The sequence below is a fragment of the Plecotus auritus genome, assembly GCF_963455305.1.
Source record: "Plecotus auritus genome assembly, chromosome: 6".
NCBI classification, from domain to species: Eukaryota; Metazoa; Chordata; class Mammalia; order Chiroptera; family Vespertilionidae; genus Plecotus; species Plecotus auritus.
The window spans coordinates 39,887,975-40,174,067 of NC_137773.1; the positions used below are offsets into that span (position 1 = coordinate 39,887,975).

Sequence of the window (286,093 nt, forward strand, 5' to 3'; positions counted from 1 at the left end):
ATTGCCACCCAAACCCCATTCTACAGGCAGAGGGGCAGGCACCTCTCTCCTCAGCTTTTGGCCTGGACCCACCACCAGGACAGATGGCCTCCTCTGGGGTGTGCCCACCCCCATCAGTCCCTACAACGGTTTTAGAGCTGGAGTGTACCATCTGCAAGAACACCTGAGGCCACTAGAACAGAGGAGAAAGGCATGGAACAGATTCTCCCTCAGCCCTTAGAAGGAACCAACCCCTGCTGACATCTTGAGTTTGGATTGCTGGCCTCCAGGGCTGTGAGACAATAAATATGTGTTGTTCAAGCCACTCGGTTTGTGTACTTTGCAACTAGGCAGCCCTAGGAAACTGAGACAGCAGGGGGACAACCCCCCCCCCCCCAAATATTAGCGTAGCAGGAGGCAAATGATAACTGGGAGGCAACAGGGTCCTTAAATAGGAAGAAAGGCAGAAGAATCTGAAGCAGAGAGATGGCAATGGGAGGCTGCCTTTGAGGATGGAGGAAGGGGCCACAAGCCGAGGAGTGCAGGCAGCCTCTGGAAGCCGGAAAAAGCAGGAAAAGAGATGCCCCCTGAAAGCTCCCAGAAAGGAATGCAGCCCAGGCAACTCCTGATTTCAGCCAGTGAGACTCATTTGGACTTCTGACGTCCGGAACTGTAAGAGAAGAAATATGTGTGTTCTAAGACACCAAGTTGGTGATAATTTATTACAGCAGCAACCAGAAGCCAGTACAGCAACCTTTCCCACCCCACACCTCTCCACCCCATACCCACTCTCCACTCTGCCCTCCTCTCTCAGCTCTGTGCCTGGGAGGCTGATGCTCATGACCGCACACCCAGGGTGCACCTGTGGGAACACTGGGACCAGAGGTGGGAGCAGCACCAGCTCAATAGGCACCCATCAGATGTGCTCAGGGAGCAAGTAGACGAGGTGCCTGGTGTAGTAAAGTATTGGGGAGCATGGCCCAGAGGAATTTAGAATCAGGGCAAAAAGTTTGGATTGAATTCAATAGGCTGCTGTGAGGGGTTTTGAGCAGAGGAGAGAGCGAGGGGGAGAGAGAGAGAAAGAGAGAGAGAGAGAGAGAGAGAGAGAGAGAGAGAGAGAGAGAGGATTTAGAAGGTTAAGGATTCCTGGCAACTTCCTTTGGAGAATTTTTCAAAGCCATCTGTGTCTTTTTTTTCTTTGTGCAAAAAGGGGAAATAGAGGTAAATAGAACTCCAGAAGCAATTTATTGACAACTTGGGTCCTGAAAGCAATTCTTTTCCTGGATAATGTGTCTTTCAGGTAGACCTCTTTGACAACCTGTTCAGCAGTGGACTGGGAACAGGCAGGGTCACCATGCTGAGTGCTCTGGGGAAGGCACCCCTACCCAATGTGGTCTGCGGATGGCGTTCCCTGCCGTTGTGCAGGGCACAGCTTGTACAGCTGCATTGGGAGAGCCAGAAGGAGGGCATCGGGGGACCTGACTCATGGGGACCTGACTTACAGCGTGAGCTCCCTACTTCTTCCCTCTGGGCATGGAGGTGTGTGGGCAGCCCGCCTTCAGGCTCCTGCTAACTAATGGCGTCTCATCCGTTCCCTTCTGACAGAAAAGGCAGGAAAAACCTGAGCCAGTCAACAAAGCTGCATGAAGCCACCTGGGAAATGAGGTGGCGGAAGCCATGCCATCACTTCAGTCAGAGTGTATGCACATTCTGGTCCCCTGGTGCAGGGTCTGGCTTGCACAGAGGGGCCAGTCTCCTCTCAACCTATTAGTCCTGCTATTTATCTTGTCTGAAATACCAGCATATATATGACTGGCCTCTTGTAAACGGTTGTCATCATTATTTTCTTAAAATTACTTATTTGGGCCGAAACCGGTTTGGCTCAGTGGATAGAGCGTCGGCCTGCGGACTGAAAGGTCCCAGGTTCGATTCCGGTCAAGGGCATGTACCTTGGTTGCAGGCACGTCCCCAGTAGGAGGTGTGCAGGAGGCAGCTGATCGATGTTTCTCTCTCATCGATGTTTCTAGCTCTCTATCCCTCTCCCTTCCTCTCTGTAAAAACAATCAATAAAATATATTTTTAAAAAAAATTACTTATTTGGAATACTTTTCTCTATTAATCAGCACTTTTTTGTTCGTCAGAGTCATTACCTCAACTCAGATAGGCTCAAGAAAACAAGGGAACTGAGAAGTCAAAAGGTATGAGATGCAGCTTCAGGCATGGCTGGATCCAGGTGTAAATCACTTCATCAGGACTCTGCTCCCTTTCCCGACCTAGGGCAGTTTCCTCTGCATTGGCTGTAATCTTTGGCAGCATCTTCCTCCACAGTGGTCCCCAGTACCTCCAGGTTTATATTCTACAGGCCAAGTACACCAGAGGAAAGAGAGGGCTTCATTTCTAATGAATGCGATAAATGTCCCAGAATGAAATTCTTTTGGCTTGTTCAGGGACATGTGTCCCCCTTAACATCATTGTGTCAGGGATCACAGGCTCTGGGTTGGCAAGCCTTGGCCAGGTGCCTGTCCTAGGTGAGAGGGGTGGTTCCAGAGGGAAAGTATTGGGGCACAGAGAATGAGGAGAAGGGGGGGACATAGGCTGGGTGGTAGCGAAGGAGCTGCTATGTTCATTCCTAATTTCCTTTTTCATTTTCAATCGCCCAATGTGCCTGCTAATACAAGAAAGTCTGTACTAACAGATCTCATATACAATGATTCACCAGAGAAAATACCGAACTTCAGGCCCGGCTAAATTGGCTGAATTCTTGCTCACCTTCCTGGCAGCCAGGGTCTGGGAAAAGTCACGATACGGACTTTAAGAAGCAGGTGCAGGAACAGTAGGACTCTTCTGCTCAAGGCAGTTGTGTCCAGAGTGACAGACAGCAGAATCTCTGAAAACACCTAAGAGACCCAGCCTTTCACTTGTAGAGGCTGTAAAATGACAGATCCGAAAGCTCAGGTTCAGGCAGGGTCTAGGCTGCTCCGTGGGAAGGAACTGGGGAGAGACCATTACCCTTTCAGCTGGTTCCCTAAACTGCCATATTATTCAGAATCTTTTGGTTGCCAGTGAGAGAAACTAAATTCAGACTGGCTGAAGCAAAATAATAATAGTGAAACTACTGTTCACAATATGTAAATCATAATCTATAATAATAAAAGGGTAATAAGCTAATTAGACCAGACATCCTTCCTGATGAAGCCGGGGCCGGAGGGAAGCCAGCCCGGGTCCCGGGTGCCTGTGGGCGGGCGGCCGGAGGAGGGAAGCCCGGGTCCAGGGTGCCAGAGGGAAGCCAGTGCCGGCAGCTGGGGAAAGGAAGGCCTACTCTTGAACGAATTTTTGTGCATTGGGCCTCTAGAAATTATATAATAAATAACATAATTATATAGAATATCATTTGTATAATAATATACTACTAATAATAATTATTATAAGCAATGTTATTTCTTGGCTCATATAACTTCAGGCATGGCTGGATCCATGTGCTCAAAAAATCCTCAGGAAGCTGTAAGTCCCACCTGAGGTCACTTTCCTGTGTGTTGGCTTCATTTGCAAGTGCTCTCTCTGCAGCATCAGGCTTGCACCCTCAGCTCAGCAGTCCAAGCAGAAAGAGAGGACCCCTCTCACAATCCCACAAATAGGATTCGGGTTCCCTGTCTATCTCCAAACTATTCTCTGTGATGAGATATGCTGATTGGCCAGGCCTGGGGTATGTGCCACCCCACTCCTCCTTGAGTGACCAGCTTCTTCCAAACCTCGAGAACTGAGCAAGGGGTGGGGTGGTCCCACAGAAGAGGAGTGCTGGCTGCAGAAAAAAACAGCAGCTGTCCCTCACGCTGGGAGGGAGGGGGAGTGTTTGAAGTACAGAAGGCAGCCTGCCAAGCCAGAGAGGAAAGCTGTTTCTGGGAGAGAGTCTGAGTGAGGAATGGGCGGTGAGCGGGTAGAGAGGCTGGGGAGCAGTGTGGGGGCACAGATGGCAGGGGTCCTCCGCAGCAGAGCTGATGGGCAGCCTTGAAGGCAGGACAGAGACCGAAGCTAGAGTCGAAGGCCCAGAGAGCAGTTGGATGCAGCTGAGAGGTTAGAAGCCCTGCCATCTAAGGCTTGCAGTCTGACACCCCACCCTGTTGGCAGGCACGCCCTTGGCTCCCGAGGCTCTCTGCTGCTGGGAAGCTTCTAGTGGGCTACGGGTCCCCCTGGGGTTGCCCCGATGGCCAGGGGTGAGGACAGAACCCCTCTCCGGGGCTCAGAGCTGCTGCTCAGAACAGATGTGGTCCCAGCCCTCAGGAGCTCCCTTTCTAACTGGGGCCAAGGACAGGCCTTGCTCTTTTCACTGGGCTCCGGCACAGGGTCTGGCTTGCAGAGGGGCCTTGGGAAATGTTTGTGGAATTAGGGCAGCAACTCTCACTGCCACGGGAGAGAAGCCGCTTTCAGTCGTCCTAACTATAACTGGCTGGGTGACCTTCACTTGGTCCAAACCCTCTCTGGGCCTCCAGGTTTCTCATCTGTCAAATGAGGGGGTTGGAATAGTCGGTCCCCAAGTCCCTGTCCAGCGCTAACATTCGCTGGCTCTCTGGCCAGCCCCCATGCAGGGGGGACCCTGCTCTGGCCACCACACTTTCTCCATCCCTTCTCCTGAGCCCCCACTCCTGCCCTTCACCACCCTGACAGGGGGAGAGGCATTCAAGGCCCTGTAATTATTGTAAAGAGGAGGGTTTAAATGTTTAGTTTTATGAGGTAGCCGGCCCTCTCTGTCAGCAGAAAGCCACGCGGCTCCCTGGGTGTGAGTTAATTTCCTCCGTGGCTCGTTTCCTCGCCCGCTGTCATTTTTCCTTGGCTGCTTTATGGCTTTCAGGGCCTTTGGAGCAGTGTGTGGTGGCGGTGGCTCTGCGCACTGGAGCCAGAAGCCTCCCGGGTCACCCCCCATCCTGAGCCCATGAGCAACTGGGCCTCACAGTGGACAGTGGGGCCGGTGACCTCTGTGCTGGATGAGACTCGGAGGCAGCAGGCTGGAAGGGAGGGAGGAGAATGAGGCTGGCCAGGCTGGCCCCAACCAGGCCATGGCCCCTGGCACCTCCTTGTCAAGCTCGCAAGGAACAAGTCTAAATTAAATTACAGTCAGGCCAGCCTTGCAGCCATCCCAAGTGCCTCAATTAAACAGCAGAAGACTTTGCCCTCTGGCTCACAGTGAGCAAAGGAGGGGGGAATGCATCAGCTTTGGCCTCAGACAGACCTGGATTCAAATCTTGACTCCACCAATGCTCTGTCACCTGGACCAGGTGACTTCACCCCTGAGCCTCCATTTCCTGGCCTGCAGAATGGGGATGTCCGTGGCACCTTCTGGTGGAGCTAAGGGGATGGAGGACAGTCATATACACAAAGCACCTGACATGTGAGTGGGCTTTCTGAGCCCTGCTGTCACTGGGCATGATGCTCCCGCTCCTCCTCGGGCCCTGCGGAAATCATCCCCGTGCCAGAAAGAAGCCCGATCCTGATGAGCAGCCAGATGACCCCTAAAAGACGCTGTGGGTCCACCAAGCAAGACCAAGAGCAGCCTCTTACTTGCATTGGGCCAGGCCATACACATGGGATTGTCACAACAAGGAGCCATGGAGACCCGCTAAACAGCCTTGCAAAGGAAGGATTGTGGGTTGTTAGTCCCATTTCAGATTGAGGACCGAAGCCCTGGGAGGTGACATCGCGTGCTGACAATCACTGGGCTCATAGGAAGCCAAGCCAGGTGCCTGGCAGTTCCCAGGATTGTGTCCTTCTAAGGCCCAGCAAAAATCGGTTCCCTTTCAGAGGACTTAGACTGGCAGTTTTGTGACCCCATCAGCTGGCTGTAAGGAATGAGGGCGATAAAATAAAGGAAAGTAGCTCCGTGTGCCACAAAGAAGGGCTTGAACCCACTGTGCCACTTTCGACATTGAGCAAATCATGGATTCTCTCATCTGCCAAATGGGGATGGCAGCTACATCCTAGGTACATGGGAGGATGCAATTAAATGCGATGGGGCATGTGGATTGGCTTGCACACAATGAGAACGTGGGTGGTGACACAGAGGGGCAGGGGGGTGGGAGACCAGGTTCTCTTCTTGTTTTTGCTTCCAGCACTTGTTCAACCTCAAGCACATAGCTACTCCTCTCAGTGAACCCTTTAGGCTGCAGACCCCTGTGAGACCTCATTAAGTTGTGGGTCCTTTGCCCAAAAAAGTGCACACACAGGACCCCACGGATTTGACAGATTCCTTAAAGACACCTGAACTATGGTTCCTTCAGTCCTAACCATCTATGTCTTTGAGGGAGGGGGCCTGGATGTGGTCTCATGTGGTTAATCGTGTCCTTTCTGGACCCAGCATCACGTCACTCACAGATTGGCCCCAGCTTATACCAGCACTCGACTGCATCCTGGGGAGGAAAAGAAGCTGTTATAAAAGTCCAATGAGTCTCACAGTGGCCTACTTGCAGGACTTACCTCTCCCATGTTCAGGACATCTGTGGTTTCTCCCAGTATCCTTCCCTTCTTTCTCTTGAACAGTCCTCCCCAGAACTCCTCTTAGAAACACCCTTCATGTCTCAGCCTATGACTGGTGAGCTGATTCCACACCCACCCAGGGGCAAACCCTGATTGGCTGCTCAGCATTTCCTCCACCTGGCTGTGGCTATTGGTTCAGAGACAGTCATGTAACCCAATCAGAGCCAATGAGGCATGACAATATTCCCTTGTTTCTGGGGAAGCAAGGTCTTCTTGTCTTAGGTGGATGTCTGAAAGAGCTCTTCATTGTTCTCTTAAATGATGCAGTATAAGACGGGAAAGTGAGCAGTCGTTTTGCTACGAGGAAGCAATAACCTGGAGATGCTTAAGGTGGGGGTCAGGTAGGCTCTGTGAGGAGCCTGAGGTGAAACTCACAACATGGAAGTCAGACCAGAGAGATGGCGAGAAGCAAGATCTGGTGACATCTTTGGAGCTGCTCACTGGATGCTAACACTACTTGCGGACTAAAACTGTATAGCTCCATAAACTCCCCATGATGTAAACAAGTGGACCTGCATTTCCTGTCACTTGCAACATAAAGCATTCTAACGAAAACTCCCTGCGGGCTGGACCAGGCAGAGAAGAGATCGGGACAGTGAGCTCAGGAGTCAGGAGGACAAAATTCTTCCAAAGGATGTGGGAGATGAGAGTATCTAGCCACCCACCTGGTGCTGGAAAACTTCAGGAAAAGCCCAGGCTGGGGGCAGATGGGTTTTTTGGTATTATTAGTCTGGACAGCAGCAAATGTTGGCTATTTGGAGTTTGATTAATCACCAACTCTATTCAACTCCACAAATGTTTCCTGAAAACCAGTCATATTGGGACACTCTGCTGAATGATGGAAGACACGCGTACAACCGAGGCAGTCCCCACAGCGGGAGCTCCCAGTCAGGTGAGGAAGACCGGCTCAGACAAAAGTCACAGTGATGCAAGCTGAGCATCAATGCTGAGACTGAGATAGGACCCACAGGCCCTGCGAGCCTGGGGGCAGGATGGTGCAGGAAGGCAGGATCCAGGGGACAGGGTGTCACCTCCACCCAGAGAGAGCGCCTTTTCCCAATTCGCACAAAAACACATGGGGGGAGCCGTTTCTCCACACCTACCCATAGCGAGCTCTCCAGATTGGCGTTCCCCAAAGTGTGGGACGAGGACTATGGCGGGGTTGGCTTTTAGGAGCTGAGAAGGGAGCTGAGTCTCGCTCAGATGGTGAGACAGTTACTCCCTATGCAGTTCCCTCTGAAACCTTCCACCAAGGACAGAGTCTCGGTTTGGTGCCGCGAGCTCTGGCTGACCGCTCCTCCCAGCAGAGAGAGAGCAGGCCTCAGCCTTCCATAGGCAAGAGGCTCTGCTCAGATTTCCTCACTGTTTTATTTTTGTGGCATTTATTTTAACAGTTGTCTTCTATTTATGGCAAGTAATACTGGCTTTCCATCTATGACAGTGATAAAACGCTTCCTTTCACATTTCATTTCTTAAGTTTTTAAAAGGTGGTGGTTGAAAGACAAACATTACGTAGGACAAGTGAGACAGAGGTATAACCAGAACTGCGAAGGTGGGATGTGAATGACCCAAGGTCGGGGATACTCATTGCACAAACACTGGTCGCCTGCTGTGTGCAGATGCAGGGAATGCAGCCCAGAACCAGGTAGGCAAAACCCTGCCCTCATGGAGCTTACAGTCTAATGGGGACAAGAAGGGGGCAAGACATTACCAACGGAATAAGATGCACGGTGTGTTCGATGGCGGTCAGTGATCTATATGCATGTGCATCGGGAAAGGGGTGCAAACCCGCTAGGTCAGGCTTCACTAAAACCTGGCAGCGAGGAGGTGAGGCGGCGGCCTCGCAGACGTGCCGAGAAGGTTGGCCGCAGCCGAAGGAACAGAGGAGCCCAGTCGTGCTGCCATGCCTCCTAGCCGAGGCTGGTTTTGGAGACTCCTGCTGACCCTGACGACGCACCGTAGGAAACCCCACATCAGGGCACTGTCCCCTTTTCTTAAGAACGAAGAAGGAAAGCAGGATCTGCAGGGGGGAGAGCTGTAGCTTAGAAGGCAGCCCCAGGGCACAGCAGAGTCACTGTAGCTTTTTCCTGGCCCCACACTGCACAGGAGTGGCCCACGCGTGGGATCAGGACCCAGCATGAAAGGACCCCATGAGGCTCTGAAATCATCGCCTTCTGAGTCATCAAAGTGCCATTGACTTGCGGTCAATAACAGTATGGAGTACTAAGTGCACTTATTATTCCACTTGTTTGAAAATTGGTCATCTGTCTGTGGTCCATCTGCAGCCTGGTGGGCAGAAAATCTGGGAATCTGAACCATGGCTGCCATGCTGACGAGCTGTGTGCCTCTGGGCGGGTCCCTTTATTCATCTGAGCATCCATTTTTTCTCGCATATAAAATAGGGTAACGCATTAAATGAGGTCACTTGTACTGCTCTTGGCACAGGTGGCCAGTCACTAGTTGTCCTGTTCTCCCATATACCTAACTCTGAGTTACCGGGACATCCCAGATCCCTTCCACAAACGGGAGCTGGCAGGAGGAGGAGATGGCAGGAAACCCGTTCATTCATTCAACAAGTATCTATTAGTCCCGCTCACTGGAAGTAAAGCAGCAAAAAGCTAAGATGGATAATTTCCTGCTCCTGTGGGAACATGTCATCAAAGCAACACATGAGATTTTAGCTCATCACAAGGAGCCAAATCAGTTCAGGCATCCCGGAGGGGTTTGCGGATGAGGTGACACTGGGACAAAAAGTGATGACCTTTGTAAGGGTTTGGGGGGAGAGCACTCCAGACAGAGGGCAGGGCAAAATTTTCTGGACTTGTCTTTGAGACAGAAAGAAAGTCTGTTGCTGGAAGAAGTGGGTGCTGGGAGTTTAGTCTGAGAAGAGGGGGTGTCAGCCCCTGTGGGAGAGGCCTGGGGGGTGGCTGTGTGGGCCAGGGTGGTGAGGAATGCAGCAGTTCCCACTGGGTGCCGGAGCCCCTTTGACAGCATCTTTAGAAACCCCCCATTTCAGCTCCCACCTGCCGGGCCGGGTCCTGCCTGCTGCCCCCACTGCCTCTGGGGCCTGTGTCACCTTTGACCAGACCCCCTAGGGCACTGCCTGCTGGCTGAATTTCCCTTCCTGATTTCCAGCTCTCCTGTGGGTTGGAAGGATCTCTGTGGTTTGGATAAAGGGAGGGCTGAGGAGGGGGAGAGAGCAAAGTGTGTCTGCTGGCATCAGAATCGCAGCAGAAGCCAATGCTGGAAACCATCCCAAGTAGTTAGAAATTAAAATAATAAAAGAAAACTGAGCATATGGAGTTCGTAAAGTGCCGTCCATCTTCAAGAAGGGATGTGACTTGCTCAGAACGCACGGGAGAGCTGGGGTCTGGGAGGATGTGTCCATGGGGTGAGGATGGACATTTGCCTCCCAGGTGGGGCATGGGGCAGGGGCACGCATTGCTCTGGGCCATGCAGAGTGTGGGGATCCCCTCTGGCTATACTTTCAGAAAAGAAGAAAGAATGTTCTCTATGTCCCCTTCCTAACCACATGGGAGTCCCCAGTCCTCCCCAGCCCAGAGAGTGTTCCCTCCCCCAGCTCAACTCCAAACTTATTTTCAATTCTTCCTCTTCTGTATCCAACACCAGAGCAGTCCTGTACACTCAACCTCCAAAACACACCCAAACCAGCTGCTTCTCACCTCCCCACCTCCACTCCAGCCCAGCTGCCTCTGCCTCTTCTCCCCACCTGGTCCGGCATGTCCTCCCCACAGCCACCAGATGGACCTCTTTGTAAAAGGTTTTTTATCCCACTTAGGATAAAAGACAGCTCTTCCCCATGGCCTTCAGGTCCTGCAAGATCCAGGCTCTACCGGTTCCCATCGTCACTGCTCTTCCTTCTATTTCTCAAACAGGCCAAGGTCATTCTGCCTCAGGGCCTTTGCACATGCAGTTCCCTATGCTGGGAACACTCTTCTCCCACCCTTTTCATGACCAGGTCCCATTCAGGTTTCATCCCAAATGCCATCTCCTCAGAGAAGCCCTCCTTGGCCACCTCATGTAGAAGGTCACCTCTCCTGCTCCTTTTTCTTTTTTTTTAATCCTCACCTGAGGATATTTTTCCATTGGTTTTTAGAGAGAGTGGGAGAGGGAAAGACAGAGAGAAACACTGATGTGAGAGAACATCGATTGGTTGCCTCCTGCATGTGCCCCGACCAGGGCCCAGGCCGGGGTGAAGCCTGTAATCGAGTTGTGTCCCCTTGACTGGAATTGAACCCAGGACCCTTCGGTCTGCAGGCCGACACTTTATCCACTGAGCCAAACGGGCGAGGCCTCCTGCTCCTTTTGATATCACTCTATTTCTACATCATCATTCACTATCTAAAACTCTCTTGTTTGTTTGACTTGTCCCTCTACCGTGTAAGCACCATGAGCCCTGGACTTTGTCCTCTTTCCTACTGTGTCCTCCACAGGAACCGTGCTTGGCCCAGGGCAGACCCTTTACAGACATCTACCGAATGGGAACTGAGTGAAGCCAGGGCCACCTGGTTTATTTGTCTATCAACTGGGTGTTTGGGTAGCACCATGCACAGCCTTGCAATTGCTGAGTGGCAAGCATCACCTCACTCAGGCAGAACTCATGAGGTTCTGGTGGAGCCCAGGTGGTCGTGAGCCAGGGCATCAGAATCGCAGCAGAAGCCAAAGTGAGTGAGCCTGTTCCCAGCCAAAGCACAGGACACACCGCGTGTGCTGAGTGCTCCCATCCAGACAGAGCAGGAAAACTTGGCCTGCCACTCCGGGAGCTGGGAGCCCACCTGGGAGGCCCAGGTGCCTCCCTTCACCCCAGGTGCTCTGGTGCCCCCTATGCCAGGCAGCCCAGCTGGTGCAAGCCAGCTAGGTGGCTAGAAGATAAGGGCAGCAGGGTGAAAGGGGAAGGCAGGTGTCCTGTGAGCACCTTTGGGGTAGGAGACCTGCCAGCCTGTGGGGCCTGAGGGTCTCTGAAGGCTCTTGAGTGCCTGGTACAGAGGTAGCTGTGAGGACACATGTAGATGCCTGTGGGGAAGAAGCAGAGAAGACCTGTCCTAGGGTTGTCTGGGCCTGGGGATCCAAGTGGAGGGTCCCCTCCCTGAAGCCCCTCCTCTTCTGTCCTTCTCCTTCCTCCCCCTTCGTCTGGCTGCTCTTCTCCCGTTCTGTTGCATGCTGGCCTCCACAGGATGAGTTTTCCTGGCTGTGCCAATCTTGCTGCCACCTGTTCGCTGTGCTGGAGCCAGCAAAGTGGCTCAGCTTCAAACCCAGAGCAGCTGGGAGAGTGAGTGCCAAGCCTCGTCATTTCCCTTGCTCCCCTCCTTTGCTGCAACGCAGCAGCTTCGGCTCCTGTCACCTGCTGTCAGCTGGGCAGCCCCTTTGCTTCCCCCACCATGCCCCGCCAGACTCCTCCAGGCCTCCTCAGGCCTCAGCCTCTCATGGTGAGGCTGCAGAGCCGGGCTCAGGCTGGGCCATTCACTATCGCCCTCACCACCCTGCCTGGCCCCCGACCCCAGCCCAGACTAGCAGTCCCCTTTCCTTCCCCCACTTCCTGTGGGGCCCCTTAACTTCCTGCTCCCAGGAGCCTCCAACTGAAGGACTGAAGCTCGGGTCAAGGTCTGAGAGTGCCAGGAGGTGTCCTGTTTTACCCGCCGAGCCCATGACAGAGCACGTGGCCAGGGACACCTGCAGACAGAGCAAGTTCTAAACCTCCAGGAGAGGGGGGGCTCCAGAAACTTCCTGCAATAGCAATCCAACCCACGCCAGTGGCTGAGTCCCAGCCCGGCCCCTATAGCTCACTCGCTGGCTGCGTGACCTTGGCAAAGCCCCTCTGAACCTCAGTCCTTGGATGCCAATGGGCTAGACCACTGCCTGCCCACCCCAGTGCCACTGCGAAGAACACACAGAGGACTGGTGCCTTGAACTCCTTCGGGAACAAGGTAGGGATATAATTAAACATGCGTGGGACAGAGAAATGCAAACGGAGAGTACTGTGCTGCTGTGGAGCTGATTCTGCTCTTTCTCAGGGTGTGTGGATGGGCTCCCAGAGAGGAAGCAGGCCCTGTGGCCAGAGCGTGTGCATGCCAGCCTCTGGGAGGAAGATGCGGGCTGTATCTATCTTCAGAAATACTAGCTCCAGCTGAGGGGGCATCTGATGGTTGAGAGAAAGACACATCAGAAGATAGAGCAAGACACAGGCAGACAGACAAATAAACACAGATGAAATAGCCGGTGAGGCCGATGGCTCCCCTGATGGGAACAGACAGGCTGTGGCTGCGTTCCCATAGCCTGGGGCCTTTCTCTGCTCCACCAGGGTCCTTCCCTGCCTCCTGCCTTGGGTTAGTAGCTCTCACAGACAAGGACCTGTGGGCACATGGGCACAATGTCCCCACGTCCTGCAGCCATGGAGGACGGGGGTGAGGGGGAGTGAAGGGAGACCTGGATCCTCCAAATCCTGAGATGCTACTGAGAAGGGAAGTAGTCTCTGGCATTTGGGGGGAGAGATCTTCTCTTGGCATGAATGATTTTGGGTCTGAGGAGGTGTGCCTTTGTTGGTGATAGTAACAGGAACGGAAGGCCATTTCCATAGGGCTCGGCGGGGAGTTATCTGGGACTGAGTCATCGAGGAGAATCTGAGGAGGCTGGTGGAGAAACCATAGTGACTGCTCAAGGTTGTCAAAGTTCATCTTTTCCCCGCCCCCCGATGCCCAGAGCTGGGGGCTGCCGCACTCTCCCATTGGTGGGGGTCAGCTAAGCTGGACTGGGGAAGGGGGGGTACCAGTTCCAGCAGGGTGTAGGCAGGGCAGGGACTCAGGCTGGCGACCCTGCTTCCCCTGTGCCCCTGCCCTGCATCCTCCCACAACTGCCAGACTGCTCTTTCAAGAATGGTTATCAGATCTGTCTCTTCCCTGCTTACCTCCCCCCTCCCATGGCTTCCCATTGCACACATAATGAAGCTCAAATTCGACCATGGCTTACAAGGGCCCAGGATCTGCCCTGCCTGCCTCTCCAACCTCATGTCCCAGCTCTTCCTCAATCACTGCCCTCCATCCACGCTGGCCTTATTGTTTCTTCAACCTGGTCCCACCTCAGGGCCTTTGCACTTGCTGTGCTCTCTGACTAGGACACTCAAACCATCAGTTCTTGCCTTAGTTGCCTTCTTCTCTTCATTTTGGTTTCAGCAGAGAGGGCTTTTCACATCCTGATTAGTGTTCCCTCCTTCCTCAAGGCACTATCACATCTCCCTGGGTTTTGCTCATTTGTTTTCTGTGTAGCACATACCCCTGTGCGAAAACATTTCTTTTGCATGTTTTTAGTCTGTTTTTTCCCTCTAAAATGCAAGCTCCTGTCTTCACTGCTCTTTCCCATTGTCCGTGGCAGAGCCTGGAACACACTAGGCATTTAATAAATTCCTCCGTGAATGAGTGGATCACAGAGGAAGAGGCCAAGTGGCCCTGGACAGGGAGCACTTGCCCAAGAAACTGAACAGGACCGAAGGCAATGCCGCTGGAGGAGGGGCCAGGACCAGCCAGACCTCCAGGGGGCTCATGATGCCAAGGCCCATTCTACCACATGCTTCCTTGGTTTACCTCATTTAATGTTCATCACCTGAAGATGGTATATTATTAGCCCCATTTTACAGATGAGGCAGCTGAGGCTACAAGTGTCCAAAGTCACACCGCTTACAAAAAAAAAAAAAAAAAAGAGTGGGGTTGTGACTCCACATCACACACTTTCTCCTCCGTGGCACTTGGCCTCCCATCTGGTTAAGAAAGGTCTTAGGAGCCCCCTCTGACCCCCTGGAGTCACTCACAGTCACTTAAAGGGCTTTGCCTGCTGGAGAGGGCAGCAGAGAGAAGTTGTGGACGGAAGCTAACAAGGACCCCAGGCTGAAGGGGGCAGTGGCCAGGAAAGAGAAGCCAGGAGGGTGGGTCCCATTCCTTGGTGGGCAAAGGAAGGGTGAACGGAGGTCTGGCTTTGACTGGAAAGAAGGCCCTGGAGGAGACCTCCGGGATGGAAATGACCAAAGGCTTGGATCCGAGTCCTAGCCCTGCTTCTGGCAACACATCTCACCTTTGGCTTCACTATCCTCCTTTGTGGAATGGAGATAATATGTCTACCCCCCAGCCCCACCCCCACAGAGTTGCTCTAAGAATGAGCCAAGCCCTACGTATGAGAATGTTTTCATAACCCTTCAAGAGTTGTACAAATGTGAACTGATGAGGACTCATTGGCTTCAAGGGTCAGAAACCCACCTCAATCTGGCTCAAACTCCAAGAGGTATTCATTGGCTTTTACAACTAAAAGTCCTCAAGGCGGGGGAGGTTTGGCTTCAGGCATAGCTGGATCAGGGCGCTCCAACAGAGCAAGTCTCTCTCCTCTGGGGGCTCCCTTCCTAGGCAGGCTTTCACCAATGGGTGGCCATTAGCCACTCCAGGTCCCCACTGACAGCTGACCAATCCCACCTGAAAGGGAGCATCGCCTGCATAAGCCCCAGCATCAGTCCCAAGATCGGTTCTCATCGGTACAAACTGGGGGCCCAACCTGGACCAACACTATGGAGGCTAGGATACTGGGAAACTCTGACTGGCCACCCCTGGAGCTAGGGGTAGAATTGGCTCCATTTGAACCATAAAGACACTGAGTGATGGCGGTGAAAATGGAAAATGGGGTTCTGCTACCAGGAGAGAGGGTCTGGGAGCCCAGCTGGCAAACAACAGACATTCATGACAAGACCGTGGTGGCATCGTCCTCCTTCCAGCTGGCACTGCAGAGCAGCACTCTTTAAGGCCCCAGGTCCCAGGAGGCTCCACTCCACAGCTGCCTGAGGAGGCCACTTCCTTAGGAGAGTATTGACTAGAGCGGCTGTGAGAGTTAAACAGAATTGTTCTGTGAATGTGATTTGTAAACAGTGAAAACACCCTCCAAATGTTAGAGATTGTCCTTAACGTTGTTTAAAATAGGAGCAGGGTGGGAAACCGCAGGATTCTGGAGCTGAAAGGCACTTAGAAAATATTGGCTGTCCCCCCACCCGCCTTTATAGTCATCAGCTCAAGACAGCCAGAGAATGAATTTCAGAAAGAGATCACATCCTGTCACTCCCCTGCCTAAACCCTCCACTGGCTTCCTTTGCTCTTGGAATAGTTGAGATTCCCCTCCCTGTCTCAAGGGCCCTTGCCCACCATTCGGACTCCCGCCCACCTTGTCCCCTCCTGCCATCCCCCTGTTCTCTGCTGCATTGCCTTTCCTTTGGTCACACAAATACACCAAGCTAATTTCTTGGATGCTCTGCACTTGCTCTTCCCTTTGCCCACAGCACTTTTCCCCAAATCTTCCAATAGCTGCTACGTTCTCGTCACTCTTCGTCTCCGCTGAAACATCACCTTCTCAGAGACTCACTCCCCTGGTCACATTTGGATTTGACACCCTCCACACCTTCTCCCTCCACTCTCTCTCACTTTACCCATTTTATAGTCTTCTCCCGCTGGAATTATCTCAATGGTTTCTATGTTGGCTTATTTGCTGTTAGTTCCTATCTTGCCTGTCACCCCCACTGGGACCATCAGGTCCAAGAAAACAGGATCTACACAGAATACAAGGGCCTGGCATATAGTAGAGGATTGAGAAATGCTTGTTGGCCCTGGCTGGGTCTCAGTTGGTTGGAGCAACATCCTGTTCACCAAAAGGTTGCGGGTTCGATTCCCAGTCAGGACACATACCTAGGTTGCAGGTTCAATTCCTGGTCAGGCCCCATACAGGAAGCAATCAATCAATGTTTCTCTCTCATATCAATGTGCTCTCTCTCTCTCTCTCTCTCTCTCTCTCTGTCAATAAACATATATTCAAGTGAGGATAAAAAAAGAGAAGAAATACTTGTTGAATGAATGAGTGTATCGATGGTAGGTAGGTGGATGATTGAGTGGATAGCTGGATGGCTGGGTGGGTGGATGGGTCAGTGGGGAGATAGGTGAGTGAATGAGTGAGTGGATGGGTGGATGGGTAGATGGCGGGTGGATGGGGGCATGGCTGGGTGAATAGATGGGGAGATGGGTGGATAGGTGAGTGGATGAGTAAATAGGTGGATAGATGGCTGGACTGAGTTCATGTCTTATCTAGTTCTGCCCTCACTCTCTAACCTGTTTCTTGCCCTTTAAAAAAGTGTGCCCCGTTACCCCCTTTAGACTAGGAATTTACTTGGAGCTCCGGTAGCTAAAGACCCTCCAGACCCCCACTTCACTCCAGCTCACACACTGCGGCCTTAGTGCCACCTGCTCTAGTCTCTGAATTCAGCTGACTTCAAAGCCCATTAAACCGATCATTAGGAGATTAATAAAACCCCTTCCCTGCATGGGCACACTTCCGCCTTCGCCTGCTGGCCATCAGCTGGGTCTGCTTCACTGTTGCCAGGAGCTGAGACAGAGCTTGTTCCCTCCGCCCCACGCCCCCCACCACCATCCCCCGCCTGGCAGCCATGCAGGTGAGCTTAGTCCTTACAGCAGCCTGCAGGGTGGTGTGTCACTCAGCCCTGTCCCTCCAGGGCTGTTTTGGGAGGTGAGAAGTGGAAGGTGGCCTGTCTCTTTGAGGACTCCACACCTGAGCTGGGGAGACTGCGAGGTTGGCAGGGGGTGGCTGCTGAGGTGGCACTGTGGCAGCCTCACATGCAGACAGCCTTCTGTGAGCTGCCCTGGTGCTGGTGTCTTGGCGACAGAGGCTGGAGGGGGAAGGGGACTGCTGTGACCTTGGCTCACTCTAATCTGAGAACAGGGTCCAGGGGAACATTCAGGCAGGCAGGACTTGGGCGATGACCCTGTTGGGAACAGGATGGACCCACTGGGCTGAGACCATATTCAGAGGATGCCTTGTTCTTAGCATGAGGTCCCGAGGGCAAGGGAGGCTCCTCTCCCTGTATGGAAATTCCACCTCGGTGATGTCTGATTGAAGAAAACACCCACTCCCCACGTCATTGTTTTTGTTTTGTTTTGTTTTGTTTTGTTTTGTTTTGGGGGGAGGGGGGGAAGGGACGGAGCACACTGCATAAAGACACATACAGTAAGAGGCCATGTTGTAAAAAAGTCTAAAACCAAACAAAGCTGTGTCAGTTATATCAGCATATATACCTGTGCACATTCAGAGAAAGGCTCAGAAGGCTACACACCAGACGTTCACCAGTGGTTCCCTCCCTGGAAAAAACTGAGATTTGAAGCCGAGTTATGTGTAGCGCCCTCCCCCCCCCTTTTTTTAACAAAAATAAGGAGTCATGTTTTATACGTAAATTTTAAAATTAATTTTAAAAGATATTCATCAAGGATGTAATTTAGAGTGTGAGGGTCAGACCTAACTCTTGAAAAAAGTGACCTGAAGGGTCATGAGAGGGTCCCCACTGGCATAGCACCCCCTCTCCCCCACCTCGAGTTGGGCCTTACTGCAGACAAACCCTGGAGCTTCCCTGGGGCAGAGCACATCCGGCTGCCTTCCCAGACCTGACCCTCCTTGCAGCTCTCCCCCTCCCACCGCCCCCCAGGTGGCTGATGCAGAGCCAGGAATCAGTTCCAGGACTGAGGAAGCAGGGAGAGTGGGGAGCCAGGCCCGGAGCGTTCTGCGGGAGCGTTCTGCTCCACTGACCCCATCGCGCCAGGGCTGCAGCATCTCTGCTTCCTCTGCCGGCCGAGTGACAGGATCCGCGTGCTCATGGTAGGGGGTTATTTTATTAACCAGATAGATTAAGCATCTCTCCTTCTAATTACCAGTTTAATTAACCTTGGCACACAGTATGTACCAACCCCCAAGGGACTGAGTCAGAATTGCCGCACTGGCTGAGCATCACCCATCTGCTGTTGGCTACCCTCAGCTGGCCCTCAAGGGGCCTGGGCAGTGGGCTCTGAGGACCAGTGGTGGAGCAGAGAGAAATGTGGGTGGGGGTTGTCAGGAACCTCTTAGGAGGGTCTTGCTGTGGGTTCTGGATTCCAACATGGCTGCCTTTTCAGCAACCCTTCTGCAGGTGACCCTGAACAAGGTGGCTACAGAGAATTCAGCCTGGGCCACCCCACTTAGGTCTCCCAAGTTCCTGTTAGGTAGCAATGTGTCCTGGGCAAAGCCTGGAACTGATTAGAAGACTTCATTCAACTATCACTTACTGGACAGTGATGCTGCAGGTGCTGCCTTAAATGCCCCGAGCCTCAGTGTTCTCATCTGTAAAATGGCACGATAATACGGTAATAGGTAGGACACGGGACAATTTATGAGGTTTAATTAGGAGAAAAGAGTTCAAGATGCCTTGTAAATGATACCCACCCATCCACCCAGCACATATTCTCGGAGCGTGCGCGACGTGTTAACAAACGTAAGCGATGATGAACAGGGAGAATTTAGAGACCAAGTGCCTGGCTGAGAACCCAAGAATCGCCCCTATGTGCACGCACGCCAACGAGCACACACACCCCTTCCTGACCAGTCGCCCACCCCCGATTCAGCACACTCTTCACATACTTGCACACCACACACGGAGCACACACATTCTTCTTCACCACCATGAACAGAACACACAGCATCTCAGAAACCGCCCACGTGCACGAAGACGACTGCCTGACTTCTCTGTTCTCGGGAAGTGAGGAGGCCCCGGGAAAGGGTTTTTCTATATTTATTTATTTGAAAGCTTATTAAAATCCCCACCTAGTCTCCTTCCCTAGTGCAGTGTGATTGGAGCCTCCTAGTGTCTGTGTGGGAGGGTGAGGATGGGAGTGTGTATATCTGCATATACGTGAGAGAGAAGCTTTTCCATGCATTTGTATGTAAGGTGCACTGGCCTGTGTGCATCTGTGTGTGCATGTGTGTGTCCGGGTATGGAGTGTGGGGTGTATGTTATGCTCATGCCTCTTAGGACCTTTCTCAACCTATTGTGTTTTCCAACCTCTTTTTCACTATTGCCCCCATCAGGAGCCTAGAAGACATGTTTTTTTCCTAATCGCCCCCTCTCTGAGATTGTAATGGCACAGATACACTGTATATCTGTTTATGCACTGTATATAGATCTGTGCTTTGTATAAAGAAAGTCAAATTTTTTTCACCCACCTCCACCTTCAAAGAACCAATTTCTGTCCCCCTTGGGGGGTAATATGCCCCTTTTGAGAATTCTTGATGTAGAGCAAGAGTGTCTGGTTTCAAGGGCCTGTGATCCTGACATTATATGCCATGATTCCCGGTCTTAGGGGCCCAAGTGAAGCCCCATGAAAATGCAGATTCCTGGGCCCCACGTGGGGATCTCGTAGTAGGCCTGGGAAGGAGTCCAGAAATCTGGGTTTAACAAGCTCCTAGAGGACTCTGATACCCTGGCTGAGGGAGGACTCTGGGGCAGAAGAGAGTTTAGAACAGTCAGGGGCCACCTAGTGCCTGTCTGGAGCCCCTCCCAGTCCCAGAGAACTTGGAATCAACCCACAAAGGCTGTGGCCCTGGCCATCAGAGACTCCCTGTATCAGAACTGCCCCAGGGCTCCCCAGAGGAGATTTGGTGGCTGGACCAGAGCCCATCATGCTGACCAGGACTTAGAAAACACATGATGAAGAGTGTGCCCCCCAGACCAGGACCATGTGGCTTGAGTCTAGAGCACTCACCCTGTGCCTGTACCCCATTTCCCTCTGTTTGATAGAGCCACAGATTCCCCTCTCCACAGACCGGGGCCTCCTTTCCGGAAGCCCCAACCTCCCCCCTTTCCTGGGCATTCAATGTGCCAGGCAGTTTTTCTCGCCCTGCACACCAGACCAGCCCTGGAATTGGAACTGGAGCTCCAAGCTGTCAAGGGTTGGAACCTCATCTGGGAGTTGCCAAGGAACTGGTAACAAATTCAGTTAAAAACGGAGACCTCCTACCTGGCCCTGCCCTTTGTGGGTGCCAAAGAAAGGCTCTGCCTCTTTGGAGGGCTGGACTGGTACCAAGCCCAGCCCTGGGTGTCTCAGTGATCAGGACAGAGGGGACCGATTGACTCACTGTGGGTAGTGGCTCAGTAAGGGGTCACCACGGGGCAGGTGGGAGCCTGGAAGAGGGAGGGAGGGGCCATTGTGGTGGCTGAGGAGTGAGGTGGGCTGGGGGTAGAAGTGAGTCAGGACGTGATGGCAGGAGAGGGGGAAGTGAGATGAGAGTAGATGGGAGATGGAGATGGAGGAACCTGGAGAAAGAGCAGGGAGAGAGGGACACTGCAGTCTGGTGGGGAAGCCAGGAAGGCATTCTTCTCCCTCTCTTAAGCTTTTAAAGGCATCAGAGCATCTTGCTAATTGTTCATCTCCCAGAGACGCTAATGAAATTAACTCTGCAAAATGCTCATCAGGTCATCTGCAGAGGGCACGGTGCCAGATTTCCATTTGGTCCAATCCTGTCCTCCTCCTCCTCAACAACTCCTGCCCCTTCCTGATAATTTCCCGCCCCCTCCTTTTCACAAGGCCCCATCAGCAGGAAACACCTCACCTCCAAACCTGCCTGCAAGTGCCCACTAGAAATGGGGGCTGCGTAGCCAGGGAAACCTGAGTCTGAGATGCCACAGAGCTCATGGAGCTGGAAAGGTTGTCTCTGGGTGTGAGCATTTCTGTGTGTGTGTGTGTGTGTGTGTGATAGCATACATATCATAGGAGCATGCATCTCCAATAAAACCATTTGTTAGATTGAATATTCTTGCAATCACTCTGCAAACATTTCTAGAGCATCATTTAGACTTAAATCCTTGTTCTATCCCTGACCAGCTGAATGGCTTTAGGCAAGTTACACCCCCTCTCTGTGCCCCGGCTTTTGTATCAATACAGTGGGGACAATAATCACATCTACTTCATAAGGGGTTGTGAGAATTGAAAGAGATAAAGGAGCTTAGTCCTGTGCTGGGCACTCGGTGAGGGCTCAAGAAATGCCTTGGTCCTGAAGGCTACAAGCCACGATCTCAGGTGCTGTGCTGAGACAGAGGCCCAGGCATGAATGTGAATAGTCTGTGCCAGAAGGAAGTAGAGATATGTGGAAGTGTTTTTACATGTATGTAAATATATACAGGGAACCTATGCATTTTTAGTGATTGTGTTCAGTTGCAGGTATACACATGTGTGAGTTGGGTGTGGGAAATGCATGTATATTAGGAGTAGAGACTTGGTGTTGGCATGCTGTGTGTGTGAGAGTGTGTGTGTTTGATTCAGGGTATTGGGGTTGGGTGTTGGGGCTCTGTGTACAAAAGGGACTGGTCCAGATGTTTCTGGGGGTACTCTGATAGAGTTTGTTTCTAGTTCTCTTTTCCCTCTCAGTCCCCAAACATTCTTCACTTGCCTGATGACCTGGCAAGTGAAGAATGTGTGGGGATTACAACCTAACTTACAACTGGGAGGATATCTGTGTCCTCTCCCACAGGCTGCAGCTTCCCCTACTGGGTAGCATTGAACCTTGTAAACAGTATGTACTAATAAATGCCTGCCTTAGCCCAGGGAAGGCCCTAGAACAGGCATCTAGAAAGGATAGTTCTGTATCATTCTCTCAAGTGCAAATAAAAGAAACTCAATGGGCTTAAACAATTAAAAAAAGAAATATATTGACCTATGTAACTGCAAAAGCAGGGACATATCTGACAGCTTCAGGAGCAGCTGGATCCTGAATGATAAACCAGGGTTCCAAATCTTCTCTTCTCCTCACATCATGGCAGCTCCAGAGCCTCCTCTTCCCTGCTCCAAGTCCAGCAAGAAAAGAAAAATTCTCTCTCTCCTTAGTTCCAACAAAAGTCCTAGAAATGAGCCTCCGTGGCTTGAGTCATGTGTGCATCCCTGAAAGAATCCCTGTGATTCAGGGATGTAGATGCTGAGTGGCCAGGACTGAAGCATGTGCCATCCTCTGGAACGGGAGTGGGGTAACACCACATGAATCTTGTGCACTGACAGTGGGGAGGAAAGACAGGGAGATGCTGCTTTCAGAAGACAGAAGCTGGATGCTGAGCATTGGGCAGGTTTGAATGCTGGGATCAGGGCAAGGGTCATCAAGAACCAATGTGGGGTTGCCAAAAGCAAGTCCTGCCTGATGAACTAACTTCCTGTTTGGTTGGATTATGGGCTTGGTGGATCAGGGCAATGCTGGAAGTTCCTGGTCTGGGGCTCTGCAGGGCATTTCCATTTATTTTGTGGGTGCAGCAATGAGATGTGAGTTGAACTATGGTTTGGTTAGAGGTTTTCCAAGTGGATGAAAAGAGAAGCTGACTTACTGTCCTGGAGCAATTTACAAGGTAGGCTCTGTCCTTGGTCCTGCCCTCAGCCACCTGTTTAGTAAGGACTTGGTTGCAAGTATGTATGACTCCTAATCTCGTCTGAGGGTGACAGGAAGCTGAAGAAAATAACAAGTACCCTGCCTGACAGCCTCCACATTCTGAAAGCGCTCCATATGGAAAAGAGGAATTAGTCGTAATACAATGGAATAGAAATGTGATGAAATGAAGTCTCTGCATTTAAATTCAGAAAGCCAGCAACTCAATGGTAGACAGGGAGCACCCAGTTGTTGGCAGCACCTATGGCAAAGACCTAGGGCAGTGTGCAGTCTTCAGATCACTGGCACCAGTAGAAATAGCTGAGGGGAGGGGGAGGACTTGGTAAAAGCACAGATGGCTAGATGCCTCCCAGACATAATATTGGGATAGAGCATGGCCTGGAGATTTGCATGGTAACTAGCATCACAGGACCTTCTGGCACATCTCTAAGTCAGTGATGCCTCACCACAGGCTCTGAGGTCCCTCAGTCCAGTGGGCATTAACAGTGCGATGTCATGGCCAACAGCTGACCGGGACACTGCATGTGCATCAGCCATGTGGGCAGGAGATGTGCCAACCGCCCTCAAGAAGTGCCTTCAGAGGAGCAGCCTTGCTATAGAGCACCTCAGTGGGGCCCGGGTGTTTAAGACAAGGCCCCAGAACCCAGCTGCCGTGCCAGTGACAGAAGCAGATCTATTTGGCCCGGAGGAAGAAAATTCATGACAGACCCCAACTTTGTGTTCTGAAGTAAAGGAAGAAAAGGTCTGAAATAACAGAAGCAAAAGAGGTAGCAGACATGCTTGATGGGGTTCCAGAAAGTGAGGGGCAGATTCTTGTTCCCCAGAGAGAAGAAACTCCTGGCCAGCAGAATGGTCAGGTGAAACCTGTGCCCTGTCACTGGGATTTTGCAAGAGGGCTACAGACACTTGTTGGCAGGTACCACCTAGATGGGGTTTGGCCCTTCCCTCTCTTCAAGTCTGGGGCTCAAGGGAAAAGGAGGTTGGAGATGTCAGAAGCCTTCCTTCCATTTGGCCACCTACCCTCAGGTCTGAGACAAGTCCTTGCTGACAGCCCTCCTGATTCTTAAGCAGAATTCCAGTGAAATGTGCATTCCCCCATCTCTGCAAGGACGTCCTGGCCCTTTTCCTGACACTCCCTGAGTACCACTTGGAAGGGGACAGCTGAGCTGAGATCTGCATGACTAAAAGGGACCAGCATGTGACAATCTGGGGACAGAGTGTTCCAGGAAGTAAAGCAAATGGGAGGTACAAAGGTGGAGGTGAGCTTGGTGGCTGGAGAAACACAAGGAAGGCCACAAGGCCAGGACAGAGGTAGGCAGGGCACAGGCCATGCTGGGCTTGAAGACTGTGGTCATCATGAACACCAGTCTCCATGTATTTCAGGTGCTGCCTTCCAGGCACATGGCAGAATTGCACTTTCTGGCCCTTTTGGGGTCAGGCTGGGGGGGCAGTTCTGGCCAATGAATTATGATTGGAAGTGACATGTGTCATTTCTGGGCTGAGCCACTGATTGCTGGTGGGCGTACTTCCAGAGCTCCCGTTTCCTGTCCTTCACTGACCAACCGTGGTCCCGAGTGGCTGCTTTGTCAGCCTGGGTCGGTGAGTGAGGACGATCTGGAGCAGCAGCCCCACGATGGACAAATGAGAAACAAGCCTTCGTTGATTTAAGCCACTGATATTTGAGGACTGTTTGTTACCACAACATAACTGCTACACAGCGAAAGAGAGAGAGAACCAGAGAAGTGAACAGATCAACCAAACTGGACAGAAAAGGAGAACCTTGGCTTTCCTGTACCCAATACCTTACTCCCAAATTTTAATCCCAGAGCAGAAATTGCAGGAGGAAATGTAAGGAGGGTGTACACTGAAATCAAACCACCCAAGGACCAATCTCAGAGAGCCCTGCAGTCATTGAATAAGGTGGGCCTTAGGCATAAGGCACTTTCCTTCCCTCAAGCCCAAGTTACCTCATCTGTATAATGGGAATATAATGTTATTTATCAGGATTTTATGTAAGGAACAAACCAAATTATAAATGTAAGAAAGAACATAGCAGAGTCCAGCACACACCATTATGATATCATCTCATATTCCAGCCCCCAATCTCAGTCCTTCATCGTCACCCACCCCCCACCAGTGCTCAAACCCTAGTTCCTAATCATTTCCCCTCCTAGGAGCCCAAATGCAGGTTCTGCTACCGTTTCACCTCTCCTACCGACCTCTTCCCTGGGAGCATGGTGGGGCCGGGGCAAACACTGCTTCACACACACACACACACACACACACACACACACACACACAAATACCAGTGGGCTAGATCAAGCCCTCCTGACACAGAATACAAACAAGCAACCCCCAAAGCAGAGGACAAAAACCAGAGGCTGGTGCATATTTATGGACATTTTCATCTGGGCTCAGATGAAATTTAAATATTTTTATTTTTCAGTTAAAGGTTTTAGGTCGGAAGATTTCACATGCAATGGCTTCTATTGAAGTCTATGGGGAAATTGGAAGATGTGGCCAGTATTGAGCCATATTCCACACACACACACCCCAAATGGCACCTGGAGCAGAAGAGCTAGCTGTCTCTAAATTTAGATGGGATCCTGTGCCCAGTGTCCAGTGCTGGTGTTCCTCCCTGGCATTGAAGCCTAGCGCCTGCAAATGTGTATCTGGACATTGGCTGGTGATTTTTATGGTAGAGTTAAGAGAAAAGCAAGAACATTTCTCATAACTCTTTTCTATCAATACTGGGAAACAAAAGACAGACCGAGAGAGGGCCTCGTGTTTCAAGAAATATAGTAGACCTCATATCTCTTTGTGGAAGCCAAGACCATTCTTATATCGCCCAGCGTGCAGTACCAATATATATTATCTTCGGCCGCTGTAGGCGTTTTAGTTTGTGACTCTGCCCTCTCTCTTCTCATCCTCCTCCCGACCTAGCATAGGGCCTCTTTTTCTGACCACTCGCCTCGTGCACATGGTGCGCGTTTCTTTTTTCTTTTAAGGCAACCCTCTGTTTATTTTAACCCGAATAGGGAAGGGGGTGGGGAACAGGAGACTCCAGCTGCGGTCATTACTGGAAGGCTTCAGGAGACAACGTGACTTGCCCAAGGTCAAAGAGCTAGAAGGCGGAAGCACCTAAGCCCTACCCCAGGTCTCTCTAGCTCCCAAAGCCCAACTGGTTTCTTTACGCCCACATCTCCAGCGCTGTGCGCGCTCAGGGCGCAAACACCGCGCGCCCAGTTAGATATGCTGCGCCCTGTTGTTGTTTTCCTTAGGCTACCGGCGCCGTGGGTTAGGGAAACCTTGGGTAACGCTGAGGTCCACCAGCCTACGTGCTTGGTACTGCGGGTGGCCCCGACTCTGGCCAGCCAGGACACCTCTGCGGGCTGGCCGGGAATCCGGGCGCTCTCCCGCAGTCCCTATCCAAGCCGTGGGCTGGTGGCATACCGCGGCGCGCTGTCGGCCTCGGAACGCGGCTGGGAGGCGGGAATGGGGTATGATGGAGGAAGAGGACTGCAGTGGAATCTGCCCCGGGCACCCTGCACCGGGCCGCTCTCTGCAGGCTGGGGCTACTTCTTGGTCGCCGCAGTCTTGGGCCCCTCCCGAGCCACCTGTGCGCAGGCTGGCGGGCCCGGGAGAGGCCGGATCCGAGAACCGATCCACTCCGGGTTTCAGACTTCTGTCCTTGTCCCTGGAGATCGCGCGGGGCGGTGGGAGGCCTTCCCGCCCACCACCTCAACCCGTCCCCGGGAGAGCCTAGGGCACCGCCTGGAGGGACCCCCGGAACTGGCGGTGGCCCGCGCGCACAGCGCCAGGCGGCCCGGCCCCTCCTTTCTTCCCCCGCCCCGCCCTGGCACCGCCCGCTCCGTCATTCCATTCCGGGTTTTGAGGCGCGCGCCGGCCCGCTCCCGGGCTGCGGGCTCCGCACGGCGGCTGGCTGGGTGCGCGGCAAGGCTGTCGCTGCGCTCCGCCCTGGCTGCATTGCTGCGCTCTGGGTGCCCAGGGGAGCCACGCGCCGCGTGCGCCCCGTAACCGGCCGCCCGTGGGAGCGCAGTCCGCTGGCATGGGCCCCGAGGGCGCCCCGGGCAGGGGCTCTGGGCTGAGGCGCTGAAAGTCGCCCTCCCGCCCGCGGGGCCCCGCGCCCGGCTTGCCCGCCAGCGGCCATGGCCGTCCGGCCCGGCCTGTGGCCAGCGCTCCTGGGCATAGTCCTCGCCTCCTGGCTCCGCGGTTCCGGTGAGTCACATGCACGCTCGGGGGAGGTTTGCGGGGGACAGTGTGCTCGAACGCTCGCTGCTCTGGAATTGGGGAGGGGGGCTGATCCTGACCCGCATTGCCAGACCCAGTTGGGAGCCCCCCGAGGCCAAACTTTGCGAGGCGGGACGCGGGGGCTGCCTCTTATTGTTGCGCAGCTTCCCCGCGCGCTTCCCCGGAAGCCTGGGTTCTGCCAAGTCCAGGAGCAGCTGTCAGCGCGCGGGGCTGGCGAGTGTAGACGCCCCACGCCTCAGGGCGAGGGAAGTTTGCTGGGTGCTGGACCCAGAGCAGGGTCAGGGGTTTGAATCAACGCCCCGGGGGAGCCTGACTTTGAGGGTCCAGGTTAGAGGGTTTTGACCACCTCCCAGTCCCCAGGAAATCAAGAAGGGCGGTTAAGATACCTCTTCCTGGTAGCATCTGCCTCAAACAGCTACTAACAGTTCCTAGCTTGGGCACCTGGTCTCTGCCCACGTCCAGAACACAGTGTCCTCCTCTGTCCCCGCCACACACGCTCGCACACGTACACACTCAGGCGTGGAGACGCATACACGAGCCCCCAGCCTTTGCAGCCTGCACAGAGCACTGCGGGTGCCCCACTGGGGCTGTGGCTCCTGGGCCCCCTGGTTTGTGGGGGCCACAGTTGTGTATGGTGGGTTCACTGCCGCTTCCCCTTCTCCCGTTTACTACACAGCCCTTCCTCCTCCCTTTATGTCCCATTGGCCACCCTAACCTGCTCGGTAACTCAGCCCTCAACCCACCTCCTTTGGGGGGGCGGGTCCCCTGCATCCTTTGTCTGCTCTCCCTGAGCTTCCATTCAGGCCGAGCTGTTGAGTCCTCCTGATCTCTGCCCCCCACTCATGCACTTAGCAGAGCTGAACTTATTTATGAGTGTAGGGGGAGGGGGTCATATATGTGATCAAGATGCCATGGGGCTTGCCCTAGCAATTCTTGATTCTTGCTTAGCCAAGAACCTGTGAGGTGCCCCCTCTGCTTGGCCAGGCCATTTTTAATCCCAGGGGTGTCAGGAGGGAGTGTTGGGGTTCCTGAGATTCAAAGCCAGACTGATCGAAGATCATCAATGCGTGATTGCTCAGAGACCAGTCAGATGATTGAGGCTGATAGCTGTTTCCTTAAAGGGACTCTGTGTAGCACATCCTGCACTCACCGCTGTCTGACCATCCTCCTATGCTGCCCCTCAGTCCTCCATCTACCACATCCCATCCACTCTATATCCCTTCTCCATCATCCCATCACCCCCCCGCCCCAATCCTCACTTTAACAAACCCTGCTGCCCCATGACCTCCCCTTCTAATCCTGACCTAGCTGGGAGGCTGCACTGCCTCTGGGTGTGTGTTCATACTGCACACATGTGCATGTTAGGAGTATATGTGCCACACTCAACCACTAACCATCATGAGCTGCAAGGGAAGGTGTTGCCAGATAACGAGTAGGTGCCCAGGGGAAGGTTTAAGAGTCAGATGTGCAAGAGGGCTGTGTGGTCATATCTGCATATTGCCCATGTAAGCATGTGTAAGGGCTGTGAGTTGGCATGTGTGTCCTGGTGATGACAGGGCCTGGCAGTGTATGCAACACTGGTATGTGTGTAGCCTGCCTCACATGTGTGATAGTTGTGAGCAGTTGCACAGGTGAGCATATGTAGGTAAGGGGGTGATGGGTGCTGGTGAAACAGAGAACCATAGCCTTGGGGGTGGGAGGTGCCACATGGATTCCTCAGGAGGCTGCAGAATTGGGGGACTGCATCCCTGGCTGGTGGGGCACCTGTTGAGGCCTGGCCCACGGTTGTCCAGGGAGCTGGCTGGTGGGCCCCTGTGCCATAGGACTGCCCTGGAGTAGAGCCTCTGGGCATCGACTCACAGGCCTGTGGGAGGAGCTGCTGAAGGGCACGGAGGGCCCCTCCTTCTTGTCTGGGCCCCTTACTATTGTCCTACTATTGTCCTCCACAGGCTCCAGTCACTTGTACCCAGACAGTCTGGCCCTACAATGACCTCTGCTCCTCCTGCACCACCCAACTCCTCAGCAACATCAGCCAGGGGGGGGAAATGTGCGTGAGTGGCCAGCAGGGGGCGCCAGGGGGCCAGCACAATGGCAGCTTCCTGCTCCCCAGGCTGAGCGTCCACCTTGGGTCACACAAAAGCCTTCCCTTCAGCACACTCACCCAGTAGGCCCTTCTCTGTGCCTTTGAACACAGGGACCCCCATCTGTCTTACAGGGTTTTCCCATTCATATCCAGTCACACAGCTGGCATCTGCTTCCCTGCCCCTGTGGGCCATACACACCTGTAGGCTTCTCTTCACACAGATCTCTGTGGTCCTGGGGAAGGGGCGCCGTGGGGACTTGACCCCAATCATTTTTCCTGGTGGCCTGGCCACAGTGGCTCAGTGGTTGAGCGTTGACCTATGAACCAGGAGGTCACAGTTCAATTCCCAGTCAGGGCACATGCCCGGGTTGCAGGCTCGATCCCCAATTGTGCAGGAGGCAGCTGATAAATGATTCTCTGTTATCATTGATGTTTCTATCTCTCTCTCCCTCTCCCTTCCTCTCTGAAATCAATAAAGATATATATTTTTTTAAATAATTTGTCTTGGTGGCCTCTTCCTCAGGGACCACCCCCATTTTCCGGGCTGGTCCTAGGCTCCTCTGTCCACCTCTCACCCCCCTGACTGGAACAGTTGGTTGGGGGGATGGTGTCTTAATTCTTTAGGGCTAAAAAATACCATGCTCTCACTCACTCTGCCTTGGGGATGGGGTGGGCTAGGCTTTGGGGCCCCCGAGGTATCCCCAGAAGAGTTCTGGTCTTCTGACTCCCTTTGCCTGTGTTGGGAGGGACTTCCCTTAGGAGCCAACCCCCAACCAAGAGGCACTGGCCTGGTTCCTGGGAGCAGCCAACTTTGGCCTCAGGCAGGAGCCAGCCCCTCCCCCAAACTCCTAGGGTCCCCACCGTCTTACATCCCTTCCTCCTGCCTGGTGCTGCTCTGGGCCACAGATCTGCAGACTCAAATCATTCAATCTGTAAGATGGGAGACCCCTTCTCCAGGCGAAGGCCCCAGTGCTGGGCTGGGCTGCGGCCTGGGAACACATGTCCACACACATACAAGCTTGGGCCTGCTCATTCCAGGCCAAACATCTCCTGCTGCCCCTCCCTCCATGGGCCCTGTCCTCCCCCTCTCCCTATTCCCCAAGCCCAGGGCTGAAACCTTAGAGTCTCCCTCAGCTCTCCCTTCTCCTTTACGCTTCATTTCTAATTTGTCACCAAGTCCTCTAGCTCAGTCCTACTTGTGACATTGCTTGTGTCTCTCTCCTCCGTTGTCACTCCTCCCAAGCTCCTTCCTTCCTCATCCTTCTTACCTAGACCAATGCCATAGCCACCCCAACTCATCCCCCTCCTGAGCCTCCTCCAATTAGACTAATGCTCCTGGTGCCCAGGCTGGAACCTGTGCCTCCCCAGTGCCTGCCTCCAGTACCAAGCCAGGAGCCCTTAGGGAAGCTCCAAGTAACCACGCTTCACTGGGCTGATCTATTGGGAGGGAGGTGTCCTCTCTGGCTCTGCTGCTGGTGGGCTCCTCCAGACAAACTCCACCTTCTTCACTGTAGCTCCCTTGCCTTAAAGAACCTTGTACCCCCACCCTGCCAGCCACACCCCTCACCCCCACCCCAACATCCTCAGTACTGTTCTGCTTATCTCAGGCCCCAGCTTTAATCCAGCCCCCTCCAAAAGGCCTCCTCAACTCCTCCCAGGCCCCATGCAGGGGCCAAGGCATGGTGAGGAGCTCTGAGTGGGCTACAGGACAGAGGTACTGGTTCCTCGGCCCTGGAGAAGCACACAGCCTGGGTCAGCTGCCAGAAGCCTCTGGCCTGAGCCACCTTGTTCACTCCAGTGCTTCCCACAAGTATTGCCATCGTCTATGGCACTAGGACCCTGCTCTCAGCCCCCAACATGCTCCCAGTCATGGCTAGTCATGTGCTTCTTTTTTCTCTTTATTTCCTCTACTTGAGTTTGTGTTTTCTGGCTAGGCAGGGAGGGCTGCTGCAGCTGGGGAGGGGGAGAGAAGTTTGCTCTGCCCTCCCTCAGCAGCCCTCCCTATCCCTGTCCCCAAACACAGACAGCCCTGCTCCAGGGTGACTGGAAATGGCACCTGTCCAGGGCAGGGAAGAGCAAGGTGAGACCCCAGCATGGAGTAGCTGTGCTCGGCCCCTCACACTGACGGCAAGCCAGCTCTCATGAGTGACCGTGTTTGTGGGTTCTTCACACAGGTTGTATGTCTGTGTCTGTTGACTGGGAGCCTCCCTGCTCATCCCACCCCTCCCAGGCGCAGGCGTTCCCAGATGGGTGTCTTCTTGTGCGAATTGTGTCATTCTGGGTCCCAGAGCGGACTCAACCCCCTGAAAGGTGGAGCTGAGGGGCACTGAGCAATGGTCTTACTCATCCTGAAGGGACGCTCTGTCCCACCCCCATCCTCAGGGCTGGAGTTGACACCAAGACTTGGGCTGCTCTGTGCAGCACTCACTTGGGGCTCCTGGTTTAGGCTGAGCCCCAGGAGAGCCTGTCCCCTGTCCCCAACCGTGCTTTCCACCCAGATGAGTGCTCAGCTTCCTGTGACCAATTGTACCAGCCCACTCCTTTGTTCTTCTTGTCTGCTCCCATGGGAGTGGCATTGGAGGATCCTCCTGCCTTTTGGGGAGCCCCAGCCCCCTCTTTGTATCAGGTGGAGTAGGGAGGGCAGGGGTTTTGGAGGCAGATGGGCCCAGGTTTCAGTCTAAGCCACCTGACAAATAACTTCTACTCCCCAGCCTGTTTCAGATCTCTTGAATGGGGTCACATCAGCTTCCTGGGGTTAAAGTAATAAGCTGATGGGCAACATACAGAGAGCACCCCAGGGTGGGTCCTGACTTGGAGCAAGCACCTGTGGCTTATTGTCTCCTTCCTCCATTTTCCTGGCATTTGAAGGGGCACAATTTAAGACTGGTGGGGTCTGAAACTGTGTCGGGGCCCAAGCTCAGAGATAGTAGAGAAAATCCCTCTGTGAGCTGCTTCACTTCTTACTGCTCCAGCCCCAGGGAGGAGCCCTAGGCTGGAGTCATTGCCTCCACCCCCCATCTGCACACTCACCATCCCCTGCAGGGACTCAGGCCTGATTCAGACACAAAACCCTCCAATGTGTACAGAGCTTTGTTAGGGGGTTCTGTGAAGATGATGATTTGGGCTCAGCTTGTCCTGGAACTGTGTGCTGGTGATCATCTTTGACACACAGAACGTAGCAGCAAAGGGAGGGTGGGAGCCCTGGATTAAACTCAATTCTAGTCTTGGCTCTGCCATTTTATTGCTTTGTGATTTTGGACAAATCACTTGACCTCTCTGGGTTGTTTTTGTATACTAAAGGATTGGACTTGATGACTCTATTGGGGCAGAGGCTGGTGCCCAGGGAGGTTGCCTTGAGAGTCTGGGGTAGGGTGGACTGTGCACTCAACAGCAGGTTCCCCCAGGAACTGCTCACACCTGTCCAGCACCTGCTAAAGCCACCAACCACCTTGGCAGCAGCTGCCTGCATTGCCTTGGAGCCAGGTGTCTGCTACCATGAGACCGAAGATGGCTGTGAGGTAGAAGTAGGAATTTTGAGTCCCTGCATCCAAGCCAGGAAGCAGGGTCCTGCTTTAGCTGATGAACACCTCCAGTGGCAAAAACAGCCCTTCTTAGGGCCCCCAGTGCCTGAGGCCCACCCCCTTCCAACGCACTAATGTCAGATGTAGCAAGCACCCTTTGGCCTCTGGAGCCAGAACCCCAGGCATGTGGAGGAGGTGGTGAGCTGAGTTGGCAGGCTCTAAGGTCTTAATCTGGACCAAGGCTGGGACCAGGGTGAGGCAAGCGAGGTGCCTCGGGTGCAAACTTTAAGTCGTGCAAGTGCAGGGTCAGCGCCTGAGAGTAAGTGCCCTTGGCACCCGCTATGCCTCACCCTAGTCCTGGCTATGGATCCACGCCTCCTTATACTTCTTCAGTTTCCCTGCCACTCAAATGGAGTCATTAAAAGGTAGTTGTGCAGATTAGACAGCCTGATGCATGTCAATCCTAGCATACAGTAGGAACTCAATAAATGTTTGCAATTGATGGTGATGGATACGGCAGAGGGCACTGTCTGTCCCTTCCTTGGAGGAGTGGGATAGTCCTTGGGGTCCTCTTTGTGAGAGAGGGTGCAGCTAGGGGTTCAGGAGGGAGAACAGAGGCCTGAGGGAAGGCCTCCATTTTGGGATGAGGACAGGCCTGGTGTCTTTTCTCTGCCCCTTGACTTCCAGGGGTGGGGCATGTAGAAGCCCTAGGTGTGCCCCCAAGTGTGGTTGTTGGCTGGCCCATCCCTACCCTGTTTGAAATGGGGAAAGGGGGAGACTGTAGAGATCAGGAAAGGCCTAAGTGGCAGCTGCTCATCCCTAGAGTAGGTCACAAAGGAGCAAGTTTTAGGTCCCATTCAGATGGGGGATTGGGCCCTGAAATCCCTGCCTAGGAGTGGTGCCATGGTGAGATCGTGGGGTGCCAGCATCCTGATGGGTGAGTCCCCTAGACCAGCCCCTCCCCAGGCCTGGATGTCAGAGCTGTGTCTGTCTGGAAGGCTCAGGGTCACCTTGAGCTCCAGGCATATATGTGGCTGGGATTTGGGGAGGGCAAGTCAGTCTAGATGGACTGAGCCTGAAGGACAGCTACAGGGTTCTTGGGGAGGGCTCTGGATGCTGTGTCCCAACAGTGCCCTACACCTCTCCAGCCAGGGTGGCAGGTGAGATTCCTGGCTTCCCACCCCAGCATGTCCAGCTGGCAGCCTGCAGGAAGGTACATCCCGAATTAGACCCTACCCCTCCTCACTGAGGCAGAGACCAAATAGAATTGAGGGGCTGCTCGTTTTTCCCCATGTCTGCATCTTTCCAACACCCCCCCCCCCGCTCCGCCTCCCCCCGCCCCGTCCAAAAAAAAAGGGTGGTGCCTTTTTTTTGGAGTGCTAACTTAGCGCCCGTGCTTGCCCAGAGTCAACCCCCTCCCTAAAACAACCTCACCCCGCTGTCCTTGTACTTGGCGGGCGGGGTCTAGAGGGAGGCCTCCGGCCAGGTGGATTGCGGGACACGGGAGCCGCGGTGGGGCGTCCGCGCCTGAGCCAATGGGAGCCGGAGTCGGGGTGGGGACCTGCGCGTCCTGCCCCGCAGCCCCCGCCTTGGGAAAGCGCGGTGAATTCGGCAGCGGTGCGGAGAAGGGGCGGGGTCCCTCCGCCAGCCAGCCCGCCCGGGGCCGCCCGCCGGATTAGCGGCTCTTTGTTCGGGGCCTGTTAACAAGTTCCTGGCTGAGCGCTCGGCTGCTACCCGGGAGGCCGGCGTCCAGCCTCCAGGCAGACGGCTGTCGACCTCTGCCGTTCCCGGTTCCCGCGCCAGCTGCAGCCCCCGCCCTCGCCCCCGCCCCCGCCCCCGCCGCCTTCCTGGGCCCCGGCGACGTGGCTGGGCAGTGGGCCCCCCTGGCAGCCTGGGGCGTGTAGGACTTGCAGAACCCCGACTGACCTCGCCACGTAAGGAAAGAGAACGCCCCATCCTCTGAGCACCTCCTATATGTCGGGGGCTTCTAGTGCACCGAAATGAGGGAGAGCAGGCGTCCCAAACTCCTGGCCATCCTGGGGTTCCAACCCAGGTCTTTGACACCCAAACGCATTCTCCTGCTAAGAGGAGAGAAGCCTGGGGCAGGAAGAGCAGGAGCCTTCCATGGCTGTCACCTTTTTTTAATTTTTCTTAATTATCTTGGTGGTAACTTTGGCATGCTAGGTGAGGTTAGTCCCATTTATTAGATGAAGCTCAGAGTGGCAGGGCTTGTTACTGCTTGGCCTGACCCCTCCCCCAGGCTGACCCCTCCCCCGTGGCCATTTACTGTCAGGGCCTTGTATGGTGCCCGACCGACTTGGAAGACCTTGATTCTGGGGCTAATCCCCTCACCTCCAGAGCCTATTTCCCCCTCTACATCCTGCCTTCTGAACCCCCACCCCCTCATTTCCTAAACCCGGGCAGGATTGTTGTCCAGATCACAGGAGTTTTTATTACAAAACCCCTGGGGGTTATCTTTCTGACTTGCTTAAGGCCACAGGTCATGTTCAAAGCCACTTTCTTATAATGAGGAGAAATCCTTCCCCATAAGCTCTCCCAAATGGCTCTTGGCTCTTTCTTCAGGGGCCATCCAGGATGGCTTCCCCCTTTTTATTTGTTTAAGGCAGAGCTCCTGCCTGGCACTCCAGTCTCTCAGCTGTTCTGGTGTAGAATGGTTCTGAGGCCCCCCCCCCCCCATTTATACCCCCCCCCCCACCACATCCTTGTTACCTGCCTCTGGATGTCAATCCTAGGTGCTCATCCCACTGTGACACAATGGTCCAACATGGACTACTAGACTAGTATAGGATATTAAGTGTGTCTGTTGCAAGTATTGGAAATCCCAGCTCAAATTAGCTTAAGGCAAAAAGAAGACAGAGAGAGATTTATGAGTGCATGTAACTGAAAGCCATGGGTAGCAACTGTGACTTCAGGCTGGTGCCATTCTCCAGCAGCCTCTCTCCTCAGAGTCCCAAGGGGACTGCCAGGAGTTACCAGAGCTCCATCCTTGCAGGCCCAACCTGGGGGGCGTGGGGAGTGAGGAGACGAGAGCATCGTTTCCCTCAGCCATCCAACAGATGTCCAGGTCTTTCCTCATTGGTCCAGCTCAAGTGCTGTGCCATGTATGAGTCAGTCCGCACAGCCAGGGGTTTTGGTTATGTAGTTGAGCCTGGGCCCAAGCCACCACTGCCACTGCCGTTACTCAGGCTGTGTGCCACCACTCACAGCTTCCTGTCCACTGAATGGGAATCGGCACATTGTCCTCAGATTTAACCAGTATGTCATCAATACATTTTGGCCAAGTATTTAATAGAAATGTTAAATGGCACCCGGGACACAGCCTGAGGTTCAACAATAAAGACCCGAGTCTGGATCCACACATGGGCTATGCTAGAAAACAATGCTGGGCACTCAACAGGTTTTGCATTCCCCTAAACGTGCTGTCATCTGGTTCATGTATCTCCATTTGCTGATCCTGAGATATGTTATCAGGTGCCTGGCTGAAGTCCAAACACACTGTTTCCAATCTGGCCATGATCTGCCAGAACAGTAACCTGTAAGAAGGGAAGCTGGTCTGGTGTGCTGGGTCCGTGGAGGCCCCAGCGTGACTTCCAGTGTCCCTGCTTCCCTTGTCATCTGCCGCTGACGAAGAAGCCCTACCAGAATCGTGCCTGAGGTTTGTATCAGGTTCACCAGGCTCTGGCTATTCCAGTTGTTGGGTTTTATATCTATTCAGCATTCAGTCCCAGTCCCGCCAGAATGCAGCTTAGTGGGTATTTGGGGGCCCCTTCATCTCAGCCGCAGGCACCATTCAAGACAAGTAAGTCATTTCCCCTGTCCTAGCTTCTTTTCTGCTTCAGAGCCCCCTTTTAAGCCTCTTTTTCCTTCTCTTAACAACCCAATTTCTCGCCAGTACTTTCCCCTTTTTGCTTAAATTTATGAGAATTGGTTTGTGTTGCTTGCACTCAATGAATCTAAATGATGCCTTCACCAAATCCAACTCCTTTTTGAAAACTAGACCGCAGCTCCCGCATCTCCTTGCTCCATGAACGCTCCCACCCCCTTTCTCAGGGGTCAGCAGTGGGTTCTACAGGCTCCCTGCCAGGACCTGGTGATGGACCAGGACCAAGAGGCCTGACCTCATTCAGGACAACCACTCGCCCGTGCTGACCTCACCTTCTGGTCTTGTGTGCTTTCTTACTAGAGTTTGTCCTCACTCTCCACTTCAGTGTCCTCGGGTGCAAATGGTGGAGTGGTGAGGCCAGCTTCCCAGTGCCCCCCACCCCGCCCCAGTCCGCAGGCCCACCCTTTCCTGGTCCCCTCCCTCCAAGCCCCCTCCGTTCCCACGTAGCTTTTGTATTTCCCACAAGCCTCAACCTTCCTTGTTCAGTTCTCTAGCCCCTGCCTCTCACTGGTGATTTTGTGCTTTGTTTCGGACCATCTATCTATGTTGAGCGTGCCTGGCCGGACTCTGAGCCTACCTAGAAGTCTTGTAGCTGCCCTGACACTTTTCTAGACTCCTTCTTCCTCCAGATCATTTTGGGATCACACAGCCAGAGGTTCAGCTTTGAGACCTGCCGGTCCTCTCAAGTCCCTTTCATAACCTCTGGCTCCACTGGGGGCTTGTCTTTGGTGTGAGTTGCCTGAAGCCCACCTCCCATCGGTCAGAACACCCTTCTGAGGGTGATCAGCATTTCTTCCCAGCCAAGACATGCTAGTGAATTTAACAGTGGCTCTCTGGGAGGGCTGGGGACTAATTTTCATGGTGTAAATTCTGCCGCCATGGCCTATTTCAAGTTACCAACGTAATGTCGACCTCTTGCCAAGTTCCAGAAATTTTAATGATGTGCTCTCCTGCCAGGCTGTGCTGTTCTCTGGTCATAGGAAGAGTGATACAGGCTCCTTAAACTTCTACCTACATGACCCATCGACCTCCTAGGCTTGGAGGGGATGCTCCCCAGGCACCAGGCCTTTTGCTGGGCTGAGGTGTGGGGAGTCAGTTAGGGAACAAAGATTTGTGGTTGAGAGGCAGAGCTCTAAAGCTGATGGTATAGGTTAGAATCCTAAAGTGGGAGACCTCAGGCAGGTGATTTCTGCTCTCGGTGCCTCTGTTTCCTCATCCAGAAAACATGGGAAAAGAAAGTCTTCTGCTTCGGAGGGTCTCAAGGATGAAATGGGTTATTCCATGCCAGGCCCATATGACTGCTCCATAAATAAGAGTGGTCTCCATGCTGTGTGGATAGCAGCAGCTATGCTCACTTCTGTCCTCCCTCTGTGGCACACCCCGGGAGGGAGGGAGGGAGGGAGGAAGGGAGGGAGGGAAGGAGGGAAGGAAGGAGGGAGGGAGGGAGGGAGGGAGGGAGGGAGGGAGAGACTGTGTGGGTGTGTCCGTGTGGGTGTTGGAGGGGTGTGTGTTGGAGGCGTGCAAGGTCCTTGGTTGACAGCATGGGCAGAGAGCATCAAGGGTCTGGAATCTTGGGAAGATTCTGCCTGAAGGTCTGGAATCTTGGGAAGTGCTCATTTTGGGGTGATGAGCTTTCATGAGAGGGCTTGAGAAGGAAGGCTGACTTAGTAAAGGATGACTCACCCAGAGTGACTTGTTCAGGTATGACTCCTAGAGCCAGGTGAGTCCCTAGGACTTGCAGGGGCTACAGTGCCATTGAAGAGCCCAGACAGGCCGGGCAAGGACAGCCTACGTGCTGGCCTGCAGGGTGGCCTGTGGCTTCGGGACTGGTCCCTGGCCAGCCTCCCTGTCCTCTAATCCCAGGTCGTGGGGACTCAAGGCCAGAGGAGGATAAGGACTCTGCCTGGGACCTTGGCATGTGGTGGGATTGGGCCAGAAATTGAAGGGAGGGGGAAGAGCACACAGGCATTCCCTAGACAGTGTGTGTACAGGGAGCTGGGAGGCACAGCCCAGTCGGGGCAGATAGTGCCTGTGGGGGACCAGCAAGCGACAGGGCTGGCTAAGTCGCTGAGCCTAGGGGGTGACAGGCAGTGAGCAGTGTTTAAGGAAGATTTATCTGGCAGCGCATGGAGGATAGATGGGAGCAGGGAGAGGCTGGAGGCAAGGAGACCAGCCAGGAGGCTGCAGCAGTCATCCAGGCAAGAAATGATGAGGGCTCCCTTTCCAGCAAGCGGGCAGCAGGGATGGGCTAGGAGAGATGGATGTGGGAGACTCTGGAAAGGAGGAGCCTCTGGATGTTGCATGTGGGGGACGAGGGTCGGGGGACGGGGGAGAAACAAACATGATTCAGAGATTTTTAGCCTTGGGAAGTGATGTCAGAAACAGAACATGATCAGGGAGCCTCGAGGGAAAAGCTGAAAGAGCAAGAGGGCTCTACAGGGGGGTGGGGGGCTCCAGCGGGAACTCCCCCTGCCAGGCCTTACCAGAGCATGTCCATCAGGCAGGGCACTTTGGCCATAAGCAGCAGAAACTGGTTCTGGCCAGGTTAAGACGAGGGAATGTAATGGTGGTGAGAGCTTGCAGATGCAACGGGTAATGGAGGGACAAATGTAAAGTCATGTCCTAGGAGAGAGGTCCTCAAAGGTCAGAGTGGCAGTGGGCTGTCACCTGCCTTCAGGGCACCGAAAGCAGGAGGGACATGGATTTGCTTTGTTCTGTGTAGCCCTAGAGGGCAGGGTCAGGGCCAGCAGATAAGACAGGAGGCTAAGGAAGACCTTCCTACAAGCAGAGAGCAGTGGGAGGGACAGTGGGAGTCGGGGAGGAGGGGGAGGCAGCTGTGAGGAAGGCTGTGGGGAAAGGCCACACAGCTGAGGCCTAGAGGATACCTGGGCCCATCAGGAGGCAGGAGGAGCCGCTTGAGAGTCTATGCTCAGAAGCATAAAGCCAGCGTTAGAGAACTGGGGAAGAGGTGGGTGGGCCGGATGTAAAGGCCACTTGGAATTTGTAGAGCTGGGATGGAAGGCTCTCAGAGCCAGAAGAGGCTGGGTCCCTGAAGGCTTCAGAGGAGGAGAAGCAGGAGAAGTGTGAGTGCTTAGCGTGTGCAAAGCACTTACACATAAGCTCCCTGTAGGTAGGCCTGGAGGGGGAGTGACTTTCTCACATCACAAGGCAGCAGCCACCTTAGAGCCTGGTCCCAGCCCCAACCCCTCTGGGCATCCATCTGTGTAAGGGGCTGGGGTGGAAGGCCCTGGGCCCCATGAGCTTTTGAGGGAAATGGAGAGGATGGGCTGGGGCAGGGGTGGGCAAACTTTTTGACTCGAGGGCCACAATGGGTTCTTAAACTGGACCGGAGGGCCAAAACAAAAGCATGGATGGAGTGTTTGTGTGAACTAATATAAATTCAAAGTAAAGGAGCGGAGGGGAGAGCAAGAGAACCCTCCGCTCTTTCGGCTCCGCGGGCCGGATAGAACAGACGAACGGGCCGGATCCGGCCCGCGGGCCGTAGTTTGCCCACGGCTGGGCTGGGGGATAGGGCTGGGTGAGATGGGGCACCTCAGTCAGTAAGTAAGCACTGATGGAACCCCTGTTGTGTGCCGGGCCTGTGTTAGGCACTGCGGATACGCAACAAGGCGGGCACCTTCCCCACCCTCAAGGAACTCATTCTACTGGGCGGAGATGACCATAAACAATTGTCAGAGTCAGAGATTGAGGACTGCTCTTCAGGAGTTGGAAGGCAAGCAGAGAGGGCCACGTGACCATGTGGTCACACGTGACTAGATGTAGGCATGGTGGGTGGCAAGTTAGGCAAGATAGACTGGATGGTCAGGCCTCTCAGAGGAGGTGGCATGTGAGTTGAGACCCAAGTGACTGGAAGGAGCCACTGTGGGTACAGCTGCCTGGTTACTGGAGGGTCCATGTGGTCTGGGCACAGGGAGGTGTGGAGATGGGTGAAGGGAAAGTATAACGACTTATCGCTGTGCTCATTTATACTAATGCCCCCTCAGCTTCCAGAGAGGCACAAAGTTGCTGAGGCAGGTCTGGTAAGGCCCGTGGGTGTGAGGAAGACGACTCAGAGGCGGGGGTGCTGGGTGAGAGAGCCCAGGTCTGGGATGGCAGGACACAGCCCTGGACGGGGGGTCAGGAGGCCTGGTCCCAGATCTGCTCTGTGTTCAGAGTATAAGCAAGCCCCAGACCAGACACACTCTCTGACTCATTTGTGAAATGGGGAGAATGATCTAGAATGACTGAGTCCAGGCTATCATGGAGCAGATCCTGAGGCAGGGCAGGGGTGAGGCGGGGACGGGGGAGGGTGTGGGGAGAAGGCAGGACGGGCCATTTCTGCGCCATCCTGCAGTCTCAGTGCCTCTGTCCCCACCACCTTCCAGTATCAACGACTGGCCTGTAAAATGAGCTGATGTGCAATGGCGTCCCACCCTCCTCTCAAGCACTTGATGCATTAAGTTAGATTTATATAACATAAAATTAACCATCTTAAAGCCTGCAATTTAGTAGCACTTAGTACATTCACAATGTTGTGCAACCATCACTTCTATCTAGTTCCAAAACATTTTCATCAACCCCAAAGCAATCACTCCCCATTCTCCCCTCTCCCCAGCCCCTGGCAAACACCAACCTGCTTTCTGTTGCTATAGATTTACCTCTTCTGGGTATTTCATATAAATGGAATCAAACAATGTGTGGCCTTTTGTGACTGTCTTCTTTCACTTAGCGTGATGTTCACACATAATGTTGCCCCACAGGGTGGCATGGGTCAGTACTGCATTCCTTTTCTTGGCTGAGTAATATTCTGTTGTGTAGGGAGTCCACATCTGGTTTATCCATCATCATCCACTGGGTTGTTTCCATTTTTTTGGGTTATCGTGAATAATGCTGCTTTGAACATACGCGTGCAAGTATTTGTTTAAACACCTATTTTCAGTTCTCTTGGGCACATAAAGTGGAATTGCTGGGTCATGTGGTAATTCTAGGTTTAATTTTTTGAGGAACCGCCGAACTGTTTTTCTCAGGAACTGCACCCTTTTATGTTTCCATCAGCAAAGCACAAGGTTCCCATTTCTCCACATGCTTATTTCTGATATTAAATTCTTGTGAAAATTATTTTTATCCTCTCTTGGTGCTCATGCTTTATAAGTGCTTGGGTCTGGGGGGAACCTGCCAACAGGCCATCCAGCCCCGCCTGGTATGGATCTCATTGTCCAGGATTGGCATCAAAGGGCAGGTTGGGGGACCGGGGCACCTGGGGGCATGAGAGCCTACTAACTCTCCCTGGCCCTCTAACCTCACGCAGTGGGTCAGGCTAGCTGTCAGGGGAGAGCTGGGCCTCTCCTCTCCTCTGGGACCCTTGCTCCCTTCCCCCTTTCCTCTTCCTTCTAACGCTCCCAGCCTGGAACTGCCCTCACTGCCCCCCTGCTCCGTCTTGTGTGTGTGTCTCTCGTCACCAGGATAAATGTAGCTACAAACAATGCGGCGGGCTGGGTGCTAATTTGTCAGACGCAGTGCACGGCTGTGATTCCGAATACATTAACATTTTCACATGAAATCATTTCAATTTTTTAGTGATTAAGAAGTATTTGTCTTGAAGCATCAGGGTGATTTACTGCAGGCCTGGGGGGCAGTGGGGGCAGGGAAGCCCCAAGTGTGATGTCATTCATGGGCACCAACGCAGCAGAGCTGACGCCAGTCACTCCCCTGTGCCCACTGTGGGTTTCCTGGGTATGGGGCTGGAGGTGGCAAGTCACAAGACCTGGGGGGGGTGGGGGGTATGGTCCCAGATGCCTCAGCCCCCGCCCCCATCTTCTTCCCTCTTCTCCACATCACTCAAGCCTCACTCAGAGACGCTCCCCCTGGCCCTCTAATCTCAAGTAGCAGCCTGACACTGTTTTAGCTTCTTCATGGTACTTACCAACATTAGGAATGATCTTTATTGACTTATTTACATCTTTATTTTCTACACATCCCACCCCCCCCACCCCCGCATTAGAACATAAGCTTCTTGAGGGACTGTGCCTGCTCACTGTTGTATCCCCGTGACTGGAACAATGCCTGGCACTAGAAGCTCAGTCTTTGTTGGCTGAACAGACAGACAGATGGATGGGTGGGTGGGTGGGTGGAGGGATGGGTAGGTAAGTGGACAGATGATGCGGAGGGAGGGAGGGCAGATGATTGTTCAGGAGACACAGAAGAACCTCACCATACCATGTGTCCTATCATCTTTGAATCAAGCGCCCTCTGGGACTTGATGAACCCCAACCCTACCCAGGCAAGCGACCTCTGGTATACCAGGCTTCCAGGCACCTGGGAAGTACAAGTTCATTCGCAGCAGGGCTGGTACTCACAAGCTTCCACCCCCTCACTCTTCCTCATCACCCCCACTCTTTAGAGCCTGTCTGTGCCTCCCTCTCTGGGCGGATGGGAGTTACCGAGGGGTTCCCTAGGACTTTGGACAAACCAACTCCTCCAGGTCCCAACTGCTGCCAGGCTTCTTGGCCAGGAACCCCGTCCTCCTCTCCTGGGAGCTCCCAAGCAGGGTGGCCCTCTCCAGAGCAGCTCACAGGACAGCTAAGGTCTGGGCATAAAGGACATGCCTGCAGGGGGCACATGTGTGGTGTGTACCTGCCTGTGTACTGGTGAGACAGGATGTGCTCAGAGCTTTGCCGCATGACAGGCTCCTGCAGGCCTCTCTCTGTCATGGCCACACAGGAGGCCCTTCTTCACCCTTGGGGCCTCCCCAACTTCTGTGGCCCCGCACCCCACCCACAGATCAGACCCCTCCTGCCACCTACCCCAGTGAAAGGAAAATAACTGGAAGCTTTAATCGTTCAGCAGAAGCAACATCAGAAAACAATTATTGTTTTAATTACCTGCTGTCACATACAAGACAGCAAGGCTGTAAAGTACGATAAAACCTTTCACGTTAATGGACTGCCAGCCTGGCCCAGGGTGTGCTTTACGGGACTGCAGCTGGCAACTTCAGTCAGCTGGTGTGGAGCCCCGGGGCCCCTTTTCCCTGTTTCAGGGGCCAGGTCTCCAATGCCAGGAGCAGGGCACCCTTTTGGTCCACACTTCTACCGACACAGGGACACTTGCCTTCGCGGCTCAGAAGTGCTCAAGACGGCTTATACACAGGAGTGTCCTGGAGGCTCCATCCGCTGCAGGTGAACTTGGATCGGCCCCTCTTTCTGCTTTTTGGAAGACATGCCAGTGTTGGGGTTGGGGCTAGCACATTGGGCCTGTCTTCCTAATTAGGCCCTCTCTCCACAACTCTGCTCTGCTGTGCCCACCCCTAATCCTCCAGCCACTCAGGGCCAAGACCCTGGCACCATCCTGGACTCCTGGTCCTCCCCATAAACCTGGTAACCTTGAACCTGTCTCCTCCTCCCTTTTCCCCCTTTACCTCTTGCAGGGGTCCTCAAACTACGGCCCGCGGGCCATACGCGGCCCACCGAGGACATTTATCCAGCCCGCCGGGTGCCACTGCCTGTCCTGCTTAGCAGCCGACTCGTCCCGGGCCCGCAGTGCGCATAGGAATTTGTTCATAGTTTTTTTTTTTAAACTATAGTCCGTCCCTCCAACGGTCTGAGGGACAGTGAACTGGCCCCCTGTTTAAAAAGTTTGAGGACCCCTGTTAGAGCCTAACCCCTGGCCACAACCTTCTGGTGGAGTTCCTCATCTGTCATCCTGTCCCCAAGCAACCTGGCCCCACTGCTGTGTCTGCATCTTTCTAAAGCCCACTGTGGACACGCTTGCTCAGGAACCAGCCCTGTTTTGTCCTAAGCACTTTCACATGCAGTCTCATTGAGGCCTTACAACAGAGCTTTGAGGAGTGTTGTCATCATGCTCCCATTTTACAGATGTGGAAACTGAGGTGTGGAAAAGGCAAATGTTTGGCTGGTAGTCTGACTTCAGAGGGCTGGTCTGAAGACTAAATGAGATAACAGTTGTGAAACGCTTGGAACAGTGCCAGAACTAGAGTTCATGCCCAGTGCATTTCAGCTCTAATAATAATTCTCATGGTTGTTATTGTGTTGTGCCTGAGCAAATCATTTAATTTCTCTACTTACCTCACTTTACATATCTGTAAAATGGGACAGTGCTTGCCTGTACCATGGGATGAGAGGATCAAATTAGCCAGTGTCAGTGTGTGTGGCTGAGGCCAGGGCGTGTGGTAGGAATTCTAGACATGTTAGCTGCTGTCCTTGCTGTTGTTGCCATGGTAATGGTGGCCTGAAGTTAATGCTGTGAAGATAAGTTGAGTCCACATTATGCAATGCTCTTAATGCCACACCGAAGAGTTTTGTGCCATTCCAGAGATGGTGGGAAGCTGCTGCCGATTTAAAATCAGGAAAGCCATGTGATCAGATCTAGGTTTTAGAAGGATCTCGGTGGCAGATCAATGAGTGAGAGAGAAAGCTCAATCCTAGAATGATCCAGATGAGGGATGGCATGGCAGGGACTGTACCAGCCAGAGTGAAGGTGGACTTGGTCACCCCTCAGGCAGAAAAGGAGCAAGAGGACAGTTTGTGGTTTGCAAGGGGATGGCCTCTGCCTGGACTCATACCTTTTTATATCCTCTCTTCCCTATCCAGTGCCACGCATGGGATGGGCACGCATGGTGGCCACTCTTGTCTCCAGGACATGGGTAATTGGCTAAGGCCTGGGGCCCAGCAGGGACATCTGGAGCTGAGGCCAAGTCGGAATAGGGAGGAACTCAACTAAAGAGAATCATTGCCTGGGATTGAGGTGTGGCTTCTCTGAGCAACCACAGGAGCCTGGCTTTGTCTCCTGGACCAGCTTGGGTGCAGCAGGCTATATAGTTTAGGTCTGCCAGGATGGCTTCACTCATTAATTCATTCATCACCCACCCATTTGTTTATTCCTCAACTCATGTCTTCAACAAATATGTGTTGAGCACCATCTCTGAGCCAGACCTGGAGAGGCAGGGGAGAATGGGGGAACTGCACGCATGCCCTCTCACAGCTGATGTTCTGCTGGAGGAGATGGGCAACGAGCCAGAGAACAAATGAAGAAATGAAATCATTGCAGGCTGTCGGGAGTGCAGAAGAGAACACAGAAGGGGCTGAGACGGGTTGCCCCTCCTCTCAGTCGCTGTCCTGTCTGCCTGTGAGAAGTGGCTCATGCTCCCCAGCCCCACCGAGATGCATGGTTGGCACCAGCGACCCAGCCTGCCCCATATGTCTCCCTGTCTTCCCTGGATCCCTCCCCCATTCTGGCCATCACTTCAGAGCTCTAATATATTCCCCGGGGCCCAGGAGGGACCATTCATTTGAAGATCTTTCTGTGGAGCCTTTTCCTCTGAGGACCCTGAGAGGAAGAAAAATGCCAGGAGAGGACGAAAAAGAGTGAAAAGGGTCTGATTTCAGAACTCCCAGGGAGCAGGACAGATGCAGAAGGGAGCAGGGCCCTGCTTGCTCAGAGGCGGATCTATCTAGAGGTGTAAGTGCCTCCCACCTCCATCTCGCCCTCTGCCTGTCCCTGCAGGAGTGTGAGCCCCCCCATCCTGCCTCCCAGGGAGAAGCTCTCCCCAGGTGCTGGGAGATGGTGTCCCTGATTAGAGTTCAGTTTGCCAGTGTCCCTCCCTCATCCCTCCCAGCTCTCTGAGGAACCACATGTGTGCTGTGAGGGTTCCTGCGGGGACCAGCCTCAGTGTGCTTCATCCTCTGTAGCTGGGCAAAGTGGCTGGCAGGCTAGGCCCACCCTGTGCCAAGTGGCTAGGCAAGACATGTGCCAATATGCCTGCCCTGGAGCAGAAAGGAGTGTGAGAGGTTGACAGGGATGCTCTGGACACTGCTTGCTGTTATCGTGACTCTCTAGGCTGGGAGTCATCACCCCTTTGGGATTTCTGGAGGCAGCTGCTTCTCATGGAAGCATTTGGAAATTCTTGGCCCCTGCCTCACTCCATGAGCAACCCCTGTACTCTGCAGGCAGTGTGAACAGGGAGAGAGGTGGTCTCAGGGTGGCCTGGTGGAATGACAAGTGTTCTCACGCACTACATGAGCCGCTGGCCTGGGCCCGGCTTATAAACCTGGAGGGGGACATTGGCATTGTTGTGACTGAGGAAGTGTGTACCCATGGGTGACTTCACTGCGGGCTTGAAAAGCAGGAATGCCTGCTCCTGGCCCCTGGGAGCTCAGGACCCCCTGCCAGGCCTGTCTCTCTTCTAAGAATGAGCAGAGGCTGCCCTCCTGGTCTGATGTGTGCTCCTAGTGTGAGTTTCACATAAATGTTCCAGGTGGGGGCAGTTGGGCAACTAACTGGGCGCCCTGCCCATGGCTGAGAAAGGTCTTCATCCAGAATTTTCTAACCGCCCAGTCCAAATTTCAGGGAGTTCCCTGATCCTCTCCTAATAGTTCCAGATGCTCCAGAGCCTCTGATCCATTTCTCCCATGTGCTGGCATTTCCCTGCCTGGCTTCATCCCTTTCCCTCCTGTCAAACATATGACACTGGGTTCATCAAAGGGCAGCATGAGTCCCCCCTCAACGTGCAGGTGTGTGAGTGAGGGGGGAGTGGGTGTGGGGTGAACAGTGTGTGCCTGAGTGTGGGTGTCAAGGCACCAGCATCAGTATCAGTGGATGATTTGATAAAGGGTGTGTATATGTGTGTCTGTCCTCCGACTGTGTTTATCTAAAGTGTTCTGGGGTGTGGGTTCCATGTGTAAGTGTGTCTTAAAAATGGATTCTCTGGAATTCAAAGCAACTGTTTCATCATTGATAAGGAGCTGACAAAGAAAGGAAACAAAAGGTCTGAATGAATAAACAGTCTTCAGGATAGAAAAGTGTAAGATGTGAGCTCAGCCAAGAATTGGAGCTCATCTTTTTTTTAACATTTAAATAAAAGATCTGGAAAAGGCTGTGTACAGTGAAATCACCAAGTTTGCAGTGAAATCTAAACTCTCCTGGGTGGTAGTAAAATGCCAAGCTGATGAGGAATAAGCTTTAGGAAAATCTTATCTTGAGAGGCAGTAGACTGGGCAAAGAATGGCCGATGAGTTTTAGTTTGGGGAAAATTATGTGGATGGTGACCGGAGGATGGTATTTGGAGCTTCTTTCCTAAAGAGGGACCCAGATGGGCAATAGAAGGTTGCACATGGCTGGGGAGGGAGTTTGGAACAAACCATAAATGTTCCATTCTCCCAACACATGAGTGAGGGCTACCTGCATTCAACAATCAGGTGTGCCTGTGGTTATGCCTTTTTAAGGGAGCACCAGCCAGAGATCAGGGGGGACTAGGGTCTTAATACAGACTTACATGATCTAAGTAATTCCCTTCCTTGACCCTCACTTCATGTATCTGTGAAATGGAGGTAAAGATCCCCAAGGGCCTGCTTCACAGGGTGGGAGGGAGACTGAAATCTCACACAGATGACAGTGTGTAGGTAACTATAAAGTTCAGTACAACTGTGAGTGGTTATCAAGAGAGTTGTGATGAGAAGGGAACTGTCATATAAAATCACTAGCCCATCTGGGACAACTTCAGTGTATAGAGAGAGGATAAGAAGGAATCCGGTAGAAGTCTATAAAATCAGAAAGGGCACAGAGAAGGAAATATGGGCTCCTTCACTAAATCCCAGCCTAGCAGAATGAATGCCTCCCCATTCCTGCCCCCCCCATCCAAAGCTCAGGAGAGGTAAGTGTTTTAAAACCTGTAACATGAAATTTCCTACAGCACTCAGCAGGGAATCAACTTTAAAAATCATTTCCCTGGAGGTGATACAGGTTGGAAATATAAATTGCTTCAGAAAGGCTTAGATAAGTTCATGGATAGGAGAGTCAGAATAGTTCTTGGCCAGAATTAGAATATTTGGAGGCCTCTGCCCTGTGAGGATGATGTCATGGAGAAAGTCCCTAGCAGAGCCAAATGCCCAGGCCAGACCTAGCAACCTGTTACCTTATCATCTGTATGTATCGTGTGAGAGAGTCTGTATTTAGGACCAGCTTGTCCTTACCTGATGAGGATGGCTTCCTTCCTTCTCACTACTCCCTTTACCTCCTCCCCAGTCCCTCACTCCTTTTTCACTCCCACACCCCTGTTAACTCCATTCTACAGAGTTCCCTAGCCCCACTCCCAGGTTCCCACTCTCACAGTGCTGACCTGTACTCCAGCTCACCTATCATCACAGAGCGGCCAGCCCTTCCCTCTGTGCACTGTCTTCTAGGGCAGGCACCTTGCCTGGTGGTGCCTGTAGGCCAGTGAGGACTAGAAGCTCCTGCTAGGTCCTACAGTTAATGCTATTGGCATGCAGCCTCTCTCTCCGGCTGCCTGCCTCGAGCTTGTCTCTGACTAACTGCCTCTCGCAGGGACCCCAACAGAGGCTAGCTGAATGGAGACTGACATTCAAGCCCCTCAGAGACCTACAATCCTGGAGAGCTTGGGCACCTGAGCATGGACTTGTATTCACACTGGAGACAGAGTCACCACCAGGTAACAGGCCTGCTTGGGTCTGTGCCAGGTTATCTGTCTCGTGCAGAGGGTCTTGGGGGACTGGTATTAGCAGGTGAAGCAAACTTATGAAGTCTGCTTCCCCACCGTAGTTCCTAAGATGCTTTGAGCTCTTTCCAAGTTGCCACGGATGGGCTGTGTAGCTTGCTGTGAGCTCTGTTTTAGCACCACGGATAGCGGTCTTGGACACAGCGCACGCTGTCAGCACCATGGACAGCTCCGCTCAGCACCGCTGCCAGTTCTTGGGGCTGCTCCTCTCCAGGATTCACTACTTACCTCTGCCAGCTCCCCTGGGGAGATACCCACCACCACCCCCCGCAGAATTCATTTATCCATTTACCAAGATTTACTGAGCACCTGCCTACTATGTGCCAGTCACTGTTGTAGATGCTGGGAGCACCTTAGTGAATGAAACTCAAACTTGCCCTGTGAAGACTCCATTCTCCAGGATGTGGACTCCAATCCCACAGGCTTCCACTGCCGTCCCTGGGGCTTGTTCCAGGCAAGGTGGCCCAGAAGGCCCATGGAGGGTGAACAGATTGTGCTTCTTTGTAAACCTGCTTCTGCTGCTCAACTCGTGTGAGGGAGCTGGAGAAGTAGGGAGTGGGGATGGGGAGGCCCAATTCAGATGGTATTTTAGGATTCTAGGATTCTAGTGTGTTCCAGTCATGCCCCTGATGAAAAGCCTTCCATGGTTCCCAAGTGCCTGTGGAAATAAAGAGCAATGCCCGTCACTCAAGCCATTTGATGAAATGTTCCTGTTCCATCTTGCCTGTTGTAGTTTCTTACCTCTCTTCTCAGTTTCTTACACTCCAGCCAAACTGGATTCTCAGTTAAGAATATTTTGGTTGCAATATGACAGAAAACTCAACTCAAACAGACTTAAATAGTAAGTGGATGTTATTGACTCTTGTAACTGGAAAGCCCAAAGGTATGGCTGACTTCGGGCGAGGCTTGATCCACCAGTTCCAATATTGCTCTGGAACTGCTCTCTCTGTGTCTCTGCTCTACCTTCCCTGGTATTGGCCACATCCGTGGCCTCCTCATGGCAGCCCCTGGCAACTCCATGCCCTCCCTGCCTTGGAAATGAAATGGCTAAAGCAGCCAAGCCCCTACACCCTCACCCCTCCCCATCATTTAGGGGAGCAAATGTCCTCATTGACTGATTCCCATGTCTCTCCCAAATCAATCACCACAGTCAGGACAGGAAATACAATTGCTTTAAGCCAATCAGGGCCCACTCTTGGCACTAGTCAGGGCATCATTTCCATCCAACCATGCAACTAAATACGGAACAATAGGGGGTCCCTAAAGAAATGGGGCTGCTGTTTGGGGGGATGGGAGGGATGGAAGCTGGAGAGAAGTCCACAGGTGTCCAATCATTGAGTGTGCTGTTTCATTTTATGCTTCTGAGAATTTGCACCTGCTGGTCCCCTGCCATCCCACCTACTGATAACCCTGTGCCACCTTCAAAGACCTTCTCAAATGCTACTGACTTTCCAGCACCACTCCTGCCACTCTCTTCATGTCTGTTGCTCTGTTCCCTGCCTCACTTCTCCCTCCTATCTTCTCACCATTCCCTGATCACAGGCAGTGAGAGGAGTGGACATGCGTCCCAGGGCACATGTGCGGGAGCTGGGTGATGGATGGATGCTGTCACGTTAACTCAGTGGTGCGGGATAACCGCATCGCTGAGCTGCAGACAGGCCAGGAGGGCCGGCTGTCTGGGCGCAGACTCAGGGCTGTCCCTGATGCTCAGGTCCACACAGCCTTGGCTGTCCCCGCCATCCCCCCAGGAAAGTTCACACCTGCCCAGTCTGTGGGCAGGGCCAGTCTAAATGTGACAGGAAGACAGAGGATGTGCATGGGAGAGGTGGCCTAACCTGAGAGGGGGGACACTTGGGGGAGCACTTGAGGATCCTAGAACAGACACTATGATGCAGGCAGTACCCTGGGTTCCCCTTCCTGTCTCCTTCTCAACATGTTAACCTTCTCCAGGCCTCTCTGGGATTGGCCAGGGTGCGGGAGTTGGTGAGAGAGGAAGGACTTGTAAGGAACCTGCTGAGTACTAGAAGAAGGAGGGAAGCAACTCAGAGGCGCTGGGACTGGCAGATGTGAGAGGGTGCAGTGACGGGCTGGGCTGTGAGTCGGGAGAGGGCCAGAACCATTACTCATTCCTACCACCAAGCCTTGCAGCTTCCCTCAGTAGGTAACACTCACAGCAGCACTTCCCCTGCCATGCTTTTGTTTTAACAATGAGTGAGGCTCTGCGAGGGGGTGACCACATCTCCTGATCTCTCTCTGTTTGAACAGGGACCCTCACCCAGTCCACCAGCCGCTGGTCTGGAGCAGAGTTCATGGTGGCCAAGGGCTCATGTGAGGGGCAAGTGCAGGTTCTCTGTCCCTAGTGAGCCCTTTGAGCACTTCCTGAAGGGAGCTAGTGGGCAAGACAAGAGGGAGGCTTCTCCCCACCCTGGCCCCAAGCCTCCCTGATGACCATCTTCTAAATCATTAACCAAGAGGCTTTAGTATGTCCAGACCAACTTCAGGGAAATCTCATCCTGCAGTGGGACAAGTGGGACCAGATGACAGGTGACCCCACATTAATGGTCTTGCAAAGATGGGGGTGGAGCTAGGGAGGACGTCCTGCTTCCCCCATTCATGCCCTCCTCATGTATGCGCCAACTGTCCTTGAGCAGCCATGGTAGGGAGGGCTGTGCCCTCTAATCCTCTCACTCTTAGTGTCTGGGCAGGTTTCCTCACTGGAAAATTTCTTCCTCCAGACAGGGGTGTCTCAGTCCATTTGGACTTCTATAACAAAAATGCCACAGATCTGGAGGCTTATAAACAGAAACTTATTTCTCACAGTTCTGTAGGCTGGAAAGCCAAGGCACCTGCAGATTGGGTGTCTGACGAGAGCTAGCTTCCTGGTTCATAGATGGCAGTCTTTCCCCTCTGTACTCAATGGTGAGAGGGGCGAGGGAGCTCTCTGGGACCTCATTATAAGGGCACTAATCCCATTCATGAGGGCTTCACCCTCATGTCCTAATCACCTCCCAAAGGCCCCACCTCCTAAGACCATCATCTTGGGGGTTAGGATTTCAATATAGGAATTGGGAGGAGACACAAACATTCAGCCTGTAGCAGAGGGGGGTGAATGGCTATGCATTGAATGGATGCAGTGTGGCTTGGTCATGCATTGAAAGCCATAGCAGGCATGGGAATATCAGGAACCATTCTTGTCTCTTTTACTAAACTTAGAAGCCCTTGGAGTCAGGACAGCATGGTAATGACCTCAAAGCTAAAGCTGCAGGGAGCACCAAATGTCTGCTCTAATTTATTTCCTTTGAGCCACAGAGCTGCTCAGTGATGCAGGCAATTGTGGGTGCTGCTTGCGGACAAGGATGCACCAGAGTCTGAGGCACTTGTGTGGGCACACTGCTTGCCAGAGATGGAGCTGGAACTCAGACTCAGGTCTTCAGCGCCCAGGTCAGAGCTCTGCCCACAACCCCGAGCCTCATCCAGGGCTGAGTGGCAGCATAGCTGGACCCTTAGAACACAGACCCAGGAGCCAGGCTGCTGGCTCTGCCAGGTCTAGTAATGTGACCTTGGGCAAGTTACTTCCCCTCTCTGAGACTCAGTTTGTCACCTGTAAAATGGGAATAATGAGAGTAGCTAACCCAAGAAGTTGAGAGAATTAAGTGAGATGTTATATACAAATATATGTAGTGTATGAAACAAAGACAGAATATCTAATCAAACTAAACACATGCTTACCTTATGCCCTCGAAATCCCCCTCTTAAGAGAAACGAAGACATGTCCACCCAAGGCTTGTATGTGAAAGTTACGGCACCTTTGTAATTACTAAAATCCACAAAAGCATCGGTGATTGGATAAACGAGCTGCGGCACACGCCTACAGTGGAATACTGTTCAGCACTAAAAAGGGCCCAACTCCCAACTCAAGCAGCCACTTCGTTGACCCTCAGAGCATGGTGCTAAGAGAAAGAAGCCGGGCACAAGACTGCCTACTGTACAATTTCATTCCTGTGACATTCTGGAAAAGGCAAAACTACAGCCACAGGAAGCAGATTAGTGGTTGTTGGGGTTGGGAGAAGGGGTTGATGGCAAAGGGGCTCAGGGGAATGTTTTTGGGGAGACAGAACTTCTCTATCTTGATTGTAGTCGTGGATATATTTGACAAAACTCATCAAACTATAGATTTAAAGGGAGTGAGTTTTATTTAATTTGTCAAAAAAAAAAAGACAATCCTGATTTTGAAAGGGCAGAGCTGGACACGGCAGGCACTGTGTGCTAGCTGTTGTGGTTGTTACTGTTAGGATTATGATCACCCACAGCAGAGTCTCTGGGTTGGTCATTCGCTCCCTGGCCCTGCCCTGGCACCCACCTCCCCCCAGTTTGCCAGAGGGGAACATGAAGGGTCTTCTTGGCCCACACAGCTCCCGTGGGTGCGAACAGGAGCACTCAGGGAGGGCGCTCAGCTGTTTCCTGAGTCTGGTTTCCCTCCTGCTGATCCTGTGAGGCGCTCAGCAACACGTTATCAAGAAAGATGCCACGAGAAATAAAGTTTGTTATGAATTATACTACTTAGGGCTAATTATAGGCACAGAGGACAGGATTATTTACAAGCAGGAGGCAGCAGGGAGGCAGAGGGGCCCAGAGGCATGGAAACTAGGTGGAAAGCTGGAGAGAGTTAAGCAAATGAGGCTGTTTGGAGGAGGAAAGCGCTTTTAAAATAAAAGCTGTCACTGAACTCAGATCCAAGCTAATGGAAGCATCTCAGCAGAGAGATCAGAGGCCAGGCCTTGTCATGTCCTCGAGACGGACTTGGACCCCATGGACACCAGGGGGCACCCTGTGGGGCACATATGGGATCCCCCCTCCCCTGGAATCCCAGGGATGCAGGCGCATGTCTGCACCGAGACCTAGCTTCTCTGTCTCCTTGGGTTTTCCTTGTTCCTGTCCAGGGACGTTTATTTCCACCCACGGAGGTGGGAGTAGAGGCCAGCCTGAGCCCAACGTGGGTGGCTACTGGTTCTAGCAGGCTGGTGAGGGAAGAGCCAGAGGAAACTTGGGTGAACTCTGCCACACGTAAAGAGTGTAGCCAGGGTGTGAGGGCAATCTGGCTACCATATCTGTCACCCCATTGATCGCCAGGGTTGATTCAGCTGATCTGACTGGCTAGGCAGGCATCCCCCTCCTCCCTCACCGATCTGTATGCTTCCCTCCCAAAGCTGTGGTCCAAGGGTTGAAGAGGACGACCTTCCCCCCAGAGAAGAGGACTGGTCTTCAGTCGAGGGTATATAAGTAGCTGTGCTCCCCTGCTAGAACCTCCAAACAAGCTCTCAAGAGTGTATCCAGCTGTGGCTCAGGGATCCTGGGCCTGGTGTGGCCCCATCCTCCATTTCTTCAACAGGAGGTGGAAACCACTGTTTGTGTAAACCTCCTAGTCTTTAAATGTTGGTTTAAACCTGTGGACCAGCCATTTGCAGCCTCTGAAAGCCAGCCTGGTCTCCTGTTGTCCCAGCTGGAAGACGGAGGCCCAAGTGACTTGCCCAAGACTTGCCCTGTGCACCGTGAGGCGCAGTGGTCAGAGCTGTGGACTCCCGGCCCAGTGCTCTCTACACACAGCGGTCATTACAAACTTGGGCTTTATGGCAGGCTGAGTTGATGGCTTTCTCAGGTTGCCAGAGAGCACCGGTCTGGCCTCCCCTGAGCGCCAGCAGTGGGCCAAAGCTTTTCCAGTTATTTACCTGGCTACAGCACCATCTACCCACTCAACCGGCAGGAAACGAAAGAGTCATCTTCTGCTGCCCCCTGCCTGCCTCCCAGCCAGGATGGTCACTCTCCTCACCGGCCCCCAGATGCTTTTCACATCTGCTCCTCTTCTCCAACCATCCGCTCAGGTCAGGCAGCCCCTGTGTGCCTTCACTCTCCTCTCTACAGCTCTCTGACTCCTGCTCCAGAAACTTTTCTGCTTTCCATGCTCAGTGTCCTGGCACAGATTCAAACTCTTTCTAACCCAGCCCATGCTGCCACCAGCTATGTCCTGCTTCTCCTATTCCCCCAGCTGAGAATGCCCCTTTGGGACCCCTGCCTTTTCCCAAGGCAGCCGCATCTCCTCCCTGCCCTGCTGTCCTCATGGCTGGGCATATTTACTGCATACAAACATGCTGATTTCTCTGGGACAGTGAGTATCCCCTAAGCCCACAGGACTCAGGCCCTGGCACAGAGCAGATCCTCCAGAAACATCCTCATTCCTTCACTCAGAAATATGTAGTGAGGGCCTCTGGTGTGCAACGCCCTGTTCCAGGTAAATGAGACAGGTAGGCCATCCACTCCTGGAGCTTCCCGTCCTATTCCAGGCAGATGGACAACAAAGAAACAAGCCGGACAGGGAACCTTGCAGAGGTGGCAGGCACTAGAGAGGGACTGTTTTAGATGGGGCGCTCCGGGAAAGCCTTTCTGAGGAGGTGCGGTGAGCGGAGATCTGAACCATGAGGAGTGAGCTATAGCATCAGTGGGAACAGCATCCTGGGCCGAGGGAACAGCAGGTACAGTGGCTCCAAGGCAGGACTGAACTTAGAGTGCTAGGAGAACAGATGAGAGGCTAGTGAGTTGAAAAAACAGTGGCCTGTGACACCTGAAGGGAGAGGAGAAAATGGGACTGAAGGGGCAGATCCAGTAGGTTTCCAGCTGGGGCAGTTATGGTGCTGTTTACACAGGGAGCTGACCATTGGGGGTGACCACAGGGCAGAGCTGAGAGGAAACGTCCTGTAAGGATAGGCCCCAAAGTCCTGCAATGGGGATTTTGGAACCTTCTGCCTTGAGGTTCTTGGGGCAGAAGCCTGCCATTCTCCAGGAGCCAGGAAAAAGCAAACCAGATGGACCGTGGGCAGGGAGAAGCTCAGCAGAGTCCTGAAGGCAAGGGATCTTGAATCATATGGACGTGTCCTTGGCAAATGGGAGAAAGGGTTTCATTGAAGAGGTGGAGGTGAAAGCCAGGCTGTAAGGGTGAAGGAGTCACAGAGTTAAACAAGTGTTTTCTGATCCTTGGTGGAGGAGAGTTGGGCATCCTTGGAGACCCTTGGACCATCAAGGCATTTTATACAGCTTGGTAACTCCACCTCCTGTATGCCTCGGGTCAGGCCCTAGCTATGTGTTCTCATTGCCACCAGTGTTTCTCTGACAGAACTGCCTGAGTTGTAACCTTGAACTTACTGCTCTGACACCTAGCCTATGGCTGTCTCCTATCAGTGGGTGAGCTCCTGAGAGAGGGGCCTGGGTTTGCCCTCCTTGACAAATCCAGGCCGCAGCCCAGGGCCTGTCAGGAGAGGCTGAGGACACCAGGTTGAAGGGGCACAGTCCTGGTGACAGACCCCAGAGGGAGCCGAGGCTGCTGGGGGGTGACTGTGCTGACCTTGAAGTGAGCTGGCTTGTGGGCTGAGTGTGCATCTCAGCAGGGGGTGGATGTGGCCCGCTACACAAATGTCCTGCCCACCCCACAGGGGCACCTGACTCCCACTCCCATCCCACCCAGCTACGCACCCCTCTCAACCTCCCACTCCATTTGTGCTGCTCTAATGACAGCGTCCATGTTCTGGCTTAAGGGCAATGAAGGTCTGCCTTGTCCATGTCTATCTAGAGTCAGGCTCCAGCTGATTCTCCACACAGCGGCCGCGATGCCCATCCCCGCCCAGTGCCCCTCTCTGCAGTGGAGGTTCAGAAGAGGGTCAGGGCTGGCCTCAGGGGCTGACCATTGTCCCACTGGACCAAGCAGGACAGCTGGTGTGTGTGGCCCCACACTGACCTGTGAGCCCTCCTCCAGGGCCTCCCTTCGGGGGTGGGGGCTCAGCAGCCTTAGCTTCCCTCCGTTCATTAAGACCTGTAAACTTCTCATTAATATACTTAAAGTTCGTTTTAAAACACAGAGATAATTGATAATAAACCCCCAGTTAATGCCCTTGGTTTACTGTATATAATTTATATCCACTGATAGCATCTCTCACTCCCAATTACCCATTTAGCTGTGGTGATAGCAGCAGTTCAATCAGACCGATACCAACTTTTATGCATTCCAGCCCAATAGCAATAAATACCCACACAGAGACTCGCGGGGCCCTTTTTTATTAAGATTTAAATATTCATGCAATATTAGTGATTTATTAAGAGCTAATGACACCTTCAAGCGGCTCTAAATCTTCACCCAAAGAGACCCTGGCCCTTCCCTCTCCCTTTGCCCCCATCTCTCCTTATTGTCCTCCTGCATATCAGAGAAATGAGCTGCTCTTCCACAGCCCGGATGACATCACAGCATCACCCACGTTTCCATGGCGATGGCAGGCAGGTGAGGCAGAGGCCAAGGATGAAGGTCATGCCCAGGGAGGGGCTGGGCTTTATGAGGGTGGAGGCTCCTGCTTCCTCCCCATCAGACCTGGGGGACATGGGACAAAGAGGCCTCCCCCAAGCTCCAGCCAAGCAGCGGCCTCCACACTGCAGCCTTTCCCGAGCTGGTCTCCCTGAGCATCCCTCCCTTCCTCATGCTGGCATTAGTGTTGCCCCAGCGCCCACCCCTCCCCATATCCCTTCTACCCTCAGGCTTGTCTTCGTCTGCCCATCCCTATAGGGGCCCTTGGGAGGGGTACATCAGTTTCTCTCTCCTCTGCTGCCCTTTTCCTCTTTGTTTTCATTTTAAAACGTCCCACCCATTGCATCAAGAACAAGAGGGTATACAGGGATCAGGGGTTCTGGGATTCAAGAAACAGGGAGGGCAGTGGCATGCCTCAGGCTGCACAGCAAGGTCAAGGCCACCTCTCTTCTCTCTTTGCTCCGTGTGTTCCCTCTCATCCCTCCTGCCTCCCCCTCCCCGGCCCCCACTTCCTCCAGCCCCCTCTCATCCACTGCAAGACCTCAGAGCCCATTAGGGCAGGAAAGATAATGAACAAACCAGGAAAACATGAAATCAATATCAGGAGAAAAAATATGGCTGCCATTAAGTGAAATAAACAAGCTGGTAATTATTTGGACAGCAGGTAATTAAAATGGGGTGAGGGCTCATTACTGTCTTGTCCCAGGTATGATGGGCGTGGCCTAACACCCTCTTCCCAACTAGAAGGCCACAGCCAGGCCTGGGCTCCTGCCCACCCACATTTGTGGGGGTCATTGCAGGGGGTCTCCCCTGTGGAGTGCCTTCCTCCCGCCCCCCCCCCCCCCACACACACACACACACACCTACCTACCTACCTGTGTCTCTGTCTCCAGCAGCCTTCTCCTGGGTCAGGATCTGAGGCCCACCCAAAGGCAGGCAAGGCAGGACAGCCCACAGCCTGTCCCCTTCTCCTGACCCCACCACTTTCTCAAGCAGGGAACAGCTCTTTCTAAGACCCTCAGGTCTCAGCCCAGGGTGTAGCTTGTGCTGACGATTAAATTCCAACCACCTGGGGTGATGGACAGATGGCCCCTCCAGCCTCTGCCCAGATGCCAGGGGACTTCCTTCTGAAGGCTGTGATGAAGAGGGGTCCTGGGGAGGAGAAAGGGTGATGGGATGCTGGCAAGGATGGCGAGAGTAGGGGAGGAGGAGGAGACCAGAGTCGTGTTGGAGGGGGACTCCCCGCTTCACCCTGCTGTGTATGACCCTGATCCTTAGATTTGTAGTCAGAGGAGACCTTGGACATTGTCCAGTCTGACTTTGGCTTGCCAACTTGTTTGGCCCACACAGTGTTTAAATGTTTAAATTAGTTGACATCATTTTAAACAGGAAATTTCACATGAAAATGGATTTCCAGCTTCTCCTGAAAGAGAAGTATCTGGCACCTCTTGGATGGCCTGCCTCTGGCAGCAGCTGCTGGCTGGGCTGAGCTGACCCTTCGGACAGGCACTTTACTCTCCACTGTTCCAGCCCCACCCCGCCCCTAAGGCAGCTGAGTTTGCCACCCTGACTTTTCTGAGGCCCAGAGAGGACTATGTCTTGCCCAAGGCCACACATCCAGGTAGAGACAGAGTGGGTAAGGACTGGAGACCCAGTCTCCTGATGCCCAACTGGGGTCTCTGCCCCCTTCCCTCAGGGAGTATGTGCCGTGGGCCAGTTGCTGACGGGGCAGAAAGGACACAATGCCCACTCCAGGGCTTGCAAAGACTCGGGGGAGCACTTCAACTCACCCATAGTCACTGACCCCCAACTTACCATCCCTGAGTTGGACACTGCTGAGAAGAGGTGGCTGGAGCCTGCTGCATGCCCTTGAGGGTGCACAGTCTGATGGAGGAGGCAGCCCCCCCACCAACCAGCCTACATCTGTCAGATAATGGTCTCTCAGCCGCAGAGCCAGAGGAGCATGTGCAGAGGAACCAGGGAGGGCATCTGGAGGAGGTGACACCTTGAATTATGAATTAACAGGACTGGGTGCCATTGGGAGTGGGCAGGGTAAAGTTAGGGTGAGGGGCCCACTGTGCAGGAAGAGGGGATTAGTGGATGCACCGAGCTGGCTGCAAGCTGTGGGTAGGTGCCCGGGGATGAGGCTGCTGAGTGGAGTTTGGGGGTGTGGGGTGTGGGGAGCTGAACTTTACCCTGCAGTCATTGGAAACTCTTGCAGGGGTTTGAAGTGTGGGATCAGATTTTCTTTCTAGAAATAGCGCTGTGGTGGCATAGTTGACAATGGCACTGAAGCCAGCAGGTGGTCACAGGAAGGCACGTTGGGGGTCGGGGAGAGGGTTCAGTGAGTGGGGGGCTGAGTGACGTGGGTAGCCATGGAATGAGAGAGGAGGGAGTGGGGGCACTGGGCTGCAGTAGTGGGTGGCTGGGGAGCCAGGAGGCTGTGAGACTCCCCTTGAGGCTCCTTGGGGGCATGGCCCTGCTGACAGAGCAAACTGAGGTTTGGAGGAGCTGCTGAGCCCAAACTGGGATGGCAGTTGTGAGGTTCTAGGGAAAGTCCAGAGACAGGGAACGTGTCAGGATGGAGCTCAGCAGAGAGGAGAGCTGAGGCCCTGGTTGGGGAGCCATGGGAGGACGCTGGCATGGGGGAGGGGCAGGGGGCAAGGAAGCAAGGTTCCCCAGGAGAGGGAAGCGCACAGCCAGGTGGCTGCCTGGATGAGGAGCAGAGGAGGAGCTGCTGCCTGTGGGTGCTGGATCTGCGCCTGGGTTTCCTGTGGCTCCTGTAAGAGAAGGGGTCCAGGAGGGGCCAGCTGCTGAGAATCGGGTCACAGGATGACTGGTGACCAGGAGCTGCTGGGTCACCATCCTGGTAAGGGCATCAGCTGTCCCAGCCAAATTTAGCCTGGAGGACAGTGGGCAGTGGTGGCATGCCAGTGTGTGTGTAAGGGGCTTGATGTGTGTGCCCAGAAATGGTGAGTGTGATTCTGGGATGCTGTGTGCCCAGGGCTTGCCAGGTGGGGCTGTGGGCACTGGACACTCCATGGGGCGGAGACTGGAGTCCATCTCGGGCACAGGTGTGTGGCCTGTGGCTCACACAGCACCTGGCTCGTTGTGTCCATCACATATTGGCTGACCGCCTGTGCCCTGGTTAGGAGCCTGGGGGTCCTGGAGCCAGCCTGCCTGGGTAGGAACCCAGCCCGCACTGCTGACTCCACCTCTCCATGCCTCCGTTTCATTTTCCAGAAGTTGGAAATTTAAAATAGTTCTTTGGCTCCTAGAATTGTCGTGAGAGTTAAGTAAGACAATGCATGTAACGTTAGATGGTGGTGAGTGCTATAGGAAAACGTACTGTGTGCGTGCTTGTGTGAGCATGTGCACACGAGCACGTGTGTGAGAACCCCTGTGGGTGTGCATGTGTGGGCAGTGTCTCCCAATGGCAGGTCACGGTGTGGCCTCCCTCTTGTCTCTGGCTTCGTCCCAGGGCCACAACTGCCCTGCTTCGTGCCCGCCAGGCTGAGCCAGGTTGGGGACCAGTGCAGCCGCTCCTGGACCACACCCGGCTCTGGCTCTGGCCAGGCTCCCATTAAACCAGTGAGATATGAAATGCCTCCATATCTGGGACAGGGTCTTTAATTAAATTAATTGCCAGCAACATTGTAAAAATGCTGATGGGTCATAAACGGCAAGTTGGCAATGCCATTCATCATCCCTGAGGACTTGCTGGGGGCTGGGGTGGGGGAGGGCAGGCTGCCCTGAGGCCACCAGGAGCTCTGCAGCCCCCAGGGCCTCGGGTGGGTGGGCCAGCCTTGGGAGAGGGGGATGGAGATGGGGCTGGAGCACTTGGTCTTAAGGGTGCATGTGTGGAACAGTCATGCTGTCCTTATTTGGCTCATATGTTTACCTGGTGAAGGACATGAATGGAAATGGGGGGAGGTGCCTGGGGACCTGGCAGGGTGGGGGCGAGGTTCCAGCTTGCTGGCCAGTCTGAGTTGCCTTTGCTCCGTGGGCAAGCTGAGCGATCTGGCCCAGCCTGGCCACTGATTGCTGTGTGCCCTGGAGCAAGTCCTTCCCCTCTCTGAGCCCAGTTTTCTCATTAGAAAGACAGGAGGTCCACCCTCCTGCAGGGAACTGTGCCAGGAGTCCTTCTATGTCTCTTTCAGCTGGGGCTGCCACAGACTCAGAGCCTAGTGGTGATGAATGAGCTGGGCCTGGCCCACCTGGCTACCTCTGCCAGGTGAAAGGTGGAAGAGACCTATCGTTTTCTCTCTCTCTCTCTCTCTCTCTCTCTCTCTCTCTCTCTCTCTCTCTCTCTCTCACACACACACACACACACACACACACACACACACACACACACACACACCAGAAACACCACAGCAGCATACACTGCACCAGCAGAATAGCCCAAAGCAGGAGAAAGTTCCTTCCCCAGTTCTCTGTGGGCTGTGCGACCACATAATTACCTTGGATTCCATTCTATTTAATTGCAGCTTATTAAATTCTAACCAGCCAATTATCAGCCACAATTATAGCTTAATTCGGGGACACAATAGCTATTTTATCGTTTGTTAATCAAATGCTTATTTAGGCCTCAGCTTTATTAACTATTTCTCTGGCCTGAAGTAAGGCCCTGGGGCAGGAAGGGGCCCTGGGAGGGCGTTCCTGTCCCCATCACAGCACTCACCACCAGGCATCCCAGTAATTTTGAAGTCTCTGGTGGGCTTGGGGGCTCTGAGTGATGGCAAAGGTGCGACACCTGACGTGGGCTCTGGGCACAGAGCGGGAAGACCCATATTGGTTCATTCATGCTTTCGGTGCATGTTTATCAAACACCTGCTCTGTGCCAGCCTCTGTGCCAGGTTCTGGACTACAACAATGAAGACAAGTGTGGTCCCCATTGCTGTGACCCATTTCAGGGGAAGGGGAGACAGACAGTAACAAGATGACTTCAGATGGTGGTGAGTGCTATGAGGAAAACAGACGGGAAAGGGGTGGGGGCACGGCAGTCAGGGGGAGCCTCCACCAGGAGGCAGCGTTGGAGTGGAGCCGAGAGCTGAGGGATTAGAAGGGATTAGCATCCCTGAAGAGCAGGGGGCAGTGGGAAGCAAGTGCAAAGGCCCAGGACTGGGATCAGCGGGAGGGTCTGAGAAACAGGGTCAGGGAGTAAATGGAGTGAGCAGAGGGCGGTGGGGTGGGCAGGCCAGACACTGATCTAGGAGACACCCAGACCCCTGCCCACCCTGTGCCCACTCTGCCCTCTGTGACTGTGTGACCTTAGGCAAGTCCTGAGCTTCACGGTCCTCATCTGCAAACTGAGGGCTGGCCAAAGGTTCCTGAGTGCAGTGCCGGTCTGTGCACTGGTGGCAGGCAGAGGTGCCCAGCCATACACCCCGCTCAGTGTGACTGTCTTCTGAGCTGGTGAGGTGGCACCTTCTCCACACACCCCCCCCGCCCGCTTTGTCCTTTGCAGTTTAGCCTGTATGCATGTCTTCCTCGTGGTGCCTGTGTCTGTCCTTGTGACAGGGTGGACCGCTGGAGCCCGCCTGGGAAGAGGGTGACTTAGGGAGGTGGCTGCTGCTTCTGACACTTTCACACACACATTACCATGGAAACCAGAGGGCTATACACGCATGTGTGTGAGAACAGGTCAGGAGAGCAGTCCTCCTTTCATAGGGACACCATGAGGGGCTGTCACCACCACCCCGTCACCTTCACCTCCTGCACACCCCTGGGCCGGAGAGACTGCAGGCATCCTCTCCCTTGTGCACTGAACACCCTCTGGGGCAGAAGAGCCTGGACCCAGACCTGCCCCTGCCCTCCAGGAAGCACTTGCTGTTGGGAGCAACAGGCAGGGCGACAGATGACTAGGGTTAGACCAAAGGGAAGAAGAAAGGGGGTAGGACGGGCGGGCACCTGGAGACCCTGGGCAGGGAGCAGTCCTGACCCACCTGGTCCTGGTGCAGGGTGCGCCAAACATGAGGAAACTGAGGCTTGAGAAGCAGGGTCCTGCATGGAGCAACTGGCAAGCAGGGCACAGGGTTTTGTGTTGGATTTGGAAGAATTCTGGGACGCACACCCAAGCTTGCTCTGGCCCATGGCATCCTGCTGTCACCTCCAGGCAGGTCCATGAGTTGCCTCCTGGAACCTCAGGGTTCTTTGTGTGGCCCCCAAATCTGTCATCTCGGGGCCTCCCACCCTACCGTTCCTTCACTCCTCAGACCCCCACAGCTGTCTATCTGTCTGACAGCAAGCAGGGATTCCGTCTCTGCTCCTCAGAGCCCCTGAGTGACGCTCCCTCATTATAGACTGTCCTGAGTTTAAAAAATAACCCATGAAGCCATCTCAGACCATCAGTGCAGGAGAACGAGAATCCCCACTCCCCCACCTGTCTGATCCCTGCAGCCCCCACAGGGTGGGGCCAGGAGCCCCACCGGCTCCTGCACAACAGCCTCTGCTTCCCCTGAGTCCAGCACTGGTTTCTGAAATTAACTGGTTGACTGGTTGGTTGATTGATTGATTGATTGATTGATTGATTGGAAGATGAGCAGAGCTAGCTGCCAGCCAGATCTGAATGTGTGTCCTCCACTTCCGTCCTCCCTTCTGGGCTTTGGTCTTAGAGGAGGTAATGCTGTTCAACACTCATTCAACAAACATTTGCTGGGCACTCACTGTGTCAGACCCTGGCCAGTCTACAGGGATGCGTGAAGGGTGGGAGAAGTCACTATTCAGTCCCTGCCCTCAAGGTGCTGACAGATGCAGCAACGGTGACAATATGATGTGTGAGGTGCTGAGGCAGGTTCAATCAGGGCTTGTGAGAGCTCAGGGGAGGTGTGGCTGGCTCTGTCTGGGGGTCAGGAAGGCTTCCTGGGGAAGGGGTGTTTGAACAGGACTTGAAGGGCGAGTAGAAGTCGCCCAGGCAGATATGGCCCGAATGGGGTGGGAGTGGGCATTTTCTGCAGAAAAGCCAGTGCTGTTAGCTGAAGGGGGAGGGGTCAGAGCTGGGAACAGAATGTCCACAAGCCCTTGAGGAATTGCAAACAGTCAAGAGGCCTCCCCACAGGGCGCACGTGGAGGGGGTCCTAGAGGCAAGGCCAGTGGCAGCTCGGGCCCAGGCCAACAGGGCCTCCAATACCAGGTGAAGGGCACAGGGCGCTGGCCTCTGGCATTCTGCTCTCCCTGCCTGGGCCTAGGAGCGCAACACCCAGCACACCTGCCATGGCCGGCTGGAAACAGGCACCCGGATGAGGGGGTTCCATGCTGCACGAGCAGCCAGAAAGGGTCAGGCTGTTCTGGTCAGGAAGACGGAGGCTGCTGGGCCTCCAGCTCCCTCCCCCACCGCATTTCAAATCCAGAACATTCTCTGGGAAGTAGAATAAGTAGGGGCTTGCCGCCCCACCGCCTTGCTGTGTCCCTCAACATGGGCTGTTAGGAGGATGGAAGGAGCAGGTGGCGGGCAGGAGCTGGGCTAGGCTGCTCCGAGAAGCAGTGGTGTGACACCCTGCCCCCAGCCTGCCTACTCTGCTCCCAGGGACTGAGTCCTCACTCAGTAAATACAAGTTCATTAATAGCTTGATTAATCGCACCTCATATTTTCATGGTGCCTTTAAAAATAAAACATTCGAAAGCACTTTCACACCCACCCGGGGCCTCAGAGTTACACAGGGAGCTCTTATCATCCCAGACTGCAGGTGAGAAAGGGGGCTCAACCTCAGAGCAGTGGTGTGTTGGGTGTGGCAGGGCAGCCTCGAGTGACTCTGCCTGTGGGCAGCTCTGCACCCCCTCGGGGTCTCCCTACAGAACAAGAGTGAGAGGGCCACTCGTAGGCAGATCTTCTGAAGTTCAAGGGAGAAGAAGAGGTGGTCATTCAGTCACTCAGCAAATACTCCATCAGTATCCAGGCCAGACCTGGGTTCCCACTCTGTGCGGAGGCAATGTGCAAATAAATCCACCCTAGTCCTGAACGGGGTGTGTACCCTGGAGGGAGGTTTAGGGGACAGGGCGGGCACTTGGGCAGGTAACAAAGAGTGTAGGTCCAGGAAAGCCTCCTGGAGGAGGTGACACATTTGCCGAAACTTGAAGGCAAGTGGAAGTTCCCAGATGAATCACGTGAGGCAGGCCCACATGGTCCACTCCACTGGTCTCTTATCCTCTCTTGGCCCCAGCCTCCCTACATACATGGACACACATACACACACACACACACACACACACACACACACACACACACACACGTGGTCTTCCCTGGGCCAGCAACGGATCCTAGGATCCTGGCTAGGATCGTTGCTCCCACCCTGAATAGAGCAGCCAGAGCAGGGGTGCCAGTGCCCTCCTGAGACAGGTGGGGGCCAGAAGACTAGCCCTGGGGCTCACTAGAAGTGGGGTTCCCCCTTCAGGACCTGAGCCATCCTCACAGCCCCGTCTGCAATTCCTGGTGACCAAGAGCCCATCAGGACCCCTAGTGAGTGAAGGAGATCTTTCATCTGAAATCCGGGGGCCACTGGGCCACGTCCGTGAGGGCAGGAAAGCCTTGCCCGGGTGTGGTGCCCGGAGCCTCTGGAGAGCTGGGGTGGGAAGCGGCAGGGCCTGAAGAGCCAGCGGGCCCTGCACCTGCCCTCCTGCAGCCCTGGTGCATCTGCCCTGGCAGAGCATTTCTTCCACGTTTGTCACCCCAGCAGCCCCAAAAGGAGCGGCGACAGGTACCCCACTCCAAGTCTCCAGTCACTAACGTGGGCCCAGGCAGCCTTGAATTGGGTGGCAAGGACCAGGGTTGGACAGTGTGGTGGTGGGGATGGAGGCCTCAGCCACTCACTTGCTTCTCCCGTGGTGGGAGCTACTGGGCCAGTGAGGACAGGCCCAGGGCAGAGAGGGCTAAGCAGTATGTGTGGTTTCCTGGGAGAGTGAGGTGGGGGACCCCTCTCTCCAGAGTAGTGACTATGGAGTTGGGCCCTGAGGAGAAGGGAGGAAGGTGCTGGCAGAGGAGGAAGGAAGGGCGTTGCAGACAGAAGACCATGGGCAGAGACCTGGAGGAGGAGGCAGTGCCTAGGAGGGATCAGTGGTGCTCCTGCACAGGAGATTTGACTGAGCCAGGACAGAAGGCTCAGAGATACCAGCCAAAGGCCCTGGCACCATTCTGAAATGCCCATGGAAGCCAAGCAGATGGCATACATAGAAGCAAGGCCAGGGTGGGACAACAGAGAGCGGCGGGGACTGAGGTGAACTGGAGCGTTTGCCCTGCTGAAAGGATCACAGGTCACTTAGCAGTGAGCATGCGCTGCTTGTGTAGTCTCTGATAGACAAACACAGGATTCCTGTCAAAGAGATATACTCACCCTGGTGGCCTGCAATGTGGAGGGGAGAGACCTCAGGTTCACACTGGGCCTTCGTTCAGACAAGAGGCCTAACCGGACAGGGAGGCGTCAGGCAGGTTGCAGGTGCTGACCACAAGGGTGAAGGTCACATAGGGGGCTCAGGGGCCAGAGGGGAAGGCAGTTCTGCCACCCAGGCAGCTTCTGTAGCCCCTAGAGGACACCCAGTGGGGCCTGAATTCACCCCCACCCATGGCGGTGGAGTGTCCTTGCTGGAGGGCATAGCTGTAACCTAGAAGGTGCCCCTTGGGTTCTACCCAATAAAAGTCCCCCCACCGGGGTGGGGAGGGGCGGTCACACCAGTGTGGCATGACGGAGGCCCTGGAGAAGTGAGCTATGTCCCTTATTGGTCACAGTACATTTATTTTTCATTAGCAGTTAAATGTAGACATGAGGGATTGTGCTGGGTTCAGCAGGCGGCTGACGTGAGCAGTGCTTGGCGCCGTGATCGATAGGGAGGCCGGAGGACCACGCACCCACTCCCCGCCCACACCCCCAGCCAGGACCCCTGCCCGCCCACCCCTAGCCAGTGGACAGGCACAGGCCATCACGTTGAGTCTCTGCAAGGTGAGGTCCCAGGCAGGCCCTGCCACTGGGGGCTCCCACCCGTTCAAGAGCCTGTGACCCCTGTCCCTGAGCCCCCTGCAGTCCCTGCTTGGGAGTGGGCTGAGATCCTGTGGCTTCCCCAATAAATGTCCAGATAGGCCCCACTCCTAATCCATATCAGAAGCTCACCATCCAGTTCATTCTCTCGACCTTGCAGCCAGAGCCCGATGCAGCCCCACCCTGGCTGAGCCCGCTGCCTGGGTCAGGGACTTGCAAGTGGCTGCTGAGTGACAGTGAAAAGCAAATGTAATAACTAATAAATAACTAATAAATAAAAGGGGCACGAGGCTGCTCCAAGACATTTTTTGAGTCCAGGGCCGGAGCTGGGGTGTCTGGGAACTCCCCTCGGGCCTCAGAGTCCCCATTTGTAAGATATCTAAATGACTTCTCTCTGCCTGCATCTCCACTGCCCCCATTTGAGGGCAAGGCACCTGCCAGCTCTTGCCTCAGTTTCCTCATCAGCCTGCACCCCTGAAGAGCTTGCTGTGAGGGTTCCTGAGCTGAGGGAGATGAACTTGGCCATCATCCGTGCAAAACCCCTGGGAATTGGCAGTAGCCAACATTTACTGAGCACGCGCTGAGTGCTTTTTTTTTTTTTTCCATTTCATTCTCAGAACCTAAGAATTGGGTACTATCTCCCTGTCCTTCAGGTGATGAAAGAGGCTAGAGGGTTGGGGGCTTTCCTGAAGTCACACCAGGTTTCTCAGCCTCTCGGCAGGCATTCCCAGCTCACCTGCCTGGCCCAGGACGCCTATAGGACCAAGCGCAGATCCCCTCCCCCAAATCACTCTTGGAGGGAGCGGGCCAACTCCCACCTTAGAAAGAGAGGGTCCCTGTGCAGGCAGGAGAGAAGGGCCACAAGGATGCTCCCTGGAGGGTGGGCCCAAGCACCAGGCGACAGGCCTCCCTGGTAGAAGATCTGTGAGTTTTGGGCTGCCTGTGGGAGGGTAGTGGAGCCAGGAGGCTGACCTGGTGAGGCTCCAGGCTCCACCACGGGCAGACTGGCCTCCATCGCACAGATGGCAAAATGGCAACTCGCCCAAGGTCACCACAGCAGGGAGCAGAATCAGTAGAGGCCCATGTGGACTGTGAGTGTGTGCTGGTGGGGACATCACTTCAGCCCTGAGGGGGCCAGCCAGCAGGGGTCTGTGGTGGGCAGCTGTGTGTGGAGGCTGAGGGTGTCCTCACTCCCTCCTCCCACTCCCCCTAACCCCCACCCTCTCAGGGGTCCTGCTGGTTTAGCAGCCTGTCACACTGCTGTGGGGTTTACCTCTGCCAAAGCCTCAGAGCCAATTACCTGTGTAATTAGCAACAAATGACTTGTGGGATGGTTGTGGTTTTCAGTTAAAATTAGAAGGAAACCCATATTCAGGTCTCCTTGAAGGATGGGACGTGGCCCAGGCCCCTCCGGCTCCCAGACACGCTCTCCTGGCTCCCATCCTGTCCCCGGCCACCTGCAGCCCAGGCCACCGCACCTGCCCTCCCCGGGCCTCTCCTGTAAGCTGTGCCACCTCCCCTCCTTCATTCACTTGGTATGTTCTGAGCACCTACTGTGTGAGGGGCCAGGAATGGGGATCAACCCTGAAGCAACCCGGAGGCAGCCAGGGCAGCAGAGGAGGGGACTCCTACCCTGCTGGGGTCCCCTCCCTCCCTCCCTCCAGCTCTCCCCTGGGCCCCACCCCCACACCAGGGTAGTGGGTTGCCTTGCCAGATCCCAGAACTCCTATCAGCGTGGAAACAAGCCTGACTACTGTCACCCTTGTCTCATTCATTTTCTCCACCATTTTCAGCTGGGGTGGGTGGCTGCTCTTCCCCCAGGTTACAGAGGGGACACTGAGGCGGGCAGGGGGACATTTAGCATCTGGGCTGGTAGTGGCAACCTGCCTTCCTCCTCCCTCAGCCCCAGCAGCCGGCTTCCCATGGCCTGGCCCTGCCCCTGAATGGGCAGGGAACCCCCAGAGGACCCCAAAAGCCCAGCAGAGGCCTGGTTCACCTTCCGCCTTTGCCCTGCTGCAGGTGCCCAGCAGAATGCCACGGTGGCCAACCCGGTGCCCGGCGCCAACCCAGACCTGCTCCCCAACTTCCTGGTGGAGCCTGAGGACGTGTACATCGTCAAGAACAAGCCAGTGCTGCTGGTGTGCAAGGCCGTGCCCGCCACGCAGATCTTCTTCAAGTGCAACGGGGAGTGGGTGCGCCAGGTGGACCACGTGATTGAGCGCAGCACGGATGGGAGCAGCGGTGAGGCGGGATGGGCGGCGGGCGGACCGCGGGAAGGGGCGGCCCCGCTGCAGCCTGCGAGCAGGAGGCCAGGATGTAAACGGGACTCCACTCCGAGGGCTTCTGCACGTACACCAGTGCCCGTCCTGGGCGTTCACCACCAGACCTCACAGCTTGCTGGGGGAGTAATAGGGAAGACCCTGAAAATGCCCTGGGAGCCCTGGAGGAGTGGGTCCCCACTGCTGTGGCAGCCCAGGCACTGCCTGGGTAGCTGTGCCAGCAAAGAAAGGGGGTTTGGAGGGGGTGGATCCCCAAATTATTGAAGAACTCGGGGACCTAACACTCTGATTATTTAATGTTCGCCTTCGTTCGTTTACTCATCCATTTACACATTCTCTGAGCACTCTCTCTGTGCTGCGGACACGGCCCCGCAGGGAGGTGGGCAGCATGGTGACCTCGCAGCGAGGCCCGGGGGCTGTGGCAGCCAGAGGGGAGCAGGACTGAGGCCGCCTGGGGCGGTGACATGGAAAAGGAGGGGATAGAACTGGTCAGGGAGAGAAAAGGGAAGGGTGTCCCAGGCAGGGGACACAGCACAACAAAGGCTTGGAGGCAGATGGGCAGTGTGCAAGTCGGGGGTCAGCAGGAAGAGTGTGGGGTGCGCACAGGGGGCAGCAGTGTCATCCAGTAGCCTCACCCAGAAGTCACAGTCCCATGGGATTTCCAGCTGCCATTAACATGGACAGAGCTATGGGTGACACTTGGGGACCAGTGCCGGGGTCGGGGCGGGGGGGCGCGAGGGGCAGATCCAGAGATGCTGAGAAGAGAGAACCAGTGGACTTGTCTGAGCCGTGGAGAGAGGGGTTCCAGGGCCGGAAGCAGACCGGAGAAGTGCCCCTCTGTAGGAGACCTCACGCCCTGCCTCCAGCCTGGCCTTAGGTTGCCAGTGGGCAATGAGCAGGCCAGCGGAGCTGACCACAGCCTCTCCTCCTCACTCACTTACCCAGTGAAGCTCCTCTCCCTTCCCTTTGCCGTGGTGCTTTGTGGAGCATTGGGGCTGAGTCCTGAGCCCCTTCCCCCAGGGGCCTCAGCCAACCCCAGATAGCACACATTCCCTGTGGGGTATGGCCACCAGTGTGAGGTCAGAGTGGCAGTGCAGCCGGGGACAGGAGGCTGTGCCCAGGATAATTCACGCTGATGCCCAGGCAGGCAGGGGACCGCGGGCCCGTAGAGGTGACCCCTGCTCCAGGCAGGAGCCGCTGGGTGACCCAGGAAGGATCCCAGAAGAGAGTACCATCCAAGCTTCATCTTAGGACCAACCTGGAGCCAGCATTTCCCAGGCCAAGGACCAGAAATGCTGGTGTGAGAATGGCAGGCTGGCGGTGGGGCCAGATTGGGGTGGGAGAAGTGGGCTGTGGCTAGACTGGCACTGTGGGAAGTTGGTGCCGGGCCGAGGCAGGCTGGAGGAGGGTAATTCCTGCCCAGAGGACAGGAAGCTCTTACAATGCTCTGCCCGGGTTTAGGCTGAGTGTGATCCAGTCCTCAGAACCAGCCTGTCGGATAGAGATGGGATGGAGGCCTTGGCTCTAACTCCTACAGGCCCCAAAAGGGCTCTAACCAGGCATCTGGCCCACAGAACTCACACCCCATTCTCCCAGGGTCAGCAAGGGCTGGCCTTCTTCCCTGCAAGTATCGGCACCCCCACCCCCAGCAATTCCTGCCCAGGCCTTTGAGCCCAGCAGTGCCCCGGCCTAAGGGCGCCTGCTGCTGGCAGCTTTCTTCCTTCAGTCCTCGGGTGTTAACTGAGCACCTGCTCTGTGCCGGGCCTGGATTGGGGGCTAGGAAGTCGGCCTCCATGGGAGGGGATGGAGAAGGTCAGTGATCTCTGTGGCCCAAGAGAGTCCCTGGCGCCATCAGCACCTCCCAGAGCCAGAGCCTCTGCTCACATTACCTGGCAGCGGTGCCAGAACCCTCCTGCCCACGTGGCAGCTTTAGGGCTCACATTGTCCCCGTGGGAGAGCCTGCCTTCCCTAGGGCAAGTCCCCTCCCGCCCTGAGCCTCAGTTTCCTCATCTGTAAATGGGGACGAGGAGGGCCCCTGCACGCTGGAGAGGGAAGCCATGAGATCTCATACACCCAGTCAGAGCCCAGCTTCAGGCCTTTCCTCCCCACCCCATGCCCAGGGCCTGTGCAGCTTTTTTTTTTTTTTTTTTTTTTTTTTTTAATATATTTTATTGATATTTCACAGAGAGGAAGGGAGAGGGATAGAGAGCCAGAAACATCGATGAGAGAGAAACATCGATCAGCTGCCTCCTGCACACCCCCCACTGGGGATGTGCCCGCAACCAAGGTACATGCCCTTGACCGGAATCGAACCTGGGACCTTTCAGTCCTCAGGCCGACGCTCTATCCACTGAGCCAAACCGGTTTCGGCCTGTGCAGCTTTTTGTGTGAGTCCTCCCACTGCTGTGGCAGGTCCCCCAGGGAAAGGACAGGTGAGGAGGAGGAAGCCACCGCCAGAGACCTGCCTTTCCTCGGCCTTGAGGGTCTGTCCTAGAACCCCTGGAAGGCCCCAGGCCAGCCCCTGCTGCTCCCAGCCTCCCCCTCTTTGTCTCCTGCTATCACGAGGTCTGGAATCCATGGCTTAGCTGAGACCCAGGCCCAGCACACATGCTGAGGGCCCCCAGCCCACAGCCCCCAACAGACTCTGCTGGCCTTGCCCCTTCCAGCCAGCCAGAGCAGCAGAGCTCATGGGGACAGGTCCCACCCCTAACCCCCAGGACCCTCACCTGCCCTGACCATCTGACCTCAGGTCTTCCATGGCCAGCACATCTGAATTTTCATTGATCTTGTTGATTTCTCAACGTAGAGCCATTGAGTGCTTTGAAGCTCATGGATAGGCTTCCCTTACTTGCCCACAAACACATGCCGTGGCACCATGCAGGCCACAAAGCAAACCCTGACCAGGACATTCTGTGCTCAGGCAGGTAGGGCAGTGATCAGAGGTCAGCCCAGATCTGCAGCCACATCCATGCCTGTGTGGGACTGAGGTGGCTGGGCAGACACCCCAGGAGAGAGCACCCTGTTCCCCCCTCACTTGCCCCCATTCCCAATTCAGGAGACCAGGGTTAGGGACCAAAGCCGGAAAACCCTCAACCCAACCCTGCTGATGCTGGAAAAGCCTGAAATGTTTGAAGCCAAGCGTTGAAGTCCAGTCTGGGGGTGTAATTTATTGTTACATAAACTGATTGGTTATTAGACACAGATTGGTGAGAACCTGAGCCCAAACTTGGCCTCAGAGTCCCCACCCCCACCCTGCCAGTCCTCTATTTCCCATAAATACTCAGCCCACACTCCCCCAGGTCTCCCCACATGCCCCCTGCTTGCACCCCACACACTCCTGGGCCCCGTTCCTCCCCAAGGCTGGCATCTGCTCACAGTTACCAGGCAGGAGCAGACAGCCGTGCTCAGAAACTGCTCCCAGGATCCAGGCTGCTCCGTGACTTGCAGGGAAAGGGGCACAGCCCCTCACCTCATGGACTGGTCAGGGCAGAGTCTGGTCTCCCCTTGGGCCCAGCGCCCTCCTGGAGCTTGTGGGGTTCCAGGGCGCTGCCTGGAAGTGGGACATGGAGGACAAACTTGGCCCTCGTTTACGGCAGCAGGAAGGAGCCGAGGAGGTGGCAGGACAGGAGTGGGAGGAGGCAGGGAGAAAGAAATAGGCACGCTTAAATTTAGTGCTGTTCTCCCAGGCTCACTTGCGGGTGGTGCGTGAGCTCCCCCACCCCATACGGGCTGGAGTGTCCCACCCCTAGATCTGTCTGCCCAGAGAGAAAAACTCCCCAGTTCAGAAGTTCTGGAGGTCTGCGCTCCTGAGTGTGTGCATGGCTTCTACTGAGATGCTTCAAGACTCGGTGTGCTTGACAGGTGGCTGGTGCCCAGGGCCCCCCTGTGAGAGCCCCTCTGTTCTCAGCCCTCACTACACACTCCCCCCCCAGAGAACCCCAGAGAATGATCTCAGGCAGAGGTGACACTGTCCCCCAATCTCCTGTGAGAACTAGCCAGAGGCAGGGCGAGTGATAGGGACCGAGGTGGGAGCTGCGGGGGGCTCGTGAGGAGGGTGTGGGCAGGGAGACGCGGTTAGAGAAATTAAGAGAGAAAACAGCCTCCCTGCTCAGCTGGATGGCTGCTCCTCCTGCAATGCGGCCCTAATTGAATTTCTCTGTTAACAATGGAAACACATTGCTGCCCGGCCTCTCTCCCTCTTTCTGATAAGCCGCTGACCCGAGGGAAATTGGGGTCAGAAGGAGGAGAAATTGGAAACTAACGGTCTTTTCTCACTCCTGGGACATTGGTTTTGGCCCAGCGCCAGGAGGCTGAGGAGGGCTGCCGTCCCCTCTTCTGCGTCCTCAGAAGGTCTGGGCCCTCCTCGTACCCCCACTCCCCGGGTCCCAGTGTGGCCGAGGACAGGGGCCTGCGTCCATTCTTGAGAGAGGTCCTCTAGCTCAGCTGGTGCAGAGCAGGTCCCGACACCCATCCCAGGCAGCCTCCCCCTGTGGGCCACCCCCTCACCCTTGCGGACACTTCTCCCTATGGCCTGGGTCCTCCCAGCCCACCAGGGTGACTACAGGACACCCTCAACATGCTTTGGATTCAGATAGCCATGAGCCTGTTTCGTCGCCCAGAGTGGGAGCAGTGCGGTCCAGGCTCGGATGGGATGGATGGGATGTGCAGAAGATAACAGCCAGCATGTGGGAATTGCTTGCTAAGCCCAGGGGTCTATTATCATACTAGGCAATGGGTGCAATTATACTGTTAATAGCTGCTATTATGTTATCACATGTCAGGATCCACCTGCTAACCCCCAGGGAGCTGAGCCAGATCCTTCCTCACCCTTTTACCCGCAAAGCCCTTGGGCTGGCCAGTCTGCCACACCCCTTCTTCCTGGGGTCCAGGGAGGCCAGCCCCTGCTGCCAGAAGCCCTGTTAGGGGCATTTCTGTAAGTGACTCCGGGAGACAGGCCCCTGGGTAATGGAGTACAAAGAATGGAAATGCTAAGAACCTACTCCTAGCTTTCAGGGCATACACGCTGAGCTCCCATGGGTGCCCAGAGTTCCCTCCAGGGCGAGAGTTGCCCCGCTGTCGGCTCTGGCCTGGAACAGGGAGGCTCAGTGTGGCCCTGGGCCCTAGCTACTCACACCTCCCGTCCCCAGGCCTGCCTGCCATGGAGGTCCGCATCAATGTCTCGAGGCAGCAGGTGGAGAAGGTGTTTGGGCTGGAGGAGTACTGGTGCCAGTGCGTGGCCTGGAGCTCCTCAGGCACCACCAAGAGCCAGAAGGCCTACATCCGAATAGCTTGTGAGTCCAGGGTCCTGCCCTCAGGTGGGGGTGGTCCAAGGGTGTCACTGGGCAGGGGGTCCTGTCAGAAAGCCTCAGGTCCGGCCTTGATGGGAGGAAGAGCCACCCCATAACCACTGGGCACTTGGCGCCTCCTTCTGCCATGTGTCATGGCTCCTGTGGGACCGGGGACAGCGGGCCAGGCTGACGGGCACGAGGCACCCAGGCTGGAGGACACTCTTGTTCTTCCAGATTTGCGCAAGAACTTCGAGCAGGAGCCGCTGGCCAAGGAGGTGTCCCTGGAGCAGGGTATCGTGTTGCCCTGCCGCCCGCCGGAGGGCATCCCCCCGGCAGAGGTGAGGGGACTCCCAAGCTCAGGTCCTGCCTGCCCAGCCCCCAGGCTGACCCCCAGGGACTGCTCTCACTCGGGGCTGTGCAGTGGTGTGGCTCCCTTCCCAGGTGGAGTGGCTCCGGAATGAGGACCTGGTGGACCCATCCCTGGACCCCAACGTGTACATCACCCGGGAGCACAGCCTGGTGGTGCGACAGGCACGCCTGGCCGACACGGCCAACTACACCTGCGTGGCCAAGAACATCGTCGCTCGACGCCGCAGCGCCTCCGCTGCTGTCATCGTCTATGGTGGGCCCCAGCACTGGCGGGGGGAGGGAGAGGCTCAGAAGGTGTCCTCGGGGTGGCACTGTGACTGGCTCCCCAGGGAGGCAGGGCCAGGCAGGCCAGGTTGTGGGCTGACTGGGAAGGGCAGGGGCCTTACTGTGCCTATCGGGGAGCCAAAGGGTGTATCTGGGCAAAGGTGCGGGGTGGGCTGGTCATCTGTAGTCACTGATGGGCAGGGAGCTGACTTGTGGGCAGGGAGCACTGTGCAGGAGATGAGGGTTCAGAGGGAGACTAGGAAGGTGACCTTGGGTGGGAAGTAGTGTTCTGGGCACCCCCAGGAGCAGGCAGAGGGAGGGGATGCAGGAGTTGCTCCTCTGAAGGCTGGGGTCTGAGCTGGAGGGGCCTGGGAGCTACAAGTTAGTGTCCACAGCACCTGCTGTGGAAGGAAGGGGCAGTTGGCACAGCGTGGCCTCCCCTCCAGGGCTTCCCCTCCAGCCCCCTGCCTTGGTCCCTGGGCCAGCATGTCTGAGGAAGCCCCCGCTCCCTGACCCCAGTCCTTCTCTGTCCGGCCAGTGAACGGTGGGTGGTCGACGTGGACCGAGTGGTCCGTCTGCAGCGCCAGCTGTGGGCGCGGCTGGCAGAAACGGAGCCGGAGCTGCACCAACCCGGCGCCTCTCAACGGGGGCGCCTTCTGTGAGGGGCAGAATGTCCAGAAAACAGCCTGCGCCACCCTGTGCCCAGGTACCAGCAGCTGCCGCCTCCTGCATCGCTCCTCACCTCGCCATCTCCGTGCCCTGGCTCCATCACACCCACCAGCCTGCCCCCCATGGCTCCATCCCACCCGCCCGCACGCAGGGCCAGGCTCAGTCCAAGGCCAGGATGGGGTTCAGTGTGATGGAGGCAAGGTTCGGTCCATGTCCGGCTCAGTCTCGGCAGAGGGTCTGAGCCCCAGAGTCTCAGGTACAGTCAGGACAGGTGCAGTCAGTGGGGCAAGGGCAGGGCTTAGCCTGGGGCGCCCACACGGCCCCAGGGCCACAACGGCCCCCTGGTGTGGGTAGAGCCAAACAGGCAGGTGTCATTGCGCCTCCCATCATTAGCATGTGTCATCCAGGCCAGCTGGACAGCAGAGGGTGTGCAGGGTGGGCCTCCCTGGCCCTGGCCTTGCACCCAGAGCCTGAGCTGGCTCCCCAGGCTGACAGCGTCATCTCCTCTCTCTGTGTGTCTGTCTCCCCTAGTGGACGGCAGCTGGAGCCCGTGGAGCAAGTGGTCGGCCTGTGGGCTTGACTGCACCCACTGGCGGAGCCGCGAGTGCTCTGACCCAGCACCCCGCAACGGAGGCGAGGAGTGCCAGGGTGCTGACCTGGACACCCGAAACTGCACCAGCGACCTCTGCGTGCACAGTGAGTCCTCTGCCCTGGAAGTCCTCTTGAGTTTGCCAGGACTGGCCCTGCCCAGCTCCAGGGAGGTGGTGGCTCAGAGATTTAGTCCCCTACCACAGGCTGCACCCCCTCTCCGAAGCTCAGGACCCTCGGGGACTCCCCTCATAAACAGCCACACATGTGCCCCTGCACACCCCAATACATCCCTCGTCTCTCCCAAAACATGCATACTTTTGAGCTTTTACTGTGCACATGCCCCGCTCCCCCTCTCCTGAAGCTTCACCTCCTCCCTGTCCCCCAAGTGCACAGGCAAGTCCATTGGGGACACCAGGCCTGTGAGGCCTGTTAATTACAAGGCCATAACTAACAATTAAATATCTCTGTTGGATTTTTTCTCTAGAACACACCCTCCCCCATTCTTTCAATTAAAAACCTAATTATCTGTGTCAATTCCTTTCTGATGGACATTTCTTCCATTATGCAAAGCCCTTCTAAAATCAATACGGCTTCCTCTGGTCAGTCAATCACCCTCTCCAGCCGCGCCCCAGGCCTGGAGAGGCAGGCGAGGAGAAGAGCCCTGGCAGGGACCAGATGGGCAGAACCCCCAGGAAGCAGATCCCATGCTCTGGGGGTCCCAGGAGCTCCCCATGGCTTCAGCTGCCCTAGGCTCCAGAAGAGGGGGTTCAGTCTAGCAGCCCCATCCAAGGCCATCTGGGGATCAGCAGCGTCTGCCTGAATCGAGCCTATGAGGAATGTGATATGCTCCGTGACACACGAGGTGGTGGCAGATGCAGGGCGGGGATGCGTGCATGCTGACTCCCTGCTTCCGCGCCAGCGTCCGCTGCCCAATAGTGCTGATGCCCAAGGAGTGGGAACCGCTGACCTCTCCCTCCCCACCTCCTGCAGCTGCTTCTGGGCCAGAGGACGTGGCCCTCTACGTGGGCCTCGTCGCCGTGGCCGTGTGTCTCCTCCTGCTGCTGCTCGTCCTCATCCTCGTTTATTGCCGTAAGAAGGAGGGGCTGGACTCAGATGTGGCCGACTCCTCCATCCTCACCTCCGGCTTCCAGCCCGTCAGCATCAAGCCCAGCAAAGCAGGTGTGGTGTCTCTGCCCCCAGCTCCCGCCCTGGCCCCCATGCCAGGGGCCACCAGGCCGGGCCACCCTCGGTGCCACTCCCTGAGTCTGCCTTTATCCTACAGACAATCCCCATCTGCTCACCATCCAGCCAGACCTCAGCACCACCACCACCACCTACCAGGGCAGCCTCTGTCCCCGGCAGGATGGGCCCAGCCCCAAGTTCCAGCTAACCAATGGGCACCTGCTCAGCCCGCTGAGTGGTGGCCGCCACACGCTGCACCACAGCTCGCCCACCTCGGAGGCCGAGGACTTTGTCTCCCGCCTGTCCACCCAGAACTACTTCCGCTCCCTGCCGCGAGGCATCAGCAACATGGCCTATGGGACTTTCAACTTCCTCGGGGGCCGGCTGATGATCCCTCATACAGGTGGGAAGGGCCCCAAAGTGCTCGGGGAGCTCTGAGAGGCAAGACTAGCATCCATGTCCCTCCTATACCACTCAGCCTCACCCCAAATGCGGAGCTAGGCCAACAGGGAAAGGAGATTGAATCTAGGAGACAACCCAGTTGTGGCTGACAGTGGGGCTGGCACTGAGGCCGTGGCCAGAGCTGTCTCCCTTCTGTGGCCTGGGGCCCAGGACTTCTGTCCATTCGTGTACTCTGCCAGTCGACATGTGCTGGCTCCAGGAGGGCCCTGGGCTCCGAGGTGGGACAGGTGAAGAAATAGCAGAAGACAAGCGCCTAGACAGGGGGCTCCCTCCACCCACCACCTCACAGAACCCTTCTGCCAGGGTCTCTAAGACACCTCGATAAAAAATCCACAGACCTTCTCCATGGGCATCTTTCAAAGAAGCTTCGTACCTCTGGTGTGGTTGGGCACTCCCACCCTGAAATTCTCTCTTCCCTTAGCTTAGATGACCTCACATAGCCCTGGGTTTCTGGTCCCTTTTCAGCTGCTCCGGGTGCCTGTTCCCAAATGTAGGTGTTCTTCAGAGCTCCCTCCTGGCACCCTCTCCCACTCCATGGCTCTAATCGCCATGTCTGTGCAAGATCACTCCCACTCCTAATTCCCAGCCACAGTTCTCCTGGGCGACAGAATCCTACACCCAGCTGCCTGCTGGGCAGCTCCATCTGGAAGTCTCACATTTCTTGTGGCCAAAACAGCACCGTCTCCCACCCTCCCCCACAACCTCCTGCTTCCCGGCTTTCCCCACCTCAGGGACAGCACAGTCGAGTCAGAAACTGGAGGTCACTTTGACCTCCTGCTCTTCTTCACTTTCACCCTCATCTCTACACCAGCTTCAGTCACACACCCATCTCATCATTCTTCCTCCTCAAATGTTCCTGCACCCCACTGCTCCTCGTCTTCCCGCTGCCTCTCCTGGCCCTGACCACCATGCCTACCTGTCATCGGGTCACCGCTCCAGGCATTCGCCCAGTGCAGCCACACTTCGTCCTGTCCCCCTCCTTCCCAGGGCTTCCCAATGCCCCCTGCAAGCCCATGTGACAAGGCCACAGTGGCCCCTGCCCTGCTGGCCAACTGTGGTGGCCTCTTTCCTCCTGAGGAAGCTTCTGCACATGGCGGCCATGGTGTGCTCCCAGCACCCCATGCACACACGATCCTTCTCCCCTCCCACCAGGTCTTGGCCTGGCAGCTCTCCCTCTCTGTGCTTCATGTCTCTGCCATAGGGATGAGGTGAGATGGTCCGTGCCAAGCTCTTAGGAAGGGGCAGGCACACATGGGTGTTCAGTGACCATTGTGGGATGTCTGCCCCCGCGCCCAGGACTCTACTGCCATCCATCTTGTTCACCCCCACTGGGCTGGGTGCTTCTTGAGAACAGGGCCCGTGGTTTTGCCTCACCTTCCTGAGTACCTTTCCTGAGAATGCAGGTGTGTTCACACTCAGCCTCTGGGACTGTCACCAACCCTGGGAGCCGGTCCCAGGAGGCAGCGCAGGTCGGTGAAGGGAGCAGTAGCTGAAAGCACTCCATCACTGGCTCCCCTCTGCTGGGCTTCGGTCCCTGGGAAATGGTGACAGTCCAGCCGGCACAGCCAGTCGCCCACTCTGGAGAGCAAGCCTGTGTCTTCAGATTTGGTGGGACAGAGTCATAGAATTGTTCTCCCTCTTCTAATATAGAGGCTCCCTGTCCTAAAAGGGCAGGAAGGTGGGGCACAATTACCCCTCACCATCCCCAGAGCAACTTCCCAGCCCCTACTGCCTCCCCTGGAACCACCCCTCCCGCAGCAGGCGCTTTCTGATGCTGCCCCTGCGAGACACTGGGGCAGGGGTGACTCAGCCAGACAGCAGGACACATGTGCATTGGCTCCCAGACCCAGGAGGGCTATCAAAGCGGGCAAGGTTGTTCAAGGCCCCGGCCCCACCTGTGGTGGGCCATTGTCCAAGTCATGCATGGTGGCAGAGAGCTGCCATCTTCAGAGGCGGCCAGGGCCCGTGGAGGTCAGGGGGTCGTGAGCAGGGGAGGAGGGCGGGGCACCCAGACAGAGGCAGCTCTGGGCAGTGGTTCCAGAACAGCGAGTAGGCAGCTCAGGCTGGGCTGGAGATGCTGCTGGGAAGGCAGTTGGGGCCAGAGGTGAAAGACCTTAAATACCAGGCCAGGGAGCTAGACTTCATCTAGTAGGAGTAAAGGGAAGCCTTTAAGCAGGGCAAGGGGAGGTGGGTACCGCATACCTGGCACCTTTTGTCTCAGTGTTTTCTGTGCCCATGCTTTGCCACCCAAGTGCCTTTGAGCTCTCTTGGGGTCGCTGTGATTCCGCTTCGTGCTGTGTGGATAGTTGAGCAGTCCCTGTGGCACCTCTGTCCCCAGGCCAGGCTAGCACCGATCAGTCCTCAAAGGGAGATTCATAGAGGGGCTGGCAGTGTTTGGTGTCTTTGCAGCCTGGTAAGCCCGGCCTTCCTCCCGCTCTATCACAGGGATCAGCCTCCTCATCCCCCCAGATGCCATACCCCGCGGGAAGATCTATGAGATCTACCTCACACTGCACAAGCCGGAGGATGTGAGGTGTGGGCGTGGGCCCTGCATCTGAGGCTGGGTGGGTCCCCCTGCCTGCAGTCACCAGGAAGCCACCTGCCCAACCACTGCTGGGCCTTGTCTGGTCTGGCCTGAGGGGGATCCGGGGAAGAGCTGCCCCTAAGCTCAAACCAGCTCTGCTCCTGACCCCGGGGGCCACTGCCCTGCCCCGTCCTACCCAGTCCAAGGTGGTCCATTGATGCCTTTCCCTCCCCACCTGTTTTTCCCCACTTGAGGTTGCCCCTAGCCGGCTGTCAGACCCTGCTGAGTCCCATCGTTAGCTGCGGGCCCCCCGGAGTCCTGCTCACCCGGCCTGTCATCCTTGCTATGGACCATTGCGGGGAGCCTAGCCCTGAGAGCTGGAGCCTGCGCCTCAAGAAGCAGTCCTGCGAGGGCAGCTGGGAGGTGAGCCCCACTGCCCACCCAAGGGAGCCAACACAGGCCTCCGAGTGGAGCCCGGCTTCCCACCTGGCCCTTGAGCCAGGTCCCTGTCCCCAGTCCTGGCCACCCCTCAGAGCTGCATTTGGCATGAGTTGACCCATCGGGCCCTACCCGCAGGACGTGTTGCACCTGGGTGAGGAGGCGCCCTCCCACCTCTACTACTGCCAGCTGGAGGCCGGCACCTGCTACATCTTCACCGAGCAGCTGGGCCGCTTTGCCCTCGTGGGAGAGGCCCTCAGTGTGGCCGCTGCCAAGCGTCTCAAGCTGCTTCTGTTTGCCCCCGTGGCCTGCACCTCCCTGGAGTACAACATCCGAGTGTACTGCCTACAGGACACCCGAGATGCACTCAAGGTACTGCCCAGCCCCACCCTGTGCACCTGGCCCTGAGGGCTGAGGTTCAGGGGGCTCTCCCAGCCCCCAGGCTCAGCTGACCACCTGTGGCACTGCAGGAGGTGGTGCAGCTGGAGAAGCAGCTGGGTGGGCAGCTGATCCAGGAACCTCGTGTCCTGCACTTGAAGGACAGTTACCACAACCTGCGCCTGTCTATCCACGACGTGCCCAGCTCCCTGTGGAAGAGCAAGCTCCTCGTCAGCTACCAGGTGAGGGTGCTCAAGGTGCCTGGAGCCGGTCCCACCAGCCACAGGCACCCCTGACACTGCCCCTCTACTTCCCCCCTCAGGAGATCCCCTTTTATCACATCTGGAATGGCACACAGCAGTACCTGCACTGCACCTTCACCTTGGAGCGGGTCAGCCCCAGCACCAGTGACCTGGCCTGCAAGGTGTGGGTGTGGCAGGTGGAGGGTGATGGGCAGAGCTTCAACATCAACTTCAACATCACCAAGGTGGGCAGGAAGGGTATCAGCACTGCCATAATGTGCGCCACACCCCCAGGCCCGCCCTGACACCTCCTCCTAGAAACCAGAATCCGCTTGGCCTCTTCCTCCAAGTCTCCAGGGAGAGGTGCAGGTGCAAGTAGACAGATGCAGACAGATGCAGTGGGACTGACTTGGGAAGGGACTGAAGAGGATGTGGGAACAGCAGGAAGGAGAGGTGGAGCAGCCTGGGCTTCCCTGAGGAGGGGACTCTGTCCTGGGCCTCAAAGGATCAGTAAGAGTTAGACAGGCAGCAGCGAGGGAAGGGCAGCATTTCTGGCAGTGAGCACTGAGTTCAAGGACACAGGTGGTGAGAGGAACACAGTGAATCCAGAGTGTTCAGCAGAGGCTGAGCGGGGGTAGGGGGTGGGGGAGGGGGGTAAGGTCAGGGCTGGTGGGGAGGAGGAGGGGAAGGAGGCCAGATAGCTCCGGTGCTCACTGGCTGTGTGACTTTGGCAGGTCATTACACCTGAGCCCCAGTGGGGGTGCCCAGGAAGCATCGATATCATGTGGTGCTATGCTCTAAGGTGGTTTGGGCGCTCCCCCAGGAGGTTGCAGTGGGCTTGGACCAGGGAAAGTTCTAACAGTCATCTTCACCCCTTTGCCACCCCCCAGGACACAAGATTCATGGAGCTGCTGGCTCTGGAGAGTGAAGGGGGGGTCCCAGCCCTAGTGGGCCCCAGTGCCTTCAAGATCCCCTTCCTCATTCGGCAGAAGATCATTACCAGCCTGGACCCACCCTGTAGCCGAGGTGCCGACTGGCGGACTCTGGCCCAGAAACTCCACCTGGACAGGTGCATGGGAGATGGGCGGAGGGGAGGGGTGCAAAGGCCACTTGCAGTCCAGCCTGGCAGAGTAGGGTGGATGGCGTGGACAGGACACTCAGTGGGGCCTGTGGCCCATCCGCCAGCAGCCAGGGCATCCAGTATGGTTGACAGAGGGGTGGGCTGGGGGGCAGAAGGCAGTAGCCTGGGGTGAGTGAGGCCAGGCCACTAATAGGCTCCCTTCCTCCCCTTCTCTCCACAGCCATCTCAGCTTCTTTGCCTCCAAGCCCAGCCCCACAGCCATGATCCTCAACCTGTGGGAGGCAAGGCACTTCCCCAATGGCAACCTCAGCCAGCTGGCTGCAGCAGTGGCCGGACTGGGCCAGCCAGACGGCGGCCTCTTCACAGTGTCGGAGGCTGAATGCTGAGGCCAGCCAGGCCCCCAACACCTACACTCTCACCAGCTTTGGGACCTACCAGGGACAGGCAGAAGCCGGACAGGGTCCTCCCCCACACCAGGGAGCTGTGTGGACAGGCCCCTCCTGGTGAACGCTGTCTCTTCACACTGGCCCTTCAGACCCTGCCCACGCTCCCGCCCCTCCAGGGCCTGCCAGGCCAGGCTGGCACTGCCACCTGCCCCCAGGGCCCAGGCTGGACAGTGCCAAAAGCCAGCCCAGGCCCAGCCCCTGTGTGTGTGTGTGTATGTGTGTGGTGCTACCTCTCCCCCCGCCCCTGGCCGGGGACCGCACACGCACAGCATGTGTGCACACACCAGGCTCGGGAAGCACCCTGGAGCTCCTGCCTGAGCTGGACCTTATGCAAACATTTCTGTGCCTGCTGGGTAGGGGCACGTCTGAGGGGCCCGGCTCCAAGCCTGTGGGACTGAGGGCCACGGCCGGATGGGGGTTGGCCCCTGGATTCAGGCACACGACCCCCACACAGGCATGTGCCCACGCATGTCTCGTGTGTCATATCACCGGCTTCCCCCTCCCCTGCACACATGTCATGCTGTACACCTGGAGGCCACTCACATCTCTCACGCCCAGTATCAGTCCACATCTGCCTCTCACATGCTGCCCTTCTCCCACCCACCCAGGGACACCCAAGGCTCCTCCCTGATCCTCCCCCTCTCCCACCAAGAGGAGCCCTGCCCGACGGGGCGTGTGAATATGCAACGGGAGTCCTGGGCTGGACAATGGCGAGTGTGCGTGCCGTGGCGTGCCCGCTCCTGGGGCCTGTCGTGTGAAGCTCGTGCCCTGACTCTGTCTTAAGTGCATTCATGCACTTACACTTGGCCTTATGTACACAGCCTTGCCCGGCCGCCGGGGCGCGTAGGGATTTTAGCGGACGTGAATGTAAATAAATTATATATATATTGCTAACCCAAGTGCTGCTTCTCTTGGGGAAGCCAGAACTTGAGGCCAGTGGCCACAGAGGGGTCACACATGGGCTGTTGTGGGAGTCCTGGTTGGCTGAGCCTGCCTGGGGGACAGGTGGGCCCCAGCCCTGGTCCAGCACAGCTGGTTCCGGGAGATTTCTTCAGACATGGGCCTGCTTGGCCAGGCGACAGGCAACAGCAGTGACCAGGGCTGCACCTTTGCCCGACCCATCCTCTGACTGCAGGAAGGTGACTGCACAGCAAGGGGCCAGCTCCTGCACAGTGGCCGCCACCAGGCGAGAGAAGCTGTGAGAGGAGGGACTGAGGTGAACCCAGGCCAGCCAGGCCCTACCCAGGCATGTCTCCCACCCAGCCTGGCATCCAGACTCACTGGGGGTGCAGTTTGTAGAGGGTCCCATCCACTCCCACGGATACAGTCAGCTCTTCCAGGCCCCGGTTCTCACGGATCTTCTCCACCACAGCAGCCACACCTGCCCCACAGAGCTGGGCTGCCCGCTGGGACACGGCCTGGCACACCTCCAGGACCATCAGGGCATCATCCGAGGTTAGGGGAAGCCCCAGATCCTCAAGGATGGCTCGGACCTGCCTCAGGGCCAGGCTGTCACTGGGGACAGGAAGGAATAGAACACAAAGAGGTAGGGTCTGGCATTAGCTCCCCTCTCTTGTGGCCTCTATCCTCCTGGGTGGAACTCCCTCTAACCAGCATTCCACTCAAAGTGAACGGAAAGACCCCTTTGGGAGGTGGGAGGCGGTAATGCATTGCTCAGCACCTTTCAATCTCAGACAGAAACTTGGTCTTGAAAATGTCCCTGGTCTGAAGGCTCTGGGTCTGCTGACCCCGGAAGAGAACCCCAAGGCTGGTCAAATGCAAGAGGATGTGGCGGACGATCTCCCCCAGGTACATGCCACTGATCATCTTCTCAAACCTGCATGAAAGTGTGTGTGCCCACAGGGTAGGAGACCCCATCAACTACCATCACCAATGGAAGCCACCATCAGCCACCCCTGCCCGGCCCAGCCCACACCTTTGTTTGCCAGGGTTGATGGATGCCTGGTCCACACTTGCATCGAAGCAGGTGCTGAGCGTGTCCTGAGAGCCATCGTCCCCAAAGGCGCCCCACTCCATGTTGATGCACATGTGGCCTAGGTCCCCAGCCACTCCTGCCACGTTCCGGAGCTCCTCCATGTAGCAGGCATTGGTGCCAGTTCCTGCAGGAAGGCCAGGCGGAGTAGGAGCCATTTACTAAATCAGACAGGACCCCCTCTGAGCCCTTCCTGCACTGAGACAGCAAAATGTGGGCTCATATTTTACATCTCCATCTCCCCACACTCATGCCCTCGGTCCTCGTCTTCCTTCCTTCCCGACATTCTTCCGCAGCTCCTGCCAGCACCAAGCCCTCTGGGCCTCCACTGCTTCCCCTACCAGTTCACCATTGGTGCATCTCCCATGCTACCCCAGGGTACTCCTAGAAATGACACCAGCCATGCCATTCCCCTGGGAGATGTGTGACAGCCCCCCACTGTCTGCAGGTGAGACGCCTAAGCTTCCTGAACTGGTCTTCAAGTCTTTAGTCAAACTAGCAGGTGCTGGGCCAAGAGCTGAGGATGGAGACAGGAATCAAACCAGAGGAGCCCCACGGTGGCCAGAGGCAGGGCAATGAGCAGACAACTCGGACACTGCCCGTATGTGCCTAATGAAGGTGCAAAGAAGAGCATCCTGGGAGTTCCGATGAATCATCCTGCCTAGAGGGTCAGAAAAACTACAGAGAGGAAGTAAGTTGGGGTTTGGCCTTGAAGCCAAGAAGCACAGAAAGGAACGGCATTCCAGGCAGAGGGCAAAGACATCCCTTTTCTATCCCCAACACCTGGTCAGCTCTAGGCAGGTGGATTCCTTGCGGCCCCCATTTGACTTCATCCAGTGGTTTATTCCCATGGCAATTTGAGCACACCCCTCCGAGCGCCTGCCCATGCCAGGCTCTATGTTCAAGAAGCTCCCAGTCCCACGGGTGGCTATCACCCACCTCGTGCTCTAAGAGACTGATGCCTGAGGACCCGTGGGAGCCCTCCTTCCCTGCCCAGCCAGATCCCTTCTTTCAAGGCTTTCTTTGCAAGTCCCATTCATTGTGGGACCCCTTCCTTTCTGACCTCAGCCTGTCGCCCTGGCACAGAAAGTCAGGTTCAGCTCTCTCTGACTGCCACGTGCTATTCTGGGCTCAAGCCCTGCTAAATGGTCAGTTCTGAAAAGGCAGGTGCTTTCCCCTTTTATGTGTCTTCCTGTCCCTTCACCCATCCCTCAGCTGGCCACAGGATAGGTGCTTAATAAAGACTTAGAATCTTGGGTGACCTGAAGAATGACCTCATAGCTCATTCTCTGTCAAGCCCTGGCACCCACCCAGCTCCAAGCACCGAGTGTACCATGAATTAGCATCAGGCAGTAGGGGCACAAAAGAGCAGGGCCCTCCTCACCAACAATAAGGCCGACCTCACAATGGGGGTCCTCATAGCCACAGGACATCATGGTTCCCACTGTGTCATTGACAATGGCAACGACATTCAGCTCCATTGCCTGCAAAACAAAAGATTATGCTAGTTGCTGGGCAACATAGTCGTCACGGCAACTAGTGCTGGACCCAGAGGTCTCTACTTCAGAGGGTCCCCCTCTTAGGAAGCAAGAGACCCTTTGCTCCCCTCAAGGCCTGCCACAGTCCCAAAGCACCCCTGGAGGCAGACTCCCTACCTGTCTGCGCTCAAGGGCTTCCCGCAGCAGACACACGACATCTTGGCCCTCACAGTCTGATGCATTGAAACCCTTTGTCCAGTTCAGGAGGATGCCCTGGGGTGGGACCAAGGCAGGGGACCCCTTGGAATCTCACTTGGCCTCCCCAAAGCCTGGATCTCCTCCAGCATACCATGTTCCCCCTCTGTAAGCAGCATCCCAGGCCCACTCTGCCCATACAAGTGGAGGTCCTTGCCCTCTGCCCCCTGCCAAGTCCTCAGAAGCCTTCCAGTATGAAGAAACCTATTAACGTTCAACCTACGTTAGTACCAGAATGCTCAGATGGTCTCAGGGTTCGGCCATTTTAAGATGGTTGCCCATTTTAAAATGGCCCTTTGTGATCGGATGAAGCTTGTCAAATGAGTGCTGTGTGTGAGAAAGGGAAGGACAGGGAAGGCTCAGCAGGTCCACATGGCAGCAGATTCTGCTCTTCTGAAAAGTCCTAGCCAGGGTCACTTGAGAGAAGGAATTCTTGGAGCTGGGACAGAGCCGTGTCATTGGGAGATTCACACGTGTGTTCCAGATATGAGTGAAGGACGAATAGAAAAGCCAGAACCCAGACATGTGGGCAGGATGGAAGGGGACAAGACACTAAGCCTTTACTGTGAGAAATTGGCCTTAAATTGTGAACTTAGTGACGGGGACTTGGCTGTGCTTTTCTTGGTGTGCTTCTCTGAAGGGGGAGGGCAGGAGAAAATGACTGCTCTGCCCACGGAGAAGCGTGGAGAGCAGGTCTGCAAATCTTTAGGTCAGGAGATTAGAAATACTAACCAACTTTCCCCCCAGTAATATTGTCTTATCACTTTCCCTATGTGACCACATCTAGGGTGTTCTGTGCTCATTGTCCCAAAACCAGAAACCAGAAAGAGTGAATGAGAGGGAGGCCATTTTGGGGGAGACCAGATCATGAGAATTAGCAAAGCTTACCTGCTCCCAGACAAGACAGAGAACCCCTGGCCTGGGAAAGGGCGGAGTGGGGGGGCAGGCAGAGCCAGGTTTCGGATGGCCTCCTGAGAGAGGTGCTCTGTGCCCTCCACACTGGGCCCACGCTTGGGCGGGAGGGAAGGAGACACAGGATTTGGGTGGTCTGAGAGGAGGCCTCTGCCCTCCTTCCCCAGGGAGGTGTGAGGACCCAAGAGAGGTAGTAGTAGCCCCCTACTACTTCCCAGTGGGGGCCTGGGTGTCTCCCCAAGAGTTTCCCTTTTGTGTCTGCACATTCATTACAGTGAAGGACAATCGCTGTGCAGCCAAGAGGGACCCCTAGGGGAAGAGGGTCTCCAAATTGATCAACATTAAGTTTTCACCCCTCCAAAGATTGTGGGTTCAACACAGAAATTTAGTTCAGTGATAGAAGATCAATAGGATCATGTTTCTTGCACGCCTGTTTTTGCATCTTGAGTCCCACCTGCTTCTCACACTTTACAAGAAATAATCAAAAGGCTCCAGCTGCTCAGCCTGGAGCGAGAGCCCAGCTGAGAGATGTAGTGGCCATGCGGGTAGGGGAAGGCAGAGTACAGAGGCACACATCTGGGAAGTCAGGGCTGGAGCAGAGGGCGACAGCCACACAAGGGCTGGTTGGAGCCGAGGAGGCAGAGCTGCTCAGAGACGCAGGTAGGGCAGGACACAGTGGGCACCTTCAGGGACAGTGTACCCCTCATCATAGCAATTTTTCGCACAAGTTGGGATGTTGAGGCGGGGGACTCCTGAAAACCTGGACTAGAGGTCCAGGAGGAGCTTTGCATGACAGGCCTCAGTGTGTGCACGAAAAGTCTGGCGTTCTTGTTGAAGGGTGCGCGGAGGTGTGTACTGAGAGCCTGCTGCTCTGCCACCCCAGTTAGGCACCCACCCCAGCCAGGCACTGAGAGGGATGCTGGCAAGGCCAGGAAGGGGAGAGAGGGCAAAGGACCGGTGTGAGCACAGCCCCTTCGAGCGCCTGGAGCCAACGCTGCTCCCTGCAGGCCCTGGGCCAGACACCAGTGTGTGGTCAGCCCAGATCTGGGCCTGTACTACTCCCAAGTGCCCACACCTACCCCTGGCTCCACTCTCCTGCTTATTGGCAGCCCCCAGGGATACCCATGTCCATTTCCATCCCAGGCCTCTTCGTGACCCTGGATTCCAGGCCACTTTACCACTTCCCCCCCATTTGGGCACACTACATTAGGGAAACTGAGGCCGAGTGGAGGCTTAGCCCAGTGGTGCCTCTGTCTGCCCCTCCCCCCAGTCCTCTCCCCAGCCTCCTGCGATGCCATGAAGGGCATCTGGGTGGGGAGCCCGGGGAATGTCTTCCCCCAGCCCTCCCTCCCTCACCTGGTCCAGGCCAAGCTGCCTGCACGGGAAGGAGAAGGTGAAACCCAGGGGGAGGCTCTGCCCGCTCAGGCCCTGCTTCTGCTGGAAGTCCAGGATGCAGTCCACGATGTGGTCAAAGAGCTGAGGGGCAGTGCAAGTCAGCATCGCGGAGAGGGGCACCTGGCCCTTTCCTGTCCCTGCTTCAGCCCCAGGCTGTGAGTACCTGCTGCCCAGAGCCCTGAGCCACACACTCTGGGATGGAATAGACTTGGTTGGTGATCTGCACGCCTCCTGTGGCTACATGTACCAGTAGGACTCGGAAGTTGGTGCCTCCAAGGTCCAGCGCCAGGAAGTCCCCCCGCTCTGTGGGACAGAGACCCTCAGCACCAGGACAGAGTGGGTGGCTTCACCCAGCACACACTGACCCCCAGGAGCCCATGTCCCAGTCACACACTCAGGCCAGGTCCTCACCGCTGCCATCAGGAGTGGCCCGGACGTAAGTGGGCAGCATTCGGAGGGAGGAGGCCTCCCCTTGGAGCCCTTTGACCATGGCCTCCCGCATCTGTGCCTGCACCACTGCCAGCTGCTCGCAGTTCAGCCGGAACGGTGCCAGGGTCTCCTCCAATAGGCGCCGGTGGGCAGCCAGGCGGGCAGCCACCGCAGTCACCATTGCCACACCCCGGCCGCCCCCGTCCACAGAAGGGATAAAGGAGACATCACATTCAGGGGCCAGGAGCTTCACCGTCTCCTGCAGGACACTGAGGAACCTGCACAAACACATGCGAGGCCCACCCTGGCAGAGGCACCACTGGGCTGAGCCTCCACTGAAGCCTGGACCCCATCATTTCAAATCAGTTCAATTCTAAATTTATCTGTGCACCAACTCCATGCCCAGTGCCCCCAGGGACCTTCCCCCGCCCCTTGCACACCCAAGGAGAAACATCTTTTCTCTCCTCTGACCTCTTTTGGCCCCCAGCGGCCATCTGGCCTCACTCTGCTGGCGCCATTCCTACCCCTGCCCTGCAGCCATGGTACCAGAGTGCCCTTGGGTGCTTGTCACACACACACACACACACACACACACACACACATGTTCCTGCTACCTGTTCACACAGGGTCTGTGTTTTCCGAATACCTGGGGTGGTGCTCAAACACTCGGCCTCCAGTGGCCACAGCGATCTGAAGCATCTGCTGCTCCCGGCTGTGCTGGAGGCGGGTGAGGACGGCAGCCAGGGCAGCGGCGCAGAGCTGGGCGGCTCGCGTGCACACAGCTGCGCACACATGCTGCACCAGCTCGGCATCTGCGGCCCCTGGGTTCAGGCCCAAGTCCCGCAGGATATCGTGCACACGGGCTGTCCCAGCCGAGGCACTGGAGGGACAGGGTGCTACTTTGAGGGTCAAATATCCCAGATGCTTCCTGTCCCTCTTCTCCCAAAGCCCCATGGCTACCTGGGGGGCAGAGCATCCTCCCTCTCCCAAGCAGAGAAGCCCATTGTCTACTCCCACTGGCTTCCCACACTCACTCCTCCATCTCGGCCACGTGCTCCAGGAGGATGCCCCCTCGGCTCAGCAGGGCACGGGAGGTGCAGCCACCAAAGAGGATTCTGTGCTGGGCCAGGTGAGCCAGGACTTGCCGCACCAGCTCACCCAGGTACAGGCCGCCAATCATCTTCTCAAACCTGCTGGCCGGAAGGGTGGCTGGAAGAGGCTTTCCTAAGCCTCAGCCCACATGAGCCCACCTGTGAGAGCCCTCAAGGAGGCATCATTTTCTTTAGGGTCTCCAGACTGGAGGTTCCAGAAGCAAATGGCTTCCCAGGCGACAGGTGGGTGTTTACCCAGACCCCACTGCCCCCTCCAGTTTGGGTTAGGGTTAGGGGGCTTCTGGAGGGTGGCAGGACCCAAAAGGGAGGGTGGGACACTTTACTCAACTACCCCCAATCTCCAAAATCCTGTCAGGGCTAGCCAGAGTCAGGAATAAGGGAGGGCCAAGGTGTGAGAACTCTTGAGTTCTAGAACCTAGAGCCGTTCCTTCTATGAGCTTGGCCAGGGCCCCTGAGGGGGCAGCCTAGAGCTCCTGGGAGGGAGAGGCTGGCCCTCAGGGCTGGTGCACAGGGACAGTGGAGGGGATGGGGAGCAGAACAGAGAAGAGCCTAGAATAGAAAGTCAGGCCACCTCTGGGCACCGGGATTCAGGGACTCCTGGTCCAGGATGCGGTCGAATGTGGTCAGCACTGACCCAAGGGCCCCATCATCGCCAAAGGAGCCCCACTCGATGCTGACGCAGACACGGCCGCGGTCCTCATCCAGCACCGCCACATGCCGTGCCTCCTCCATGTAACATGCGTTGGTGCCAGTGTCTGGCAGAGACGACGTCATCAGGGCCTGCCCACCAGGCAACTGTGCCCCCCACCCACTGCCACAAATGGCCCATGGCTCACCTACAACAAGCCCGACCTCACATGGCGCAGTCCCCAGTTTGCAGCCCATCATGGTGCCCACCGTGTCGTTCACCACAGCAACCACATCAATGCTACAGGCCTAGACAGTGGGAGGTAAGAGCAGGGGAACCTAGGGGTTGGGCAGGGCTGGGGCCCTGTCTATGATGGAGACTCCCAGAGTCCATGGAACATGTGTCCACATGCCCCACACATCTGTATCACAGACACTCTAATCCCTCCATCCACAGAGGAAGGTTTCCCCCCACCCATGCTCCTGTGACTCCTTCACCCCCAACTCAGGCCCTGGTGGTCTCAGTGGCTCCCAACCTTAGCCATCCTCTCCAGGACACCAGTGCCACCCACAGAACCAGGACCGGGTCAAGGGTAAGCCAGCGTACACCTTGAAGATTACATGGAGGCCCCTTGCTGGCTCACCCTCATCCTGGCCTGGCTCCCCAAGCCCTTTCCTTCCAGCCCTGACTTCCAGCCATGCACACAGGATGGCGACCATTAGTTCAGACTGGCCTCCTCAAGCAACAAGACTTTAGCGTATGCCCTTCTCTGAAACTACTTCGTCCCCACCCCCAGCTTATGCACCTGGCAGACTCCTCCTCCAAGTCCTTATCAAGGCACAATGGGCCCTCCCCAGTGCTCCCAGGGCCATTGGAAGCCCCCTCAACAGGGACAGTCTTTTAGTGAATGCTTTCCCCACCAGACCGAGAGGTCCTTGAGGACAGGGTCAAGCCTTTTCATCTTTGTTTCCCCCATGGCCCTAAGCATTGGTTTGACCTTTCTTGACCTCAATCTCTTTACCTAGAAAATGGGAGTGGTAGCAGCATTTACCCCAAGGTTAAACTGGATAAAGGATATAAGCAGGAAAGAAAAGCAGGCCCTCCCAGAAGCACAGGGCAGGCCACATGGTTGTCCCATGGCCCCTGCCCCCACTCACCCCCTGCCTCTCAATGGCATCTCGAAGCAACTGGACCACATCCTGGCCTTCCACACCACTGCACCTAAAACCTTTGGTCCAGGAAATGAGGGTACTCTGGGGGCAGAAAAGTGGGATCACTCCAACAGCCTTCCCGGGGCTGCAGCCCCTCCCCCACCATCCCCATGCCCACTCCACCTCACCTTGTCCAGGCCCGTCTGGTGACAAGGGAAGGAGAAGTTGAACCCAAGCTTCAGGCCCTGGCTGCCCACAGGGTATGCATCCAGGAATTCAGACAGGCAGCGAGCAGCAAAGTCAAAGAGCTGGGGGACACAGGAGGGGCTCAGCTCTGCCCAGCGGAGCCCCAGCCACCGTGTGGTCCCACAGCCTGGCCAGGGACCCCTCACCTGCTGACCAGGACCCAGCATCACTTCTTGAGGGATCAAAAATTCCCGGCTCCGGGGCTCAATCCAGTGCCCCTCAGTGCCTGTCAGGGTCACCCACAGAATACGCAGTGAAGCCCCCGTGGCTCCCAGCTCCAGCACCACGAAGTCTCCTTGCTCTGAGGACAAGCAGTCACAGAGAGGCAAGCAGCTGTTGATACCAAGCTCTCTGCCTCCCAGAAACATTCCCAAGGCCTGCAGAGTCTTGTCAAGGGAACTTAGAGATGGGAACCTTAGAGATAGGGACAAAGATAAGAAATTACCCCCTCCCCAGATGACAGCCCTCTCCCCAGGCCTGGCCACCTGTCTTAGTCTATGTCACCCACCAGTGCCATGTGGGGTGGACCCCACATATGTGGGCAGCATACGGACAGCTGGGGCCGGGCTGGCCTGGCCCGTCAGTGCCTGCTCCATGGAGCGCAGGAGGCTCGCTTGGATCTGCCGCAACTGTGTGGTCGTCACCTTGAACTGGTTCAGGCATTCCTGCACCTGGAGGAAAACAGGCTGACAACTGGGCAGGAGCCCCGTTGGCCTAGCCAAGTACTCCAATCCCAACCAGGACAAGCCAGCCCTGTCCTGCTCATACCTCCTCTCACTGTCCCGACCAGCCCCTTCCTCAGCTTCCTCAGGGCTGGCCTGAGCCCTTTCTGAGCCTGGTCTCCCAGCACCACCCAGCTCCACACCTCATCTCTTCCCACACTCTGGCTCTCTGGCCGCTTAGGGCCTGCACCCAGCTCCAATACCCTCAGAAGGCTCCTTTCTGGAGGAAAGACCCACCCACTTCCTCCTGCTCCTCCATTCCCTCATGGCTCCTCAGATCACTATACTCCTGGCTCCTTCTATTTCATTGAATTCAGGGTTTGACAAGGCCTTTCTCCTGTCACACCAGGACTGATTTGCTCTGGGTTCCCAGTACCCAGAGCCAAGCTGCTCAGTGAGTTGTCACTGAAGGAGCAAGTGAATGAACACATGTGTGAACAAACCTCAAGTTCAGGTGCTTCCCTCTCCAGATCCACTTGATTCTGGAGCCTGAGCAAGCCAGGCCCTCACTTTTTTTTTTTTTTTTAACACACCACCAATATTTATTGTTCCACTCTTTCCAATAGACCAGTGTTGACACTGGGAGGGACTGGGCCTCCATAAAGAGAGATCTGCCTGGGGGCCCAGTGTGTCCACCCAGGTGTGTCCTGAGGTTTGGTGGTGGCCCTAGGACCCAAGTCCTCCCCCAGAGTTCCCCCATCCCAGAATCCTTGTGGGCCTGAGACTGTGTCACACCTGGGAATGCTCCCTGGGTGGAGCAGGACATAGGGAGAGAGGTCACATGATGCCTCAAAACCTGCCACGCCAAACATCAGCATGAGACAGGAGGGAAACTGAGGTAAGAGGGTAGAATCAGGAAAACATGGCAGGGAGTCTGAAGGTGAAGTGCTGAGGAGAGAGTCTGGAGGCTATCCTGCAGAGGACAGCCCTCCCCTCCCTTGCCATCCCTCCCACAGGCATCGGGGGAGGCCCATCCACACACCCAGCGCTATTCCCAGCACCAAGTGCTGCTCCACCAGCTGAGGCCTGCCCTGTGCAGCTCAGGCTGCAGTGCAGGGACAGAAAATAAGCAAGTAAGCAGATAAGATTGTCTGGTAGTAATGGCAGCTTAAAAAAAAAAAAAAAAAAGGCAGGAATAGAAGTCGAGAGTGAGCGGGGAGGTAGAGAGAGATATTTTTGGACATTGGTCAGGAAAGGTCTTCCTGTGGAGGTGACCTAAATGAAGGGAGGGAATGAGCCATTTGAAAATCTGGGGAAAGTGCCCTAGCCAGTTTTGCTTAGTGGATAGAGTGTCGGCCTGTGGACTAAAGGGTCCCGAGTTTGATTCCAGTCAAGGGAACATGCCGGGGTTGATCCCCAGTAGGGGGCGTGCAGGAGGCAGCCAATCAATGATTTTCAATGGTGCTTCTGTCTCCCCCTCCCCCTTCCTTCCTCTCTGAAATCAATAAAAATATATTTTTAAAAAGAAAAAAAATCTGTGTAAAGAGCATAAAGGGATTTTCTTCAGTGCAAGGGGATGAATTTGGGGGAAGACTGGACCAGGAATAGATTAGCATGAAGGGAGGGGCGAGGAAAGCAGAGGACAGGACACTGAGTTCTTCTCTACCAGAAGCCCCTGTGGGGAGCTTAGAAAGCACCCTGCTGCCTCCCCTCTATATGGAAACCTCCTCTGGGCAACCTCCTGAGCCATCCTTCAACGAGGCCCAGCAGCCTTCCTGGGTTCATTGGAGAGCCCCAGCTCCTGACTCCATTCTCCCGGGCTTAGCCTTTTCCAGTACCCCACCCCTGGTTGCACGGGAATTCCGTTCCTGCAACCTGCTGCCCCAAGCTGGACATGTATTTGTAAAGAACCACTGGGGCATCTGGATAAGGAGGCTGGGGAGACTGGGAAGAGAAGCTGCCCAATGAGAAAGATGGGATGTCTCTCTCCCACCCCTGCTTTAGGAAGAGATGGGAAACAGAAGGCTAAGTCACAAATGACCCTAACAGGAGTGCCAGGAGTTCAGTCCGTGTTTACCGTACAGCAGATGCTTACAGCAGCCATGATGCTCAGAGGGGTTATTCCCAGTACAAATGAGAACACTGGGACTCAGACAGGGACAGTGATCTGCCTAAGCCAGGCAGCTATTAAGGCACAGGGTGGGATTTGAACCCGGATCTGTCAGACTACAGAGATGTTTCTACATAAATGTGAAAGCTTTATAAAAACTAGCAATTTCTGAAAAGACCCCAAAGCTGATGAAGGCTGCAGCGAGGAAACCCTATAGGACCTGGCATGAGATAACTTACATCTGAGTGTTGCCCTGCCACTTCCTGGATGTGTGGCCCTGGGCAAGTCAAACTTCCCTCTGAGATAACAAGTCACCTCTTATGCAAAACCCAACGAATAATAATATTCAGAAGGTCCCAAGCCCCCAGTGCCAGGGCCATGCTTTACTCACAGCTGTATCTCAGAGCCGAATGGTGGCTGGTTCAAGGTTGGTGGCACTCAGGAAGGATTTGCTGATTGAGTGGTTGTGGGGGCATAAGAATTAAAGGGGCCGGAACCGGTTTGGCTCAGTGGATAGAGCGTCGGCCTGCGGACTGAAGGGTCCCGGGTTCGATTCTGGTCAAGGGCATGTACCTTGGTTGCGGGCACATCCCCAGTGGGGGGTGTGCAGGAGGCAGCTGATCGATGTATCTCTCTCATCGATGTTTCTAGCTATCTATCCTCTCCCTTTCCTCTCTGTAAAAAATCAATAAAATATATTTAAAAAAAAAAAAAGAATTAAAGGGGATCATGCCCATGAAAGTGTAAAATACTGTTCATGGTGAGGGTTGTGTTTTTATTGCTTAATGTTAACAGCAGAATGATGGAGTTGATGCCTTAGGCCAGCCTTGGGCAAACTACGGCCCGCGGGCCGGATCCGGCTGTTCTAGCCGGTTCTCTTGCTCTCCCCTCCGCTCCTTTACTTTGAATTTATATTAGTTCACACAAACACTCCATCCATGCTTTTGTTCCGGCCCTCCGGTCCAGTTTAAGAACCCATTGTGGCCCTCGAGTCAAAAAGTTTGCCCACCCCTGCCTTAGGCAGATGGATGTTTTTTCTTCCTTTTCCTCCCGGAACCAGTGGAAGGTGCAAGAGGAGTGACAAGAAGATGGCAGAAGCCACAAGAAAAACAGGACTTCCCTGGCCGACTCTGGTGGGTGCATAGCAGCCAGGAGAAGCTACTGGGTCGTCCCCCTCCATCTCTCCTGAGAAGACTAGGGAGAGACCTCAGCCAGGAGAGTGAGAAGCAAAGCCTTAGAAAGAGGCTGATCCAATATGGCTTCAAAGCTTGCATGTCGGTCAGTCTGGACTCATTGCCTCACCTCTCTAAGTGGTTTCCTTCTCCATCCAGCAGGAGGTAAAATAGCACCCCCTTTTTCTGTGAGGACTGAGATGGGGTAGAACAGTGGCTGGCCTATAGGACATGCTCATTGGAACGTGGGTTTCATTTCCTCAGAGCATGAGGTACAACCACCTGGAGAGCCTGATTTATTGCCCCTCTGGTGACAACAAGAGACCTGGGAGGAGGGGTGGGGAAGGGACACTGAGAAGGGGCTGCGCTCTGACCACGCATCGGAAGGGGGCTGAGGGGGAGCCTGTGGTGCTGAGGTGGGGCCAAGGCCATGGGGAACATGGCATCCCTGTGAAGTCTCCCAAAGCCTAATGTAATGTCTTTAAACTGCAGGTGTGTGCAACGAAGTCAGCAGGGCAGATGTAGGACCAACACGGGAGCAAGGGCATAAAGTGAGTGGGAGATGGTGGCGGGCCAGGCATTGTTCACTCCTATGGCCCATGGTGGGTGGTGGTGGAGCACAGAGGAAATGTTTACAGCAGGGTCTGGGGCAGAGATTGGATGAGGGTGAAGTGGGAGAATGAAATGCTGTGAGGGGTGATGCCCCCACAGTTTGGGCAACAAACCAAGTCCAGCAGATGTGAGGACAAGCTGGAAAACTAAAGAAGCTGCAGGGAACAGTTGAAGAACCCTCTCTCGGACGCCTCTATCCTTCATTATGTCCTGTAACTCACTTAACCCTCCAGGGGATGGGAGGACGCAATTTTCTTTTCTTCCATTTTACTGATGAGGAAACAGAGACTAAGGGATATGAAATGACTTACACAAGTGTTTCTGGCTCAAGGATGTGGTATGCAAGGGCTTTAAATCTTGGTCAAGAGGACAAAAGAGAGACTCACTTCTGAGCTAATTGGAAGCATGTAGAGTGAGCTGCACTGTAACCTCAGCTCTGTGTGCCTGACTGCATGGCATGGAGGAGAGGGAGAGCTGCAGGAGTGACTAGAGAAGTGGGGGAAGGAAGGTCCTTAAGAACACAGCTTTCTAGACTATATCAGCCCATTTGGGGCAGAGGAGGTGCCTGTGTGGCAATGTGGCCAAAGCAATATATTTGGGGCTGAAACATTTCAGCCCAGCTCAGACTCCTGTCATGCCTTACCAGTGGTCGGCAAACTCATTAGTTAACAGAGCGGCAAACCGCAGCTCGCGAGCCACATGTGGCTCAAGAGTCGCAGTTTGCCGACTACTGCCTTAGCTGAAGGCACACCACTTCTCTGAGACTCCTCTTCCTGAGCTGTAAAGTGAGGAGCTAGTCCCTGCATTGCAGTTGTGTGGAGCATCGTAGGAGACACTGACCGGATCAGATATGAAAGGCTCTGAAAACTGGAAGGTGCTGCAAAGGTGTGATCACATGGCCCCACATCATCTTTAGCCAATCCTGCTCTTGGCAGCCCTCAGTGAGCACAGGACAGAAACCCAGTGCTGAACTTACCAGCTTAGAGCTGTCCGGGGAGCAGGGCAAGCCCTCCTGGGGGCAACAGGGGGCTCCTTCCTCTTGCCACAGCCCTACAGGCCCAATGGAGTCCATGTGGTTCCACAATGGGGGGTGGCCACCTATGGGAGGAAAGAGGCAGCCTGGGTGAACCACTTACTCTACAGGCCCTAGGAGGCTGTGACTCAGACCCTTAAATTCCTTCCTTCTGAAGGGGACAGGAAGGAAGCTATGGGCAGAGCTCAGAACCTCTGACCATCAAAGATCCTTTAGTAGTTAACCAGAAGGTTGTCAGTTTCCAGAAGCATGTGTCGTAAGAGAGTACCAGGAAGGCTAGTTTCTATTCCTAATGCCTTTCATTCATTCTGTTATTCATTCACATTTACCAGTTCCTGATGCCTACTCCGCTGGATGCTGGGGTATAGACGAAGCCAACCAGGGCCCCACCTTCAGGGACCTCACAGCCCTACAGCAATCCCAGCAGGGTTGACATAGGCATCAATCGATATGGACAAGCTGCTGTGCTTAGGAGTTCAGGAATGTGCTAGAGCTTTTGGAAGAAAGGGTGTGATGTGTTGGAGCAACAGCAGGCTGGACCACAGATGTCTCTATGCCAAGCTGAGGTGCATAGATTCCTTCCTGAAGATAGATGGAGAAGAAGTGAGGGGTGGATCTGTGCTTCAGTAAGGGCTCCTACTCGTGGCACAAACTTTGGGCAAGTAATTTATGGTACCTATACAAGGTTGGTGAGAATTACATGGAATAACACCTGGAAAAATGTTTTGGAATATTTAATTTAAACCTCAGCTCCTGGGTGGGTTTGGGGAGGGGCAAGGGAGGTAATGAGAGCAAAAGAACCTTGCTCAGTGTCTTCAGATTTATTTAGCTGAATTTGCATGGAAACTCTATGAACCTCAATTTCCTCTTCTAGGACAGGAAAAAAATTCAGTTCTTATGAGTAATGAAGGAATTAATGATTCTGAAAGTCCTTTGCATACTCTAAAGGACTGTTGGAATGTCAGGTGTGCTCACTCAAGCTAGAGGTTGCACTGATGTTCCAGGAGGTTCCTGAGGGAGCCTTCAGAGATCCAGGTGCCCTTCAGGGGAGAAGGAAATGAGAAATGCAATGGAGGGTCCAACAAATCACTCCACCTCTCCTCCTGGAAAGGCAACTTCAGGAAAGACACTTTCCACCCCTGCTACCCCTCCCACCTTCTACTCCCATCACTCCCTGTGGTCACCTATAATCTGACTGCCCAACCCCAGCCTTTGGCTGAGTCCCCACTAGTACTGCCCTCTCTCAGGCATGCAAAGCCATGAGCATTCTCTTCACTACAAAATCCTCTTGTCCCTTGGCTTCAACAACCGGTTTCTCCTGGGCCTCCTTCCTAAATCTCCCATCTTCATTAATTCCTTCTCTCCTCTCCCCTTAAACAATGGGGCTCCCAGATTTCTGATAGCCCTCCTTTCCAATCTCCCTCTTTATCTCTCTCACTCATCCCCAAGAATTGATTGAAACTTCTGTGTGAGGGATCCTAAATATCCCTGTCCTGAGCCAAATCCCGAATTCTAATGATCTATTAGACATCATGATCCGAACTTGGAGAGGCTCCTCACACTCAACAGTCAAAGCCACATTCATTTTCTCCTTCACTTTTGCCCATGATTCTTCTCCTATGCTCCACCTTCTCCTACTCTAATCTGTCCACCACCCCCTGCCCCGCCACCAACAACTGTGCTAAAATAGATTTTATCATGTCATTCCCCAGATCTATCCCCCTAAGAAAGGAACTGTCACATTCTGATGGCTCCCACTGCAGAAAAAAAGAAGTCTAAAACTCTACTGTGGCATTCCAGCTCTTCACCCTGTCCTCCAACCAAGCTTCCTCTCACTGCTGCCCTTCATATGCTATACACTGATACAAGCTTCATCCTGTCTCTTGATGTCTAGCCTTTGTTCCGTGTTCCCTGAGCCTGGAACCACCGTGTCTGGTTCATCTCTGCATCTTCAACGCCCAACAGAGGGTTCAGCATAGGTAGGTGCTAAACAGCTTTGTGAATTTGGGGGTGGGCAGGTAGTCTTATTCAGAGAATCAAGAAATCCATTTCTAACAAATATTCCCAGAGTCATATAATCCTACACTCAGTTTCTAAGTCTGTCAAATGGGAATGTTAGTTCCACATACATTATAGGTCAGTTTCAAAGATAAAATGGGGTAACTGAGGCAATTACCTTTGGAAAGGGCCAAGGGCTACACACAGTGGTGACCTTTCACTCTCCTTTCAAGGCCCGGCTGACTCAGGCATTCATTCATTCACTCTTATTCATTCCCTCTTCTATTTCACATTTGTTCAGCACTTCTCCATGCCAGGGATTGTGAACCTTCCCCAAAGAAACCCCAGCATTTACCCTCTCAGTAAGTATACCCATGTCTGTCTCTTCCAGCTGAGAGTCTTTGTGGAGAGGGACATGTCTCCCATATCACTAGATCCCCAGCCCCCAGCCCAGGTCACACACATTTAAAGAACAGTGGGGCTCTTCGCTTCCCTCAGCTGAGCCAGCTACATGGAATGAGCCTTCTTTTAGAAACACATACCACAGATGTTTGCTGGGGAGGGAGCCACGACTGGGGACCAAAGGCTTAGTCTTTCCAGCCTTTACTCCTCCAGTATGGGCCAAGCAGCAGAGATAAGGGTGAGGGTTAGGGCTGAGGCAGGTAGGAACTAAACAGAGGAGGAAGCTCTTACCTGGGGAAAACAGCAGTTGGTCAGTCTCCTCAGGCCTGGGCGCTTTTCCCTCAATATGAGGCATCCCACGGACCTGGTTTGCACCCAAAGTGAAACTGACAAGTGAGCTGAGTAATAATGTCCCCAAGCCCCACCCTTTTATTAGACAACAGCTAAGTCACTTCCTTTTGAGTCTGCCCTAAGAGGAGCCGAGGGTAGGCAAGGCCATGGTGCAAACTTAAGCAAGATGACCACAGGAAATTGGAGCCGTGAAATGGATCAAGGGCCCAAGGACATGCTCTCTGCAAGGTTGGGAGTTCTGTCCATTTTACAAAAACTCGGACTCTGAGCTTTGTGGTGGTGGCTTACCCCTGGAAAGAAAATGGAGCCTAGACTGGAAAATATGCAATCCAATGGACAATTTGGCAAAATGTGGAAATACTAGTGAGTGAGAGGTCATGTGAGCACAGAAGAAAAAGAGACTTGCCTTGGAGTGGGCAGGGCAAGAGGAAGCTGAGCCTTGAAGGAATGGTCGTATTCTGGCAGAGGTGGTCCTTGAAAAAGAGAGGAGCATGTACAACATGATGGAGCATCAGACACCTTCATGGAATGGAGTACAGCTCCAAGGTTCTGAAGAGGATGCATGGAGATGGGGCTGCATGGTGGGAGCGGTGGGAGCTAGACTGGAATCTAGCAGTTAGTCTATAGGCTAAGGGGGGACAGTAGGTTCATAACATAGGTCTTCTCTACTGAAAGGGGAGGGGAGTCTCAGGTTGTAGCCAAGCTATTGGCCACCAAGTTGGTTTTCCCCTGTACTAGCCATATATATATATATATATATATATATATATATATATATATATACACACACACATACACACACACACACACACATATATATATATGTATATATATATGTATATATATATATACATATATATACATATATATATATATATATATATATATATATTGATTTCAGAGAGGAAGGGAGAGATAGAAACATCAATGATGACAATCATTGATCGGCTGCCTCCAGCAAGCCACACACTGGGGATCAAGCCCGCAACATAGGCCTGTGCCCTGACTGGGAATCAAACTCTGACCTCCTGGTTCATAGGTTGACGCTCAACCACTGAGCCATGCTGGCCGGGCTGAACTAGTCTTCTTGAATGCACAAAACCTTGAGGCATCACTGTGCTCACTGCTATGGTATGAAATTTGTGTTCCTCCAAAAATTCATGTTGAAAACCTAATGCCCAAGGTGATGGTATTAGGTGGGGCCTTTGGAAAATGATTAGGTCATGAGGATGGAGCCCTCATGAATGGAATTAGTTTCCTCATAAGAGAGGCTCCAGAAGATCCCTCACTCCTTCTGCCATGTGGAGGACACCAGAAATCTGCAACCAGAAGAGGGCCCTCACCCCGACCACACTGGCTCCCTGATCTCGGTCTTCAAGGCTCCAGAATTGTAATAAACTTCTATTGTTTATAAGCTACCCAGTCTGTGGCATTTTGTTCTAGCAGCCCAAATGAACTAAGATACCTACCATGGTAGGAAACAACATACTGCACCAATTTTCATTTCAGGGAAACTGGTGAGCAGATACTTTAAAGCTTTAGGTTACCTCATCAGCAATAACCCTACCATTATCCACAGATAGTACATGACCTCCTCCAGGATGATGAAGACCCAGGACAGTAGCTCTTGTATCTGTTTGGGCATTGACTGGGCCTGGAAACACCCAGCATCAACCCTGCTGCACAGTTCTCTGGGTACCAATAATGCATATAGGCCCTGAAGGGCAGGGAGCTCGAGATGGGAGTGGACAGAACAGTCACCCATTACATAGTGTCCTGCCTAGCCTGGATTTCCAGTCTCTCTCAGCTTTGTTCAGTTGGGAGATGAGAATATGGAACTGAACGTGAAAGGCCCAGCTGTGATTCATGCTGGCAGCCAGTCTGCAGTCTCCTGAGCCAGAGTGCCAGGGTGCCTCGTCTGCTTCTGGAAATGTGTGTCCATTCCCCAGGAGCAGAGATCCCAGAACCCTAGGCTGAGTGTCAGGGCCTTTGGAGGGAGGAGGCAACCTGGACTTGAGGTCTGTGAACAGCTGATAGTCCTTGCTGTAGCCTAGGCACAGTAGTGGCCAGCAATTCTCAGACACCAGATGGCCTCTGACCAACAAGCGGAAGGACATATCCTGATTAATTTCTCCACAGGATTTGCCTTAGTTTGGGTTCCCCAGAATTAGATAAAATTTGAGCTACCCAGAAGGAACTGAGAAATGGGGAGAGGAGGTCAACAGGAGGAAAGGTGGGGCACAGCTAGAGTTCTGCTGGGCTAGGAGCCAGACCCTCCCTGCTCTGAGCTGCTCCCAGGCTTGCTTCTCACAGCAGACAGTGTCTTCGCAACAAGGCAAACAGGCCCTCCATAAGCTCCCCACAGTTCCCTCCATGCCCTTTCACTAGGCTATGCCTTGCAGTTCTCTTATACCCATCAAGCTGCTTTACTGTTAGGTCTTTGTTCATGCTGATCTGTCTAGAATGACTCCCTCTTTGCCCTTTCCATCCTTTCCACCTTTAAATTACACTTCAGTCATCATCAAGGCTTGAGGAACCTTCCTGGGTAATTCCTCCCGGCCCTAACCCCAGCTGGGTGTGGCCTATGGGTACCATAGTGTCAAGTATTTTCTCCCATCTTTGCATTGGTAACTGTGGGCTCCAAGCACATGCTTCTTACTCATCTTTAGAGCTCCAGAGCTCACTTCTAGGCCTGACAAGGAATAGGGTGTTAATTTTTGTTAAATTGAAGAGCCCTCCCACAACCTCAATAGTCCAGGGCTTTTGAAACTGAGAGGAAATCAGTAACTTCTTCCTGCCTTCCTAGTGCATATGGCTTCAGCCTTTCCACTGGGTTTACAAATGCCTCCATCTTCCCACTGATACTTCTATCCACTTAGTGCTACCCACCTTCCCTTCACCCTGCTAAGTCAATTTAGAGCCAAGACTGCCCTCACAGGTGAGAAAGAGCCCATCCAAACCTGAAATCTCCACTGAGATTTTGTTACTTAAGGGAGAGGTGGGAGGTAGTATAGTGAAGTACAGAGCATGAGCTCTGCTGTCAGGCAGACCTGAGTTCAAATACCATTCCATTTACCAGCTGTAGGACCTTAGCTTCTTCACTTCTCTCAGCCTCAGTTTGTCCATGTGTAAAACATGGAGACTAATTTCCCCATAGGATTTGCCTTAGTTTGGGTTCCCCAGAATTAGATCAAATTTGAGTGTAAATAGTTTAATTGGAAAGCGATCCAGGCCAGGGCTGGGATTAGAATGATTCATGTGGGGTGTCCTGCTACAAAATGTAAAAAGGCCCTCCAAGTTCACGGACGTGTCAACCCCACCCTTATATGAACCCAAGAGTGAGTACCCCTCACCCTGGTCCCAGCCCTGATCCAGTAAGCACTGGCAGGGGAGTGAGCAGTGAGGTAGGAAGGGAAGGAAGCCAATGACAGTATGTAATCAAGTTGCTGCTGGGAGCTAAGCCCTATAGAACTGTTTAGAATGAACCCAACTGAGAGGCGAGGAAGCTGTGGTATTTATCCTCCAACTTCCATCTTTCACTGGCAGAGGGCTGCTTCAGGGCCCTAATTACTTGTCACAACTTCAATAGTCCAGGTCTTCTGAAACTGAGAGGAAATCGGAGCCTGTGCCACACAAGCCTAGAGAAGTGCTATGGCAGTCACAGGGCAGTCACAGGTTCCTGCAATAGGACCATGCGGGGTATGTACAAGAATGCTGAGTACCCAGGAGAAACGGGCAAGGCACTGCTTCTGCTAGAGGGCTATTGGAAGGGTGAAAGGAAAGAATCATAATGCCTAACACAGAGACGTCCCCTTTTCTTTCCCAGGTTATGGCAACCGCTTGTGAAGTTCACGGAGCTTCCTAAATCTCCATGAGTCCACAACACTGGCAGAACAGGGGCTTCCCTCTTGGAAGAAGCAAAAAGCCCACCAGGATCCCTAGGAGAGTTCTAATTGCCCAGAGTTCAAGGGTGCTATGGAAGGCTGGCGGTTGATGGAGCTAAGGTGGAGGGCTTGTTCCTCTAAGAACCGTTTCTTCCTGCATCTGCACCCCACCTCTCTCTCTGGCTTTTCCACCTCTCACTGTAACACTACTTATGACATACAAAACTAGCACCTTGTTTAATAGCAACTACTGTCACTTCCTCACCATCCTCTATGTGATTGATACTATGCCTTTATACACATTATCTTAACTCTGAGAACCCTGTAAGATTTTTTCCCCCATTTTATGGACAAGGAAACTAGATCTCAAAGAGGTTAACTTTTATCAAAAGCAGGGGTTCAGACTCAGGCTGATGTGATACTCTCCAATGACTATCTCTTCACTGTCTCAATAATGCCCTCCCACAGGACTATGGGAGTAATAAGACAAATAAGCAGCCTGTACCAAAAAGAGTGGGGGGAGGGGTGAGACACTGGCAAGTTGGCTGTTTCCCCTTGACTCCCTATTATTCCACACCCTCCTCCAATAATTTGCCACTGACCCAGGTTCTAGTAGATTGCTCAATTTTAAGCTAAATAATTCACTTTGTAGAATCAGCCTTTCTCTTTTCTTATCTTTAGGCAAGAAATAACATACTATCCCCTATTTATAGAACTCTACCTCCAATAAATTGCTATTTAATGAGAAGACTAGTGAGAGTTAAGCTAATGGGACATAATTGATAAACTAATTTTCATTAGAAGGCAAACAGGAAAATAATCAATACTAGAATCAAAATATGACATTTTCTTTAGGAGTGAAGAGGAGGGGCACTGTAGTGTCATTGCCATGGACAAAAAGTGGCTTTATTTGTTCTCAGCCTTTGTTTCCTCATCTGAAATTTGGGAAGGATAATACTACCTCACAGGATTGCTGTGAGGATTAAATGAAGGCACATACATTGCCTGAACCATAGTAGTTGTCAAAAAATAACTGCTATTAGCAGATGAGTGGATTAAAAAACTGTGGTACATTTACACAATGGAATACTACGCTGCGCTAAAAAAAAGAAGGAATTCCTACCATTTGCAACAACATGGATGGAACTGGAGACCATTATGCTAAGTGAAATAAGCCAGTCAGAGAAAGATAAGTATCACATGATCTCACTCATTTGTGGAATATAATGAACAATATAAACTGATGAACAAAAACAGTTCCAGAGACAAAGAAACATCGATCAGACCGTCAAACCTCAAAAGGTAGGGGAGGGAAGGGGTAAAGGGGAGAGATCAACCAAAGGATTTGTATGCATGCATATGGGCCTAACCAATGGACACAGACAACAGGGAGGTGAGGGCATGAGTGGGGGGCATGGGAGGTAATGGAGGAATAAGGACACATATGTAACACCTTAATCAATAAAGAAATTAAAAGAAAAATAAAATAACTGCTATTATGTGATGTTGGCCTCAATATCAGGGCACCAAGACATGGAAGGAATAGACAGTGAACCTACCATCCTGCCTTCTAACAGAGATCTTGAGTGCAAGGCACCCAGACAGGAAACAGTGCCTTCCTAAAGGCCTGTGCTGTGCCTTCCATCCTAGCTCTCTCTCAACTCCCCAGCCTAACACACACCTCATTTTCATCCTAATAAAGAGGAAATACGCTAATTGACCATCATGCCCTCACAAAGATGGCAGTGCCCACAGCCAATAAGGAATATGCTAATTGACTGCCATGCCCTCAAAGATGGCAGTACCCACAACCACAAGATGTCGGCGCCCAGTCCCCTCAGCCCCGCTGGGGCACCTGCCTCTGGAGCCCCCAGTCCCCTCAGCCCCCCAGCTACCCAGGGCTGGCCTGAGGCGCAGGCAAGCCTTGGATGTCAGCTGCCCAGCTGCCCAGGGCAGGCCTGAGGCACAGGCAAGCCTCAGATGGCGACTGCCCAGCTGCCCAGGGCCACCTGAGGCTCAGGTAACCAGGTCCGGCCGAGGCTTGCACGGCCAGCAGTGGTGGCAGCAGCAGAGGTGTGATGGGGGTGTCGCCTTCCCCTGATCGCCGGGTTGCCTCCCACCCCTGAGGGCTCCCAGACTGTGAGAGGGGGCAGGCCGGGCAGAGGGACGCCCCCCTCCAGTGTATGAATTTTCATGCACCAGGCCTCTAGTTTTAAATAAAGGAAAAGGTAACTTTGGACTTGATAAATCAGAAGTTAGGAAAGTCTGACTGTGTTCCTGTTCATCCTGTCCCAGGATCCTTTCCTGTTCAGTAACCATCTCCCACAGTCTTTCATTACATCTTCAAGTCTGTTTGGGCCAAAGCTAGCTTTTCTAACGTCTTCCTCAGGTAGTTGCTTCTGCCATCCAACACACTCCACAACTGCCTATGCACTGAGAACAGACCACATCTCTGTTCTGCTCTGAAAGCTCCTGGGCAATGTGACTGAGAATGTGTACTTTCTACTAATGTACTTAAAACAGAACCTAGTTCCTGTTACTGCTATGACCTCTGACAGCAAGAGAACCAATCGTGGTTTTAACAAATGAATATGCCTGGCATCCCCACTGGTTAATCTACAAAGGAAAATAATAGCATAGGAAGTAACTAAAAACAGAGTGTTCACTTACAAATTCCTGAGAAGAATGGCAGGACAGATCCCTCAAAGGTCCTATGCTCTGGCTGGGAATTCTTTTTTTTTTTTTTTTTTATTCTCACCCAGGGATATGTTTAGAGAGAGGAAGGGAGAGAGAGAGAAACATCAATGTGACAGAGAAACATCAATCGGTTGCCTAACCATCCATGCCCCCAACTGGGGATCGAACTTGCAACCTAGTATGTGTCCTGACTGGGAATCAAATCTGCAACCTTTTGGTGTACAGGGTGACGCTCCAACCAACTGAGCCACCCAGCCAGGGCTGGCTGAGAATTCTTAACTGGGTGAGGCAATGAGATGAAGTAACAGGTCATTGAATAATAGGGAGAAATAAATAAGGAGTAGGATTCAATGAACTGGCACCTTGCAGAATGTCAGAAAAGGTCAAGGGGCCCAGCCAGTGTGGCTCAGTGGTTGAGCATTGACCTATGAACCAGGATGTCACAGTTCGATCCCTGGTCAGGGCACATGCCTGGGTTTTGGGCTTTGTTCCCAATGGGGAGCAAGCAGGAGGCAGCTGATCAATGATTCTCTCTCATCACTGTTTTCTCCCTCTCTCTCCCTTCTTCTCTGAAATCAATAAAAATAGATTAAAAAGAAAAGGTCAAGGGAATAACCACACAGTGTTCTGGAACCGTGCATTACACATTCAGTGAATATCAGGTAGTATATCAAAGACTAGTAAAAACTTTCATTCAGAAACATGTAATTTATGAGTCTGAGAACTAGCCCCACAATTAAAATATCCGTACCCAAAACCTTATAACACAGAGGGGGGAAAAGAAGATCTCCATCTCATTGAAATAAGATTTCATACAAACATATATAAATATATTTAAATTTTCTTTTAACTATAAGTGAATTCAAACAGACTGTTATAAAACCAAATACTATACACAATTGTCTGTATAGATCATAGAAAACACAAAAATCAGAATACTGAGTGGGTGCTGGTGGTGGAAAATGCCGGTCAAAACTTGCTCAATAATAAACTGGGAGCCACTAAAGCTTAATGACCATGGTCCATCCTTATTGCTAATGGTTTTGTCAACCTTCGGACCCTAGAAATTCAGGATTTTCTCCTCCTTCCTCTGCCTGCTTTGGACCGTGTCCGGCTACCTGGCCGGACAGTAAACTGCTTTTTAAAGTCCACTAAGCAATCTGTGGCTTCTGAAATGGAAACAAAAGACTTGATGGGAGACTCATTTAAGTCCAGATGTGCAAGGGAACTCTGCATCTCTCTGCTGCAGCCTGCCTCTTCCATTCCTGGTGAGGGTACCCTAGAGAGAAAGGAAAAATTTTAGAATTCAATATTCACCTACTAATAAGCACTAAGCATGCACCATGCATTGTAGCAGGGGTTTTTACATATATTATTCATTCACATAATCTTTGTAATCATCCAACCAAATAAGTAATATCATTCCCCTTTTACAGATGAGGACATTGGGTAAATCATATACCTTAAAGCCACACAGTTATACAGTAAGAGGATGAGGATTCAGATTCAAATTCCCAAGCTGCTTGAAATTCCAGTCAGAAGAGCAGGGTTGGGTGGGGATAGAGAGGTAGAGAGGAGTAAGAAATAGCTTTTGCTGTTTGTTTTAACACCGTAAGTGAACTGAGCTACTATTCCATTCTTAGCTAAGATATAGGGGGTCACAGAGGCAGAGAGAGAGAGATCCACAGTTATTTCTACCTTCTACATTTTGACTATCATACTATTCACAGAACCCAGGACTAGGCCTCTACTTCTCTAGAACTGCTGACAGCCACACTTCAATGCACACCCCAATTCACCTGAAGGCCACTGTTTCTGAAAACTTGGTCTTTATCTCTGCATCTGTGATAGGAGAGAAAAAGTAATAATGTTGTTAGTAGTGTTGTAGTCATAGCACTTCTCATTGATCATGTGCTTCTTGTATTCTGGGCACTGCTTTTCATCAGGCTTATCCACGTGGCTGCAGACTAATCTCCAATCCCCAGACGGATGGAATGTGAGCATTTAGGATCCAACACTCAGCTGCAGAAGTATGGAGGTGAACACTTTTAAATAAACAACCTCTGAATAAATCTACTTCAAATCTGGACTTGAGGAACAAGGAGTTGCCAAGGGAAATCTGCCATCTGCAGAGAATCACAACCTGCTGATCTGGAGACAGCAGGACATGGAACTCAGAGAGGCTGCCTTTTTAGTCATCAGAAAGCCTTAAGCAAAAGTTCCTCTTCCATCTGCATCTGGTGAATTTTAACAACAGCAACTAATAACAACCACAGTAATGGTAGCAGCTAACGTTTATCCAGGGCCTACTTGTGCCAGGGAATATGTTTGGAGTTTTACTAGATATAATCCTTACAATCTGTGAAGTTGGTATTATTAATTCTATGCAACGCTTGTAACCAATCTACTCTGATCCCTAAATACTAGGCACCAAGAGACAGAATTACTTCCTACAATCCCTCAGGAGCATAGGTTGGAACACTAAGCTAAAGGTAACATATGAATGAATTATATAACATTAGAAGGAGGCAGTAACATCGGTATGTCTGATTTCCCATGCCTGTCCCTTTAACAGGAGTGGGGAACATCTGGCCTATCGGTCATATCATTTGGTCTGGCTCTGCCAAGGCAACCACAGGCAGGACTTGAAATTCAATAAATCTAGGCACTTTTTTTCATAGTAATATAATTTTTAAGTTGATAATTTTGTATGGCCTGTGAATGATGTTGTAAATAGCCAAATGGTCCTTGGCAGAAAGAAGGTTCCCCACCTCTGCTTTAGAAGGTATTTGGGGCTTGTGTCATTGCCCTGTCATCTGGAAATGTTTTTTCCCAGTTCAACAGGCAGTCCTGGAAGTTTAGGCTTCATAAAACATGAAATGGAATGCATGATGAATAAGACAGGCTATCTCCCCATCTTTCTTAGGGAGATATGACCTAGACCGAGTCCCAAAGGCTTGCTACTTAGGTGAAATGTGTACCCACACAACTCTTAACAAATAGGGAGTTGGCAGTGGTTCTTTTCACTTGAAGGCCTTGGCCAAAAGCCCAGAAAACTGGTCCTGGGTTCCTCACCTGCAGTCTTGTGCTCAGACTGTTCCAAGAGACTGAGGAGTCGGCCTTCACTGTGGCCTTTTTCCTGTGGCAGAGATAAATAGATGAAAGGGAAGGGTTACCTCACAGCAGAGAATCTAAAATACAACTTCCTTAGCCCAGATCACACCTGTCTCCTAAGGAAAGAGGTGTGGAGGCGCACCTCTAAGAAAGTCTTTTGCTTTCTAATAAATGAGGGTACACAAGTTAAAAAGCAAACCATGATGAAGAGAATACATCTTTATGCCAATATTATCTTAGAACGAATTCGAGCGAAGGCAAATTATTCCACCAAGATCATATTAAACACAAGTAGCCTTTGACCTACGATACATTTTGAGAGATTTAAAATAGAAAGTGACAATTTTGAGGTAAATTCTAGGGGCAGTGATAAGAAGAATAAATTGGCTCTATAGTATAAGCACATACCTATAAAACCCAACTCCAAATCACCACCACAAACCACCCCATTCATACAGGGGTTGCTTTCTTCTGTCATGACAGATAATGGCTTCTTCATCTTAGCATACAGTGATTGCTATGTAAGCCTATAATACGGAGCTGCTGTTTTATCTTTCTCTCTAAGCCAAGACTTGCTCTTCCTAATCTCTAATCACAAAGCCCAGAAAGCACATCCATCTTCCCAGCAACCAGAGGCCAGAGCCACAGCTTCCTAAGGCCAGGCACAAAAAGCGTTCAAGAGAGCTGATCGCACATATTGGCAGTGGGGGTATGATTGTATAACCTTTCTGGAAAGCAATTTGACATATGTTTCACGAGATTTTTAAATGTTTATATCCATTGCTCTGAGAATTCCACTTTAGGAAATCTATTTTAAGAAAATAACCAGTGGTACAAAGACTGATTAATGTTTTAAACACAGTCTTATAATACAGAAGAAATGGAAAGAATCTGAATGTTCAATAACGAAAATGATTACTAGTGACTGTGTGATACAAACATTAAGAGTAATTTTTAAAAACAGTTTAAAAATAAACCAAGAAAGGTGTTTATGCTACAATGTTAAGTGTACACACACACATATACAGTATGGAGCCAACTACATTAAAAATACATAGAAAAAAATACTGGAAGAAATTATAGTTAATAATGTCCCCTGATTCCTCATACTTTTTCATTTATCTTAATTTTTTTGATTATAGTTTACATTCAGTATCTTCATACTTAAAAAAAACTACTTCCCGTATTTCCTACAATGAACACATATTATTTTTAATTAAAAGAAAAAAACATTTTTAAAAGTACAAATCTTGTTTCAAGATAAACAGAAGAAAAGAAGGGAGAAAAGAGAGGAGAAAAAACCCAGAACAGAACTGTGGAAGGTTAGGTAGCCTTTCCTGTTAAAACACTCCACATACCTTTGGGTTCTTCAGCCACTGCCACTGCTTCCCCTCCTCAGCTGAGTATACTCTCCCACTCTCTGCAGGCCCATCGCCCTGGTCATCCCTTGCAAGCTGGAGACAGGACTCTACATGACATTGGTACTCTTTGAATGGGACCAGGGATTTACATAGATAACACTTCTCATTCCTAGCCAATCAGAAGAAAGAGAGAAAAAGCAGTTTTAAGGTTTGCTTTTGCCACTGGGCTCCTGGATATGTCTCAAATCATGTTTTTATGTCTCAAAGTTATTCTGTGGAGGAGACATGTCAACCAATGCAGAGTTGCTCAGCAGGGCCGCCAATAAAACTAACCCAATGACAATCAAAAGGACTGAGTGATTAGTGGTTTTCCCTGGCTGTTTCTCTGTACCCTGCTGTTGCAGCCGTGGGATGGTAATAAAATCAGCACTTCTAACTATCTCAAACAATGTTGATTGCTCTTCAGACATAAAATAATCTGTCAAACTCTTCTGAAATTAAGCGTAATTGTTTTTTCAAAGGGAAGTTAAAATTTAGACAGAAAAGGGAGCACCAAGAGCATTAAACCAAGATGTCAATTTTACCAGGGTAGATGAAATTGTCTGATTAGTAAATCAAGTCTGTCCATATGCTGACTTCCTTAATTCTACAACCTGCAACATCAACTAGGAAGTTACCAAAACCTTGTGGTTCTGCCAAAGGCTTCTGCATGATTTCATACACATAGTTATTTTTTATCATTTTGTAACAGTTGAGTTTGTGGAAAGAGATGAAATTGTAAGGATAACTGGACATTGGTGAAAATGGAATAATTTAGAACAAAGGAAGAAAATGAACAATTATTAAGTATTTAATAATGGTTGAAGGTGCTTTAAACACAATTTCTCAATTAATCTCCAGCCCTACTAAGAAGGTACTTTTCTCCCCCAAAGTCCATTAGCTAATAATTGTCAGAAGCCAGGTCTGGCTGACTCAAGATCATCTCAGTTTTAAGAAGCTAAAGAAAACTTTTCAAAGTTTGCTATTTTAGACTTCTCTTTCTGGCAGTTACAACTCAATTACTACAGCAAGGGAAATTTGGATTGGCTCTAAGGAAGAATTTCTCTAGAGGTTTTTAAAATAGAAGAAATAAGTCTCAAGTATTTAATCATCTTGGAGAATGCAAGTAAAACTCTTCCTTATGAGAAAAGTAGACCAGTGAACCCTGCACAGCTTATCAGTTAATGCAAAAAGCATTTATTAATCTCCTGCTATGTGAAAGATGGCATCACTGAGGAAGGAGCATGTCCAAGTAGGCTTTGTCAGTTCTGCCCTCATGATCTCAACCAGTTACTTACAATTTCTCTTTAGTTTCTTTATTAAAAGAAAAAAGGATAACTGCCGTAAAAGCTACTGTAAGAGTTATATAGTAAATAAAGCACCTAGCACAATGACTAGTACACAGTATTAGGCACTCAACAAATAGGTTTTATTGTTGTTGCTGTCTCATACAAATTTTATTTGATGCTGAAGAATAGAGTATGAATGAAGGCAAGTATCTGCCTTCATATAACTAACAACCTGGCCAAGGAAACAGAAATGTCAAAAATGAACAAAACAAAATTACTGCAATACACTGTGATGAACACAGTCCTAGAAGAATGTCCACATGACAGTGATTCCAAAAGGAGCAAGGGATCAACTCTGCTCAACTGGATTAGGGAAGGAAACTCTAAAATGTAGGGTCTAAATCTGTGTTTCTAAGGTAAACGTTTCTGCCTAATGACTAACTGCCCTAATGTACTATTGGTAATATTTTTACTATTGGAAGAAAGCACTCAAACCCAACCCCTTAAAATGTGCTTTCTTGTCAAACTGCAACCCACAACCCAAGGAAGTCTTCTATATTGCCCAACCTTTTGCAACTCAACTTCTGTTATCATTATATCACAAAATAGCTCACTGCTTCCCCAAAACACCAAGATGCAAATTCAAAGAAAAACATTTTAATTTTAAAATTAGTTTAATGCAGCCAAAACGGTGGGGCTAACTGTACATAATAAATGATTACACAGACACATACACATTTTGTTATAAAGAATAAAGTTTATTTTGGCAGATAATGTTAAAATTAAAGTTGCAGACATGAGTAACATAACTCAACATCCTCAATTTGGTATGTGTGACACATTTTCTTGCTTTCTTGTATTCTACTAAATCACCATACCTAAACCGTTTTATAAAACTAACATTGAAATTTAGCTTTACTATTTTCACTTATGCTGATTCTAAAGTTAAGAGCAAAGTGGAAGTGGAGTGGGTAGCAGAATTTTTTAGGGTAATAAAAAGGGATATACAGAGGCCACATACATTGACATAAAATGGGAATAATAAATTCAGTCATCCAAGCAATGAAGTGATTGGCAGGCCAAAGAAACCCAGGGTAAGAGAAAAATTGGTCTTTTTATTTGATCCAAGCAACGGTATATTAAACAAGAGCTCCCTAAACACAGCATACATACTTACTTCTCAATGTCTAGGGAAGTCTGGGCCACTATTCCACTGTCCCTCTTGCTCTGGGCTTCTATTTGTCTCCAAGTCAACACTTTCAACAAAAAATGAAGAAAAACTATCAGTTAGCAGTAGACTCTGAATATAAAAGACAAAATGTATAGCAAGATTTAAAATCCTACTCCACTGGGAGACGTGCACTGTCTGAGAAACTTCTGACTTTCTAGTACAGAGAATAAGACCTGTAACATATGTACTGAAACTGCCAGCTACAAGATATGTCCGTATTTGCTAATGAGATCTATTTATCACTTATTTGCCATGATACCTAAAAACCTAGTCCACACCAAGACAGGTTTTTGTGTACTACCCCAACCTGCAGTATCTGAGGGAGAGATTTATATCTTTCCAACCAAAATTCTCACTGACTTAAATTGAACTTAAGGCAATTAAGGTCCATCCCCTACCCTCCGCAATCATCCTATCTAATAAAAGAGCAATATGCAAATTAACCATCACTCCGCTACACCCACAAGCCACACTCACCAGCCAATCAGGAGCGAGTATGCAAATTAACCCAACCAAGATGGCTGCAGCCACGGAGCAAGCAGGAGGCTTGGCTCCGCTCAAGGCTACAAAGTTTCAATTATAGAAGATAAATAAATCCCAGATACCAGGACCTCCATTTGGGTCGCCGGGGGGCGTGGCTGGCCTGCAAACCACCACAGGCCCCTCGCCCAGGCCGCCCCACGCCCCAAGGGAACTCCCACCCTGATCCGGGACACCCTTCAGGGCAAACCAGCTGGCCCCCACCCATGCACCAGGCCTCTATCCTCCTATCTAATAAAATAGTAATATGCAAATTGACCATCACTCCAACACACAAGATGGCTACCCCCATGTGGTCAAAGATGGCTGCCCTCAAGTGGACACAAGATGGGCGCCACAAGATGGCCAGCAGGGGAGGGCAGTTGGGAGGGACCAGGCCTGCAAGGGAGGGCAGTTGGGGGCAATCAAGCCTGCAGGGAGGGCAGTTAGGGGTGACCAGGCCAGCAGAGGAAGAAAGTTGGGGGCGACTGGGCCTGCAGGGAAGGGCAGTTGGCGGGGACCCAGGCCTGCAGGGGAGAGCAGTTGGGGGGGACCAGGCCTGCAAGGGAGGGCAGTTAGGCGTGACCAGGCGTGCAGAGGAGGGCAGTTAGGGGTGCCCAGGCCTGCAGGGGAGGACAGTTAGGGGCAAACAGGCTGGCAGGGGAGCAGTTAGGCATCAATCAGGCTGGCAGGGGAGTGGTTAGGGGGTGATCAGGCTGGCAGGCAGAAGTGGTTAGGGGCAATCAGGAAGGCAGGCAGGCGAGCAGTTGGGAGCCAGCAGTCCTGGACTGTGAGGTAGGATCGGGCCTAAACGGGCAGTGGGACATCCCTCGAGGGGTCCCAGATTGGAGAGGGTGCAGGCTGGGCTGAGGGACACACACCCCTGTGCACGAATTTCGTGTACCGGGCCTCTAGTCTTCAAATAATATGTTATCAAGACAAATCTCCTAACTCTATACTTGGATAACTATGCTGTTGTGTATTTCCCCGCCCCCCTGCTTAAACACAGAACTTTATATTTGTCTCTGCTCTTTTTTTTTTGGTAATAATTTACTGATTTTTAGAGAAAGAGGAAAGGAGAGAGAGAGAGAAATAGAAATATCGAAAATGTGAGAGTATGCTAGTAACATTTATGGGCTGTCTCCTGAATGCCCCCTACCTGGCATGTGCCCTTGACTAGGAATTGAACCGGCAACCTTCTGGTACATGGGACAATGCCTGACCAACTGAGCCACACAAGCCAGGAATGTCCCTATTCTTTTCAGGTGAACACTGCAGTCTGTCAAGTTCATCTGCAATATTGATTCTGTCATCTAATGTTATTAGCTCTCTTTTCCAGTTTTGTGTCATCTGCATATATGACAAGCATCTTCATACATATTTACAAAGAATCTTCAATATGTGAGTAATTTGGGGAGATATAGGAAATTATGAGGTGGGGTTCTTGTCCTAAGGAGCTTACAATGTATTAAGGGAGACAACATATACACTCAACTAGCTATAACACCAATTGTAAAGAGACATGCATAATAAAACAAGATGATACACACAAGTAACTATTAATAGTGTTTGTCTCTGGGGAGGATGACAGCGACACTTGAGGACTGCATTAGGAAGATGGTATGTTTTTCACCATATACTTTCTGTACTGTTGAATTAAGAATTAAAAGGGAGAAAAAGAGAGCAGAGTACAAAGAAAGTAGGTAATCTATTTCTAAGGTTCCTTCCAACCCAGAGATTTTATAAGTAAAAATAAAGTACTGCAGGAGAAAAATATCCTGGACATAGTTGTATAGCCTTCAAATCCTCCTACTACTCTATCAGCCAGCCCACATTTCTCCATCTTATGTACAAGGGCTTCATGAGAGATTTTATCAAGGGCACTGCTAAAATCAATTCTTAAAAGGTTGGCATCTCACAGATTACAAAAACTTTTAAGGGTTGTTTTTTCTCTCTCTCTTTCCATTTGTTCCCCCATCTTGACTACCCAGTATTTTTTCCAAAAGAAATACTTGGAAACCACTCCACAGACAGGGCTGGAAAAAAACTGCTTCTAGCACTTTATATATAACACTATTGCACTTAGCACATTTCTGTTGTTATTTGTTTGTATATCAGTCTCCTTTCTACATCATACAACTTTCTGAATTTAGAGATTCTGAGTTTTGTTTTGATCTCTTCAGCATCCTCAGCAAAATCTAGCACATATTAGACACTAATAAATATTTGCCAATTAAATCATAGCAATAGATTCAAGGGGAAAAAAAGAGCTCTTGTTTTATGAGGACCTGCTCTGTACCAGAGACTTTATAAACATAATCTCAATCCTTAGAACAAAATCCTACAAGGCATATGTCATTATCTGTATTTTATAGATGATGAAATGTTAAATAACTGATCAAGATCACAAAGCCAAAACAACAACAACAACAAACCCCAATACAAGTCTGACGTAAAAGAAGCATATGTTCTTCTATAAGAGCAGGCTGCCTCTCCTGGAAAATAAAAGGGTAAAGGATGGGAAGAGAAAAAGTGATAAGTAGTAAGTGAGTAGGCAGGTGGAAAAGAATCTGAGGGGAGAGAGTTGGCAGATTGCTGGGAACCACATGCTAATTCTATTATTTAATGTTAGAATCAGGACGGACCGGACTGGGCCCTGCAGCTAAGTTTTCCCTACAAAGGAACAGAAAAGTATAAGTTGCTCTACAAGGAGCTTCCAACTCCAGTTTATGAGGGTTGGGACAGTCATTTCAGCTAGTAGCAGGCAGAGAATTCAGTATGAAACTGAAATCCAAAACCCTTGCTGCTGGTGACAACAGCCAAAGATTTCAAAAGGGAACAATGGAGTCTGAGAACAACCACCAGGAAAACAACCACCAGGCAAGGTAAGCAAAATGGAGGAGAGGAAGGATATCACTAAGACATGAGAGATGAAAACACCCTAAGGAGCTGCCCTTGGGACTTGCCTTGGCACGGCTAAGACAAAAGGAAGCAGCAATGCCTGGTGGAATAAAGTACACTAACTTTAGAGTTGGACAAAATGGTGTCCAAATTGGGACTCTACTAGCTAATCATCATAGGCAAATAACCTGAGTATTAGTTTGACTTATCTACAAAATGAGATGATACAGCATCTACCCTCATGAGTTTTGGTAAGAATCACATCAGGTAATCCAAATAAGCTGTAAGAGTTTCCAGCCCACAGAAAGCACTCATCAAACATAAGTTGTTAATTGTAATTATCATTATTATTCCTCCAGACTTACTTTTTAGCCTTAGCCAAAGATTTAAGCCCATCCTTAGGATAAGCACTTATCAGCCTGTCTAAAATTTGGGTTAGGTCTTAGTTTTAAGTGGTTCCCATACTGATTTGTACAAACAGAATGAAGAGCAAATAACCAAAGAATTATAGAACAATTATCAATACTATGTAAATATCAGCACATTTGTTTCCAAAAATCCAAAGACAGGCAATCACAAATAAAACATATGGCCTAGAACTATAACAGTGAAACAAATGGCTCCTTGAGGAGTAGAAATTATATATACAAAGAAGAGAGATTTGTCATTCTCAATTTATCTCCCTCAACCTCAAAACCACCTCAGCAGAAAATAGCAGGAGGCCATAGACTTGTGTATGTTCCTATTAAAAGTGCCCCTCCCCCAGCCAGGCACTTCCTCAGTGGGCTGTAAGAGGAAGAAGGAAAGGCACACTTCACCTGCATGCTGCCTGCCTCAATGCTGCTGACCTCCCCTTAAGAAACTAGCCTAATAGCAATGTGGCTATTTAAATTTAAATCTTAATTAGAATCCTATCTAATAAAAGAGAAACATGCAAATTGACCGTACCTCCGCTACGCCCACAAGCCACGCCCATCAGCCAATCAGGAGTGAGTATGCAAATTAACTCAACCAAGATGTCGGTTAATTTGCATATCCAGGTGCAGAGCGAAGACTGAAGATAGCGTAGAAGGAAGCCAAGCGCTGCAGAAGGGAGCAAAGCTGCAGAGAAGCAAGCAAGTGGGGCGGTGGAGAAGGGAGGGAAGCAGGCGGGGAGGTGGAGAAGGGAGGGAAGCAGACTGCCGCAGGAAGCCCTATTGCAGGAATCTTCCTGCAACGGGCCTCTAGTCTATAATAATAAAAGCATAATATGCTAATTAGACCAGACAGCTGAATGACCTTCTGGATGTCCTTCCGGATGAAGCCGCAGCAGCAGGGCTGAAGCAGAGGGTGAGGCAGAGGTGGTTAGGAGCGATCAGGCAGGCAAGCAGTTAGGGCTATCAGGCAGGCAGGCAGAGTGGTTAGGGGCGATCAGGCAGGCAGGCGAATGGTTAGGGGCGATCAGGCGGTAGGCGAGTGGTTAGGGGCAATCCAGCAGGCAGGCAGAGGGGTTAGGGGCAATCAGGTAGGTAGGCAGGCACGCAAGCGGTTAGGAGCCAGCGGTCCCGGATTGCGAGAGGGATGTCCGAGGGGTCCCAGATTGTGAGAGGGTGCAGGCCAGGCTGAGGGGCCCCCTCTCCCCCTCCCCCCCCACGCATGAATTTCGTGTACTGGGCCTCTAGTTAAATATAATTTAAAATTTAGCTCAGTTCCATGAGCCACATTTCACGTGTCATTACAGACAGTTCTATTCGCTAGCACTGCTCCTTTAAGAGATAACCAGGATAATACATGCCTTAAGTTTGTTTACCTTGACACCACAAGAAATCCAAGCCTCCCTGGCATCTCTTATCCCCACGTAACTCTAATCTGTCATCTGGGAGGACTTTTCTAATCTGACCCAATCATCCACTTCTACTCTCAAAATGACTCTGCCTTCTGGAATTCCTGTCAGTGATCAACAACCCCCACTTCCACCCCCCTGATGACATTCTCAACCTCCTCTGAGCACTCTCTTCATCTTCTTGCTCTCACTGAAAGATGGCTGTCCTCTGATGATACTTCTTTGCCTTGTACCTTCTCAAATACTGGCTTGTTTCTTCTTCCTTACACCACAGTACTACTGACCTGGAGTTGGGGTAGATATCCTCTTCCTCCTCGTTGCTTCCAGCTTACTGGAAAAACCTAGTTTGAAGCACAAATCAGGTGTTACCCGTGCTACCCAACCCTGAAGTAGTCACTGCCTGTTCTCCTGGTCACCTGCCCTCTACCAGCCACCCACATTTCCCGACCATTCACTGAAAATTTTAATATATCACTGTCTTTCTCTTCACCACTCCTGCCATCATTCTTGGTGATTTCAATATCTATATACTGTATTACACTGAAGCATATCAAGTTGTAGATTTTATAGGTTTCAACCTAAGGTATGATGCATCAAATGCTCTTGCCTCTCAGTTCCTTGATAACCATCCCAGCCTTTCTCAAGGGGGGTTCTGAGAGAGAAGTAAGCCTAATGCCCTGAGGCATACATTGTATGTGATGAGTTAATCTTTGTCCGCTGCATTTAGAATGGTTGGTACCAGTTTTGTACCATCCTTGAGAGAAGTAGGATAACAATCTGTTCATTGTCTATGTTTCGTGATTCCAATGAGAAACCCTGGTTGAGCCTGTTAATAATAATAGTGCCCCTTGCAAGCTCTCAATTTCAGATGTCCCATTTTCTGATCACCACCACTGATCTTTTCTAACTGACTCCCTCTAAATACCCTAACTCCAATAATTTCTCAGCCTCTCTAGGATATCTAATTCCAAACTATCACTTTTTTCAGTGTTCTTTACCCTCTTATGTTCTCAATTTCCTTCTTTCCTAAGTTAGATCTCACGGTTATCTAATCATTCCCTTGAGTATTCCCTCAACTTATTTCTAATTTCTTTTGTACTCCCTGGCAAAACCCAATTTTGGTTAAGTCCAGCACTCCACCTATTATTTGTTCCTACCTAAGCAGCACAACAATGCCAACTGGGCTCACATTATATTTAAGTCCACAAACCTCAAGAGGCCCCTCAAGTACTGCCTACCAATCTTACTATGTTCCATAGTCAGTATATTCTTGTACTCTCCCAGAGTCTATTTCACATCTTTTCCACTATCCTCATACCTCCAATACCCATCCTGACTCTGCTGTCATCATTCATTTTTGTTTCAATATAAAACTTTATTGAGCTATAATTCACATATATTCAATAGTTTTGAGTACATCCACAGAGTTGTACAACCATCACCACATCAATTTTAGAACATTTTGTTAACTGAAAAAGAAATCTGTTCTTATTAATATTCATACTCAATTTTCCCCCAAACTCTCAGCTCTAGGCAATCACTAATCTGTGGAGTGCCTATTCTGGCCATATCCTATAAATGGAATCATACAATATATGGGCTTTTGCAACTGGCTTCCTTCATTTCACATATGTTTTCATGTTATAGCATGTGTCAGTACTTCATTATGTTTTTCTCCACTGTGGTTGCATCATGTCACATTGCCACCAACAATATACTGGGGTTCCAATTTCTCCACAGTTTTACCAACATTTGTTATTTTCAGGTTTGTTAAGAGCCATCCTACTGAGTATAAGGTGTTATTTCACTGTGTTTTTTAACTTTTAATTCCTTAATGACTAATGTTGTTGATCATCTTTTCACGTGTATATCTTCTTTGAAAAAAATATATTCAACTCCTTTGGTCTAATTGGTTGTTGTTTTTTTATATTTTCTCAGTCCATGAGGTATTGAATAATTTAGAGGTCTTAGAAAAACAGTTCCTACTAGTTTTTGTGTATATCTAGTTCCTACTAGTACTTGTGTATAAAATATATAGCTCAATCTTTTTCTTTAACAGCTGGAATTTTTACTTAAGCAATATGACAATATATATCAAGAATTTTAAAATAACTCATATCTTCTGACCCATTAATTATACTTTGGGAATCTACTCTGAGGAATCATGTGAATTTAGATGAGATTGCAAAACAAAGATATTTTAACAAAGCATTATTTATAACAATAAAAAATTTAAATGACCTAATGTTCAAATACAGGATAAAATACTATGCAGGAATTCAAAATAAAGACTGAAAGGAGGATAGGAAGATGGCTGCCAACGGGAAGGCAGGCTGCAAGATAGTGTGTGAGTGAGAGAACGAAAGGAGAGTGTGTGGACATAGGGGAGTGTCTATTTGTGAGTGAGGGACAGCTATATTCCAAGGGACTATTGGGGACTGCCAGACCAGGCTCCCCTGACCGGGCAGCCTCCACTGCTGCTGAAATCTCTCCCGGAGCAACCGGCTCTGCCACAGACACCACGCCATCTTGAAGTGGAGAGTGACTGTGATCGGAAGCCTAGCCTTACCTTCAAGCAGGGAAGAATCGGATACCACCAGGGACCCTACAACCACTACACCCAGAGATCAGCAGTGAACCCACAAACACCCCGTCTCAAACAGCGCGAATACACGGACTCGGACGAGCTCTGCACCTTCTCACGGAAAGGTCAGATTTCGACCAGAGAAAGGTGAGGTCTGCGATCCAGGATGAAGGGAGAAAGGCACACAGTGGGATTTAGAGGTTCAGAGGAAGTCTGCGCCCCAGAAAAACCGCTGCCGCGGACATTGGGGCCAGCGTAGTCTGTGAATGTGGAAGGGGGTCCACAGGGCTGCTGGTAGAAAAGAACTCTAGAAATCAACCCATAGCTGGGCTGGGCACAAAAAGGCAGACTGAAGCTTTACCAGTAAACCAGCTGCACTGTGCCAGGGGAAAAAGACGTGCACAGAGACATGAGCAGAGTCGCACAGTGCCGGAGCAAAAGTCACGAGTTCGTGCACTTACTCTGGCTCTTTTTTTTTTTTCTCTTTAAATCCTTGCTTTTGATTACTAAGCCCAGTACACAGGATCACCCAATTAAAAACCCTCTCAGAGACTGCAGGGGAAAGTTGTTTTTGTGGAACCTGGGGATCAGAGCGGGGAGAAATGATCAGAAAACCAGCTCTGGGGCAGTCCATACCCCCAAACCAGTATTAAGTGCGGCAGGGGAAACAAAATCTAAATACTAGGTAGAGAGGACTTATAGCACCGGATGTCAATACAGAAACACTGCCACCCAGGGGTTGAATCACAAATTGACTCTTGTGTAAATACAACCACAGGTAGGCTGAGTAACAAAGAAATACTGCCTGGTTGAAAATAAGATTGTGGCGTACGACACAGAGGAGCTGTGGAACGCAGGGAACTTCAATACTGTCCTGACTACCTGACAGGAAACAGGCGTGCCAAACAGAACAGTAGAGGAAGTGAATGACCTTCACTACTGCACATTTTTATTTTTTACTTAAGAAACTAAATTGTTTTTCTCACTTGATTTTACCCTTTTAATTATTATATTTTTATTTTTAATCAGTATTATTACTACTACTATTTTACCTTTTTTTAAAGTTTCATTTTATTTTCTCTTTATTTTATTTTGGGATTAGTGTTCTACATTCTATTTTCATTTTTCCTTTAGCATCATTTCACTCTATCTCAACTTTACCTTTATGCCAACACTCTCTTCCTCACTTTTCCCCTTTTATTGTCCTGTTTCTCTTACCCTATTCCTGCTTTAGATTTTCCCTATTCCTTCTTTTTACCCCATTAAAAATTCATCCTACTTATATATCTAATTTCCAATCCCCTGCTCCAAGTCCATACACACTTTTCTCTTCTCTTCCTTCACTATCCAAATTTTTTTCTCTTCCCTTTTTTTTGTTTTTTTGTTGTTTTTATTTGTTTTATTTTGTTTTCCCTTCTTTCTCTCTGTCCTATTGCTGTTGTTAGTTTGATTGTTCATTAGATTGGTTTGTTTGTTTGTTTGTTTGTTTGTGTGATTGTTTCTCTCTTTTTGTTTTTTGCTTCCGATTTCCCTCTTCTTGCTTGTTATTTTAGTTGTTGTTTGTAGTTTGCATTCATATCTGGGTGTTACTTGTTTGCATTTGTTTTGGATTAGTTGTTGTTCTATTGAAGTTTTCTCCCCATACAAATAGTGTTTTCCCCCTTCTTTTTTATTCTCTCTTACTTTTTCCCTTTCTTAATATCATTGTTGAACTTTTTTTTTATCCCCAAATCCTCTTTTTCTTAAATAAATCTTTATTGCACAGATTACAATTGTTCCTCTTTTGTCCCCCCATAGCTCCCCTCCACCCGGTTCCCACCCCACCCTCTGCCCTTACCTCCCCCACACTGTCCTCATCCATAGGTGTACGATTTCTGTCCAGTCTCTTCCCGCACCCCCGACACCCCTTTCCCTCCGAGAATTGTCAGTCCACTCCCTTTCTATGCCCCTGATTCTATTATATTCACCAGTTTATTCTGTTCATCAGATTTTTTATTCACTTGATTTTTAGATTCACTTGTTGATAGACATGTATTTGTTGTTCATAATTTTTATCTTTACCTTTTTCTTCTTCTTCCTCTTTTTAAAAAATACCTTTCAGCATTTCATGTAATACTGGTTTGGTGGTGGTGAACTCCATTAGCTTTTTCTTATCTGTAAAGCTCTTTATCTAACCTTCAATTCTGAATGACAGCTTTGCTGGGTAGAGCAATCTTGGCTGTAGGTTGTTGCTATTCATCACTTTGAATATTTCTTGCCACTCCCACCTGGCCTGCATAGTTTCTGTTGAGAAATCAGCTGACAAGCGTATGGGTGCTCCCTTGTAGGTAGGTAACTGTTTTTCTCTTGCTGCTAATATTCTCTCTTTGTCTTTTGCTCTTGGCATTTTAATTATGATGTGACTTGGTGTGGTCCTCTTTGGATTCCTCTTGTTTGGGGTTCTGTGCACTTCCTGGACTTGTAAGTCTATTTCTTTCACCAGGTGGGGGAAGTTTTCGGTCATTATTTCTTCAAATAGGTTTTCAGTATCTTGCTCTCTCTCTTCTTCTGGCACCCCAATAATTCAGATGTTGGTACACTTGAAGTTGTTCCAGAGGCTCCTTACACTATCTTCAACTTTTTGGATTCTTTTTTCTTTTCCGGCTGAGTGTTTTTTGCTTCTTTGTATTTCAACTCTTTGACTTGATTCTTGCGGTCCTCTAGTCTGCTGTTAGGTCTCTGTATAATATTTTTTATTTCAGTCAGTGTATGTTTAATTTCTAGTTGGTCCTTTTTCATATCCTCCAGGGTCTTGCTAAATTTATCGGCCTTTTCTAGGAAATTCTTGGAAAACCTTATAACCGTGGTTTTGAACTCTATATCCAGTCGTTTGCTTTCCTCCATTTCTTTAATTTGTGATCTGTTTGTCTCCACATTTTCGCTGCTTCCCTGAGTTGGTAGAGTAGCTTTGTGTGCTAGTTGTCCTATATGGCCCAGTGGATCAGCCTCCCCCAGTTACCTGAGGTGGACACTTTTGGTGCACCCCTTTGTGGACTGTGTGCACAGCCTTGTTGTAGTTAAGTCTTGATTGTTGTTGGTATCACTGGGAGGAATTGACCTCCAGGCCAATTGGCTGTGAGGATCAGCTGTGTCTATGCTGGGAGAACTTCTGTGCTGGAGACACCCTTATGAGATAAGACTTACAAAATTGCAAAAGCCTCTGTGCTCAGCTTGGAGAAGGCGGAGTCTCAGGGTGGAGCAGACAGCCTTGGCTTCCCGTCAGCCCGGCCCTATGAGGCCCCTGGGTCTCAGTGTCCCTCGGTAATCGCTGCAAGCACCTCTGAGAGAAAGCTGCCCTTGAGTTTCACCCACTGCCAGACAGTCCAGTTTCTCCCCGAATAAGTCGGGGTTTCCAGAAACTCGCCCGGAACTGGAGTTCAGCGCAGTCAGGAACTTCCGTCTGCCTCCCGCTTTAGAAAGCCAGCCGTGCACTCAGCCGCCCATGCACTCAGCAGTCAGTCCTCCCTGCGCATGCATACCTCCAGACCTCTGCCTTCTGCAGCTCCCCTGAGTCTCAGTGTGCTTTCTCTTTTCCTGACAGTCCAGATTCCCCCCAAATGAGTCTGGGTTCCCATAGTCTCGCCCGGGACTGGAGTTCAGTGCAGTCGGGAGCTTCCATCTCCCTCCTGCTTGAGAAAGCCAGCCACGCACTACGGCGCCCGTGCACTCAGCTGCCCATCTTCTCCGCGCGCATGCGTCTCCATACCTCAGCCTTTTGCAGTTCCTCTGAGTCTCAATGTGCTTTCCTCTTTCCTTCTAGTTGTAGAATTTCCACTCAGCCAGCTTTCCTGTGGTTCTGGATGGTGTCCGTTTTGTCTTTTAGTTGTAGTTTTGATATTGTTGTGCGAGGCAGCAGTTTAGGTGTTTACCTATGCCGCCATCTTGGTTTCTCCTTATTTCTTTTTTTCCCAAATCCTCTTTTGGGTTATTAGTATCGTGAATACATTTGTGTTCAGTGCCTTGTGCGTTGAACCTTGTTATGTTGCATTTTGTGCCTTTAAGTCAAGGCAGGAGAGAGAGAGAGCTACATAACCAGACACCCGGAGAGAAGAGATCATGGGGAGACAAAGAAACAGCCTGCAGATGAAAGAAAAGAAGGCATCACCAGAAAAGGAAGTAAACAAAATGGAGGCAAGCAATATGTCAGAGAAAAAATTCAGAGAAATCGTCATAAGGTCACTGAAAAGGTTGAAAGACAAACTCAACAATATGTGTAAGAACCAAGAAGAAATGAAAAATGACATCACTGCAATAAAGAACTCAATAGAAAGCATCAACAGTAGACTAGAAAAAGCAGAGGACCGCATCAGTGAGCTAGCTAGAAGACAAGGTAGGAAAAAATACCCAAACTGAGCAACATCAAGAACAAAAAGCTTAAAAAACAAGAGAGCCTAAGGGAACTTTGGGATAACATGAAACAAAATAACATCCGCAGAATAGGGGTGCCAGAAGGAGAGGAAACTGAGCAAGGAATAGAAAATCTGTTTGAAGAAATAATGACAGAAAACTTCCCTGATATAGGGAAGAAAAAACTCACACAAATCCAAGAAGCTCACAGAGTCCCAAACAAAATGAACCCCAAAAGACCGATGCCAAGGCACATTATAATTAAATTGGCAAACACCAACGACACAGTAAGAATCTTAAAAGCGGCCAGAGAGAGACAGAAAGTTACCTACAAAGGATCCCCCATCAGACTAGCAACTGATTTCTCAACAGAAAGACATCAGGCCAGAAGGGAATGGAATGAAATATACAAAGTCATGCAAAGGAAGGGTCTGAATCCAAGAATATTGTACCCAGCAAGGCTATCAATCAAAATTGAGGGTGAAATCAGGAGCTTCACAGACAAAAGAGGACTAAGGGAGTTTATCACCACCAAACCAGCAATGCAAGAAATGCTAAAAGGTCTGCTGTAAAAAGAAGAAATAGGAAGCGAAGAAGGAACACAGGCATTAAAAAAAAAAAAATGGCATCAAACAAAAGTACCTATCAATAATAACTTTAAATGTAAATGGATTAAATGCCCCAATCAAAAGACATAGGGTAGCTGAGTGGATAAGAAAACATGACCCATATATCTGCTGTCTACAGGAAACCCACCTCAGAAAAAAGTACTCACACAGACTGATGGTGAAAGGATGGAAAAAGGTATTTCAGGCAAATAGAAATGAAAAAAAAGGCTGGGGTAGCAAAACTTATATCTGACAAATTAGATCTCAAAGTGAAGGACAGAACAAGAGATAAGGAAGGTCACTTTATAATACTAAAGGGAGCAATCCAACAAGAAGATATAACTCTGGTAAACATATACGCACCCAATACAGGAGCACCCAAATACATTAAAAAAAACCTCTGGAGGATATCAAGGGAGATATTAACAGCAATACAGTCATAGTAGGGGACTTTAATACCCCACCAACACCACTGGACAAATCCTCTAAACAAAAAATCAGCAAAGAAATATCAATCCTAAATGACACACTAGATCAGATGGAATTGACATCTTCAGAACATTTCATCCCAAAGCCACAGAATATACATTCTTCTCAAGTGCACAGGGGTCATTTTCAAAGATAGACCACATATTGGGACACAGGCAAAGTCTCTTCAAATTCAAGAAGATAGAAATCATATCAAGCAATTTATCTGATCACAATGGCATAAAACTAGAAATCAACTACAATAAAAACAATTTTAAAAACAAACAAACACCTGGAGGCTAAATAGCATGTTATTTAACAATGACTGGGTTACCAAAGAGATCAAAGAAGAAATAAAAAGCATCATGGCAACAAACGACAATGAAAACAACAATCCAAAATCTATGGGACACAGTGAAAGCAGCCTTGAGAGGGAAGTTCATAGCTCTACAGGCCTACCTCAAAAAAACAAGAAACAATGGTAATAAATTACCTAACCCTACAACTCAAAGAGTTAGAAAGAGAGTAACAAGAAAAGGCCAGCGCAAGCAGAAAGAAGGAAATAAAGATTAGAGCGGAGATAAACTACATAGAGACCAAAAAAAAAAAAAAAACAATACAACCGATCAACAAAACCAAGAGCTGGTTCTTTGAAAGGATAAACAAGATTGATGAACCTCTAGCCAGGCTCACCAAGAAGCAAAGAGAGAGGACCCAAAGAAACAAAATCAGAAATGAAAGAGGTGAAGTAACAACCGATCCCACAGAAATACAAACGATTATGAAAAAATACTATGAACAACTCTATTCCAACAAAATGGACAACCTAGATGAAATGGACATATTCTTAGAAAAATACAAGCTCCCAAAACTCAACCAAGAAGAATCAAAAAAACCTGAATAGGCCGATAACTACCAAAGAAATTGAAAACAGCAATAAAAAATCTTCCAGCAAACAAAAGCCTTGGTCCGAATGGCTTTACAGGGGAGTTCTACCAAGCATTCAAAAAACTAAAACCTATCCTCCTCAGACTATTCCAAAAAATTCAAGAGGAAGGCACAATTCCAAGCTCCTTCTATGAAGCCAGCATTACCCTAATCCCAAAACCAGATAGACACCACAAAAAAAGAGAACTACAGGCCAATATCCTTGATGAATATAGATGCTAAAATCCTCAACAAAATTCTAGCAAATCGGATTCAGCAATACATTAGAAAGATCATACACCATGACCAAGTGGGATTTATTCCAGGGATGCAAGGATGGTACAATATCTGCAAATCAATAAATGTGATACATCACATAAACAGAGAGACAAAAATCACAAAATCATATCAATTAATGCAGAAAAAGCATGACAAAATCCAACACCCTTTCTTGATAAAAACTCTCAGCAAAGTGGGAATAGAGATCATACCTCAACATAATAAAAGCCCTATATGACAAACCTACAGCCAACATCATACTCAATGGGCAAAAACTAAATTCATTTCCCCTAAGAACAGGAACAAGACAGGGATGCCCACTCTCACCACTCCTGTTCGACATAGTACTGGAAGTATTAGCCATAGCGATCAGACAAGAAGAAGAAATAAAAGACATCCATATTGGAAAAGAAAAAGTAAAGCTGTCCTTATTCACAGATGACATGATACTATACACAGAAAACCCCAAAGACTTCATCAAAAAACTACTAGACCTAATAAATGAATTTGGCAATGTGGCAGGATACAAAATTAACACCCAGAAATCTACGGCCTTTTTATACAACAATATGAACACACAGAAAGATAAATGAAAAAAACAATCCCATTTACCATTGCACCAAAAAAATTAAGATACCTAGGAATAAACTTAACTACGCACGTAAAAGACCTATACTCGAAAAACTACAGGACATTGAAAAAAGAGATAGAGGAAGACATAAACAAATGGAAGGACATACCATGTTCATGGATTGGCAGAAGCAACATCATTGAAATGTCCATACTACCTAAAGCAATCTATATATTCAATGCAATACCTGTTAAAATACCAATGGCATATTTCAAAGATCTAGAACAAACTCTACAAAAATTCATCTGGAATAAAGAAAAAAAGACCCCGAATAGCCACAGCTATCCTGAGAAAGAAGAACAAAGTTGGAGGGATTACAATACCAGAAATCAAGCTATATTACCAAGCCACGATTCTCAAAACTGCCTGGTACTGGCACAAGAACAGACATATAGACCAGTGGTTCTCAACCTTCCTAATGCTGTGACCCTTTAATATAGTTCCTCATGTTGTGGTGACCCCAACCATAAAATTATTTTCATTGCTACTTCATAACTGTAATTTTGCTACTCTTATGAATCGTAACGTAAATATCTGTGTTTTCCGATGGTCTTAGGCGACCCCTGTGAAAGGGTCGTTCGACCCCCAAAGGGGTCGCGACCCACAGGTTGAGAACCACTGATATAAACCAATGTATCAGAATAGAGAACCCAGAAATTGACCCAAGCCATTATACTCAATTAATATTTGACAAAGGAGGCAAGAGCATACTATGGAGTCAAAACAGTCTCTTTAATAAATGGTGCTGGGAAATTTGGTCAGATACATGCAAAAAAAATGAAATTAGGTAACCAACTTACACCATACACAAAAACAAACTCAAAATGGCTAAAGGACTTGAATGTAAGATGGAAAACCATAAAAATCCTACAAAACTCCATAGGCAGCAAAATTGCAGACATATGTCATAGCAATATCTTTACAGACACAGATCCTATGGCATGAGAGACTAAGGAGAAAATAAACAAATGGGACTATATCAAAATAAAAGAAACCATCAACAAAACAACAAGAAAGCCCACAGCATGGGAGAACATATCTGCCAATGTTATCTCCGATAAGGGTTTAATCTCCAACATTTACAGGGAACTCATATAACTTAACAAAAGGAAGATAAACAATCCAATCAAAAAATGGGCAAAGGATCTAAATAGACACTTTTCAAAAGAGGACATTCAGAAAGCCAAGAGACATATGAAAACATGCTCAAAGTCACTAATCATCTGAGAGATGCAAATCAAAACAACAGTGAGATACCACCTCACACCTATCAGAATGGCTATCATTAACAAATCAACTAACGACAAGTGCTGGAGGGGATTCAGAGAAAAAGGAACCCTCCTTCACTGTTGGTGGGAATGCAGACTAGTGCAGCCATTATGGAAAACAGTATGGCGTTTCCTCAAAAATTAAAAAATGGAAATGCCATTTGACCCAGTAATACCACTTCTAGGAATATATCCCAAGAAAACAGAAACACCAATCAGAAAGGATATATGCACTCCTTATGTTCATAGCAGCACAATTTACAATAGCTAAGATTTGGAAACAGCCTAAATGCCCATCAGCAGATGAGTGGATTAGAAAACTATGGTACATCTACACAATGGAATACTACGCTGCTACAAAAAAGAAGGAATTCTTACCATTTGCAGCCGCCTGGATAGAACTGGAGAGCGTTATGCTAAGTGAAATAAGCCAGTCAGTGAAAGAAAAATACCACAAGATCTCACTCATTTGTGGATGATAAAGAACATTATAACCTGATGAACAAAAGGATAGATACAGAGGCAGAGAAGCATCGAACAGACTGTCAAATTACAGCGGGAAGGCTGGGGGGGGGGGCAGTGATGGTAAGAGATCAACCTAAGGACTTGTATGCATGCATATAAGCATAACCAATGGATGCAAGACACTGGGGGTGGGGGGCGGTGATGGCATGTGCCGGGGGGTAGAGGAGGCCAGGGGAAGGTCAATGGGGGGGGGGGGGGAAAGGAGACATATGTACTACTATTTGTAATACTTTAAACAAAAAAAAAGATTGAAAGGAAATATACTAAAATATCAACTAACTCAGTGGGTGGGAAGGAGGGGTGTTGGGTGATTATTTGGGATGATTATTTTTCTATGTTGCCAATTTTTTTCAGTGAGCATATTCATTTAAAAATTTGTTTAAATATTGACACCTCAATATTTAAAAAACAAGTCTAGGCAAGGATCAACAGTGACCTTTATCAAGGTTCCTATGAAAGTGAAATGAATGACAATGGAACATAATACAAATATGTGAGCTTTTTAAAATGTTTTATAATATGTACAAAAGAATATATATGCAAACCAATCATCCAACTTAAGAACTAGACATTACCAAAACCAATTAGCTGTGTGCCTCTTCCTGATTCCATCCTTTATCGCCACACAAGCAGCCTTTATTCTCAAAACCGTTATTACTTTGTTCTTATACCACAGTCTTACCATAAATTCTTAAAACAATATATTGACTATCATATTGGATTTAGTATTCTCAAACTTTTTTTAATCTGAACTTTCATGGATGACTCTTTGGAGCATAAGCTTTTGAGTTAAAGCTGACTGTATATACCAGCTCTAGCTGCTTTCTAAGTACTGTATGTGATCTTGAGAAATTATTTTCCTGTCAAGCCTCAGTTTCCTCTTTCATAAAAGTGGAATAATATCTGCTTCAAAAGGTTGTTCTAAGAATTAAAACAGAATATACAAAAAGCATAGTTCCCAGTATATCACAGGTGCTCATAAATGGTAGCTATTGTTGGTTACAATTAGGTATGATTTATAAAGATTTTGCAAATTAAATCCTTTTGCTTAATGGAAAAATAACATCTTGCTATTAAGAGTTTCCTCTATATTGGGCCTTAGAAAACTCCTCATTAGCAAGTCAGTCTATGAATGGTCAATCTCCACAGCCACCACAGAAGTAATTCCAATAGTTTGTTTGATCCTTTGACTTTGCACATATGCTTTTACAGAGGTGACTTATATCACATTAACTCAGTTTACTAGGAAATAGTCTGAATCCATCAAACTGTTTCTTCCACGTAATTGAAAAGCTGACAAGGTCAAGTCTGATGAGATTAAGATTCCATGTTTGCATTCAGGGGTGAAGGATTCTAGTATACTGACTTCCTAAAACTGACTGAGGCTTCTATGGTGTCCTCAAACTTTGCCCTGACTATGTATATCCCCATCTCCACATATGGAAAGGCAGATAGAACATAATAATGAAGAACGCTAGCTCTGGAGTCAGGGAGACCTGGGCGCGGGCCCCAGCTCTGCTGCTTATTAACTGACTAGAGGCCTGGTGCATGAAATTTGTGCACGGGGGTGTGTGTCCCTCAGCCCAGCCTGCACCCTCTCTAATCTGGGACCCCTCAAGGGATGTCCGACTGCCCGTTTAGGCCCGATCCTGGACAGGCAGTCGGACACCCCTCTCACAATCCAGGACTGCTAGCTCCCAACTGCTTGCCTGCTTGCCTTCCTGATTGCCCCTAACTGCTTCTGCCTGCCAGCCTGATCACCCCCTAACCACTCCCCTGCCAGCCTGATTGATGCCTAACTGCCCTCCCCTGCAGGCCTGGTCTCCCCTAACTGCCCTCCCCTGAAGACCTGGTCACGCCTAACTGCCCTCCCCTGCAGGCCTGGTCCCTCCCAACTGCTCTCCCCTGCAGGACTGGGTCCCTGCCAACTGCCCTTCCCTGCAGCCCGGTCACCTCCAACTTCCCTCCTCTGCAGGCCTGGTCACCGGCCTGGTCACCCCTAACTGCCCTCCCCTGCAGGCTTGATTGCCCCCAACTGCCCTCCCTTGCAGGCCTGGTCCCTCTAACTGCCCTCCCCTGCTGACCTGATCACCCACAACTGCCCTCCCTTGCAGAAGTGGTCCCTCCCAACTGTCCTCCCCTGCTGGCCATCTTGTCGTGGCCATCTTGTGTCCACATGGGGGAAGCCATCTTTGACCACATGGGGGCAGCCATCTTTGACCACATGGGGGCAGCCATCTTGTGTGTTGGAGTGATGGTCAATCTGCATATTACTCTTTTATTAGATAGGATAGAGGCTGGTGCACGGGTGGGGGCCAGCTGGTTTGCCCTGAAGGGTGTCCCGGATCAGGGTGGGGGTTCCCTTGGGGCGTGAAAGGGCCTGTGGTGGTTTGCAGGCCAGCCATGCCCCCCGGCGACCCAAATGGAGGTCCTGGTATCTGGGATTTATTTATCTTCTATAATTGAAACTTTGTAGCCTTGAGCGGAGCCAAGCCTCCTGCTTGCTCCTTGGCCACAGCCATTTTTGTTGGGATTTATTTATCTTCTGTAATTGAAATTTTTTTAAAAATATATTTTGATATTTTATCAGAGAGGAAGGGAGAGGGATAGAGAGCTAGAAACATCGATGAGAGAGAAACATCGATCAGCTGCCTCCTGCACACCTCCCACTGGGGATGTGCCCTCAACCAAGGTACATGCCCTTGACCGGAACCGAACCCGGGACCCTTCAGTCCGCAGGCTGACGCTCTATCCACTGAGCCAAACCGGCCTCGGCTGTAATTGAAATTTTGTAGCAGAGGCCAAGGCAGGCCAGGGCTGCAGGAGCTTGGCTTCCTCCATCGCCGGGGGCAACTCAAGCCTCCTGCTCTCTCCAGCTCCATGGTTGCCGCCATTTTTGTTAGGATTTATTTATCTTCTATAATTGAAACTTTGTAGCCTTGACTGTAGGCCTGGGCCAGCCAGGGCAGCAGGGAAGCTTGGCTTCCTCCATTGCCAGGGAAACCCAAGCCTCCTGCTTGCTGCAACTCCGTGGCTGCAGCCATCTTGGTTGGGTTAATTTTCATACTCGCTCCTGATTGGCTGGTGGACGTGGCTTGTGGGTGTGGTGGAGGTACGGTCAATTTGCATATTATTCTTTTATTAGATAGGATGCTAGACAAGTACTGAACTTCTCTGATACCAGTTTCCTCACAGATAAGTTGGAGATAAACACCCTGTAAGGTAATTATAGTCCTGATGAGTTCTAAAGGAGATGACTTATCTAATATTAATTCCTTGAATTCTCTTTCTTAACATGCTCTAAATCAGCAATTTTCAACCCTTTTCATCTCATGGCACTCCTAAACTAATTATTAGAATTCTGCAGCACGCCAAAAATATATTTTTTGTTGATCTGACAAAAAAATAGGTATAATTTTTATTCATTCACACATGACGGCTATTGTTGTGTTGGCTGTTGTCATTTTTTATTTGACAATCTAAAAGAAAAGAGGTCAGTGCCCCTAACTAAATAGTCAGGTATTGATGTTTTTAAAATTCTTGCAGCACACCACTTGAAAATTGTTCTAGGTGCCTAAATTAAAAAGTATGACTAGATCATAAAGTAAGAGAACTTCTTTAAAGTGGTTTTTAGCTGTTAATATTCCTTTAACACATAATGCTTTGGGTATTAACTCAGGTGTTAATAAGAGCTATTTTATTTTTCAAGGAAAGAATACGCACACCTCACAGAAAAAAAATTGCTAAAAGAAATCCTGGGGCCTGGCTCTTCAGCAGCAAAGCACAGTGAATAGAAGTAAGCAAAGAGCCTAACCGGCTTGGCTCAGTGGATAGAGCGTCAGCCTGCGGACTGAAGGGTCCCAGGTTGAATTCCGGTCAAGGGCATGTACCTTGGTTGCGGGCACATCCCTAGTAGGGGGTGTGCAGGAGGCAGCTGATCGATATTTCTAACTCTCTATCCCTCTCCCTTCCTCTCTGTAAAAAATCAATAAAATACATATTTTTTTAAAAAGTAGTAGTAAGCCGAAACCGGTTTGGCTCAGTGGATAGAGCGTTAGCCTGCAGACTGATAGGTCCCAGGTTCGATTCCGGTCAAGGGCACGTACCTTGGTTGCGGGCACATCCCCAGTAGGAGGTGTGCAGGAGGCAGCTGATCGATGTTTCTCTCTCATCGATGTTTCTAACTCTCTATCCCTCTCCCTTCCTCTCTGTAAAATATCAATAAAATATATTTAAAAAAAAAAAAGTAGTAGTAAGCAAAGACAGTCAATATTGAGAGAACAAGATGGGAACAGCAAAGACACTGAGGACTCAAAAAGACACAGATTACATTCAGACTGCCATTTCACATACCACATCATACAGCAACTTTACTGATGCACCATAGTGGAGCCACTTATGAGGAAATGTTCCACAGAGAGGTTGAAGAAAAGTTGTCAAAAGACAACTAAGACAACCCCTATATCAGGCCACCACTTCCTACCTCTTAGCTTCCTCCTTCCATCATCAATGGCAATGAATTCTTTACCCTTTCTCCTTGCTGCCCACTCCCCTTCTTAATTCTGGATGAATTCTAATACTCTTTTTCTCGTATCAGTGCCACTTCTATTCACACCGATTAGATCTTTCTGCAGGATCAGCACCACTTCTGCTTCAAGAAATAAAAGCTTTGACAGCATTCACACAAGAAGGGGGTTGCTGCCCCAGCTGCATAAATCTGGAAACTTGGTAAAAATTGATGGGTGGGTGGGAAAATTTTGGAAAGCACTTTCAAAGCAAAAGGCAGATCCGAACCAAGATGGCGGCATAGGTAAACACCTAAACTGCTGCCTCGCACAACAATTTCAAAACTACAACTAAAAGACAAAATGTCTATCACCCAGAACCATGGGAAAGCTGGCTGAGTGGAAGCTCTACAACTAGAAGAAAAGAGAAAAGAGCACTGAGACCTGCACAAGCGCTGGAAAGCTGAGGAACAGAGGCGCACGAATCGGGCTGGCGGCAGGCGACTGGGTGCGCTGCTTTTTTAAACCTGAAGGGAGACAAGCTCCCGATTACTCTGAACTCCAATCTCTGGGGAGACGCTGGGGACCCAAACTCCTACAGGGAGAAGCTGGACTGTCTGCCATCGGGTCAGAAAGTGAGGGTGGCTTTCTTGCAGATGTGCACGCAGGAATCATTGTTTACTGCACTGGGGCGCAGGACGCGGGGACTTGGAAACGCAGAGACGCAGAGACGGCTGACTGGCAGTCATCGCTGTTTGCCACGCCCTAGCCTAGTGATTCCGAGACCCCGCCTCGCACAATCTACAAACCCACCCAAGCTCCATGCAGCGCCTTTTGCATATAAATGGTCTGCCCTATTGCAGCTTAACCTAACAAACTGCAGCTCTGGTCAGACAGCTCCAAAACCTCCAAACCCAAGCAAAGAGGAGAAAACTGTAGTTCTCGCTGTAGCTCCTGCTGGGTGGCCTCAGGCAGTAGCTGACCTGCACCCCATTGGAGATCCAGAAGCTAGTGTATCTAGTGGTCAGTGTGAGACGACACCAGATTTCAACTACTCACATCCATAAGTGACACATTCAAGAGGCAGATTCAGTGAGCACCAAAGCCCCACTGAAGCAAGTCCTGCCCCATAAGCGTGTCTCCAGCACAGCAGTTCTTCCATTATAGACACAGCAGGTCCTCACAGCCAATTGGCCTGGAGGTCAATTCCTCCCAGTGCACCAACAGCAATCAAGGTTTAACTACACCAAGACTTTGCACTCAGCCCACAAAGGGGTGCACCAAGAGTGTCCACCTCAGGTGATAGGCTGAACCACTGGTGACCTACCACAAGAAACCAGTCCATCAACACAGGGAAGCAGCAAAATGCGGAGACAAAAAAACATGTCACGAATGAAAGAAATGGAGGAAAGCAAACTACTGGACATAGAGTTCAAAACCACATATATAAGGTTACTCAAGAATCTTATAAAAACCACCGAGAAACTTGATGAGACCTCCAAGGAGCTTAGTGAGACCTTTAAAGATCTTAATGAGAATGCCAAAAAAATGGAAAAGGACCAGTCAGAAATTAAGCACATACTGTCTGAAATAAAGAATATACAGAAATTCGGAGAAACCAAGATGGCGGCATAGGTAAACACCTAAACTGCTGCCTCGCACAACAATTTCAAAACTACAACTAAAAGACAGAACGGACACCATCCAGAACCACAGGAAAGCTGGCTGAGTGAAAATTCTACAACTAGAAGGAAAGAGAAAAGCTCACAGAGAATTGGAGGTACGGCAAAGGGTCTTTGTGCGCGCAGAGAGGAAGGGCGGCTGAGAGCCTGGCTGACTTTCTCTGGCGGAAGGGGGAAGGAAGCCCCCGACCGCACTGAACCCCAGTTCTGACTGCACTGAACCCCAGTTCCAGGCGAGCCCCTGGGACCCACGCTCTCACGGGGGGAATCTGGACTCTCGGGCGGAGACTCAGGAGCCAGGGAAGGCAGAGGTCTGAAGGTGCGCGCGTGCCAGTGTGCACAAAGGCTGCGGAGGTTGCCACAGGCTTTCCCTAGTGGAAGGGAGTCAGAGGCTCCTGACTGCACTGAGCCCCAGTTCTGACTGCACTGAACCCCAGTTCCAGGCGAGCCCCTGGGGACCCATGCTCTTGTGGGGGGAATCTGGACTCTCGGGCAGAGACTCGGGAGCCAAGGAAGGCAGAGGTCTGAAGGCGCGCACATGCGCGCAAGGGCAAGGCTGACGGGAAGCCAAGACTGTCTGCTCCACCCTGAGACTCCACCCCATCCAAGCTGAGCAAAGAGGCTATTGCAATTTGGCAAGTCTAATCCTATAAGGCTGTCTCCAGCACCGAACTTCTCCCAGCATAGACACAGCTGATCCTTACAGCCAACTGGCCTGGAGGTCAATTCCTCCCAGTGATACCAACAACAATCAAGACTTAATTACAACAAGGCTGTACACACAGTTCACAAAGGGGTGCACCAAGAGTGTCCACCTCAGGTTAACTGGGGAGGCCGACCCACTGGGCCATATAGGAAACCTAGCACACAAATCTACCCTACCAACTCAGGGAAGCAATGAAAATGGGGCGTCAAAGAAACAGATCACAAATGAAAGAAATGGAGGAAAACAAACGACTGGATATAGAATTCAAAACCACGGTTAGCCGAAACCGGTTTGGCTCAGTGGATAGAGCGTCAGCCTGCGGACTGAAAGGTCCCAGGTTCGATTCCGGTCAAGGGCACGTACCTTGGTTGCGGGCACATCCCCAGTGGGAGGTGTGCAGGAGGCATCTGATCAATGTTTCTCTCTCATCGATGTTTCTAACTCTCTATCCCTCTCCCCTCCTCTCTGTAAAAAATCAATAAAATATATTTAAAAAAAACCACGGTTATAAGGCTTTTCAAGAATATCCTAGAAAAGGCCGATAAATATAACGAGACCCTCGAAGATATGAAAAAGGACCAACTAGAAATTAAACATACACTGACTGAAATAAAAAACATTATACAGAGACCCAACAACAGACTAGAGGAACACAAGAATCAAGTCAAAGAATTGAAATACAAAGAAGCAAAAAACACCCAACCAGAAAAACAAAAAGGAAAAAGAATTCAAAAATAAAAGATAGTGTTAGGAGCCTCTGGCACAACTTTAAGCGTACCAACATCCGAATTATTGGGGTGCCAGAAGAAGAGAGAGAGCAAAATATTGAAAACCTATTAGAAGAAATAATGACAGAAAACTTTCCCTACCTGGTGAAAGAAATAGACTTACAAGTCCAGGAAGCGCACAGAACCCCAAACAAGAGGAATCCAAAGAGGACCACACCAAGACACATCATAATTAAAATGCCAAGGGCAAAAGACAAAGAGAGAATCTTGAAAGCAGGAAGAGAAAAACGGTTAGTTACTTACAAGGGAGTACCCATATGACTGTCAGCTGATTTCTCAACAGAGACTATGCAGGCCAGAAAGAAGTGGCAAGAAATATTCAAAGTGATGAACAGCAAGAACCTACAACCAAGATTACTCTACCCAACAAAGCTGTCATTCAGAATTGAAGGTCAGATAAAGAGCTTCACAGACAAGAAAAAGCTAAAGGAGTTCATCACCACCAAACCAGTATTATATGAAATGCTGAAGGGTATTCTTTAAGAAGAGGAAGAAGAAAAAGGTAAAGATAAAAATTATGAACAACAAAATGACAACAAATACATGTCTATCAACAAGTGAATCTAAAAATCAAGTGAATAAAAAATCTGATGAACAGTATGGATTGATGAATATAATAGAATCAGGAACATAGAAAGGGAGTAGACTGACAATTCTCTGAAGGGTGCAGGAAGAGATTGTACAAAAATCTTACACCTATGGATGAAGACAGTGGCGGGGGATAAGGGCATGGGGTGGGGTGGGGAATCAGGTGGAGGGGAGCTATGGGGGAAAAAAAAGAGGAACACCTGTAATAATCTGAACAATAAAGATTTATTGAAAAAAAAAAAAAGCAAAAGGCAATTGCCTTATAAAGAACTCATATAAACTGATAATAAAAATACTAAGAAACCGCCCTAGCTGGTTTGGCTCAGTGGACAGAGCATCGGCCTGCGGATTGAAGGGTCCCAGGTTCGATTCCGGTCAGGGGCACATGCCCGGTTGCAGGCTCGATCCCTAGTAGGGGGCATGCAGGAGGCAGCCGATCAATGATTATCTCTCATCACTGATGTTTCTATCTCTCTCCCCCTTTCCCTTCCTATCTGAAATCAATAAAAATATATTTTTTTGCCCTAACCGGTTTGGCTCAATGGATAGAGCGTCGGCCTGCGGACTCAAGGGTCCCAGGTTCAATTCCGGTCAAGGGCATGTACCTTGCTTGCGGGCACATACCCAGCAGGGAGCGTGCAGGAGGCAGCTGATCGATGTTTCTCTCTCATCGATGTTTCTAACTCTCTATCCCTCTCCCTTCCTCTCTGTAAAAACTCAATAAAATATATTTTTAAAAATAAAAATAATTTTTAATAAATAAATTAAAAATACTAAGAAACCAAGTTCAGAGAACACTAAGAGGATTTCAACTTTACTACTAATCAAAGAAATATAAAGTATAATGAAATTTCATCAATTATGAGAAATATGCTAAGCTTTTAAAAAAAATAATATTTCTCAGTATTTGGAATGGTATGATGAGAGGTACACTCATTTGCTACTAGTGAGAATTTAAATGAGTATAACCTTCCAATAAAAACTTTATACATATAATCCAGATATTCCACTTTTAGTAAGCCCGTTTAAAGAAATAACTCTTATCAGAAATTCAGACAATTTATACATTTCAAGGCTCATTGCTATTGTAGATCCAAAATTTTAATAGAAAAAACGATGTAAAAATCCATGCTTAATATTAGGGAACACTGAAGTAAGAATCTGTTCTTTTTCTTACCACACCCCTGTGAATCAGAAGTGATCCCTTCCTCCTCTGTGAGTGATTCGGGCCTCTATTTTAGCATTCAACTGATTTTTATCATACTTAGTTGTGCCCAAGTCTGTTTGCCTCACTGAATTGTGAACTCCCTGAATACAAATTTGAGGTCCCATCCAGCTTTATACCATATCACTAATCACCTCTCAAGCACCCCCTTCCCCCCAGTACTAATAGCAAGACACAAACATTTTTGTTAAGTTGAATCACTATACAAAGAAAATTAATCAATGGCTTCAGAGATAGTATAATTTTATACACATAAAGACATCTGGCCCTAAAAGGTTGCTTAGTGGTTAGAGCGTAGGACTGCTGACCGAAGGGTCTGAGGTTTGATTTTCGGTCAAGTCCTCATATCTGGGTTGTAGGTCCGCCCCCACACCACCACCACCACCACCGTGCCCCCCCACAGCCCACAACCTTCCACTACCTCTAAAAAAAACAAAACAAAACAAAACAAAACAAAAAATAACAACTCAACTTCAGGCAGCAACCCCAGGTCACATCCCTGATTCTAAAAGGCTCCAGCCTAGCAATTGCTCAATAAAGCTGTGTATAGAAACATTTTTTTAAAAAGACAAGGCAAACACAATATTTATAACTGACCTAATTTTACCACAATTTGGAATAAACGCAATTCCAACAGATTATAGGAATGAGGATTACAGAAAAAAGAAAAAGCCTATCTGTTGAATAGACAAGTGAAGTCAAAAGATGGAGAGACATCAGCTCTGCCTGAAGCTTATACCAGACTTCTCAATTATTACGCAAACTTTCTCTTTTTTGCTTAAGGTTACTTAATTATATTTCCAACATTTGCATCTGAAAGAGTCCTACATACTACAGTGGGGTAAGCATACAAAGTTATTTTACAGTTAAAAAAAACTTGGCCCCATATTAACTCATAAAACTCAAGTTACTGGTACATTTGTTGTTCTCCAACTGCCTATTATTGTTTCATACTGCCCACACTACAACCACATTAAATTGCTTGCTTTTTCCTGTACACCCTTCACATTCTTCTATTTATGTGATTTTTGTCCACTGTTCTTTTACATTAATGCCCTTCCCTCTTAATCTCTAATCACATTTCCTCTGAAACAGCAAGGATTTTATCTGTATGTCCCTTAGTAGATTTGACCTTGTATTACAGTTATTCATGTGCATATCTTATCTACTCAACTGCACTGTATTTGGACTTGTGTATCTCCCACAGGTCAGTCTGTCTCCCAAATCCTTGTTATTTCTATTAAACCTATGCTATTTCCCAAAAGCACTGAGTAAACACCTCTTTAGTTAGGTATCAATAGCAATATATTTAATCTAATTGTCCTGGGTACCACAAAAGCCACATTAATATAAGTGAGAGGACTGAATGGGGTACAAATTACATTCAGGTAGGCAAATACAGGTATATATTAAAGAAAAAAATCAATTTTGTCCAATTAAAGAAATGATTTTTGCTGAGTCACCCAAGTCAAGCCTATTTTAGGCCTGAGTCCTTTTGTTAGCTCCACCCAACCACTTACACACCATTATTTTCCTGGGAGATATCCATGAAAATATAATCACTCCTGGCAGTATGTATCCTGACTCTAAGCCACACCCCTGTGAATTAGCCCCGAGGTGTACACAGTTAATGCCTTCAGCTTCCCTAACTCTCCAATGATCTATTTCTCACTAGCTTATTCTTACCACTTTGACAATCAGATTGCTTTTCCCTGCCTTTCATCTTTCCCTTAACTCTATCTGGCTGACATCTTAACACAGACCTCACCGAGACTACACAGGCAAAAATAATATTCAATAATAACAGCAGCTATCATTTATTGAATACCTATTACAAGCTAGACACAGTGCTAGGTACTTTATAAAGTGTCTCTGATTCTCATGACAATCCTAATGATGTCAGACTAATTTTACAAGCGAGGCACCTGATCCCCAAAGAGGTAAGGCAATTTCTCAAATATTACCCAGATGACAAGTATTACAGCTCCACCTAGTTCCACAGCCCATGTTTCTCTCACTCTATCATACTGCCAAAAATAAAACAGTGGCTGTTCTCCCAGCTTCCACCCTTGTCCCCAATCCCAACAATCTATTCCACAGCAGCCTGAGTGATTCTTTGCTCAAATATTAATTCATTATTTGCTCAAATCCTTCCAATGATTCCTTCTTTGCTCAGAGTAGAAAATGAAGTCCTTACTATGGCCTAAGAGCCCTGTTCACTTGTCTCCTCCCCAATTACCTAGCTGGTCATTGTTTATCTCTCCTTTAGTTATTCCACTACAGCCACACTGGCTTCTTTGTCATTCCTCATACATACCAAGCCTGCTCACACCTTAGGGTCTTTGCACTTACTATTCCATCTGCTTGTAACACCTTCTCCTCTCCACCTCGAAATCCTCTTAGCTTATTCCCTCACTTCTTTACTCTTGCTCAAATGTAACCACTTATTTTTTTATTATTAATCGAATTTATTGGGATGACATTGGTTAACAAAACCATATAGGTTTCAAGTGTACAATTCAATAAAACATCATCTACACACTGCATCATGCACCCACCACCCCAAGCAAAGTCTCTCTCGATCCCCATTTTCCCCCTTTTGCCAACCTCGACCTAGCCCCCCACCCCTTTCCCTCTGACTATCACCACATTGATGTTTGGGTCTATATGTTATGTATTTATGTTTTTTGGCTAATTCCTTTACCTTCTTTCATTGCCCCCAACCCCTTCTCCTCTGACACCTGTCAGTCTATTCCATGTATCCATGCCTCTGTTTCTATTTGTTCATCATTTGTTTTGTTCATTAGATTCCACATATAAGTGAGATCATATGGTATTTGTTTTTCTCTGACTTATTTCACTTAGCAAAATAATCTCTAGATCCATCATGCTATCCCAAAAGGTATGATGTCCTTCTTTTTTACAACTGCATAGTATTCCATTGTGTAAATGTACCACAGCTTTTTTTTAATCCGCTCATCTATTGATCTTGTCTATCCTTCCTATCTAATAAAAGAGTAATATGCAAATTAACCATCACTCCGCTACACTCACAAGGCACGCCCACAAGCCAATCAGGAGTGGATATGCAAATAAACCCAACCAAGATGGCTACGGCCACAGAGAGCAGGAGGGAGGCTTGGGTTTCCCCGGCAATGGAGGAAGCCAAGCTTTCCGACTGCCCTTGCCAGCCTAGGCCTCCACTCAAGGCTACAAAGTTTAAATGATAGAAGATACATAAATCAAAAAAAAAACAGCTGCCGCCATGGAGCAAGCAGAAGGCTTGGCTCTGCTCCAGGCTACAAAGTTTCAATTGTAGAAGATAAATAAACCCCAGAGACCAGGGCCTCTGCTTGGGTTGCCAGGGGGCGTGGCCGGCCTGCAAACCACCACAGGCCCCTCGCCCAGGCTGCCTCACGCCCCAAGGGAACCCCACCCTGATCCGGGACACCCTTCAGGGCAAACCAGCTGGCCCCACCCATGCACCAGGCCTCTATCCTATCTAATAAAAGAGTAATATGCAGATTGACCATCACTCCAACACACAAGATGGCTGCCCCCATGTGGTCAAAGATAGCTGCCCGTGTGTGGACACAAGATGGCCACCACAAGATGGCCAGCAAGGGAGGGCAGTTAGGAGGGACCAGGCCTGCAAGGGAGGGCAGTTGTGGGCGATCAGGCCAGCAGGAGAGGGCAGTTGGGAGGGACCAGGCCTGCAAGGGAGGGCAGCTGGGGGCAATCAAGCCTGCAGGGGAGAGCAGTTAGGGGTGACCAAGCCAGCAGAGGAGGGAAGTTGGGGGTGGCCAGGCCTGCAGGGAAAGGCAGTTGGGAGGGACCCAGGCCTGCAGGGGAGGGCAGTTAGGGGTGACCAGGCCTGCAGGGGAGGGCAGTTAGGGGCAAACAGGCTGGCAGGGGAGTGGTTAGGGGGTGATCAGGCTGGCCGGCAGAAGTGGTTAGGGGCAATCAGGAAGGCAGGCAGGCGAGCAGTTGGGAGCCAGCAGTCCTGGATTGTGATAGGTATGTCCCTTGAGGGGTCCCAGATTGGAGAGGGTGCAGGCTGGGCTGAGGGACAACCCCCCCCTTGCACGAATTTCGTGCACCGGGCCTCTAGTTATAAATAATACTGCAATGAACACAGGGGTACATATATTCTTTCAAATTAGTATTTTGGGATTCTTAGGATACATCCCAGAAGTGTGACTGCTAGGTCAAAGGCACTTCCATTTTTAATTTTTTTAGGAAACTCCATATTATTTTCCACAGTGGCTACACCAGTCTGCATTCTCACCAACAGTAAACAAGGGTTCCATTTTTTCCACATCCTTGCCAGCACTTGTTATTTGTTGATTTGTTGATAATAGCCATTCTGGCAGATGTGAGGTGATATCTCACTATGGTTTTAATTTGCATCTCTCTCATGATTAGTGACTTTAAACTTTTTTTCATATGTCTACTGGCCATCTTTATGTCCTCTTTGCAGAAGTGTCTTTTCAAGTTTAAATTGCTACCTCCTATCTACCCCTCCTTTCTCTGCTTTCTTTTTTCCTCCAAAATACTTATCATCACTTGACATATTGTTTATTGTCAGTATCCCACTACTAGAATATAAGCCCTTTGAGAACAGGGACTCTGTACATTCTGTTTACTGTATCTGTTATACAGTAGATTGAATAAATGAAGAGCCTTAGTCTTCCTAGGTGTTTAAATAAAAAAACAGCAGGATACAAAATCAACACCCAAAAGTCAATGTGTGTTTTTTTATATAACAATAATGAATTCTCAGAAAGAGAAACAATAAACAATCCCATTTACCACTGCAACAAAAACATTAAGATACTTAGGAATAAACTTAACAAAGGAGGCAAAAGACCCATTCTCAGAAAACTATAGGACGTTGAAAAAAGAGATAGAAGAAGATATAAACAAGTGGAAGAATATACCGTGTTCATGGATTGGTAGAATCAACATCATTAAATGTCCATACTACCCAAGGCAATCTATAGATTCAATGCAATCCCTATTAAAATACCAATAGCATACTTCACAGAGACAGAACAAACAACCCAAAAATTTATACGGAATCAAAAAATTCCCCAAATAGCTGCAGCAATCTTAAGAAAAACAAAGTTGGAGGAATCACAATACCAGATTTCAAGTTATACTATAAAGCCACCGTAATCAACACAACCTGGTACTGGCACAAGAATAGGCATATAAACCAATGGAACAGAACAGAGACCCCAGAAATCAACCCAAGGCATTACACTCAATTAATATTTGACAAAGAAGGCAATAGTGTACAATGGAGTCAAGACAGTCTCTTCAATAAATAGTGTTGGGAAAACTGGATAGGTACATGCAAAAAAATGAAACTAGACCACTAACTTACACTGTACACAAGAATAAACTCAAAATGGATAAAAGAATTAAATGTAAGTTGTAAAACCATAAAAATCCTAGAAGAAGCCATAGGCAGCAAAACCTCACACATCTCTTGTAGCATTATGTTTACGGATACATCTCCTAGGGCAAAGGACACTAAGGAGAAAATAAACAAATGGGACTACATCAAAATAAAAAGCTTCTGCACAGCAAAAGAAACAATCAACAAAATGAAAAGGAAGCCGACTGTATGGGAGAACATATTTGGCAATGATACATCTGATAAAGGGTTAATATCCAAAATATATAAGGAACTCATACAACTTAAAAGGAAGGCAAACAATCCAATTAAAAAATGGGCAAAGGACCTAAATAGACACTTCTCCAAAGAGGACATAGAGATGACCAGGAGACATATGGAAAAATGCTCAAAGTCACTGATCATCAGAGAAATGCAAATTAAAACAACAATAAGGTATCACCTCATACCTGTCAGAATGGCTACCATCAATAAATCAACAAATGACAAGTGCTGGCGAGGATGTGAGAAAAAAAGGAACCCTAGTACATTGCTGGTGGGAATGCAGGCTGGTGTAACCATTATGGAAAACAATATGGAATTTCCTCAAAAAATTAAATATGGAACTGCCATTTGACCCAGCGATCCCACTTCTAGGAATATCCTAAGAATCCTAAAACACCAATCAGAAAGAATGTATGTACCCCTATCTTCATAGCAGCACAATTTACAATAGCTAAGATCTGGAAACAGCCTAAGTGCCCAACAGCAAATGAGTGTATTAAAAAGCTGTGGTACATTTATATCATGGAATATTATGCAGCGGTAAAAAAGAAGAATCTCTTACCCTTTGAGACAGCATTAAGGGACCTAGAGAATATCACGCTAAGTGAAATAAGTTAGTCAGAAAAAGATAAATATCACATGATCTCACTCACATGTGGAATCTAAGTAACAAAATAAACTGATGAACAGAGTGGAACCAGACACATGGAAGCATAGAACAAAGTGTAGAATCTCGGAGGGAAAGCGGGGGAGGGTGAGTGGGTGGGAGGTAATCAATGAAAGACCTTGTATGCATGTATGCATAACCCATAGACACAGACAATAGGGTGCTGAAGACCTGGGGTGGAGGACAGGGGCAGGCTGCAGGGGGTCAATGGGGGGGTAGGGGGGGCATATGTAATACTTTCAACAATAAAGATTTATTTAAAAATAAAATAAAATGATCTCAGAGACGTTTTCCAGAAAGCAAAGGGAAGCTAAACTGCCTTTGTCCTAGTCTAGATTAATTTAGCAAATCCTCTCCCCTCAAACAGTGCCTTTAAAGATTGCTCTAATTTTTCCATAGTTGTGAATAGATAGTAATGCCACTGAGCAATGAGTGAGCAGCTGAGCCAATGTAACCAGTGTAGTACATATTATAAAAACATAAAACTTACAGCAAAGTTAATCAGACACATATTTAATGATATGCATAATTGTTATTGTGCTGCACAGTAACTAGGCATAAATGGTAGACACTTCATGTAAATGACTCTAATTACTTTTTTTTTTTTTTTTTAACACAGGCAAACCAAGCATGTCTAGGATCAGATTCAGAGGAAAACAGGAAGGAGGGTAAAGCTGGATATTTAACTCTGGGAGGTCTCTCTCTTATTCCATACCCTTAGGCACTAGGCTACTGGTCTCCCAACCTGGGTCATGTATCTTTGAGAGTAACTTTTTTCCACTCCATATTAAGAGAAGCTTCCTTTAACCAAAGGTAAAAAAAAAAAAAATTAGGCTGAGGGCTTGGCCTCTGTCTTCAGATATAAAGCTGAGTGGAACCAGAACAATCACTACTTCTGGCAAGGATGACAGGGGCAGTCAAGCTGGTAGAGAAACCAAATACACAGCAAACTTACTGAGGACCTACGCCAGGCAAACTAGTAGGTACTTTGCATAATTCCTCCAACTTCCCCACCCTACCTACAGCCCCAAATTCTGTTCCCAGGAAAGCAGAGAATGGGATAGTTCTAGTGAGGACTCCCTCCTCCAAATTCTCTCAAAAGGCCTAAAAATGTCACCAGAGAGGGTAATTTAGGTTATTAGCAAGCTAACACCACTAGGAAGATTAGGAGGAAGCTGTTGTTTAATGCTGTTTCTTTTGCTTCCTATCTTATCTAACCCACAAGAAGATATATGGCCCCCTTTCTTATGGGTTTATCCAAACCTATCCAGCCTTTACAGCCCAGGCTAAGCCTAGCTTCTCAAACTCATTTATTTCTGGACCTCAATACTGAGTAGGTTGTTGACACAGACAATACCGATTGGGTAAGCATGTTTGGTGAGATACACAAGACAGTATCTTCTTTCTCTGGTCACCAAATGCCTAGCCCCGGAATTCTTTCAGCCATTGGAACTCTCTGCTAAAAATCACACTAAAGAGCTATGTCAAATTAAACTGCATCTAGAATCCTAGGCCTTCAATGCTCTTCTATTAAAAGATGTTGATGACCAGATTTAGGTCTTCATCTTTCATTGTATTTAAGACTACAATGCTATTCATAAAGAACCTTAAAAATTATGACAAAATATTTGACCTAGTAATTCACTATTGTGAGTAGTAACAGCACCTGAAAGTTCTTAAGTACTTACTGTATGCTAGGCACTGTGCTAGGCATTTTCCTTAAAATATCTCACAAAAAAACAAATAAGATCATTACTACTATTACTTGACAGATGAAAAAGGAAAACTTGGAAACTAGCACAGGGTCACATACTCTAGTGACAGAGGTGGGACTCAACCTCAGATGGATTGAACTCCAGAGCCCACCTTTTTTACTACCACCCAAACTAGAAATATATCCTGGGAAAATGACCCCAAAATATAGCAACGACTTTAAGCACAGGAGGCTCAGTGCCATGTACATGGCAACTTGAAGCATTCTAAACACACTTAAGTAAATGGAGGCAATTTGGATGACAAAATATTACATAGGCATTAAAATATTTTTACACCTAACTTTTAGTGACTCATGAAGGAAATGTTATGCTATAAATAGAAAAAGCAAAATACAAAACTTTACATTAATCAGATCTCAACTATATAAAAATTGTCTGCACAAGAAAAGACCTAAATTTACTGTTAAATTTAAAAAGACAAAAAAAAAAAAGACAAGGTGCAGAATAATATAGGACCTTGGCCAGTGTGGTTCAGTGCATACAGCATCAGCCCCTGCACTGAAGGTCATGGGTTTGTCGGTCATGGGCACATAACTGGGTTGCAGGGCATATGCAGGAGGCAACCAATCAATGTGTCTCTCTCACATTGATGTTTCTCTCTCACCAGCCCCCCACCCCCGCCCCACCTCTTTCCCTCCCTTCCACTCTCTAAAAATCAATGGAAAAAATATCCTCGGGTAAGAATTAACACACAAAAAAAAGGTAACCAATAGCTTCGGGGGGATACAGCAGAGACATGTAGCACATGAATAGAAATTAGAAATATTTTTCAGCTGCTGTCTTAGGTAGAGTTTCCTTACACACACACACACTTATTTTGAATTGAAAATGGGCAACTCTAGATCTTAGTTCCTCAAGTTCCATAGGAGTCTCAATATTTAAATATATAAGTTGAAATGCAAAATCCATGGCATCGCACTGAATTTTGGCCTACTATGGCAAAGAACAAGTTGAAACATTAAAAAGATACAAGATTTTCCCCTTCCCCTTCTCCTCAGGTATGTGCCACAAAATAACATACCTGCCAAAATAATAAAGAACATGAAAAGCACTAAAAATTAATTAGATAGAAATCAAAACAAAAAACAACTGTAACTTTGAAGAATTGTCTCTTTTTTATGCACTGTATTGTATAGAATTACAAAACCATCACACAGACAGGTAAGTCCTTACCTGTATCTTGCCCCACCAGCCCATTGCAGTACATGGCATGTCGCTCAATCTTTGTGGGTGGGAAGCCTTGGTCACATAATGGGCAGGATACCTTGGTACTGGATGAGAAAGTAGAAGGTATTTCCTTCTCGGCATCTTCCCTGTTACCAACCTAAAGAATATGACAAGCAGCAATTGTAACAGCTTTACTTTATAAAATAATTTTTCCCCAAAGAACTGCAAGAAACTCCATCCATACTTCATTTACTTTCAGAGACAATACCAATTAGTTTGCAAATTCAAGACTGAGGATTGAGAGATAACATAGTCAATAGTTATTCAGTGCCTGCTCCCTATGTGCCAAGTACTCTGCATGTAATATTCATTTAATCCTCATAGTAATCTAACAAAGGTATTAACATATCCTTTTTACACGAGGTAAGCATTATCCAAAATAGTAAAGCAAATTGCCCAAAGTTACGGAACAAGTAAGTAGCAGAGCTAAAGTTCAAACCAAGGACTATTTGGCTCCAAAAACTGAGGGCATTCCTCTCTATCATGCTGCAAGGCACTGTTCTCCTTGGGTCAGTATATTGTGTATGCAGTGTTTCAATAGTCTGTATACCAGCAGCACTTTAAAGACACTTTCAATCTCACAAAAGAACTGTGATATTTTACATGAGACATATATAAGGAGTTAGGAAACAAAAGAGCTCTAAGCAAAAGAAGCACAATTAAAATTTAAGAACCTATGTCTCAGCTTAAACCAGTAAGACATACCACCTCTTGTATTTTATGACTTTGGATTGAAAGAAATACAACTAAGACCCAAATATTTAAGAAAGCCAAAGAAAAGTCATTAATACATTGCTGCTAAAGTATTTTTTATTGATTTCATAGAGGAAGGGAGAGAGAAAGATAGAAACATCAATGATGAGAGAGAATCATCAATAGGCTTCCTCTTGCACGCTCCCTACTGGGGATCGAGTCTGCAACCGGGCATGTGCCCTGACCAAGAATCAACCTGTTTTATGGGTCAACACTCAACCACTGAGCCACACCAGTCAGGCCTGCTGAAGCCATTCTTATATCTTACCTCTCTTATTCCTCTCCTTGTGCTATAGTCATCATTTTTTCAATAGTTGCCAGTGTCTCTCAGAGGCAGTTTTATTTTACCTTACAGATCAGAACTGAGAACTCTGCAGTGATTAATTCAACAGTATGCATTAAGCACTGCAGTACTACTGCCTAACACTTGCTTCAAAGGACAGCATGTCCTGTCCAATCAATGTGAAACTATCCTGCATAGCCACTGCTTCCGTTTAAAAGCAAGGAGCACCTGGGCTGTCATTATGCCTTACTACAGGGAAAAAATAAACCATCTTCTAGTACAAGAACAAAACAGGACCAAAACTGCAATGGGTAGATAATTTGAGCTCTGAAACAACTGGGTTTTGGGGTAAGGAGGTTGTCTCTAAGTTTAGGCCATCCCTGAAATCTACTGCGGTGAATGTGATCCATGAGAGAGGGAAACAGGTCACCTAAATACCAAATCAAACAGTTTCTACAATTGCCAAAATATGTTGTTTCAACACATGTGTTTTATACTTAAAAAGACATATTCTGAAAGGGAAAAAAAAGGAAAATATGAGAAAGGAACTAACAATGGTTGAGTTCCTATACTATGCCAGGTTTGACCAAACATTTTCCATATCCATCCCTCATAACAACCCAACTGATAAAGGTGTCTCTAGCTCCAGTATTACAGAAGAGGAAATTGAGGCTTAGAAAGACAAAGTAATCTACTGATCACAAAGTTACTAAGTAGGCAATCTAGACTCAAACCCGGGCATGTATGATATCAAACATTCAGTATTTCCATTCTACCATGGTGTGGCAAAAGCAAAAGTCACCCCCTTCCACTTTGTTTCTGAAAGCTGACTCTGCCAGGTACTGGCAGACTATATGATTCTGTTATTCTCCTATAGGAGGTAGGTCTAAAAGTTGTAGGTGTTATTTATTCCAAGCTTAGTCACTGAGCTTCTTATAAATACAGGTTCTTCTGTTCATAAATTTTACAATGAAAAGTCATCTTGTACATGCAAAGCCATTTGAGCAGAGGGGAAAAAATCAAAGATACCCGATAATTTGCAAGTAGTCTTGAGTTGTTGAAAGTTAGTGTCACCTGCGCAGTTACTTGGCCTTCTAAAGTTCACCAAGCACAGAAATATTATATGACATGTCACAGTGTTCACACCCAGTACTATCCTCCTTTGTATTCATCACCAGCTCTATAAAATGTAGATAATGTACCTTCAACTCTTAATATATTCAAGAGGGAGTAGACTATTACTGTCTTATTGTGAAGACAAGACCACTTCCAATCACACTCATAGGCAACCTAGAAGGTTTCTGAACATTTTTATATTAAAATAAGATTTTTCTATCACAATTAAAATGGTCTATTTATATATTAACTATGGGGGGATGAGTGGGGAGTGATAAACTGGGGAACTTATATTTATATATGGACACAGACAATAGAATGATGAAGGTCTGGGAGGGGTGGGTGTGAAGTGGAGGGGGTCATTGGGAAGAAAAAAAAACCCACAAGGGATATCTGTAATACTTTCAACAATAAAGAAAAGAAATTGAAAAAATGTAACTATCCTATCTAATAAAGAGGGGATATGCTAATTAACCATCACTCCATCACAAAGATGGCTGCACCCACAGCTGAGGCCAAGTTCCCATAAGGAGCCTTAACAAGCAATCAGCAGGGACCTGAGGCTACGCCCTCTCCACCCAACCTCCCCCACCCCCGTGGGGCTTGACAGGGGACCTCAGGCTGTGTCCCTCACCCAGCAGGACTTGACAGGGGATCTCAGAATGTGCCCCCTACCGGGCAGGGCTCAACAGGGGACCTCAAGGTGCACTTCCCATCCTGGTGCTGGGCTAGAGGACCTCAGGCTGCTCCCCTCACCCCAGCGCCAGGCTGGGGGACCTCAGGCCGTGACCCCCACTTGGTGGGGCTTGACAGGGAACTTCAGGCCACGCCCCCCACCCAGCAGGGTTTGACAGGGGACCTCAAGGTGTGCTTCCCGTCCTGGTGCTGGGCTAGGGGACTTCAGGCTGCTCCCCCCACCTTAGCACCAGACCGGGGGACCTCAGACCGCACCCCCCGCCTGGCAGGGCTTGACAGGGGACCTCAGGCCACGCCTCCTGCCTTGGCACCAGCCTGGGGGACCTCAGGCCACGCCCCCCACCCGGCAGGGCTTGACAGGGACCTCAGGCTGCTCCCCCAGCCCCAGCGCCAGGCCGGGGGACCTCAGACTGCACCCCCTTCCCGGCAGGGCTTGACAGGGGACCTCAGGCCATGCCTCCCGCCTTGGCACCAGGCTGGGGGACCTCAGGCCATGCCCCCTGCCCGGCGGGGTTTGATGGGGGACCTCTAAGTGTGCTTCCCATCCTGGTGCTGGGCTAGGGGACCTCAGGCTGCTCCCCCCACCCCAGCGCCAGCCCAGGGGACCTCAGGCCGCGCCCCCCCACCAGGAGGGGCTTGACAGGGGGCTTCAGGCCACACCCCCGCCCCAGCACCGGGCCAGGGGACCTGAGGCTGCGCCCTTCTGCCTGGTGGGGCTTGACAGGGGACCTCAGGCCGTGCTCCCCACCCAGCGGGGCTTGACGGGGGACCTCAAGGTGCACCCCCAGTGCTGGGTCAGGGGAACTCAGGCTGGACCCCCACCCAGTGGGGCTTGATGGGGGACCTGAGGCTGCACCCCCTGCTGGTGGGGCTTGACAGGGGACCTAAGGCTGTGTCCCCCTCCCGGTGCCAGGCCGGGGGACCTGAGGCTGCGCCCCCCCGGCCTGGCCGGGCTTGACAGGGGATCTCAGGCCATGTCCCACACCTGGCGAGGCTTGACGGGAGACCTCAAGGCACACCCTCTGCCCTGGTCTGGGCTGGGGGACCTCAGGCCATGCCCCCCGTCCTGGTGCCGGGCCAGGGGACCTGAGGCTATGTCCCCTGCCTGGCGGGGCTTGATAAGGGTGGGACTGGCTGGGTCTAGATCTAGCCCAATGCAGGGGGGTGGGGGGGAGGCGGGGCGGTCAGGTCTGGATCTCACGCAATTTTGAGGCGCATGTGGGTGGGCAGGGACTTGACTCTGGGTCCCGTGGTGTGACCCAGACTCTGATAGGAGGAAGGTTTTCATATACATTTTACTAATTTTCTTTCATCTCTGACACTTCTATTGTAGAGATAGGGCAAATAGCAATATTAAATTATTTCCTCTAATTAATCCCCTTTTGATGTGCACAAATTTCGTGCACCGGGCCACTAGTGAAATATAAAAATGAAAACTATAATGGAGGAACCTCAAGCCAAAAAACGAAAACAAAACAACAAAAAAAACAAGCAAAGAAACTTTTATCAGGACTATGCCATCAGGGATTAAGTCTCTGCAGAAATGCTTCCATTTCTTTTACTACTGTAAAATACTATACAGCCATTTCTCAAAAGAGGCAGCTGGATACCAAATCTTGATCTCTTACCTTTTAGCCTCAAAAGAAACTTCACTTCAAGAAATGAACTGCCCAACTGATGTGGTTTAGTGTCGACCTATGAACCAGAAGATCATGGTTTGATTTCTGGTCAGGGCATATGCCCAGGATGTGGGCTCGATCCCCAGAAGGGGGCATGCAGGAGGCAGAGGACTACCAACAAAAAGAAAACACTGAGAAAAATTAGTAAGAATATTCACCTCCTTATCTGACATTATTGTTACTTCATCCCGGGTCTCTCTGCTACCTGGAGAGACTTCTCTTTCAAGGTCAAAAGTTTCAGAGGAACTTAGCTGTGTCTCTGTAATTGAAAAAAATATAAATCTCATTAATTTTCATTTTGTATTTTCAGTTAAAAAAAACAAACATCTATTTTCCCTAAAGAGTATGATAAAACTGAGGTGGTTTATCATACAATTTGTTTTGATTCTTCGTAAAGCTTTACTGAGGTATAATATACATACAATAGAATTCAGCAATTTTCTGTACAGTCAATATAAGTGGCTAATTCAGGAGAGGATGTGTCCATTAAAGCTGAAATTCCGTTATATAATAAAGTAGGTTTTCTGAAAGCACGTTAAAAAAATTGACAAATTAGTTTACCTGTTTATATTTATGTAGACATGTTTGTGTAATTAAAATTAAGTATGCATAAAAAATTTAATTTCATTGAAAAGTTTTCTGTATGTATTACTGTAATTTTATATTTATACTGAATAGGTATAGTAAATGTGTGCATTCACCAGTCACCATGAGTAAACAAATGCACACGACTGGGGCATGGCTTAGCATACATTAAAACTGCTGCAGAAAGTCACGCCATTCAACAACAGAACCAATTACCACGAGCAATGTTGTGTGATCACATGCTAATCATTCACCAAACTTTGTTTACAATTGGTGACTCTTGGATTTAAATATAAAAACTATAGTTGTAAATATGTAATATTGAACTATGTCAGTGAGAAGTTACTAGAGTTTTTTCCAACATATGGCCTATTCACTACAATTTGTTAAAAATAAAAATGAATTAACAACAACAAAAAACAACCTGTTAATTTAATTATAAGCAAATCTTGGTTAAAAGCATTTTAAAATTAAAAGGGTGTTAATTTTCACATATGACATATGGACCAGAAATTTTGTCCATTAAATCTGAAGTCTGTTAAATCAAGCTCCAAAATTGGTTTACTGTATATAATTTGATGAGTTTTGACAAATATATACAATTTATACATATACCAGTTATACCATGTAATTACCACCACAATCAAGAGATATAAAACCTGCCCTGGCCCGGCCAGCATGGCCCAATGGTTGAGCGTTGACCTGTGAACCAGGAGGTCATGGTTCGATTCCCAGTCAGGACACATGCCAGGGTTGCGGGCTCAATCCCCAGTGTGCGGCGTGCGGGAGGCAACCAATCAATGATTCTCATAATTGATGTTTCTGTCCCGGTCTCCCTCTCCCTCTTCCTCTGAAATCAATAAAAATGTATTTTTAAATAAATAAATAAAATTAAAACCTGCCCTGGATCATTTGCTCAGTGGTTAGAGTGTCAGTCCAAGTACTGAAGGGTCTCAGGTTCGATTCCTGGTCAGTGTATGTACCTCGATTGCAGGTTTGATCCCTGGCCCTCATTTGGGAGACAACCAATCAAAGTGTATCTCTTACATCCATGTTTCTCTCTCTCTCTCTCCCCCTCCACTATCTCTAAGAAAATAAATGGAAAAAATATCCTTGGGTGAGGATTAAAATATATATTAAAAAATCTTTCTAACATCCCCCAAAGTTCTCCCTTTCTAGCACCCAAAAGTGTACCCCTTTATACTCAATCCACTCCTACTTGGCTCCTTGCAATGACCAGTCTATTTTGTGTCGCTATAGTTTTGCTTCTTCTAGAATGGTATACGGTGTGTTGTCTTTGTGTCTGACCTCTTTTATTTAGTATGGTATTCCACTGTATGGATAGTTCAGTTTGTTTATCCATTCATCAATTAATCCACTTGTCTTCTTTCCAGCATAGTTGTGCTTTTAAAATATATTTGACAGAAAACAAAAACCTGCCAATGTAAGTTCTGAAGTAAACAGAATGATTAGAGATGACAAAAATTAGGGAGCAGAAATAGAAAATACATTCTCAAGAAAGATATGCCTTTTTTAATTTTTTCTTTATTTTTTCAATTTCAATTGACATACAATATGTTTCAGATGTACCCCCAGTGATTAGACATTAAAAAACTTTAAGTGATCATCCAGAAAAATCTCATGCCCACCTAACACCATACATAGTTAATAGAATATTATTTACTAGGTGTACCGGTTAAAAATGTGGATTTTTTTTCAATAGATGGAGTTACACATATGTTGATATGTATGCGATTTGATATGTATACTATTTTGTTGTATTGACAACAAGCTTCAAAACTTCGTATGTCAAATTTTCTGAAGGTGTTAGAATAATAGATACTTTTACGCTTAAAAATGTCAAATTTTGTGCCAAAAAAAGAGCATTTGCGCGAAGTTTTAATTCATTACTTTATTTTGAAGAAAAGTGCTGCTGAATACTTTGGGAAGCTTATGGTGAACAAGCTCCATCTCAAGATACTTGTGAACGCTGGTTTAAACACTTTAAAAGTGATGATTTCGAGGTGAAAGACAAAGAACATCCAGGTCGACCAAAAAAGTTTGAAGACCAACAATTACAAGCATTATTGGATGAGGATGCGTGTCAAACTGAAAAACAACTTGCAGAAAGATTAAACGTTGCTCAGCAAATAATTTTCAATCGTTTACAAGCAATGGGAAAGATTTTAAAGGAAAATGGCTGCCACATCAACTGAACAAAAGACAAATGGAAAACCGAAGAGTCATCAGTAAAATGTTGCTTCAACGGCACAAAAGAAAGTCTTTTTTGCATCGAATTGTGACTGGCGATGAAACGTGGATTTATTTTGAGAATCCCACACGCACAAAATCATGGGTTGATCCAGGTCAACCACAACATCGACTGCAAGGCCAAATCGCTTCAGAAAGAAGACAATGCTCTGCGTTTGGTGGGATCAAGAAGGTGTGGTATATTATGAACTTCTAAAACCAGGTAAAACCATGAATACTAATCGCTACCGACAACAAATAATCAATTGGAACCACGCTTTGATCGTAAAACCACCAGAATGGGCCAGAAGACACGGCAAAGTAATTTTGCTTCATGATAACGCACCATCACACACTTCAAAACCAGTTAAAGACACATTAAAAGATCTTGCCTGGGAAGTATTAACCCACCCGCCGTATTCACCAGACCTTGCTCCTTCAGATTAGCACTTGTTCCTATCAATGGCACACGCACTTTCTGAACAGCACTTCAAAACGTACAAAGTAGTGGAAAATTGGGTCTCTGAATGGTGTGCCTCAAAACAAGAGAAGTTCTATTGGGACAGTATCCACAAATTACCTGAAAGATGGGAGAAATGTGTAGCTAGCGATCGACATTACTTTGAATAAAGCACTTTTGATGTTTCCCTTGAAATTATCGTGTTTTCTTTGATTACGAAATCCGCATTAACCGGTACACCTAATTCTATATTCCCTATTTTGTACTTTACAGTACATGCCCATGACTACACTATAACTACCGATTTGTACTTCTAAATCCTTTCACCTTTTTCACCCATCCCCACAGCCCCTCTTCCATCTGGCACCATCAAAATGTTCTCTGTATCTATGAGTCTGTTTCTGTTCTTCCTGTTCATTTATTTTGTCTATTAGATTCAATTGTTGATAGACATGTATTCATTGCCATTTTATTGTTCATATTTTTTACCTTTTTTTCTTCTTCTTCTTAAAGAAGACTCTTTAACATTTCATGTAATACTGGTTTGGTGGTGATGAAATCCTTTAGCTTTTCCTTGTCTGAGAAGCTCTTTATCTGACCTTCAATTCTAAATGATAGCTTTGCTGGGTAGAGTAATCTTGGTTGTAGGTCCATGCTATTCCTCACTTTGAGTATTTCTTGCCACTCCCTTCTGGCTTGCAGTTTCTGTTGAGAAATCAACTGATAGTCATATGGGCACTCCCTTGTAGATAACTCCTTTTCTCTTTCTGCTTTTAAGGTTGTCTTTAACCTTTGGCATTTTAATTAGGATGTGTCTTGATGTGCGCCTCTTTGGGTGCATCTTGTTTGGACCACTCTGTGCTTCCTGGACTTGTATGTCTATTTCTTTCACCAGGTAAGAGAAGTTTTCTGTCATTTTTTTCAAATAGGTTTTCAATTTCTTGCTCCCTCTCTTCTTCCGGCACCCCCATGATGCAAATGTTGGTAAGCTTGAAATGTTCCCAGAGGTTCCTTACACTATCTTCATATTTTTGGATCCTTTTTTCTTTTTGCTCTTCTGGTTGGGTGTTTTTTGCTTCCTTATATTCCAAATTCTTTATTTTATTCTTCACTTCATCTACTCTATTGTTGATCCCCTGTAAATTATTATTTCAGTCAGTCTATGCTTAATTTCTTTTAATCTTTATTATTGAAATTATTACATAGGTCTTCCTTTTCTCCCCCATTAACCTCTTCCAGCCCACTCCCAACCTCCCCCAGCCCCCCCACTCCCTTACCACTCCATTGTCTGTGTCCACAGGGTTATGCATATATGCATGCAAGTTCATTGGTTGATCTCTTCCCACCCACTCTCCCCTGACTTCCCTCTGAGGTTCAACAGTCTGTTCATGCTTCTATGTCTCTGGGTCTATTTATCATCATCAGTTTATTTGGTTCATTAGATTCCACATATGAGTGAGATCATGTGATACTTATCTTTCTCTGACTGGCTTATTTCGCTCAGCATAATACTCTCCAGATCCATCCATGCTGTTATAAATGGTAAGAGTTCTTTCTCTTTTACTGCCGTGTAGTATTCCATTGTGTAAATGTACCATAGTTTTTTTATGCACTCATCTGCTGATGGGCACTTAGGCTGTTTCCAAGTCTTAGCTATTATAAATTGTGCTGCTATGAACATAGGGGTACATATATTCTTTCTGAGTGTTTCAGGTTTCTTAGGTATATTCTTAGAAGTAGGATGACTGGGTCAAATGGGAGTTCCACTTTTAATTTCTTGAGGAAACTCCATACTATGTATGCTTAATTTCTAACTCGTGTTTTTTTATGTTATTGATGTTCTCACTAAGTTCCGTGAAGTTCCCACTAAGTTCGTTGAGCATCCTTATAAGCATTGTTTTGAACTCTGTATCTGGTAGTTTTCTTGCTTCCATTTCATTTAAGGTCTTTTTCTGGAGATTTCTCCTGTTCTTTCTTTAGAGACAGGTTTGTCTCTGCATATTGGCTGCTTCCCTATATTTGTTTCTATGTATTCAGTAGATGTTACATCTCCCAGACTGGTAGAATGGCCTTGTGTAGTAGGTGTCCTGTAGGGCCCAATGGCTCAGCATTCCCAATCACTTGAGCTGGGCACTCCAGGTGCACCCCTGTGTGAACTGTGTGCACTGTCCTATTGTAGTTTAGCCTTAATTTATGTTGGCGTCACTGGGTGGGATTGACCCCCAGGCCAATCAGTTGAGAGGCTCAGCTGAAACTACAACAGAATAACTACTGTACAGGAGCCGACCCTATGGAGCAAGACTAGCTTCAGTGGGGCTTTGGTGCTCACTGAGTACGCCCCTTGAGTGTATCACTCATGGTGGTAGGGTTGTAATCCAGCATGGTTGAAGCTAACCACCAGGTTTACTGGCTCTATGGCCTCTCAGGAGGTGCAAAGTCAGCCACTGCCTGTGCCCTGCCCAGGGCTCCCCAGCATGAGCTACAAAACAATCTGCAGATGGCTGCTACTTGTGTTGGGCTTGGAGGTGCCCAAGAAGCCAAGCTATAAACCAAAGGGGGGCTGCTGCTAATACTGGGCCTGGGGCCACTTATTGAGAGGTACAGGGCACACTGAGACCAGCTGCTGCTTGAGAGATTTTAGGAAAGTCCGAAGCATGAGACAAGAGAGGCCAGTTGTATAGAAAAGCCACTGGAAATGGCTTGGATGAGCCTGCAAGTAGGGAGGGGTGGGGGTCTCAGGAAATCACCAGGGCAGGGTGAAAAGTGTGAGCCAGTTTGATAAGAGATTCAGATATGGTGCCTGCCTAAAGGCTCTGTGGCAGGGAATACTAAGCAAAGGAAGACTGGCCTCTGCCAGCACTTGTGTCTGGGAAAAAGTTGCCCCTCCAGCTCTCGCCCTGATTCCAGACAAGTTGGTTCCTCCCTAAATGTCCCAGGTTCCTTTCAAGCTGCAGCCCCAGTGCTGGAGCTCAGAGGGTGTGAGTCTGAGTAAGTCCATGGGCAGGCCCTTTAAGAGGAACTGCCTGGGTCTCCTGCAGCCTCCGTGTCACTCAGCCACAATCCCTGCTGGTTTCTACAACCAGAAGTTATGGGGACTTCTCTTCCCAGCACTGGAATCCTGGACTGCGGGACCTGAGGTGGGGCTGGGAAACCTCCACAGCCAAGATATCCCTCCTGATTTTAAACTGCCACATGTGGGTGTGGGACCAGCCAGTTCCTTGACTGGCCCTCTGTCTCTGTCCCTCCTACCAGTATCCATGGCTTCTTAATTCCCTAGTTGTAGGGACTTTCGCTCAGCTAGATTTCACATGGTTCTGAATGATGGCTGCTCTGTATTTTTGTTGTAATTCTGATGTGGTTGTGGGAAATGGTGAGTACCACATTTACCTACGCCATCATCTTGACTGGAACACTCACATATGCCTTTCTTTAATATATTCTTTAAACAACATCTATTCATTCACACTAATTCAACAAATATTTTTTCAACAATAAGTTCCAGGCACTATATAGGCTACTCGAAATGTGGAAATAAAAGATGAGGTCCGCCGAAACCGGTTTGGCTCAGTGGATAGAGCGTCGGCCTGCGGACTGGAGGGTCCCAGGTTCGATTCCGGTCAAGGGCATGTACCTTGGTTGCGGGCACATCCCCAGTGGGAGGTGTGCAGGAGGCAGCTGATCGATGTTTCTCTCTCATCGATGTTTCTAGCTCTCTATCCCTCTCCCTTCCTCTCTCTGTAAAATATCAATGAAATATATTAAAAAAAAAAAAAAAAAAGATGAGGTCCCTCATAGTGTCATAATTTAAAAGTCAGCATACTACATAGCTCATGGGCCAAATCCAGCCAGGTACCTGGTTTTGTTAATAAATATTTATTTCAACATAGCCATTCTCATTCTTTTTTGTATTGTCTATAGTTGCTTTTGTGCTAAAATGACAGAGGTGAGTAGTTTCAACAGAAACTGCATGGCCCACAAAGCCTAAATATTTACTATCTAGTCTTTTATAGAAAAAGTTTGCCAACCTCTGGTATAGACCCCTTTCTCTTAATATAACAAAAGAAAAGTAAATTTCAAAGAAGAACAATAAATCTGGAAAAGAAATTGATCTCAGAACACAAATCCAATAAGTTCTCTATTATGTACACTGTACACACTGTACATCTAACTGATATTTCTGTGCTTCTCAAATACAATGAATGGCCAATATTGGGCAAATAAAGTACCTGAAAGATACTGAGGCATTTTCTCAAACATCAAATAAGGATTAAGTACATTTCTAGTGTTAAATATATTTTAATAAATTATAATTTTTTAAAATTGAACACACACACAATTTTACCATCTTGTTAGAAAAAAAGATTACAGTATATAAACTTAAAATTTTTTGTCATGTTTCCCTGAGAGATATTACCAAAAGAGACATTCAGTCTATCAGAAAAGAATAACTGCTTATTGCTTGCACTACAGTAACAATAAAATGTCTTTACCTAAGCTTTCTGTAAATGGCTGAAATGTTCAACTGTAAAGACAACGTAAGAGGTCATTAGCTTTAGAAATAAACAATGCTAGTGTCATGCACATTGTGGACATAAAGCTATAAATTTGCTTCTTCAACAAAGTAACTCTAAAAGGATGTCATAATTTTTAATATCAAAACTAATAGAAATTTATAAAATGAAATAGATAAGATGGATTACTATATCCAAACTGTGTTTCACTCATTTAGAACAAAGTTTTCAGACAATTTAAATGCACAAATTTTAAATTATATATTTAGAATTGTGTGTGTGTGTGTTCAGAGACTCAGGAGTCCAGTTCCATGAAGAAGGAGTTAATACTTTCTTAGCAAAAGGAACAGGTTATGAAAACCTTTTGTGATCTACTTTAGAAGTGGTTGTGTCAGCAAAAAGCTTTAATTAGCAGACTAGTGATAACAGTCATGATTTAAAAGTTATCTAACCTCAGTCATAAAGGGCTTGCTTTTTCCTCTCTTATTAACTAGGGCTTTCAAGATTATTGTATTAGGCCCTGGCTGGTTCAGCTCAGTGGTTGGGCATCGACCCATAAACCAGAAAATCAGGGTTTGATTCCAGGTCAAGGCACATGCCTGAATTGCAGGCTCAATCCCCAGTAGGGGGTGTGCAGGAGGCAGCTGATTGATGATTCTCTCCCATCACTGATGTTTCTCTCTCTCCCTCTCACGTCCTCTCTCAGAAATGAAAAAACAAACAAACATGTTTTTTAAAAAAAGATTATTGTATTTGTAGGTTCCTCCTTCAAGATCCCAGGGTGGCATCGTATGCCATCATCCTAAACAGACAGTCTGACTCTGAGCAGAATGGCATAAGTTAGAAGTCCCAGACAGAGAAGGGGATAAAGCTTTCTTTTCACAAAGATAGCACAGCATTTCTAAGTGCTCTTGCCAAAACTGGAGCACTTGATAGTAGAGTTTCTTACTAGGTAGTAATCAAACAAATTAAGAAACCACTTTCAATAAAAAACCAACATAGAGCCCAGCCAGTGTTGCTAGTTGGTTAGTGTTGCCCCATGCACCGGGAAGTCCCCTATTCAATTCCTGGTCAGGGCACATGCCTGGGTTACAGGCTCAATCCCACTAGGGGCATGCAGGAAGCAGTCAATTAATGTTTCTCTCTATCGATGTTTCTCCCTCTCCCTTCCTCTCTCTAAAATCAATAAAAAATATATATTTTAAAAACCTAACATAGTTAAACTTTAAAATAAGAAGCCCTGACCGGTTTGGCTCAGTGAATAGAGCGTCGGCCTGCAGACTGAAAGGTCCCAGGTTTGATTCCAGTCAAAGGCATTCACCTTGGTTGCGGGCACAGTAGGGGGTGTGCAGGAGGCAGTTGATCGATGTTTCTCTCTCATCAGTGTTTCTAACTCTCTGTCCCTCTCCCTTCCTCTCTGTGAAAAAAATCAATAAAATATAAATAAATAAATAAATAAATAAATAAATAAATAAATAAATAAATAAAATAAATAAGTAAAGAAAGTCCCTAATGATATGCTGCCAAATGTTTAAAAATATTTACTTAACAGTTTTCTTATTTTTATTTCTTTCAAGTTTTTCCCCACAAAAACTCAAACTTAGTTTATATTAGCTTTTCTGACCCTGATAGGTTAAATAAGACCTAGGAGAAAACCAGGTATGATTTATGATAATATTTGTATAATACTTGCTGCTCAAAAGTTTAAACATTAATAGGAAGTAACTCAATCTCACAGGAATAAGGTTACTGATAAAAATAATGGCCCCACATTTAAGAAAAGCCAAAAATAATAATAATAATACAAGCTAAAACGAATTGCTTAGAAAATAGTGGTTCATATCACAAAATAATTCTTCACAGTACATACTGTTCAACCCAAGAGTTCTCTTAGACCATAGGTACCTTAGTTCATCTAAAATTATTTATATATCAAAATCTATGCTGTGCACTTTTTAATGAACAGCTCTTGTATCTAAAGCAAGGTACACATGTCTTTTCATCTCTACAATTAACAAAACCAAAGTACAGAACTTAACCAGGTTTAAGTGTCTTGTCTGAGATTAAAATATAAGTCAGTGACAGAACTATGCACGAAAATTCAATTTCTTGATTCCCTATGCAATAATATCCTGTGAGTGGCAATGTAAAACTAACTAGTAAAACCCTCTGAGAAAAATCTGCTCAATGACAGGTAGATTTAAGGACAGCCCAACTTTGAGAATCCATAAACCAAAACATAAAGTCCTCTAGGCTCTGAATGTACAATTAAGTGCTATTCCTGATGCTTTGCTGCCATCTCTGATGAGGCTAGTCAACAAACAAGACAAACAAGCCATGTTAATTTCAAAACTCAAATATCTTTGGGAAAAGGTTGAGAATCAGAGCCAATGTCCATGAGAAAAAACAGTATGTATATGTGTGTGTGGTAATACACACATACATCAATCACACATAAACCTCCTGGGAGTGGGATGGAAAAGTCAGACAAATTAATAGGCACAAAGATAGCTAGGGATCAGAAAGTCAGTAAAATCACAGTGGATGCTTACCAGGACACACAGTGATTTCCTCTGCAGAACTCTCTGGCATAAGGACTAAGCTTCTCTTACTGGTCAAAGCAGCAATGCTGAAAAAGAACCAAACCCCAAGTGAATTCCCAATAAAATAAATCAGAATACAGCACCTAAAGCAATGGTGAGTCATTCACAAAGCCACCAGTAATCTGATACCTGCTGTCCAATACCAAAAAAGCACAACAGGGAAGCAAGGAATCAGTAGTGAAAACTCCAGGCCAGAAATAGGGGAAACAAACATGCTTACAACTTTGGTTCCAGTGAAATCTCTAAATGAAAAGAACACCCTTTTGGAGCCTTCACAAAGAAAGGTTGAAGGGTAAGGACTATCTATGAAGATCACAGAAGACAAAAACTCCATTCCAATAAAAGGATGTCAAAGGTGTTTCAGAGTCTCCATCTCAGCCTTCTGAAGGCTAGAGATTTGTAAGCTCTTAAGAGAAAATAGGAAGATTCTCCTGACAACACACTTGCAGTTAATTTTCGACTCTATCTCAAGATGTGGCTTTATAGGCAACAAAAATAAGATACAATTCCAAACTGCAATAGAAGTTGAAAATCTCTTCTGAGAAAAACATAATTATAAATGGCTCCCCTCATCTGACCTTCTGGTTCCCCTGCCTGTTCATGGAGTGCAATCTCTTCCTGACACAGAACACATGGCTAAGAGATCTGAGCTAGCCCCCTCATGCTCCATAGAGCTTTACGATTAGTTTGATCAAGTATACAAGAGGACACAAATCCTCACATCAACCACAGAGAAGAGAAAATAACCACCACTGATTTGTGATAAATAACTAAACCTTGATAGAAAACCACAAGTGATTTCTTTCTCTAAATAAAACATTTCATACCATTTGTTATAAACCCAAACCAGATACAGTTTACTCTGCATGTAACATTAGGACTCTATTCAAAGGGTCCATCACAAAACAATTTGCTGACATTTATAAAATGGACTAATCAATTTAAAGTCAAACCACATTGCCTGCAGTTCCAACTCTCTCCTGGTGACAAAGCGTATAATCATTTATTAAAACCTACATCTGCTCTGCACAAGGCTCACTACAACAAAACAGAGAGGCCTGTAGGAAGCAGAACTCCAGTTAAAACCACTTCCAAAACTGTTTTAGCAGGAGAATCAAACCAAAGCCATATTCTCCAGCTCAAGAAGAAATACCTAGTACATACTATTAAGCAAAAACCTAAGAACACCAACTAAATTACAGCAAATGGCAACTGGGCCTCAACTTCCACATAGGAGATGGAGTAATCCCCAAAGGTCAACAACCAGATAAAGGGAAAAGTAATTGGAAGCCTGATGCAGTTTATAACCAATCCATTACTGTATATTAAAGTGAGAAGACCTAAGACAGTAACCCTATCAATCAACCAGTAAGAATAATTAAGGAGGTAATACAAATATTACCATTTAAGGGAAAGATGAGATATAATCAATGAAAAGTGGCATAGGCAGTGGTTCTCAACCTTTCTAATGCTGCGACCCTTTAATACAGTTCCTCATGTTGTGGTGACCCCCAACCATAAAATTATTTTCGTTGCTTCTTCATAACTGTAATTTTGCTACTGTTAAGAATCATAATAAGGCGACCCTGCTAGCGGTTCTCAACCTGTGGGTCACAGGTTGTGACCCACAGGTTGAGAACCGCTGCTTAGAGCCTAAGACCATCGGAAAACACAGATATTTACATTACAATTCTTAACAGTAGGTTGAGAACCACTGGGTTAGAGAGTGAGAGAGAGACAGTTTTCTGTGGCCTGAATAATATGAAGGCTTCAAAAAGGAGATAAGTTGTAAGAGTAAACTTAAAAGATGTATACGGCCCAGTCGGTGTGGCTCAGTGGTTGAGGGTCGACTTTTGAACCAGGAGGTCACGGTTCGATTCCTGATCAGGGCACATGCCTGGGTTGCGGGCTTGATCCGCAGGAGGGGGCATGCAGGAGGCAGCCGATCAATGATTCTCTCTCATCATTGACATTTCTCTCTCTCCCTCTCCCTTCCTCTCTGAAATCAATTAAAAAAATACTTTTTAAAAAGATGTATATGGTTTAGATATGCAGATAAAGTAAACATACTAGTAAGCAGAGGAAACAAAGGGGAAAGGAAAACTAGAAGGAACGTAAAGAAATCAGTTTAGAGCCTTCACATTGGCTTAGGAAGTTATCGTAGCTAGTTAAGAGAGTAGCAGGATGTAACCATTTTTCAGAAACAGTGTAAATGGGATTTGTACTACATAGCTGGATTGGACAAGAAAACCAACAACAAAAAATCCCTAAGATTTCTTCAACCAAATATTCTAAGCTTCTATGAGATACATATAGGTGACAATGATTTCTCCTAGTCTATGCTTATAAAAGAGCTAAAAGATCCCTGGCAAGCTGTCCCCCAAGTCTTATTCATGTGGTTCAGCTCTCTTATTCTGGCATCAACAGAGGAGAATTCAGACCCATAACATATAATCTTACCTTTGTGAGGCAGGGTCAGAGTTTCCTTCTTCAGAAGTTTCCTCAGCAAATAGACCTTGGGAAGACTGCAAAGAAATACATAACATCCTAAATATACAGGCACAGATGAACTAGTTTCTCTTCCTATAAAAAAAAAACAAAAAACACCTCATTGTTCAACATTATCACTCAGCAGTTAACAATAGCTTATTACATTGTCAGTAAGTTTCAGTCAAAAGAACATATATTGTGCCCTAACCAGTTTGGCTCAGTGGATAGAGCGTCGGCCTGGGGACTCAAGGGTCCCAGGTTCGATTCTGATCAAGGGCATGTACCACGGTTGTGGGCACATACCCAGTAGGGAGTGTGCAAGAGGCAGCTGACTGATGTTTCTCTCTCATCAATGTTTCTAACTCTCTATCCCTCTCCCTTCCTCTCTGTAAAAAATCAATAAAATAAATTAAAAAACAAACAAACATATATTGTGGAGACAAAAGACTGAGATTTAAATTATGGGTGAATCACCTGTTAACTCTGTAATCTTGAGTAAGTCGCATCTGACTTTGTTTCTTCATCATATATATATATATATATATATATATATATATATATATACTAGTGTCCCAGTGCACTGATTCATGCACATTGAAAGGAAATTAATTAGAAGAAATATTTTAATATTGCTGTTTGCCCTTTCTCTATAATAGAAGAGTCAACCAAATTCACAATCGACAATGACAGATTGAAACACACACGTGAGATAGGTGCCAGCAAGAGCTTTATAGGTACCATGCATGCGCGAATCAACTTAGCCTTTTATATATATAGAATAAACTTGCTTAATTAGACCTGCTTTCTGATTTAGCTAAACTTTTTCCAGCCCAGTGAAGCACCCCAACTTCTCTTTCAAGTAATTGTCAGCAACACAGCAGTAAATATCAACACAAAGCAGATTATTATTGTAGATTATGCAGAGAGAACAAAGGGTAAAATATTTAACTGTAGCAGCGTTTGACTATATTCTGCACAGTGAGAAAAGCTGAAGTCATTTTCAAGTTCCACCATTTCTTACTCTTTTCAGTTGGGTCAAGTTTCTAAACTTTCTAAATCTCCGTTTTCTGGCTAATAAAAAGAAAATAGGATTCTACCAAGTCTCCTACCTACTCCAGGACTTCTGTGAGGATCAAATGAGAAGTGGCACGGGAAAATGCTTCACAAACATTTGGTTAAAGTGTAAAATGTTTCCACCTGGCTATAAAGCAAGTTGTGTTCCTGGGCTGAAGAAACTCCAGGGATGCTAGTCGCTAGGAAGAGGAAGCCAGGCGTTGCTACGTGACATCATTACCCAGAGCCCACAGCCACCATTTCTGGGCTGGGCTGGGCTGTGGACCCCATTTTGCACCATGGGGTCTGGGCAGCATCAGCTGCGATTTGGTGGGGTGTCACTCTGGGGTGGTGGGGGGCCTGTGTCCCACTTGGGGGAAGCCCAGTGTTGGTTTGTCGGCACCAGGTCTGCGGTGCCGTTTCTTTTTAAATGGCCAGTGCGCATCATGGCAGCTCCTGCATTGAGCATCTGCCCCCTGGTGGTCAGTGCACGTCATAGCTACTGGTCAGATGGTCGGAGGGACACTTAGCCTTTTATATTTTTTTTTAACAGATTTCAGAGAGGAAGGGAGAAGAGGTAGAAACATCAATGATGAGAGAATTATTGATCAGCTGCCTCCTGCATGCCCCCTTCTGTGAACCAAGCCCGCAACTGGGGCATGTAACCTGACTGGGAATCGAATCAAACCATGACCTCCTGGTTCATAGGTTGATGCTCAATCACTGAGCAACACCGGCCTGGCTGTTTCCTCATCTTAAAATGAGTATTAACAATTGCCCAGTCCTAGCTGGTTTGGCTCAATGGACAGAGCACTGGCCTGTGGACTGAAGGGTCCCAGCTTGATTCCGGACAAGGGCACATGCCTAAGTTGAGGACTTGATCCCCAGTAGGGAGCATGCAGGAGGCAGCCGATCAATGATTCTCTCTCATCATTGATGTTTCTATCTGTCTTTCCCTATCCCTTCCTCTCTGAAATCAATAACAATATATTTAAAAAACAACAACTGCCTCACAGAGTGCTATGAGAATTAAACAAGATATGTGATGCACTTTGTAAATACAAGACATAAATATTAATGATGAGTCAAATTATGATTTCAGTAAAGCAGTTATAAAGCTTTTGTTGTGGGAGGAGGAGATATAGAGAAAAGTCCAGTTTTCAGTGGAAATACTGAGTTGGGAAAAACACTGCAATCCATGAAAGACGTCTCTCTGGGCACAACAGACTTATAACATAGAATATTCCAAAAGGAAGGTTATAAATATTCCTTTTACTAGAAATCTGCCACTATGGTTTTGGTATCTGGCTACAGGGATATCTTTTAAGAAATATAACAGCCTGAAAAAAAGAATCCTGAAGGAGAAACCAAGATGGCGGCATAGGTAAGCACCTAAACTGCTGCCTCGCACAACAATTTCAAAACTACAACTAAAAGACAGAACGGACACCATCCAGAACCACAGGAAAGCTGGCTGAGTGAAAATTCTACAACTAGAAGGAAAGAGAAAAGCTCACAGAGAATTGGAGGTACGGCAAAGGGTCTTTGTGCGCGCAGAGAGGAAGGGCGGCTGAGAGCCTGGCTGACTTTCTCTGGCGGAAGGGGGAAGGAAGCCCCCGACTGCACTGAACCCCAGTTCCGGGCGAACCCCTGGGGACCCAGGCTCTTGTGGGGGGAGTCTGGACTCTCGGGCGGAGACTCGGGAGCTGGGGAAGGCAGAAGTCTGAAGGCGCGCGCGTGCCAGTGCGCACAAAGGCTGCGGAGGTTGCCACAGGCTTTCCCTGGAAGGGAAAAGTGGAAGGGAGTCAGGGGCTCCTGACTGCACTGAGCCCCAGTTCTGACTGCACTGGACCCCAGTTCCAGGCGAGCCCCTGGGGACCCACGCTCTTGTGGGGGGAGTCTGAACTCTCGGGCGAAGACTTGGGAGCCGGGGAAGGCAGAGGTCTGAAGGCGCGCACATGCGCGCAAGGGCAAGGCTGAGGGGAAGCCAAGACTAAGACTCCACCCCATCCAAGCTGAGCACAGAGGCTATTGCAATTTGGCAAGTCTAATCCTATAAGGCTGTCTCCAGCACCGAACTTCTCCCAGCATAGACACAGCTGATCCTTACAGCCAACTGGCCTGGAGGTCAATTCTTCCCAGTGATACCAACAACAATCAAGACTTAATTACAACAAGGCTGTACACACAGTCCACAAAGGGGCACACCAAGAGTGTCCACCTCAGGTTAACTGGGGAGGCAGACCCACTGGGCCATATTGGAAACCTAGCACACAAATCTACCTTACCAACTCAGGGAAGCAGTGAAAATGCGGCGTCAAAGAATCAGATCACAAACGAAAGAAATGGAGGAAAACAACTGACTGGATATAGAATTCAAAACCACGGTTATAAGGCTTTTCAAGAATATCCTAGAAAAGGCCGATAAATATAACGAGACCCTTGAAGATATGAAAAAGGACCAACTAGAAATTAAACATACACTGACTGAAATAAAAAACATTATACAGAGACCCAAAAACAGACTAGAGGAACACAAAAATCAAGTCAAAGAATTGAAATACAAAGAAGCAAAAAACACTCAACCAAAAAAGCAAAAAGCAAAAAAAAAAATCCAAAAAGTTGAAGATAGTGTAAGAAGACTCTGGGACAACTTCAAGCGTACCAACATCAGAATTATGGGGGTGCCAGAAGAAGAGAGAGAGCAAGATACTGAAAACCTATTTGAAGAAATAATGACAGAAAACTTCCCCCACCTGGTGAAAGAAATAGACTTACAAGTCCAGGAAGCGCACAGAACCCCAAACAAAAGGAATCCAAAGAGGACCACACCAAGACACATCATAATTAAAATGCCAAGAGCAAAAGACAAAGAGAGAATATTAAAAGCAGCAATAGAAAAACAGTTAGTTACCTACAAGGGAGCACCCATACGACTGTCAGCTGATTTCTCAACAGAAACTATGCAGGCCAGACGGAAGTGGCAAGAAATTTTCAATGTGATGAATAGCAAGAACCTACAACCAAGATTACTCTACCCAGCAAAGCTATCATTCAGAATTGAAGGGCAGATAAAGAGCTTCACAGATAAGAAAAAGCTTAAGGAGTTCATCACCACCAAACCAGTATTATATGAAATGCTGAAAGGTATTCTTAAAGAAGAGGAAGAAGAAAAAAGTAAAGAGAAAAATTATGAACAAATACATATCTATCAACAAGTAAACCTAAAAATCAAGTGAATTAAAAACCTGAGGAACAGAATAATCTGGTGAATATAATAGAATCAGGGGCATAGAAAGGGAGTGGACTGATAATTCTCAGGGGGAAAGAGGTATGGGGGGTTCATGAAGAGACTGGACAAAAATCATACACCTATGGATGAGGACAGTGCGGGGGAGGTAAGGGCAGAAGGTGGGGTGGGAACTGGGTGGAGGGGAGCTATGGGGGGAAAAAGGAGAAACAATTGTAATAATCTGAATAAAGATTTATTAAAAAAAAAAAAAAGAAAGACATATAACAGCCTTAGCCAATTTGGCTCAGTGGATAGAGCGTTGGCCTGTGGACTAAAGGGTCCTGGGTTCAATTCCAGTCAAGGGCATGTACTTTGGTTGCAGGCTCATCTCCGGCTCAGGCCCTGGTCGGCGCTCGTGTGGGAGGCAACCAATCGATGTGTTTCTCTCACAACAATGTTTCTCTGTCCCTTTCTCTTCACTCTCTCTAAAAATTAATGGAAAAATATCCTTGGATAAGGATTAATAAATAAATTAAAATAAAAGATCTATTTTTTAAATGAAATATAACAGATAGGGACTGGATAAGAAAAAACTATTTTCTTTGATTAATGGTAGTTGTTGCAAATGTCTACTCATTAAATATAGGTGTACAGAAGAGCACAGAAAAAGCAACTATTGCTAACTTAGGTGGGCTTCTGAGGAAGTGTCCCTAACTGTAAGGCTTCTTCCAATAGATGTAAAACTATTGGCTAAAGTTTAGAGGGTCTCCTAGAGGGTATAAATAACCTAAACAAGTTAACCATCTCTTTACTACTCAGGAAAATGATGAAATATACTAAAAAACAGGAATCCCTTCAGTCAAAGGGAAGATAAAGCTGTGATCAGAAATGTAGCCATTATGAAAAATAAATGTTGAACAAAGGTGTAAGAAGTACTAAAATACAACAGCAATAAATATGTCACCTATTTGTTTGAGTTCGGTAGAGAAAAACCAGTTTCATTCCTGAAATCTCAAAAAAGGTAAATACTGCCCCAGCCGATTTGGCTCAGTGGATAGAGCGTTGGCTTGTAGACCTAAGGGTCCCAGGTTCAATTCCCGTCAAGGGCACATGCCCGGTCAAGGGCACATGCCTGGGTTGTGGGCTTGATCCTCAGTAGGGGATGTGCAAAAGGCAACCAATCAATGGTTTCTCTCATCATTGATGTTTCTCTCTCTCTCTCTTTCTCCCTTCCTCTCTGAAAGCAATTTTAAAAAATGCTTTTTTTAAAGGTAAATACTGACACCTAGTGTCCATTTAATAGAATTTTACCTTCTTAGAATGATTTGTTGACTAAGCCTTGGGCTTCAGAAGCAATCAAAGCACTAAGAAGTTATAAGATACCTCCACTTCTGCCTTAGGCTAAAAGCATCTCTACCTTTCCCAGAGTAAGTTTTTTTAAAAATATATTATGCACCTATTTATGCCAGGCCTATGATAATCACTTACATGCATTATCTCCTTTAGTCCTAACAAGAAACTTTTGAGGAAATAATTAGATTATTTTAGAAATGAGGGAAATGCAACTTTGACAGGTTAAATAATTTGCCCAAAATCACAGACTTGGTCAAAAACGGAACTTGGACCTGTCTAACTCCAAAATCCATGCTCTAACCAGTACTATTATATTGTTTACTCAAATGATCTTCTTCCCAATCATTTCAACATATCCCAAGAATGTCTTCATTTCAATAAATCATTTTTAATTTCTAAACTTCTACCTCAATAGCAGTAATTTGAAGACAGGGGTAAAGTGAGGCTCTTCCAGAATATGAAAACACCACAGTAAAACAAGCAAACAAAATGCAATTAAAACACCCAAATTTAATCAAGGTGGGCAGGGAAGCATGATAGCAATATAACTTTAACTAAGGAAACTGTGGCCTAATCAAGACATAGCTCTCTGCCTGAAGAAATACATTAATGGGAAAAGGACAGTTTACCAAAAAAATCTAAAAAATAAAAATTCAAAGATCCAGATTCAAGCAGTGCCATCAACACCATGGCCTGAGAAATGAAAGTGAATGGACATATCATCTGGTCACCATAGAAATATCCTCTTTTGTCAGGCACTGGTAGTATATGAAGTCTTTCCATAGATTAGTTGAATCATCTCTTAAAATTTCCATTTTCTGATTACTATTTCAGCTTTCCATATACCTCATCCTAGAAGGAGATACAGTAGATGATGGACCTGAGTATTCCAGTCACTAAAAATGTCTCTCTTCCATAATAAATTAACAAACTGTCATTTGGTGCTCATGTCAGCTAGAAGTTTGGTTAGTCAAGTCAGTTCTCATACCCATATACAATGTGATCATTTCTGGAAAACAAATTCCAGTATCTGAACTGAAAAAATTAAAGATCAGACATTGAAAAATAGTGATCACATTAATATACTACCCTCTACTTCCCTGCTGAACGGTCATCAAGATAATCACTCCATCTTCATTAACAATTTCCCTATTATCTTAGTGATGCCAGAAACCAGTTAACATCTGATTTTAAAGCTTTTATAGCCTTCATATAGAGTAAGCAATCTGCCTCAGGGTGAATGTTTTTCTGAATCCCTATTTCTGAGACTATTTTGCTATCTCTATCAACCAAGTAGTCTCAAATGTGGGCAACTCCAGCAAAACCAAAATCAATAGAAAATATTTAACAAAAATATAAATTCTTTCTACCCACAGTTCCTAAAAGCCAAAGACGAATACAAGAGGTGAAATTATTTAACACTTTCGTTATCTGCCTATATAATTAGTAATTTTATTGCTGTTTATTTTTTAAAGATACTATTCTATGTTGGCAAGGCTGCAGTGAAGTAGGTATTCTGATACACAGCTGGAAGGAAGGAGTATAAATTTGAGCAGGCTTTCTGAAAAGCAATCTGGCAACAAATAGCAAACCTTTATGTTCATAACTTTTTAATCCAACATTTTTCTGGTTCCCTATCCCTAAGGACACTAATTTTAAATAAAGAAAATTTTTATTTAGAAAGATGTTTATCACAATCAAAATATCCAGCAATAGAAAAATAGTTTAAAAATTCATAAGCCAGAATGTTAATCATTAAAAATGAAATCTATAATTTTAACGTAAGAAAATGTTTACATGTTAACTTTAAAATACAAAAATATTATCTTAACCATACAAAAACAGGTACAGAAAAAAAGAAGGAATACATCACTAGATGGTAGGATTGTGAAGGCTTTCAACCTTATTCTAAAAATTTTTGAACATTTTTCAATAGTTCTAAGTGATCTCTAAAATTAATGTTAATGGCTGCACTAGATACTCTCTCTAGATTGTCTGCCTGGTCTCTTTTCACTGAAGACTGCCTCTCACCCCAACCACTGCATTATAGCATCATAGCCATTTGTACAATGTGACACATACCCACTTCAGGCCACAGCCAACAGTTCTGGTGAGAGCTATTAACATCAAATGGGCCTTAAGTTCCTTTCCTAGAAATTTGAAATTGAACTGGGAGAAAGTAAATCTCCTGTAATCTGTATTTAAGTTTGAGAGCTGTGTAGGATCAGTATTTTCCACCTACCATGTGAAAGACAGAAGCAAAGGAAGACAGTCTGCGGGGGAGGGGGAGGAATGAAGTAGATACAATATAGCATTGAGATACAGAAAAATTACAGATGATTTTCTAGACTCAGTATCTTCTCCAGGCTTGGTTACCATCCTGTTTTAAAATTTATGAGGCACCATGTTTCCTCATGATAAAGTCTTCTTTTTAATTAAGATAGCTTGATTTTATTTGTTATAATCAAATAGTACCAATTAATAATATTTCTAGTATTTTGTGGCCTGTTCATGAAGTAAAAGAACTTCAATCTATTAAGGCTAGCCACTGAAGTCTGACCACATCCATGCTATTCCAAAGACACTGTTTCAAACCTCAGAACTTGACAAATCTATGCTCTAGAGCTCTGGCCCCTAAAATCTTTCAAGCTAACAACTTGAGTTATAATAAATCATTGCAGAGTTAGTTTATTCTTTTAAGGGGAAGCATCTCTACATTGCAAAAAACTAGGAAACAAAACATGTTATAAACATAACCTTTCATTTGAAAAAGATTCAAATCACTAGAAGTACTGTTAGGAAAAATGCTTTCTCTTCACATACAGCAATTTTTCCATAATGTGGATGAAGAGAATGCTAGGCAAGAATGATTCCCAGAAGGTACTCTCAGTGAATGACCTCTAGTCCCTTAGAGAGAACTACCATTTACCAAATGTCCTAAGCATTATACTAGGTACTTTACACAATTCACTTTAATCATTAAACTACTGACTTGCTACTCCCATGTTACAGATGTAAAAAAACAGATTCAGAGGGTTAAATGGTTTGCTCAAAGGTACACAGTTACTAAAACAAAAAAGTCAAAATTCAAACTTCAAATCCATACTCTGTGCACTATGCTATGAAATTTCTCATAGCTACCATTTCTAGAACCCTTATCATAAGAGACAGAATAAATAGGGTAACAGCAAAACAAAACTAAAAACAGAAATAGCAACAAGAACAGTATAGTCATAAAACAGAATACTCTTTCTATTTATAGTGAATAAAGAGTTTAAAATCATATAACTGCTTTTATAATATTCAGAGAACAAAACTGAATATAAGCTTTCATATATAATACAATCTAGGTATGTCAGAAAAAGACTAAAAAGGCAACCTAAATGTCCCCAAACAAGGGACTGTTTTCAGTAAATTATAAAAAATTACCACAAGCAAACTTGGAAATAGACCATTATGGGAAGGGGGGGGGGAATAAACTGGAAAATTACATGTACTTCCTATCACCCTAATACATAAAGAATGCCTACAAACCACTAAGAAAAAGATGGTCAAAAAGAAAAATGCCTGTAAGATCTAAACACAGAAAAGGAAATACAAATGAGTCTCAACTACACACATAGTAAGAAAAATGAAAATTACAACTGCATTGAGATAATATTTTTCATCTCTCAGATTAACAAAGATCAAGAGGTCCAGATAATATTGTATTGGTATGGGTATGGGGAAGTTTGTACTCATACACTGCAGTGAGTGTAAATTTATACAACCCCTATCAATAAGCAATTTGACAATAGCTAACGAAACTGTAAATGCATATATATATTTTGACCCACCAATTATATCTACAACAAATTATTGTACAAATATCTCCCATGTGAATGAAACATCTTCTGTGCAACAGTAATAACTGCAGTAGTAGTAAAATATTGTTAACAACCTAAACGTCCACCAAAAGAAGCACTGGATAAAATAAAACTCACCCACACATGGTGTATTACACATCCAAAAAAGAGAGAAACTCTTCTATGTACTGTTATGGAATGATCTCATAGAGATATTAAATGAAAAAAGCACGGTGCATAATAATGTGTAGAGTATACCATGATCTGGGTAAAGGAAGTTGCTTATACTAGCACTACATAAAATCTCTTCAAAGGACACACTAGAGAACTAGTCATAAAGGTTGACTCCAGGGAGGAAACTGGTTGGCTGGAATAGGGACAGAAGACAGATAGTTTATTTATATCTTTTTAAATTTTGAGCCATGTGAACACTGTTACCATTCAAAAACTAAACTTTTTAAAAATAATGTAAAATTTAAAACACAAAAAATAAATTATGGTACATTCATATTATAAAATGTTTTTCAGTACAGTTAATAAATAAAAGATCTAAGACAAACTATTAAGTGGGGAAAAGGAACAAAGCTTATACAGAAGAGTTTCCATTTTGTTGAAAAAGTAAACAGAAAAAATATTTTTATATGCACAGAAATAATGATTGCTTCTCTAGGTGCTGGGGTTATGGATAACTTTTTCTTCTTTACACTCTTTTGTCCTTTCCTAATTTCCTATAATGGGCATGTGTTTCATTAAAAATAAAGGGGGGGGGAGAAAAAATAAAGGGGGAAAAACACAAAAAGCATAGCTAAAATCTTTAATCTGTGAATAAATGATCCTTAATCACAGTATCACTGACCCTTACCTGACCATGACTGGTTGTTGATTCTTCCTTCAACAAAAGTTTCTCTTTCAAGCTTTTAATTGGACTTTCTTGGAAATCCTTGGTTTCTGAGTGCCAGACAGATGCCCTAGACTCTTGCCTCTCCTCCTCTTTGTCTTCATCTGCCATATCTTCTGAGATGCCTTCATTTTTTTCACTAGCCTGATTTCCTTGGCCACATTCATTCTGGATCAGAGAAGGAGGTCTAGGTAACACTGGTTCCCCAAATCCTTTTTTTTTAAAGAGCTGCCTCTGAGCCATTTTCAGGCTCTTTTGATAAACCTCCAACTGGCAGAGAATGACCTTGGTATATTGGTTAGGGTCTATTCCAGCTGGGCAAAATGGAATACCCCAGAAGTAGTGCACAGTGCCCCCACTGTTCTGGATACCTTTGGCATCTGCTGAGGCAGGCAGAAAGTGCCTAGATGTGTCCCCCCTACCCTGGGCAGCTTCGTGAAAATCACATCCTCTCCCAGTACTTTCCTGTGGCTTCCCACACTGTGTGTGCTCAGCCAAGTGGCCAGTGCATCTGTCAAAACATTTAACGTTCTCATTCTCAACCACTGGCTGGCTTGACTGGTCCCAGCTTCCTGAGCTGCCAGAGACCGGCTCCTCTTCAGTGTTTTCAGTGTGGTCCCAAGGCTCCTCTCTTTTCTCAGCCTCGTTTCCCTGACTGATATGTGAGCCTTTAAACAGTGATGGAGGTACCAGCTGCCATATGCCTGTAGGTATTTGAGAAAAAGTAGGGCTAAGGACAAACTGTTTTTAATTAAAAGGGCTTGGTAAGTTCTCACTTACCAAGAACTACATAATGTGGGTAAAAAAGGCTCTTCTTTGGGTTTAACCAACCGTTGGCTTTTCCTTGGGTTTAACCAACTGTTGGCTTTTCCTTGGAGATAAAAGTATGCTGGATATTAGTGAGATCTCAACTACTTTCTGATTTAACCTCTTTAATACCACCAAAGAAATTTAGGGAATTTCTGTATATCTACTCTCAGTATGAGATCCCTGTGATATGGTTATATTTGATGAGTGCAAGGAGTCAGAACAGGGAGACATGCCTTCAGTGGTCCCAGAGTCTGTCGTTTTCTCTTGGTGGGATTGTGAAGATGGGCCAACGGCCAGAGCTCGAGATCTGGTAGCAGAAGCATCAGAAGGCCGGCAACTCTGAAACAAGTAATCCCAAACCAGACCAGGTTTATTATTAAAATAGCTCCACATGAAGAGTCACAGGAACGACAAAAAGGGGAGGCCACTGTCCCTCATTCTCCTCTTTAAAATGTAGATGCACAATTCAAATGAATTCCACAATGAATACTGAATGCTTACTATGTGCAAAGTACTATCCTAGGTCCTATACTATAAACCCTTTTCTAATATAGAGAAGTAGATGGCATAAATGGCTCAGGACCTGTCACTGGCAAATATCCAATTTCAATTACACTTATTCAAATCACAATTTAACATTATTTGAAACATTTTAAAACTACCCATTCTTTCTCTCTGTAACCCACCTCTAGCTCTCATTCTCTTTGTTCTCTCTACAAAACAGGGGAGGTAAGTACTTTATCTTGCCCCTTTGGTTTCTTGTTAATAGGTAATTCTTTTCAGGAGCTGCCAACTACTTTGGTTCTCTTAAGTCATGGACTGAAAATCTGTGAGATGGAAGAAAACTCTTTCGTATAGAATTAGCAAAACACTTCAAATTAGGTTTATCAACAATTCAACATGGGCTTTAAAAATTGTGGGAATATTTATTAGTTGAAAATCCTATGCACTACTACAGCTAGTTTCTAATGCAACCATAACACTGTAGAAGAAAAAGAATATTGCTTATCAATCCTCACAAACTTTTTCAGCATAGCATGCTTACATTTAGGCTTTCTGCAATGGCTTTCCTCAAGAGCTCCTCTTCTTCCTCCTCCTGGCTGTTCACTTCCCTAGCTTCCTGCTCACTCATTTTGAGAGCTAGAGCAAACTGTTCTTCTTCTGTCATTTCTATAGAAGGGCAGGGAAAGTGAGGGGAGGGATACCACAAACAATGAATAAGCATGGAGGCAAGGAATAGAATTATTAAACTTTTCAAGTGAAGCCACTACAGACCATGTAATACAATTTTATAATCTTATAAATGAGGAAAGTCCCCAAAAGTAAGGTATTGGCCAAGATCAGTAGCAGAAGTTACAAGAATCCTGGATTAACTAGACTGTGAACTCCTATGAAGACAGTTTTTGCCTATTTTGTTCACTGTTGTATCTCCAGCATACAGGGGTAGGCAAAAGTAGGTTTATAATTGTGAGTACATGAAACAGTTTATTCTTGTATTATTACTTATTTATTAATTATTGTATTACTTATTATTATTAATCTACTTTTGTCCACCTCTGTATAAAAAAGAATACCTAGCAACTGGTAGATACTCAAATATTTGGTGAATGAATAAACAGAGGAACAGGCTTTCAGGGCTTTTTGCTACGTACCAATCACACTGCTTTATGCTCGACATTTAACCAGAATAATTTACTCAATTAGAATCCTCTTGATGGGACCGTTTACCCAGTAGAAAAGACCTTCCCTAGTGACCAGAATGTGATCTCCAAACATTATTTCCTATTAAAAGCAACTGGGGTACCTAGGAGAAATGGCTGATTCAAAGTCTATAGCTAGAAATGTAGAAGATGAGCTAGAGTATCTGTCATATCTGTGAGCAAGGAAGCTATAAGACACTACCAGGGTCATATCAAAAAACTTTAAGAGCCGCCAAAACCGGTTTGGCTCGGTGGATAGAGCGTCAGCCTGCGGACTGAAGGGTCCCAGGTTCGATTCCGGTCAAGGGCATGTAACTTGGTTGCGGGCACATCCCCAGTAGGAGGTGTGCAGGAGGCAGCTGATCTATGTTTCTCTCTCATCGATGTTTCTGGCTATCTATCCCTCTTCCTTCCTCTCTGTAAGAAATCAATAAAATATATTTAAAAAAAAAAAAAAAAAAACTTTAAGAGCCAAAGTAAAAAGGTTCTCCCTGGCCAAAACTAGAACAACCAAAATATTGATAAAAATAGTGAATTAAAACACATTAAATATGTTTGAATCCCAGAGTTCATAATGATACTTTAAAAAAAACACAGCCAACTGGTCATTGTTAAAGAATGTTAGGGATTCAATTATTTTTGCAATTGGTAAAGGATAAATAACGTCACTGTCGGGCTCGTACAGTGGTGTTATGGTTTGCTATTAAAGTTCAGAAGAGCCCATCGGCATGGCTCAGTGGTTGAGCATCAACCTATGAACCAGGAGGTCAAGGTTCAATTCCCAGTCAGGGCACATGACCGAGGTGCGGGCTTGGTCCCCAGTTGGGGGACATGCAGGAGGAAGCCAATCAATGATTCTCTCTCATCATTGATATTTCTATCTTTCTCTCCCTTTCTCTCTGAAATCAATAAAAATATATTTAAAATAATAATCATAGTTAAATTATGTGTTATTATATATTATTTAAAGAAACCCAAAACTTCAATTTCAATTATCGAACTCAATCATTTGATGTATATTTTACTGACAACACAGAGCCACATAACTTGACAAAGCCACCATTAAAAATTTACTTTAACCACTCAGAATTAAATCAGAATTAAAAGGACACTCTCATTCACTAGTTACTATCTCTTATTTTCACATATCAACATGTTCTAAGACTAAAGTTCAATAAACACTGCTGTTTACTAAAACATTTTACCTTACCTCTCTACTAGATAAAAACTCAACCAGAAACAGAAAAAGAAAAATAATTTGAATCATACCTGGGAGCATGCTCCCTTAAGGAAAATGTCAGCAAGTTTCAACCTTATCAGCATTAAATATTACCTTATCAAATGATTCTGCTAAGCTAAACAAGAGAAGTACAAAATTTGTGTGAAGCTGATTATGCTGGTTATAATTTACAATAATTAACATCTCCCAACATTCAGGTTAACCTCCCCCTGAGACATGCAAACAGACTGTTAATAATCCAGAACACAAAACTAGATAGTATATACCAAGAAAACTTGTATAATTTGTGAGTACTTAAAATGGCTAAAAGAGAACATTTCATATAACAATGGAAAAATAAAGACTTTCTCCTTTTTTTGGTACAACACTATGACTTATAATTTCTAATCAATTCTTAACACAAAAACAAAAACATACGTGCAATTTTTCTTTTAGCCAAACACTTTGCTCTATTCAACTGTTTTGTCTTCATTTTCTGCAATCCATTTTCCTCATGTGGTTCCTGTTTCAAATCAAAGAAATATGATCAGGATGGCTACCATAAAAAGTAGTACTCTTTCCATCTCCTCTACAGCTAGGAGGCTGCTGAGGTTCTGAAGAATCAGCGGTTGTAAACATTCACAGAAAACATCAGTAAAAGATCCTTTACAGTACTGCCCTGGCCGAGTGGCTCAGTTAGTTAGAGCGTTGTCTCACACACAAAAAGTTTTCAAGTTTGACTCCTGGTCAGGACACATACCTAGGTTTCGGGTTCAATCCCTGGGTGGGGTGCATTCAGGAGGCAACCAATCAAAGTTTCTCTTTCATATCAATGTTTTTTCTCTCCCTTCCTCTCTCTCTAAAATCAATTTTTTTTAAAAAAAAGATCCTTTACAGTACCAAAAAAATGTAGATCTGGAACCAATAAATATCACAAAAATAAAAAATATTTAACATACTGACATGATCTGTCATACACATGCTCATGTAAAAAGTGGACTATCCGCAAAATAGTAGTAAGCATGCACCCAAGTTCAGAAAAGGCTTGAAAGTTTTAAAATCACCCTGGCTAGTATTGCTCAATGGCTAGAGTGTCAGCCCACACACCAAAGGGTTGCGGGTTCAATTCCCAAACAAGGGCACATAGCTGGGTTGCAGGTTCAATTCCCAATTATGCCTATGCAAGAGACAACCAATCCATATGTTTCTCTCACATCAATGTTTCTCTCTCTCTCTCCCCCTCCCTCCCTCTCTAAAAATCAATAGAAAGAATATCCCTGGATGAGGATTAACAAAACAAAACAAAAAAAGTTTAAAAAATAATGTTTTAACTCAGTGCAAATTTTTTTAATTAGTACTTCAAAAAGCAAGAGAACAACTTGGTGAAAGTAAGCAACATATTTGTCAGACAAAGGGCTAATTTTCCTTTTATAGTCATACATTGCATAAAGACATTTAACTCAACAACATACTCCATATATTACAGTGGTCTCATAAGATTATAATGAAGCTGAAAAATTCCTATCACTGAGTGACATCATAGCCAATGCAACATCATACACAACATATTACATGTTTTGATGATGCTGGTGTAAACAAGTCTACACTGCTGCCAGTCATAAAAGCATAGTATATACTATCTATGTATATAAAAAGCTAAGTGACCAACCGTACATCCATCTGACCGGTACATATGATGCGCACTGGCAATTTAAAAATAAACATGACTCATGCATGCACAATACATATAAAGCTCTCGCTGATGCATGTAAAAGGCTACGTGACCAACCTGACACTTCTATTATAGAGAAAGGGTGAATAGCGATATTAAAATATTTCTTCTAATTAATTTCCTTTCAATATGCACAAATCCGTGCACTGGGCCACTAGTTGTATATAGTACATAATACTTGATAATGGTAATAAATGACTATGTTACTGGTTTATGTATTTACTATAATTTTTGTTATTTTATATTCCTTCTACTTACCAAAAAAGTTTGCTGTAAAACAGTATGCCATGTTACACCAGCAGTAACCTCATACATCTTGTGCTTACCATATATCTTGATTGCATCATTTTCTCTTATTCTTGATTAGTCTTGTGCTGTTTTATATAGTAACATGCTGTACAAGTTTGTAGCCTAGGAGCAATAGGCTATACCAGTGGTCGGCAAACCACAGCTCGCGAGCCACGGTTTGCCGCTCTGTTGACTGAGTTTGCCAACCACTGGGCTATACCATATAGCCTAAGGTGTATAAGACTAGGTTTGTGTAAGTACACTCTATGATATTCACACAACAATGAGATCTCCTAACAATGCATTTCTCAGAATGTGATGTTAAGTGGTGCATGACTATATATAAAGACCTCTTACAAATCAATTAACAAAACAATATTTAGCCTCTTCCCATAGGAAAAGACACGTTAAGACATTTCCTAGAAAACCATACACAAGGGGCTCATAAGTATATGAAAAGATGCTCAATTTCACTTTGGAAATGCAAATCAAAACAATTTTATAGATACTATATTTTTTTACCTATACTAGGTAAAAATTAAAATGTTTTATAAAACACTGTGGGGAAACAGGTACTCTCATACCACTGATAAGATATAATGGAGCCGAAACCAGTTTGGCTCAGTGGATAGAGCATCGGCCTGCGGACTGAAAGGTCCCGGGTTCGATTCCGGTCAAGGGCATGTACCTTGGTTGCGGGCACATCCCCAGTGTGGGGTGTGCAGGAGGCAGCTGATCGATGTTTCTCTCTCATCAATGTTTCTAGCTCTCTATCCCTCTCCCTTCCTCTCTGTGAAATATCAATAAAATATATTTAAAAAAAAAAAAGATATAATGGATGCAATATTCTAGTTTAGAGAACAAATTCGAAATAACCTCTAAAATCATAAATATACAACACACTCTTTGTCCATCAATATACTTCTAGGAATTTATTCTACAGATATTTAGCCTCTTTGTGAATAATTATGTTCAGAGTAGAATGTTTTGTCATTGTAAAAGACTAAACAACCTCAATCAATGCTACTCAAAGTATGATCTATAGGTGAAAATCAGCACACTGATTGTTTCTAGTCTGCAACAAAATAAGCACAGAAATTGAGAATAAGCATTTAGAAACTTTTACAGCAATCTGACATTGCTACAACATCCATGCAGGATAAGAGGATTTACAAGGTGAAAGCTGCAGACCAGTCATTTACAAAAACACCAAATTATAATAATATGTGCTGTTTTAAAGTCATTTATTAAAATCCAAAGTATATAAATATCTGAGAAAATATAGACATTTATCTTATATTAACTATATTTTTAATCAAGCCCATTTTTAAAGTTATACTTCAATATTATTAGCTAAACAAGAAAAGTATACTTTATATTATTTATTTTTAATCCTAATTTATAGATTTCAAACAAGCTTCACTGGACTTTTGTCATCAAGAAAAAACAAATCTTTCTGAAATAGCAGTAGCAGTAAAAAAAATAATGATCCAAGTAATTGTGATGAAGGGCAAAAGTTTAATTCTGGTTTTACTCAGAAATATGATCCTTCACATATTGAGTTCAGTTTTAAACCCACAACTGATGGTGTAGTATAACAATCAGAGTGTCTTATTTCTAAATATATACTAACTAAAAAACTATGAAAACTTGAACATTTATATAGAAAATAAAGTTCAAAATAAATTTAAAAATCTGAGTATTAAATTAATAAGCTCACACAGATGCTTAATACTTCATATATAAAAGTACTTTATAGATTTCTTATAAATACTATATTTACTAAGACAAAAAAAACTATATAGAAAGAAATTAGTTAAAGACAGCAAAGTTGTTTACTTGGATATAATGTGTGAATCTGAGGCAAAGAAGGTAGCTCAAGTACCATATTCCAATGGTAACATAGCTTAATATATTCAGAAAGCAGATCATGATATGGAAGATCAATTAATAAAACAAATAAAGCTAGCAACATATTTTCATTGCAACCTCATGAGTGGACAGATATCGGCAACACAGCAATACTTTTAGGAAATGTGTGATGAGCCTGATGGTAGAAAAATTCTTTCAGCTTTATTTTTGACAAACATTATAAGTTCTGAACTGTTTAAAACCATAAAGGGTTAAACTTTTACATTTTTATGTAGCTAGGAGTAACAACAGGAAAATTTCCTAGATTAAGGAACTTGTGCCAAAATGTTCCTGAATGACTATACCATTTACTCATTACATTCTAAGACAAAACAAAACAAAAAAGTCTTTAAAAAATGCACAAAAATACCAAGACATGAAAAGAACATGAAGTGTATATTAAAAATTAGTTGGTAGGATAGTTTTATGAGCAAGTGCTAGTAAACCTTAAAGAACAGATCACTCCTTTATTATCTAAACTGTGGTAGGACATGAAAAAAAATAAGAAGCGTCCTTCTATATTATAGCATAAATCTGAAACTAAAATCTGATATAATTAAAAAAAAAGACAATTATATAAAAATCAATGCCACTAGGAATACAAATGCAAAACTCATAAATGATATGAAAAAGTAAATTCTATATTATGTTAATGTAATACTAAGTAAAATTTTCTCCAGAAATGCAAAAATGTTCCAACATTGGACAATGTATTAATGAACTATATATTAATTGATTAAAGGAGAAAAACTATGCCATCATCTTGCTAAATAATGAAAAGGCATTTGATTAAACATCCATTCCTGAAAATACTAATAGAAAATAAGCAATTAAAGGATATTTCTATAATAAATATAATGTAGAAATAAGAAACCAATAACAAAACATCAGAATACTTCCACAATTCAAAATCAAAACAAAGATGTACTCTATCACTGACAACAATTAACATTATTCTGGAGGCTATAGTCAATGCAATGAAACAAAAAAATTAGCTATAAGTACTAGAAAGGAAGAGAGAAAATGATCATTTTTAGCAGATACAAGTGCCTACACCTATAACCCAAGATAATAACTGAATAATTATTCCAAAAATATGTGACAGATCAATGGAACAAAATTTTAAAATCTAAAACAAAACAAAAAAAACATTTATAGACAAGATTTTAATTTATAATAAAGATAAAATTTCAAATCTTTGGGAAAAGGTAGATTATAGAAAAACATTGGTAGAACTGCCTAACCACTAAGACTCAGTTTTGCAACATATATATGTATACTGTTTAGACATAAATATAAATATGATAGAATCATAAGGGAAAGAATGGAAAGATAAAACAAACACAGTGGAGTAGTTACCTTTACATGGGTGAAAAGGGATGCAATTGGGGAGGGTCACACTAAATCAAGAGGGCTTCTAAGGTGGTGAATACAGATGCTCAGATTATTTTTTTAACTATGCATTTACATTTTATGCACTCTCCTACATGTGTGACATATTTGACAATTTTTTAAAATTTTAATGAGATAGAGCTATATGTGCTGTTACAGAAAGATATCCAAGAAATATTAAGTGGAAAAAGCAAAACAGTATGTATAGCATGATTTCTATTCTATAAAAGTTTTTATTGATGGTATAAGCATAAAGTTTTTTTTTCTGGAAGAATACAAGAAACATACACTGACTAAGGTATACATCTTCATTTCATACCTTTCTATACTGTTTTGTTTTCAGTTTTTATTCTGTTTTGATTTAGCATTACATAACTTTTTAGAAATGTTATATCTGTGTGTGGTAGAATTGATGGGTTGCTTTGTTTTCTTCTTTATACTTTTACACCTTTACAAAACACTATTTGAGCCCTAACCAGTTTGGCTCAGTGGATAGAGCATCAGCCTGCGGACTGAAAGGACCCAGGTTCGATTCCAGTCAAGGGCATGTACCTTGGTTGCGGGCACATCCCCAGTAGGGGATGTGCAGGAGACAGCTGATTGATGTTTCTCGCTCATCAATGTTTCTAACTCTCTATCCTTCTTCCTTCCCCTCTGTAAAAAATCAATAAAATATATATTTTTTTAAAAAGAAGACACATTTCGCCCTAACCGGTTTGGCTCAGTGGATAGAGCGTCAGCCTGCGGACTCAAGGGTCCCAGGTTCGATTCCGGTCAAGGGCATGTACCTTGGTTGCGGGCACATCCCCAGTAGGAGGTGTGCAGGAGGCAGCTGATCTATGTTTCTCTCTCATCGATGTTTCTAACTCTCTATCCCTCTCCCTTCCCCTCTGTAAAAAAATCAATAAAATATATATTTTTTTTTAAAAAAAGAAGACATATTTCTATTTATAAAAAAAAAAAAACTATTTGACAAAACACTAATTAAAAAATGTACTATGAGGAAATTTTTAAAATATACTAGAGGCCCGGTGTACGAAATTTGTGCACGGGGCAGGGGGGAGGGGGAAGTCCCCTCAGCCCAGCCTGCACCCTCTCCAATCCGGGACCCCTTGGGGGATATCCAACTGCCGGTTTAGGCCCAATCCCGGGGACCGGACCTAAACCGGCAGTGGGACATCCCTCTCACAATCCTGGACCACTAGCTCCTAATCGCTCACCTGCCTGCCTGCCTGGTCACCCCTAACTACCCCCTCCCTGCCGGCCTGGTCGCCCCCAACTGCCTCATTCTGCCGGCCTGGTCGCCCCTAACTGCCCCCCCACTGGCCTGGTCACCCCTCACTGCCCCCCCTGCCAAACTAATTGCCCCAAACTGCCCTCCCCGCCAGCCTGGTTGCCCCTAATTGCCCCCCCTGCCAGCCTGGTAACCCCCAACTGCCCCCCCGCCGCCAGCCTGGTCACCCCCAACTGTCCCCACTGCTGGCCTGGTTGCTCCCAACTGGCCCCCTCCCCCGTCGGCCTGGTCGCCCCATGCAGCCTGCTGTTCAGTCATTTGGTCATCCCTCACTAAACCCCCTGCCAGCCTGGTCATAGGTAGCCATCTTGTGAGGGCATGACAGTCAATTTGCATATTACCTCTTTATTATATAGGAGGATATCCAGTAGAGTTATGAAAAAATTCTCAATCTTTCTGATTATTAAAAATATACAACTTTTTGATCATCAAATGGGAAAAACTTTAATAGTTGTAATAGTCTTGGCAAGGGGACAAGAAATGAACTGCTGATAAGAATATAAGTAAGGCCCTAACTGGTTTGGCTCAGTGGATAGAGTGTCGGCCTGCGGACTCAAGGGTCCCAGGTTTGATTCCGGCCAAGGGCATGTACCTTGGTTGCAGGCACCTACCCAGTAGGGAGTGTGCAGGAGGCAGCTGATCGATGTTTCTCTCTCATCGATGTTTCTAACTCTCTATTCTTCTCCCTTCCTCTCTGTTAAAAATCAATAAAATATGTTTAAAAAAAAAAAAAGAATATAAGTAAGATTAGACTGTGAAGGTTCTGACAGAGTAAACCATATTAAAGTTCTAAACTGATCTTGTAGGTATTACAGTCACAAATTTTTAAGCAATCAAGTACAAAGATATAAAATCTGAAATCTTAAAAGAAAGTTGGAGTAAACTAAGTGAAATGTAGAGAGAAAAAGCTGAAGGCACAGAAGCAAGTTCAGAGTCTATAGCAAGAACTCAAATAACAAATGATCAAAATGAAACTGAGTAAAAATTGCAAGGTCTGGCAAGCTGGCATTAAGGTTTAGTCACAACACAAACCAGTCTTGGGTAACAAGGCCTAGTTTGAGACCTAGAGCTCCACTCTTCAAAATACTGACCTCTCCATCACTATCAGATATCACAATGAGTGCATCCTCCAGTTTACGCTTCCTCCTCACATTGACAGGACTAGAAGCTTCCGCATCTTTCTTCTCCAAGTTCTGAGCTTCAGGGGCTTCTTTAACTTTTTTCTTTCTTCGTGGCATCCTTCTGTCTGAAATACATGGACAAATAATTCATTCAAAGTATAAGTTTACTAACCCTAGCCAGATTGGCTCAGTGGATAGAGAGTTGGCCTGTGGACTGAAGGGTCCCAGGTTCAATTCCAGTCAAGGGTACATGCCTGGGTTGCGGGCTCGATCCCCAGTAGGGGGTGTACGGAAGGCAGCTGATCAATGATTCTCTGTCATCATTGATGTTTCTATCTCTCTATCCCTCTCCCTTCCTCTCTGAAATCAATAAAAATATATTTTTTAAAAAGCTTAAGTTTTCTAGATGCTATTTGTAATTTAATCATATAAAAGAAAAAGATACTCATCTAATAAAAGTAAAACTGGATGTCTGAACTTTACTACTCTTTAATGAAATTTTAATAGGAATAATACGACAAATTATCCTAGTTCCTTAAACACTGACTTAGATCATTGGTTTTCTTGACTGCGTATTATAATTTATCTAAAAAGATTTTTTAATACCAATGCCTTAACCTGATAAAAATATATCTCCAAAAAACCAACAGTAATATCATACTTAAAGATAAAAGACTGAATGCTTTCTCCTTAAGATAGGAATAAGACAAGAATGTCTGCTTTTATCCTTTCTATTGAACTTTATACTGGAAATTCTAGGCAGATCAATTATTCAAGAAGAAATAAAAGACACCAAAGCTGAAAAGGAAGAAGTAAAACTATCGTCATTTGCTGATAACATAACCTTATAATTTTTTAAAAATACTATAATGAATGAGTTCAGCAAGATTACACAATATAAGGTCAATATACAAAAAAACTAGCAATGAACAATCCAAAAATGAAATTTGAAAAATTCTAACAGCTTAGAAATAAATTTAATGAAGGAAGTAGAAGATCTGCAAATGGAAACTTTAAAATCCCTGTTGGCTTTTTTGGGGAAATAGACAGCTGATCCTAAAATTCACATGGAAACAGAGGGTCCCAGAACAGGCAAACCAATCTTGAAAAAAGTGAAATAATTTTAAGGAACCACATATCTCAGTTTCAAAATTTACCACAGCCCTAGCTGGTTTGGCTCAGTGGATAGAGTGTCAGCCTGTAGACTGAAGGGTCCCGGGTTCGATTCCAGTCAAGGGCACATGCCGGGTTGTGGGCTTAATCCCCAGCAGGGAGCGTGCAGGAAGCAACCGACCAATGACTCTCTCTCATCATTAATGTTTCTCTCTCTCCCTCTCCCTCTCCCTTTCTAAAATCAGTTTTTAAAAATGTTTTTCAAAAAAAATCTTACCACAAAGCTAGTGAACAAGACACTGTGGCACACTGGCACAAGGATAGACAAAAATAGACGGTACAGAACTGAGAATCCAGAAAACACCCACACATTGTCAATTTTCAACAAGGATGACAAAATACTTGGAGAAAGTATAGTCTTTTCAACAAATGTAGATATCCACATACAAAAGAATGAAATAGGACCTCTACCTATCATATACAAAAAGTTGCAAGAAATGGAATTAGATTCTTAAGAGAAACATAGGCATAAATTTTTGGGATCTTGAATAGGAAATGGTTTGTTAAATATGACATCAAAAGCATAAGCAACAACAACAAAAATAAAGAAACTGGGCTTTGTTTAAATCAAAAACTTTGCCCAGCCAATGTGGTTCAGTAGTTGAGCGTCGACCTATGAACCAGGAGGTCACAGTTCGATTCCCGGTCAGGACACGTGTGCCTGGGTTGTGGGATCAATCCCCAGTATGGAGCGTTCAGGAGGCAGCCAATCAATGATTCTCTCTCATCATTGATGTTTCTATCTCTCTCCCTTCCTTTCTGAAATTAATTTTAAAAATATATTTTTTAAAAAAAACCTTTGTGCTTCAAACTATAATATTAAGAAATTGAGCCCTGACCAAGTGGTGCAGTAGGTTGGAGCATCATCCTGTACACCAAAAAGTTGCTAGGTTGATTTCATGTCAGGGCACATACCTAGGTCACAGTTCAATCCCCCGTTGGGGCCCATTCGGGATCAGTGTTTCTCTCTCATATCGACGTTTTTCTCTCTCTCTCCACCTTCCTCTCTCTAAAATCAATAAAAGGATCCTTGAGTAAGGATTTTTAATTTTTATTGTTGAGAGTATTACAAATGTCCATCTTTCTCCCTCTATTGCCCCCCTCCACCTGTTTCCCACCCTGCCCCCAGGTCTTCACCACCCGTGTCCATAGGTAAGATCTTTGGTTGATCTCTCCCACCCCCTCCTTTTCCTCTGAGATTCATGTCTGTTCCATGTTTCCATGCCTGATTCTATTTTATTCACCAGTTTATTTTGTTCATTAGATTTCTTGTTCGTTTATTTTGATTTTAGATTCAATTGTTGATAAATATGTATTTATTGCCATTTTATTGTTCATATATTTTATCTTTTTTCTCTTCTTCCTCTTTTTGAAGAACTAGAGGCCCAGTGCATGAAAATTCATGCACTGGAGGGGGAGGTCCCTCAGCTCGGCCTGCCCCCTCTCAGAGTCCGGGAGCCCTCAGGGGCAAGAGGCAACCCAGCAATCAGGGGAAGGCGATGCCCCCATCACACCTCTGCTGCTGCCACTACCAGCAGCGCAAGCCTTGGCTGGCCCTGGTTACCTGAGCCTCAGGCCAGCCCTAGGCAGCTGGGCAGCCGGGCAGCCGCCATCCGAAGCTTGCCTGTGCCTTGGCCGGCCCTGCTTGCCTGAGCCTCAGTCAGTGGGGAGGGTGCAGGAGGACCCAAGGCCCCCGGCGGGGCTGAGGGGACTCCGGCAGCAGGAGCGTGGAGTGGCCGGCCCCAGCTGAGGAAGGGAGGATACTTCCAATGACATGAGTTATAACTTCCAATTTGTTGGACACCACAGTCAGGCTTCAGCTTCAGGGGAGGGAAAAAGAAAGGAATGGGCAGCTCGTTGGAGGAGCCTGGGCCAGCTGTCAGTCAGTGGGGTGGGCCGGCCCCACCCCTGCTGTGGGCACTGCCATCGTGTGATGGTGTGATGGTCAATTTGCATATTACCTCTTTATAATATAAGATACCCTTCAATCGTTCATGTAATACTGGTTTGGTGATGATGAACTCCTTTAGCTTATTCTTGTCTGGGAAGGTCTTTATCTGAGCCCCAATTAGTGACCCCCAATAAATGATAGCTTTGCTGGGTAATCTTGGTTGTAGGTCCTTGCTATTCATCACTTTGAATCTTTTTTTGCCACGCCCTTCTGGCCTGCAAAGTGTCTGTTGAGAAATCAGCTGACAGTAGTAGTAGCTAATTAACTGCTTTTAAGAATCTCTTGTCTTTAACCTTTTGCATTTTTATTATGGTGTCTTGGTATGGGCCTCTTTGGTTTCATCTTGTTTGGGACTCTGTGCTTTCTGAACTTTTATGTCTACTTCCTTCACCAGGTAGAGGAAGTTTTCTGTCATTATTATTATTATTAAACATGTTTTTATTGATTTTTATAAGCTGTTTTTATCACTATTTACACGTTAGGAAATTATTCAAAATCAAACAGTTGTTAACTTGGTAATTGACTATGTTGAGAATTGAAGCCCCATGTGTCTGATTCCAAAAAGACATTCTTTGATTGAATTACACAGCAATGCCTCCTCCCTGACAGGAAAAAAATAAAGACAGAAGCATAGTACTTCCACTTTTCCTGGGTGTTACTTATATCTCAGTAAGACATAGTGGCTATACAGGAACACTGGAGTCAAGCTGCCTGGACTCAAAGCCAGCTCTACCTTCGAGCTGTGTCATTGATCATCTGTAAATTGAAGGTCCCGCGCCTGTTAATGAAGATTAAATAAACACGTTTGTGGATAAGGATTGAAGCATGGTCTGTAGTCGTACAGAGGAGAGGCAACAGTTACGCTGGAGGGGGCAGTGGTAAATGATGATAAGGATTTCCAAAGGAAATCTGGCAAAATAGTGAATGCAAGGATCGCTCCCGACAAAGCGGTAGCCCGACAAGGGAGCGGCCGTTACCCTGCCTCCTCCCGGCTTCCGCTGGAGGAAGACGCCTCCGAGAGGCTGGCGGGCGGGGAGCGAGAAATGCGAAGGGGACGCCTTGGAGGAAGAAGGCCGCACCCCCAGGGTGAGGGGGCGGGCCCGGCACGTGGAGGGGGGGCGGAAGCCCACAGGCGACCGAAAGGCCCACCCCGGCGTTGGGAGGCGCCTACCCGGCGTCCCAAATGGCCATCTCGGGTGTCCCGAGAGGCTCGACTGAGCGTCGAGAGGGCCCTACCCGTTTGTCAGAGGCGCCCCTGCGAGTGAGGAGCGGGACGCGGACCCGGTGAGGGAGAGGCGGCGGGAAGAGGGCGGACTGGATAGTGTGGAGGCGGCAGGTACTCACCGACCGGCCCTCGCGGTTGGGCCGAGCCCCTCCTCCCGGTGCGGGGGTCACGAGCGTCTGCACAACGTCAGGAGCTGGGGGCGGGCGAGCGGAGGTGCGCGCGAAGTTGGGCACTGCCCGGAGGAGACGCGGGCGTCCGGTGACGAAACCAACGAGCACCGCGCGGGGGAAGCCACCGCCAGGACGTACCAACTGCTGGGGGGGGGGGGGCGCCACCACCCGGGTGCATCCAGCAGTCGGGCCCCTGCCTGTGCTCTCGCGGTGTGCTGGTTCGATGTGTCATCCCTAGCACTTTGAAGGAAACCAGAGCAGCACAGAGCCCGCAAAACACTCTAGTTAACCCTTCCAAGTTTTCTCTGGCACATCAAACCTCTTCTGGCCCTTTTGCATGTATCTAGTTATACTGAAATTATCTGTTCACGTGACCGCTTGAAAACTCTCCGGGTAGAGGTTACAGTCTGATCATTTCAGGGGAGGGGGAAATCTGGGAAACACTTAGGGATGTCAGGTGAAGTGTAACATCAGAACAGCCACTTCGGTGAAAAATTTTTTTATGATAATCTTTAAATAGGTTTACTTTTTTGGAGGTGAAATTTAAAATGGGCATGACCCAGCAATTTCATGTCTAAAAAAATAGAGAAACTGCTACAGGTGTACACAAAAAGACATGTTTATATTCAAGCCTGCTCCCTTCCAAAAAAAATAGAAATAACAGAAATGTCCAATACGACATGGATGATGTGATATGTTCCCAAGATAAAATAGTACAGTAAAACTAATAAGTAGCAACATTTGATAGCTCATAGCATGAGTTACTGAAATGGTGGCATGCCAACAAATTACATACACTGTAAAATGATATACGTACACTTAAAAGTACATAGAATAACAGTATATCCTGATTATGGAAAACGTGTATATAGAAAATGAACTACACGGATAGATGAACACATAATGTGATCATGTTATGAGGGCAGGAGACAGGAGGGGTGGAAGCCAGGATGGATGGGGAGAGGGGATAAACAGGACCTCAGATCTGTCATGATGTTACCGGAAAGGGGACCTGGCCCTAGTGGTTCTGCCTCAGGCTGGCCCATAATGTGTGGGTCCTTGACTTCGTGCAAAAAAAAAAAAAAAAAAAAAAAAAAAAAAAATCACATTAATTCAGATGATTTTGAGAGTATTTTTATTAAAACTGAGGACAGTGAAACAAGGGCTTATGACAGAAAAAGCAACAGGAGAGCATAGGTGGGCTGCTTTGGCTCTCTGGGAAGTCAGAGAAGAGGGGCCTTGGAGACAGGTTCAGGGGTTTAGCCTGGGACAAGCTGCTGCTGCCCGTTGCTCCCCTGGTTGCAAGTCTCACGGGATCCCTGGAGTTTAGGAGATGCATGCTTGTGGGGGAAGAAGAAGGGGGAGGGAAAGACAGGGGCATGTTCGGGGCGGGGAAACTCATTCATTTTGGGACCTTCGTTTTGAGGTTTTATTAAAGGCTGGGAGTTTAGGAGCAGTCTTAAGGAAGGATCTCAACAGAATATTCATCAGCTTTTCCAGGTATACCCTTTCAGGCTAATGGTCTCCACTGACTGGTTGGCACAAGGGCAGGGGGTCATTAGTCACTGCAGCTGATCCTGGCGATGCCCACCTGGTTTCGCTGCTTTTCTGGGCCTGGTGCTGAAATACAGCTTAGTCCTAGATGTTATCTCTAGGGAGGTAACCTGTAGCTGGGGGTAAATTGCTCAGCCAGTTTGTTCAGCTGTCTCAGTTTCCCCATTCCACTTGCCAAGGAATTTTCCTAGGTTCTTACTATCTTGCCTCAATGATTTCTTTTTTAAAAAAGAAGAAATCTGCCCTAACTGGTTTGGCTCAGCGTCGGCCTGCGGACTCAAGGGTCCCAGGTTCGATTCCAGTTAAGGGAATGTACCTTGGTTGCGGGCACATACCCAGTGGAGAGTGTGCAGGAGACAGCTGATTGATGTTTCTCTCTCATCAATGTTTCTAACTCTCTATTTCTTCCTCTCTGTAAAAAATCAATAAAGTATATATTAAAAAAAGGAAGAAACCTAAAAATAAACATAGCAAAATGTTAACACTTGGGTAGTGGAACTATACATTAGTCACAGTACTTTTTTGTAACATTTAATCAGGTCACCTACCTCCAAATGATCCTCCCAAATCCAGCTAAACCACTTTTTCATCTGCCTCTTGTAACTCCAGTTCATTTCTCCTGCTTGGTTCCTCAGCTTCTGGGACTTTCAATCACACATTATACAGTGCAATTATCTGTTGTATATATCTATCTTTTCTACAAGACTTGTTAGCTTTCTGAAGACATGATCCATGACATGGATTCCATGTAACCCTAGCAAGTAGCAAAGAGCCTGGCCAAAAGCAAACACTCAATACATGCTAATTGAACTGAAGTGTGAAGAAGGGAAATAAGAAAAGTTGTCAATGCAGGGCCAGAAAGGTCCTTTTGGGGCATCCTATCTCAAAGAAGATTGGTGATGCAGTTGTTAGCAGCCATCTTGCAACCCTAAAGAGAGCCAGCCAATGGTAGGCAGCCTCTGAGACAGCCTTGGGCAAACTACGGCCCGCGGGCCGGATCCGGCTGTTCTATCCGGTTCTCTTGCTCTCCCCTTCGCTCCTTTACTTTGAATTTATATTAGTTCACACAAACACTCCATCCATGCTTTTGTTCCGGCCCTCCGGTCCAGTTTAAGAACCCATTGTGGCCCTCGAGTCAAAAAGTTTGCCCACCCCTGCTAAGATGACCTCCAATTGTAATGGAGTGAAATGCTCAGTCTCTGACTCTATCTTAATTCTAGCTTGCATTTTTCCCATGGCCTTCAGGCAGATAGCTCCTGCCATAGATATGCTAACCATTACAGGAATTCTGCTGGAGGCTTGAGTTTTTGGAATAACAGGAGTGCACGTCCAATTCCCAGTCAGGGAAACATGCCCAGGCTGCGGCTTGATCTCCAATGTGGGGCATGCGGGAGGCAGCCAATCAATGATTCTCTCTCATCATTGATGTTTTTATCTCTCCCTCTCCCTTCCTCTCTGAAATCAATAAAAATCCTATATAATAAAAGCCTAATATGCTAAGTGTTCAGTCATCCGGTTGTCCATTCAACCAATCAAAGTGTAATATGCTAATGATATGCTAAAGCCACTCAATCGCTCGCTATAATGTGCACTGACCACCAGGGGGCAGACGCTCTGACCAGTAGGTTAGCTTGCTGCTGGGATCTGGCCAATTGGGACTGAGTGAGACGGGCCAGACACGCCCTGGAGCCCTCCCACAGTCCCTCCCCGGCTAGCCAACCTCTTGCATCACTCCCTGGCCGCAATCATGCACCAGTGGGGTCCCTCGGCCTGGCCTGCACCCTCTCGCAATCTGGGACCCCTTGGGGGATGTCGGAGAGCCGGTTTTGGCCCAATCGCGCAGGCATAAAAGGCTAATATGCAAGTCGACCGAACAGTGGAACAACCGGTCGCTATGACACACACTGACCACCAGGGGGAAGACGCTCAACACAGGAGCTGCCCCCTAGTGACCAGTGTGCTCCCACAGGGTGAGCACCGCTCAGCCAGAAGCCAGGCGCAGCGGGGGTGGCAGGAGCCTCTCCCACCTCTGCAGCAGCGCTAAGGCCAGGGAGTGGGCCTAAGCCAGTGGTCGGCAAACCGCGGCTCATGAGCCGCGGTTTGCCGACCACTGGCCTAAGCCATCAGTTGGACATCCCCCAAGGGCTCCCAGACTGAAAGAGAGTGCAGACTGGGGAGGGAGATCCCCCGCCCCTGAGTGCATGAATTTCGTGCACCGGGCCTCTAGTAAAAAATAAAAGACCTAGAAACTGAAACTTACTGAGAGGCTTCCTGGAAGTGAGCCACCAAGGCCAGCTGGGTGATTTTAGCTTTTTGAAGAGATAAAAAGGTGTTGGAGAGCCCTAGACGGTTTGACTCAGTGGATAGAGCATTAGCCTTCGGACCAAAGGGTCCCAGGTTCCATTCCAGTCAAGGGCAAGTACCTTGGTTGCAGGCTCCTTCCCGGCCCAGGCCCTGGTTGGGGCTCATGCAGGAAGCAACCAATTGCTGTGTTTCTCTCACATCAATATTTCTGTCTTTCCCTCTCTCTCTCTCACTCTCCCTAAAAATCAATGGAAAAATATGCTTGGGTGAGGATTTAAAAAAAAAAAAAAAGTGTTGGAGAATTGGAGCACCTGGGTGTCATATAGGGCTTGTTTCAAGAGGATCACTGGGGCTGCTGTGCTTAGAATACCTGAAGAGCAAAGGAAGGGACCAGAGCACTCCACAGCAATAACCTTGGCAAGAGATTGTGGCTCCAACAGAATTACGAGTTTGACAGGAAAGGAGTTTAAGGAGAGGTCTTGGCTGGGGGTTAACAGTTGGAACTCAAAAGGTATTTAATCGCAGAGATGTAGTTTCTTCTATCACTAACTTACTAGTAGTGAACTCAAGTAAACCACTTCTAGGTTCTGAGCCTCAGTTTCCCTACCAGCGAAATGGGGAAAATATTCCCACATAACAGGGCCTTCATGAGAACGAAATGATAAGTGTCAAAGGCTGACCGTGTGCAAAGTGAGACCCCTGAGCCAAGGACTGCACGAGCTGTCCAGAAAGGAGGGAGCCGCTGCAGAATTGTCGACCGACTCCCGAATCAGTAGCAGAGGATCCGAGATCCCAAGCAATTACCAGGCAAAAGAACCGCCAGGGCGGGAACCGCAACGCGGTTGGCGGCTCCCAACCTCGCGAGATTTGTTAGCCGGGCAAAGTCACCCGTCCAGCCACATCTCGCGAGGCCAAGGTTCTATCGGCGGATCTGGGTTTACAGGGAAGATGGAGTATCCCGCGTTCGGTACGGTGCAGGCCACGGACAGCGGAGGGGTCCAGCCATACAACAGCTCGGAGGGGCCGGAGGGTCGGGAACCGGACGGGCTGCGCTTCGACCGCGAGAGGGCGTGCCGCCTGTGGGAAGCAGTGTCCGGGGCCCAGCCAGTGGGGAGGGAGGAAGGTGAGTGAAAGAGAGAGGGTGGGGGGGTCTCAGAAGAAGGAATCCCCTTGCTCGTCTGCCCATTTCGCGAGAGTGGCAGAAGCGCGAGGCTGGAATGTGGACCAGCCCCCGAATCTATGGTCCCACCCTCTGACTCCCGGCCCGCCCCCTTGCGTGACGCAGCCCGGGACTCCCGAACTCAAGCAAACCATCGGCCCAGGCACCGGGCATCGTAGGCCAGCTCCTGAAAATCAAGGCTCCTGCGTGCATATGGTCAAGGGCCTTCTCACGCTCAGGCCGCGGGTGTTTCTGCCCCGCCTTCCTCACCCCCCAGAGCGCAGCTCTTCCCTGGCTCGTGTACTGTAGTCCCTATCCACACCTGTGAGACCTACAGAACAACCCGCCAGACTTTGAGCTAACTCACCATTTCTCCCTGATTCTCCATCGTCCCAGTCTCCAGGCTCCCCCACCCGTAATGTCTCTAGCCTCCTTTCTCTCATGCCCCAATTTCCAAGGGCTCTAGAAGGCCTTCATACCCCCATGTTACTGCTGGCCTTGGTGATGGAGCCCTGGCTTACCCCCGTTTGTAGTTGTCTGGTCTCTACCCTTTTCTGAGATGGGGGCCAGAAATCTGAGAAAGAAGCTTTCCAGCTTGCTCTGCATTTTACTTAGCAGTGGGTAAGATGGACATAGAGGAGATGGAAAAAGCTGGCCTGACCTGGTTGTGTGACCCTCTTAACAGTCCTTAGAAAAGCTAGCTGCTTAACTACCCAAAAGAACACCAGCTATCAGGGCTTCTGTGCTAATCCTGGCAAGTAATCTGCAGGGCAATCAGATTGCTCTAAAGGTTTTTGCTTGCTGAATAGACAAATCTTGAAAAGTTCAATATGTTTACCTGTGAACTGATGCCCCCTGGAATAAAATGGAATTTTTAAAAATATATTTTTATTGATTTCAGAGAGGAAGGGAGAGGGAGAGAGAGATGGAAACATCAATGATGAGAGAATCGTTCATTGGCTGCCTCCCGCACGCCCCCTACTGGGGATGGAACCTGCAACCCTGGCATGTGCCCTTGACCGGAATCGAACTCAGGACCTTTCAGTCCGCAGGCCGACGCTCTATCCACTGAGCAAAGCCAGCTAGGGCTAAAATGGAATTTTTACCACAGCCAAGAACTGTATGTTTCAGTTTGGGGTGGTACACAGACCTATACCCTCGTGTATATATATACTTCTCCAGTTTAAAAACTAGTCTAGCCTGATTCCTAAATTATTATGTACAAATTTGTGCCCTTCCTCCCCCACCCCCAACCCCACAATTTTTCCCTCATTAATTTCACAAATGCCTGCTCTATTCACTGATGCCTGCTCTATTTCAAGCTTGTTTGGGTGTCAGAGGTGAGGAAAAAATTGTTCTTGCCCTGAAGGGGCTTGTAGTCTGGTCCAGGAAGCAGACACCACAGCAGTTTTATTAATGTAGTGGGTATAGTGAAGAGGAATGCCTAAGAGTTGGGTGCACACAAGAAGAGGAAGTGACCTTTGTCCTTAGAGGACATAGGACACAGCGACTGTGCGTTGAAAAGTGAACTGTCTCTGTGTGTGTATTAATGTACAGTGTCACACCAGTTCATTTCCCTAGTCTCCACACCGCTACAATATTTATATGAGATCTAGGTAGATAGCTACAACACCAGTTTCTACTTACATTATTGTTTTTTTCTCTTTGCACTTTCATTGAGTTATAATTTATATATCATAAAATTCATCCATTGTAATTGTACCGGGAATTGGACTGTGACCACCTGGTTTGTAGGTTGACGCTCAACCACAGAGCCACGCCAGCCAGGCCATGTTTAATTTTTTGAGGACCCTCCATATTGTTTTCCATGGTGGTGGCACCAATCTGCATTCCTACCAACAGTACACGAGGGTTCCCTTTTCTCTACATTTTCACCAACACTTGTTTGTTGATTTATTTTTTTTTAATCTGAACAATAAAGATTTATTTACAAAAAAAAGATTGTTGTGACATATTTGCAACTTTTCTGTAAGTTTGAATTTGATTCAAATTTTTAAAAATTCTTTTGAAATACTTTAAAAATACTTTACATAATGACCACATTCATCTTGTTTGTAGACTTATTAATGATAGCCATTCTGACAAGTGTGAGGGGATATTTCAAAAAGAATGTTCTAGCCTGGCCGGTGTGGGTCAGTGGTTGAGCATCGACCTATGGACCAGGAGGTCACAGTTCGATTCCAGTTAAGGCACATGACTGGGTTGCAGGCTCAATCCCCAGTGTGGGGCATGCAGGAGGCAACCAAACTGATTCTCTCTCATCATTGATGTTTCTATCTCTACCTCTCCCTCTCTAAAATCAATACAAATATTTAAAAAAAAAAAAAGAAGAATGTTCTAGCCCTGGCTGGTGTGGCTCAGTCAGTTAAACATCCTCCCGTGCACCAAAAGGTCACCTGTTCAATTCCTGGTTGGGGTGTTTACGGGAAGCAACCGATCCATGTTTCTCACATTTGTGTTTCTTTCTCTCTTTTTCCCTCTCTCTTCCTCTCTGAAATCAATAAAAAGATACATATTTTTTAAAAGAATGTTCTAGTCTTTTAATAATTAAGCCCCAATACAGTTTTCTACCCAATTTTGTGTGTATCGTTATACCAATGTAAATATAAATAATTAGAAAATGCAGCTGGCTGGTATGGATCAGTTGAGCATCTACAAATGAACCAGGAGGTTCAATTCCTGGTCTGGATACATGCCCGGTAGGGGGCATGCAAGAGGCAGTCGATCAATGATTCTCATCATTGATGTTTCTATCTCTCCCGCTCCCTTCCTCTCTGAAATCAATCAATAAATAAAAAGAAAATGCTATTGATCTTTTAGTGGAGCAAATTTGAAGGTTGCTTTATTTTTTTCTAATCTTTATTGTTAAAAGTATTACACAGGTCCTCCTTTTTCCCCATTAATCTCTTTCAGCCCAATCCTGTCCCTCCTGCCCCCCAGGAAGGTTACTTCATTCTTAACTCCACAGAAAATGTTTCACAAATAATAAAAAGATAGAAAAATGTATGATTATAATAAATTTTTTAAAAGAACAGTGAGAAAATTATTTCCTTTTCAAGTCTTTCAATCCTTCCAGTTCTTTCAGGAAAGAAGTCTCAGTTGAGTACTACCCTGTCTTAACACCTCTCTTCCCAGTTGCTGCTCTCTTATTGTTCTTTTTAGGGAGAGCTCCAAGCCACTGTGCCAGTATCTGGCTAAAATTGTTTCATTTTTATTGCTACCTATTAAGTTTGTGGTCTAAAGATTTCTTTTTAAAAGAATTTACTTGTACAGCATGGTGAATGTAGTTAATAACTGTATTGTATATTTGAAAGTTGCTAAGAGAGTGGATCTGAAAAGTTTTCATAAAAAGAAAACAAATTGTAACTGAGTGGTGATGGATGTTAACTAGGCTACACCTGAAAATAATATAATGTTATATGTCAATTATATCTCAGCTTAAAATTTTTATTTTTTTATTTTTTTTTTTTGTATTTATTTTATTTTTTTTTTTTTACATTTTTTTAATTGTTTGAAGTATTAAAAATAGTAGTACATATGTCTCTTTTTTTTCCCCATTGACCTCCCCCCACCCTCCCCTTCCCCCCAGTACATGCCTTTACCTGCCCCCCCCCCAGTGTCTTTTATCCATTGGTTATGCTTATATGCATGCGTACAAGTCCTTCGGTTGATCTCTTACAGCCCCCCTCCCCCCCAAAACCTCCTCTGCCTTCCCACTGTAGTTTGACAGTCTGTTCAATGCTTCTTTGCTTCTGTATCTATTTTTCCCCCTTTTCTTTCCTTTAAAAAATCTTGCCTCTGCAGACTAGAAATAGACATATAATAACAAAAAATGTTTGAGTCCCAATTTCAATGTCCAACAGTTCTGATTCCCCGTTTCAATGTCAAACAGTTCCTTATGTGTACATGTCAGCAATGATATCTGGATGGTGGGCACATGGTGGCAATGCAGGTCCAACCCTCTCTGGTTTGGTCCTAGGCAAGTGCTGCGTCGCACAGCTTCTGACTGCTAGCGTGGCAAGGCGTCGTCAGCGTCTCCCATCTCTGGACTGTTTCTCCTCTTGTCTTCATGGTTGGAGCAGACCTGTCAATTCCTCTCTGTTGCAGGAATCCACATGGTCTTGGAGTTGTTTTCTGAAAATATACAAACATATTCTCGACCAAAAGTTAATAAAGGAATCTTTTCTATATAATTGATTTGGGATCCTTTTTATTTTTGCCCAAACGATTTTCCTTTGTCTTTATCGGGGAATCTCTGCCCTTCCCAGCTGCAAACTGTCTCACCAGCTGCGCCTCCTTCGCCAATTCAGGCTGGATTCCACTCGTTTCAGCTGCTCCCTCTATCTGCTCCGGGACAAGGCTCAGGACACGTCCGTCTATTCTGCCGCCATTTTCCACTCCTCTCAGCTTAAAATTTTTAAACAATTTATTTAGAAAATGAAGTTGGCTTACATAAAATTATAAAGTAAGTAATAGTATACATGGTGCGAGAACATAGCATAAGTTATGAAAGTAGTAGGGAAAGAGTGACTGAAGTTTGTCAAGATGTAATAGTATGGCATTCCATTACTCAGTGCCTGCATTTGAGGCAGGGTTCAAAGACAATGCTGTTGAAGCAGATTTTTAACTCACAGATTTTATTTTCCTCTCTATAGTCGAGCATATGATCCAGAAGAACCAGTGTCTCTTCACCAACACCCAGTGTAAGGTTTGCTGCGCCTTGCTCATTTCAGAATCTCAGAAGCTGGCACACTACCAGGTATGCCATAGTACCTTTAAAACTGCTCTACTTTCCAGACCTAGTTCCAAGCCCCCACTTCTCCCGACTTGCACTGTGAAGTGTAATTCCTTTTTAGCCACCCAGATGTTGCCTCCATGCATGTTGACTGTAACTTGAAGACTGACTTAATTTTCCCAAGTCCCATTTCTCTCATCTAAATCAGAATCATTGTACAGTAGGTCCTCAGGTTACGTTGGAGATCTGTTCCTACGGCACGACATAATGCGATTTTAGTGGGAACCCACCTACATAAGCACCTACGTCACTCACATGGAGCACATACACAGCAGTAATGAAGTGAAACATAAAAAAAAAAATTTAAAAGAACAGTAATTCCTGACCTTTACTTGTGGTAAATAAATAATAAAAAACATAAAGCACATATGTACATACATCGAAATGACAGAACTTTTTTTTTATATAAATAAATGGGAGATGGCGACGTAACCACAAAACGACGTACGTTGAATCCGACGTAACCCGAGGGCTGCCTGTACTTATATCTTCCCTTGTAGCTTGTACAGTAGAAAGTATGAGCTTTGGCTTTAAATAGACCAGAGTTTGAATCACAGCTCTGCTAGTCATCTTGGGCAAGAATCCTCAGTATCTTCAGCCTGTTTCCTCATCTATAAGATAGAGATGATGTCCTAGCTGGTTTGGCTCAGTGGATAGAGCGTCGGCCCACAGACCAAAGGGTCCCAGGTTCGAGTCCAGTCAAGGGCATGTACCTCGGTTGCAGGCTTCATCCCCGTGGGGAAGGCAACCAATCATGTGTCACTCTCACATCCATGTTTCTGTCTCTTTGTCTCTCCCCCTTCCCTTCCACTCTGTCTGAAAATCAGTGGACAAAATATCCTCAGGTGAGGGTTAAACAAAACAAAAACAAGATAGAGATGATGATAATTTTCTCATAGGTTGTTGTGAAGATTAGATTTGACAGCATGTAAAGTGCCTTGAGCAGAGTGGGAACTCAAAAGACTAGGTTTCTTCCCACACCCTCTCCTGCTTAAAAGTTTTATGAGGATGAATCAGGTGAAAATCTAGTAAGTGTTTTTGAGTTCCTTAGATATGAATTGGCATTTGGCTATCTTTGATCTTTTTCCTGGGTTCTTACAGAGCAAAAAACATGCCAACAAAGTGAAGAGATACCTAGCAATCCATGGAATGGAGACATTAAAGGGGGAAATGAAGAAGCTAGACTCAGATCAGGTAATCCAGCTGCCATGTTGATACTGCTTGCTTCCTGATGAAGCCAGCAGACAGGTTGGTGTGGTAAAAAGAGCATGGGCTTTGAGTCTGACTTGGCTTCAAATTTCCACCCTGTCGTGTGACTTGGGCAAATCTTATTACTTCTCTGAGCCTTGATTTCTTCCTTTATCAAAAAGAGAATGCTGCTAAAACCGGTTTGGCTCAGTGGATAGAGCGTCAGCCTGCGGACTGAAAGGTCCCAGGTTCGATTCCGGTCAAGGGCACGTAACTTGGTTGCGGCACATCCCCAGTAGGAGGTGTGCAGGAGGCAGCTGATCGATGTTTCTCTCTCATCGATGTTTCTAACTCTCTATCCCTCTTCCTTCCTCTCTGTAAAAAATCAATAAAATATATTAAAAAAAAAAAAAAGAGAGAATGCTAATATCAACTATGTTTTAAGATTTTCCAAACTAAAATGAGGGAAAGAAAAAGACCCCACACAGAGCCTGGCACATAGCAGGAGCTTAGTAAATGGAGCCATTGCTATGTATTACCACCCAGTGGTTTGATGGAGTAGAACAAGAAGCTGCCCATTCACTACTTAAGGAAACAAAGTGGAAGGAGGCCAGGCTGCTTTCTTGAGATCAGGGAAAAGAGCTGAGCTCAGCACTTGAATGTTTTGAGTCAATAAGTGGTAGGAACACCTTATCAGATGCCTGCTCTGATAGAGATGTAAACACATTTGCTTTTTGGCTTAGAAATAATGTGGGAATTATGCTGAAGCAACCCAAAATCCTCAGGGATACTATAATTTTTGTTCCATAGGAGGCTGTGCAAACATCATGGGATAAGAAACTAGAACTAGCTCTACAACTTATTGGTTAGATGACTTTAGGTAAATCACTTAACTTCTGTGTACTTTATCCATAATGGAGATAGTAATTTCTATCTCTTAAGGGTATCATAAGGTAAAATTTCAATTCCTAGTGTATACCCAGTGAATATAAAAACTATGCCTCCTATTACAGATTTGGAAGCGCCATACTCATCCCTTCTCCAATTCACTAGACCAGTGGTCAGCAAACTGCGGCTCGCGAGCCGCAGTTTGCCGCTCTGTTGACTAATGAGTTTGCCAACCACTGCACTAGACTGATCCCCTACTTGCCCTTCTTATAATTTAGAATTCCGAAAGTCAGGATCTAACCAATGCTACCCCAATAAGTTCAATAAAAATTAAAAGTAGCTCAGCCGGCATGGCTCAGTGGTTGCACATCAACCTATGAACCAGGAGGTCAACGTTCGATTCTTGGTCAGGGCATATGCCTGGGTTGCAGGCTGGAACTCCAGTGTGGGACATGCAGGAGGCAGCCGATCAATGATCCTCTCTCATCATTGATGTTTCTATCTCTCCTTCTCCCTCTCTAAAATCAATAAAAATAATACTTTTAAAAATAATAATAATAAATAGCCCTGGCCGATGTGGCTTGGTTGGGTGTCATCTCATGCCCTGAAGGGTTTCTGGTTCAATTCTCAGTCAGAGCACATGCCCGAGTTGCAGGCTCCATTCCCAGTAAGGAGCATATAGGAGATACCCGAAAGATGTTCCCTCTCACATTGATATTTCTCTCTTCCTCTCCCTTCTTCTCTCTCTTAAAAATCAATACACATTTTTTTCTTTTAAAAAAAGGAGCCCGCTCAGTGTGTACCCATGAACCTGTAGGTTATGGTTCGATTCCTGGTCAGGGGACAAGCCTGGATTGCAGGTTCGATCCCCAGTAGGGTGCATGTAGGAAGCAGCTGATCAGTGGTTCTCTCTCATCATATCTCTCTCTCTCTCCCTCTTACTTCTTCTCTCTGAAATCAATAAGAACTTTTTTTAAAAAAGAAAAAGAAAATCAAGATCAACTCTGTGACCCTGAGCAAGTCACTTCACCTCTTTGTATTTCAGTTCCTTCAACTAGGGGTGGTCCAGTAGTTTCAAACAAGGTCACAGGCTCCTACCCCTCCCCCAATTAAAGAGTTATTAAGCCCAAAATATTGATAGTGCCAAGGTTTAAAATGTTGTCTTGCCCTAGCCAGTTTTGCTCAGTGGATAGAGTGTCAGCTGGCGGACCGAAGGGTCCCAGGTTCAGTTCTGGTCAAGGATACGTACCTTGGTTGCAGGCTCTTCCCCAGCCCAGCCCTAGTTGGGCTCATGCAGGAGGCAAACATTCTATGTGTTTCTCTCACATCAATGTTTCTCTGTGTCTTTCCCTTTCTCTCTCACTCTCCCTAAAAAGTAATGGAAAAATATCCTTGGATAAGGATTAAACAAATAATAATAATCCTATGTAATAAAAGGCTAATATGCAAATTGACCCAATGGCAGAATGACGGGTCGCTATGATGCACACTGACCACCAGGGGGCAGACGCTCAATGCAGGAACTGCCCCCTAGTGGTCAGTGCGCTCCCACAAGGGGAGCACTGCTCAGCCAGAAGCCCTGAGCCAGGGTCAAGACTGGCGAGCACAGCGGTGGTGGCGGGAGCCTCTCCTGCCTCTGCAGCAGCGCTAAAGATGTCTGACTGCTGGCTTAGGGGAGCAGGCCTAAGCCGGCAGTTGGACATCTCCTGAGGGCTCCCTGAATGTAAGAGGGTGCAGGCTGGGCTGGGCTGAGGGACCCCTCCCCTCGAGTGCACAAATTCTTTGCACCAGGCCTCTAGTAATAAAAATAAAATATCGTCTTGCCCTGACCAGTGTGGCTTGGTGGTTAGAGCATCAACCCAAGCACCAAAGGGTCACAGGTTTGATTCCCAGTCAAGGGCAGGTACCTGGGTTGCAGGTTGAGTCCCTGGCCCCAACATTTGAGAGGAACCAATTAATATGTCTCTTTCACAACGCTGTTTCTCCTCTCTCCCCCCTCCTCCCTTCCACTCTCTCTAAAAAGCAATGGAAAAATATCCTCAGGTGAGGATTAACAAAAATAAATAAATAAATAAATAAAATGCTGTATTGCCTGGTAGTTCAGTTGGTTAGAGTGTACTCCCAATACACCAAGGTTGCGGGTTTGATCTCCAGTCAAGGCGCATACAAGAATCAACCAATGAATGCATAAATAGGTGGAATAGCAAATTGATTCTCTCTCTCTCTCTCTCCCCCTCTCTCTCCCCCTTTCTCCCTCCCTCTCCCTTTCTCTCTCTAAAATCAATAAGTAAAAATTTTAAAAAATGCAATGATCTACTAGTACTTGTTCAATAAACCCTGAGCCTCTGCTGTGTGCCAGACTCCAACAGATTGCTAAGGATAGGAAACAAAGTCAAACAGTCTATGCCGTCCATGTTGAAGTTAGTTCACAGAAAAGTCTCCAAGCTATTACGCTGTCAGCTTAGGGTTACAAGTGGAATGCTAAAGAGGTCTGTTTCATGCACTCTGGGAGTATGGAGGAGGAACAAAATTAATTTTTCCTGGAATAGTCACACAAAGTGCCTTGATAATTGTTTATTGAATAATTTTCTTGAGTAAAAGTCTCCCGGAAGATGTGATATTTAATCTGGGCCTTGAAGGCTAAGCGGACATATGCCAGGCAGAAAAGAAGGAAAGATCATTTTAGGTAACAAGAATGGCCCACACAAAAAGTAAGAAAGTAATAGAGCATAAAGTGAGAAATGGTGAGTAGAGCCTGGCATGAGTTAGCTGGAGAAGAATCCAGAAAGGTAGGTTGGGGTAGTGTGCGAATGGGGCCTTGAATACCCATTCTCCTGTGGGCAATGGGGAACCATTTTAGATATTCTGGCCGGGCAGTGACATGTTCAGACCTGTGTTCTTTCTCCCAACCAGAAGAGCAGCAGAAGCAAAGACAAGAACCAGTGCTGCCCCATCTGTAACATGACCTTTTCCTCCCCTGTCGTGGCCCAGTCGCACTACCTGGGGAAGACCCACGCAAAGAACTTAAAGCTGAAGCAGCAATCCACTAAGGTGGAAGGTACTGGTTTTCCTGAGTAGTGCTATATCGGGATCCCCCTACCCCCATCCTTAGGGCACTAATGCCAGGTGCCCCCAGAAAACTCTCACTGGGGCCACAGACTTGAAGAGGTTGAACTGCTTTTGGGAGCCCTTAAAAATATTAAAGTAGACTCAGCTTCATTGAAATGCAGCCTCAGAGTTGTACTCACCTAACCTCTGTTTGGTTACATCAGTTTTTCTCTGTAGAAGTGTCTTAGCCCTGAGCTTTTGTTCTGACTAATAATTCAAGAGTGTCAAAGTCCTTCAGGCCATGCACACCATGACAGCATTCTACTTCCTACCTCTCCCACTTAGATTTTTTTCCTCCCAGCATCCATCTGCCCTTACTATCATATGTTCCAAGTTGAAAGCTAAAACCTAGTCTTTCTTGTGTGCTCAGGTTATGCCCTGCTCACTTTAATCTTCAAAGGTGCCTCTTCTCAAGACAGGGACTTGCCTTTCAAAGCTGAATACTTCAGTACTGTCACTATTGCCCCATAAGCTGTGTTTGCAACTGCTATGAATTCATTCCCAGTATAGTGACTTCTAAAGTAACCCCCTTTATCTTGTCACCACTGGGACCCATGATTTCATCTCATTAACTCCTGACTTTCTGGGATTTTTTAACCTCTGTTAACTGCAGTTAGTCAAGAATGAAAATTCTTTGATCTTTATTTTTTCTTGGTAAATTTTGCTTCTCCATTTTGGATCAAGAAGTAGATTATACTATCTATAATACTTACTATCCTTTTTTATATTATTGTATTATGAAAACAAGAAAGGCTTTGAAGATAGAGTAAAAAAAATTAACTTATAATTACACCTTCTTATCACACCCAAATCTAGTTATTCGTGCTATAAACCTGAATAACTTTGAACTCACAGATGCCCAGGTTTAAATCCTAGTGCTGTTATTTACCATCTATATGACTTGACTTCTTCATGCCTGAGTTTCCTCACCTTCATAGGTTGTGAGGATGAAATAATATATATGGAACCTAGGACATAACAGATGCCCAGTAAATGACAGCTGCTATTTTTACTAGTAGCACCATCATTAAGATAGCCAGTGAGTGGCATTCCCCACAACAAATGCAGTAGTTGGGCAGGCATCTACCACCTGGAGCCCATTACTAATAATAATTGCTTTCGTTAAAGTCAGTGCTTGTACCATTCATGGCAGCAAAAAAATACTAAACATTAGGCCAAGAGAAACCAGCTTAGGAACAGAACTTTATAAGATCACTCATTTATCTTTATATGGACTTATCTCCCATAAATAGGAAAATTCCCTGGAATATGCCTAGTCCCAAGGATTCCATATTCTGGAAGTTAGTTTCCATAACCACTTTTGGCCTTTGCCACATGCATATATGTTTTTTTATATAGTTGTAATTGTCATACATGTATCCTGCTTTTACTTTTAGTTTAAGCACATTTTCCTGTTATCACATGAGTTTATTAGTATATTTCTGAATTTAAACATTTTTAATGTAAAAGTGATATAAGCACGTTGTAAAAAATATGGAAAATATAGATAAGTGGAAAGAAAAAGTACCCATAATTTTACCATTCAAAGGTAATCATTGTTAACATTTTATAGTACTGTTTCTCCTGTTATCTTTTGCTGTGTGTGTGTGTGTGTGTGTATCTGTTTTATGTGTATCTAGATTGAATCCATGTATATGAACACATAAACATACAATACTTTAAATAATCTTGTTTTTATAAAAATGATGTATACTCATTATGAATAATTCTAGTTCAAACAATGCAAAAGGTTCAAAGAAAAAAGTAAACTTTCACCCGAATTCTACCACCAAGAGAAAAACACTGTTAATATGTTGGTGATTTTCAAAATACCAGAACACACATATAAACTGTGTATGTGTCTTTTCACAATAATATAATTATATTGTGCATGCAGTTTTCTTTTATACTCTTTTCATTTTAATTTAACATTTGTACTTCCTCATGTTATTAAAAACTTTTTTATAAACATTTTTAATGACTAGAAGTCATCTCATCATATCACATTCAACCATTCCTCTAAATGTTTTTCCTTCTCCCCTTCTTGGTATTTATAAATAACTCTATAGCAAACATCCATATAGAATACTCTTTCTATATTTCAAGCTGTTTCTTGAGGGAAGACTCCCAGAGGTCTCATTTTTATTGGATGCCCATTAAGTAGTTTCTTTAACTTTACTTAAGCATTTGCCTCTGATGCTTCTCTTCAATATCTTTTTAAAAATGACCTTTATATCAACCATTATCTCTTTTCTGATGTCAAAAATCTACATTCATTGTAGAAAAGTTGGAAAATACTGAAAAGCCCTTTTACTTTATGCTTTTGGTCTTTTTCCATACATCACCAATATGTTTTGTTGCTTTACAGAATTGAGGACATAAGAAACAGATTTCTGTATAACCTTTTCTTTTTAACTCAGTACCACATGCTGAATATTTTCTCATATTATTAAATATTCTGCAACACATATATTACTTTTCAAGTGACTTGCTGAAACAATGACCAGGAAAAATCAATGGCCAGAGAAATTGAGATTCCCTATCCTGGAAAATCACTGTGGGAAAAGCCAGCAAGTTTCTTCTGGCTTGCTAAAAATCCTTAAAACTTCCCGCATTGAAGTGGTACCAAGATGAAAGAGCCCCTCAGACATCTGTGAGTGCTGCTGAGCCCCACCCCTCCTCCACCATTGGTGGAGGTTCTAGACCACATTTGTAAAGCAGTGGTTACTAGATCCACACCATTCCAGCCACTTGGCCTCATTAGTGAGTTATGGCATCCACTTTATAAGGCAGCAGCACGGCCTGCAGTCAGCATTCGGGCATCTCTTGATCCACAGGAGGCTTACACATATGTTCATACCAGGCTCTGATTAACAGAATTCACTAACCAATGCCAGGGATTTTTTCTGAACGTGAAAGCATGAACTGTAGCCTTCAGGTCCCCTTGCCACACTCTGGCAGCCTGGCAGAGCAAAGAGGGCATGGTGTCTAAGATCACACAGACCTTGGTTCCACTCACTAGCTGGGTGGTCTTGGACAAGTCATTTGCCCTGTGAGCTCTGATTTTTCTCTGTAGTGCAGCAAAATGATATATACCTCATGGAGCAGTTCTGAGGACCAAGGGAGAAAATACATGTATAAAGCACATAATGACTAGTAAATGTCAATGTCATCCTCTTCTCTACCCACCTTACCCCAGAAAGAAGTGTTGTGCAAAAAGCTTCCCAGTATAGTTGCCTTTTGTAAATGACCCTGCAAGCCCTTACCCTCAGTTTCTACATTTGCACGTTGCCTCCCAGCTCTGTAACTGGGGTACTATGAGGATGGGAATAAAACACCCACTTACTGTGAAGTTCTGGGGATTTCTGAAGGATAAAAAGACTGTAAGCATGTACATCTCTAGTCTGTTGTCATTTACAACTTGATAGTAGAAGTGCAGAACCTCAGAATGTGAGAAAATCAGGGTTCATGTGCCTAAAGTAGTTAAAACTATTGAACAGAGGAGCTCCCCCAAATCTTTGCAGTTTTCTTAATCAGAGAAGGCTTTCACTGTATGATTCACCCTGGCAGGCCCCCTGTGCAAGTGTGATTAACTAGTTACCAGCCTTCATTTGCATTCAGTATACTCAAAAGCCTGGCACCTTCTGGGTTTTTTCATTGTTTCTGTTTGAACTCTCTCACTGCAGCTCTGTCGAAACGCCTTACAAACCCTTTCCTTGTGGCCTCCACCTTAGCCTTACACCAGAATAGAGAGATGATAGACCCAGACAAGTTCTGCAGCCTCTGCCACGCAACTTTCAACGACCCTGCCATGGCTCAACAACATTATGTGGGCAAGAAACACAGGAAACAGGAGACCAAGCTCAAACTCATGGCACACTATGGGCGGCTGGCAGACCCTGCTGTCACCGACTCAGGTAAGGGAGCCCAGCTCACACCCGTAGTTGAATCAGAGCTGGACCACCAAGGCTATGCTTTTCCTCCTTAGGTCTCTTAGGGCAGACATGGCAAAATGAAATGCCTGCAGAAGCCAGATAGGAAATTTAAATAAGGGAAAGAGCCTGGAGATGATAGGTCAGCTAAAAAGGGCATGCCTGACTGAGCCAGCTCTAGCCAATTATTACCAGTTTTTCACAAGAATCTAGAAGCCAGATTTGAATAAGAATTCTTATTTTTAAATGTGCAACTAAATTTTTAAAATGTTAAGTCCTGTGAGATTTGGGCCAGGGTCCACCAGTTTGCAACCTCTGATTTAAACTCCCTGTCATCCACATTTTTTGTGTGAAGGCCTCAGCTGCTTCTGCCAGATTTTAGAGTGTCCTCAGGGCCCCTCCTTTCCCAGCAGTTGAGGCCTGTCTGTATTCCTAGGATAACATGGTGAAGATCATTCTGACTGAGGATATTAGCTGCTCTCCTGACCTCCAGGTGCTCACTCATCAGCATCACAGGAGTGAGCATTCACAAAAAGTTAGAAGCCCTTCCCATCACAGTAACTACTCACTGCCTATAGTAAGGGAGGGGAAGAGAAGAGAGATTAAATTTTCATTCAGCCAGTCATTATTTATTGAGCACCCACTGTGTTTCTTCATTGAGGTACAGTAGTGACCAACACTGGCACAATTCCTGTCTCATGGAGCCGATGTGAACTTTTGTGTTAGTCCTCAGGGTTTCCTCCCTAGGCCATGGAGATCCAGCACCAGATAGTCAATAGTTGAGGCCCCATGGCATCCAGCTACCAATTGGCCTCAGGGAAACTGATTCTCAGAGCCATCATGTTCTTCCCACAGTGCTGAAGAGGTGAACATATAGTTGTCTTAGATGTTCCAGACCACATATAGGCAAGGGGAGGGATCATGGCTCTCTAACAACCCTCCAAACCCGAAAGCACCATGCAGCACAGGCTGTCCTTGGGCAATACTGACACAAATGAGAAGGGTGCAAAGCAGTGGCTATGAAGCAAAGTGGGCAGCTCTTGAGCGGGGTGCCAAGGATTGCTCCACCAATGCCATTGAAGGACCCTGCTTTATAAACCTGTTCAAAATTAGAGCCCTGGCCCATGTGGGTCAATTGGTTGGGCATTGTGCCCATGCACCAAAAGGTTGCTGGTTTGATTCCCCAATAAGGTTCATGCCTGGGTTGTGGGCTCGATCCCCAGTAGTGGGTGTATAGGAGGCAGCCAATCAATGTTCCACCCTCACATTAATGTTTCTCTTTCTCCTCCCTTCCTTTCTCACTAAAAATAAATTTAAAAAAAATTTAAGACTTAATTTGAAAGGGATCGCTGGTATCTACATAACATTCCCACATACAGGCAGTGCCTTCCCCTTTAATAGGATCAGTATCATGCTGAGGAATCTGAAAACCTCAGATCCAAGTTCCTTAGAACCCCACTTCATGACATACCAGACCTGATTTGAATATTTTGGCCTATAACTGATAGGAACATAGCATCCAGCTAGCATGACCCAGGGGTCTCTTGCAGCTGACCCTTTTTTGCTCCAGCTTCTGCTTCTCCTTTACTCGGCCCTGCCTTCCTCATTATCTCTTCTCTACAGGCAAGACACAGGCACTGCAATGTTTTGGGCTGCTTATCTTAACTTGTAGCCATTCTGATCTTTTACCTCAAGCCAAAGCCTCCCTTCTATATTCATACTCCTCCATTTGTCTAAATTACATATGTAATCCTAGAACTATAGCCTTGATCTTTTTTTCTTGCTTAAGGCATTTGCTTTAAAGGTCAGCCAAAGTCTTTCATGAAAACCTGGACAGAGGAGTAGGGGCATCATGTGCCCCTTTATTTAATACAAGAGGCCCGGTGCATGGATTCATGCTCCAGTGGGGTCTCTTGGCCTGGCCTGTGGGAATCGAGCCAAAACCGGCTCTTTGACTTCGACCAAGGGGTCCCAGATTGCGAGAGGGCAGTTCTCGGGTGACACAACCCAGAATTAAGCTCCCTTCTCTCTGGTTCTGGGTGCATCATCCAAGAACCACAACTGCCAAGTGACTGAAGCTTGGCAGCTCATGCGTTGAGCGTCTGCCCCCTGGTGGTCAATGCACATCATAGCTACTGGCTGGTTGGCCAGTTGCTTAGGCTTTTATATGTATATATAAATATACATTATAATTTAATCCCATGGCATTCCTATAAATAGGCATGCTTTTCCTACTTCACAAATAAAAGATGAGACTCAGAGTGATTTACTCAAGGACATATAGCTGATATGACCTGATGTTAATCAGACAACATCAGTATAGGTCTGTAGCTCTGTCTGGCATCAAACCTTCTTCCTTCTGCCTCCAGCTCTGAATGTACTTAGCGGAAAGCTTTTTGGGTACAGGTTACCTGCAGAAGTACTGAGCCCACCCTGACCCTTCTTACTTTTAGTGTTGAACTAAGGTATGCAGGCAGTGACTTCAACTTTCTGCCTTAGCAAAGGATTGTTGATTTCTTTTTCCTGCTGGCTTCAATTCATTCGAAGCTTGTTCATGCATTCCTTCCTTCATTCAGTCAGACATCCTATATTTACCGATGGCTGTGGTCATCCAGGCCTTAGGCTCTATCAGGGGTGTGACTCGAGGGCCACAATGAATTCTTAAACTGGACTGGAGGGCCGGAACAAAAGCATGGATGGAGTGTTTGTGTGAACTAATATAAATTCAAAGTAAAGGAGCGGAGGGGAGAGCAAGAAAACCGGATAGAACAGCCAGATCCGGCCCGCGGGCCATAGTTTGCCCACGGCTGCGATTCTCTCACATGTAATTACCTGATTTAATCCTCACAACAGCTTCATTGTGCAGATTTTATTATCCCCATTTTACAAATGAAGACATTAGGATCAGAAAGATGAAGTGATTTGTCCTAGGCCCTACACTAGGCAATAGCAGAGCCAGCACTGAATCAGGTTAAGTTCTGAGTTAGGTCCAGAGAATAGTTTCCATGGGGCTCCTGGCAAGTGTCTCATGACAATTTGGGTCAAATGTGAGATGTTCAGGGGTAGATGCGCATCTACCAAGCAAATCAAACAAGGCTTGGTTTGCTTTATACTCCAGGCTCACATTTCTTTCATTTACCCAAGAACTAAAACCTGCATATCATTCAGGCAGCCAAATCCTTCCAGCCTCCAGAGCACTCAGCATCTCCTCCAGGTTACTGCAATCCTCTGCTTCACCTCATCACTTTCTTTCCCTACTTCTGACCTTGTCTCCTACACAAAACAGGTCTGCTTTCTCTGCCTCATGCTGAACCCTCCGTTTCTTCGACCCCTATACATAGGACAGTTTTCAGGTCTTATAAAATTCATATGTAGTCAAGAAATATTTCTTGATCTCTTTCTTAATACACGCCAGGCATTGTATATATGGTAGTAAATAAAAGGTATTGTCCAAGTTCTTATGGAACTTGGAGACTACAGAGAAGATAGGCATTGAGCAAATAACAGGTGTGATAAGCTTTACAACAGGAAATAAATGGGATACTATGGAGTTAACCTAATATGAGGGAGCAGGGATCAAGGAAGGCTTTCCAGGAGGTAAGGGGGATACATGGAGCAAAATGATGCTGGGGAGGTGAGCAAGTGTCCATTCATGGCATTGTGTGTTATATTAAGGATTTGGGTTTTTATCCTAAGAGCACTGAGAAAACATTGACATTGACGTATTTAATCATTGTTACAAAGTGGAGAATGGTTTAGAATAGGGGGGAAGAGTAGTGGGGAAAGAACAGCCTTGAGGCAATTGTAGTAATTCATAGAGGAGAAGACAGGAATTTGGACTAAGATAGCAGTGGGGGAGGTAGAAATAAATGGATTTGAGATGTATTTATGAAGTAGAATTGTCAGACTTGGCCGTTGAATGTGAGAGATGAAAGAAAAGGAACGGTCAAGGGTGGTGCCCAGATTTATTCTTAAGCATTTTGGTGGATAACCAGGTTTTGTCAGCTTGAGTTTAAGCTATCCATGAGAAGATGTCGACAAGGCAGTTAGATATATAGGTCGAGACCTCAAACAAAGAAGTCTGAGAGATATTGTCATTTTAGTAGGTCAGAAACTTAAATATTGGTAGTTCCATATATTTTAACCTAGTAAGTGGCAATTGAAGTCTGGGGAATGAATGTGATTCCTTAAAGACTTTAGAGAGAGCCCTAGCCAGTTTGGCTCAGTGGGCCCGAGGACTTGAAGGGTCCCCGGTTTGATTCCGGTCAAGGGTATGTATTTCAGTTGCAGGCTCAATCCCAGGCTCTGGATGGGGCAGTGTGCTGGAGGCAGCCAATCAATGTTTCTTTTTGTCTCTCCCCATCCCTTCCACTCTCTCTAAAAATCAATGGAAAAAGACCTTCGGGTGAGGATTAACAAAAAATAAATAAAATACTTTTTTTTAAAAAAAAGAGTGTAGAGAGAGAAGAGCTAAGGATCTGAGATTGAGCCCTCTGGATATTCTGTCACATGCTACAACATGGATGAGCCTTAAGGACATTATACGAAGAAATAAGCACAAACAACAAATCTTGTATGATTTTACTTGTATGAGATATCTAGAGTAATCAAACTCATTGAAACAAAAAGTAGAATGGCGGTTGGTTGCCATGTGTAGGGGGTTGGGGAGTTGTTTAATGAATGTGACTTTTCAGCTTTGCAAGATGAATAAGTTCTGGAAATAGGTTGCACAGCAATGTGAATATACTTAAACACAATGAAAACACAGATTTCTCTAACCAGACCTATCTTTTGATATTACTGAATTGTGCACTTAAAATTTTCTATTGTATTTTACCACAATTAAAAATAAAATAATAGCCCTAGCTGGTTTGGCTCAGTGGATAGAGCGTCGGCCTGTGGACTAAAGGGTCCCAAGTTCGATTCCGGTCAAGGGCACATGCCGGGTTGTGGGTTCAATCCCCAGTAGGGGCATGCAAGAGGCAGCCAATCAGTGATTCTCTCTCATCACTGTTTCTATCTCTCTCTCCCTCTCCCTTCCTCTCTGAAATCAATAAAAAATATACTTTTTAAAAAATAAAATAATAAGGAAATAAAAAGAAAGAAAAAGTTGCACCCTCTGGAATGCCACTATTAATGGTGGAAGTCAAACAGGAGTCAGCAAGAGAAGGAGCCACCAGAGGACAGAAAACAAGAGTGCGCATGCTGAAAGCCATGGGCGGGAGATGTTGAAGAAGGGAGGAGTCACCAGTTCTCTCAGGAGCTGTTGAAAGCTCAAATACGATGAGGCCTCATACGCATCCATGTTGTCTATTAAATTTAGGTATAAGGAAGCCACCATTGGCCTTGGAAAGGGTGTGCACATGCACATATAGCAGTAAAAAGGAGATATAGGTGCTTTTCCAAATAAGTCAGATGTTCAAAAACCAGCTCTCGTGACTTGTACTTTATGAAATTACATGGGTAAACCAAAATATCAAACATGTAAAATGAAAAGCAGATGATAATTACTGGACAAATATTGTTTTTTTAGAGCATCGATGAATTCTGCAATTCCCCAAATGACAATTTTAACTCTTATTTATTTTTTTAATCCTCACCTGAGGACATGCTTGCCTATTTATTTATTTATTTATTAGAGAGAGGGGAATGGGGAAGGGTGAGAAAGAGGGAGAGAAACATCGATGTGAGAAAGAAACATTGATCACTTGCCTTCCTTACACACCCTGACTGGGGACTGAACCCAAAATCTAGGCACGTATTCTGACCTTGAATTGAACCCACAATCTTTTGGTGTACACTTCAACGAAACGAGTCACACAGACAGGGCTCAAATGACAATTTTGAATCTAGCTTACAGATTAGTGGATAGTGGGTCAAATGACCATTTTGAATCTAGTTTACGGATGAGTAGATAGTGTGTTGAGATCTTATACCTCAAAAGGGAGATAGAGGAGTTTAGAGACATATGAAGAATGGGGCTTCATGACCAGAGGGAAAATCCCAGCTCTGACCCCAGGTCAACCACTTAATCTTCCTGGGCCTGATTCCTAATTTGAAAAATGGAGATAACCACCTATCTTGCACGATTGTTGTAAGAATCTAAGGACATATATATCCAAAATTCTGGTGTGGTGCCTAGTGCTTAATAGATAATAAGAGTAGGCTATTGTAATCTGTGTATCAGTGACTCTTAGCCACATCAACCCCAGGTCCCATTCTTGGCCTTGGGGGCAGGGTAGTTCTACTAGTCCATTATGCATCTTTTCCATGTTAGTGTTGAACCATGAATTCTGGCCTTAAATGTCTAAAAAGGACCTGAATTCTGATTGCAGGAAGTTTCTCCTTAAGTGAAGAAACAAGGGAAACAAACAGAGTTGGGACATTGGCTAGCTTATTTGAGTAGAGGAGATTGTTGGTATTCTCAGAAGCTGCAGTTGCCATGAAGGCTGCTTAAAAGATATTCGCCACCTCTTTGCCAGCATGATTCATGGAACCCATAAGAGTGAATCTATATATATAAAAGGCTAATATGCTAAGTGTCCCTCCTACCATCTGACCAGTCACTATGACATGCACTGACCACCAGGGGGAAGACGCTCAATGCAGGAGCCGCTGAGCTGCAGTGACTTGGCAGCAGCAGTTCTTGGGTGATGCACCCCAGAACCAGAGAGGAGGGAGCCTGATTCCTTGCGGGGCCGCGCGATTCCACCTTCGGCCATGGGTTATGTTGCTGCTGGGGTACTGTCGGCCCCAAATCTGGTTTACTGCACACTTGTGTTTGTGTTCCACACCCTGTACGACAGCAACTTTGCAGAGTGCCCTCTCGCACTCTGGGACCCCTTGGGGGATGTTGGAGAGCCGGTTTCGGCCTGATCCCCCGCAGGCCAGGCCGAGGTACCCCACCTACTAGAGGGACCCCACTCTGCAGATGCCTTTCAAACCACGGTGCCACCTCAGGTGCAGCCGGCCGGGGAGGGACCATGGAAGGTTAGCTCCAGAGGATGTCCGGTTTGTCTTACCCAGTCCCACCCCGCCAGCCACCTTCTAATTAATTTCCTTTCAATGTGCACAAATCCGTGCACCAGGTCACTAGTAATAGTGATAAAAGCGTCCATTTGTTGAACACTTACTATGTGCCAAATGCTTTTATTTGAGTAATTACAATAACCTGATGAGGTTGATACCAATATTGACCTCATTTTATAGATAAGGAACCTGTTGCAGAGAAGCCTCACTTTTGCAAATGAGAAAACCAAACCTCAGAGAGATTAAGTAACTGGCTATGGTCCTATAGGTAAGAAATGATAGAGACTTTTTATTATAAGTATTATGGTTATGAATTGTAATATAATTGGTTTATAATTGAGAAAAGCTGAGGATTAGAAAGGGGAAGGCAGTCAGCCAAGGTCATATGAAGACAGAGCCAGGAGTCCAGTCCATATTTTGGCTCCTGACCATTTTTCTCTATTAGACAACGTGGAGAAAGACCACTTCATCATCAGAGCAGCCCTGGTAGTGAGACAAGGAGTCTGAGAGCCCGAAGGTAGAAAAACAGATTGATTTTCATAACAGGCATTTTCATTAATTACTGTTATTGCAAGCCCAAGGAGAGTTCCCAGAGACCTCTGAGCAAAGGGCATTCTTTTTTTTTTTAAGGACATCAAAGTTTAATACCTGCAATATGCTAAGTGTTGCATGGGGAATTCACGTAGGCATGAAAACTCCTCCCACACAGGCACCATTCGTTGTGTATGTCGGACATTTAGACAAAGAAGAATGGGGTCTTAGATTTCAGAAGTGAGGATGGGGGTTTTCACGAGTTGAGGAAGAGCTGCACATATGTGGCAGGAAAATTCCCATTAGGCAACTCGGAAACAGTGGGACCTGGGGTATCTGGCTAACAGGCACCCGCCTGAAGCCCTGTTCTACTTCCACACTTAATTCAGATAAGGCGAAGGCGACATCCTCAGGTCTCCCTGAAGCAGGTCTTTCTGAATCTCTTGGGCAGAAAAGGGGGAAGAGTCAAAAGTTCTGTGTCTTTTGTTTCTTAATAAGCAGCTTAAAATCAATATCCCAAAAGCAGCTTCACAGTGGCAAAAAATTTGGTTCCCTTCAGTTGTGTTCCAGTGTTAGAACTTACCACGTGAGAATGAAACAGTCCCAATTCTTGCTTCATCAGGGTCCTCCAATGGCAATTTAATAAATCCATGTAGGGAGCCCAAACCGCCGCAAAGGGCATTCTTAATGAGGCCACTTAGCGCAGTCAAGGTGGAAAAGACAGTTATACCAAATGTCACCTCTTTGTTCTGTCAATCTTTTATTTACTCAATAGACACCTACTCTGGACCAGGTGAAACACTGGGACTGGGTGGCCCAAAGGGAAAGAAGAGATTTCCATCTTCAGGGAGCACTTAGGCACATAGCATATGCCTCCTGAGCATTGAGGCCTTTGGGATTCTCATCATGGCCTATCACCTGACCTCATCCCACCCCTCTGTCCTCAGAAGTACTAGTACATTTGCATGCACTGTCAAAAGCAGCAGTCCGCAGGTCCCTTCTTACTGGATAACTAAGCATCTTGGCTTTTGTGTGTGTTTCAGCCGGGAAGGGCTACCCATGCAAGACATGTAAGATAGTGCTGAACTCCATAGAACAGTACCAAGCTCATGTCAGCGGCTTCAAACACAAGAACCAGTGAGTAATCATTCTTTGAAGTTCAAGGTCTGCAGCAGGAGCTCTGGGCTGCTAAATCAGAACAAAGCCAGGTACTCCTTGGCTAAAAGGGAATCCTGACATCTTTTTCTCAGTCATTAGATCAGTTAACAGAAAGAAATATCTCCTCTGTAAGTTTTTCTCCCATCAGCTTCACCCTAGTTTTCTCCCCTCCTGGGCTAAAGTTTTGGTAAAGAAGCATAGACAGTTTCCTTGGTGGTCTCCTAAGAGTACTTGAGGGGGAAATGAGTACTTGGATTTCCTGGCCTGTAGCAGTCTGACTAGAGAAGTCTTTTTTCACTGTCTGAAGACCCTGGTCTTCACTACCATCAATTCTATGGCAAGAGCTCCCTCTACAGGTCATTACAAAGTATTACCAGGTTCTTTCATTCATTAATCAAAGATTTATTGAACACCCTGGGTGGTAGCCCCAACAGATCCAACCCTGCTCTCAAGACCTTACATTCTAATAGGAGACAAAACATAAGTAAATAACCAATAATTATAAATTGTTATAAGTTCGTTTTAAAATATATATGTATTTTATTGTTGATAGTATTACAGATATCTCCCATTTCCCCCCACCCTCCTCCCAGCCCCTACCTGGCCTCCCAGGTCTTCACTACCCTATTACCATTATCCATGAGCTATGCATATAAGTATATAAGTTCTTTGGTTTATCTCTTCTCATCCTGTGATAAGTTCTTTGAGGGAAGAGAAGAACAGAGAGTTGGCTGTTCATGGTAATCTTGAAAATGACTAACATTCTTTGAGCACCTGTTCTGTTAGAGGCCATATGCCAAGCAGTTTCTCTCTCAGGTAATTCTTAAGCAACTCTTGGAGGAAGGGATTATTATTCTGATTTTACAGAGATAGGCAACCACCATTAAAAGTGAACCTTTTCCTTGCCGGCATGGCTCAGTGGTTGAGCGTTGACCTATGAACCAGGAGGTCACAGTTCGATTCCTGGTCAGGGCACATGCCCGGATTGTGGGCTCAATACCCAGCATGGGGTGTGCAAGAGGCAACCAATCAGTGATTCTCTCTAATCGTTGATACTTCTATCTCTCCCTCTCCCTTCCTCTCTAAAATCAACAAAAATAGGTATTTTTTTAAAAAAGTGAACCTATGAGGCAGAGCCATAATTCAAACTGAGGCTTATCTGGCTTACAGTATGCTCCTTCAGGACATGATGCTGACAGGGAGGTTATAGCACCACGTGAGATGAAGAGGCTAGGGTTTGGCCAGGGAGGGCCCTCATAGTTATGTCCCGCCTCTCAGAAAGGAACTGTGTAGTATGGACAGTGTGCCACAACATAACCTTCTGAGGTAGAAATTATCCCCATTTTACAGATGAGGAAACTGAGTTTCAGGCAGGCAAGTCTGCAGAAATGATAACTTTGACTTCGGTATTTGGTTCTGCATTATTCACAGAGCCAAATGAATTAAAGGTGGTAGAAACAGAATGTTGGAGTCAAAAATGTTCTTGGTCCTCTCTACTCTGCCTTAAGTCTCCTCTCCCACACTGCAGGAGGTCTTTCTCTTTATTTATAGATATGTCTTTAACTGGGAGGACTCTTGAGATTTCTCTTAGATATGGACTTGAAATAAGCTCCAGCAACCCAGCTTCAGGCTCTTTCCTGTTTCAGCATGTCTGCAGTTTGTGACACCTTGACTGGTGGCAATTTCACAGACATTCTGGAGCCAGCCAGAGCCCTGTCCTGAGGCTACCCATACTTGAAAATGCTAGTGTTGTTTACTATTTTATTCCTATACTTTCCAGCTGTGTCACCTTGGGCAAGTCAGTAAACCACTCTGAGCCTCCAGTTCCTCTTCTGTAAGAGTGTAGCTACAATCTCATCTAATTCAAAACAGTAGCTCTGAATTAGGAGCACCCTTTTACAACCCAAGGAAACCTAATGTCAGGTAGGTGCGGTGACTTGCCTAGGATACTTGGAGTTAAACCCAGGTTTCAAACCTCTTTGATTCCAAAGCCCATTCATTTTGCTCTGCCACTTCCAAATGGAGCTCATTATCCCCACCTTCTGGGACAGTGGTCGGCAAACTGCGGCTCGCGAGCCACAGTTTGCCGCTCTGTTGACTAATGAGTTTGCCGACCACTGACCTAGACTCTCGATTCCAATAATTACAGGCTGTTGTTGTTCCTTGTGATTACGTCCCTATCCCAGTGGTCGGCAAACTCATTAGTCAACAGAGCGGCAAACCGCAGCTCACGAGCCACAGTTTGCCAACTACTGTTCTGGGATGATGTGAGGGTTAGAGATAATGTAGTTCAAGTGCCAATAAGGGGAGCTATTACAGATGAGCTTTTATCCACTCAACAAATATTTATTGACACCTATTATGTGCCAGGCCTTTTGATTTGGACACTGGGGCTACTGTAGGAATCAAGACCAATGCTGTTCCCTGATCCTTTGGATTCCCCTCTGGTGGTAGAAGCAAATTCATAAATAAATAAGACATCAGGTGATACTAGGTGACCAGAGAGGGGTATGGAGAGTGACAGGAGAGCCACTGTAGATTCTGCGTGAGAAGGAGAATGGTCATTCTGTACCATTCAGGTCCTGTGGGCCCTTTAGGCAGAATAAATGGTGTGCTATAGTGGGAAGGCATGGACTGGGCTGCAATCCTGAATCTACACACTTAAAAGCTTACTGTGGGCAGGTCACTTATACTTTCTGAACTTTAGTTTTCTCATATGTAAAATGGAGGTGCTATTCCCCACCCCTCCTTGCAAAATTGCCATGAGGATGAAATAGGATGCTCTAAGCAAAGCATCCATTATTGTGCGTAATATGTGTGGCCCTACGTAAAAGAGAGCTGTCCTGTTTGTCACTCCAAGGCCCTAGAAGAGCTGTCTACCATTAGAATAAGTAACTGGGGCACCATTACAACCACCAGAAACTGACCCTGTGCCTTTGTTCCTTCTCATATTACAGGTCACCAAAAACAATGGTATCATCTCTGGGCCAGATTCCAATGTAAAGACAAACCATTCAGAAAGACTCAACTACTTTGGAAGACTAGAGGTGTTTCTGTCCAGCACCCCAGGTTGAACCAGCCATGAGCCAGCCTCCTCCTGACCATGACCATGGTCAGCCCTTGGCTCCCTCTTCCTCTTTTCTTACATAGGCCTGAGGAATAGGCCACAGGCAGCCTCTGATTGGTCCAGGCAAATTCACCCATGTTCCTCCCCTTTGGAATGGACCCTGAAAGTCAGGACAAAGAGGGATTTTTAGAGGACTTGGGTTCTCACAGGGTAGTAGTTTAGAGGATGGCCTTTCCCCTTCCCTGGCCCTTCTAGGCCATATGTCATGAGGCTCCAGTCCTGTATTTCCTCTGCAAGTCAGTTTTGGACCACTCCTTGCAGCTAAACAACTGAGCTCTCCTGGGCTCTAGGCATCTCCAGTGAAATATGGCACTTTCATGCCAGAGCTTGGCCTATGCGGGAAAGGGCAGATGAAAAAAGCTGCCACATGGAAGCTTAGAGATAATGTGACACTCACCCTCCCCCAAAAATGTGCAGACTTTCCTAAGCCTGGGACCAGATGCTGGCCAGTTGTACAGGTTTCTGCCCACTGTGAAGTCTCCTCCTGGAGCAATGCCTCAGTCCTGGCAGAGTGTTGCTGTCCCTCCTGCCCCTTCTCCACAGTTCCTGAATGGTGCTAAGGACCTGCAGCAGCTGGAGACAAGCTAGAGCTGGAGAAGGCCTCAGTACCTAGTGGGATCATGGAAAGGCTCCAGTTGGTCCTTTCCTCTGTGTCAGAGGTGCTCTGACCCAGTTCATATGGGAAAGTCCCCATATGCAAGTTTTCTTGATGTTTCTCGAGCCAGCCAGCTCAGAGATTCATTGCTGCTCATCGGCCTCCACTAGCCCTTTCCTTCCCCATGTGCAGCAGACCACCTGCCCAGGTTGCTGTGGTGCTATCCTACCCCCATCACCCACCAGGAGATTCCTGCATACCAGGTAAAGAAAGGAGGGCTGGTACAAGTTTCCACAGTGAGGAATCAGATGTTCCCCAGGCCCCAAACCCAGATTTCTCCAGCTCTGCCATGTTTTATGGCCTAGGACTTCACTGGAAGTATATTTTTCCTTATATCTTTCAAGCAGGAATTCTAGGGAGTGGTACCATCAGAGGCCCTCCTTCATTGGGCCAAAGAAGCCCCTATTCTGCTCTCAACGCTTCTTCCTCCCACTCCCTATCCCTTGCCTGTGAAATGCCTTTAGTGTTGTGTGTGGGTATGTGCTTATGCTCTGTCTCTTGGTTACTGAAGCATCTAAATAAAGAATTTATCCCATGAGCCAGACTGCAACTTAACAGAACTAGGACTTGGGGCCATATTGCCATTGGGTCTAATATGTGTATCTTGATCCCTCACCCTTATCCCATTCATACTCCCACGGTCCTAAATACTGATCTTAGGAGTTAGGACAGAGAGAGGCATCCAAATTGTTTGGCAGCCCTGAGGAAGTCTTCACCCGTGCCCTAAATTCAATATAACCTCATCTACTCATTCATCTTCCCCTGTAATGGAGAGTCTCATGGAGGTCTTGAGAAAGTTTAAACTAGTAACCTGCTTTGCTTGAGAGAATTATTTTAGCTGCTATGTACAGAAGGAATGTAGGAGAGCAGGAAGGGACACAGAGGTCAAATGGAGCTTGTGTCCAATATAGCTCTTTCCAGGCTAACCCCTTCAGGGCAGAGACCTAGCCTTATTCATCCCCACTTCCCTAATATACAGAGTCGTGTGTCATGAAGTGTTTCTTGGATGGATGGATGGATGGATGGATGGATGGATGGATGGATGAATGAATATGCATAAGGAGAAATGGCCCTGGTAATTCTTGGAAGAACCTTTTCCATGACCCAGAAATGAGCTGAGAAAGGAGTATGATGGCTTCAGGAGTCCTTTGTCCAACCTTTGTTTCCGACGGTCAGATCTGAGGAAGGTGCTCACACAGCTTTAGCTTCCATTCTTCACTCAGCAAACTGTTCTTGAGCACCTGCTCTAGGCCAGTTGGAAAAGACCCTACACAGCCCCAAGTGTGGATTCTCAGCTCTCAGCTTCCAAAACCCAGACTGCCTCAGCATTTTCCCCAGAATCCATCTCCCCAACCCAAGATGTCAGAATTGGGCCCATCTACCAAGCAAGGAAGTGAAGGGCAGAGGAATGGTGGGCTGCCACACCATGCCATACTCTTGGCCTGCAGGACCACTTTGGATTCAGGAGTCCCTGCCAGCTGTGTGCCCAGCCCCGTTGGCATGGGGATACAGAAATGAACACTTTTTTTTGGAAGTGGAAGTCACCAATGTTAAAGACCATTATGGCAATGGTCAGAGGGTCATACAGGGTGCCGTGGGAATGCCCAGGATGCAGGCACTAACTCAGCCAAGGGTATGAAAAGCTGGAGAAGTTGGGAAACTAGCATTTGATCTGCATAACAACCTTTTGAACTAGATGATGATATTCCATTTTCTAGAAAAGGAATAAGGCTTAGAGAGGTGTGGTGATTTGCCCAAGGCCTTGCCACTAAAACGGAAAAATGGGGAGTGGAATCCAGTTGTCCAGATTCCTATTCCAGAACCCTTTCAAACAAGGACCAGAGTCCTTCCCACATGATCCCTTGGCCTGCCTCACCCGTCTGGCTGGGTCATAGTCTCAGAGCGAGCAGCCACAAAACAGGTCACACAATGTTCATTGGTTATTTTATATTCCAAGCCCACTCATACTTCTCATAATTTTAAGCAAGATTCTCAGTGTATTAGGCTCTAATTAACTGTGAGAAACTTGAAATGTCTAGCTAAAAGAAAATTTACTGATTCACTTAACGAAAAAACTTGGTACAGAGATGGCTAGACCCAGGTTCTGACAGTGTCATTAGTAAGAATTCAATCTCACCATGCTTTCCTCTGTGTGGCCTCTCTTGGGCAGACTCTGCAGAAGGTGGAAAGATGGCCACTGGCAGCTCTAAGCTTATATCCTGATAGATTAGCAACTGAAGTGGGAAGAACATCTTTTTCTATTAGTTCCAAAAGAAATTCTGGGACTGACTCATTAGCCAGCTTGGTCCTGTTCCCATCCCTAACCATTCACTGTAGGTAGGGGAAATGGTGCTTTGATTTGGGGCCTGCAAAGAAATGAACTCCACCTAAAACAGATTGACTAAAAGGGAGAGATGTGTCCCTAAGAGAAGAAAGTGTAGGGCTCCCTCCAGACTAAGGGAGAAGATAGGGTGCAGATGGGCAAAAATAACTTGTCAGCCATACCCAAGTAGTGTCTTTATTTAACCATTTCTTTTTTATTTTTATCCTGACTTTTTGAGATACAGGATACATTAAGTAGTAATGTGTGCCAATTTTTAGAGTACAGTTTGCTGAGTCCTCCTCACATATGTGTATTCATCTGGGCAGTCACCCTCGGAATCAAAATACAGAATATTGCCAGCTCCCCAGAAGGTTCCCTTGTTTCTCTTTCTACATAGTCAGTATCCCCCAGAGGTAAACACTAGTTTGACCTCTATCACCATACCTTAGCTCTGCTTGCTCTTGAATTTTATAAAAATGGAGTCCTACATCCATTTTTGCTCAATATTATGTCTGTTATTTCATCCATGTTATTGTGTATATCAGAAGTTCATTTTTTTCATGCTGTGTGGTAACTTGTTATATGAATACACCACAATTTATCCATTCTACTGTTGATGGACAATTGGATTGTTCCTAGTTTTAAACTATTATAAATAAAGCTGTTGTGAATCATTTTGTCTGTGTTGTTTGGTGTACATGTGCACGAATATCCCCAGGAATGGAATTGTTACATCATAGGTAGGTGCATTTTAGCCTGTCTAAATACTGCCAAATGGTTTTCCAGAGTGGTTCTACCAACCGACATACCCACCTGCATTATGGGAGAGTTCCACTTATTCCATATCCTTGTCAGTACTTGCTAGTTTTGGTCTCTAATTTTGGCCAGTCTAGTGATACCTAGGAATTTGAACCCAAGAATCCTGACTTTATATCAGGGCCACTCTTACTCTGTTCACCCCCAAGATCAGGTTTGAATTTCTCTAGCCTAGAATGATTTCTGATGTCATTGCCCAGAACCCACAATACAATCCAGCAGGTAAACATCAGAGAGAACTGTCCATGGCTCTGATGGCCAAGAAAGGTCTCACAGAGGGGGAGGAATCAGCCATGGAGAGGCAGTCTAGTGTAATAGCAAAGAACTCAGGCTCTGGAATCCGGCAGCCAGGGTTCAGATCCCAGCTCTGCCACTGTGGGGCTATGTGATCTTGGTTAGTTTACCTATACCTCAGGGTGAAACAGTACCTACCTTATAGGGTCATTGTAGGAATAAAAAGAAAATTTATATATGAAACAATTACACAAATAGGTGCTGTGTAAGCCGACTGCCCTTGTTTCTATTATTGGCTTACAGTAAACTCTGGGCCTCCCTGGGAAGGAAGGTGAGTCCACAGGTAGATTGCATTTGGCACAGTCCTGTGTTAAGACTTAATGATTGTGAAGGGATTAACCAAAAATAGAAAACCTTGTAGGCAGACAACAGTATGGTGATTACCAGAGGAAAAGGGGGTGGGAGGAAGATGGAGAGTCTAAAGGGGAGAATAAATGATGATGGAAGGAGACTTGACTTGGAGTGGTGAGCACAATACAATATGCAGATGATATATTATAGAATTGTACCCTGAAACAACTTTATTAACCAATGTCACCCCAATAAATTCAATTTTTAAAAAATAATTTATGAAATGCCAGAAACTTAATTCAACCTGAGGGGATGGAGGATGTGGGGAAGGCAACATGTGGGTGGCTGTTCCCTAGGCTCCCTCAAGAAGCCTCTTTCTGAAAAAAAAAAAAAAAAAAAGAAAAAGAAAAGAAAAAAGCTACCTTTCGACCCTGGCCAGGTGGTTCAGTTGGTCGGAGCATCCTACCATACACCAAAAGGTTGTTTGTTCTACCCCCTGTCAGGGCATACACCCAGTTGGGGCACATAAGTAGGCAACCATTTGATGTTTCTCACCTTGGTGTTTCTCTCTCTCCCTTCCTCTCTTTCTAAATATCAACAAAAGCAGCCCTAACCGGTTTGGCTCAGTGGATAGAGCGTCAGCCTGCAGACTCAAGGGTCCCCGGTTCGATTCTGGTCAAGGGCATGTACCTTGGTTGCGGGCACATCCCCAGTGGGGGCTGTGCAGGAGGCAGCTGATTGATGTTTCTCTCTCATCAATGTTTCTAACTCTCTATCCCTCTCCCTTCCTCTCTGTAAAAAATCAATAAGATAGCCAAAACTGGTTTGGCTCAGTGGATAGAGCGTCAGCCTGCGGACTGAAAGGTCCCAGGTTCGATTCCGGTCAAGGGCACATAACTTGGTTGCGGGCACATCCCCAGTAGGAGGTGTGCAAGAGGCAGCTAATCGATGATTCTAACTCTCTATCCCTCTTCCTTCTTCTCTAAAAAATCAATAAAATATATATTTTTTTAAAAATCAATAAAATATATATTAAAAAACAAACAAACAAAAGCATCCTCGAGCCCAGCTGGTGTGGCCCAGTGGTTGAGCCTTGACTCATGAACCAAGAGATCACCAGTTCAATTTCTGGTCAGGGCATATGCCCAGGTTGCCGGCTCAATCCCCAGTAGGGGCATGCAGAGGCAACAGATCGATGTGTCTCTCTCTGTCTCTCCCCCTCCCTTCCACTGTCTCTCATAAGCAAAGGAAAAATATCTTTGGGTGAGGATTAACAACCAAAAAAATTGTTAAAATATATCCTCGGGAAGGATTAAAAAATAATTAAAAGCCCTGGTCAGTGTTCTCAGTGGTTAGAGTGTTGGCCCCTGCACCAAAGAGTTGGAGGTTCAATCCTTGGTCCGGGCACATGTGGAAGGCAGCCAATTGATGTGTGTCTCCCTCATGGATGTTTCTTTCTCTCTGCCCCTCCCTCCTTTCCACTCTCTCTAAAAATCAATGGAAAAAATATTCTCGGGTGAGGATTAACAAACAAAAAAAAAAGAAGCTTTCCAGCCCTACTGGTGTGGATCAGTGGTTGAGCATCGACCTATGGACCAGGAGGTCACGGTTTGATTCCCGATCAGTGCACATTCCTAGTAGAGGTGTGTAGGAGGCAGCCGATCAATGATTCTCTCTCATCATTGATGTTTCTATCTCTCTCTCCCTCTCCCTTCCTCTCTGAAATCAATAAAAAATATATATATTTTAAAAGCCACCATCTTTTCTCTCTCTCAAACACCCACTCCTTTCCTCCCCCTCTCTTCCCTCAAAGCATGTACCTTTGCTTTCTCCTAAGCTCCAAGGGTTTGTAAGTTGTTTCCTGAGTCAACACAACCCCCCTAGCTCACTTTTTCCACTGCTCATTTCTTCTACCTCTGTGACTTTTTAAATAAACTTTTGCTTGTTTAAAAAAAAAAAAAAAAAGCCTCCTTCTACTGCTGGGGCATCTCAGCTTTTCCCAGGCACCCCAGCCTCTGCAGCCAATGACACCTGAGGAGAAGACTGATGAAACCGTGCACGTAAAGCTCTTAGTCCAGAGCTGGATGCAAAGCAAGTGTTGGGATGGAATAACCCCTCAGTGCAGACACAGAGCTGGCCCATACAGCAGCCATGGAGTGTGTACAGGACACTGGTCTGGGATTTGGGATCCCTGGGCATTGGTCTGAGCCCTGCCACCAGCTTTGTGTGACCTGAAGCCTTGATATTTGCTATGAAGTAGAAGTTGGAAGAAATCACAGTTCCCAGCTGGAGTCCTGAAGAGGTAGTGATGATGGGCAGTTGGGGTGCTTCCCAGAGCAGGTAAAGAAGGCCTTTCCTTCCTCACAGCGCCCCTACGAGGCAAGCTGCTCTCACTCCTAACCAGACTTTCCGGTGGGCAGTCACTAGCATCAAATACAACTTCTCCCGCACTAGCTGGTTTGGCTCAGTGGATAGAGCGTCAGCCTGCAGACTGAAGGGTCCCAGGTGTGATTCCGGTCAAGGGCACATGCCTGGGTTGCGGGCTCGATCCCTGGTAGGGGGCATGCAAGGAGGCAGCCCATCAATGATTCTCTCTCATCATTAATGTTTCTATCTCCCTCCCTCTCCCATCCTCTCTGAAATCAATAAAAATATATATTTTTAAAAAATACAACTTCTCCCTCTGACCATCTGTCCACATAACCTCACTTCCACTGCCCTGTGCCAAGGCCACATTATAGAGAGCACATGTCCCTGTTCTGACACTCACAGGTTCCATGTCCACAAATGCTGATTCATCTGTCCAGGAACTTCACACTAACAAAGCAACTTCCAATCCTGTAAATGCACCTGTGCTACAGCGCAATGACCCCGATGGCCACTAGATGGAAAATGCTCCTTTTTTATTTATTTTATTTTATTTTATTTTATTTTATTTTATTTTATTTTATTTTATTTGCTGGGCAAAGACCAACCCCAGGACCTTACTGTTTGGTTTAATGCAGAAGAGACTAGGATGACTTTTCCTGAGCCCCTAGGGCCACCTGGCCCTTCCCTCAGGACATTTCCCTCCAGAGGACACCTCTCTTTGAGAGCTCTAATTTAGTCACCTACCTGGGAGCACACCTGATGCCTGGCCTACTCATCAGCCTTTACTTAACTCTTCCTTTGGGTAACATATTTGCTCCATTCTTAGACCCTGTGGTTTTGAGAGATTGATCTCACTCCCTGGTTCATAGGTTGATGCTCAGCCACTGAGTCATGCCTGCTAGGAGCATCTACATTTTTTTAAATCTTTATTGTTGAAAGTATTATAGATGTCCCCTTCTTTCCCCCATTGACTCTTTCTAGCCCGCACCTGTCCCCCACCCCAGGCCTTCACCACACTATTGTCCATTGATTTTTTTTTTTTTAGGCTTTTAAAATAACATTTATTTATTTTTTTTTAAATATATTTTATTGATTTTTTACAGAGAGTAAGGGAGAGGAATAGAGAGTTAGAAACATTGATCAGCTGCCTCCTGCACACTCCCTACTGGGTATGTGCCCGCAACCAAGGTACATGCCCTTGACCAGAATCGAAGCTGGGACCCTTGAGTCCACAGGCCGACGCTCTATCCACTGAGAAAACTGGTCAGGGCTAACATTTTTTTTTTTTTTTTAAGGTTAACATGTGCATATATAGGAAACTGAATATTGACCATTTATTTTTAGAGAGTAGAAGGGAGGGAGGAAGGGGAGAATGAGAGAAACATTGATGTGAAATAGATATATCGATTGGTTGCCTCCTGCACACACAACCAACGGATATGCCCTTGATGGGAATCAAACCTATGACACTTTGGTCCGTGGGCCAACGCTCTAACTACTGAGCAACCGGCCAGGGTGCTACTGATAGTTTTGTGAACTTCACCTAGTTGGAGTGTGTTTCTGTTGTTCACTGCTGAAAATCTTAATATGTCCTGAGGGACCTGGTTCCTGCCCGCCCAGTCCTTCTCCTTACCTAGTGACACATCTCCCTCCTTCAAGGTGAGGAGCATCTTCTTGCCTCGGGGCCCTGGAACCCTGAAACATACTGTTCTCTCTTCCTGGAACATCTCCCCCCGCAACCCCCCACCCCACCCCCAGCCTTCCTATTTAGTCTTCAAGTCTCAGTTTGCTTGTGGCTTCCTCAGGGAGACCCTCCCTGCCCTACCCCCACCTAGGCTCAGTCCTACTATATGCTCTGGTTGCAGTGGCATTTTCCTTTGCAGCACTTTATTACAATTTATTACATTGCAATGACTCATTTGTACCCATGAGGTCCTCTAGGACAGAGATTTTGTCTCATTCCATGGCCCTGCCATAGAATAGGGGCTGAGGAAAAATAAATTCCCTTTTCCATACTCTCTAGAGACCTCTGTGTTACCCTAATCACCCTGTGCTGAGAACTTGCTCAGACCCCGTTAAACTTCTGACCTTCAAGGAGCATTTTCATTCAGTTGCAAGTAACAGATATCCCAACTCACATAGGTATAAGCAAATTAGTGAATTTACTGGCTTACGCAATTTTAAAGTCCAGGGATGAGTTTGGCTTCAGAAACAGCTGGATCAAGACTCAGTCTCTTGCTCCTGAAATCAGCGCCATCTTCTTTAGAAACCTCCATACCACGAAAGCCAAATGGAGGAAGAATCAAATGTGCAGGCTGAAGTGCAAAAGAAGATGAGGCAGAGAGGTCACTGGCGGGGAAAGGGGACATCTGCAATACTTTCAGCAATCAAGAGAAATTAAAAAAGAAAGATGAGGCAGAGGTCCAAGGAGATTGCTAGTTTGTGCACCCATCGAAGCCACAGGAGCAGAAACAGGAAAGCCCGAGGCCAGGGCTGCTACTACAAGTTGTTGGACTGCATGCCTGTCTGGAACTTCTTAATGGACTCAGAATAGCCATCGCCGTCTTATCACCAAGACCCCCTTTTGAAAGACCCACCTTGCTTGTACAAAAACAGTCCTTTTTGGCCCTTTGTGTTGGACCTGAGATAGTCTGGACTCGTTCTGTTCTCAGTTGTGGCTGAATGTAAGGTGTACAGTAAATCCTCTCTTCCGCTGTCTTAGCTGAAGAGAAAAAAGACTCATTCTCTTTTCTGCTTTCTTTCCTCTGACTCTATTCTCTAGCAGATGCTCCCTTATAGGTGACAAAGAAGGCTACCCAACAGCTCTGGGTTCCAGACCTTCCTGTTTAGCAATTCCTTCCCAATCATTCCAGCAGTAACTAGGAGGGCAGAGGTCATTCATATCCAGACCATAGGAGCTGAGGGTGGGGCTCCTCAAGGAAAATCCCATTATAGGAAGAAAGGTATGATTACTTGGTTATTCTGAGAAACTTTATTACATAATAAACCACCCCCAAACATAGTGATGTAAAACATGTGGCCTGGCTGGTGTGGCTCAGTGATTGAGCATCGACCTATGAACCAGGAGGTCACAGTTTGATTCCTGGTCAGGGCAGCCAATCAATGATTCTCTCTCATCATTGATGTTTCCATCTCTCTCTCTCTCTCTCCTCCCTTCCTATCTGAAATCAACAAAAGAATATATTTTTAAAATGTAGGTGCTAGCATAAAACATGATGAATATTCTGTATTATATAATAAAATCTAATAGAACCAAAATTTTTTAAATCAATGGGAAAGAATATCCTTGGGTGAGGATTAAAAATACTACCAAGAGCACTAAAGAACTGGGCTTGGGCTACATAACCAGCATCACAGAACAGGTACACAGGGGACATCATTGTCACCACCGACACTAGGCACTGCTGCCTGTGCCATAGCCCAGCTAGCCTGCACGCTGGGCGAGATCTCACTGCCCTGTGCCCAGGAGCTCTGTCTTGTTACCATGGCCCCCACCAGGCAACATTCCTCCTGGGGCTCCTAATCCCCACTCCTGGCATCACTGGTTCTCTGGGTGATGCCGTGAATTAGCAGAACTTAAACCTCAGCTAGAAGAGAAACTGGGGGAGTAGCTAGCGTTTTGAGCTTCTATCATGAGAGTGAACTGTGCCACATAAAATGAAGGTATTTCTCAAACCTAGCAAACAGTTCAGATGACAAACACCAGAATAAGATCTGATCTTGTGGTGGTTCTAAAATATAACCACAGCCCTAACCGGTTTGGCTCAGTGAATAGAGTATCAGCCTGTGTACTGAAGGGCTGCGGGTTGGATTCCAGTCAAGGGCACATACCTTTGTTGCAGGTTCCCCAGCCCGAGTCGGGGTGTGTGCAGGAGGCAACCAATTGATGTGTCTCTCTCACATTGCTGTTTCTCTCTGTCTCTCCCTCTCCCTTCCACTCTCTCTAAAAAAATAAAAATCAGTGGAAAATCCTCAGGTAAGAATTAACAAAAAAATAAAATAAAATATATCCACAAATTTCTTTATATTGTTCTCTTCAAGAGGTCAAATTTAATCTCCTCCTTCTACCCCACTCCCCACCCCCATGTGGGCTGTACTTAATGTGGATAAAAAAGGGATTCTACAGAAAGTAACTTCACAGGGTGATCTGATCATAAATTCCTAACTGGGCAGAACATGCTGGGTAGTCATGCCCCAGGCATGTAATTTATTTGGTAAAAGGTTTACCTTTGCCTTAAACCAGCCCTATGCATCTAAGTTAACACACCCTTGAAATGCCCCCTTTCAGACTCCTCCTTCTGAACCATGACCATCCTCAAGAGAGCACATAGTCTTTTTTTTTTTTTTAAATATAGATTATGCTATATATTTCTTTTTTTAAGTTGATTTTTTAGAGAGAGAGGAAGGGAGAGGGAGAGGGAGAGAAACATCAATGGGCTGCCTCCTGCACGCCCCAACCCCCAGCCAGGGATCGAGCCCACAACCCAAGCATGTTCCCAAACCAACAACCTCTCTCTCTTTTCTTTCTTTTTTTTTGGAGGCACCGCTAGGATTCGAACCTACCAACAACCTCTTGGTGCATGGGACAATGCCCAAGCAAATGAGCCACACCAACCAGGGCTTTTTTCTTTTCTTTTTTTTTTTCTAATATGTTTTTATTGATTTTAGAGGGAGAGGGAGAGAAAAATCAATGTACAAGAGAAACATCCATCAGTTGCCTCCTGTACGCACCCCAGCCAGGGATTGAACTCGCAACCTGGGTATGTGCCCTGACCAGGGATCGAACCAGCAACCTTTCAGTGCGCAGGACAATGAATGCTCAACCAACTGAGCCACATGGGCTAGGGCCGAGACCACATAGTCTCTATTTTTTTTTCATTGGTTTGAGAGAGAGAAACTTATTTATGCATTCATTGGTTGATTCTTGTATGTGCCCTGACCCTGGATCAAACCCACAACCTTGGCATATCGGGACGACACTCTAACCAACTTAGCACCCTGCCAGGGCTGAGACCATGTAGTCTTAACTACCCTGTAATTGGGTCCCCACCTTGCTTTTTCCCACTTCTGTGTAATCTTCATTAAGTTCCCTCCTTAATTGCAAATGCATAAATAACACTGCAAACTATTATTCTCCACTGCATTGATCTCAGTCTGTTGAGATCTTACTTCCAGGGGTATTTTCTATTTGGCTTAAATAAATTTTGGTAAAAATTTTATACAGGTTTGGATGTTCTTACTTCGATATTAGTGATTCACTCTGACAATTAGAGTAAGGTAGAAGTGTTGAAGTGTGACTTTTGAGAGTAAGTCATAAAAGGGCAGTGTCAGTCTCTCCTGGGTCATCAGCTCAGAGGGAAACCAGCTGACAGGTTATGAGGTCACTCAAGCAGTCCGTGGAGAGGCTCACATAGAAAGAAATGGAGGTCTTCCGCCAGCAGCTAGCCAAATATTTATTTTAAGTTTTGGGGTAATTTTTATGCAGTAATAGATATCTAATACAGGTCTTTATCCTAAAAGCAATGGGAAGCCATGAAAGGTTTGAAACAAATAGGAGCAAAAACAAGATGAATTTGCTGACTTATAAACAGTGAGTACCACGGCCTAGGAGCCAAAAGAGGATAGTGGAGACACAACGGAGAAAGGAGTTTCTACCCAGAGGTCATTTATTAGGAGTCTTTTATTTATGAGTAAAATAAGAAGTCAAATTAACTTAAGAAAAAACTTATTTGGCTCACATAAATGAAATGTTCAAAGCGGTAATTTTGGCTTCAGGCATGGCTCCATCCAGGCACTGCTCCATCTCTTGGCCCTCCTATTTCCTGTGTTGGCTTCATTCACAGGCAGGCTCTCTTAAGCAGCTCTGGGCTTACGTCTTCATATCTCAGTAACCTCTGAGAGTTAGTTTCCTATTAGTTCCAATGAACAACTCAAATTGGCCCTCATTGGCCCTGCTTCAGTCACGTGCTCATCCTTGACCCAATCACAATAGCCTGAGGGGGGCTGGCGGTGAAATAGTCACATTAGCCAAGGTTCAGGGCATATACCCACCAGGAGAGGAAAGGAGAAGTGTTGGTTCCATCCAAACCCCTGGGGACAAAAAAGGGTGCTGCAATAAATCATAAATTCCTAAATGGGCAGATCACACCCCAGGCCTATAACTTTTTTTTTTAAATAAATCTTTATTGTTCAGATTATTACAGGTGTTCCTCTTTTTTTCCCCCTAGCTCCCCTCCACCTGATTCCCCACCCCACCCCATGCCCTTACCCCCCGCCACTGTCTTCATCCATAGGTGTAAGCTTTTTGTCCAGTCTCTTCCCGCACCCCTCACACCCCCTCCCCTCTGAGAATTATCAGTCCACTCCCTTTCTATGTCCCTGATTCTATTATATTCACCAGTCCATTCTGTTCTTCAGATTTTTTATTCACTTGATTTTTAGATTCACTTGTTGGTAGGTATGTATTTGATGTCATTTTGTTGTTCATAATTTTTATCTTTACCTTTTTCTTCTTCTTCCTCTTCTTAAAGAACACCCTTCAGCATTTCATGTAATCCTGGTTTGGTGGTGATGAACTCCTTTAGCTTTTTCTTGTCTGTGAAGCTCTTTATCTGACCTTCAACTCTGAATGATAGCTTTGCTGGGTAGAGTAATCTTGGTTGTAGGTTCTTGCTGTTCATCACTTCGAATATTTCTTGCCACTCCCTTCTGGCCTGCATAGTTTCTGCCGAGAAATCAGCTGACAGTCGTATGGGTGCTCCCTTGTAGGTAACTAACCGTTTTTCTCTTGCTGCTTTCAAGATTCTCTCTTTGTCTTTTGCCCTTGGCATTTTAATTATGATGTGTCTTGGTGTGGTCCTCTTTGGATTCCTCTTGTATGGGGTTCTGTGTGCTTCCTGAACTTGTAAGTCAATTTCTTTCACTAGGTAGGGAATGTTTTCTGTCATTATTTCTTCTAATAGGTTTTCAATATTTTGCTCTTTCTCTTCTTCTGGCACCCCAAAAATTCGGATGTTGGTACACTTAAAGTTGTCCCAGAGGCTCCTTACACTATCTTCACATTTTTGGATTTTTTCTTTTTGTTTTTCTGGTTGGGTGTTTTTTGTTTCCTCATATTTCAGATCTTTGGTTTGATTCTTGGGGTCCTTTGATCTACAGTTGAATTTCTATATATTCTTTATTTCAGACAGTGTATGCTTAATTTCTGACTGGTCCTTTTCCATTTTTTTGGCATTCTCATTAAGGTCCTTGAAGGTCTCACTAAGCTCCTCGGAGGTCTCATCAAGTTTCTCGGCGGTTTTTAGAAGATTCTTGAGTAACCTTATAAATGTGGTTCTGAACTCTATGTCTTCCATTAGTTTGCTTTCCTCCATTTCTCTCATTCGTGACATGTTTCTTTGTCTCCGCATTTTGCTGCTTCCTTGTGTTGATGGAGTGGCTTTGTGTGGTAGGTGACCTATAGCTCAGCCTCCCCAATCACCTGAGGTGGACGCCTTTGGTGCACCCCTTTGTGGGCTGAGTGCAAAGTCTTGGTGTAGTTAAGCCTTGATTGCTGTTGGTACACTGGGAGGAATTGACCTCCAGGCCAATTGGCTGTGAGGACCCGCTGTGTCTATAATGGAAGAACTGCTGCGCTGGAGACACGCTTATGGTGCAGGACTTGTTTCAGTGGGGCTTTGGTGCTCACTGAGTCTGCCTCTTGAATGTATCACTTATGGATGTGAGGAATTGAAATCTGGTGTCTCACACTGACCACTAGGTACACTGGCTTCTGGATCTCCAATGGGGTGCAGGTCAGCTACTGTCTGAGGCCACCCAGCAGGAGCTACAGCAAGAACTACAGTTTTCTCCTCTTTGCTTGGGGTTTGGAGATTTTGGAGCTGTCTGACCCGGGCTGCAAGTTTGCTAGGTTAAGCTGCGATAGGGCAGGCCATTCATATGCTAAAGCTGCTGTTTGGAGCTTGGGTGGGTTCGTAGATTGTGCAGGGCGGGGTCTCAGGGCGTGACTAGGCTAGGGCGTGGCAAACAGCGATGGCTGCCAGTAAGCTGGCTTTGCCTCTCCGACCGTGTCCCACGTCCTGCGCCCCAGCACAATAAACAATTGTTCCTGCGCGCAGCCCTGCAAGCAAGCCTCCCTCACTTTCCGACCCCACGGCAGACAGTCCAGCTTCTCCCCGTAGGAGTTTGGGTCCCCTGCTTCTCCCCAGAAACGAGTTCGGAGTAATCAGGAGCTTATCTCCCTTCGGGTTGAAAACAGCAGCGCTCCCAGATGCCCATTGCCAGCCCGATTCGCACGTCTCCCGTACCTCAGCTTTTCAGTGCTTGTGCACCCCTCAATGCTGTTTGCTCTTTCCTTCCAGTTGTAGAACTTTCACTCAGCCAGCTTTCCCGTGGTTCTGGGTGATAGACATTCTGTCTTTTAGTTGTAGTTTTGAAATTGTTGTGCGAGGCAGCAGTTTAGGTGTTTACCTATGCCGCCATCTTGGATCTCTCTCTATAACTTCTTTAGTGAAAGGTTTTTAAGCCAGTCTTGTCTATTGTCCTTGTGCATCTAGATTAATACACCTTTGAAATGCCAGAAGTAATATCTCTAGAAGGCATAACCACCCTTAAGAGAGCACATAATCTTGTAATCCAATCCTCACTTTGCTTTCTCCTACCCTAATGGATCCTTCCTTACTTCCCTCCTTAATTTCAAATGCATAAAAGAAACTGCAAAACTGTCTTTCTTTGGAGCATTTGAGATCATACTCCCCTGTATGTTGTCAGTTTGGCTCAAACAAACTCATAAATATTCTCTACAGGTTTGGACTAGAAATAGGAGAGGGCCAGGACCTCAAAGAAAAATGAGGAGCTGGAGGGAGAGAGAGAGGGAGAGAGAGAGAGAGAGAGAGAGAGAGAGAGAGAGAGAGAGAGAGAGAGAGAGGAAGGGTTTAGGGGTTTAGATGTCCAGTTTGGGGTGGTCAGGGAGGGTCTCTGAGAACAAGGAATACCTGAAAGCTGAATGGCAGGCATCTGGTGGGATGGCTGGAGGGAGGAGGGGATGGGCAGGCAGAAACAAGGAAGGACCCTCTCAGCAACAGGGCAGCAAGTGCAAAGGCACCAAGGTGAGAACAATCAGACACATTCAGGAGGGCCTGCCTGGGGCTCAGTGCAGCGGGACCACAGAGCAGGTGTCTCTGAAGAGATAGGAGAAGGGACAGTAGAGAGCAGCAGAGGCCAGTCTTGAAGAGTCCTGAGTGCCAGGCTAAGTTGCTGGAGATGCCAGAGGGTAGTGAGAAGAAAGTAGTTAAAGTTGAGGAATTGTTAATGGTGGGGAGAGGTCCTCATCCCCACCTGGTGCCCATGGGAGTGGAATTCTTATGATATCCTGAGAAAAATAATTTTCTGAGACTCACACAAAAGAATGAGTGATTTTTATTTGTGTGGAATTAAATCCCTGAGTGTCCAAGGTCCCATTTCCCCTTGTCCCACCAAGGAAGAAGCATAACTTCAGCTTCAGAAGAGCTAAAATCAGAGTCAATGTCCAAAGTTTCTGTTCCATGTCTGCACAGTCCAATATAGCATCAGGCTAGCTTAATTTGTGTATCCACACTGCAGTCTATCAGTCCATTGCATGTGGGATCTGCATGGCCATGGGCCATACAGGCGAATACAAGAGAGCCAAAAGCAACAAGAGCCAAGACCAACAAAAGAGAGAACTCATGTTTAAAGGATTCTGTATTCCCAAATTTTCTCAGGTTTATAGTGGGCACACCCATTCTACCCAATGATATGTGTTCCCAGGTGTGACTGACAACACCTTCCTTAGTCACCCCAACTTCACTCACATGCATCTGTCTCCCCTTTTTTTGGATCCCTTCCCCCAGTAATGTGCAGGGGATGGGCTGGTGGTTCCCTGGGGAGAGTGAAATTGCATCTTCCTGGTGAAGCTGCCCAAATGACATGCCTATAATGCCTGGCTTCCCCCTTTGTTCCTTTCTTCTTATTATTTTTTAAATACATATATATATATTTTTTAAATATATTTTATTGATTTTTTACAGAGAGGAAGGAAGAGGGATAGAGAGTTAGAAACATCGATGAGAGAGAAACATCGATCAGCTGCCTCTTGCACACCTCCTACTGGGGATGTGCCCGCAACCAAGTTACGTGCCCTTGACCGGAATCGAACCTGGGACCTTTCAGTCCGCAGGCTGACGCTCTATCCACTGAGCCAAACCGGTTTTGGCTAAATACATATATTTTTATTGATTTCAGAGAGGAAGGGAGAGGGAGAGAGAGAGAAACATCAATGATGAGAAAGAATCATTGATTGGCTGCCTCCTGCATGCACTCGGACATGTGCCCTTGACTGGAATTGAACCTGGGACCCTTCAGTCCGCAGGCAGATGCTCTATCAACTGAGCAGCCAAACCAGCTAGGGTCTCCTTTCTTATTATTAACTAGAAGCCCTCGGTCTGGCCTGTGCCCTCTCACAATCCGTGACCCCTTGGGGGATGTTAGACTACTGGTTTCGGCTTTGTCCCCGCAGGCCAGGCCAAAGGACCCCACCGGTGCCCTCCCCCCCCCCCCCCCCCCCGCCTCCTTCCCTCTGAGACTCATCAGTCTGCAGTCTGTTCTATGTTTTCATGCCTGTGCTTTGAGCATCTGCCCCCTGGTGGTCAGTGCACGCCATAGTCACCAGTCGACTGGTTGCATATATATATATATATATATATATATGCAACCAGTAATTATATATATAATTACAATGGTTTCAGATTGATTTGGTTAAGTCTGTGTTTTAAAGAAGATATTTGGGGCTCATGAGGAGATTAATGATGCAGAGTTTAGAGCTTGCCCAATGCTCAGGCAGCACTTCTTTTCAACAGACCCTTTTTTGTTAGGGAAGACAATATGTCCAGCAGAATGGATATACTTCCCAGCCTACTTTGAAGCCAGGGGGGCCATGTGTCAGTGTGGCCAAAAAGATAAAAATGAGAAGTTACTGAGTGTAACAACTCTTTGTGGCTTCTTCCTAAGCACAGTGTGATGGCAAGAGTTGAAGCTACCATCTTGCAACCATGAGGGAAAAGTCTAGAAAGTTGAAGAGACCACAACCCTGACTTGAAACCCACCTTCACCCACCTCCAGATTTGAAGCTAAGTGAGGGATGAATAAACAACCCCTGTTTTGTTTACGTCCTTGTCACTTGGGTTTTCTGTTATTTGTACCCAAACAAAATCTTACGTGCTCCAAGGGGGCATCAGGCAAGGTAAAGCAGGGTGAGGGCCCCTCTGGGGCTTGCTTCCTGATTCCCTTCAGACCACTAACCCTCTATCCTTCTTGTCTAGCCTCTGCCACTCCCCAGCTATCTAGGCCCCCTCTCTCCTCCAAACAAACGTGCAAACCAAGACCCAGAGGTGTGAGGAGGACACAGACCCACAGAGTCTGGGACAAGAGGACAAGCAGACTGGGATGCTGCTGAGACTCTGGGAAGCCATAGGACTGGCCCAGAGGGAGCCTCGGATCCTTCCTAGCCCATCCTCCTCCATGCGACTTGGTGTAAGGGGCCTCCCCACAAGCTTTCCCAGGCTGCCAATATCAGTGCCAGGCTCTTTGACAACAGCACAATGCCCTGGGCAGTCTGCAGTTCCGGCATTGTATCTACAGGGTAGAAATTGGACATATGTGTCCAATGGGTGAGAAATGAGGAAATACGAAGTCTGGAGGAGGGGTGACCCTCACAGTCCCTCCCTCTTGGTCATAGGAGTGTGGTCCCCATACCTTGGGGTAGGTCCCATGTAGGCCCATAGTTGCTAATATTAATATTGGCCCTCTTATCCCCTGGCAATGGGCAAGCAGACAGCTGATTGGTGGTGTTGCTCTTATATCAATCAGGGGCAAAGCAGACATGCAGTCCTTAGTTCATCCTAGCTTGATGCCTGTCTTGGTGGCCAGAGCTGTTTCATGCCTGAGCTGTTTACATATACACACACACACACACACACACACACACACACACACACACATATATGTATGTATATGTGTGTGAGTGTATATATATATATGTAAAGAGGATATATATATGTATATATATATCCTCTTTACATATATATATATGTACTGAACATGGGCTGTGCACGTTGGGTTTTATATCATCATCACACTGAGTCCTCTCAGAAGAGCTACTATTTACATTTTGCAGAACACAAAACTAAGGCTTAACATTATCTAAGGTCACACATTTTCAGGATTCAAATCCACAGCTGTCTGGCTCTAAAACCCAACCTTTCACCACTCAGTTGCTGTCAATGTCACCTCCATTTTGAAGAGCCAGGCCAGACCTCCACAAAACCTGTAGGAGAAGCCAGGGTAGAAAAGGGTTGGGAAAAAATGGTAAGAACAATTGTCAGTTCTGAACAGCAACTGTACATTTCCCGGTGTACTTTTCCTATATTTTAGAACAGTGGTCGGCAAACTCATTAGTCAACAGAGCCAAATATCAACAGTACAACGATTGAAATTTCTTTTGAGAGACAAATTTTTTAAACTTAAACTTCTAACGCCACTTCTTCAAAATAGACTCACCCAGGCCGTGGTATTTTGTGGAAGAGCCACAATCAAGGAGCCAAAGAGCCGCATGTGGCTCGCGAGCCGCGGTTTGCCGACCACTGTTTTAAAACTTTCTCAAAATAAAAATCGTTTTTAAAAAATGAAAGAAAGAAGACAAGAAAACACAGGGCTGGGTCAGAGGAAGGAACCAGACCTGGGCTGGAATGGGGCCTGGGCAGGAGCTCAGGGTAACCCTTCCGCATAAGAGCCCCAGTGTTCCCTAGGCCTGCTGCCAGCCAAGAGCAACAAGGTGGGCACCAGGCCATGTCTGTCCCCTCCCCACAACTCTGCTCCCAGGCAGGTGGGTGTGGGACAGGGGCCTGGCCTCAGGAGTCCCTCCTGGCCCAGCCTGGCACTCCAGGAGCCCAGAGTCTGCAAACCTCTGCCAAGGGCCTGGCACTTCATAGGTGCCCCATCATTGCTGGCCAAATGGGCAGGAAAAGCAATGCCCAGAGCCAGCCCCCACTCATCCTCAGGTGAATCTCCACCTTCTTGGCCACAGTTAAGGATGGGGGAAGAAAATGGGCTGATGTGTCAGCAATCCCAGCTTTCCCTCTATGACCCAAATGATACGGTTTAAGTCTCAGTTCTATTGTTCACTTGCTGTGTGACTTTAGACAAGTCATTCCATCTGCTCCTCACCTACAAAACAGAGCTAAGGATCTCTACCCTCATTGGCTTGGGAGAAGGATAAAAGGATGTAATGCATGTATGACACCTAGCCTAGCAAATGCCTGGCACATAATGAGAGCTCAGCTAAGGTGTGGACTTCTTCTCTACTTCCTGTTCTGTCTGGTAAAACCTATTTCTCTCTCTCTCTCTCTCTCTCTCTCTCTCTCTCTCTCTCTCTCTCTTAATATTTTTATTGATTTCAGAGAAGGAGAGGGAGAGAGAGATAGAAACATCAATGATGAAAAAGAATCATCTATTGGCTGCCTCCTGCATGCCCCACACTGGGGATCAAGCGCGCAACCCAGGCATGTGCCCTGACTGGGAATCCAACCTTGACCTCCTGCTTCATAGGTCACTGAGCCATGCCGGCCAGGCTCAACTCTTAACTCAAATATTTCCTCCAACACCTTGGAGAAAAAGGAAGCAGGAGTGTGCCCATTTTCTGTTGTGGTTGTTTGTTTGTTTGTTTGTTTGTTTGTTTTAGTTTTGGTGTGTGTGTGTGAGAGAGAGAGAAAGAGTGTGTGTGTGTGTGTGTCTGTGTGTGTGTGTGTGTGTGTGTGTGTGTGTGTGTGTGTAGGGAGAAACTGAGGCAGAGGCAGATTAAAGTCAGGAACTGAGAATGGCAGGCTCCTGAGTCCCTGACTAGTGACAGACTGTTGGCAAGAGAGTGAGACTGTGATGGGGAGACAGGCCTGGATTCAAACCCTTGATAGATCTCCTTCTGTGCTCTGTTTACTTATCTGTCTTCCTACTATAATGTCAGCAGCTCCTTAAAAGGTAGAGGCTGGGTCTGATCACTGCATTATCCCTAGGATTTAGAATAGTGCATACCACATAATAAGCATTTGGCAAATGAATGAATGAATGGATGACCTTGTGAGAGTGTCATATTCTGCAGAGGGTCAGTGTGAGAGGTGGTGAGTGCCCAAAGGGCGGCTGGACAAGGGATGTACAGTCCCAGTGGAGAGGTTGTGGGGAGATTGCCAATCTAAGGGACTTGGGCATATCAGGAGGCAGCCTTTGCCTTTGTCTCAGGTATACTGGGAAGTGCCTGGAAGTTGAATGAAAGCTGTATGGGGTCCAGTTCCTACTGGCAGCTCACCCCGCTGCCACCCCCAACAAACACATTCACTAAGGGAGCCAGCAGAGGACGAGAGGTGGGGGGCTGAGTTTCTCCAGGAGTCCAGGGGGTCCGGTAAAGCCCCCTCTGGACAGGAAGCTTCCAATTGCTGGGCACCCCCAGTGCTAGAAGCCTCCAGCAAGGAGGGAAATCAGGACAAGCTGTTTTTACTATTTATTTATTTATTTATGTATTATTTTCTTTTTGTTGTTAATCCTCACCTGAGGATATTTTTTCATTGATTAAAATTTTTTTTTATTTTTACAATATACAAAATAAATCTATTACCAGATTGTAGTACAAAATAATTAGCCATTCACATGCAATAAACATTAATATTTCAAGAAAAACAATTTTAAATATAATAATATTACATGCAATAAACATTAATATTTCAAGAAGAAAAGATTTTAAATATAATAATATTACCAAAACTGTACTAACATAGTATAATATCACAAAAGTTGTAGGAAATATTAAAAATCTGCAAATAAGAAGATTACTTCTATTATATTCTAAAATATTTTTTCTCTGTATCTATTTTTGTTCATCAGTTTATGTTGTTCATTATATTCTGCAAATGAGTGAGATCATGTGATATTTATCTTTTTCCAACTGGCTTATTTCACTTAGCATAATGCTCTTCAGGTCCATCCATGCTGTTGCAAATGGTAAGAACTCCTTCTTTTTTACCACAGCGTAGTATTCCATTGTGTAGATGTACCACAGTTTTCTAATCCACTCACCTGCTGATGGGCACTTAGGCTGTTTCCAAATCTTAGCTATGGTGAATTGTGCTGCTATGAACATAGGGGTGTATATATCCTTTCTTTCTTTCTTTCTTTCTTTTTTTTTTTTTAATTTTTGTAAGAGTTTATTTGAACCAAACTGATCCATATATCCCTTCTGAATGGTGTTTCTGATTTCTTGGGATATATTCCTAGAAGTGGGATCACTGGGTCAAATGGGAGTTCCATTTTTAATTTTTTGAGGAGACTCCATACTTTTTTCCACAGTGGCTGCACCAGTCTGCATTCCCACCAGCAGTGCACGAGAGTTCCTTTTTCTCCGCATCCTCACCAGCATTTGCCCTTTGTTGATTTGTTGATGATAGCCATTCTCACAGGTGTGAGATGGTACCTCATTGTCATTTTGATTTGCATCTCTCAGATGATTAGTGATTTTGAGCATGTTTTCATATGTCTCTCGGCCTTCTGTATGTCCTCTTTCGAAAAGTATCTACTTAGGTCCTTTGCCCATTTTTTGATTTGATTGTTTACCTTCCTTTTGTCAAGTTGTATGAGTTCTCTGTAAATTTTAGAGATTAAACACTTATTGGAGATAACATTGGCAAATATGGTCTCCCATGCAGTGGGCTTTCTTGTTAAGCTTTTTATTTTGATGTAGTCCCATTTGTTTATTTTCTCCTTTGTTTCCATTGCCCTAGGAGCTGTATTGGTAAAGATATTGCTATGACATATGTCTGCTATTTTGCTGCCTATGAATTCTTTTAAGATTTTTATGGTTTCCCGTCTTACGTTTAAGTCCTTTATCCATTTTGAGTTCGTTTTTGTGTATGGTATAAGTTGGTGGTCTAGTTTCATTTTTTTTGCATGTATCTGTCCAACTTTCCCAACACCATTTGTTGAAGAGATTGTCTTGACTCCATTGTATGCTCTTGCCTCCTTTGTCAAATATTAATTGGGCATAATGGCTTGGGTTGATTTCTGGGTTCTCTGTTCGGTTCCATTGGTCTATATGTCTGTTCTTGTGCCAGTACCAGGCAGTTTTAAGAATAGTGGCTTTGTAATATAGCTTGATATCTAGTATTGTGATCCCTCCAATTTTGTTGTTCTTTCTCAGGATTGCTATGGCTATTCAGAGTCTTTTTTTATTCCGTATGAATTTTTGGAAGAGTTTGTTCTAGGTCTGTAAACATGCTGTTGGTATCTTAATAATTGGTGTGGTTTTTTTAAACATATTTTTATTGATTTCAGAGAGGAAGGAAGAGGGAGAGAGACATAGAAACATTAATGATGAGAGAGAATCATTGATTGACTGCCTTCCGCACCCCCCCCCAATAGGGATCAAGCCCGAAACCCAGGCATGTGCCCTTGACCGGAATCAAACCTGGGACCCTTCAGTCTGCAGGCTGATGCTCTATCCATTGAGCCAAGTCGGCTAGGGCTGCTATTGGTATCTTAATGGGGATTGCATTGAATCTATAGATTGCTTTGGGTAGTATGGACATTTTATTGATGTTGAGTCTACCAATCCATGCACACAGTATATTCTTCCATTTGTTTATGTCTTCCTCTATCTCTTTTTTCAACTCCATTGACTTTTAGGGAGAGTAGAAAAGAGAGGGAAAGAACAGAGAGAAACACATCCATTGGTTGCCTCCTGCACATGCCCCTACCAGGGCCTGGGCCAGAGAGGAGCCTGCAACCAAGGTACGTGCCCTTGACCGGAATCGAACTCAGGACCCTTTGGTCCACAGGCTAACACTCTAGCTACCAAGGCAAACCAACTAGGGTAGGACAAGCTGTTTTTAAAAGAAACCCACTTCTCTTCTGATTTATCATTGGGAGGAGATCATCCTTTTGTTTGACAAGGAAAAGATAAATAAAGGAAACAAATCACTTTATTTTTTTAATCAAAAAATTTCAATGCAGTTTATTTCAAAGCATCTAATTTATGAGAATAACTTCTTAATGCTACATTCATCAATACTTAATTTGGAAAGCATAGCAAGAAGACCCAACATTTTACTGGGACTACACAATTTAGCACAGTACCAGGCACCATACTAGAACAACAACAAAAAACACACAAAATTGAAGTATGAGTGATGGCAGACATTCTTAAACTCCAGGGGATCAATGAACCTCCCAAAACTGTATACAAAAAGTTGTGTAGAGGCTTTGACTGGAGCCCAAGCTGCTTAGAGGACTAGGGGGCCATGGAGTTGGGCGAGCTGCTCTACAACAAGTCTGAGTACATCGAGACGGCATCTGGGAACAAAGTTAGTTGCCAGTCAGTGTTGTGCGGAAGTCAGAACATCGTTCTCAATGGCAAGACCATTGTGATGAATGACTGTATTATCCGAGGGGATCTGGCAAATGTAAGAGTTGGACGTCATTGTGTTGTGAAAAGTCTGAGTGTCATAAGGCCACCGTTCAAGAAATTCAGCAAAGGGGTTGCATTCTTCCCTTTACATATTGGGGACCATGTTTTTATTGAGGAAGATTGTGTGGTCAACGCAGCTCAGATTGGCTCTTACGTTCATGTTGGCAAGAACTGTGTGATTGGGCGACGGTGTGTGTTGAAAGACTGCTGCAAAATTCTTGACAACACAGTACTACCTCCAGAAACAGTGGTCCCACCATTCACCGTCTTCTCAGGCTGCCCAGGACTCTTCTCGGGGGAGCTTCCTGAAGGTACCCAGGAGCTGATGATCGACGTCACCAAGAGCTACTACCAGAAGTTTTTGCCCTTGACTCAGGTCTAATGTCTCTGTCTCATGTGTTGAATTCGCTTGAGCTCTAAGATGAACTTGGGGACAAAGTGAGCCAGTCAGCTCTTAGTCTTTGACACCTTCTACCCATCCTTCTTTGTTGTTGGGTTTTTTGTTTAATTCTTCTGAATTTCTCAATCATACTCGGCTCTGAGCTCTTAAGACTTTAATAATAGAGCATCTGGAGGCCTTGTCTCCAAAAGCTCAGCTTAAACCATACCTATTAACAGTCACTTTATACCGTTATCTGTGGGACACAGAATCATCTGTTCGTAGCACTCCCACTCTTGGTCCTGTGGATGACTGGGTGCTGCTGAGACAGGCTGCAGAGCAGAGCCCTCTGTCCAGCATGGCAGTCATGAAGCCAGTGTGCTGCTTGTGGTCATGAATTCCCCACATGGTCGCTCTCAGCTTTCCTGTTGCTAACACATTTGGCCAGTTGCTGCAATTGCTCATAATCGTGAAGAAAAAGTGTTTGTGGCTTTTCAGGGCCCGGATTCCTGTTGGCTACTGAAACATGAAAGGAAGGGTGGTTAATATTTCTCTCTTTCCCAAATGACCTGAACTGTCATTTAAAAAAATTTTTTAAATTGATTTCAAATAGGAAGGGAGAGGGAGAGAGAGATAGAAACATCAATGATGGGAGATAATCATTGATCGGCTGCCTCCTGCACGCCCCCCACTGGGGATCGAGCCCACAACTGGGCATGTGCCCTTGACTGGAGTCGAACCCGGGACCCTTCAGTCCACAGGCCGATGCTCTATCCACTGAACCAAACCGGCTAGGGCCTGAACTATCATTTTAACCAAGGGTGACTAAGAAAAGACTTTCTAGCATTCTATGGTAGGGCCATTGGCTCTCACTAGGAGGAGGACCCTCAGTACCCAGACTTGATTTTTGCGAAGTTCCAGGTTTGAGTCTCCATGTGGATGGACTGGTCAGGCAGCCACTCCTTGCCTCAGGGTATTTGGGGGCAGCAGTATGTCTTATTTCACTGAAGACATGACATTTGTGACAATTATTCCCTGGCCTAGAACTGTTTGACCCACCCTGTATTTGCTGTAAACCTTACAATTCAGACCAAAATATCTGTATACACAGGGGCCTCTTAAGTCACTCTGTGGCAGAGTCCTGAGCAATCAGGGAAGTCGCCAATGCCATTCTTACTTTCTTCTGGGTAATAGTGCAACCCTCCCTAGTTCTGCTCTGACCTCTTGGTTTAGAAGGAAGTTAGAAGAGAAGGCCGGGGGATGTTGGCCTTGCTTAATGCTCTGATTCTTCTGTGAGGAGGGTGGGACAGTTCAGCCTTGGAGTTAAGATCTAGCAGGACCTGTAGTGATTCAATATCCAGCTGTGGGGTTGGCAGCTGTATGTAATTATCTTTACTCATTCAATGTAAAGCTGCTTTCTGCTTTGTCTTTTTTTTTAATGTTTGTACATTAAAAGATTGACAAACAAACAAAAAAAAAAGTTGTGTAGTGCGTGCACTTTTCTGGGGAGAGGTCCCACCACTCCAATCAACTTCTAAAGGGGCCAAACAGTACAGAGCAGAATTCTAATCCCCTTCCCTATATTTTCAGTAAAGAAAGCTGTGGATTCACCTCAGGAAGTTCACTCCTGCAATTTTCATGGAGAGAGGGTAGAAAGGAAAACAAAAAAAGTAACTTGCAAGAACTGGGCAGGGGGAAACTCCAAAGTACTGTTTACCTTATAAGTTTAGTAACATGTTCTGGTTTAGAGAAGAGACACGGAGACCTAAGTGGTAATATAAGCTGGAAGCAAGGAGACTCTTATCAGATTTTTCAAATCCTTAAAACACTAAAAACTTAAGTATAAATAAAGCAATAGCAAGAACTTAAAACGCAATTTAACTCAAGTCCAATTTTCAGTTTCTGCATATTAACAACTTATTTTTATTTTTGAATATCACAGACTTCAATCAGAATATTTAAAAAATATTCTGCATGCGTCTAACAAATCTGACAAAGGACAAGTATCCAGTTTACTTGCATTATACTCTGAAGTTTCAACTGAACAACCAATTAACATATATATTTATGACCATTAAGTACAAGTAACAATGAAAAAGGCAATGCATTAATCTGATGACATCCTATCACTATGCAATGTTTATTAACACTACTAGTAATTATCCTAGAGCAGTGGTCGGCAAACTCATTAGTCAACAGAGCCGCAGTTTGCCGACCACTGTCCTAGAGCATAGGCAAATGTAGACGGGGGACTTTCCCTCAAAAGCAAGCTTAAGGGATTAAATATCATCACCATCATCACTACTGAGGATAAAGCTGCTGCATGTAGATAGCGTCCTTTCTTCCCAAACATTCCCCCCCATACGGCCCACAGTCCCTTTCTCATCAGAATCATCAAACTTCTCACAGGAATCCTCATCTTCTAACATGTTTTCATCTATACCTTCTTCATCGTCCTTTGCTTCCACTTCATCTTTATTTGCGTCTAAATACTCAAACAGGAGAAACCAAGATGGCGGCATAGGTAAACACCTAAACTGCTGCCTCGCACAACAATTTCAAAACTACAACTAAAAGACAGAACGGACACCATCCAGAACCACAGGAAAGCAGGCTGAGTGAAAATTCTACAACTAGAAGGAAGGAGAAAAGCTCACAGAGAATTGGAGGTACGGCAAAGGGGCTTTGTGCGCGCAGAGAGGAAGGGCGGCTGAGAGCTTGGCTGACTTCTTCTGGCGGAAGGGGGAAGGAAGCCTCGGACCACGAGCTGGGAAAGGCAGAAGTCTGAAGGCGCACAAGGGCCAGTGCGCACAAAGGCTGCGGAGGTAGCCATAGGCTTTCCCTAGTGAAAGGGAGTCAGAGGATCCTGACTGAGCCCCAGTTCTGACTGCAGTGAACCCCGGTTCCAGGCGAGCCCCTGGGGACCCACGCTCTTGTAGGGGGAGTCTGGACTCTCGGGCGGAGACTCAGGAGCCGGGGAAGGCGGAGGACTGAAAGTGCGCACACGCGCCGCGCCGGTGCGCACAAAGGCTGCGGGGGTTGCCACAGGCTTTCCCTAGTGGAGGGGAGTCAGAGGATTCTGACTGCACCGAGCCCCAGTTCTGACTGCAGTGAACCCCAGTTCCAGGCGAGCCCCTGGGGACCCACGCTCTTGTGGGGGGAGTCTGGACTCTCAGGCGGAGACTCGAGCTGGGGAAGGCGCAGGGGCGGGGCTGACAGGAAGCCAAGACTGAGACTCCACCCCATCCAAGCTGAGCACAGAGGCTATTGCAATTTGGCAAGTCTAATCCTATAAGGCTGTCTCCAGCACCGGGCTTCTCCCAGCATAGACACAGCTGATCCTTACAGCCAACTGGCCCGGAGGTCAATTCTTCCCAGTGATACCAACAACAATAAAGACTTAATTACAACAAGGCTGTACACACAGTCCACAAAGGGGTGCACCAAGAGTGTCCACCTCAGGTTAACTGGGGAAGCAGACCCACTGGGCCATATTGGAAACCTAGCACAAATATCTACCTTACCAACTCAGGGATTCAGTGAAAATGCGGGGTCAAAGAATCAGATCACAAACGAAAGAAATGGAGGAAAACAAACGACTGGATATAGAATTCAAAACCACCGTTATAAGACTTTTTAAGAATATCCTAGAAAAGGCCGATAAATATAACGAGACCCTCGAAGATATGAAAAAGGACCAACTAGAAATTAAACATACACTGACTGAAATAAAAAATATTATACAGAGACCCAGAAACAGAATAGAGGAACACAAGAATCAAGTCAAAGAATTGAAATACAAAGAAACAAAAAACACTCAACCGAAAAAGCAAAAAGCAAAAAAAAAAATCCAAAAAGTTGAAGATAGTGTAAGAAGACTCTGGGACAACTTCAAGTGTACCAACATCAGAATTATGGGGGTGCCAGAAGAAGAGAGAGAGCAAGATACTGAAAACCTATTTGAAGAAATAATGACCGAAAACTTCCCCCACCTGGTGAAAGAAATAGACTTACAAGTCCAGGAAGCCCACAGAACCCCAAACAAAAGGAATCCAAAGAGGACCACACCAAGACACATCATAATTAAAATGCCAAGAGCAAAAGACAAAGAGAGAATATTAAAAGCAGCAAGAGAAAAACAGTTAATTACCTACAAGGGAGCACCCATACGACTGTCAGCTGACTTCTCAACAGAAACTATGCAGGCCAGACGGGAGTGGCAAGAAATTTTCAATGTGATGAATAGCAAGAACCTACAACCAAGATTACTCTACCCAGCAAAGCTATCATTCAGAATTGAAGGGCAGATAAAGAGCTTCACAGATAAGAAAAAGCTGAAGGAGTTCATCACCACCAAACCAGTACTATATGAAATGCTGAAAGGTATTCTTAAAGAAGAGGAAGAAGAAAAAAGTAAAGAGAAAAAATTATGAACAACAAATACATATCTATCAACAAGCCAACCTAAAAATCAAGTGAATTAAAAACCTGAGGAGCAGAATAATCTGGTGAATATAATAGAATCAGGGGCATAGAAAGGGAGTGGGCTGATAATTCTCAGGGGGAAAGGGGTATGGGGGGGTTCATGAAGAGAATGGACAAAAATCATACACCTATGGATGAGGACAGTGGGGGGGAGGTAAGGGCAGAAGGTGGGGTGGGAAATGGGTGGAGGGGAGCTATGGGGGGAAAAAGGAGAAATAATTGTAATAATCTGAATAAAGATTTATTTAAAAAAAAATAAAAAGTTTAAAAATTGTAAAAAAATAAAAAAATAAAAAAAAATAAATACTCAAACATCTTTTCATCTGCATCATCTTCCTCCTTTTATCAGCATCTTCAAGCCCCTTTTCATCTGCATCTTCTTCACCCTCTTTTTCATCAGACTCATCATCAAAAACTTTTTTATATGCATCTCCTTCTTCCTTTTTATCTGATTCTTCCTTGTCAAACTCAGAGCCTTCCTCATCGATAACTTTTTCAGAGCTACCCTCGTCAAATTGTGATCTTTCAGAGTCATTTTCTTCTAACTCTTTTTCAAGGCTTTCTTTAAACTCATCACAGCCATTCTCACTTTAATGGGCCTTTTAGTTATGCAATGGAAGCCTCCATCCTCCTCCGCCCACACCCTCCTCCGGAGTAGGGGTGAGAGACTAGGCTCCTTGACATAACAATGGAAATGGAAGCTGCTTTCCGATGGCCAATGTCTCCACCAGCCTAGGGCTAACCGGGAGGTAAGCTAAGACCCTAGTTGTGGGGTTCCCTTTCTTCTCCAGAAGCCTTCAAGGAGTAAAGGGCTTGGACCTCAGATGAGTGTTGGGCAGAGATCAAAGTTCGGCTGACCTCCTATTTGGTCACTGTCAAGATGCTCAGGAAAGAAGTACTTGCAAGTAAGGCAGAGCTATTTGGAGCGCACCTACTGTGTGCCAGGCTCTTGAGATATAGTGGTGAAGTCAATAGTAATTGAAAGATTTAAAAATTTTTCCCTGGCCAGGTAGCTCAGTTAAATGTCGTCCCATTCATTGGGATCAGATCAGATCAGGGCACATGCCTAAGTTGCCAATTCAATCCCCAGTCTTATGTTCATAGCAGCACAATTTATAGTAGCTAAGATTTGGAGCCCTAGCAGGTTTGGCTCAGTGGAAACAGCCCAAGTGCCCATCAGTAGATGAGTGGATAAAAAAGCTATGGTACATTTACACATGTAATACTTTGCAGCAATAAAAAAGAAGTATCTCTTGCCCTTTGAGACATCATAGAGGGACCTGGAGAGCATTATGCTAAGTGAAATAAGCCAGTCAAAGAAAGACAAGTATCACATGATTTCACTCACATGTGGAATTTAATGAACAAAATAAACTGATGAATAAAATTGATCCAGAGACATAGAAGCATGGAACAGACTGTGGAATCTCAGAGGGAAGGTGTGTGTGTGGGGGGGGGGCGGGGCGGCGCATGTTGTGAGTGGGTGGGAAGAGATCAACCAAAGAACTTATATGCATAACCCATGGACACAGACAATAGTGTGGTGAAGGCCTGGCTGGGGGAGGGGGGGTGACTAGAAGGGGTCAATGGGGAAAAAAGGGGACATATGTAATATTTTCAACAATAAAGATTTTTAAAAAGAATTTATAAATACTTGGCTAATAGAGGATCTGTAATAAATATTGATTTCTATTATAAAAAAATAAATGGAAAAAATATTCTCAGGTGAGGATTAACAACAACAAAAAATCAACCAACGAATGCATACTAGTAAATAAGTGGAACAACAAATGGATGTCTCTCTCTCAAACCAATTTTTTTAAAAAATATATCTTTATTGATTTCAGAGAGGAAGGGAGAGGGAGAGAGAGAAATAGAAACATGATGAGAGAGAGAATCATTGATTGGCTGCCTCCTGCACGCCCCCCCCCCACTGGGGATCGAGCCTGGAACCGGGATATGTGCCCCTGGCCAGAATCGAACCTGGGACCCTTCAGTCCGCAGGCTGATGCTCTATCCACTGAGCCAAACCAGCCAGGGCCAAATCAATTTTTTAAAAAGATTTTTTTGAAATATTAAGAAACCTTGGTTGGTTTGGCTCAGTAGACAGAGCATCGGGCCTGCGGACTGAAGAGTCCGGGTTTTGATTCCAGTCAAAGGGCACATGCCAGGGTTGCTGGCTTATTCCCCAGTAGGGAGCATGCAGTAGGCAACCTATCAATGTTTCTCTCTCATCACTGATGCTTCTATCTCTCTCCCTCTCCCTTCCTCTCACACACACACATCCTATCTAATAAAAGAGTAATATGCAGATTGATCATCACTCCAACACACAAGATGGCTGCCCCCATGTGGTCAAAGATCCTGCCCCCATGTGGACACAAGATGGCCACCACAAGATGGCCAGCAGGGGAGGGCAGTTGGGAGGGACCAGGCCTGCAAGGGAGGGCAGTTGGGGGCGATCAAGCCTGCAGGGGAAGGAAGTTGGGGGTGACCGGGCCTGCAGTGAAGGGCAGTTGGGGAGGACCCAGGCCTGCAGGGGAGAGCAGTTGGGGGGGTACCAGGCCTGCAGACAAGGGCAGTTAGGGGTGACCAGGCCTGCAGGGGAGGGCAGTTAGGGGCAAACAGGCTGGCAGGAGAGCAGTTAGGCATCAATCAGGCTGGCAGGGGAGTGGTTAGGGGGTGATCAGGCTGGTAGGCAGAAGCCGTTAGGGGCAATCAGGAAGGCAGGCAGGCGAGCAGTTGGGAGCCAGCAGTCCTGGATTGTAAGAGGGATGTCCGACTGCTAAATGGGCAATCGGACATCCCTCAAGGGGTCCCAGATTGGAGAAGGTGCAGGCTGGGCTGAGGGACACCCCCAGCCCCGTGCACGAATTTCATGCACCGGGCCTCTAGTATATAATGAAGAAGAAAAATAGCAGGTCCTAAATAATCATAGCTAGCATTACAAAGCAAGTGCTCATGTCAAGCAGTGTTCTAAGGCTTACACATACTAACATGTCTACTTTTTGCAACCACTTCTTGGGGATGATACATTATCATTATACCTGTTTTGCTGAGGAGAAAATGAAGATACAGATGGAGTAACTTGCCAAAGCCATGTGTGATGAGATTGAGCCCTGCAATCTGTACTCTGAATCACTTCACCACAACCACCACCTCCCGGCCCACACCCCACCCCACACTCAGTTTCTTTCTCCATGCTCAAAGAAGAGAAGACCTGAAGAGGAACCTGGTAAGTCCAAAGGGCTTCTTCTGAGGAAGGGAGCTGAGACCTAAGAATGAGATGAAACTAAGCAGACCTAGAGAGAAAACATCTTTCCTGGAAGCGGGAACCACAAGTGCAAAAGTAGGGTGGACACAAGAAAGGAATGGAGATGCGCGCAGGGGCAGGTCATGCCTAGCATCTTTAAAGGAAGCTATTGGAAAATTTGAAAGGGGTGGTTGTGATTGGCACAGTCAACCACAAAATACATACGGAGTCAGAGTGTATTTTAATATCACTAGGAAGGTTGTGCAGAGATTGGATGGGGATGGGGGCAGAGGCAGTGTGCTAGCCACTACATGGCGACTACGCAGAAGACAGAGGAGCCAGGCTGGGCCAAGGTCTGCAGAGGCGAGCGGGTGAGAACTGCAGGGTCTTGTTCCGGAAGGGTGTTGAGCAGGAGATGGAGAGCAAGGACTAGACTAGAACTTCGAAGTCTGGCCTGAATGGGGCAAAAGAGGCGGGGTCTGAGGGGGTGTGCTGCAGGCTGGGGCGGGGCATTTGGGATTAGGCTGATCCGTCGGTCGCTCAGCGCTACTGGGTTCAGGAACTGGTCTCCAGGTGGGTGGGATTCTGCGCCACTCGCAGCCACGCGGCTGTCAGGATAGCAGGTCCAGGAGGGGCCGGGCCCGAGGTGGGCGGGGCCCCGGGCTGCCCGGCTCCACGCGGCTTTCGCGAGCGCATTCCCAGCTCTCCGGCCCCAGGCGGAGGAGCGCCCTGGCTGAGTCCTCTGTCCCCGCTGGGCTAGGGGATCGGCCTGGCAGGAGCTAGGACCAGGGCCACAGAAGATCCAGGTGAGCCAGGACCCTGTGCCGGGAGCTGTCCCGCGGAGGCTCCAGGTGTACCGAGACCCGATGCGGACCCTGGCTGCACTCCCAGCCGCCAGGGGGCGAGCGGCGATGGGGCTCCGGGAGCTGCCCCATCCCAGCAAGGGGACCCGGGTGTCCGCTCGGCAGGGTGGTGGAGGGGGACGGTAAATCAGTAACCCGCAGTGCACACAGGGCCTTTTGTCCCGCTCCGTCCAAAGAGCACCCTGGCCACGGAGCTGGTTACTCATTGCCCACCGGGGCGGGGGCGGACAGGCTGTCTCTGCTGCTCCTCCTGGGGACCCGCCGACTTGCACCTCCCCCCAGGGTGGCCGAGTAGGGGTGAAAGAGGAAGAGCTCGCCTGTTCCTCAGCTGCTGGAGTGTCTGCGCGCCCCGAGAGGAGATGAGAAAGCTCAGGCTCGAAGAGGTGCAATCATTTGCCCAGGGTCCCCTAGCGCTTGAGTGCGGGAGGTTGGAAGCGAACCCTGGACTACCTGGTGCCAGAGTCAGGCACTGCGGTCCCCTGTCCGCTTGTGACCTTGCTAAAGACCCTGGGGTGATGAGGTCAGGGAGCCTGAAGGTGAAAATATAACGTCCACGGGCGTCCTCAGCCCATCCCCAACCGGAGCTGTGAACCCAGAGAGCTGAGCTCCTTACAGAAGTGAGGGTGGGGGATTTTACCAGGAGGGGCCACGGAAATGGGGTGGGTGCAGAGAGAGTGGCATCTGAGCCAGGTGGAGAAGAGAAATGGGACACAGAGGTCAAGAGACAAGATGTGCCCAGTTTTGAAAGCCAGTGGCTTCAGTGCTGAAGGTACTGAAGGGGCAGGCTGTGCAACCTGAGTGGCCCAGGCAGGGAGGGAGGCCTAGGATGCTGTACAGTGTGGACTGGATCGCACTGGGTACAGGCAGCCATTAAGGACTTGTAAGCTGGTGGGGAGGGGGCTGACATGGCAGCCTTGTAATTTTTAAAGCCTGCTGGAGAATAGAGGCCCACGCTAGAGATGACTATGGCCTGCCCTGGGTCCAGGAAGCGGAGGTGGGATAGACTGGGGAGGGATTGGGAAGGCAGAATGGACTGGAAATGGGGCAGGGGTGAGGAGAGGGGATGAACAGAGATGATGCTCCAGCTGCAGGGGCAACCCAGGGAAGAGGGAAATAATGGCTTTGCCCAGGACAAGCTAAGTGCCCCCTGCCTCAGAGCCAGAGCTGGACAGGAGGCTGTGGCTGAAGAGAGAGGGTATGGTGGGCTTCCTGGGCAAGGTAGACCCAGAGACACCAGTACCCCTGACTGTCACCCAGCTCCAGGTAATAGCCAGTGGGTCTCCGGGACTACACTGGTCACCTTCTTACCCTGCCCTAGCTGACGCTCAGTTTTGAGTGCTCCTTTGAGGGTAAGGAGACATCCTTGGTGGCATTTGGAAGAGGATAATCAGATGGGGTGGGTGTGTACATCACACCTGACAGGACCTGTGGGTGACTGGCAGAGGGCAGACCCTGGGTGACAATTACAGGGAGGGGATGGGGAAGGAGACCATTCCAACATTCTGTGTACCCAGCCCCTATACCCTATATACATTCTCTCTCTCTCTCTCTCTCTCTCTCTCTCTCTCTCTCTCTCTTTCTTTCTCTCTCTCTTTTTAATATACTTTATTGATTTTTTATAGAGAGGAAGGGAGAGGATAGAGAGTTAGAAATATCGATCAGCTGCCTCCTGCACACCTCCTACTGGGGATGTGCCCGCAACCAAGGTACATGCCCTTGACCAGAATCAAACCTGGGATCCTTTAGTCTGCAGGCCAACGCTCTATCCACCGAGCCAAACCGGTTGGGACTACATACATTCTCTTTTATCCTCAAAGCAGTCCTGTGAGGCCAGCGACCCAGACATGGCCAGGGACAAGCAAGTTGGTAAGAGCTAGGATTTGAGCTTGGCTCTGTCAGACACCAGAGTCTACATTCTTTACAAGAGCCTACATTGCCTCAGATGGAGTTAGTGGGGACACAAAAAGCAGAGATATTCCCAGGATGCAGTTCTGGTTCAGAAAGAGGAAGAACTGCTAGCCATGGAGTCTGCTGCCTTGTTAGTAGTAAGCACCCTGCCATTGGAGGTATCCAAAGCTGGCCATGGAAATGTCAGCAATGCTAATGAGGAGTGGGGATCAGATCAGATAGTATCCAGATGCTGAAGTTTGGCCTTGTATTATATTTCAGATTTTGGTTTCTTTGCTCTTCAGAAATAAATTCATTTATTCAGCAAAAAATAAATCATGTGTGCTAAGAGTGAACAGAAGATATGTTTCCATTCTCTGCTTGCCTCCAAGGAAAGAATCCCAAAACTGCCCTTTCTGTGAACTTGTGCCAAGGTCTCAGCAGGACCAGTGCAGAGCAGGAAGCCCCGCCCCCACCCCCCCTACCCAACCTACTGTGCGGCAGTCTTGGGCTCTGCAACAGCAGACCAGCTTCCAGTCTGCCCTGCTGCTGCCTAGCGTGGGGCTTGGAAGTGGCCAGCCATTTCCTGTCTCAGTTTCCTCATCTGCAAAATAAGGGAATAGCACCAGCCAAGGTGCACATGAAGCAGGAACTCTTCTCCCTTCCTGTTTCAGGAAGGCCATCGGTGGGAAACCCAGCCTGGGCCCCATGAGCAACAGGAAGAAGATGCAGTTGCTGCTGGTCCTGTTGGGGGTCCTCCTGAGAGCACCCTGGGCTCCAGCTTTGTCCTTTGAGGCCTCTGAAGAAATGGAGCTGGGTATGACCTCTAAGATGGGAGAGGGTGGCAGGGGTGGGAAGAGTTGGCACCAAAAGGGGTCTGAGCAAAGCTGGAGAGGATCCTGGCCCAGGCCCTGGGGAGGTGGCAGCAGGTGGCAACCATTGAGACTCAGTGTCTGGCTCCCAGAAAGCATCCACCTATCTCTGTGTCCACGAAAGAGGACTGGCCTTGCAGGGCCCAGGGCCTTGAGCTGGGCTGCAGAGCTGGTGGTGAGCCCCTTGGATGTGTGTGCGTGTATGTTCTGTGCACTGTGTGTGTGGCTTGGGAGGCCCAGGCCGCACGTGTGGTGTATGCACTGGGAGGGTATTATGCCTTGGAGTGGTGTGATGTGTGTCCTGTAGCATCTGCCGTGTGTGTGTGTGTGTGTGTGTGTGTGTGTGTGTGTGTGTGTGTTGGACAGTGTTGTGTTCAGCCCAGCAGGTGTGCTACTCACCATGTGTGTGCTGTGCATCAGAGGCATGGCCTTGCCTCTGCATGTAGCATCTATAGCATGTGGTTGTGTGTATGTTGAGGGGCAATAGGTGTGTGTCCAGCATGTGTCTGAGGTGCTCGTGCCCTGCATGTGAAGCATGTTTTCTCTATGTGGGGCTGCCTCAGCTGGGCTGTGGGGCTCACTGACCTCTGCCCTTGGCCCGCAGAGCCCTGCCTGGCCCCCAGCCCAGAGCAGCCAGAACAAGAGCTGACCGTGGTCCTTGGGCAGCCTGTGCAATTATGCTGTGGGAGGGCTGAGCGTGGTGGCCACTGGTACAAGGAGGGCAGTCGCCTGGCACCTGCTGGCCGGGTACGAGGCTGGAGGGGCCGCTTGGAGATCGCCAGCTTCCTACCCGAGGATGTTGGGCACTACCTCTGCCTAGCACGAGGCTCCATGTTTGTCCTGCATAATATCACCTTGGTTATGGATGGTAAGGGGGTCTGGCAGGGGCTAGGGGGTGCCTAGGGAGAGACTCTTCCTGTCCTGGCCTCATATATCTCCTTCTATCCCTGACATAGACTCCTCGACCTCCAGCAATGGTGATGAGGAACACAATGGCCCTTCAAATAGGCATGTTTACCCACAGCATGGTCAGTATAAGTCCTCAAGGACTCATTTCTCTACCTCCCAGCTGCTCCCTGAGAAGAGACCTGTGTGGAAGCAGGTAGTCATCCTGGGGGCACTAAGTTCTTCCTTCCCCTCCAGCACCCTACTGGACACACCCCCAGCGCATGGAGAAGAAACTGCATGCAGTGCCTGCTGGGAACACCGTCAAGTTCCGCTGTCCAGCTGCAGGAAACCCCATGCCCACCATCCGCTGGCTCAAAGATGGACAGGACTTTCATGGGGAGCATCGCATTGGAGGCGTTCGGGTGAGTCTCAGGGTTCCAAGGCCACTGCTCCCCCATCGACCCCCTCATACCTATAAATCAACCCCCCAGTTCCTTCTTGAATAAAGAAGGCCACTGTGTGGCCCCAGAAGAAGCACTAGGCTGTGGACTTGGACAGCTCTGGTTCAAGTTCCCACTCTGCCACTCTCTGGCAAGTGACTTAGCCTCTCGAGTGATTCCATTTCTAAAGGAGGAAGGATCCTTGACCAGCATCACTAAGTTTGGGCAGCTCATTCTCATGGTGAGACCCTGCAAGGTCAGCTCCAGGCTGTAATGAGGAAACTGAGACTCAGAGGGCAAAGAGTGGCAAAGGTGGCACAGCTAGGAAGAGGCCAAGCTAAAACTCAGGGCTCAGACCAGTCTTCTCCTTTGTCCCAAAGTCCCTAGCCTTGCCCTCACCCTCTCTCAACCTACTTCCCTCATGGGCATGAGTTAGTGACCCCTCATGGACACTTCCCCTTCCCCCAGCTGCGCCATCAGCACTGGAGCCTGGTGATGGAAAGCGTGGTGCCCTCAGATCGTGGCACATACACCTGCCTTGTGGAGAATTCGGTGGGCAGCATCCGCTACAGCTATCTGCTGGACGTGCTGGGTGAGCGGATGGGCAAGCGAGGCAGTGTGGGGGGTGGAAGCCCAGAATTTGCCCTCAGTGAGACCCCAGTCTGGTAGGCAACATGGACTGAGTCTTAGATGACTCACTCAAACTGTTTAAAGTGTGCTGGTGGGCGTGTGGGAAGCACAGAGGGTGACGTGGGCCTGGAGGAGCAGAGATTAGCCAAGAAGAAAAGTAGGAAAGACATTAAGGCAGAGGGCCCTGGTTCAGTAAAGGCCTTCAGTGTAAAGAATATAATGCATTTGTGGGGAATAAAATGCCTGGGGTGTGGCATTTTCGTGGGGAGCCAGGCCATGAAGGGTTCTGAATGCTAGGCTGAGAAATTGTCCTTGACCCCAAAGGCAATGGGGAGCCATGGAAGGTTTAAGCAGGGTGAGCAGAAGACAGACAGGTCTGAGCTGCATATCAGGAAGGTCTCTCCCTTGAGCTGGGGAAGTTGGAGGCAGGTGACCAGGGTGCTTCTGTGGGTGCCGCTGGTCAGGGTTGACGGCCCGGCCCGGCCCCCAGAGCGGTCCCCGCACCGGCCCATCCTGCAGGCAGGGCTCCCGGCCAATACCACAGCTGTAGTGGGCAGTGACGTGGAGCTGCTATGCAAGGTGTACAGTGACGCCCAGCCTCACATCCAGTGGCTGAAGCACATTGTCATCAACGGCAGCAACTTCGGTGCCGACGGCTTCCCTTATGTGCAAGTCTTGAAGGTCCAGCCCCTGCGGTGCCTGAGCCCTCCCTACCCTTCTCCCATGGTGGGGAGGGTGATTGCAGCTCCCTTCCTGGCCCCGGGCCCTGCTGTGACCCCTAATGTGTCTCCCATCCTCAGACAACAGACATCAATAGCTCAGAGGTAGAGGTCCTATACCTTCGTAACGTGTCGGCCGAGGACGCAGGCGAGTACACCTGTCTGGCAGGCAACTCCATTGGCCTCTCCTACCAGTCGGCCTGGCTCACCGTGCTGCCAGGTGAGCACCTGAGGTGGCCAGAAGAGGCTTCAGGATCCTACTCTGATCCAGCAGTGGGCTGACCTGCGGGTGGACATTATCCCTTGGCCTGTGGGACCTAAGCTCGGGACATGGCATGTGGTTTTGTGTTGGATTCTGCATGTAGCAGTCCCTCTGCATGTCGACATGTGACTGTCAGTGAGACCCAGGACTATGTGGGACTGGGTATAATTATAGTTTTCTTGGTGTGTGCATCCTGTGTGTGGCGGAAGCTGTGAGGGCCTGAGTTAGAGGATACAGGGTCAGCCATCTGACCACTGACTGGTCAGTTATGTGTCTACGGACAGAGGAGGACCTCGCATGGACAGCAGCAGCGCCGGATGCCAGATACACAGACATCATCCTGTACACGTCGGGCTCCTTGGTGTTGGTGGTGCTCCTGCTGCTGGCCGGCCTGTATCGCGGACAGGTGCTCCATGGTCGGCACCCCCGGCAGCCTGCCACGGTGCAGAAGTTGTCCCGCTTCCCTCTGGCCCGACAGGTACTACGCATCCCCACCCCCGTGTCCCATAGTGAGACTCTCGGCCTGCCATCCCACCACAGTTCAGTGCCAGCAGGCTAACCAAGTCTCCCACTTTGCAGTTCTCCCTGGAGTCAGGCTCCTCAGCCAAGTCAAGCTCGTCCCTGGTGCGGGGCGTCCGTCTTTCCTCCAGCGGCCCCCCCTTGCTTGCTGGCCTTGTGAGTCTAGACCTCCCTCTGGACCCACAGTGGGAGTTCCCCCGGGACAGGTATGCTGTGCAGAGTGAGGGTGTGGATGAAGGCTCCAGGCAGGAAGGACGCCCAGACGGTTGAGACCTCAGCTTTCTTGATTTCTAGGCTGGTGCTTGGGAAGCCCCTGGGTGAGGGCTGCTTTGGGCAGGTGGTGCGTGCAGAGGCCTTAGGCATGGACCCAGCCCAGCCTGACCAAGCCAGCACCGTGGCTGTCAAGATGCTCAAGGGTGAGTGTAGCGGCCTGGGGGAGGTACTGTGGCCTTGGGAGCTCATAGTGCTATCAGGTGAGCACTAGGGGCCAGGAGAGGCTGTCGGATCCCACCCTCGGGCCTGAGGCCCAACTTCTGAGCCTCAGTTTCCTCACATATCCCTACCTCTGAGGTTCATAAAAATTCCTGATGCATAAAATCTTACCCATTGGGATGATGGTGACTATAAGGATTGGGGGTAACGGGGGTTTACTATTCCCTGTCTGCCCTGACCCTATGTAAGCTTTGGCCTCAAGTAACCTTGTCAGCTGTGTAGGACACCACCTCATTCCCCCCAAGCCACACCCTCGGCCTCCCCCAAGGCCCTTCCCAGGTCTATCCTGTTGTTTCTACCACTCTAGAACAGGCTTTCTGCTTAAATTCAGTCCCAGGCTCCAAGCAGGAGTCCCAAGGTGTCTAGGACACTCCTGGAATCTACCACAGGGCCTCTCACTGCTGTCTCTCAGGCCCCTCTACAAGAGTGGCCCAAACCACTGTTCTGTTCTCCGCCCCCTTACCACCAGCTCCTCTCTGCACAGCTGGGGCCACCTGGCACTTTCCCGGAGGCAGAGATTGAGAAATGTGCATTGCGAGGTCTGTTGGGGAGGGTATGTCATTGGCCCAGGGCCACAGGTCAGCCCTGAGGGCCCGCCCCTGCTCCACAGCCTTCTTCCAGGCCTCCCCTAGCTGTGCCCCCACTGGCGGCTCCCTGAATTCCCAGGCCAGATGGACACCAGGCCCTGGTCAGACAGACCTCAGGGCGCCAGCCTGCTTTCCACCCCCAGGAGCTCTCACCCCATTCAGGGACTAATGCCAAGCCCTGCAGACAAGCTTCCTTCCTGCTCAGAGCTCTTCCCCCTCTCCTGTTTCCTGGCCCCTCACAGGCAGGCCTACTTCTTTTAGATCCTTGATTCTTGTTGCATCCTCACAACTGCTCTGAGAGGTAGGGCATGATACGGTATTCATTTCATACAAGACGATCCTGGGGTTCAGAGAGGTTAGGTGACTTTAACAAGGCTACACAGCCTAGTGGGGACTCAGCCTCAGACCTTCTTGACTCCTGGTCCAGCGCTTCATGTCCTCTCCCCCACCCTACAGCCTACCTTGTGTAGTCACCCTGGCTGTCACCCTTGCAGACAACGCCTCTGACAAGGACTTGGCAGATCTGGTCTCTGAGATGGAAGTGATGAAGCTGATTGGTCAACACAAAAATATTATTAACCTGCTAGGTGTCTGCACCCAAGAAGGTGGGGTAAGGTGGGCCTAGGGCGGGGGCGGGGGTGGTCGTGGCAAAGAGCACAGCCTTGGCAGCCTCCCTGTCCACCTCACCTTTGCAGGCCCCCTGTATGTGATTGTGGAGTGTGCTGCCAAGGGAAACCTGCGGGAGTTCCTGCGGGCCCGACGCCCCCCGGGCCCGGATCTCAGCCCTGATGGGCCTCGGAGCAGTGAGGGGCCACTCTCCTTCCCTGCCCTGGTCTCCTGCGCCTACCAGGTGGCCAGAGGCATGCAGTACCTGGAGTCTCGAAAGGTGAGGGCAGTAGCAGCATTCTGTGCCACTCCCAACTGCTCCATCTCCTTATCTGTATGACCCTGGCATTCAATGTCTCCAACTTCTCCCTCTCTCCCCTTTCTCATTACCCTAAGTCTTTCTGTATGTAGATTTCAGTGCATGTCCCATTCCGTCCTCACATACTCCCTAACCATAGGCAGGGCAGGGAAAGAGGCTACATGAGAGAACATGAGGGCCCTGACGTTGGAATGCTCAGGTCTCCCTTCTGCATCCTGACTTCCTCATCTGTAAAATGGGTGATGATCCCTACCCACCAAGGTTACCATGAGATGTTATGTGTCCTAATAAGCCTAAGTCCCCTGCCCTGTCCCCAGTGCATCCACCGAGACCTGGCTGCCCGTAACGTGCTGGTGACAGAGGACAATGTGATGAAGATCGCTGACTTTGGACTGGCCCGTGGCGTCCACCACATTGACTACTATAAGAAAACCAGCAACGTGAGGGAGGCAGGGCAGAGCTGGGGGGCGGGGGCAGGACCTGTGGGACTGGCACCAATGCCTCCTCCTCTCCCCTCCAGGGCCGCCTGCCTGTCAAGTGGATGGCACCAGAGGCCTTGTTTGACCGAGTCTACACACACCAGAGTGATGTGTGAGTCCTGGATGGTGGGGGTCCTGAGTGTCTGCCAGGATCCTTTTCCTACCCCACAGAAAAGGCAAAGCATTTGCCCAAGGTCGCATAGCCCTGGGACCTGAGTTGGACCAAACTCCAAAAAAAGCTCCTGTCCCCACCCTTGCTTGGTGAATTATGCCCACAGGGCCCCCCTTTCCAGCCCCAGGAGCAGGGAGCGAAGCTGTGCCCTGCTGAGCCCTGGTTCTGCCTCCAGGTGGTCATTTGGGATCCTGCTGTGGGAGATCTTCACCCTTGGGGGCTCCCCATACCCTGGCATCCCCGTGGAGGAACTGTTCTCACTGCTGCGGGAGGGGCATCGGATGGACCGGCCCCCGAACTGCCCTCCAGAGCTGTGAGGCCATGCCCTACTCTCCCCAACTTTCCAGTCCTCACCCTCTGCTCTGACTTAGCCTCAGGGTCTGGCCCTGGGGCGGGATCAGCACCAACTCACTGTGACTGCCACCTCCTCAGCCCAGGCCCAGTGGGGAGGTCCTGGCTTCTGTGCCCTTTCACCCACCTCTCAGTACACCCCTCCCCTTCCCAACCTTCTCTGCCCACCCACGCAGGGCCATGAGGTCCTCCCTTCACTCAGGCCTGTGGGTGCTTCTGACCCTGCCCCACCTCTCTCAGGTATGGGCTGATGCGTGAGTGCTGGCATGCGGCGCCCTCCCAGAGGCCCACTTTCAAGCAGCTGGTGGAGGCACTGGACAAGGTCCTGCTGGCCATCTCTGAGGAGGTACTCCTCCTCTCCTGTCCTGTGACCACCCTCTGCCCACTCCCCTTTGGGCTTTATCTGAGCTGACTATCAGGGCTCACCAGCACTATTCCCCACAGTACCTGGACCTCCGCCTGACCTTTGGACCCTACTCCCCAGCCAGTGGGGACGCCAGCAGCACCTGCTCCTCCAGTGACTCTGTCTTCAGCCATGACCCCCTGCCACTGGGGCCCAGTTCCTTCCCCTGTCCTGGGGTGCAGACTTGAACAGGAGCATGAGGTTGTACAGGCAGGACATCCAGCAGCCTTGGGCCTCCTGGCTCTGTTGCAGCCTGGTGGTGGTTGATCTTGGCAGACCCAGTCCAACTTCAGGGTGCTGTCCCAGGTCTCTGGTTTTGCTTTGGGGAGGTCTGTCCTTGGTCCTTGGGTCCCTAGTTGAGGCTTCTGGCTCTGGCCTTGGGTTCCCAACTCAGAGTTCAACCCTAGTCTCAAGGCCCAGCCCTGGCCCTGGGAGTCATGGCCTGAGCATTCTAATAGCCTGAATATAGGGCTCTGCTTGGCAACCTGGGCCTTGACACTTGATCCTGATTCAGGGGTTTGGCTGAACCTGGCTGCAGGGCTATGCCAAACCTCCCTGCTTCCCTACACCAAGAGAGATCTTAGGCCTCTGAACCCCCTTCCCCCAGGCCTCCCCCCACTTACCCTTTGCTGCTTGTCCCAGCATCTTGGTGGAAGGAGCTTTGGCCCCTGTGCTCCTAGCTGACGCTGGAAGCCTGCCGAAAACAGAAACCAATGGCCTTTTATAAATTATTTTTTTGAAATAAACCTCCTTGTGCCTGATGTCTGCCTTGCATCCCAGATGGAGGGGGGAAAGGGTGGAGGGATCCCCAAGCTGGGAGTTCTGCCTAGGTGACAGACTGACAGGGCTCTGTGCCAGGCCTTGGGTTCACATCCACCTCCAGCTGCCTCAGGGTGAACCTCTGTCTTGGTCTGTCTCTCACTGGCACCATCTTGTGTATGTGATGGTGTGAACAAGCGCTATGGACAGAGGAGTCCACACAGCACCATCCACAGGGCAGGACTCCTGTACCATGTGCACATGCGTGACCTGGGGCTGTTGCCAAGGGAGCTGGCAGTGCCCCTCCCCCATCTGCTCAGCATTAACCAAGCTGACAGTTAACACAGCATGAAAGCCCAAAACCCAACTCCGAGGCTGCCTCCTGCTCCCACGCTCTGCCGCTCAGGCTGGGAGCTTGGGCTGCGCTGCCCCGCCTGCCCTGGCCAGTCTCCCCAGCAGCAGCTGGTTGCCGTCCTCCCGGCTGGACTGCAGCTGTTCCTGCCTGCCTGGTCCTCCCCTAGGGAGCCCTCAAGGCCCTGTTCTCAGATGCCCTTGGGATGGGGGGGGAGTAGAGAGGATCAGCTTCCCAGGGCTCTGAGCCTGGAACCTTCCTCAGTCCATCCCAAGGGTTACTCCTGCTGCTCTCCAACCACTGAACCATGGGATGAGGGTGCCTGACCCAGGGCCTGGCTTTCGCTCCTGCCCTGTCCTCCTGGCACAGGACTGTCCAGAATTTGGTGCTGGAAGACTGAGCAGCACCTCATGGCCATGGTTCTTTCCTACTCTGGGTCTCCTCATGCCTCTCTGAGTCACCATGTCCCAAATTGAACTACTCATCTCCCCCCAAAACTGCATCTCCTCCAGGGGCCTCCATCTCAGAGAAGGCACAGACCAGGAGCCACAGAGTCACCCCCAACCCCATTCCCGAAGGAGGTAGAAACACAGTGAAAGGTTCGAGGCCTGACACTTCCAGTATCCCAAGGCCAGTGCTGTCACTTCCCAATGGTCACTTCCTTCACTAGTATGAGTGGGGTGCTCCTGCGCTGCATGCCTCTCTGGGCTTAGGTTTAAGATGAGAAGAGGCTTGGGTGAGCACATGTGTGGGGGAGGACACCATGCAGAGTTCATGAGTATTTCAGTGAGAACTAGTGCTTGGGCTTTGCAGCAGCCCAAGGTCCCCTTCACTCACATTCCCCTGCAGGTGGCTCCAGTGGCAGGTTCCTAAAGCAACTCTTGACTTATGCACCTCCTGCACTCAAGAACCCAAATTGGCTCCCTGGAGCCCCTAAGCTTTCTGACCACCTCCAAACTTAAGTCTTCCCCCTGGCTGCCACTGATCAGTGACTATGTCCTTCATCAACCAACCAATCACAGGAGAGGCAGGTCTCTCAGAGCCTGGAGGGAAAGTGTTGGTTGGGGTAGTGTGTAAAAACAAGTGGGTAAGAGATGAGAGTCCCCATTTTCCACTTCCTCACCATGAACCCACTGCCCTCTCAAACTCAGCCACCCACCACTCTCCCTCACCACAGCCTCACCAGATAGACCATTCTTCCCATTTAATGGTAGAGAAACTGAGGGATGTCACAGCCCAGGGTTATAAGGATGGTGCTCCAAAGGAGCTGAGTTGAACCCTCCCACCCCATCCCAGGTTCCCAGTGGGTCCTTCGCACATGGGAGACCTGAGCCAGGTCACTCGGAGTGACGGGGCAGCTGCTGCCTGGTAGGTTCCAAGGGCCAAGAGGAGCTTGGCTGCCCACCCTGTGCCCCTCCCTGCCCACCTCCCTGGCAGGCACACACTTGCTAGGGCCCTTCCACATTCCTGATGTCGCATGTAAGAGTGAGACAGATGCTGCTAATTCCCGTGCAAGCTCGGCTGCCTCCTCTCCCCTCCCCCAGGCCTGCTCTGGGCAGCACCGCAGCAGCTGGAGCTTGGGCCCCTTGGTCAGTCTGGGTTCGGAGTGGCCTAGCCTGTGACACTGGCCTCGGGAGCCTGTAGAAAAAGCATTAGTCACTCTGGACTTTGCCACTTGCTGGCCGAATGTATCAGTCAGGGTTCTGATGAAAGCAACAGATAGACAGCCACTGCTATCTGGGAGCCGGAGTCCAGGGACAGGAGGCTGCTGGTAGGGAAGGTCAGGTGGTCACAGCGTGGAAGGGGGGCTGCTATGACCGAAGTTACCCTCTGAGCCTGAAACACAGGAATGCTGCCACGCCTGGAGAGTGGTTTTAAGTGCTCTGTCAACAACTGGGATTAGGAGGGAATGGCCTCAGGGCCGGGCTGCCAGGATCTTATTCCCTCCTCAAGGCAGCCCTAACAGAAAAGCATTCTTGTCCTGCTGCCCAGATAAGGACAACTGAGGCTCAGGAGGAGGAAGTGGCTGGGCCGAGGTTGCACAGGAGTAAGTGGGAGAGTCGGTGCCTATGACCAGGTGCCCTGTCCTACTGCACAGCTCATTCCTGCAGCCCCAGTAACCTGGCCTTTCCAAGGACCAGGGGAGGCTGGGTGTGCAAAAGCAGGGACATCTGTTCATGGAGTGTCCACACTCAGGGGTGAATGGACATTCAGGAGGCCCAAGCACAGATGTGCCAGGCCCAGTGTTTTGGGCTCCAGCCCATGGCCTTTCGTTCCTGCCATCTCAGGGCCTTCACATGGGTGGGATGTTCCTTCTGGGGCACACTCTCCCCTCACCTGGCCAAGCTCTCCCTCTCCTCACCTTTTTTAAAAATATATGTTTTTATTGATATTTTTTAGAGAGAAGATAGAAATATCAATGATAGAGAAACATCGATCGGCTGCCTCCTGCAGGCCCCCTACTGGGGATCAGGCCCACAACCCGGGCATTGCCCTCACCAGGAATTGAATCAGCAACCTCTTGGTGCATGGGACGGACGATGCTCAATCCACTGAGCCATGCTCTCCTCACCTTTTAAGTGTCACGCAAACCTCATTTCTCGGGGTGCCCTCCCTCGGACCCCTCCCAGGTTGAGCCCCCCTGCAGGCTGAGACCCTTATTCAGAGGTGCTCTCACAGTCTCCTTCTTGCAAAGAGAGCACAGAAAGCCAGCACTGCTTGGATGGATTTTGAATCAGTCCTGAAACCTCAGCATATTTCCAAATCACTTGGAGGCCCTGGACTGCTGGTCCCACCCTAGAATCTCTTATTAGGTAGGTTTGAGGTGGAGTCTGAAAACTTTCAGAGAGTAGTTGCTGGTCTGGAGGCCACACTTTGGGAACCAGGGTTTTTATAGAGGTGTCACATGTTCGAGGTTGAAACAACTCAACAAAAACTCCAATATCACAAAAGGTTTTCAATGAAAACCACCCCCCCAGTACGCACTCTCTTGGCTTTCCAAGGGAAACTGCCCCCATTTTCTGAGTCTTCCTGAATGCTCCCCCTCCTCTGGCTTTATAGCCCTAGATCTAGTTGAGTGGTTATTGTCCTTGTCCCCCAAATCCCCACCCAGGGCTGCACCTGCCAGAACTGAGGGGCAGTAAAGTGTTGAAGAGATGAAGGAGACTCATTCCCAGGTACAAACACACTCAGGTGTGCACACTCGGCCACACTGCCTGTCTCTTCCCACACTCCAGACTCAAAGTGGGATGGGAGACCCCTCCCCACCCCCAGGCCTCCACCTGCTGTAGGATTTGGCCTAATCCCGAAGGGAGGCAGCTGCAGCTCTCTCTGGGGGAGAAGGCTCCTCTCCGAAGGAAATCTCCTTTTATTCTCTTGCTGCCGAAATCTGACCTTCCTTGGCACCTGGGCCCCACAGCTGGGGCCTGTCCCCAAGAAGTGACTAAGGAGGAGGCGTGAAATCACCAACAGCTGAACTCACCCAGTCTTCCCCCCATATCCTCTCCAAATCAGTGGCTGCTCACATTTCCATGATGCCAGCCCCTTCCGGCCCCCCAGTGCCAGGTGCAAATGCGGATACTTTGGGCCCAGCCTGACCTGGCCTTACTGATCTCACCAGCTGACCCTTAGGGTATCACTAGGGGCTCCTCTCAGCTCTCCAGACCACACTTGTACCCTTCAGGTCTCAGCTCAGTTATCCCCTCCTCCAAGAAGGCCAGGCTGACCTCAAGGCACAGCGTTGGCATGCCACCTCCATATGTGACTGACCCACTTATGTCTCCCCGTCCCACTCAGGGCAGGGGCCTCAGGTTTCATCTCTAAGAATGCAAGCCCAGTCAGTGCAGAGAGGGCCACACTAAGGCTTGTCAAATGACTAAGTGATCTGGTAAGGGGGACGATGAGGCCCCTTACCTTCCACAGCTGAGGCCCCTAGGAAATCAGGTTCCAGAAGTGGAGAGCTGGCTGGCAGGGCTAAAACAGTGAGACCCATATTGGGCATCACAACTCTAGAACCTTCAAAGAGGGGTAGCTCTTGGATCTTGAGGGGTTGGAATAGAGATTGTTATTATCACTGGGGGACCCACTGCATATGATGAGGGGCTTTTCCAACACAGCCAAGCTTCTGTCCCCTTCCAAGCAACCCCTGAAGACCTAAATGATGGATGGCCTGGAATTCTGTATTCTCTATTTTTTTTTTTTTTTTGGTCTGGAATTTTCTAGAGAAGCACTAATAGAACTTTCTCTGGTGATGAAAATGTTCTGGGAGAAACCAAGATGGCGGCATAGGTAAGCACCTAAACTGCTGCCTCACACAACAATTTCAAAACTACAACTAAAAGACAGAACGGACACCATCCAGAACCACAGGAAAGCTGGCTGAGTGAAAATTCTACAACTAGAAGGAAAGAGAAAAGCTCACAGAGAATTGGAGGTACGGCAAAGGGTCTTTGTGCGCGCAGAGAGGAAGGGCGGCTGAGAGCCTGGCTGACTTTCTCTGGCGGAAGGGGGAAGGAAGCCCCCGACCGCACTGAACCCCAGTTCTGACTGCACTGAACCCCAGTTCCAGGCGAGCCCCTGGGGACCCACGGGGGGAGTCTGGACTCTCTGGCGGAGACTCGGGAGCCGGGGAAGGCGGAGGACTGAAAGCGCGCGCGCGCGTGCCAGTGCGCACAAAGGCTGCGGAGGTTGCCACAGGCTTTCCCTAGTGGAAGGGAGTCGGAGGTTCCTGACTGCACTGAACTCCGGTTCCAGGCGAGCCCCTGGGGACCCAGGCTCTTGTGGGGGGAGTCTGGACTCTCCGGCAGAGACTCAGAAGCCAGGGAAGGTGGAGGTCTGAAGGCGCACACGTGCGCGCAAGGGTAAGGCTGACAGGAAGCCAAGACTGAGACTCCACCCCATCCAAGCTGAGCACAGAGGCTATTGCAATTTGGCAAGTCTAATCCTATAAGGCTGTCTCCAGCACCGAACTTCTCCCAGCATAGACACAGCTGATCCTTACAGCCAACTGGCCTGGAGGTCAATTCTTCCCAGTGATACCAACAACAATCAAGACTTAATTACAACAAGGCTGTACACACAGTCCACAAAGGGGTGCACCAAGAGTGTCCACCTCAGGTTAACTGGGGAGGCAGACCCACTGGGCCATATTGGAAACCTAGCACACAAATCTACCTTACCAACTCAGGGAAGCAGTGAAAATGCGGCGTCAAAGAATCAGATCACAAACGAAAGAAATGGAGGAAAACAAATGACTGGATATAGAATTCAAAACCACGGTTATAAGGCTTTTTAAGAATATCCTAGAAAAGGCCGATAAATATAACGAGACCCTCGAAGATATGAAAAAGGACCAACTAGAAATTAAACATACACTGACTGAAATAAAAAATATTATACAGAGACCCAAAAACAGACAAGAGGAACACAAAAATCAAGTCAAAGAATTGAAACCCAAAGAAGCAAAAAACACTCAACCGAAAAAGCAAAAAGCAAAAAAAAAAATCCAAAAAGTTGAAGATAGTGTAAGAAGACTCTGGGACAACTTCAAGCGTACCAACATCAGAATTATGGGGGTGCCAGAAGTAGAGAGAGAGCAAGATACTGAAAACCTATTTGAAGAAATAATGACAGAAAACTTCCCCCACCTGGTGAAAGAAATAGACTTACAAGTCCAGGAAGCGCACAGAACCCCAAACAAAAGGAATCCAAAGAGGACCACACCAAGACACATTATAATTAAAATGCCAAGAGCAAAAGACAAAGAGAGAATATTAAAAGCAGCAAGAGAAAAACAGTTAGTTACCTACAAGGGAGCACCCATACGACTGTCAGCTGATTTCTCAACAGAAACTATGCAGGCCAGACGGGAGTGGCAAGAAATTTTCAATGTGATGAATAGCAAGAACCTACAACCAAGATTACTCTACCCAGCAAAGCTATCATTCAGAATTGAAGGGCAGATAAAGAGCTTCACAGATAAGAAAAAGCTAAAGGAGTTCATCACCACCAAACCAGTATTATATGAAATGCTGAAAGGTATTCTTAAAGAAGAGGAAGAAGAAAAAAGTAAAGAGAAAAATTATGAACAACAAATACATATCTATCAACAAGTAAACCTAAAAATCAAGTGAATTAAAAACCTGAGGAACAGAATAATCTGGTGAATATAATAGAATCAGGGGCATAGAAAGGGAGTGGACTGATAATTCTCAGGGGGAAAGGGGTATGGGGGGGTTCTGGAAGTGACTGGACAAAAATCATACACCTATGGATGAGGACAGTGGAGGGGAGGTAAGGGCAGAAGGTGGGGTGGGAACTGGGTGGAGGGGAGCTATGGGGGGGAAAAGGAGAAATAATTGTAATAATCTGAATAAAGATTTATTTAAAAAATAAATAAATAAAAATAAAAATAAAAGAAAATGTTCTGTATCTGTGCTGTCCAAGACAGTAGCCACTAGCCACATGTAGTAGCTATAGCATTTGAAATGTGGCTTGTGCAACTGAGGAATTAATTATTATAATTAATTTACATATTAATTTAAAGAGCTGTGTATTGACAGAACAACTCTAGAGCTTTTACAAAGGGGCTGCTCAGGGTGCAATGGCAGGGAATCTCTCCAATTCACCACCGAGGTGAAACTTCAAGGTACAAGCAGTGTGCATAGTGCATAGTGCACTCTCACCTGTGTCAGATTTGTGCCTGAGGATATAGGGATACAATCACCTGGGCAGGTGGCCACAGAGGTTGCTTCTGGGGAGAACTAGGTGACAGGGGTTAGAGAGGGAGGGGACCTTTGTTTCTCTTTATTTTTGAACCTGGTACATGCATTACTTATTTACAAAAGTTGAAAAATTTTTTCCAGAAATAATATCAGAGAAGAAAAATATTCCCTCTGAGCATATACCAGCTTCCAAAGCTTCCTGGCCCCAAAACCTCAGGCTGCCCCAGAGACAGCTTTGGAGCCTCTGACCGAGCACCCTCCACACAGTCAAACTGTCCTCCTGCCCACTTCACACACCAACCAAAACTGGAACCCAGGCCTGCTGGGCTAAGCCAGAGCTGATCCCTGCTCACTCGCAAAACTCCCTCCATACCCCTCCCCCATCTAGTCTCCAGCCCCAGTGACCTTCCTGTTTTTCCACCATCCTGAGCTCAGGCAAACCTCAGGGCCTTAGCACTTGCAGGTCCCTGCCTGCCTGGAATGCTAGTCCCCTGGTTCTTCTGGCTGGGTGTCAGAACTGTCAGGTATTGTTGCCATAAGCATGTCTGCTGTGAACATCTTTGTCCCAAGCATTTTTACCACAAGCATTTTAGCCCCCCAACTAATTGGTCTTAACAACTGGTTGACAGTTAGATTTACATTCGGCAGACAATGTATTGAAGCTAGTTGTCAGTTTGGTTTCATCCTCATGAGGAAGTTCTCGCCCCTTCACTTCCATTTTTATATTATACTAGTGGCCTGGTGCACAAAATCTGTGCGGGGGGAGGGGGGGTTGTCCCTCAGACTAGCCTGCACCATCTCCAATCTAGGACCTCTCCCACCCTAAACCGGCAGTCGGACATCCCTCTCGTAATCCGGGACTGCTGGTTCCTAACCGCTCACCTGCCTGCCTGTTTGATCACCCCTAATCACTCTGCCTGCTAGCCTGCTTGCCCCCAACTGCCCCCTGCCAGTCTGCTCGCCCCCAACTGCCCCCACCTGCCAACCTGCTCACCCCCAACTGGCCCCCCGCTGGCCTGCTCGCCCCCAACTGACCCCCACTGCCAGCCTGCTCACTTCCAACTGCCCCACTGCCGACCTGCTCACCCCCAACTGCCCTCCCCTCCTGGCCTAATCGCCCCTAACTGCCTCTGCCTCAACCCTGCCACCATGGCTTTGTCCAGAAGGACGTCTGGAAGGTCTCCCAGTCTAATTAGCATATTACCCTTTTATTAATATAGACTAGAGGCCTGATGCACAAAATTCATGCAAGGGTAGGCCTTCACAGCCCCAGCTGCCAGGGCTCTGGCAGCCCCGCCCCCTGCCCACACCCACCTTGGCCTGGCGCTGCCTGCGTCTACCGCCACACACCCCCAGTTCCCTAGTTCCGGGGATTCTCCCTCCCCACCCCGATCGATCGCCCTGCAGAGGGTGGCCTGGGCCTCCCTCTTTGGGGCAATTGCGGAGCCCCCCCAATTGATCGCCCTGCTGGCCCGTGGCCTGGGCCTCCCCCTGCAGGGCGATCATGGGGCAATGGCGGGCCCCCCGACCAATCGCATCGCACCAGCCTTGGCTGGCCTGGCTCCAGTGCGTGTCATAGCGTGGTCGTCCAAAGGTCATTCTGCCGTTCGGCCGTTTGGTCAATTTGCATATTATGCTTTTATTATTATAGATAAATCTTAGCCCTCATAATGGTCTATACAGTGAGGAGTAGACCTGGTGGCCTTAAAATAGTGGATGATAAGGACTAAGAATAAAGCCAGATTGCAAAGCTCCTTGTCAAGCCAGAATGAATACTCTACTAGAAAATGATAACATACTAGTTTGCAGATCCTTAGGTAAGCACAGTAATCCCTCCCACCCTAAACACTCATCCCAGCTATGGGCAAATATAAAAGGTGGCTACTAATTCACAAGTCTTCAGAGAGTGCTAATTATCGATTCTTTGGTTGAAAACTGACACCTCAATTAACAAAGGACAAGGATGAAAAGTGCCAGTGCCATCCTAAAGGAGGAGACAAATCAACAAGCAAAAATATAAAGTATACTATGAATGAATACTTCAAAGACAATGTATTTAAATTTTTTGCCATAAAGTCTTTCTTTTTCTCAAATATATTTTTATTGATTTCAGAGAGGAAGGGAGAGTGAGAGAGAGATAGAAACATCAATGATGAGAGAGAATCATTTACTGGCTGCCTCCTGCATGCTCCCCATTGAGATTCGAGCCTGCATGTGGCCTGACTGGGAATTGAACCGTGACCTCCTGGTTCATAGGTCAACACTCAACCACTGAGTTATACCTGCTGGGCTAATGTCTCTCTTTTTAAATTTATTTCTTATTTTTTTAAGTATATTTCTTTATTGATTTCAGAGAGGAAGGGAGAAGGAGAGAAAGATAGAAACATCAATGATGAGAGAGAATCAGAATCATTGATGCACACATTGTGCCTCCTGCACACCCCCTACTGGGGATTGATCCCACAGCCCAGGCATTGCCCTTGGCTGGAATCGAACCTGGGACCCTTCAGTCTGCAGGCAGACGCTCAATCCACTGAGCCAAGTCGGCTAGGGCTTTTTTTCTTATGTTATCTTTTCAAAAAGATTGCCTTATGGCCAATTAGTTGTGTGGCAAAAATGTGTGTGACAAACATGTATGTTTACAGCAAAGATGCTTATGGCAAATATACCTAGAACATGTCAGGACAAAGGTCACCTCCTCAGAGTAGCCTCCCGTGACCACCCCGGCTAAAGTCCTCCTTCTGTTATCCCATATTTTAGCCTCTTGTTTGTTCTCTTCTGTAATTACCTTGTTTGTTCACTCTTTACCAGCTGCCGTCTCACTAGAAGGTGAGCTCTGAGAGGTCAAGAGGTTGTCCTGTCCACAGTTGTACCTCGAATGTACTCCATAGATATTCAAGGAACAAATATATGTTGAATGAATTTCCCAAATTCAAAATTCAAATCCCAGGCTGGTGAGCTGATCTCAAAGAGGCTCCCAAACCCTGTAGGAACTGGAACAGTGCCCCCCAAACATACTGCAGTGTATTTAATGAATCCTGCAGCGTCCACAGAGGGTCAGTCAATCCCCCTCATCTCCTCTGCCCTGGAGCCTAGCCCTCTGTGGAGCTGGGAACCCAGAGGGGGCTTGGGACTGTCACTGCCCTTAAAGTCCTTCAGGCTCAGAGTGTCTGCTTGTAAACAGCACTCCCCCACACTGTGTTGAGGACAGCATGGGGCACAAGAGGCCAATATCTAAGGAAGGCCAACAAATCCATAAAAAAAAAGACAGGCACCTCCAAACAATACAGAGAGGATATGATGAGGAGATTGGCTGACTAAGGAAACCTAGAGGTGAGGTTAACAAACATTTGAGGAGCTTCTGAAACTCAAAAATAATGCAAGAGCCCTAGCCAGTTTGGCTCAGTGGATAGAGCGTCAGCCTGCGAACTGAAGGGTCCTGGGCCAATTCCGGTTAGGGGCACATGCCCGGGTTGCAGGCTCAATCCCCAACAGGGGGTGTGCAGGAGGTAGCCGATGGATGGTTCTCTCTCATCATTGATGTTTCTATCTCTCCCTCTCCTTTCCTCTCTGAAATCAATAAAAATATTTAAAAATAAATAAATAATGCAAGAGATGCTCTCACTTTGCACTTAGACAGGCAAAAGTTAAAAAGCTAGAAAACAAATCCAGGAGTCACAGGGCTATGGGGGGCCTTCCTGGACTGTGGGCACAGACATCCCGGAGCCATCTGGCAGCTTTCAGCTAATTACTGTATATAAACACATGTCCTATGATCCAGCAGTTTTGCCCTGAATATACACCCCCCCCCCCCAATTCCTCACATATGACCAGGCAGGGAAAGTTGTGGGAGGGATTGGAGGCAATCAGGAGTCCACTGGGAAGTGGATAGATAACATGTGTGGAGGACCCAATGGACAAATAATATATACCCACATGGAGAGACCTCAGACTCCAGGTGCTGAGTGGAAGCATAAGAAACGGAATGAGCTCTAAAGCATAAACTCATTTGCATGAAAGAAATTATGACAGCCCTGGCAGGCATGGCTCAGTGGTTGAGCATCTACCTATGAACCTGGAGGTCACAGTTCAATTCCCTGTCAGGGCACATGCCTGGGTTGCAAGCTCAATCTCCAGTGTGGGGCATGTAGGAGGCAGCTGATCATTGATTCTCTCACATCACTGATGTTTCTATCTCTCTCTCCCTCTGCCTTCTTCTCTGAAATCAACAAAAAAATTATTTTTAAAAAATCAACCAATGAATGCATAAATAAGTGGAACAACAAATGGATGTCTCTCTCTCTCTTTTCCGAATCAATAAATAAAAATAATAAATAAACAAATGCTGCCCTAGCCGGTTTGGCTTGGTGGATAGAGCGTCGGCCTGTGGACTGAAGGGTCCCGGGTTCGATTCCGGTCAAGGGCATGTACCTTGGTTGCGGGCACCCAAGTAGGGGGTGTGCAGGAGGCGGCTGATTGATGTTTCTCTCTCATCAATGTTTCTAACTATCTCTCTCCCTTCCTCTCTGTAAAAAAATCAATAAAACGTATTTTTTAAAAAAATAATAATAATAAATAAACAAATGCTCAGAAAAGTGCTGACTAGAATAAAACATAGGCTCTAAAGGTCTGTTGGCTGCAGCTATGAGTGTCTACAACAGAAACTGATCCTGATCTGGCTCAGGGAAGGGTTCCATGAAGAAGTGACATTTGAGTTGAAGGAGGTGAGCACTTGGTCTTGTGATAAGTGGGAGGAAAAGCATTTCAGGCAGAGGGAACAGATTCTGCAAAGGTCTGGAGGCAGGCAGGAATGGGGAGAATTTGAGGCATTCCAATCTGGCCACGTGGACAGTGCACATACTAGTACAATACAGCGTAAGGGAGTCCATGGCGCCAGATGAAGTCACCGCACAGTGAGTCTTGCAGGTTGCAGGATTTCATCCTTAAGGGCGTGAAGAAACTAGAGAGTGAGGGCAGATGTGGGGAGACAGACAAGGGGACTGTTGCAGAGTCTGGGTAGAGACAGAGCTGAGAACTGGGACAGCACTCCCAGTAATTGTGGTAGGAGGGATAGGAAGGTGGTCAAGAACTTGCAGGTGAGAAGGGGCCAAGACTTGGGTGACCAGGCGCAGTCCATGTGAATGCTTAGGAAGGGTGCATGGAGGGCAGGGCAGATAATGGTGAAAATTTAACTCAGACAGATGTGCTCTGCTTGACCCTGACTCTCTCGCCACCTTAACTGTCCTTGTACCTTGCATCCAAACCACCCTAACCCCTGTCCCTTGGCCTCTTCCTCTCCTTTTCCTCACCCACCTCTTCTTTCCTCTCTGGTCTTTTTCCTATGCATAATAGCACCCTGGGAAGGGTCTCCAGCTCAGGGAGCTGAGTGGAGGGGACACACTGGGGTGATGGTGCCACCTCCTGGCAGTCACAAGGAGTGCAGCATCCCACTTCAGCCAATGTGACGTGGGGGTGGGAGCCTTGGGCTGTACCCATAGAGGTTTCAGGTGGGAAATCTGTGAAGAGATGGCTTCCCCTGCTGGTGGTGACCGGTCATTCCTGGAGAACTGTTCAGTTCTGGGTGCTCTATTTTTCAGAGTGATGCTGATAAGCCCTTCTCCACCCTACCCAGTTGAATAGAGGATGGGCAAAACTACTGTAACTACTCCCCACCCCTCAAAACCTTCCCACAGCCCTCAGAATTGGGTCCAAACTCCTTAACACAGCACATAAGAATTTAGTCTGAGCTGAGGGAAGGGGGTGGGGGAAGAAGGGGGTCCTAATACAAGGTGACAGGAGAAGATTTGACTTTGGGTGGTGGGCACACTTTGATGCAATATACAGATCTTATAACATAGAAACCCACACCTGAAACCTATGTGTTCATGTTGACCAATGTCACCCCAACCAATTTAATAAAGAAAAAAAGACCCTCCACCACCACCCCACCACCACACCGCCCACACCAAAAAAAAAAAAAAAAAAAAAAAAAAAAAAGAAAGAAAGAATTTAGCCCTAGCCTTAGGCATGCCTCATTCTCTTTAGTTTCAATTCTTCCCTTCACCTTCCCCCTCCCTGCAACGTGTGCACTCCCATCCCTTTGCATAGGTTGTTCTCTTTTCCAGGAACACTCTCCCATGCCCTGTTGGTTTTCCAAACTCCCACTCCTCTTTCAGGTCTCAAACCCCCACCCCTCAGTAGGAGACCTTCCAGCACCTCAGCATTAACTAGGCAAAGAGAGGAGTGCTTCAGGCAGTGGGAACAGCATGTGCAAAGGCCTAAAATGCCTTCAAGGAGATGGGAGGAGACCATAAATCAGAGAGGTTGACAGAACTGTCAGGGCTGCATCAACAGACCCACACAGCTCCTAGGCTCTAGTGAGGGGGTGAGTCCACAATGAGCAAAAAAATTTTCTGCAGCGAAGGATTAGATGTGTGTTTGGAAAGAAAGGCCCATACAAGTGAGAAGAGCACTGAAGAGGCTGGGATGGGCATAGGCAAACAGGCAAGGGTTACATAGATGAGAGATGATGGCGTTTGGATCCCTGAGCCTGGGCTCTAGCCTGCCTGAGGGGGCCCAGCTTACGCCAGTGTGCTCCACACCCTCCTCACTTCTCATCCCCTGGTGTTAGGTGCCCAGTCGCTGCCTGCCCCCCAAAGACAGCACCTGTGCCTGGTGGGAGCTGCCATCTCATTTTAAAAGAGGACAGAATGCGTGGGTTCAAAGTTGTTAAGTCAGTACTAAGTGACAGAGATGGGATTTGAACCTAGGTCTGTGTGCCTCACCCACCATACTAGGTGTCCTAGCAGTTTCAGGCAGGGCTCTGTCACTTGAGGGCTGTGTGGCTTTGGATGGATCATGTTACCTTTCTCTGCCTCAGTGTCCTCTTTTACTAAAATGAGAGCAATCATAGTAACCTACTCTATGGGGTTTTTGAATGAAGAGTATACAGAATAAATGCTCATAAGGGCCCAACACAGTACCAGGCACACGGTAGGTGCCTGGGTTGCTTTTCACATGAATATTGTCCCAGGAATTTTACATGCTCACTGGGGAAATGTGCTTCATGCTTCTGAATCAGGGGGAGGACAAAGAGAGCTCCTGGAGGGCTGAAAGGGAGGAGAAAGCAAAGAGAGCATCTCAGGGTAAGTCCAGAGTTAAGTCACCCTGAGTTCCAAGCACAGCGTAGGTGTCAAGGGCACCAGCTCTGAAGGGCCTTGAATGCTAACTGAAGAGCCACCAAAACCTAAAAGTTCTGGAGTCAGAAAAGGCACAACAACTGCCCTCAACCAAGAGGTGGGATACTTTCTCCTCCACAGGTGCCAGCACTGGCCTTGGAGGCCCAACGGAGCCTGGACAGCAGAAGAGGGCACTGGCAGCAGGGAGCACACTCTCAGTCTTCAGAGAATGCCAGAGTCCAGGTAGCCCCTTCCAAGGCTGGAGAACCTTCTCTATGTAATTCCCCAGCTAGTCACACGATGGCGATAGTGCATCAAAAAGTCCTGGTTTTCCCTTCCAAATCGTACAGCCAAAATAGCCAGCTACCAATGCCCTCTAGGTGCCTCTAAGAACCTTAGGGAGAATCCCTGCATCCAGAATTTGAACCCTGATCTGTGTACCTCCCAGTCTGGCTACAGTCGCTGCTTATCCTAGGATGGCAGTTTGTAGTTCTTTTTTCTGCCTCCAGGAGAGAGACTGGGCAGTGCTGCCTTTGCTGAGCTGACAGATTAACCTGCCTTGGGTGTGGAATATTAGACAGGACAAGGGAGACTTTCACTTTGGCTTTCTCTCTCTCTCTCTTAAGTTCAGCTCACTTATGCAGCTTTGGCATTGTGAGTGACACAATGGGACAGTTCCCATTCCCGGAATAGAGAGAAGTCCGACTGAGGGACGAGGCAACTAATATTGATTGAGCACCTCCCCTGTGTCAGACACTATGCCAGACATTCATTCCTATATGGACTCAGCACACAGTAAGGAAGCACTCATGGTGTGCTGGTCACGGTAATCCCAAGTTTCTGGCACACAGCAATAAATAAATATTTATATATTTACGTTATATATAAAGATATATTTAAAAATATATTTATGTTTTAAATCAGCATTCAACTTAATAAATATCTATTGAAAAAATGACCTACCTTGAGCTTTAAGTACCCCTGAGACTTACAGATAGTGAGTTTGGAGCTCTGGAACAAATTTAGTCTGGAGATGGAGGTTCATGCATTGCTGGTATTTAGGGGATGCCAGAGATGGAGTAGATTGGTCCCTCCGGGAGACTTGGTGAAGGATCAGCAAAGTGGACCTGTTTGCCAGACAGGAAAAAGAGGAGAAGGGAGGAAAGCCCAGGATGTGGGAGCATGGAGAAGGGCGTGTGAAAGAGGTAAGGGGAACCAGGCAAGAGAGGAAGTCCCTGGAAACCTTGTTAGCTCCAAGGGTTAAAGGAGTCACATGTTGTCTGAAGTAAACAGCAAAGATTATGAAAGGCCACCAGATTTGGCCAGAATGGGACTGTTGGTGACCAGCCAGACTGCCTGGGATGAGGAAGGAGAGGAGGAAGGGAACCCAATAGCAGGAGAGGGGAGAGAAGAGCGGAGCCTGACTGTGGGGCATTGGGATTTTTCTCTTAAAATGAAGGAGAGACTACACTGTTTGTGAGTTGCCGGCATGGAGCAAGAAAACAGGTTTGGAATTCCAGAAGAGCAAAAGGAAAAAGATGCACAAAAGGCAGAGGAATTCCTACTTTGGTAGCTCAGTTGGTTTAGAGCATCATCTTGTGATGCCAAGGTTGTGGGTTCGATCCCTGGTCAGGATACATACAAGGAGCAACCAATGAATGCATAAATAATTGGAACAACAAATCGTTCTCTCTCTCTCTTCCCTTTTCTCTTTCTCTCACTTAAAAAAAAAATCAATCAATACATTTTTATTTTTTTTAAGGCGGAAGAAGCATTAGGGTGGGACCCAGAGCCCACAAAGAAGGGCCGACCCAGACCTCTTCCAACTCTTCTTTTTCTCAGAGCCCTGGGGCAGGGCTGGAGGTGAATTCGGATATATAGGTGTTAAGGGCCTCAGGGGTCGCTAGCTGGATCTGGGGCACCCAGACATTACTAGGTATTGGCGGCCTTTTCTCGTGGGGCCAGCAAACACTGACCACCTTTTCCAAGGCTCCAAGCCCATAGCATGGATGCCTCAGCCCACGGCCACACAGGTTATCAGCCTGGGAGCCACCTGACCCAAGCCGGCTAATCAGAGGCCTGTTTCAGAACTGCGGCCTCAAAATGTGGCCCAAACAAAAGCCAGAGCTGCTGTGGGGCGGTCCTGTGGGCCACATGCGGACAGTGGGCCGACTTGCTGTGACCCAGTGACCTTTTGCTAATGCACCTCTTCTCTCTAGCTGGCTTCTGCAGCTCCTCCCGGGTGTGCCCATCCCAGTAACTTCCGTCATAACTGGTTCAAAGTGGTGATTTGGAGGAAGAAAGAACCAAGTTCAAGTCACTCATCATGTGACCTACATACACTGGTGTTTAACATTGTTGAGCCTCAGGTTCCTCGTTTGTAAAATGAGACTACTAAATACCTACTAGGTTGTTTTTGTGCATGGTGAGCTCCCCCAAAAAATACCTATTTCTATATAAATAACAATTTTTTAAATATATTTTATTAATTTTTTACAGAGAGGAAGAGAGAGGAGAGGGATAGAGAGCTAGAAACATCGATCAGCTGCCTCCTGCACACCTCCCACTGGGGATGTGCCCGCAACCAAGGTACGTGCCCCTGACCAGAATCGAACCCGGGACCCTTCAGTCCGCAGGCCGACGCTCTATCCACTGAGCCAAACCGGTTTCGGC

The 286,093-nt window shown here is 47.9% G+C and overlaps 6 protein-coding genes across 11 annotated transcripts; 4 read left to right on the forward strand and 2 right to left on the reverse strand.

Moving 5' to 3' along the window:
- Positions 1 to 12,340: 12,340 nt before the first annotated feature.
- On the forward strand, positions 12,341 to 84,504 carry UNC5A (unc-5 netrin receptor A). Of its 3 annotated transcripts, none has more exons than XM_080671887.1 (16): positions 12,341 to 12,449; positions 69,414 to 69,635; positions 74,821 to 74,964; positions 75,196 to 75,299; positions 75,403 to 75,583; positions 76,133 to 76,300; positions 76,795 to 76,959; positions 77,845 to 78,033; positions 78,137 to 78,439; positions 80,944 to 81,031; positions 81,277 to 81,445; positions 81,599 to 81,832; positions 81,931 to 82,080; positions 82,161 to 82,325; positions 82,971 to 83,149; positions 83,382 to 84,499. In XM_080671887.1, exons 3-16 carry the CDS (start codon positions 74,832 to 74,834, stop codon positions 83,545 to 83,547), a joined length of 2,394 nt encoding a protein of 797 aa, XP_080528013.1. In that variant the 5' UTR covers positions 12,341 to 12,449; positions 69,414 to 69,635; positions 74,821 to 74,831; the 3' UTR covers positions 83,548 to 84,499. The 3 variants fall into 3 exon arrangements, with proteins under 3 accessions (XP_080528013.1, XP_080528011.1, XP_080528012.1); XM_080671885.1 differs by lacking the exon at positions 12,341 to 12,449 and adding an exon at positions 26,715 to 27,018; XM_080671886.1 differs by lacking the exons at positions 12,341 to 12,449; positions 76,133 to 76,300 and adding an exon at positions 26,715 to 27,018 and having other exon boundaries at positions 83,382 to 84,504.
- HK3 (hexokinase 3) lies at positions 84,487 to 101,558 on the reverse strand. Its single transcript, XM_080671884.1, has 19 exons — positions 101,487 to 101,558; positions 98,739 to 98,860; positions 93,715 to 93,877; positions 93,353 to 93,507; positions 93,149 to 93,268; positions 92,967 to 93,062; positions 92,018 to 92,117; positions 91,753 to 91,936; positions 91,104 to 91,259; positions 90,716 to 90,949; positions 90,052 to 90,347; positions 89,804 to 89,943; positions 89,602 to 89,721; positions 87,256 to 87,351; positions 86,985 to 87,084; positions 85,544 to 85,727; positions 85,289 to 85,444; positions 84,889 to 85,122; positions 84,487 to 84,803 (listed from the first exon to the last, which is right to left on the reverse strand). The coding sequence occupies exons 1-19, from the start codon at positions 101,548 to 101,550 to the stop codon at positions 84,659 to 84,661; spliced, it is 2,865 nt and encodes a 954-aa protein (XP_080528010.1). The 5' UTR covers positions 101,551 to 101,558; the 3' UTR covers positions 84,487 to 84,658.
- Positions 101,559 to 108,183: 6,625 nt separating this feature from the next.
- On the reverse strand, positions 108,184 to 194,811 carry UIMC1 (ubiquitin interaction motif containing 1). 2 transcript variants are annotated; one of them, XM_080672644.1, is made up of 17 exons: positions 194,671 to 194,772; positions 190,173 to 190,327; positions 182,903 to 182,987; positions 180,591 to 180,715; positions 179,779 to 179,884; positions 178,700 to 178,903; positions 168,325 to 168,389; positions 165,814 to 165,890; positions 155,614 to 155,714; positions 150,875 to 151,025; positions 120,688 to 120,744; positions 115,108 to 115,186; positions 112,600 to 112,771; positions 111,203 to 111,266; positions 109,927 to 109,969; positions 109,590 to 109,646; positions 108,934 to 109,406 (listed from the first exon to the last, which is right to left on the reverse strand). In XM_080672644.1, the coding sequence occupies exons 5-16, from the start codon at positions 179,866 to 179,868 to the stop codon at positions 109,634 to 109,636; spliced, it is 1,116 nt and encodes a 371-aa protein (XP_080528770.1). In that variant the 5' UTR covers positions 179,869 to 179,884; positions 180,591 to 180,715; positions 182,903 to 182,987; positions 190,173 to 190,327; positions 194,671 to 194,772; the 3' UTR covers positions 108,934 to 109,406; positions 109,590 to 109,633. The 2 variants fall into 2 exon arrangements, with proteins under 2 accessions (XP_080528769.1, XP_080528770.1); XM_080672643.1 differs by lacking the exon at positions 109,590 to 109,646 and having other exon boundaries at positions 108,184 to 109,406; positions 178,700 to 179,439; positions 194,671 to 194,811.
- A 4,667-nt stretch (positions 194,812 to 199,478) lies between these two features.
- ZNF346 (zinc finger protein 346) lies at positions 199,479 to 229,168 on the forward strand. Of its 3 annotated transcripts, none has more exons than XM_080676627.1 (7): positions 199,479 to 199,702; positions 204,415 to 204,518; positions 205,656 to 205,748; positions 209,544 to 209,688; positions 213,425 to 213,655; positions 222,274 to 222,367; positions 225,346 to 229,168. In XM_080676627.1, exons 1-7 carry the CDS (start codon positions 199,528 to 199,530, stop codon positions 225,389 to 225,391), a joined length of 888 nt encoding a protein of 295 aa, XP_080532753.1. In that variant the 5' UTR covers positions 199,479 to 199,527; the 3' UTR covers positions 225,392 to 229,168. The 3 variants fall into 3 exon arrangements, with proteins under 3 accessions (XP_080532753.1, XP_080532755.1, XP_080532754.1); XM_080676629.1 differs by having other exon boundaries at positions 213,473 to 213,655; XM_080676628.1 differs by lacking the exon at positions 222,274 to 222,367 and having other exon boundaries at positions 225,346 to 226,706.
- Positions 229,169 to 249,599: 20,431 nt separating this feature from the next.
- LOC308250794 (dynactin subunit 5-like) lies at positions 249,600 to 250,185 on the forward strand (the record flags this gene model as incomplete). Its single annotated transcript, XM_080673499.1, has 1 exon — positions 249,600 to 250,185. Exon 1 carries the CDS (start codon positions 249,637 to 249,639, stop codon positions 250,183 to 250,185), a length of 549 nt encoding a protein of 182 aa, XP_080529625.1. The 5' UTR covers positions 249,600 to 249,636.
- An 8,283-nt stretch (positions 250,186 to 258,468) lies between these two features.
- FGFR4 (fibroblast growth factor receptor 4) lies at positions 258,469 to 269,169 on the forward strand. Its single transcript, XM_080672301.1, has 18 exons — positions 258,469 to 258,726; positions 261,345 to 261,487; positions 262,147 to 262,410; positions 262,499 to 262,570; positions 262,686 to 262,852; positions 263,339 to 263,462; positions 263,991 to 264,181; positions 264,301 to 264,439; positions 264,766 to 264,959; positions 265,061 to 265,206; positions 265,295 to 265,416; positions 266,574 to 266,684; positions 266,775 to 266,965; positions 267,322 to 267,444; positions 267,525 to 267,595; positions 267,831 to 267,968; positions 268,247 to 268,352; positions 268,451 to 269,169. Exons 2-18 carry the CDS (start codon positions 261,379 to 261,381, stop codon positions 268,595 to 268,597), a joined length of 2,415 nt encoding a protein of 804 aa, XP_080528427.1. The 5' UTR covers positions 258,469 to 258,726; positions 261,345 to 261,378; the 3' UTR covers positions 268,598 to 269,169.
- The last annotated feature ends 16,924 nt before the right edge of the window (positions 269,170 to 286,093 follow it).

What these genes read in the sequence shown, in the direction of transcription:
- ZNF346 (XM_080676627.1), top strand. Translation starts at nt 199,528, where the DNA reads ATGGAGTATCCCGCGTTCGGTACGGTGCAGGCCACGGACAGCGGAGGG. An exon ending in GCAATCCACTAAGGTGGAAG is followed by an intron (nt 209,689 to 213,424) that starts GTACTGGTTTTC and finishes CTCTCACTGCAG; the next exon opens with CTCTGTCGAAACGCCTTACA. An exon ending in CCCTGCTGTCACCGACTCAG is followed by an intron (nt 213,656 to 222,273) that starts GTAAGGGAGCCC and finishes TGTGTGTTTCAG; the next exon opens with CCGGGAAGGGCTACCCATGC.
- UIMC1 (XM_080672643.1), bottom strand. Translation starts at nt 190,319, where the DNA reads ATGCCACGAAGAAAGAAAAAAGTTAAAGAAGCCCCTGAAGCTCAGAAC. An exon ending in CAACAACCAGTCATGGTCAG is followed by an intron (nt 168,390 to 178,699) that starts GTAAGGGTCAGT and finishes ATTTCTTTGCAG; the next exon opens with TCTTCCCAAGGTCTATTTGC. An exon ending in CAATAATGTCAGATAAGGAG is followed by an intron (nt 151,026 to 155,613) that starts GTGAATATTCTT and finishes CATATTCTTTAG; the next exon opens with GTTGGTAACAGGGAAGATGC.
- HK3 (XM_080671884.1), bottom strand. Translation starts at nt 101,550, where the DNA reads ATGCCTCATATTGAGGGAAAAGCGCCCAGGCCTGAGGAGACTGACCAA. An exon ending in ACCAGACGGGCCTGGACAAG is followed by an intron (nt 93,063 to 93,148) that starts GTGAGGTGGAGT and finishes TTCTGCCCCCAG; the next exon opens with AGTACCCTCATTTCCTGGAC. An exon ending in GGCAGCTTGGCCTGGACCAG is followed by an intron (nt 87,352 to 89,601) that starts GTGAGGGAGGGA and finishes GTCCCACCCCAG; the next exon opens with GGCATCCTCCTGAACTGGAC.
- UNC5A (XM_080671885.1), top strand. Translation starts at nt 26,949, where the DNA reads ATGGCCGTCCGGCCCGGCCTGTGGCCAGCGCTCCTGGGCATAGTCCTC. An exon ending in CTGCGCCACCCTGTGCCCAG is followed by an intron (nt 76,301 to 76,794) that starts GTACCAGCAGCT and finishes TGTCTCCCCTAG; the next exon opens with TGGACGGCAGCTGGAGCCCG. An exon ending in TCAACTTCAACATCACCAAG is followed by an intron (nt 82,326 to 82,970) that starts GTGGGCAGGAAG and finishes GCCACCCCCCAG; the next exon opens with GACACAAGATTCATGGAGCT.
- FGFR4 (XM_080672301.1), top strand. Translation starts at nt 261,379, where the DNA reads ATGAGCAACAGGAAGAAGATGCAGTTGCTGCTGGTCCTGTTGGGGGTC. An exon ending in AGGTGTCTGCACCCAAGAAG is followed by an intron (nt 266,685 to 266,774) that starts GTGGGGTAAGGT and finishes TCACCTTTGCAG; the next exon opens with GCCCCCTGTATGTGATTGTG. An exon ending in ACTATAAGAAAACCAGCAAC is followed by an intron (nt 267,445 to 267,524) that starts GTGAGGGAGGCA and finishes TCTCCCCTCCAG; the next exon opens with GGCCGCCTGCCTGTCAAGTG.